The 253,557-nt window shown below is 43.4% G+C and overlaps 2 protein-coding genes and 1 long non-coding RNA gene across 3 annotated transcripts; 1 reads left to right on the top strand and 2 right to left on the bottom strand.

Annotated features, from left to right (window-relative positions):
* Nucleotides 1-12,800: 12,800 nt before the first annotated feature.
* CELSR1 (cadherin EGF LAG seven-pass G-type receptor 1) lies at nt 12,801-196,215 on the bottom strand. The gene is made up of 35 exons (XM_067315932.1): nt 192,917-196,215; nt 117,627-118,265; nt 96,284-96,506; nt 91,588-91,703; nt 88,865-88,953; nt 65,743-65,900; nt 64,464-64,627; nt 62,842-62,967; nt 58,754-58,920; nt 58,141-58,326; nt 57,695-57,808; nt 57,107-57,281; nt 56,254-56,395; nt 54,286-54,406; nt 52,799-52,982; nt 51,886-51,987; nt 49,963-50,057; nt 48,969-49,178; nt 46,720-46,903; nt 44,100-44,243; nt 42,456-42,657; nt 41,953-42,120; nt 39,348-39,474; nt 38,513-38,713; nt 33,020-33,194; nt 28,278-28,390; nt 27,159-27,238; nt 25,579-25,705; nt 22,663-22,788; nt 21,331-21,467; nt 20,667-20,770; nt 19,684-19,845; nt 17,998-18,240; nt 17,141-17,405; nt 12,801-15,075 (listed from the first exon to the last, which is right to left on the bottom strand). Exons 1-35 carry the CDS (start codon nt 196,107-196,109, stop codon nt 15,051-15,053), a joined length of 8,787 nt encoding a protein of 2,928 aa, XP_067172033.1. The 5' UTR covers nt 196,110-196,215; the 3' UTR covers nt 12,801-15,050.
* Nucleotides 196,216-226,506: 30,291 nt separating this feature from the next.
* Nucleotides 226,507-244,763, bottom strand: LOC106487754 (histone H2B 5-like). The gene is made up of 2 exons (XM_013946552.2): nt 244,738-244,763; nt 226,507-231,450 (listed from the first exon to the last, which is right to left on the bottom strand). Exon 2 carries the CDS (start codon nt 231,419-231,421, stop codon nt 231,041-231,043), a length of 381 nt encoding a protein of 126 aa, XP_013802006.1. The 5' UTR covers nt 231,422-231,450; nt 244,738-244,763; the 3' UTR covers nt 226,507-231,040.
* A 2,152-nt stretch (nt 244,764-246,915) lies between these two features.
* LOC136991168 (uncharacterized) lies at nt 246,916-250,785 on the top strand. Its single transcript, XR_010883217.1, has 2 exons — nt 246,916-247,040; nt 249,984-250,785. It is a non-coding gene; the product is annotated as an uncharacterized lncRNA (long non-coding RNA).
* Nucleotides 250,786-253,557: the final 2,772 nt, after the last annotated feature.

Raw genomic sequence — 253,557 nt, 5'->3', positions numbered from 1 at the left:
CAAGCTCTTCCTCATGAATCTCATTCTTAAAAGACCAAATTCTCCCAATGCATTATTATTGGGAAGGCTTAGCTGCTAAATTTTTAGTACAGTTCTGGGTCTACATCAGGTCTAGGTGACTCAGGAGGCCAGCTTGCCTAAGGCACAGTAGATGCAGAAGTCGTGAGTGCTGTACCGTTGTAATCATGGCTTCAGGAGTTCTCCCGGCAGAGATCCCAAGCTTGCTCAGAGATGCTAAGCCAGTGTCTCATACCAGGAAAGTTTAGCCAGTGCATCTTGTAGTTAGCTGGCACAATGAGTGTTTGCTATAGCTTCAGTAGGAGAGATGCTTTTTAACTAATTCTCTGCTTCCCTATTTTTCTTTAAATATTCTTAAAATGGGATACAGCAGCAATGCAGGTTGGCTAATGTAGAAAATTCATAAGTTAATGTGTTGCTCATGTGCAGAAAATTCTCTAGCAATTCAGTTTTGAGGCCCAGGGACTTGACGTTTATTATCAGAGATGCACCATGGCTGAAGCTCATGCTTCTACTGAAGAAATGCATCTGACAAGCAGGTGAGTAATTTTTTTTTGTTAGTAGAGACCCACTGTCTGAGAAGAATGGGGAGTTCTTCTCAGCTTCAATGCAGTGGGCATCTTCCATGATAATGGGCTGAAAGCTTTGACGTGGTAAAGCAATCACTGATATTGCACCCAATGAATCATACAATAGTGCTGAGAGCTAGGAATTAGTAGACATTTATGAAATTAATATCCTGAATAGCTTCTTCCACAGGGTGTTTTACAATAGATTGCATGTTTGTAGCAATATGAGCGTGCATGTTTAAAATGCAGCATTTCCAAATAGCTTGCGCTTTTGCTGTTTAGGAATGGGTGGTGTGTTTTTCTTTCCATCCCACACATTTCTCCCAGGTGAGTAGCTAGTAACTCTGAACGATGGCATTAGGCTCCTTGCTCCTCTTGCACATGTGTCTCTGGCACAGGGAATTTTATTCTGTTCTGTACAAGGACACAACTTGTGAGCGGAGTCTCCAGCAGATTACCCTAGAGAGGCATGTTTCTAAGTTACAGAAGAGGACATAAAACCTGCTCTTTCCCATTAGGGTATTGTATAAAAGGTGAGCAACACCATCACCGTTTCTGACCGTCTCTAAAGAGACCAGTGGTTTCAGCAATATTTTGTACAGAGTCCAGTTGGGCTGGTGTGCCAGGCATTCGCGGGCGACCTCTGAAAGCAGCAGTGGTCGGATGAGAGTGCTGCCTCCATCCTGCTCAGACCTACACCTCTTCCAGCTCTGCAGCCCAGCCAAGGCGACCGTGAAATGGTTGTGAAAATGTAGAGAGGCACAGCGGTAATATCTTGGAAACCTTAAGTAAAAGGGTGAGTTGACAGTGGAGTTTAGTGCCTCGGGGTTAGGCAGCCAAGCTGCTTCTGAATGGGGCGTCTGTGGGGTTGGCAGTGTCTGTCAGTAACTCTATCGCTCACAGGAAACCTTTGTCAAGGCTGGAATTTGGCCAAGATTTGGCTTGAATTTGATAAGAGCAGGCTGATTGGCATGTGAATTTTCTTTCTTTCTTTTCTTTTTTTCTTTCTTTTTTTTTTTTTTTTTTTTGCTACAGAAGTCCAAAAAGCAGATTACCATCTAAATGCTTTTTAAAATTGATTGACTTTTCACTATTCATCATTTTTTTACTTCCACTTTGGGCAACAAATAGCAAGCAGGTGATTTCCCTTCCAGTTGTCATTAAGTTTTTTAGGTCTTGAAATATTTGGCTTCAAAGACTGAAATGAATAACTAGTTAAAAAAAACTTCTCCCCTCCAGAGTAGAGGACATGATAACAAGTTTTGGGTTACCTAACTGAAAAATCTTGATAACAAGTTTTGGGTTACCTAACTGAAAAATCAAGGCTTATTTCAGCTAAAAGCTCAAACCAAACTGAAATCTCTCTAGTACCTTGTGAATATGTTTAAAATCTGTGTTACTGACTGTGCCTGAAAGACTGTGCTCCAAATGCAGTCTTATTTCTAAAGTGTTTGTGTAAAAACTGTCTAATTGCTCTCCTGGTTTTGATCCTCTTTGGCTTAACCAAGGAACAGGCTGGTGGCATTCTCGGCTGGGGCTGGTCCTGCAGGGCTGGAGGACAGAGATGTTCCTTCATGCAGCGTGAGCAGGATTAGCTTCTCATTCTTTTTTCACCTGAATAGCTTCTTTCGAAAGGTGAGGCATCGTGCAGCTGTTGTGAAGGGCTTAATTCATACTGCAGACACTCTGTATTTGTGGTCGGGCAGTAAAAGCATTGGCTCTTAGTGTTCGACTCAGCTCATGGGACTGAAAGAAGCTTTCATCCTCCTACTTAAAAATTTTGCGTTCACGTGCTTTCCCTCTGTAGCTGGAAACCAGAGAGAAAAAGCTGAAATGCTATTTTTGTGAAGGCTCCCCCCCTGCCCTTTTTAAAAGAGATTTGTCTCATCAGTATGTTTATAAGCAAAAAATAACAATTGTGAATCTGAATGCAACATTTAGGTTTATACCTATATACTGAGATTCAGCCCTTGTGGTCAAGGCTGACCCTCCTGGAAAGCGGGAGGTAATGCTGTGCGCTCACGCATGCTGGCTCAGCCCAGCAAAGAGTGGAAAGGGACCTGCGAGAAGAGTCACAGAGCAGCCTCTGCCACCTGGATTTCAGGGTCACGCAATTTTAGATTTAAGGATACAGCTTCCTCTTCAACTTTTATTTCCAAAACAGTATTTTCAAATCCCTTTCCCTTTATCTAAAAAAAAAAAAATCCCTTTCAGCTTGGAGACTGTGGCACGAGCAGGTCTGGCAAGGGACTCTGCTGTGGCTTTTTCACACGGGCAGTTTTCAGACTCTGCAGTAATGGGCAGCAGAAGGAAGGACCTGCTCTGTCACCAGACAAACAGTCTCTGAGCTATGCAGCCCTGTAAAAGCAGGACGCAGCAAGCAAGCAGCACCGGCTGTGACTGTCCCTGCTTCACAGTGATGCCGTCTCCGTGCTGGATCTCCTTTAAAGGCTGGAGCGAACCATAGTGCGAGAGCACAGGGAAAGGCGACTGGAGGTGCCCTGGCTGCTCTGCAGGAGCATGTGTCCTTCTCAGCAGTCCCATTTACGGTGCTGCCCAAAAAGAAAGGCTGGGCTTGCACTGCAGCTATAAGCTGGTCTCAGGGTGAACTGCCGTGAAAAAGTGAAGCTTTTCAGTTTCCTGCCTGCTAGTCCTGATCCTAATGAGCATTTTCTTGGCTCCTCCAGAGGGCCGGTGAGCTGGGACCCAGGGAAAAGCTTCGGAAGGCACGAGGGAGTTCAGGGGAGCAGCAGAAGTGAAAAGCTGTTATGGAGTGAGGCGATGGTCTGCGAGCTGGGGAGGTTTGGAGCCGACTCATAGATCTGTCAGTAACTATGAGCACAGAAAGTCAGGTTGAAACTGCAGATTTCTCTGCATGTCTGTAGATGCTGTTTTCTTGAAATAAATCTAGAGCATTCGATTTCTCAAAGCAAAGCAAAACAAAACAACCCAGGGTGCTTCCAAGACCAAAAAACAGCTATGCAAATGAAAAGGGTTTGGTTTTCATTGGAAAAATGTACTTTGCAGGGAGAAAAGTGAATGGGGGGATAGTTACTGGCTTTCTGGCTGCGAAAATATGGGTATTATGAGCATAGTAGTAACAGGCAAGGTTAGGAGATGATGGTGTGGCTACAGGTGAAGAGGATGCACCACTGGCTGGAAAAACCCTTGCCCTCATACCCATTTCATGATTGTTTTTAAGTCAGATTAAGATTTTAAATGTGTATATGTTTTATTTTTATATGCCTGATGCTTCTTCTGTACTTACATGCTTTAATGAATTAAACGCAATGCGATCGTGCATAAATAGCCTAACTACACAGAAGCGATACACTTTAATGGCAAGCCAAAGGAGGGAATAAGATGGCCTGTCATTTCAAGCTTCAGCACCAGATGGCACTGGGATATCACATTTAGCCATTGAAACTGCACAAGACTCGCCGTTCAGAAGTGCTGGGTTTAGGGGTTAACGTGCCTGTGACTGTGAAGCTCTTCCTTTTTGCTGATGTTGCTGCTCCAGTACATCGCAAGAAATGTGACTCTGAGTTTGCTTAAGGTCGTGATAACACTGATGTTATGATTTCCCTGTAAAGATGAGCTGGCAGTACGAGTCAGAACAAAACTGCCCCAAGAGCAGGGCAAACAGGCATTGGTACAAGAAATTTGGTTCCTGCCTGTTCTGCCCCCCCCCCCCCCCCCCCCCCGTCATGCTGCTCTGGGCATTAGCTTTCACAGGCATCTCAAACTTCATCTAATGCTTGAATAGCTAATTGTAAATAGGAGATTTTGAAAACAAGTCCCAGTTTCTTCGCCCTTATTTGAGTGTGTGAGTGGTCTGATGAACACTAATGTTGGGTTTGGCTTATCGAATCTCTAGGATTTTTTTTTCTTCTCAAACATCTTGAGTTTTACGAAATATGAGTTAGAGAAACTTGAAAATGGGAAATGTTAATGGACTGTTCATTCTAGGTAATTTTACAGCATATAGAGTAACTTCTTTAATACCAAAGAGCTTCAAACTTGCTTTGAAAATTTAAGATCTAGCCTAGAAACCGAAATATCTGGAGAGATTCCCATGGATCTCTCCGTGGATGGTAGGACTTAATTGCAACGCACCAAGAAGGTGTCAGCAGGAGAGATGGAGGAGTTAGAACCAGCAATGTATTTTTTTTTCCTCATTTGAAAGACTTCAGGGAAATTAGAATCTAAAATAATGAGCAGTAACACAGATCTCTCTTTGAGAAGCTGTAAATCTCAAAGGATGAGTCCACAGTCCCGTTGCAGCTCCTGACTATTGGCAAACCAGATTCAACCAGTTTGGCATGGTTTCATTAACCTGGATGATAACTTGCATAAAATTAGAAATGTGAAAGAAGAATAAAAATGACTAGAGTACAGCAACGTACCATAAATGGATATGAGGCATCTGATGGATTTAATTTCAGTGCTGGTTAAAGGCAGTTTTTATTGTAATCAAGGTACTTAATGTAGGAGTATTTCTACTGTTCACACATTTTTATGTATTACTCCTACTCCAGGAGTGTATGAAGGACTCTACAAGTTGTGTCATGTCAGCCTGCTCCGTGGAAGAGAAAAACCTGTTATCAAATTTACTATATGAAGTAAAACTGTGAAATAAATTTATTTCAAGTTTGAAAGGTTTCAGGCATGGCTTTTAGATTGAAGTCATTTATGTGCTATTGTTATTACAGATAGCTGTAGAAACAAAGCAGAATAGCCTGCCCTGATTTTAAATGTTAGGCAAGGTGTTTTTATGGTTTAAGATTTTCACCATGACCTAGTTTTACACCTCACTTTTAAAGTGAAGAAGGGCATAAAAGAAAAAAAAAAAAACCTCTATGAACTGATTAATAAGCAGGTGTTGAACTACATTTATGTAACCTGGCCATTTCATGGAGCCGAGACCATCTTTATTTGGTGATTCTTGTTCACACTGAAGTGTAGCAACAGTGCTCAAATTGCAGAGGAACCAAGAGAAATAGCTCCTTACCTGAGAGGGTCTGAGACTGATGACTTTTAAGGTGGTTCCATGAAAATTAGCTAGTTATTGAATCAGAGTGTACATGTGAATCACAGAGTAGGAGGAATGTATGAATACTTTCTAAATACAAAAGATTGGTCCCATGAATCAGAGCAAGCACCTCCGTTTGCAGACTGCCTGCCACAGTTATCTAGCCCCTGAATTACTCTGAGTTTCAACAGTAACCAACTCCCAAGGTTCACACTGCCTGCTGCATTCAGCATCTGTCATTAAAATATAGCCACACAGAGGCAAGATTTGCCTCTAGTTAGAGAGACGGGAAAGATCTAACACAAGTGGACCTTATAGCAAATCCTAAAGGATGAATTGTATGTATCTGTGTCCTACATACTGGCAAATTAAGCACTTTTGTTCTCTGCTGATGGCATCAGAACAACCCCCCCTCCTCTGCCTGCCTTCGCCAAGGAAGGGAAATGGCAGGAATAGAAAACTCTTCTTACTCATTTTAATTTGCATGACTGGCGTTGCCAAAGTGTGCTGTATTGAGGCAAAAAGCACGAAGTGCAGACTGCTACCCAGCAAGCGTAGGGAGCCACGTGTCAGTCATGTCACTTGACTGAGGTAGGAAAAAATACGAGCTGCGCTGGCTTTGCGTAGGGCACATGGAGACGAGCCCAGCCAGGAAGGTGTCTCCTCTCGGGCGCCCCGATAGAGGAGAGCCGCGCGTCAGGACGGCTTTGGCAACACGGCAGTTACGTTCCTCCTTCCTTTGGCAATTTCATTTCAGTGACAGATTTTCATTAGAGAAACCTGCAGAGTTTTTTTCCTGAGCCTTTGCAGCCGGAAATGTGTTAACTCGTGCAACTGGCAATGAAGGAGTTAACCATTCCAGGGTTTCTTATTTGTTTTATCCAATCAGTTGAAATGTGTAATAAAATTTATCGATTTTTCTCAAAGCCAACTTGCATTTTACAGGGGTGATTTACTGCTTCACCTGGAAACTTATTCCCTTCACTTGCTCTCAAACACATCTGTTGCTATTTTGTGCTGGATTCAGTCGGATGTTCTTAACCTGAAGGGCCCGTGTGGAACGGATCCAGGGGAAAGGGATATTTATTTCCCTTTAAACCAGCTATTCTTTACCCACTCAAAATATGTTGTCCTTTTGAGAGCTGCTTTTATAACTAATGAAATTACTGCTGTAGGTTCGTTCTTTTTTTTTTTAATCTGATGAGCCTGCACAAGAAATGCAGCTGTTTTGATTGAAGAGCACTCTTGTCACCTTGTACCTTCAGGGTGCTTGCTCTGTTGGAATTATTTTATTATGGGTGGCTTAGCATGTGCCATAAACATTTTTTCCCTTTCTGAGTAATCGTGTCATCACAGAACACGTCTATTTGACTCTGCTGCAAACCTCCTGGCTGGATTCGCACGTTGCTCGTTAGCTTTGGAAGACTTGCTGCCGTTGAGCGATTTGGCCGCAGCACCGAGCAGCTCGGCAGCGGGAGCCGTGGGTGTCCAGGCTCGCTTGGGACCGCGGCGACCACGGGAACTGTCTGGACAAGTCGCTGTCCAGCCGCAACGCTGCTTCACCTCGCTGCTTCTCCAGCTGGTTACGGATAACTGGTGCATCGTGCAAATGTGACTGGTCTAATCGCTCCTGCCTTTATTTTTTCCGTGGCCATAGGTGTGGGTAGGGTGGCCCTCGCCCCGCTGCACGGGTGGCTTCCCGCCGCTGCCGGACCCGCCCCGGAGGGGCTCGCAGGAGGGCGCCGAGGCAGCCCCATCCCCGCCGCGGCCCGCGTGGGCGGCACCGCGAAGTGGGCGGCAGGTTTGCCCACGCGGGGATTTCGGCTTCGCCCTTCTCGACTGGCTGAAGTTTGTTCAAGCTGAGGGAGATGGTGTGCGGCTGCTCGCCCCCTCACGTCCTCTCGATTTCACCGAGCGCTCGCCGACATCTCCGCAAAATCCTGCTTGTGGGGTACTGCGGGTCTGAGGGTTTTGTCTGTAAAAGTATTTGTAAAAATATCTTTCTCTGAGCTTTTTTTGGTACAGTAATCAGTTGGACAGCTGCGCTTGGACACCCTCCGTTAAACATAGTGTTTGTTTTGAAGGCGTATAGCTGTGGCTGTTGCTTCTCTTTGAGCATTATGCGATGCTTCATGAAGGGGTCCGTCTATAGCATTTAGCCTTTTCGTGTTATCTTACCCCATCCAAGGCTGGGCTATCACAGCCACCCGCAGCCCTGGCTGAACTGGGGGGCTGCACAGGAAGGGGCGATTGGTGCTTTGCTGTGTGTACTTACTTCTGCTTTGATGCTTTTTTAAGAAAAGGAAAACGTGGGAGCAGGTGAATTTGGGGAGCTCACCACAAACGAGAGGTTTTTGTGCCGCTTGGTGTGCGGGTGTGGGCGAACCGGGTCCCCTCTGCGCTTCCCGCGGGACAGAGCCCAGGGCCGCTGCTGGAGTCGCTAATTGTTCATAACAGTTTCACTGTGTTAAAAGAAATCCCATCGGCAGGGCCCCACTGCTGAAACTGCCCTGTTTATACTTGCACGGAACTTCACATGCTCATTATTTCTTCCAGTGCATTAATATCCAGTAAAAATACTAAAAAACCCTACAGTCTTGCTTGCAAAATGTGACAGTGGTTAAAAGCTAACAAGATCCCTAAAGACAGCCTTCCAAAGAGTAACTGTCAAATGACCGAAAACAAGAGGTTTTCCTAGTTGTTAGCCGGAGATGTTGATATTTTTGCAAGCTGTTATATTTGCAGGGGAAAAAACATAAGAAACTAACCCTGGAAGGAGCCCGGCTGGAGAGGTTGCAAGGGATTTAGTGAAAGCCAGTGGCAGCACTGGGAAGGAGCGCGCTTTGGGGGCACTGCTGTTCCACGAGTGAGTTTGATTTAATCCCCAGCTGTGCAGAGGTCAGGCCAGGCTGCCGAAGCCGCGCGGGGTCCCCACGCTAGCCCCGGGCAGCCGCGGAGGTGTCACCCCCGCCGGGGCGGCGGGGACCTGCCTGCCACCACGCGGCGGCCGGCGAGGCACGGCACCTGCTCACTTGAAGCACAATCCTGTTTTTTCCCTCTCCCCCGCGGCCTTTTTTTTTCTGCCCAAGCAGCCTCTCAGGACTTGATTTAGCAGGACTCTTTTTTTGGCAGGATTTTTGCACAGGTTTTTACCAGCCCTGTCTGCTGCATGATTGATAACGCTGCAGCAGGGAGAAGTGCTCGCGGGTTTTACCGTCACTGCTCGCTGCTGAGCGCACGCCGCCGCTGGTTCGACTCCCTTCGGCCTGGCCTGTGTCTCGTGATCGCTGATTTAGAGGCAGGATGTTAAGCAGTGAAAAAGAGGAAAAAGCCGCAAAAAAGAGGCTGCCTTCACAAAGCACTGGTTGAGAGAGTTAATTCTGGTCTCAGTTCAAATAAAGATGAAACTCTCAGAATACGTGATATTTTTATTTGAAGGAGCAGGGATCCTATTCCTGGTCGTCCCTGAGAGCTAGTGGAGGACAGAGCAGGCTCTTGGTCCAGCCAGAGGGATTGCAGAGCTGGGCAGACAACAGCCCAGCACAGAGCCCCAGAAAGAGTCTTGAGGGTACCTCAAAATAATCCCATTTTAAGTATTTAGAAGGTAATAAAGAGTTAACATGATCTCTTTGCAATCCATCAGACTAATATAATTCTCTTTGATAAGGTGCCTGGCAGGGCGGTTAAAGGAGCAGCAACAGATGGGACGTGTATTCACTACGTCTTTTGACACTGTCCAAGGCTACGTTCTCATAAACAAAATACGGCCAGTGCAGTGTGACATTAATTGGTATGAGGTAGGTGCAAAACTCATTGATAAAGCTCTCTTGGCAACAAGGAAGGTTTTACAAGATCTCTCGTGGGGTTATTTTTATTTGACATTTTCACTCAGTGTTTGAATGATGAAATAGAAGGTAGCTGGTAAAAGCTGCAGGTGCGACCAAAGGACTCCAGGCATCCCAAAGGACAGGGCTAAAAGTCAAAAGGAGTTTGAGAAGCTGGAGAGCAAATCCGAAAGTAACAGGCAGAAAGGGACAAGGAAACAGGTGCAGATTGCTACTTTTAGGGAGGAAAAGTGAACTGCATAGAGGCAAAGTGGAGCGCAGCGGCAAGGAGGATGCTCTGCTGAAGAGGCTGTGGGGACTGAGTGGCTGCAGACGGGATCTGACTGAAAAGCAATGTTTTAACCGGGCTGCTGGGGAGATTCTTTTTCTTTTTTTTTTCTTTTTTTTTCTTTTTCTTTCTTTCTTTTTTTTTTTTCTGCTGGTAGGCCCATATCTTGCATTTTGCAGGGAGCTCTGGTCTCTTTTTGACCCCTCACCGTCTCCAAAAAACAGATGCGTTCGTTAGACATGGGGGTGGAGAAGGGCAGGAAGGAATATTAGAAGTACAAAATAGTTTCTGTGCAAGGACCAGTCACAGAGATTTGAACTTTGCAGGTGGAAAGAGAAAACTGAAGAGGCCTAGGGTGAGGCCTGTCTTCCTCTTTGGCCTAAATGGCTCAGGAAAAGTGACTGTAAAATGATGGTTCATTGTGTCCCGCAATGCAGCCAGCAAGGGCACCCAGCCAATGGCAGTGGCAGGTGCCAGCTAAGAAATTAAACTAAAGTAAGAACCTTTTCTTGCTGTTCGTAACCAAATCAGGCAACTCAATGCATACCAGAAGATTGCATGGGTTCGAAAAGCGATAGGACAAATTAATGAAGGAAAAAAAATCCATCTCCAATTAGAGATAAACACAACACGTCCTGCTAGGGAGGTCCTGTGCTGCGGCTCGCTGGAGGCTGGGGGTGCACTGGGGGAGGCTCATAGTATAACGTGTCTGTGCTAATCCTCTTTTCTTAAACATCTGCTGTTGGCCATTATTGGAGACAGGGTCATGGGCTGGTCCATCCCGTAACAACCCTGCCTTTGTGGGAATCTGTGTCTTATTTATGCTTTTCCACAGTAAAGTGGACTTTGTATAAATGAGAAGTACTGAACTTGTACAATAAACAGAAAAGAACATTTCCCTTTGGGCTAAATGTTTGCGTTTGTTTAGTGGTGAGTTTTGGCAGTATTTTTGCAAATTGAAGATCCCTTCTTCGATTTTTTTCCCTAAATCATTTTAATAACCAGGCTCTCTCTCTCTCCTTGATCTCCCACCCTGCCATAATTTTCTGATGTTTAGAAGAATTTATGGAAGAGCTGGCCAGATATTGAGAAATACTTTAATTCCACAATGTTGGCAGACACTTGCAGGTCATTGCTGTGCCTCGTAAGACATGTGAAGGAGAAAGACTTGCACAACATCCTAATAAACACAGAATGAGCAAGACTATGGCTTAGTGTTAGTTGGCTTAAGGGTCAGAAAAGACCCTTCTCTTTGCAGGCCTCCATGGTGATTTGCTCCCTTGCACTGACTATGCTCAGAGTCAGCCATACTATGGTATATTTGAAAGTAGATGCTGTCCTTCATGGAAAAAGGCTGCAAAGTTTGGCTTAAATGGATGTCAACTCCAAAGCGTTTCATCAGGGCAAATCCTCCATTAACAAGGAATATGCTTTTTCACTCGAGTGGTTTCTTCACATTGCGGCTAAAAATCATTCTTTGGTGACCAAGCCTTCATCTCTTTTCTCTTATGTGGCCGCTTGGGTCAAAGTCCTGCTGCAGCTGATGGCCCCAGTGATCAGCCAAGCAAAGACAGGAAGAGCTAGAGTTTTGTAACAGTATTTGAATGCCATATGATGCAGAGTCTGGTGGGTTCTCCAACACTGGAAGACACTTAAGTGTCTTGGAGGTCCCAGGAATGTGCTCTCAGTGCTAAGGGGCCATAGCCCTTTCTGCCACTGCTCCGTTATTTATTCCCCACACTGCCATGAGTTAAGGAGTTGGGCTCCTTGTGACTATTGATTTGCCTGTTCCTCTACCACCAGACTGCAGTGTGGCGGAAACACGGATGGTGGGGAAAAGCTAGTGCTGGTGCTGCCAACAGTCCTGCCTCTGTGGCATCCTGCCCACGGGCAGGCATATGCCTTCCTATACCCTCTGCTTCTGCGTGGTTTGTAGAGCATAAGTTTGAATGAATGTCTAAGACACCACAACTGGTACACTTTTCAAAATAGCTCAGATCACTGCTATTAAATTTCAAATTTCCAAGTTTTTTTACCTTGAAAGATTTTAATGCAACTAAAATCCCCCTTTCTTCCCTCTCCCTGTCCAAGTTTCTCCTAGTTCATGTTAGCATTGGTTAAAAAAACCCCAAACCCCAAAACCAAAGAAAAACAAGCCCCAAACTCACCCCCTCCTTCCCAACTGGCTTGGCCTCATAGTAAAATTAAAACATCTGCAAAACAGGAATATGAGGACTTTTCCAGAATTGAGGGTATTTGGCTACTGTCTGAACCAGAGCATTTTTCAGTGCTGCAGGAAGCATGGTCACAGGCCCTGCTCCTCCCAGCCCAAGGTGAGCTCAGGTGGGGAAGCTGGAGGGCTGTGATGGCCTGTGAGGAGCTGGGTAGACACAGGCTGGTCTCAGGCGCACAACCTGTGCTTCAGCTTCCGCTTCAGCTCCTTTCCAAGCTCATTTTCAGAACCCAGGGCTTTTTCTAGCATTCTGATTCAGTCCAGTTTCGTGGAGGTGGGGGGGATTTGTTCCATAGACAATTTCCCGCGGGTGAGAAATGCTGTGGGTTTGGACCGAAATGCAATGCAGAATTTTCACAGTGATCAGCAACCAGTCTGTGTCTTCATCCACGTTGCTGTAGTTGGCCAAAGGGCATCACCCAAACTCTTGCTAGCTTCGTCGTGGTGGCCAACCTGGCTGCAGGGCGACAAGCCAGAGCGGTTTCACCACCGCTGAGCCAAAGGGGCCGGCAGGGCCGGCGAGATCCCAGGGCGGGACGTGCACTGGGCTTTCCCACGCCAGCAAAATGCCCTCCATGATTTCCTAAGAGCTCAGCAGCCCCCCAGCCGGCGGTCATGTGCCCGGTGTGCAACGGGCGGGTGGTTGGAGGGAAGTGTGCGTGTGCGTGTGTGTGTGTGTGTGTGTGCGCGTGCATGAGTGTCTTACCCACTTCCTTTTTCTGTGATCTGGCATATCGCTCCTACTGGCAGCGTCCTGAACCCTGGGAAAGGTGCTTGACCCTCCACAACCTCAGCGCCAGCACTCCGCTGGAAATAAACTGCCAGAGCAGGGATACAAATTCAAAATCTTAATTTATTGTAAATTCTCCTTTCATCTGTGCTGCAATTCCAGTGTTCTGCACATTAATAAATATACATTTGTTAAAAAAACAAACAAAAAACCCCCCTCCAGTGTCTAATCTGCCATAAAGCTTTTAAAAAGTCATAAAAATAGGTTTTATTTTTTGTCATTAATACAACTGACCCTCATTTACTGCGACAATTCTGATCAAAATAAAAACTACCTACATCTCACTGGGACAAAATATACATACACAGATGTAAAAACAACTACCATGGGTTTTACACAATGTCTGAGCACACAGCCAAGTGTCAGACACTTAAACATTCAAAACTTTTTTTAATCAGAAAATTTCACACACTATGTTGCAAAATTTTTAAAGGAACACTATCCTTCTTCCTCCCTCCCCTTCCAGTGGCCTCCTAAGTACATTTAAAAATGCATAGGAATATAACAAAGCCAAGGTTACTGTACACTTTATTTCATTTTTTTGCTAAATTCTTGCATTTTATTTAGCCTGATTTTCTGTTAGTTCCCTTTCACATACACATTCATACAAAGAAAAGGTAATATTTTTCCAAAACAGCTGCTATGAGGAATGCCTAGCCCAGAAAACCCTTAACGTCACCAACACGGGCACCAATAGTGCCCTGAGGACTCACTTTGAGCAGTATATTCCCACCAAAGGGAACCACTAGCAGAAGCTCTGCCCCACACATTCACCGTGAAGGCAAATGTTTTTCACATCTGTTCTTCCTTTTCTTGTAAACACTGCAGAAAAGTGAAGTTGGTGGAAACAACAGGTTTAATTTTCCTATGCTTGTGAAGCCAGCGTATTTGGTGGGAACCATGACATTGCGACCCTTCTGTGTGCTTCTGAAACACCAGGAGGGGCAGGGCTTTGCCAAAGAGCTGGGAAATGAAACCCCAGCATCTCAAAGACACACATTTCTGCTTTGATTACTGATATGCTCACTCCAGTAGGAAAAAAATTAAAAGCAAAGCAGTGAAAAAGTAAAACTTAGCCTCACACAGAACTTGTCCGAAGGGGGAGAGGGGAGGAGGACATCTTCTTGGGACACACCATGGGCTGGTTTGCTGCTTAGCCAGACCGACAAAGTCCGAGAAACCTACTATACAACTACACCACTTGTTTTGTTGGTTTTGGTAAGGGAAACACTGATTTGGCTTCTTCTGTACAAGGATTGCGTTGAAATCTTAGACTAAGATATGACTTATTTTTAGTTCTGAAGTTCAGTTTCTGAACATTTCAGTGCACTTGAGAGAAAAGGCCAAAACATCATGAAATGAAGAAACAAAACATTTTTTGTTGGTTTTAGAAGAGGTTATGAAAAAAACATACTGTGTCCTTAAAGTGTTTCAAAATCTGGCAACATAACTTTAAAATTATATTCATGGATTTAGATGTAATCTTTACTGTATTACTTTGAGAACTGCATTGCATCTTAAGGTGGGTTCCATGCAAACTTCAGTTACTTTATCAAACGCCAAATTCAAGTAAAATTGTGCAATGTTCATATAAAAAATATCAAAAGCTCTTTTAATCATTTTCCTGTTATCAAATTAAGATCAGTATAAATGTAAAATATACAAAGGAACTTTTTCTTTAGCATCACCATACAAAATATATAAAAGTATCTACACTTTTTATATATATATAAAGGACTTTTTTTTAAGACGACATGTCCATAAAGGGGTGGATAGAGATGCTGGCATAGCAACTAAAGGACACTTGTCGGGATATTTCTCCCTGGAGTCCAGCAAGCTGAATGGTTCACACTGTAATGGGACAAGACTTCACAAGAGACATCTCCTGGTGCTTGTCTTAAGGCTGATGAATTGACTTAACGTAGTTCCACTGTGATAATGTGTTTTTCCACGCTTCTCCTTAGTAGATAAGCAACCCCTGCAGCATAGTTCTTGTCCGCACCGCAAACAGCTATTTGTCCCTCACAGTGCAGCCCTGCTACCATTTCCGCATGTTTTGGCACAGGTTCGCATCCTGCTGAGTGCATTACGGAGTAGCCTTATCGCACACGCATCCAGGCACGGTGTCTCCGTTGCGAGCAGTCAGGAGTCTGCCATAACATGAAACCATGCAGGAATCAATCCCACCCTCGTCCTCCTCACTACGCAGCAAGTCCTACGAAATCCGAGGTACCCAGCAAGTGACACCATGGCAAGTAGTCCAGAACTCAATAGCGATCACAGTTTCCTGATGGTTCAAATTGAAGTTTCATTACTGCCTCTGTTCATGGGAAGAAGTAATCATGCAGGCTTAGGGTTAAACAGACACAGGCAAACAACTCCACCCCAAACTACCTAATACTTTTTAGTAAGGTCTCATGCTCTGTGAAGTTAGCATGCCTTGCTAATCAAATGCTTGCAAGGGAGATGCTGCCCCTTTGGGCAAGATCAGCTGGGAGAAGTACTCACAGGTAGCACAAAAGAGATGCACTATTTAGAAGAAAGTCTATGCGTGTTTGTAACTGGCTAGCACTTAGGTGAAGACATGAAGCTCACACACAAGTCGTACAAGCTGTTAGAAACCTGGTATTTCTGACAGATTCATGCATTCTGCTGTTGAACAGCAAAGTTTTGCTAAACATGAAAGGTGCAGAGAATTAAGCAGTTGTTTAGTACAGCAAGGTGCTAGTTCTTTTCTAGTAATGAATATATTACCTGGTAGCAACAAGCAGTTATTGCTTGTTAAAGACATCTGTGTTTTCTTGCTAACCAGGAAATATTTTAACAACCAATTTCCAGCAACCCAAAAATGAATTTTATAGGGAGGTGGGAATGGTCTGTGCACCCAAGGACAAAAGGGGTGCCTAAAGCATAGTGAGACAATGTCAGAGTTAAGAGTCAGGTGAGAAATTTTCTATTGGGCTGGAGAAAGAATTATTTGTGTTAATAAAAGGAAGGCTATGTACATAAAATATTTAGGCAGATTTTACATAAAGACTTTTGAGGCTCTTGTCCTCATTTTAAATGTAAGAATCACGAAGAGTAATGAGGTTTCTCAGAATATCCTTTGCCTGAAAGCTTCCTCAGCATTTTGTTAATGTTTCATTTAGTTTATAATGGTAAATGTGCACACCACTCACCATGCAGGAGGTGGGAATTGTACACCTGGTAATTTTAGGGTCAGGAGCTTGACATGGCACTTTTCTCAGTGGCTTTTGCATCTCCTGCCCCAGCAATGCTCTTTCTCTGCCCAACTGGATGCCCACCCCATGCTGCCCCAGCCGGCTCTTTTGCCCCACAGTACACCGGGCTGCTTTGGAGGAGCCTGTATGTTCTTCTGGCTAAGGAAATCAGAGACTGGACGAGTATCAAGATGTACTGCTATGTGTTTGCCCTGATCTTATCCTCCTTCTTGGGCAACTGCCATCTACCATGCTGTAACTACTTGTACCCCATTAGCAATGGGTTCCTAACAGCCCTAAATATGCTCCCTGCTGCAAAAAGTGAGAAAGAGACTGAGGGAAAAACAAATGTTCCCAGGGTCCAAAGGGGTGAAGGTCAATGGGTTGGGAGCTAAGAGCAGGGACCAGAGGGGACCTGGAGCAGGGCTCCCTGAGGGCACACATGGCCCCCGAGTGCTGGTGGGCACTACCACGAGGTCCTGGGTGCCTGGCAGCAGGAGAGGGCAGAAAAAGCTCGATGTGTGTTGCCAAGGAGGGCTGGGGAAGGTGATGGTGAAGTCCTTGACTTGGTGGGGCCTTGGGTAAGGGAGGCAGGGGTGCAAATGGGAGGGGAAAAATGCAGCTAGGACCTCAGCAGGGAGGGCTGGAGAGGGTGATCAGCTTCGCTGTGGGAGCTGCTCCTCAGTCTCCCCACCTCAGCTTGAGCCCAGGTCACCGTTACCGGTGCCACCAGGCCAAGCACTGCAGGTACCACGCAAAGGGGACAGGGCAGAGCCCCAGTTGCGTCATTGCTGACGGGGGCTCTTGGCCACACACATGGATGGTGATGCTGGCAATTTGTGTCAAACACAGAAGAGCACATGCTGCTCTTGTCCATGGCATGCCAATAACACTCAGTTTGCCAATTCAGAGCATGCCAGGCTGACCAGTGACAGGTGTGTATTAAGGCACCTTGCCTGTGATACTTGATTTTGGCCTTCTAATCTGTGCAATACTGTGGCTGGGGACACTGCATAGAAGAGCAAATCAGCACAGTCACTGGTGAAGGGCTCTAATCTAGTCACCAGCTGAAATCCTTGCACATGTGGGAGTCTGGGGATGGAAAGCAGAGGGAGAAGCCAGAACTACGGGAGGTCTGTCAGGGTATCCCTATGTGGTACTTACTCCGAGTCTGAGGTCTCAGCGTGTCCTGTTCCCACGTGGACGTTCATGGCCATGCCATTGAGCTGATCTCGAGACTGCTCCCTCCGAGGATTTTTTACTGTCACCCCTGAGTCTGAGGGAGAGCGGACCCCATCATTTGTCCCCAGGGAAGTAGTCCTGGAGGATATCGTCGTCTGATTGTAATCCGATAGCTTTTCCCGCAGTCGATTCTTCATATTCTTATCCATCAGTGGGGGAGGGTATGTGACTTTATTTTTTAAGATACCTGTTACAGAAAAGGGAGGAATAATGAGAATTTTGAAATATAACAGTATTTTCATTTATCAGACTGTACACATCCAAAAAGTGACATTTTTGTTTCTTAATCACTTTTAGTTAGTCACCTTAATTTAAACTAAATGGATTAGATCTTGCCAGCCCCAGTACCTACTAGCTTCCCATGGGCTTATGTGGTTATACAGGCTGGAGTCCATCTGGAGAATGTTCTTCCCTGACAGAGCTACTATATGCTCATTTAAAACCCCCAGTCTCCCAGTTTGGCAGTGAGTTAGTCGAGAAGCAATTAGGCTCAGGGGAACACAGCAAAGCCCCCCTATTCTGCTTTTGGCCACACATCCCTTAGTTGGACTCACTGAGACGATGCCCACTCCGCCAGGGGAGCCCAGTGCAGAGCTGGGTCTCAAATGTGCTATATGATCCATCTCCAGCAGAGCCTGAGAGCTGAAGCACCCCTGTACATGTGCAGGCTGTGGTGCTATGGAAAGACTCCCAGAGCAACTACCATGCAACTTGCAGCCGGCCTCCCTCTGTTCTCAATTCATGTATTTCTCCCGAGTGCAATGGCCTGGCCGTGTTACCTTTCCTCTGCTCTGGCTGCTGGTTATTCTGGTGGGACAGAGGCCTGTTCTCCTTCTGCTGCCCTTCATTCTCTTTGTCCTGAGGCACTTCGTTGCTGTGGTTCACTTGGTTTTCCCTGTGAAGCTCTACATTGACCTTGGTCTCAACTTTGAGTTTCTGTTTCCCGCTGGGGTCCTCTTCATCGCTGGCTGTTATGCACTCTGTGGGCCAATAGGGTTTCACATGATTGGGAAGGGTATCAACTGCAATGCAAAAAAACACTAGCTAGAAAACTACTGTTTGATAGGTTTCCTCAGCCACTGCCCAGCTAGTCTGATCCTCTGCAGCTGGGGAAGAGGTGTGTGTCAAACCAGAGCAACGCTTTAGATGATCCTTGCTGTAGGAATTTGAGTGGATGAAACTGAGTGTGAGCACAGGGACCGCAAATGGGCTGCACTGCTCTAGGGGTGTGATGATGGCCACAAAATACAGCTGCAGGGTGGCAGGGTGAATGGCGCCTGCTTGAAGCAGGTTCACTGGTACCATTACTGAGCGGTGTGAGCCGAAACTGCTCTCACAGGTGTCCAGGGCTGGTGATCCCACAGGCTCCCTGGGGACAGTGCTTCTGAGGGGTGACGGCATGTGAGGAAAAGGAGGTACCTCATGCTGTGTTTGTGCAGAGCACCAGCACACAGCCTGGATGCTGCCGTGCCGGCACAAGACTACCAGAAACCACTGAGACCAGGAACGGTGTTCCCATGTCAGACGTACTGACCTGAACCAAAGGGTCCCAAGGTGGCAGAAATACTGAAATAGTAATGCCTATCACAGCAAGCTGGGGTTTGAAGGCTTGCTGGCAGAACCATCACTTTTCATTTGCCCAGAGCCCCCCAGCAGTTGCACTAAAGAATGGACCTGTCAAAACCATTTAAAGCTCAGGCTGATTGCACACAAGTCAGAGGAAATTGGGGTGAGAATAATGCTAGGCTGGCTGAAGCTTGAACTGCCTCTCACACCAAAATTACAGAAGGTCAAAGAGGAGGTGGCCAGCAGGAGCCCTCAAGAGCCAAACACACTGACTGGATTAGTCTCTCAGGGCGGGAGGATAGATTCATGTCTCCAGTTTTTAGACGTGTATTCTGCTAAGCTGACCTACCTCCAGGATAAGATGAACTGTGCTTAGAAGAGCCTGTACCCTGCTGCACAGTGTTGATACTGGTTGTCTGTGATATTGAACCCTATAGGTCCATGACCTCCCCTGACCCCACTAAACCTCCATGCCTGTATTGCATATGAGGAGAGGCAGGTGTTTCTTCCTCCTGCCCTCAAACTATCCTGTCCCTTCCTTCTCTTCCTCTCCCCTCTTGTGCGATTGTGCTGGCTGAGCAGTGCCATTTCTGAGTGCTGCAGGGACCCCTCAGCAAAGCACACTGACTGCTGCCTGCCTCAGCATGGTAAGTCACTGTTGCAGGTTTGCTTATGCATCCTTCATTCTTGCACTCATTCACCCTGGGGAAAAACCCTTGGGAGGCAGAAAGACCCTCTAAGGTGGAGAGAACAAGGATCTCTTTGCAGTAGCTAGGTACAGCAGTAGGCATGCAAAGCTGTCATCATTGTATGCTACTCTGGTAAATTTGTTCCATCACCTCTAAAGTCATTTTATAGAAGGGAATAAACCCAGTGCTCTCCCCTTGCACCAGGAGTACCTTTGGGAGTGCTGTGGAGTGGGCCATGTTCATTATTTTTGGAAGTGTTCCACTTTTTCTCCGGCTCGATCCCGTCTTCCTCACTGTCTGATGAATGGGAGGAGGCATAAGAGCTGCTGTGTTCATCAAGCGACAGTTCGCTGTCGGAGTCTGAATCATGCTCTGCAAATGCAGGAAGGGGAAATACTAAGATCGGAGTGTGGAAAGGAGTCAGACCAATCTATTTGATGAGGGCACATGGAAAAGGAAAAGGCAGGCCTCTGGTTCAGGACATGCCAGGTGTGAGCACTTACACCCATGAGTGTACATAAGACTAACCCACAAGGACTGTGGCATCCACCTAAGTGATTTTGGGAAGGGCAGGGGCTCTGCTTAGCTAATAGGACCTTTAATCCACCTGGGGGTCCAGAACAGAATAGGGACTTTTTTTTTCACTACTCAATATGTAACTCCACGGGATCTCAATCAACACAACACACATGCAAACCAAGGTACCTAGAGACAACAAAAATCTGTAAATGCACTCTTAAAAACTCCTACAAGGCAACAAAATTTAACATCAAGACCCCAAATGAAAGGAAATCGGCCAAGAGACACTTCTCATTTTGTTGTACAAAATGCATAGCAGTAAAAGAATATATTGCCTCAAGGTCTCAAACATTAAAAGATCTCCAATGAAAAATCAAGAGAAATAGCATAATTTGTGAGAAAGAACACGGACGCCAGAAACTGTCAACAGCTGTGACAGCTGCAAATTAAAATTGAACCATCACAAGAAGCAGATACTTGATATTTTCACTCCAGGATTCCCTAGTAAGGCAACCACTGTGTATCTCGTTATGCCAAAAGCATTATTTAAATTGAGAATGAGGCACAGCAAGACAGACTAGCTATTTCTACTACTACAGAAGCCTTTGAAAAAAAAGTGCTGAGAAGGAAAAGGTACGCAAGTGGGTCAGAGCATTTTTTTAAAAAAATCTTACCATTGGATTTTGATGGATTCCTATGAAAAATGGAGGAATCTGCTTCAGTCTGACCAGCCCTTGCTTGACTTGAGGATCCACTGAGCTTATGAGCAGCCTCATCCCTTAGGGAATAAAAGCAAGGACTTTTTTGCTTAATGTAGTGTTCTTAACAAGGCAGACATACAGATGGGATTCATCTGGTCAAATGCATACAGCTACAGTGTGAGCTAGCCAACCTGTGCTTCCTTTATTGTCAGTGTAGTCACTTTTACAGCAAGACATAGCTTATCCTCATGTAGCTGTCTACCTTCGATCGCATGAATCACACTCCGAAACAGCCTAAAGTTAATGAGCTAAATTCCACCCCTTGAGGCACAGCTGAATGTAACATTATAATAGGCAAGCAGCATGGCCCAAATAGTTAGGATAATAATTACATTAACCACTGCACTGTTTGGACAGTGCAGTGTTGCAGGGATGCAAAGCTGTCATAGTTGCATGCACCAAAGATGCATGCAAAAGAAAATGCACCATAGAAAATGACAGTCACATGAAACAGAACTGTTAAGACATAAAACAAGTAGCATTTGAACCAAAACATTTGTTTTGATTTTTCTTTTCACAAGAGCAATGAAAAGGGAAAGGCAAGCACCTGAAAGCCATGCACCTGCCACCTGATTACCTGAGAATATAAGCAAGGTAGCTATTGTGGCTCTTGGCTGACCTGACGGTGCTTTCTAGGGAGACAGTGGATTCCCCAATAGTTGTGCGATACATATTTGGCTCCTCTATGTATGTGTTGTTACAGTTCAGAGATCGCTGAGGAAGAAAAAGAGCGATAATGAATGATAAGAGGCATTGTTTTAAGCAACTTGACGTGCAGTTGCACTTCTGATCTGCCCAGACAAAGCCCTCTCCATTTGGCAGAGTAGTTTGATTTGGACAGAGGGCAGATATCCCATCGGATAAAACCTGCCTCCCAGGACTGCAGGGAAAAGTATGATGAACAGAAGTATGATCTTTGGTAGGTATAAGAATAGGAAGCTTGCTACATAATAACCTAAAACAAACCTTTACATAAGCCCTAGATGGGGGATGTCTGAGCCCCTATATATATAAGAATGATATTTAGGGATGTTTTTGTTTATGAGCTTACGTACTTGAGTGATTATATATATACATATACACATACACACATACTTTTCTCTATTAAAAAATAGATTTAGGCCATGTCTGTTTTGGTAATGGGCAAGGGCCTAGTCTCTGCCCTGAGAGTGAAAGGCAATGGATGGCAAAGCTCAAGTCCATATGGCTGAACTCTCTTTCCTCCCAAAACAGGGTGGCTTTATCCATGCTGCTTATTTGTGAACAGTTCTCGGCTCTGGCCGTTCCTTCCCTTCCCCCAGCCATGCCTATACACGGACTGGGAAACTGCTAGGTGGCACAGCTAAAACCATGTCAGGGAGTACACTAACAGTTAAACACTATGCATGACTGCGGGCCAGGACTCAAGTCTATGATTTGGTCCTCTTTAGTTTCCTAGTGTAAATGTAGTCACATAGATTGCAATATAACTGGAGGGGTAACCGGCTATTTCTGTTTACAAGTTTCAAACTGTCCATTATATAAGTCAACATGACTATAAACTAATCAGAAAATTGCAGGTAACTAAGTAGTTTAGAACACCACACATACCTACACTTTTGTGTAGCTTTCTTTGAAATTTGCAAGAATAAAAAATGAGCTCCTACTAAAAGTCCACATTACTCATGAATGTATTAAAAGTCTTGAATGAACCAAGTGGTTTTTGATTCTGAGGGAAAAATGATTTCTTCTTCTCAAAAGTTTCAATTAAAACAGTAATCAAAACTTTTGAGAGACACCACCGGTAATCTTTGTACAAGACACTGTAATCAATCAGAAAATTCATTTAATCATGGACAAGCCACCTATAAGTGTATTTTAGATAACTCTTCTTCTAATGCAAGATTTTTTTTCTTTTTTTTTTTCTTACCGTTAATAATGTAGCTCTTGTTGCAGTAGAATCATCTGGAAGAGGTTTCTTTCCAGTTAAAGTATTCTTCAAGTGCTTCCTGACTTCTTTGTTAAACACGCAGTGGAAGATGAAAATGAACAGCCCCTGGATCATTTTAGAGAGAGGAAGAATAAATCAAAATGATTCACTACTACCAAACTGGAAATGCAAACAGATCTTAGAGAACAGCCTTTCTGAAACAACCTCTGAATTCCAGTCCATAGTCCATGATTTCAATAGCGATTGTGACCACAATAGCAATAACTATATTCTGTCTTTGACTGAATTGGCATTGATTCATCTCCCAGCACTTCTTCGTAATTTATTTCCAAGTTTTAAATGCACATAAAGGGCCTTGGAAAATACATACAATGCTATATTCTTCCAGGATTTAGATAGCAAAGTTCAGAGTAGATGTCGGCCTCACTAGCAGTTGGGGAAGGAACATTCTTCTCAAAATATGCAAAGGGAACTTCAGTGCCCCACTCAAAGATATTTCAGGGAGTTTCAGGTTTGTAATTGTATTAAGATTTTAGAGTTTATACACTCATGGTTAAACAAAATCATGAGGAACACATCAAAAATATCATAGCCTTTAGTGAAAACCTCTAGAAATGGGGAACTTCTGTGGTAGGTATTCTTAATATTATTGCTGAGTGAAGTCTGGAAAACCTTATGAGACATGATCAGTGGGGAGACTTTCACAGAATCACAGAATGGTTGAGGTTGGAAGGCACCTCGGGAGATCATCTAGTCCAACCCCCCTGCTCAAGCAGGGTCACCTAGAGCACGTTGCACAGGATCGCATCCAGACGGGTTTTGAATATCTCCAAGGAAGGAGACTCCACAATCTCTCTGCGTAACCTCTTCCAGGGCTCTGTCACCCTCACAGTAAAGAAGTTTTTCCTCAGGTTCAGATGGAATTTCCTGTGTTTCAGTTTGTGCCCGTTGCCTCTCATCCTCTCACTGGGCACCACTGAAAAGGGTGGCTCCATCCTCTTGACACCCTCCCTTCAGATACTTGTACAAGTTGCTAAGATCCCCCCTCAGTTTTCTCTTCTCCAGGCTAAACAGGCCCAGCTCTCCCAGCCTTTCCTCATAAGAGAGATGTTTCAGTCCTTTAATCATCTTAGTAGCCCTTCGCTGGACTTGCTCCAGTAGCTCCATGCCTCTCTTGTATTGGGGAGCCCAGAACTGGACACTGTACTCCAGATGTGGCCTCACCAGGGTTGAATAGAGGGTGAGAATCACCTCCCTCGACCTGCTGGCAATGCTCTTCCTAATGCAGCCCAGGATACCACTGGCCTTCTTGGCCACAAGGGCACATTGCTGCCTCACGGTCAACTTGTTGTCCACTAGGACTCCAAGGTCCTCTGCAGAGCTGCTTTCCAACAGGCCCCAGCCTGTACTGGTGCAAAGGGCAGAGATATCCCAGCTTTTGCCCCATATGTTCCTTGATCCAGCAATATCTCCTGGTGGGAACACTGAAATTCATCCAGCTGGGCAGTTACTGGCCTGCCAGGAACAAACATTCACAGTTTTCTTGGGGCTGTGTGTGTGTGGGATGCACGTGTATGCATTCAGATGTATTTGCTCTGAGGGAATTCATGCAGCTGCAAACTGTTATCAATTTTGGTTGCAGATATAGCATATAGAAGCCAATCACTCATGAAGTTGCAGCTGTACCAACATCACAAGATGCATGCATTTCATGATTTCAGCCAAAGCAATTGACTTAGAGTAACTTTAAACTTCAAGCTTACTTTCTAAACATTCAATCAAATGCAATTTTAGCTGACATTAGCTCTCTGGGATTAGTCATTAATAAAATTCACATAAATGTCTCTTTAAACATACAAGTTCAAAGAAGGCAATGACATGAAACACCACATACCACTGTGTCTCTCTGGGTAAGTTTGGAGAATTCCAGCTGCTGACTTTCCTCCCTCTCATCACATTTATGATTAATTTAACTTTATTCTAGGCTTGTGGAAGCCTGGATTTACAGTCTGAGTGGATGCATTTATTTCACAGCAGACCAGCTGCAGTGGCAAAATAACCTTGCTCCAGGTTGGCCTATCTGATGTGCTTTCAAGGCACGCTGGGGAACCATCTCTGGAGGAGAGCAAGGAGACTTCTTTTTCTCTTTTGCTGCAATTTGTGGTTGCTCTACTGTGACTGACAGGACTGTCCTCCTGGTAGCTGTTGTTTTAATATTACAGGCACCTGCCATGATGGTTACTGCCATTCTTGGTCACATTTAAGTAGTGACCAACACCAAGCTTCATGACTTCCTTGCCACATCTCCTACAAGTAACTATATTCTGCATCATTAATTAGCAAGCATGCACACTAGGACAGTCAATCCAGTAAGACTTCCTAGAGCAAACAAATCTATTTGAGAAACATGTTTGACTCATTTCCTTAAACAGTAAATTAATTTGTGAAAGCCCTGAACTCTCCACTCTGGGTGAAATGAAACGCAGTCTCTTATTTTGTGGTAGCAACAGAGCAACTGTTAACACTGAGCATGCAGAAGACAGCAACAAAGACTCTGCTTCGGAAAGGTAGAGGTATAATTGCCTACTGTTATTTATCTGTCACAGGTCACAGTGTTCAAGCATCTATCTTAGAAAGATTAAAACAGAGAGATCCATTTACTCAAGGTTATTATGAAAACTCTTTTGTTTTGGTGAAAAGAACCCTCTCTTTGAGAAAAGTGAGTGAAAATTGCACTTAACATCTCTGTTCTTCTTAAGTTAGTCCTGTTCTGGCAGGCAGGAGGTTTGGGCTCAGTACTGCATTTGCCAAGGGCGGCCTTTAACAAGAAGCAGGCAGCTCGGCCGTCTGTGCTACAGATCTGCAGCAGCAGGGGGGAAATGCTGTCTAACTTACCTGTAGGCAGCTGAAAATAGCAAAGAGATAGTGAAACGTCATGACATCACTGTTCACCGCCATCAGCCCCAGCAGCCACGTGGCGCTGATGAGCAGCAACAGGATGAAGGCCGTTCGCAGCACAGACCTGTCAAGCAAATACATACAGTCATTTGCATCATGACAGAAGAATAAATAAAATAGCATGGCTTCCCAACACTGGAGGTGCCAAGTAATGTTTCAGGTTCCCTTTCCTCCTCAAGTGCACATGAACTGCACAGCACGCAGACGTGGCTGGGAGAGTGCCTAGCGATTAGACACCTGCAAAGGCCCTTAGGGAAAATAAAGGCAGTGTTTGCCTAATGCCTAGTGAGTGCCTAATGCCTAGACACTTGGCAAGGCTCTTTGGGAAAATTAATACACTGTTCACTAGCCCCCAGTTCCCATTACACTACTCAATGCCTTAGAACATTCAGGTTAAAAAAAAGGTGATTTCTTTTCAAGCCTGTTTCTAAGATTTTTTTCAGACAAATGAGGCTGGTAGCCAAGCTCTACTGTTCAGCCTTATTGACTGTGAGGAAGAGATGTGGGGAGTAAACAGTCAAGTCTGTCTTGCTGCTGTTTGTCAAGTTCATTTTCACATTCTTTCACAACACTGCAGCCCAGGGTCTTGGATGGAGAGCACTCAGGGGAATGCCTGTTTGCTTAAAAACGTTATTTCCACAGACACTTTAAAAAGATGGTCACAGAAGCAGTTCTACTGGTAAAAGGTTATTTCTACAAAATGTAGATTTTGAGTAAAATCACTGCCATTAAGTAGCAATTATAGTCCATTTGTTTAGGGAGGTTTAAAAACGAAACTTAAAAAAGTGACCCGACAGCCAGTGTTGAATAAATAGCTAGAGGAAATCTTTTAAAATCTCATATAGCTACTTATTAAAAAAAAAAAGGCCTGTCTCGCCACTAGCTAATCACATTTTAGTTCACAGGTAAATTAAGCTTTGGGCAAAATACAAGCTAATGGGGACAGGCTGCCATAATAGCTAGGAAATGTGGCAAGTTGCAGCTTGTGGGGCTTTCTGCTCATCCCATGTGGAGCAGAACAGGGGACGGACGCTGGTCTTCAGAAGAGCAAACACAGAAAGTCATTGTCAAAACAAATCCCGTAATTTCTGCATTCATGAGGGGACAACCTTCTGAGCCAAGGGCTACCACGAGGAGAGCCTTTTCCAGAATTACATCTACCTTGAAATTGCCATGGCCTGAGGTGAACCTATTTTGTAGTAGGGTATACAATAAAAGATCTAGAAGGACTGCAATGACACCACACAGAACAACCAGTCCTTTAAATCTTTCTTCTCTTCTCCTGTCTCATCCGCAGTACCAAGCACCATGCTGGACATTTATCAGAGCTTCCAAGAGGACCCCAGGAACAGATGATGGTAAAATGCCTCCCATTTCCTCTACCAATGTGGACCGGCTCCCTCTCCAAATACCTTATTTGTTCCCCACCCTAACGGTTGCCTTAAGGCAATCTGTCCCTTTATTATTCGTGCCCAGAACTTCTTCTACAGGTTTTTGAATCCTGGCTCCAAACTTACATGACTCCATTTTTCTCAAACGAATGTTGCCTTCGTCTGCATGATGCTTTCATTGCTAGTATAAAGATGACAGTGTTTATCTGAAAGAGAAATTGAAATAACAGCATGGATTTTTTTTCTGCAAATTTGTTAGAGCTCAGTTTTCATTGACAATGGAATTTTTATCCTAAAAAGGGTTGTAGTGCCAAGAATATTTTTCCTTCAATTTACATGTCTCTTCAAGTTCTAAAATTCACCTCGTTTCAAGCCAACATTAGTCAAGAACGTCCTGGGACTCCATCCCGCTGAAACCCAGTAAGACTGCCCTATGACAAGAGGCTTGAGTGAAACATAAGAACTCGGGAATGGTTGTCCTCGACCAGAGCAGATTCCACTTAGCCCAGCATCTTGTTTCGGCTGGGGCCAAAGAGGAATATAATATAAGAACAGAGAAAGCATATAGCCATAATTCCTCAGGATGCTCCTCCAGCCTCCACTGATTTCCAGAGCTAGGATACACTGGGTGTGTTTGTACTTAGTCATCTATGGTGAATACTTATGCTGTGAGCTGGTCCAGCCACTTTTTGAAACCACACAGAGTTTTACCACTGCCAATGTCCTGCTTCAGGAAATTTCAGAACTGAACTCCATGCTGAATGACGAGGTAGTTCCTGTTTGTTTTGAACCTGCCACTTCCTTCCACTACTTGCGTTGGAAAGGACACTGAACAGTTAGGTCATCAATGGGGGCTGTTCTGTGTCTCTGGTAACTCTTGTGACACCTCTCTACACCTTCTCCAGCTCTGCTTCATGCTTTTGGAGATGAGGGGACCAGAACTGCACTCGACATTCAAGGTATGGTCACTCAATAGATATATATCTTCTGGTCTTCTGTTACCGAAAGAAGTTTTAAGTGAGAAGTTAAACACCAGCCAATTCTTTACAATTCCTGAAATTAGAATTATTTAACATTCCTTCAGAACTTCTGGATGAATAAAGTCTGGCCCTAGTGACTTGTCATGGCTCATTTTGTGGACGTAAAGAATACAGTTGCTTCAGATTGCACCTGCTGATTAACAAAACAAAAAAAGAAAGGTAGTAAGGCAGAGGCAGACCAGGATGCCAACTCCACCATACTTACAACTACAACAATTACGATGGGCCCAGCAAAACTCCAGATAAGAGTGTCATGAACAGACAACCAGCAGAAATCAGGGTTCCCATAGCCTTGTGGGTCCAGACCAACAGCAAGTCCTGAGTCACAAAATGGAGAAAAAGGACATCACAAAGGTGCTGGCGAGACCTTCTATATAATTAGGTACAGTAATAATGTTTTGAAATCACTGTTTGACAAACAAAAATGATAATGGTAAAATGTCATCAATAGGACAGTCTAGAAAATAAAAATCAAGGCAAATATTGAAATAAAATTTTGGTAAATCAAAACCTTTACTTTGGTCATTCCATATTAAATGACACTATGAATTTTGCCTACAACATTTATCTACAGAAAACTATAATAAATCTATGTCCCAAGTTATTTGTGCTTCAACACAATTCTATAGTCAGATTCATAGGGAGTGATCAAGCCTTTAGGGTGAGTGACATGCTGAGGAATTTCAATAAGCTTATGCAGCAGAATGACATGAATCATAGCTGAAGAGATGTCTGCATTACAAAAAAGGTGCATTCTTAACTGCTGTGAGCTTACTGTCATTAAAACAACAACAGAGACAAAGGAACCTGGGAACTAATGTAAGTTAACTGCTTGAGTTCAAGTACAGCTGAAAGCCTGAAATTCAGTTCAAGACGCTAACCCAGGGAAGTCTCTACCTCACCTTGCTTTCACTACTATTTTAAATGAAGCGTGCTAATGTCCCCAAGGCAACTGAGTTAAGAACATACCTTTTATTGTTTTAGTTTTTGAAGCTTGGACATTTCCATGGGAGTCTCTGAACCTCTACCTGGAATGCTGATTTTGTGACCTAAACCTTGTCCATATGGAAATGGACTGGGATTGCTGCCTTGGATCCGCAAAATACTGCAGAGTTCTTCCTTTTTGAAGATGCAGAATGGGAACCTATGAGGCCTATGGCCAATGACATACGGTAAATGGCTGCAGCACGTTGTTTAGGTGTCAGGAGGCACCTACAGCAGTGAGTGCATGTCCTGACTCAAGCAGGCATCCAAGGTTCACGGCAGTGCCGTTCTCCTCCATGAGAATTCATGTGTATTAATAAACACTTTTTTGAATTGAAGCCTGCATGATTTGATGAAAAGACACTGAAAAAAGGAGAGGTAACTACATTTCACTCCGTTTGTATAAAGTTTGGCCCCCAGCCAATATTCACATCTGGTACAGGCCTACACCCTGTGAAAACTAAACTGGCTCTTTGGCAAAGTAGTGGATATTGGATCTGTTTTCTCCAAAGTGTGGAATGAGATAGGATTGCTCTCTCTCTCTGGCTCCTATTGGCCTTTTCATCACCGCCTTTAGCGGTTACCATCCAGAAAGAATTAGCCATAAATGATTAAGGGACCATAAAGTATTTTATACAGATGTAATTCTATAGACACAGTCTGTTTCCCAGGACTTGATTTCCCTATTAGTGGGACTTAAACTACAATTTGACCAAACATCTGGCTCTAAGCTTAATTGGCAGACAGCAACATTTTTTCACCCTCAAAATCCTACCCTAAAATTCTCCATTAAACAAATGGAGCAAATTGCAGTCTTCAGGTATGTGGCTCAAATTTTACTGCAGACAAGAATATGCAAAATGGCACTTTACCCAAAGGCAGAATTGAGCCAGTGCAATTTAATATAAAGAATCATTTTGGCACATCAGTTAACTGCTGCACCCTCATCATCCCGGGCAGCGCGAGTTGAGTGCTGCCACGTAACACATGCTCAGAGCACTGATGTTTCCAGGAATGGGTGGATTTGACGGCTGAGCCGAGTGGCCTGTGGGAACCAGCATCCACCCGAGGAGTGTGCCAAGCACATTTCACCCCTCCGAGCTCCCGCAGGCTCTGAAGCTGTGCGTAACTCGGGGCTGCTCCCCGGCCTCGCCATTCCTCTGACTCATCACCTTGCTTATTGTTCGCAGAAAATCTGCAGATTCAGAAAATGCTATTGTCTGGGGGCTACTGATTTTAGAAGAAAGAGTGGGCTAAGTAAGAACCTGTTTTAACAGGAGCACTGCTGTCTCCATGGCAAAGCAATCCCTGCGTACACATAGCAACCAGGTAGCATGTTTTCACAAAGATGCTCCGAACAGGAGGGGTCCTGCCGGGTGCCAAATCCAGCCTGTTGCTCCTGAGGCAAGGAAGTCATAAAATCCCCTTCCTAGATGGATCAGACTCCATCTTAAAATGAGCCAGCTTAAAATAAATTTAAAAATTTCCACTATTTCTCCCCATGGGGAATATCCCAAACCCTCACTCTTTGGATGATTATGTATAAGCCTTCTCCCAACTTCCAGCCTACATTTCATCATGGCAACTTGCTTTTTTATTGTGTGATTAAATGTGCTTCTTCCTTGTTGGAGTGTTGCCTATGTAAACATTTTGTTAAGGCTTTTTTCCTCCCTAAAACTCAAGGTTTCCTTTAGTAAGTAGTCTGGTCCCATCCCCCTTAGGATCACTATGCCCCAGGCTGAAATGAACGTGGTTTTGAGCATGGAAAATAACAAAAAAAGAAATACAATTGGGCACATCTACTGCTGCTGTAGCTTCACTTCTTCAGGATAGCTATAACAGAAATGAACTGGGCTGGATATTTATCCTTTAAATTAGAAAAAATGTCCTTTGGATGTCCAAGACTAAAATCCCTTCCCATACCTAGACTTTTCTACTATTTGGAAACATAAACAATGCATCTGTCATAAAGAAGTTTAAAAGAAGCTGTATTTAAGATGCATGTTATGAGGTTAGAACCTTCCTACTCTTTTGATATTAAAGTTTAAAATTTATAGAAGAAGCTTACTTAAAATACATATGGTAACAAAGTTATCCAGAGGCAAGAAATCCCATACTCTGCTATTTTACTTATGATGAAATAATCTTCTCTTCAGCTGATTTCTAAAATTGGAAGGGCAAACTAATGGCTTATTTCACTTTATCCTTCATTCAGCAAAATCTTCTGACTTCCTCAATAATAGGGATCTGATTTTTTTTTTTATTTAAGTGAATTGTAAATTCAGTAGATTCATAGCTTAAATGACAGCAGACAACCCGGAACCATAATTCTTCATATATGCATAGTTGTAATAGTGTAAAATAGTTCCATATTACAGAGAACAATATCTATATAGAAAAATGGAAAAATGATGTAGCTTATAAAATTTAGATTGCATAACACTGCTCTTGAGAAAGTCTCAATTCATTTAAAATTCAAGAGAGAAATACTTTAAACATGAAACAGAATATCTTTCTGACAAAGTTCTTCTGAAGGGTTATGTGCTCTGAAATAAAAATCGTTTGTTGTTTACTGCTATTTAATGATTATTCTTCATTTCTAACAGAAATTATGATATCAATTCTTTGATGGTATTTCAATGTTCTTGAATGTATTGCAGTAGTCTTGTGTGTATTGATATAAGTTACACAGGTTTGAAATATTCTAGAAGTTCAAAGATAATTTCTATTTAAAATATCAGGAATATGTCCAGAGTGGTAGAGCCTTCTAGGCTGTACCTGCCCCTGTATCCTGTATAAATTGATAAAAGCAGAAATTATTTATGCACAAGGTGAAATGGAAAAAGTTAACAGTTCTCCACAAAGGATACCTGTACTATCCTTATGCTACGCTTGTGCATTATACTTTTTAACTCACATGGAAAAAAAACAACATATATTTGTAAAAGTATGACTTGCTCTGTAATATTTTTCCAAGTGTACATGAGTGATAGCTATTTGATCTGAGAGACAGCTAAAATTCTGTCATTACTGACAGGATTTTGTTATCTGCAAAAATAAAAGTAATAATTGTGTACAAGTTAACTGTCTGACTGCTATTTGATTTCCCATATGGCAAGATATATCCTGAAATAGTTGAACCGAAAAACCCCACTCCAACTGTTCTGTGAAGCACACTTCCCAAGTTGCTGTCTGCCTGAATTAATGCAGCACCATGTGCTTAAGGTAGCACTTGAAATGTCTGGCTGCAAAAACAGGCACGGTGAAGGCGGAGATAGGTGTGCTCCTGTGCATCATACTGGAAGAGTTTAAAAGATTACTGCCTCCAGCTTTTCATTATTTTTCCTAGACTGGAAGTTATTGCCTTTGTATCTGTAATGAAGTAAAAGGCTGCTCAAATATTCCAAGTTTGTTTTCAAGCCAAGAAAAGCAGAACTGCTGAAATCCCCTTCAGGGACCAGTTACTGCTGGTAGAGGGTGGGCAATGGGGATGTCCAGAGAAGGGCAGGAATGCCCAGTGGGTAACGTCGCTTCTGAAGCCGCTGCACCTAGCTCCCCACGAGACGGCGCGTCTATGCCCTGCAGCTACCAACACAGGGGAGGAAAATTTCTGAAGGCTGCAAGCAAAGTCATTACCATAAAAATGTTATTCCCAAGCAATGTCAACAAGTCCTGTTTTAATCTGCGTTCAATTATGTTTATGTTATTGTAAAACCCTCAGTATCACTTTAACTGGGACAATGGATATTTGGTGCACAGATCTGCCAAATTCAGGCTGACTTCTGGTATTCATCATTTGGTGTTGCCCTCATTCAGGAAAGCATTTCAGTGCCAGCAGCACCTGAACACATGCACAGCTGTCTTGGACAGGGTAACTTTCCTGAATCTGGCTAGTGAAGACGGCAGGGAAAGCAAACAAAGCTGTCCGGGGGTTGGTGAAGGGTCTCTGTTGACTTTTGGTACCTGTTATAATGGCGGGAATGCCCCAGCCAACGACGTAGTAGAACCGCATGTGCCCAAAGTTGATGTTCCTCACTTCGGTCAGCATTCGGTAGATGTGGAGCTGCTCCACAAACATCCACGCAAAGGTGCTCATGTAGAAATAATGCAGGAGGATGGCAATCACCGTACATACGAACTGTGGAAGGGAAAGGGCACTGAAATTAGAGTTGCCGGGCTGAATCATGCAACTTGGTGAGTCACCGGCTCCCCAGTGCAGCTGAAGGAAAGTTGTAATATAAAGGTTTGGCAGAAAGAATACATTGCCATTAATTTACATTTTTGACAGCTTTCAGAGTTTCAGAAAAGCTGTTCACATTGTGAAAACTAATTTTTTTATCATTTGGCCTGTGCCGAGCCCAGTTGGGTTTTACACTATCAGTTCAACGTGCTTTTAGTCACTGCCCTGCAAGTTCTGTGGTTAATTCCTCCGAGCATGTTTGCTGAAGAGGCAACAAATTCAGTTATTCTGACCCCCGCCTCCTCCTCCTGCACGTAGGACTGGCGGGATGGGCAGAGCTCAGAGCTGCAGCTGTTTTTCCCGGTGTGGAGAAGCGGAGCAGAAAGCTGTGATGCTCCTGTGATGGCTGCAGACCCTCTACTCCATCTCATGTGTGGGCCTCAGCTGCGCCCTGGCAAACCTGTGAACCCAGCAATGGCAAATTCAACTGCCCTGTGATGACTGCCTGAGGCAAACTGATCTCACTGTGCAGCCAACAGACCACTCCTGAGACTGCCACCTTCATCCCTGCACTGACTCGGTGTCTCCCATTACCAAAGTAAGGGTTGTCCTGTGGGGTTTTCTGCTACTTCACTCTCTCCACCGAGACAGCTGTCTGCTCAAGGAAGACCCTATTTGGTACACTTTTGTTTTATACAGACACTGTTTTGTGCTCAATATTAATAAACAGAAAGTACAAGGAAACTTCCCTTATGTTTGGCAGAGGAGCAGGTGAGGTGTGAGATGGATCTTCAGCCTTCAGTTTAGGACCAGACCCTGAGAAAGTCCTCCTTCCCGCCTTGACAAACTTCACTTTGGGGACAGAAATCTGCGCAGCTTCAGTCCAGGAAGAGTGAACTTGCTGCACATGAGCAACACATGATCTGTAGACTCAAAGAAATCCAACTTTCCCTTGAGGTATTTTCTTGTCAGTTAAATGAAAGATATGTTTCACAAACAGGGAAAATTTCATGTGAAATTATGATCTAGCGTAAGACCAGTGAACCATTTTGTGCCTATGTGACTGTATCATAAAGATCTTTGATGTTCAGGCTAGAATTCAGATGCAGTAACAATTTGGGTCAAAGCAGCTGAGAGTTCAGCTCCTGGAGGGTAGGCAAGGCTTACACAATGAGACAGTAACTCATCAGCGAGTGTTGACAAAAATGCTATGAAAAGGAGACAGTGAAGCTGCATTAATAGGAATAGAAACAGGCTATGGCTAAGACTGTTTGGCCATGCTACAATTTTGTTCAAAAATGGAAAAAAAAATAACAAGAAAGGTTTTCTTTATTTAGAAAGTGATAATGAGGGAAAGGTCCGTTCCATCTGCAGCTCCTTTTCTGGGATTCTTTAAGAAGATTTGAGGAGCAAAAGCAGGGATGCTTCCATGGGGAAAGGTTGTGAGTGCCTCCTCTGTCCTTGTGTCTCTGATCTTCACTGATTAACCCTGTAGACCCTTGGATAGCTATATCTCAACGAGTTACTGAGGACATCTGGCCATTATCACTGGACTAGAATGATACAGTCTGAAGCAGATTGCTGCCCGCTCCCCAGATAAATCCAAAAAGTGGAACCAACATTTCCCGATACCAAAATCGGAATATTTGACTAGGAGGTGGGTGAGTGGGTTCTAGGCCCTACCCAGCCTGTGTGGGGAGGATTAACTTCCCTTCCTCTCCAATGCAGAAAAATGCCCCAGCTGGCAGACTGTAGGATATGCTGGGTCCAGAAATATTTGACCTTCCTCTTGAGACTGAACTACTTTGTAATCAGGCACAGACAAGGCATGAGGAGACAAGGAAAGCAGGCATGGCTGGTCTGATGCTGGCCTGGTAGTTCACACCTTCAGCTAGGAACAAGAAGTGCTGCACCTTCAGGTCCCAGGCCTGGTTTTGGTTTTTATCCAATAGCAGCAGCATGAGAATAGGTGGACCATCAGCTCTGCCAGCCTGAGACCAGTGAAAACGAAAGATCCGCTGAAACCAAAGAGACTGTGTCATTAGCGTGACTCAGAGAAACACCTACAGTGAGTAAAAAATAGTAGCTCAAGGCATCCCTGTGACAAAATGGATTTCTTGAACCCTGTGATCTTCACAGAGCTGCATTTCTGTAGTATTTGCTAACCAACTTTTGCTCCCAACTTAACTGTCTGATGGGTGAAAAAAGGAATGACCACCAGCATCCAACAGCTGCATTAAGACCTAAAAACTAACCTTCTCCCCTCAGAAGCAAAGCAAAGGATTCTGCCCAGAATCTGCTGATAAGTTAAAATTAAGATGGCTTTGTGTAAGCATTCAGTTTCTGTTTCAAAATGTTTTACACTGTGTTTTTGATCCTTTGTTCCTGTGTAGCACTGTCCAAGCTTTCAGATTTTGGCATGACTTTTTAGTGTTTTTCCATGCTATAATGCTCAGAGCCATAAGCCATATTTCCTTGTTTAACTTTACACAGTGAAAGAACCATATAAAGACCATCAGCTTTCTGGATTCACTTACTGCATCAGCTTTATTACAACACCAAACTTTATTGAAAATGTAGCTCACCAAATAAAAGACCTTTCCTTCCTCTAGGTATGCAGGGCTCTTTTTGTTCCTACCAGCACATGTATATGTGTAGATTGCTGCCCTGAATATTACCTTTTTCAGGTAAGGAAAAAAAAGAAAATAAATCACCTTCTATCAATAGTACATGGAAAGATTAAAACCTCACCCAGAAATGTGACTGTTAATTTACAGAAACCCATAAAAGCCAGGCTCGGTGCCAAGCAGCGCAGCATTATTTGTGCTCCAACATTCTTTTCCTCTTTATGTTCATCAGTGCATGACTCGTTAGACAACTCTCATTCCACACAGACAGATGAATAATTGTCTCAAGTAGACATAGCTTACAGACCTCCTAACTTCTCAGACTGACTGGTTGGGCTGTAAGGAGCAGCCTTCTGTTGTATGAAATATATTCTGCAACTTAAAGGGTTTCTTAAGTGGGTTAAAAGTTTGGGATGTTTCATGGAGTCCTAGTAACTGAACTGTATAGGACATTATCACACCATGAACCCAGTAGCGTGAAAATGGGAAGGAGCAAAAGAGAAGTCTCAGAAAGTACAACCACTGGTGTTTGTGGTACTGCTGAAGTGAACTGTTTTACTAGTTTTATATCCATTTGCTTGATACTTCATGATATTATAAAAGGAATTTGGAAATGAAGAATCTTCATTTACTGTGGTGTTTTTAGCAAGATCTTGCAGGGATCTGGGCTTGGCCCCTCAGTTTTCATGTCAGAGATCTGAAAAAGTATAAACACCCTGCTAGTGAAATGCAGTGAAAAATGAGTGGCACGCTCAAGAAGGCATGGGAAAGGTCAAGTTACACAGAGTGCTGGGGATCAATTGGTAAGGTGAGTCCATCTGAGCAACAATTATTTTAATATGCAAACTCATATATTATGAAACAAAGACCATAGGTCACACAGGATGCGAGACCACATCCCATAGAGCAGGTCACTGCAAAAGACAGTCACAGCAGATAAGAGACAGGAGGTCCTGGTGCAGGAGAATATCAGAATACGGGACAGGAAGTGGTACTATCTGCTGGAATGCTTTATCCAGTTTAGCATTCAAAAATTTCCAAAATTTGGGGGAAAAAATGTCCAGGAAAAAAAAAAGTCAATAGAGTGATTTGAATCTTAGAAAGTGAAAATATTAAGAAGCTCTACTTTGTTTTGTTTTCCAAAAGAAATATTTTTGAATAGAGGCTTCTTGGGAAGACAGATTTGATAATAGATGTCTCTCAAATTTATTAGGAAAAGGTTTTAACAGGATCTAGTGATTGGAAATTGAAGTTAGACAAAATCTGACTGGAAACACAGAATGTTTAACTGGGATGAGACACTGTGACACCTTATTAATAGAGCTAAGGGACTCTGCCATCATATCAAATCTCTAAGTTAAGGTCAGATACTTTCTAAAATGTATGTTATAGCTCAGACTGGTATTAGAATCCAGGGTGAAACTTCTAGGCTTGTGTTATAGAATAGCAGGTTAGGATAGATGGTTAGGCATAATGGTGTCGTTACCGTAATGGTGTCTTTATCCTTTAAATGTAGGCATTTTCTCCCATTTCTGTCCCTTGGACAGTGCCGAATCAGTGTGGTTCATTCTTTGGTGTTTTCATCTCAAGATTATGCTTCTCACAAGATTTAAATTGAAACATGTACAATAAAGGATTTTTAAAAGATATGTCTTCTTTAGAGTCTTCAGACACTTACACTAACATTGAATGTTCTTAATTACTGTAAGGACATATTTGTATGATATTACATACTTTTTATTGCATGCCACTCCCCATCTGTCTGCTGACTGGTAAAGGAGACTCTGAAGCTTTGCAGTGATGGAAGAAGGGTTTGCTTGTTTTTCTTCTACCTGTCTTCATGGCAACCAGGTTTTTTGAAATGGGTGCTAGTAAGAATTAACCTCAATATTATGTATAATGCTACACAGTTAAGATAGCAGTGATGTCCTGGGCACAGAACATAGATACATCATGTGTGCTGTGTTTCATGTTCAGTTTCATTCATAGCTTGTGTTTCCTGACATGCACAATGCTGAAGGTGCCTGCACTAAGCTTTGACAACAGATATGATGGGCTGAAGCCAAAAATCACTGCAGCTGGAAAGCACAAAGCAAAGCAACAGGTTTCTTCCTGATTCTTGAATGTAGCAAGCTACCCTATGCCTGACAAGTGGCTTCTCCAGAATGGCCTTGGTATGTGTGCCACATGCATATTAGCACCTGCACAGCAACACAGTTGACAACCTACCAGTCAACGCCAGGAGCCGTTTGGGCTTGTAAGGTACCTGCTGCAGGAGAAACTGGAGCGCCCCTACTGAACAGACAAAGCAAGACAGAAAACATACTGATGGAAAGAAAGGAAGAAATCAATATTCCGGGATCAGTTCCTGAGAGAAGCCCTCAACATGGCTGCTGTGATTTGGTCTCTGAAAACAATGTATAGTTGGATAGTACCCTCTTCTGGCATTGCTATTCATCATATAAACCACAAAAGAACAATAAAAGTTTGATGCTTTTCAAATGATTGTTTAGGCCAAATAGGGGTAAAAAGGAGAGAAAGTGAAACAGATGGATGCAAGTAAAAATTGCAGTGTGAACTCAATTTAAAGCTTGGCAACAACTTTAACAAGCACACAGAAAGTGGTATACCATAAGCACCAAGTCTTACCGGGTTTTCAGTCTGGTTGATTCCAATAAGAAAGACAAGCTCAGAGAAGAAAAGGGCAGCCACCAGGTTTTTGTGGATACTGTGCAAGTTGGAACGCAGTGTACGGATGAGAACCAGCAATATGAAGGTGATCAGCAAAGACACCAGCGAAATGGATACAGTTGTGTAAGTGACAATCTTCAGAGGAAGCACCTCCCCGTTCTGCAGAACGACAGATTGACAGGGCTTCTGAGTTTTTCTTTCCTTTCCCTCCAATCAAAGCTACTACTTGCAAAGTCAGTGTTTTCATTACTGCTGAGCCAACATACAGACTTTCTTTAGGACCAATGGGAGTGGGGACAATGGGAATGCCATCTCCTGAGTCACTCAACCTTTTGAGCATGTAGAGGAATACCCAAAGGGACAGACAGTTAAGCAAGAATCCCAAATAACTGGAGGCCAGTCTGCCCTGTTGATGCTATTCTGAGAGGCTGAAAGACCTCTGGGGTTTGTGTGTTTGCTCCTGCCTTTTGTGATCCTTAATATCGTAATATTAAGTGATGTCATTTTTATCAGGTGTCAATGGTATCATAACTGTAATCCTGGTCTCATTCCCTTCTCTGCATGGCCCTGTGCAGTGTAGCTGGGGAGGTTATGCATTGCTGGCTACACCGTCCACTGACCAGGTAAAAGATTCCTTTTGGATAGAGAAGGCTGATGCAATGGTGGGCGCCATCAGATAAAGGGCAACACGCTCCTGACACACTGCAAGAAGGGACTGATCCACTGACGATGCTCTGAATCAAGTTCAGCCCCCTCGAAAATCACATTGACGCACCAGCTGCGGATCACCCACCTCTCGTTTCGAAATGTCCATTAGGACGGCAAAGCTGGTCAGATGGTTGCACTGGCAAGCGATATGGCTCTGGTTTCTGGAAAACAGCTCACATCCTTTGGAGGACCAGGCACCTGTTCCACCAATCCTGTGGGAAAAAAGGGTCACTTCCGAATGCCGCTCTGTGATCACTCCCTTGCCTCCCACTGCTATTACCCTCTGAGGCAGCTCTGGCTCTGAAACCAGAAAGGTCACTTAGTACTGAGACAGAGAGAAATATTTATAGCTGTCACCTGCTTTAAAGAATATCATCAACTTAAAAAAGTCTTGAGTTAGAAGTAGTGTCTGATATGACACCTGACTTTGACTGCCAAATTTTGTGGTTTTATAAAAACCTGCTTTGATTAAAAAAAAAAATCTTGCATTTTTGTCCTTGACTATACAAGCAAGAAGGCAAAGCGATTACCCAGTGCAGACTGTGGAACTGGCCATAGCAAAGTGCTGTCAGCTATGTGGGGTAAAAACACCAGAAGCGCAGACAGATAAATATTTTTCAGTCATCCCTATCTCCCTCGATGTAGACACTGCTTTTAACACTCTTATGAGAAATATGTTTCAGCAGAAATACGATCTCTGTCATAGAGTTCTGCTAAAAAGTAGACAAGAAAATGTTAAAAATAGTATTTTATATCAGGAGATCTCCTGTATTAACATTGTGGAGGAACTGCTCCTTTAAAAATTCTTCCCAGTTCAACCTTGTTTAACTCCACCAACTTTAGAAATGATTTTGTATCAACAGTAATTATTCTATTCTGAAGTGAATGAGTAATAAAAATCCTCTTGTAGTTACTGAGAGAGATTTTAATTAGACATTACAGGTGATCTTTTTCATTCAGCAATAAAATATTTATTAAACTGCTTTAATATCACTTTCTCTCGTAACATTCTCACTTTTTAAAAACTCTTTTGTTACATGCTTTTTAACTGCCGTTATAGGAAAACAGACAGCAATGCCAATGCAGTTGCTAGCAAATACTGATGAATCACTTTAGAGCTAATGGGTTATTCAAGCCCATACTATGCTTAAAAATTTATGATAAAAGCACCTGCCATTCCCTCATATTTGGCAGAGTCATCTGTACCTAGAAGCAAATAGGATGTTAAGAAATTACTTATCTAACCTTTGTGTTATCATCTCTGACTACTTTATAAGCAGGCAAATGGAATAGTTTATTATTGCTAATAGACTGCTGATAGATTTTTGTTGCCTCATTGATACTTTCAATGATGCAAACTCAGTAAGCCTTTTTGACCAGGAGGCAAACATTTGCTTTTCTACTTCCAGCATAGGATAGTCCCTTTTAATGGATTTTTCCATAGGTTTACTAGAGGCTTTGGGTCATTAGGGAAAGCAGTAATAGCTATTCCTCTTTTACCCTGGGCTGACGATATCATCCTCTCAGTATACATCTGGTTTTATGGTCAAAATTTGCATATGTAATAGTTACAATATTGTGAAATTATAACTTGCTGAGCATGTAGTTACCTCTCAATAAATTTTCTTTTGCTTTATCCGCACTCTTGAAATATATGCAATGGGATTGTTGTGTTTTCATAATGCCATAAACCCAACAAAACACTTATGGGGATACACAGTTCTTAAAAGCTCTTTTACAGTTCTTTAACTTTTCCAAATACAAAAGACCTAAATGAGCTATTTTCAGAATATTTCATCAACTCCCTCACACCTCCCTCCTTGAGAGCCAAGCACTCTCTGCCTATGTTTGCTGTCCTGTATTGGGACCGCTTCCTAATAACAGTGTGGCAACAGGGAGATGCCAAAGGTCCCAAAGAAGGTGTTTTCCTCCCCTCCATTTTTTCACTAAAACAGATGAAAACAAATACATAGCAGCAGACGGAAGGAAAGATAAGTTGCTTCTTGCAAGCACAACTCTCTTTGGGTTGACTTTTGATTCCAAAATGATCTTTGAGATATAAAATCTCCAGCCTTACCATTTTATCTGCAAAATCTCAATCTTCCTTTTTAACCAACATGAAGACTAGCTTTTGTAATTTTTTGCACTGGCCCTGGCTGAGGCATCTAGGTTAGCTGCCTGCCTGCCTTATATTCTTTCTATAGTCACTGGAGTGTGACAGGAGAAAATGCAGCCCATATAAGATTGAATCATGCTTTGGAGATGCCCTCCTAAAAAGAGAGCAAGGGGCAATGAGATTCCTGACTTAGGGACCTCAGGTGAGTGATAAACCCAGGCATTTGAGCTGGACTGTGCCTGTATATGTTTTGGGCAAAGAGCATGAGCAAAAACAAGGAGAATGTGAGATTTATTATTACTGGGTGAGAATAAACCATGTGAGAAGACAAGATGGCACTGCATGAATTTGCTAGAAAGCACACGGCTAATCCTTCATTTGAGGAGTTATGATGATTTTATTTCCCTTGCTGATGGGAAGTGATTACATGGCTTCATTCAACCAGGAATTCATTGCCTGTTGACTGAACTAAAGCAGAAGAGATCATGTTCTCCTCCTGAATTATCTTCCTAGCCTAGACTTCTCTGCTAGAGACAGATCCCACCCACAGCCCTAAAGAAACCAGGAAACATACGCGATGGAGTGATTCCAGAATACGCAGACGGGCTTCGTTCGCTCCTCCGTTTCCAGCATGGCGTACTCCACGATGATGGGCTTTTCCACCAGGTTGGGTGGAAGCTCCCCATCACTGTGAACAGCTGTGCTCACTACAGGTGTGTTAATAACTGGACGATTTGGCAATCTGCAGAAGGAGAAAAATTGCAAAATGTTCTAAACATTAAAATGCAAAACACCTATTTGGTAAGTACTGCAAATAAAAGATTTCCAGTTGCTTCCATTGAGAAAGTGAAGTGGATGCACTGTCAGACTTCCACGCAGCTAGATTTCTAAAAGCAATTGGCGCTACTGAAGTGGTCATTCTCCCACAATGTGCTGGAGGAGCACGAGAGACAGTACTGCAGTGACAAGTGAATCACGCATGACATTTGATCAATATGAATGCAGCGCTGCCTCTGCCATGCACGCAGAGCAAATAGAAGGGCTTCTGCATGATTTACAAACAGGTCTAAAGTTTACCTCAAGCTCCTTCGGTCAGGATCATAGTTTTCAGGTAAAAGCTGGCCCAGCGATCGGTATATAATGACCATGGCAACAGTATATTGGGTTGAGTCATCTGGGTGTCGCTTACTTCTCTTTGTAAATGCAGTCTCAGGGCTTAGCCCATCACCCTTCACCTTAGAGGATAATCTCTGGTTTGAAGGCTTCATCGTAGGTACTGCTATGAAATTAACAGAAATATTAAATTCTTTCCATATGGCTTCAGAGACACCATTTAACCTGGCATTTTTACTTAGCAAAGATACAGAAATGTTTCTGTTGTTATAACTCTAGGTTTGCAGGACTGGGCACACTCTTAATGTAATATTTTATACTTGTAGTAAAATTTTAACACATTCTATAGTTATACAACTGATAATCTAATAACCATTGAAATATTTTTAGTCTAGCTAGAAAATAAGCCACTTCTACACTAGAAGATCCAAAAATATATAAATAATCTGTGCAGGTTTTAAGGGGAGTATTAAAACAATATGCACTTTATTACTTTGCATGTATCTTCATATATGGCAAAGCTAGTAAAAATCATAAACATGACAATTGGTAACATGGGATTTTTCTATGCTAATTCTGTCATATAATGAGCTTTCAATTTTGGTGGTGTCTCTTAAAATACACATTCCCTTTTTCCTTACAGAAAAGATATAGGTCATATAAACAGATATACTATTTCTGAGAAAAAAGTCATAAAGATGTATTAGCTTATTTATTATTGTGTGTTATTTCCACAAGCGTTACTGTTTCCCTACATGGAGGATATTCATCCATGACACCTGTATAATTATTCCATTTTAGTTACTCTCTCTCTCTGCCTAATGTGGCTTGTGGTTTCATCTCAACCATCTCTGGATACTTCAGAGACTGCAAAGTCGATAATTTTCTATGTATTCTCAAACATGTCACCTATCTCCCTGCGTGACTCAGACTTTTTATTTGCTTTTTCTCTCTGATAACATGGCTCAGTTCCCAAATTTGAATTCTCCACCTCGCACATCATGTTCTTGTTGCTTGCCTTACACACTTTACAGCTTTACGTCTGCTCACATTCCTGATGTGCCTTCAGAAAGAAGCCTTGCTGCACCTGATTCCCTCTATTTTCTACATACTGCATTGACTTCCTAAAGGCTAAAGGCATATATTCCCAGTATCTTCTGGGGTGGATAAAAAACTATGTATGCCACATAGTAGGTAACTCTACACCGGCATTATTAGCAGTGAGGCCAAGAAGAATCCCAGTTATAAAGTTATGCCTTATCTTCCATTGGGAATCCATGTAAAGCACGTGAGAGCTTTGGGAGGTGGGAAAGGCCGAGGCCTTCCCTGGTGGGAACCGAGGCAGAGCATTTCTCTCGCATTGGCGTGGCAGTCTGGGGGGCTGTGAGCGAGACCTGATAGACAGGTACAGCAAGTTACACAGCCCCTCGCGCGCCCGTCAGTGCCCGGCAGGCAAAATGCCTTAGAAGTATGCACAGCTGCTCCATCCACACATAATGTTCGCTTGTGTATACTCTCACCCTAGTACCACTCCGTTTCACACGGATCAATCACAGCTCTTCTCAGACAGTCAAAACTGCCCTCCTAACATCAGCAGACGGGTTTTACCTTTCCTGTCTGAAGGTCTGAATAAGGTATCAGGGAAGATAACAGATGATTCCAGATCTTTTGGATAATCTTCTTTAATCTCATGAAATTGTGGTATTTTAGCTCCCGTAAAATTAGATTTGTCAAAGATGTCAACAGCAATAACTAGAAAAAAAAGAGTTCCCCATAAAATTAACTTCAATTCCTTCAAATATGATATGATAGCAAAATGAAACATAACTGAAAGGTTAAAATATCTGCACAATACAGAGAAGCAATTTGAACCAAAAATTACAAAGTCTAATCTGATTTCTCTCAATATCTTAAATGAAAACTAAAAGCTTATGTTCTAGCATTATGCTACATTTATAAAATTACAAATATATATAGATTGCATAGGCAATAGAAAGGAATTCACAAGACAGTATTTCCTACTAGGAAAACAGTACTGCAAACATCAGAAACATAAAGATGGCATGTTCCAGTTCCAGACTTGCCTCTTGTATGGAAAGCGAGATCTGCTGTTTCAGAAATATACTTTTTCTACATCTGTTAAATTGCAAAATCACCTAAGCAAAGAAAATAACCTGGATTTTACCTGGGAATACTTCTTAGTCCTACTCCAGTTCTCCTTCCTCTACACTAACAGTTACTTTCTGGCTCACCTCATCAGCTCTGCCTGTTGTGTAACTGCCAAAATATTTAAAAGCAGCTGAGTTGGCCTTAACTTTGCCATTTAAGAAAAGTCACTGAGTGACAATTTGTATGCTATAATAAAGTGAGAAGCTCAAAGTCCTGAGGGTAACCCTACACTGAAAGCTGTGATCCACAGCAAGTTTCTATATGAAGAAATATCCAAGTTAAGACCTGCAAATTCCCATTCCTTCCCTTGTCTCTAAATAACTCCCAGATGAGCCATTAGGAAACTCCATTAACACCATGTTCACCTGGAAAAACTGTTCAAAAGCAAACAGAACCCATTCAGTGCAGAATTGCCTCATCCATCCCAAGCTAGTTCCTTTTTACTCAGGAAAAGCTGGCTGAAAAATCAGGATTTACAACCTGCAAGAAATACGGGGTTTTGTTTTCATCTTAGTTCAGTTCAGTTATATTTTTCTCAATGTGAAGATGAAAACATTTTGATTATGATAGCCCTAAATCAAAAAGAAACATTTTGTTTTGGTTTACTAAACAGAATTGAAGTATTTCAGTTTGGTTCATTTCAACAATAATAATTCCCCTCTGGCATTTCATGACTTTATAAACTTTGTAGTTTGAATGTCTCATGTGTTTGCTTTCGTCTAGAAGCTAAGATACACTAATTTCCCATGCTGAACTCTGTCCATGTGACTGTGGACATGAAGCACTCTCAGGATAAGGTTTGTAGGTAAAGGTAATTTCACTTATTATACCAACTAGTGTAGCTGGGAACACTATTTAGATACCTTTGAAAGAGAAAAACAGAATTTGAGAATCATAGAAATGCTGCTTGGGAGAGACCTCTGCAGGTCACCCAGTCCCACCTCCTGCTTGAAGCAGGACAATCGCTAACTCCGGATCAGGTCAAATAACTGGTAGCTGGTGAGAAAATGAAATAGGGAGAAAAAGGGGAAAGAGGCAGACCAGGCGTTTACAGCCTGCTGGATGTGGAGAGGTTAGTGGCTAGTTGTCACAGAGAAGGAAATTATAATATTGCATAAAACTGAACTGAATGGGTGGGTTTGAGTCTCCAGTAGAATTAATAATTTTAGACACTGGGTTTGTCTTCTGGAAAGCATTTTGTAGGTTCACAGCCCACATGGCTCCACACCAGCGGGCCCCGGGTGCTGCGCTTCACTTCCACGTGCACCACGGGGACATGTGACGAGGCGCACTGCACTCCTGCCAGTGCAGAACTGCTATTTGCTTGTCACAGGAGGCATTTGCTGTGATAAGTAGGGAAAGCATGTTGGCAGGTTTGACACTTCCTTCTCCGTTCAGATGCCTTTGGGGTATTTTGGACCCCAAGGATATTGCTTCCGATGATGAGTTTTGCAAGGCTGAGAGGGTGACTGAAGGGTAGGATGGATGATTCTGCAAAAATACCTCTCAGAATACAAATTTCTCAGAATAGAAACTTCTACAGGAGCTGACTTTCTGGATAGGTTCCAGGGTAGGATAGCGTGTGAAAATCAAAGGTATATGATCAATAGTGGTTTTCTTTTTGTACTGCAGCAAATCTTCAGGTGGTGGAGGGGTTGTTCTTTCAAAAAAGTGTTCTAGTATTTCCAAGTATATTAGGTGGTCTCAAAAGGTATCACTGTTACTTACAAATGTTGTCCTTACTATTGTCTGTAGACCACTGTGGCTAACAAAATGCCACATGGAGCAGTGTGCCCATTCCCGTTAGGGACAACAATCCAAGCTGTCGCCGAACCTCGGCCCACAGGGAGAACAAATGAGGCACTGGAGCTCCATGGCCACTGAGAGATACAGATCAAAGCTCAACTGACTTGAAATAAATGTGTTGATTAGATTGGAAAATAAAAATATTTTGTTTCTCAGTGGATATTATTAAAAACAATAGTTAGCACCTATCTAGCACATTTTTAAAGCTCTTCTAATGTCATACAAAATGGCAGTTTTCAACACAGATACTCACTCATGTTAGTGGCAACGATGACAAAAGGTCTCATGTAGGTTTTCTTCATGTTCTGGGCCACATTGTTGAAATATTCCTCATAATGCCTTAGCAGGTGAGCTGTGCCACCCTCCGTTCGCTGAATTTGTTCCCAGTGCTCCTTGTTGCTGGGATCCAATAGAGCACTACCCACTTTGATAATATTCTGAGAAAAAAATACAGGCCTCAATTATGAGGCAAACAAAGCCTAGGCAGTCAAGTGAGGCATTGGATTTCAAGTGAGGAACATTGCAAATGATTGGCATTACTGCCTCAGGTGAGTATATAATGAAATATTTTAATCCAGGCATGTTCTACTGCAGCCTTACGAAAATATGTACACCAGTTACTCACCCTGAGGTTGTTTTACATTAAGGAAATCCCTTCAAACCTTTTATAAGCAAAGTAAGCCAAAATTGGAGGCTATAAAGGAAAAAAGTAGACAGTTCTCTTAAGACAGGAAACCTATCATGAAAATGCAGAAGGAAAACCTAACCATATTTTCTTTGTCTCAGAGAGATGAGAGACAGGAAAAGCAGAGTGCTTGCTTTGTACACTAAAGAACACACCTAGGTAAATCAAAACAATATGATATGTTAAAACCAAAAAAAACCCATCAATAGAATATTACTTTCTGTCCTATTTTGATTTTTGTTTTATTTTGTTGATTCTTGGCTAATTCTGGAAACTTACATGCTGAAGAATGAAAAGAGCAAATACTAACTTGCATATACAAACTTGGAGACCCATAAGAAATTATGTTGTTCTCCCCTCATTTTTATGTTGCTCACAAATGCTGTTAAAAAAGAGGATCTAGACAAGGACCTAAGCCCCTTCTGCTCTTTGCTACAAGATCAAACAGGGCACTCAAAGGAACCCTTAGCCAGAATGGAAAAACAAGACCCTGAATAAGAGCAGTAAATGGCTTAAATGAGAATGATGAAGATGCTGAGAAGTTTTTAATCTTGGTGTACACACGCACTATATTGTTACGCCGAAATTAAATTCCTCACTGAGGTCAAATCTGAATAAATTATGGTAGGTCTTTAACAGTAACTGGGCCTTTCATGAATGCTCAGACTAGCAGAAACCCCCTGGCCTACATTTCCATGTATTTGTATGTGCCTGAATCACTTAGAATATCATCAGTACCATGTGGAATCGCTTTTGGAGCACCAGCTCTCTAATAGGTGTGATTCGAAATTTCAAAGTGGGATTGCAAAAAATCTTTGAGCCAATAATTGGCTAAATACAATTTTGTTTGCTTTAAAACTGAAGATAGAGGGGGATCTTATCAATGTATACAAATATGTTAAGGGAGGGTGTCAAGAGGATGGAGCCAGACTCTTTTCAGTGGTGCCCAGTGACAGGACAAGGGGCAACAGGCACAAACTGAAACACAGACACTTCCATCTGAATATGAGGCAAAACTTCTTCACTGTGAGGGTGACAGAGCACTGGAACAGGTTGCCCAGAGAGGTTGTGGAGTCTCCTTCCTTGGAGATATTCAAAACCCGCCTGGACGCGATCCTGTGCAACGTGCTCTAGGTGACCCTGCTTGAGCAGGGGGGTTGGACTAGATGATCTCCAGAGGTCCCTTCCAACCTCAGCCATTCTGTGATTCTGTGATAGACAGGGTTTCTGATTTCATGCATGTTTTCTGTAAGGAAATACTAAAGCTGGAAATTATAGGCCAGGTACGATACAGATACAAGAACTTACTAATTTTTCACATTTCCTACAAAAGATTTGTAAAGAGATTGCAGGAAATCCAATGTGAAATCAAACAGAATAAACCATTCTCAGAGTTAGTTCACTCCACATTTAAATGAAAGTGATCAAATTAGGCAGGTTTTCCAACAAAATGGAATAGGGTAGATAAAGCTATTTCATCCAGGAATAGAACATCAATTTTATTTTTTAATTTGGGAAATTTACTTTTGGATGTTAGTATGATGATATTTATTATAAACATGCTTTCCATGATATATGTATTCTACACATACACGTGTGCATACACACGTGTGCATGTGGACCCACAAGCGCAAACATAACCAACTTCCCATTTTAAATTGAGAAGCCTGACTCATTTGTGAAAAACATCAAGCAATCATGTCAAATTTACTCCATCTTGTTTGAAGACAAATTCAATTATCAATTCCCATACAAGCATCTAAGCAGTACTGTAAAACTCAACACAAGCTCAAGCCAGTACACAGTTTCTCTCTTACTTCATTGAATTCCACGTCCCTGGTGGCAGCCAGGTCAAACCCTTGCTGCCGGCTCTCATACTGCAGGACCCTGATCATCATCTGGTAAGCCGTCCTCACGTCATTCCCGTACAAGCTCCTTGTGTACTTGGTGGCATTCTGCAGCACTTTCACAATCCGTATAGTTTTGTCTCCATCCAGTTTGGTCTCATTGCGGTATAGCTTTTCATTCTGAAATGGAGACAAGAACGAAGAAAAAAACCAGGGGTCTTAAACACAAAAATAATGTAATTTTTTTCATTGTAGTTACAAAGGCATTCTTCATCATCTAGGGAATTTTGGCACAAAGGAGTCATTTGATACAAATGTAGTTTCTCTTGAGAAATGGTGGATAGGACAATGCAATGCAAAACATGACTGAGAGCCAGAAAAGCATGGGGTTGCGATGGGAAATGTAGGATTCAAAGACTCGGTCAAGAGATGGAGTGTGGAGACATCAAACTGCAGAATGAACTCATGATCATTTATAAACTGAAGTGAAAAGCTGTATGAGATATTATGCAGGTAAATATTAACATTATGTCCTTCAGTAGTGTTGAAACAAATTAAGCAATAGATGAACAATTAGCAACAGGGTAACACAAGAAAAGCAAGAAATTCTTTCTTAAATTCAAGAGAAAATTACAGCAAATCATCAGGAAAGAGCACTGTGCTAGATTATCATCTATATAAATCAACACTGTCTATATGAAGTCAATGAAAACATGACAAATCATACCAAAAGCAGATTTGGATTAAAGTGTCAATAGTCACTGGATGCTACATTGCATACTTCAAAATTTGGTCACTGGATAAGGAGTTATAAATACATTCTTACCAGACTTCACTAGATCTGAGAAATTATACGTCTGGGGATTTTGCTGTGTTCCAAATGTGTCCATTATATGCAAATACTAGAGGGTCCTGACAGGCTAATCAGACTCTGGGGTACTAAATACAAGAAAATACAGCTTACCATGGTTTTCAGATCCACAAAAGTGGTGGTGGTACAGTTAAAAAGCTCGGGAGGCAGCCAGCCCTTCTCATTGTTACAGTGTCGAACTGCATTCCCTGGAGGAAACAAAGCATTAACAAAAAACAATCTTCTGAATTGTTCTGAATAAATTTTCATAGAATTCTACTTTCAAACTCCTTGGAGAACTGCACATATCTCACTTTCCAAACTGGTATTCCTGTCTGAGGAAACTTAAGAGTTTACTGATATTCCTGAGCCATTTTCTCCAAGCTCTAGAGAAAGGGAGGCAAGCTTCAGACCTGCCTGACCACTTTTAGCCTTGCTGCCCTCACATCTGCTAATGAATTCAGCAATTTATTTTTACCAAATATGAGAAAGATTGTGCACTTCCTAAATGTTTATGAAAACATACTCTGCTCAGATTTGGGTGCAATAAAGGAAGTTTATGTAGGAAGATCTCCAAGATACACGCTATCTTCATGTCAAAACCTTTAAGCACTTTAAACACATCTTAGCACACAGCACCTGGTGAACGCTTCAGTCAACACACAGAATTTCCTTTTGCTAATTGTGAAGGGATTGTAAGCAGCTTATTATTCAATTGAATCTATTATTTTGTACTATTTGTCAAATCATTTTTATAAATGATTCTTGGCTGTGGATCCTTCATAGTGAATTACAAATAACAAATTCTAAGTTTGCACTAAGTTTAACTTTGATTGGACACATTGCAGGTGTCTAAGTAATTTAATTATTAATGTCTAAATAATAGAATTATAATTAATAGAATAATATCTAATTATATTATTTCTCTTCCCTGACAGGCGAATACAATTAAGCCTCAGGTTCCTAACTTGAATATTCATTATTATAAAGCTTACTTTGAATGTTCTGTAAAATTCACTTGAAGTGTGCAATTTCTATAAGTATCTTTGCCTGATAGACTGTTTGCTAGAAAAGACACTGGGGTCAATCACAAAAACAGTGCACGTTTAGCGAGAAAAGTTATATTAATTCAGCTTCATACTGTTTAACAAGGTAAATGCTCATTTATTAAAAAAAAAAACCAAACAATTCAATCCCCTAAAATCTTTAGAACTAGAGCTTGTTTGACTATGAACCTTCTGCACACCTACAGTCAGTGACATACCCCCGGTAATATTTGCAAAAGTTACATAATCAGTTATAATTCATTGAACCTGAACAGTGCTAACAGCAGATAAGAGTTACCAGGCCTAGAACTGAGACAGAGGTTTCATTTCCCACAGCACAGTCTTCACAAAAGATTGTAAACACTGTTTGCAAATCTGCTTTGGTATTCTGTGAGATAAACATTATCAGACATTCATAAAAAACTAGATTGTCATTCCCTTGCAGTACAAAACGACTCACATGCTTGATAAAATATGTTTTTCAGCAATCTGAATGATGGTGTAAAGAAAAAATATTTGGTGGAAAAATATGAGTTCTGTTGTAACTCTTAGCTTTATTAGCTAGTAATGCCAGTAAAGCAATCATCACATAAATGGTTTTCTTCATTTTATCTTTGCCCAGAGGAGTTATAGTGCCAAAGATCATGCAGAAGCCATTAGAAACTAAAAGTTACATGTATAAGAATTGCTTGATAAATAGAAAACAGAAAAATTGACTGTGAAAATACAGATTCAGACTTTCTGTTCTTTATATGTATTTATGTATGTGCTGCACTTTTGCATTTACTTTTTGCTACTATTCCAAATGTGCTTTAACAGTTCTTGAGTTTCACTAAGTGAACTTTTCATCCTGCGACTCGCATAAGCTATGCTGTAATCTCTACACTTAATGAATCAACGCCTTACCCTATGTACACATTTTTTTTGCTCTTTTTTTTTCTCCTCACAGGCATGTAGATAGAATTGTTAATGTTTTACCCAGGGAACTTACCCACTGATCCCTTAGGACATGGCACGGCAGCTGGCTGGCCAAACTTGGTCTGTGGCCACCAAATACCAGCCTCGAAAGCTTTGGGACACCCATTATAAATTACTGAAAGCAGAAAAAGAAATGATGCAATTTTTTTGACAAGATAAAATCACAGAGCAACAATGAGGAGATATTTACATCCGCCAAAAGGACCTTCCAAGTCAAGTCAGGACATCTGCTCCCTGCAATGCCTTCCAAACTGCAGCCCATCAGCTGCTCCTTTTCAACCATGACATCAGACGGGTACAGGCAAAGGAAAGCTTGGGATGATTAGGGGACTCTGGATTTTATATCTGCTTATCTCTGTCTGCTCCTTTATTGGGTTGCTCCTTTGTGTCACCCACACGCAGTTGTGAGATGACTGCTACCAAAGCTTTGTGCTGATCAGAGAAGGGTGGTGGGAGGAAAGGCAGAACTGGTTTGCGGTGACTGGTGGCGGGACCGGCAGAGGGCACTCGGCGTGTGGCATGGCCTCCACGGGCAGAAGGCGCAAGGGCTGTTACCGATCCCTTCAGTTGTGGCACAGTAATGCAATACTGCACCGGCAGATGAACTCACGTTTCTAGCAAAATCAGGATCAGCATGTTTTGCTCTCCCCCGTCCAACTCCTTAGGTAACTGTATTTCTATTTGATGAAATTACGTGAAATATTATTATTTTTCTCAATCCTTGTGAGTCACGTTGGCACAGATTTAGGGGGGTGGTGGGTTAAGGCTACTGCAGCTCCCGTTAGAGCCACCCTGCCTGGCTCACGTGTATCCCATGACACATTTGCAAACCCATCGCCTCGCGCTCCCCTGTCTCTGCATTGGCAATGGCTCCAGTCTGATAACTACACTCCAACGGATCAGCAGTAGTGCTGGACGGGAAGTACCTTCACAGCCCTTGGTGGTAACCTCAGCAAAAGGGTTGTCACAGCGGTTGCACTGCCGCCCTATCACTCCAGGTTTGCAAGGACACTGTCCTGTCTCCATGTCGCAGGTGCGCGTGTGGGAGCCGGAGGGGAAGCAGTCACACGGATAGCAGGTGTCACTGCTCTGGGGCTTGTAGTAATTTGCCTAGAAAAACAGAAAGGATAGGCACAAGGTATTTTGCTTTTATTCCAGGTTTCCTGTGTTTCTGAAGTCCCACTTCAGCAGCATGTGCATCAGAAAAGACTTTCCAGTTACCCAGACAGTACGCTGCTGGCTACTTCAGCAGAGCACAGGGTAATAATTACACTACTATTAAGAAAACTATTATTACTATTAAGAAAAATAATAGTTATGAGAAGTGTGTTCTGCTACTGTGACTTGCAACAGCCCAGGCGATCAGGCAATGCAGAGGCAGGAATTGCACTGCTGCCCTGTGCCGTGGGCACCAGGATTCAGACCGCCGTTTGCAGGTTGGCCGAGAGCCTGGCCCATGTTATTCATCGTGTGCTCACTGCCGGTGCCCAACAAATGCATTCTTGGAGCATTTGTGGTTTTCTCTGCCTTGCAATGCTACTCTTCTAGGGCATGAACAAACTAATAAGAAAACTTCCTGCACTGTCCATTTATGCTTTATGTACAGGGTGGAGAGAAAACAGTAATCACGTATTGAAATCACATCTTTAAATGCTTTTGATCCGAGGCCTTACGTGGTTACACAAGACAATGGTGTTGGCAGTCCATTGACTCAATGCAATGTAGCTGTTGCTGTGTGTCCTGCTGTCATTTAGGAAAGACATACTGGGCCAGATTCACTGCCACCAGTTTAAACAGGCACAATTGCTCTATCATTCAAATCTATTGCAAAACCTATCGTAAAAACTCCATTGTAAAAGCTGGGGGAGGAAGCCATCTCCCATCCTGGGTCTACCTTCTGGCCCTACGTGTCTGCTGCTAACTCCTCTTAAACTCGACAGAGCTGTCTCTGAGGAAAGCGTTTTACCTCTCAAATTCAGCTCAATCATCTCCTAAGCAGCAAGGCCTTTTGCTGGCCCACTGCACAGAAGAGAGTTTCACCCAGTGGGACTGAGCCATTTCATGGCTATTACTCACTTGTGATATAACAAAATAATCACCAGCATTCCTCTGCTCGCAGGGCTGACCTCCCCCAATAAATTGGGCTGTATTCAGAGAGATCAGAATCCAGGCTTTCTCCGTTTCTCAGTTTTCTCAATTTTGCTTTCCAAATGCAAATAAGATAAGAGCTGCACAGTATGATTTTGTGAAGGGTAGGGCCAGCAAAATGTTTTAGGTAAAGATTAACTATATCATGAACATACATGATGCAAAGCTGTGTGTACTTTGTTTCAGATATTCAGTTGTACTTATTACTGATACAGTTGTTTTTTAACCTAGAGAAATTTTGACTTGACAGGTTTCTTTTGCTTACCTTGCAATGGCATTCTCCATTAGTCTTATTGCAATCGGGATCAAACCCCTTACTAGTCTCACAATTACAGGGACCACAAATGGGATTTCCCCACCAGCCTCTGGGACAAGGCAAGTCAATCCTATAAAAGAAAATCACATTGAAATCCCATTTTAAGCTTACCCTTAAAAGGTGGGAAAAAAAGGGCTTAGGGCCAAATCTGAGTTCCAGAGTGACGGCTGGGCACTGCCAGGGCAGGCTGCGGAGCTCGTGCGGGAGTGTGCTAGCAGTTAAACAGCATGGACGACTGCAGGAAGGGGCTGAGCCTGTGCCTTGGATCTGTTTACCTACTGTCATAGACGTAACCGAGGGGTACAGTTCCACAGCACTTTAAACCTAAAAGACAGCTGCTGCAGTGCTGCCACCCCCCTCCCTGTGGGCCCATACGGTCCTGTCCTACCCCTGCTGCTGGTATCGGCGCTTGTCCAGCCTCAGGGCGCACTAGCTTGGGGTGCCAAACTGGCTGCAAGCTGACACAATGAAGAAAAGTCACTATTTTTAGCCAATCTGGCTTTCTCAACCAGCTCACCACAGGGCCAGAAAAGCATTGTCACAAGGGAGGGGGAAGAAATGTGTGGCTGAGGACATGGAGGAAAAAACTGTGGCAGCTTGTATGCAGAGTAGTTGAAAATACCACACACCTCTGTAGGCTGCATAAAATACTTCAAAGGAGCATACGCTGGTACTGCCGCTGAAAGCAGCAGTCTTACCTGCCTCCTACCCTCGGCCGCTGTTCCTGCCCCATGGAGCAGCAGCACAACTATTCATAGGCTGCGCGTTAACCCAAAAGCCGACCTTGCTGGAAGATAACCCTTGTTTTTGCTGGGTTCTTTCTCTTCTGGGCAAGTTTCTGAGCTGGTTCCGCTCACAGCTGCCGCAGCCCTTGTGCTGGCAATGACAGCTCTGGGGAGAGGCCAGGCCGCACAGGTCTCCCTAGCTGGAAGCGTTCACCAGGCGATAGCCTGAAGGTTGGCACTCCCAAGCCCGTGATTTGCAATAATGCACCAAGGAATCTCCTCTCTGCTTATGGAAAGAAAAGCTGCTTGCTGCCATCTCAAAGGCCATGATGAATTCTGCTTATGGTAATTGCATGGTTTGTATTTCTATCCTTTATAATACAGAAAAGACAACGCTGCACTTGACATGATGTCAGCAGATAAGGACAAGGGACAACCTCTCCACATTGCTAAACCAGAGGAATGAAAGATGAATCCGGCAACATCACGGTCAATATTTGCAGGCCAATATAACAAAAGGTGGAGAAAGTGGCTTGCAGTTTTCAAAGGGAAGGAAACATCACATTCCTAAATGGACAGACAAATGTGCTTTATTTGCACATCATAAGTGGCCCGTATTACAGTAAGTCAAAATGCTCTCTCAGGAATAAGAGGAGGTTGGTTGCTGAATGCTGAGACTAGGAAGCTTGTGATGAGGGAATCGGCAGGCTTCCACCACACAACAGGACTTAGACCTCCTAGGCTGCCCAGAAGGGGTGTTTTTTTGCCAGCCCAGGAAGTGGACCCAACCTGCAAAGCCATTTTTTCTGGGCAGGCCACCTAAATGGGTGCATTGCTCTGTGTGTGTGCTGGGGGAACTGAAAGAGAGGGGCAAAGCAAGCTCAGGCCAGGTCTGCCAAAACGCACAGGTCAGATGCAATGCTGTGTAAACAGAGCCTTACTGGCTGAGTCCCTGAACTGCTGATGAAGGGAAGTGGCCTGTGAGTATACGGAAATTCACCAGTCATGGTCTACGGGAAGAAAGCTCAGGAGCGCCCAAGGGCAGGAGGCCTGCAAATATCAACTACTATGAACCTCAAATAATGCCAGGGAAGATAACTAAAGCAGGAAAAGAAAGAGGGGGAACTGCTGCCTTTGGAGAAGAGGTACCTGGAAGGATCAAGAAACCAAAGAATAAAAACCATTCCCTTACTTGCTCTCGCAGTACTGTCCGTAATAGCTTTGTCCACACTCACAGGTGTACCCATGGGATGAGCTAGGTTTGTGCACGCACGTGGAGACATGCTCACATGGGTTCAGGTTACACACATCAACACAGTCTCTCCCAAAGTACCCTGGGGAGACAAGGTCATAAAATTACAGAAACCACTGTAATTTATGATTTGCATTTCTCCAAAAGACCATCTATTTTAAGCTTATGCACTAATAACACATCTTCAATAATCAGTAGATTCCCCCTGAGATACTGTCAAAAAGAAGGTACTCTTTTTCCTCTCAGCCAAAAAGATAGTGAGCTGTTCTTTTTGACAGTCTGTTAACATGCTTGGGGCACCCTTGGGTCATCAGTTCCCAGTTTTATATTCGAGGCATGTGTTACAGAGAGTTTTGTATTCTCTCCCTGTGTGTATGGGAGGTGACTATGCTGGGTGCTGACAGCGTGGGCTGGGTACATGCACTGAAACAGAGAAAACATTCAAAGCATCTCTATTAGGATGCAGGGTGTGAGACAGAAATTGAACAGCAGGAAAGACTGGGAAAGAAAGGAAAAAGAAAAAAGAAAAAAAGGAAAAAAGGGGGAGGTGTATAAAAAAAGTCCTTTGAAACAGAGACTGTTTTTCTGTTTGAATGTTAAGTTGCCTAGAACAACTGATCTTTAGTCTACGATTGCAGTTTCTAGGGTGCTACAGTAAGACAGAGAAAGAAAACACCAACTGGAAGAGGAAGAAGAAGGATCAGAAGAGCAGCAGCCACATGCTTTGCAAAGTAATGCCAAGGAGATGTGACTGCAGCTCCTGGATCAATGCGTGTGGCGGTCGCTGTGTTACCTGGGTCGCAGACACAGGAGTAGCTGTCCCAGTCGTCACTGCAGTAGCTGTGCTGAGGACACGGGTTGGAGTCACAAGGGTTATCCACTTCACAGCCCTCCTTTACATTGATCTTGATAGCCTGTTTCATGTTGAGTGTAGCCACATTTGTAGATGTCTCTCCCATTCTTACACCCTGGTTACAAAAGACAAGGTTTTTTTTTTAATTTAGAGTATTACTGTTTCTTTTAGGATATGGTATTATATATCTCACTAACTCCATTAATCTGTGAGGTCACACTCAAAGATATGAGCCAAAAAACTCCATTAATCTGTGAGGTCACACTCAAAGATATGAGTCAAAACCAGATTTTTTTCAAATGCTGGTCTTTGATCAAAGCACAGAAGCAGAAGAAAAAGGCTGTTCCCCTACAAGATTAGATTCGTACTTGGGAAAGTGCATGAACTTTACTATTTTGATTCTTAGATATTTTGATGGAGGAAACAAAAATGTTTGAGGATGGATGAAAAGGGAAAAAAACCCACATGACTTCATATGGGTATTTTCTTATAAGTTCAAAGTTAGCTACTACAGTTCTCACTTCATACCTGCATACAGCCATAAAATCCCTGCTGAACTGAGACTTGGTCTCCAGAGACACCTCCCACAATGATGCTTTTCATTTTCAGTCCAGGCAGTTGATTTCCAATCTGCACAGTGCTCTGTTGAAGAGAAGGACAGTAGGTAAGGGACGTGATCATCCTCTGCAACACAGACAGCAACTTTCTGCAGTGATGGAGTCAAGCAGTAGCTGACAGCAGACTAAAGAAAAATGATCAAAGCAGTCAGGAGCTAGACATCTGAATGTCACCTTTTACAGACTTGTTCTGAAGGTATTTTTTTATTAGGCTTAATAAAATAATGGGACTTCATTAGGCACAAGTTATGATAGAACATGGCTCACAGCATAAGTATTTTTCCACAATTCTTTAATATACTTTCTCCTGAAAATATTTCTGTAGTGCTTAATGGCAAAATTATGATGCTGCCTCACCTGGTACATCCCGTAGTCCAAGGACATGACAGCCAGGTACTTGATGTCTTTACCATCCTTAGCACTCTTTAGCTCTATTAATAAATGATGCCATTCCCCGTCACTGACTCGCGATTGGGTCATCTTCAAACTAGCAACTTGGTTCAGGCCACTGTACACTTCAAACTGCACGTAGTTGTTCAGTATCTGTTGAAAAAAATATCATGTCTATTTTTTGCTGCATATTTGTTTAGGGGGCAAGATAACAGCGCTTCCTAAACAAATCCCAAAGGAAAAAATAAAAAATGAAACAATAGAAATAACTTCTATAACTTTGGACATTCTGTTTCTAACTTATCCCACCAAGGATAAAAAAAGGCAATAAAAAGACACATTTTTCTCATTTATAGCAATGCACACTCATACCTTTGTTTAAAAAAATCAGCTCACATCAAAACATCTGAATTTTAGAATGATCAAAAGTCAAATTCTGAAGAAATCATTTGTATATACTGATGCACGTTCTGCTGGGTGGACTAATCAGATATGTAGTTTGATATGTGGATCACACTGGTATGGGAGAGGGGGAGGGGAGAGAATTTCTTTTCTAAGCAAAAAAGGCCACATTTTTTACCTGAATGTTGATCTTGGATGCAGTTCCAGCATTAGCTTGCATTAACATGCCATTGACTTTCCGGGTCCTAAACATAAGCCCAATGTACCATGGCACAGAGATGGTTATATCGAGGTCACTCCAAATGATAATGCTTTCCCCACTGAACCGCTGAGGAGAAGGCATTACTGTAAATCAAAAGACAAGAGAGAAACACTTTATATCCTTTGAGGCAAAGGTTAAGAGGAGGAACAACACTGCATTGGAGGCATGATGCAAGGTAACTACTCCCTCTTCCACTGAGCTGTTTTTCATTTACTACAGGGTAAGATCTGGCCCAGGGGAGTTACTGGGAAGCAGCTGAAAATACTATAAATTCACAACCTCCCTTGGTTTGTAGTAGCTTGTCTCTGGGCCCACCTACACTCCAAGGCAACACTTCCACAGTGCTACTGTATTACCCAAATGAGAGATATTCCTAGAAAGCTAAATTCAGTATCTCTACTGATATAATTTTGATGATGAGTGAGTGGACAAAGCAGGAAGCATGAGGGTAATACTTGCTACAGACATTTTCAACATATCTTTGATTACCTGGTTCTAATTAACAGATTAAACAGAAGAAATGGATCTGAGCCTACAGGAAATATTAATTCATTTCCAATACTCCAGGGCCAGGTCATTCAGCTGTGTGAGCTACACAGTCTTTTCATAGGGAGAAAGCTCTTGTGGAATTACCCAAATCCTCTCCCTTAAACGTCTAGAGCTGAGTGCTGCAGCAGTGCCCTCATCTCTCATCTTGCCCAAAAACAGCTCCTACAGGAAGACGCTGATGACAGCCTTCAATGAAAAGCACTTTACTCATGCAAAGCATGGATACATCTGCCCTGCAGGCCGTTAAAGCAGCTATCCCAGGTAGCACAAGCAGATGGGCTATGGCACCATGGATTAGTTTATCCCACTGAGAGGAAGCATAAATCAGACCTTGGGAGCTCTGTGCTACTCGCAGCACCCAGCTGGCTCACACGCCTCCACCCCATCCTGGGGTGTATTCCCCGTCCTGGGAATAACCGCCACAGATCTGCACCCAGCGATACACCTTGTCATGCCCTAAGTCCGGCTGGATGGTGATAGGCTTGACAGCCTCCTTCCCCTTCCACCCCACAGTAAAATATCTGGTAGCTCTTCTGGATGTTTTGTAGAAGAGATCATGCAAATGTAAATGTATTATTTTAAAATGACAAGCTCTTAGAAAAAAGTAGAGTGACAACATTATTGCAGAACATGAAGTCAGGTTGATGTGAAATGGCATTTTTTGGAGAAAAAAAAGAAAACAAAACTGTGTTATGTCTGCTTTGCTGGTCTCTAAAAGGGAAAAGGGGGGTTGTGAAGGAGCACAGAGGGCAGGAGGACAGTGTTGTCCACAAGCCCTTTATCTCCCTATTTGCGAGAAGCAATTTAAAACGGTTTTGCCTCCCTACACAGATGCCTCTAGCTCAAAGCGTGAGTCCAGCGCTTGAGCTCCAGCTCTCTGGGCCGGCAGGCACAGCTCCTCACCCGCACTGCGCCCCGTGGACGTAAAAGTCGGGCACGACTGCTTCTTCCTTCTGCTCTGGGCATGCAGAAAGCAGCCCTCTCCTCCCTCTTCTGCCCTGTCAAAAATGCCTCAGCTCCCAGCTGCTCTGCCAGTGGTTGCTAGATGGTTGCTAGACCGTTGCTGAGTGTTTCCAGTGTGCAGAGCTGAGAGGCTCCCGCCTGCTGGGGCTGGGAACGCGGGGTGCAGGGATGTCCACCCGCCTCCCGGAGGCCTGGCTGGGCACAGCTCCCCTCCCCTCCCCAAAGATGGGAACGATTTTTGCAGAAGGTACTCTGTAAATGCACAGCATAAAATAAGCACTTTTTCTGAAGAGCTGGCAATCAAAAAAAGTGGCCGCCTTAACCCGCCACAGCCATTGCTCTCCGAGAGACTGAAGCAGGTCCAGCACTGCTAAAGCAGAAACGCATCAGCCAATCACTCCTACACAAGAATGCAAATATTTTAGCTACAACTTTTTTAAAAATAGCTGCCTAATGATAGCTAATACTATTAGGTTCATTAGACATATCTCAGCACTCAGATAAACAGTCTGAATGTCAGGAGTACTGTGTGTCGATGATCCCTCCTGACTTTAACTTCAGGCTCCTGAAATCTTTGGTCACATTTCAGAAAAATTCCTTATTTTGGGGGGGCTTGTGATTTTTTTATTGGGGACATTTTGCACCACAAATATAATCAAAGAAACAAGTGGACTGCTGGCCACAAATCCTGAAAAAAAATTAATAAATTGAAACTTTAGCAAGAATAAATATTTACATAATAACAAAGAAAATGCTCAAGTCTCACTGCACTTAGGGTATGGGAGAACTCTGAAGCTGGGGGACAGTAATGCTGCGATTGCTGTGAACTGTATTGCTCTAACCAAAACTGAGTATCAAATGGTGCCTAAAAGACACTCCTGAAGTGATTTTTTAAATCCCCAAATTGATGCTTTGGCATTTAGTTTGGGATAAGAAAAAGATGAATAGAAAAGACGTTTGACTGAATTTTGAAATTCCTATTCTAAACTAAGAGAAAGACATAGGAAATAATATTTGTACATGACAACACTACTCCCCATTTACTCCAGTACAGTTCACATCAGAGTCAGGCCCTGGCATCCTCTCAGGAGACATCAGCATGGGCTTTGTACCAGCGAGGACAACAGAGAGGTGCTACACAACTCATGAAGAAAACACAAGAACTTCATCAACAAAGATATTTGACATGAGGCACGTGGAAGAATAAGATTTTCATACGAACTTGGAGAGCTCAAAATACTTGAGGAACTGCCACAGAAAGTAGGTACCTCGCTAGTGGCAGTAATGGTAGCTCTGGGCTTTGTGATAGGTGGGACACAGGAGGCCTCCACCATCCTTTCTCTCTCAACCTCCTACCGCAGACCATTATTTCCTAAACCAGAAACCTAACTGCATGCTCTGCCTGTATCCCTCTTTTCCTAAGCTGTTTCTAAAAAGGCAAGGTGAGAACAATTGCCGCCACCTACATCTTGCCCAGGCAGAGGTATACCATGCTGAAGTGGTTTGCATACCAGCCGTGGTGTGCGCACCATGGTTTGGAAACCTCAAGATTAGGACTGCCTTTCCAGGGTCCGCATCCTGCTGAGGGTAATCAAGAATGTCTGATGTGGGGTAGAAATATCAAAAGAACAAAATTATTGCTCATACTGCAAACTATTCCGGGCTAAGCATCATGGGGGGATAATGGAAATGAAGACATGCCACATTTGCATCTGAGCAAGTGAGGCCAGAATTTGGCCTTCCGAGTCTTGGAAAGCTACACAAGTTTAAGCAGGATGTCCTTCTGGGAAGCTTCCAGCACAATGTGACTACAAATGAGCAACCCACAACCAGATGTGGTGAAGCCACCTTACAGTGGGCACCAGGAGCTGCAGCAGCTCTGAACCCATGGATCCCCCAATGCAGACTCTTCCTCGCTTCCTCGGAAAGGAACTAACTATGAGTCTTTCATTCCCTATAAAACACACCTGCTGCTTTTTCCTCATCCTTCAATAATGAGGTTTTACACATATATGCACATTGTATTCAATCAAAGAAAAACCCAATAAAATTGAAAGTGCTCTTACTCAGCAGAGACTGCCTTCTCACCAGGAAAGTGGTGATTAAAAATGCACATTCACCCCTGGTTTGAGTCAAAGCCCAATAAAGTCAGCGGGATTCTTTCCACTGTTTTAAAGGGGCTTAGGACCAGGCATTTTTACTATAAACAAATTACTAAATACTGCCAAGCTCTGTGGAACTACTTTGCTAACGCAAGTAAATCAGTAAAAGCTGTTACTATTAATCACAGTAAGTCAGATATCATATTTACTATATAGGTGATCTCACAATTACTTCAAATATACATATTATTTCAAATATATATGGACTTTTAGTCTTAGTTGTAATCTTCTATTATCTATCCCCTAAGCATCAGAGTTTGGCATATATGTTAATGGTTATTAATGAAATGTGCACATGTGACTACGCATGAAGAGGTTTGTGCATCCTACCTTGCTCACAGTTTTTCCCTCCGTACCGTATGGGACACTCACAGATGTAAGTATTCCACTTATTCACACATGTGCCTCCATTCTGGCACCAGTTAGTTTCACAGTAGTTCCTCTGCGCTGCACAGCCTGGAAGTCAGGAAAATAGTTACGTGAAACCACTCGATACTTGTGTAGGTGGGCACAGCAGCTGCATCACACCATGGCATCCTAGACTATTGCATGGCTTTAACAAAAAAAAGGCTCTGAATGACTGTATCTGAGTTTCTGTCAAAGACAAGACACTTAATCATTATAGCTTTTCTTTTTTTAATACCCTTGAAGTAGGTGAAGCAAAAAGTGGATGGTAGAAGTTTCCATGAGCTCAACAAATGTCAAATTCATACAGAAAAATCTATCAAAGGCTATTAAATACAGTCACTAGGCTGTAAATCTTTGGGGACTAAGAGAAAATTTTGAGGAAATACCATTGCATGCTCGTCCTGTTTTCATACTCTTCCCTTGGCGCCCACAGCTGGCCACGGCAGGAGATAGCCATATGGACCAGTGTTGTGACTCAGAACCACTGTTCTCAAGTTAATCTCACATAACCAAGACACTACCCAGGGAAAGCCAATATGTACTGTCACACGAGTGTAACACTAGTATAAGCTGCGGTGTTAAAACATATAGAACACCCTTCCAAATGAGGGATAAAAATCTATCCTGAAAAAATGCTTCTTTTGTCATGCTTTTCCTGCTATCTATTTTCATAAAGTAAAACCTTGTGTTTAACTAATATTAGAGACAAAACTGTTAATAAAAAAGCCTCAAGACAAAAGAGAACTTGAAGTTAGCGTTGCAACTCCCTTCTTAATCCATGATCAATGGAATACATCTAAAAGAGCTGCAATTTAGGTATTACAGAAGGAAGGGACTTGCCATTCCTCCATTAAGTGCCAGTTTTATGATGATGAGAGCATTTTGTGCATCAGAGCTCATCACAGGCAGGGATCCAGGCACAGAAACCAGACTAGAAACTCCTACAGGCTGCTTCATGAAGCAAGTTTCAGATTCAAAAGACTGAAGAATTTGATTTAAAGGATAAACATAATTGATGAAAAGTCATTAAAATCATTTCCTTTTTCATAAACTAATCCCATCAGTTCTCAGAGCAAAGCGACATTTAACAGGTAATTTTTTAAAAAAAGAGGAAAAGCTCATTCTGGGGTAAATTCTCTGTGCAAATTCCTGGGTGAAATTTGCAGGAATGCAGAAGGTCTAAACAAGCCCTGAAGTGCCACTTTATGCTGTAAGGGTGCACCGTGCCGTGGGCCGTTGTGTGCGTCCTTGGCACAGGCGCTGATTACACCTTGCTCAAATGCGTGGGCAGCCGGCCCGGGTGCAGTCGTGCTGTGACGGGGCAGGAGCATGGTGTCTGGCAGCACCCTCTCCCCTGCTGCGTGGCCTGGAGCAAGCACATGGCACAAAGGGGACCAACGGGAGTTACTGGGGCCCTTGCAGATTCCTTGGTCCCCTGGTGTTTCTCATCGTGCCTTCTCCTTTGAAATCTTAAATCGTTATACACACTAATATATGGCAGAGTGCTTTTTCTTGTTGACTTTTGAAGACATAGCAACTCCTACCTGGCAGAGTGCCGTTGTTGGCTATGAAACTGGCCATGTCAATTGGCTTGCTGTCAACAGAAAGGTTCCTCATACAGCCTATAAACTGTCTGTTGTGCACAGGGAAATCTTCAGGCAAGTTTGGGACACCACCAAGGAGCAGAGGGCCAGTCAGGTCCAAAGATCTAAAGAAACAAAGAAACGGTCACAATTTTGGGGTTATAGTTTTGTTTTGTTTTTTTTACCTTGCTCTTTCCCAAAAGTACATTTGAGATGTTTAATTTACTGATATTGCCACACACCTCCTTACTACTAGATCTGCTTTTTCAGGGCTTGTAATCAAAGAACTTTCCAGTAAAACAACCAATCTCAGTGACATTACAAAAAAATCATAACCTGTAACTTAGGAGCTGTCATACACATATGGGAATCCAACGATCCATCTCTGACAGTGGTCACTATCAGAGGAAGAAAATGAAAATTATGAGACAATGTGCAGCTGTGGGACACTTCTGATTCCAGTTCCCAGGGGTTAGTTTATACTCTGCAGTATAAACTCTTCAACCAGAAGGGTTGAGATGCCATAGATTTTGATTTTGATACAGTGACCTCATTATTTTAAAATGTCCAACCCTTTTTTAATCTTCTGAAGAGCTTAGTCTTAATAACATTTGGTCAGTTTGAATTAGCCCTAATTTTTATGATGTTCCCCTTGCAATTTTAGAACACTATGTGCATCTCAATGGCCTTTCTGTCATCAGTCATTATTTTATATCTTTACCATGTTGCTTGCAATCCATCTTCTCTGTAAACTAAGTAGTACTAAACTTTCAGCCTTTCCTCACAGGAAACTCTTTTTCCCTAGGTAGTGATTTTCACTGACCTTTTATGTACCTCCTTTATTTCTATGTCCTTTTAAGATAGGAGTATTAACTCAAAAGACAGCAGTAACAAGCTGTTCAGCCATCCCCGTAAAAGTCTATTTGTCCTTCTCTCTACATTTTCATACTAAGTAGATACTTTTTTGGAGCCAGCTACACTGATCTTCAGGTCTTTTTCTTGCATTTTACAAGTAATTTAGGCACATGTCTGTATAGGAGAAGATCAGTGCATTCCTCCCACTGTGCTAACTCTTGCAGTTGCCTCCACCAAATTTTGTCTACTAAATTAAAACTTGTCACTTTTTCTTGGTAAATTGTATCTCTTTTTCTAGCCTAATCTGCCTAGTGGTTAATCACATATTGTTGATTCTCCCCTGAAATAAGAGAATGAGTGGAAAATGCATACAGGAAATCCTTACTTTTTTGAGCCAGTCTGAGTCCCTTGGGCAGCACATGTGTAGTTGCCAATAAGACTCCCGAAGCGCACAGCCACCGCCGTGTCACAGTCATCCACGGTTACAACGGCCACCTTCTCCCCCGAAGGCCCGTGGGGAATTCCTAATCGTCCAATGTTGGGCTTCAAGAAATAAATGACACATCATATAATGCTATACACATACACTATTTGAATGCTGCTACAGACAGCTAAACAACATAGTTCTTCTTACCCCTGGAAGGGGACTAAAATAGGATGTGCAAACACGAAAGCATTAAGTTAAGTTGACCTAAGACAGGCTGGCAAGAAGAAACCAAATGGGTGACTCTAAAGGGTGTTCACACCCAATTCAGTACACAGCACGGCCAGAAGTGACTGATGGTTCCTTTCCACTGCTGAACCACTGCCGAACCACTTTGGCCTGAATCACTTCAAACACGTGTTTTCCTAGTTCTGCACAGTGAACTCTAATGAATTGTGTTCATCTTGCAAATCTTCATCTCAAGTGAGTGAACTTACTTGAATTTTAGCATTGCTTTTGTCCAAAGACAGGAAAACGTAAAACGATGTAATACCACAACTGAGGCTAGAGGCTTAAACCCAAGTTTTCCCTGAACAGGGTACTCTGTCCGAGCCCCCAGTGAGGACTGCAGGCTCCAGAAAAGGCTGCAACACAAGGTCCCCTGATGACTGGGAGGGAGCTGAGGCCAAGCCTGCGCACGCCCTTTGCGAGTGCCTCCTGGGTACGGGATGGGAGCATGGAAATGCGCTGCCTACAGCTCAGCCAGCTGAGACCCCAGCGTTTCCAGTCACGGGGTGAGAGAGATCAACGGCCTGGGGAGCCGGCAATCAGGAATAAAGGTTGGAGTCGAGCTCACTCGCTTGCTTGGCAGCCGTGATCCAGCACTGCGGACCAATAGGGTGGGTGGTGCATGGAGGGAAGCGTCTGTAGAGCCAGCAAGAAACGCTCAGGCTAGCCCTGATCTCTGATCCACTCAGAGGGTAGGAAACTCCTCCCCACTGACCCACAAACTGCCCTGGTGAATGTGGGCCACGAAACTGGAATTATCACACTGAACTCCATACTTCTGCCCTTACTGAAATTCTCCTAATTGCTCGTCTGTGAGGAGTCATTATCTCCACTTTTAAAAACTAAAGAAAACTGGGGAAATTAAGCGATTCCAACAGTGACGAAAGCCCACAGAACTACCAGGGTTTGGACCCTAAACACCAAATCCTCGCGCCTTCACCCCAAACACGTCCTTCATTGCTGCACGGCTCCATTAACTCCCTTAAGAGAGTTTCGTGCAATTTACCCACGCGTGACTGGCCGCTGACCGCACCTGCTGCACCAAAGCTGCAGATTGCAACGGAACATTGTTTTTCATGCTCAGTGTTTGCAGAGAGCTACAGAGTCCTAATCCACTACCCACATGGGATCTCCGTGAACTTTATTTGTAAAGGAGAAGTGATGAGCTAAACCCCTCTCGCTTTGCTGCCGTTCCACTGAGGGCACGGGGATGCCTCCCAGGAGCGACGGGACTGGGCTCTGACCCAGACACGCAGCATAATTTGGAAGCCAAGAGATGCTTTTATGATTCATCGATCAACAATAGTTGTAGCCATACGAAGACGGAAGACGACTGGGCATCACACCGAAGTTTGCTGTACGCTCACTTTGAAATGAGGATTGCTCAACTGCAAACTGAAATTCGTATTTGTACAGCAAACAAGGAAGCAGTGTGGGATAAAAGCCTATTCTCACTGCTTCAGTTGTACACACAGAAATATGCAAAAATGCTTAAAGTCAGTTTCATCATCTGCACAGAGATACAGATTTATTTATATAGGTAATTATCCCAATGTATAAAAAACAATTTTAAAAGATGTTTCCTGGTGTCAGTTCCAGTTGGAAAGTACTTTCCATTTCCTCTACCAAAAACTAATGTGATCACATACTTTGGCAGTTACGCAATATAAGGTTTTGACCTCTGCTAAGTGATATTAATGAAGATTTTATTTTTCCTATACTCCCTCGACTTTATAACTGCCTAGCTTGGAAAAGGCAGGAAACATACATAATTGCAATGCTGAAAATGGTGTCATATGCAATGCTGAAAATGTTAGTAAGCAGCTTTTCAAAGTCCATAGAAAATTAACCAGCCAAGAGGCAGACCTTCCCTTCCAAAACTAAAATGTTTATATTCTGGGTGCTACTTCTATTCATTTGGAGGAATGATTTGATTAATGTTTATGTTCCCTCGCTTCACTGAAATAATCTATTTACTGCATGGGAAGGGTGACAAAGGACGGGTATTTATCCTCTTAGCAGGGGGTATCTGCCCTGTGTTAGTCAAGACTGCAACCTGATGAGACTCATCAGTTTGCAGCTGCTCCTTCACAGTCAAATAACTGCAGCAGCAAAAGCTTCTGCCCCCTCCACCCCCTTCTATTTAACACAGAAATTGCAAAGTTTTTCTCTAGATGTTGACTGGCCATTGCAACCCAGACCTCTGGCACCTCTTTAGCTCAGGTGACCAGTTAGGATCATAAGCGGATAAAGAAGAAATGGGATATTCATGTGAATGAAAATATACCTATACTCAGTTCAAACTATACTCAGTACAAATGTGGTGATTTTCTGATAGTATCAGCAGGCCCATTTTATGTAACAGGCTTTTTCCCAAAATGGAAGGATATGTTGCTGGGAAAGGACAGGGAGATTCTCTGAGTTCATGTGACAAGGACCTTTTTTTTCTCTTATATGTGGCAAGTACTACACCACTCATCTTCTCAGCACCTAGCTTAGGGAATATTTTATAACTGAAGTAATCTGAACAAAAATAAAAGACTGGAATGGAGGGAGCTTAAGTTAGGAGTTCCTTCAGAACTGAATCATGAAACTGATTTATTTAATATTTTAATTAATATTAAATACCATTTGCTGGTAAAACGGAGAGTATTTAGAGTATCATGCATCAAAAAAAAAAAAAAAAGAATCACTTAGATATGTGTGTCCCAGAAAAAGAATTAATCATATGTCATGAAACTTGGGGTCCAGTGACAAAAACTTCTGTTGCAGGTCATCAGCTATACATGACGAAAAAGAAGAAAGAATTAACTGGATTAATTGGCTACAAGAAAATTATGGACCATGGTGTGACTGAAGTGTAAGAAAGGCAATACAACAATACAACAGTGGGTTTTTGGGAAGATGGGTATGAGCGAATTTTTATGAATTAAATAGGATATTGGCATTTGAAGTATTGTGGATGATTTTGATTTCACTTATTAAAGATGAATTCAAATTACAAGAGATGCACAGAACTGCAGCCAGGGCAATACCTGGCTTACCTAAGCTTACAAGCTTACCTTATCAAACACACAAAAAGGACTTGGTATGTTTAGCTTATCAAAGTAAAGGCTGAGGAAGAGTTTGCAAATAAGAGTTTATTATTGCAGTGGACACCTTAGTACCAGAACAAATGAGTATAAAATGCTTGTGAGTAATGTAGGCTAGAAATCACCAGGTGATGCCCACCCACCAGAGGGGTCATCTTTGACAAAGCAGCAGAGGCAAAAACTGTACAAAAGAACTTCATCAGTTTGTGATAGGGATTATAGGAGCTGGTGTTAGCAGAGGACTGGCCTTGATGACCCTGTCCTATGTTCCTAAGAAAATAAAATAACAGTAAGTGGTACTTGGAAAACACACATGAAAGTAAATTGCCAACGCTAAATGAAAACAGAAACCTTTACACTTCAGGCATGATCTTGGCTTCTGCGGAATACCACTGGAGCAGGACTGATCCCTAACAGAAGGAACAGCTAATACACAGCAGCATTAATTCACACCATTATTTTCTGGAAATATGTTCAAGGAGTTAGAGCCAGACTTTCAGCTGGGTACTTAGCAGTGCTTTCTGCCTGTCAGACTCATCTCCCGACACACCATGCTACCTGAAAGCCAAGTTTCATTAGCTGTGACAGTTCTGCATTCACAAGTAAAAGTTCAATGTGGTGTATAGGAATTTACCAGCAGGACCCCCATTAATGGCAGTGCAAGTCATGTAACTGAGCTCCTGCTCATGGAGCTGAAAATTTACCTTGCACTGCCTAACCCTAAAGACTGCCTTTTTACTTAGTGCCTGTCCAGAAAAAGGTTGGGATTCAAACTTCAAAGACCACATGCTGTAAAAGTGAGTAATAAGAAGAGTTACAAACAGTACAAGAAAGAGAGCTTGGTCTCCCTTAAACAAACTAGGAATAAAATGGATTCATTCTGGACTCAAAAAAAAATTGGGTCTTGCAGAGTATTGCCACCATCATATAATACTTTCTTCAAACATTTTCTTTATCCTATATCCAAGTAGGTTGTACTGACATTTATGTTTGCTTGCTATAGTTGACTACAGATTCGCTTGGAGAAGAGAAAGAATGTGACTCATGAACTGTATGTGAAATGTATATGAAACTATGTGAAAGCAGAAGCCAGGCATTTCTTGTTCCCTTTGCAAATTGACACATCCTGTTTTGTGGGGCATAGCACTCCTCTTTCGCCTACCTTTCTCCCCATCTCTAAAATGAGATGAACCATATTTATGTTCCTCAAATAATGGCAATTAGTACATGCAATTGTACAGAATGCCACAAAACTTGACTTTGTCTCTCCAAGCTTTCATGAAGGAGATTAGTGGTTCTGTTTTACGGTGGACAATCTCAAATTTTGTGTCTAACCCATGGCATTCCCCATTGCACAGACAGAGGCACAGGCAGATTAAAGGTGATTACAGGAATGACAGTCTCCCAGGATGTCTTTTGAAAACTGCATCTTTCTTCCAGACCAGAGCAAAGTTAACAGTGAGATGTCCCACACTCATCTAGTGTCCTCGGTTGTGACCTGGAAAAACTATCTTTTCAAACTGCAAAGGTGAATTTACCTTCTTCTGGCTGCTGACATGGTCACAGGCCACCTATCATGATTTTCTCTGGTTGCAGTTGACAGTGGAGTGAAAGAACGGCACCTCAAAGGTGCTTCCCTACAAATGCCAAATCTGATTCTAGTGAAATCCAAGTATGGAGCAATGAATTGTTTTGATTCCTCCCCACAATTTCAACAGAAACGAACACGTGTATATTCTCACAGGTGCCTATAAAATGCTAAGAAGTTCATCTGCTAACATCCATTTTATAAATGGAGACCAGACAGAGGAGAGAAGGTCATCAAAACACATCTGTTTATAGTTTGCAATCTACTGTGCAAATCTACTGTTTGCAGACCTACTGTTCCCATTCCACTTAAAACATTAGACACAGATATTCTGAGGCATCTCAGCTTCATTTGGATCCTCTGTTTTCTTACAGCAAACATTTAAACTGCTGGTGCCCACACAGTTAGCTATTAAAGATACAGATGGTCTAATGATGCATCATGAATGGAAAAGACATACAGATTGGCAGATAATGAAAGCTCTCTCTTATATACTTAATGGTCATATTTTTGCTTTATAAAAAATACTTTTTTCAAAAGTCATGATGCAAACCTGATGGACAGGCAAAGTACATTAAGCAAATAATCCAATGTTTGGTAGGCTTAATTTGAATTAAACCAGGCTAGATACTGTACATTAAGGACAGTATTACAAAGTGCAAATGTTTGTTTAGTCAATCAGCCACAGTGATGAGATCTGGATCTCTGGATGTCGCCCTTTTTACTTAATCCACAAGTTCATGTGGCTTTTCCAAAGGTCCCACAAACATCTCCTCTGCCAGGAACACCTTTTACCAAATTCTAAGTTCAATTTTCTTATAAAAATGGCCATTTGATTTTTCCCAAAGATCAAAAGAGAGTGTGTTTTATTTCATGAATATTAAAATATAAAATATGCTCTACTCCCCAACCAGAAGTGCTGCTATGACTATTCCAGGCTGTTTTAGGCACCTCTTTGTGTCTTTTGAAGCAGCTGACAATATGGGAGATGACGTAGCAGCGAACTGTAAATATGGCTAATAGTTTGAGAACATAAAATGGGAACCTTTGAAAATGAGACACAACAGATCCAGTTATGTTTGGCATGAGGAGACCTGTTTTATTCAGGGGACAGATAATGTTGCATACTATAAACATAGTCTTTGCTTAGCTCACCACACACATAAAAAAAATCTATTTTAGAAAGTTGGTCTTTCATCAAAATGCTTTGTGTGTCCCGGATTAATATGCACAGCTTGGCTTGTTTGTCTTCATAATAAGTGCAAATCTGTAAAAAGAAAAGCCATCCTGAAGCCAGCGCCAGCCTTTTTCAACGTTTCCAACAGTTTGCTTACCGGACAATAAGTTACCCTTCTGTTTTTGTTAATCAGTAGCTAATGATTTATTGACTGTTTCGCGTGGTTAAAGGTTAAAAAGAATCTGTTTCCCAGTTATTTTTAAAACAAAACAGCATTCTCCTGCACTCATTGGCTCAGCCCCCACCTCCCCAAAGTCGGGGGCAGCCAGTGCAAAATGCAGCATGTTCGAATCCTCCAGGCCTCGCTGCTTCCTAATGCTTGCAGCTCCGGCACAAGGCAGGGAAAACGGAGCGAGGGGTGGTGTGTCCCGCCGGGGTGTGGGGTGTCGCGGGGTGTCGCGGGGCACCTCCTGCGCGCCCGGGCTCCCTCCGCTCGTTAGGCAGCCCGCCAGCCTCCCGCGCCTCCTTCGTTAACCTGCTGCCTCGGCGCAACTATCTAACATGCAGAAAGGGAAGAAAGCCTCTGATTCCCAGGCAACACTTCACTGCTTCAGTGGTCAAAAAAGCTCATTAACTCCCAGCCGGGGCTGCCCGCTCGTTGGACCCAGCAGCCAGAGTCCAAGCCCGGCAAGGGAAATAAATAAATAAGCAGGAAACAACAAGGGTGGCTGGGAGAAAGCGCGGCGTTTGCAATTCAGGGGGAAGAAATTAGTAAATGCCAGAGAAGCTTAATGCCATGATATGAATTTGTAGACAGTTTTGATCAACCGGGAAACTGGAAATTGGGTCAGATTAAGACAAACCATTACGGTTAATTTCTGCTTTGTAAAATTTCCCCCTACAGATTTCCAGAGCACCTTTAAAATAATACAGTGTGAAGAACGGAGAATCCTTCACACGCTCCCACCGGATACCTCCTGATTAGTCAGCAGGGGAAGGCAGGACAAATATTTCACATAAAATCCTCAGTCCTTTGATGTAGGTACCCCCTTTATTCCCTGAATATGCTAATGACATTTCTTTATACAAACTTGGCTGGAGCTGCAGAGAAACATGAGAGCCTGTAACATTGAAAAGGAAAACAAAAAGCTTCCCATCACTGAGTCAAAAATGCAAATCCAGAGAAGCCATCAGACCAGTTCCTTTTCCTAGACAAACCCACTGAAACGCTGATAGTCTCGGGTTCATCAGCCAGAAGCCAGGTTGGGCCAGGACATTGAGCAAGTTCTACTAGACTGATTTGCTATCTCCTTCACAGCTGCATCCAGAGGCTGAACTTTGATATTCAAAGCAGGAGGCTTTCGACAGTTAGGTGACAGGGCGGCGCAGATGGCACTGCCCTCGGAGGTGCTGCACTCCTGTCACCAGGCCACGACGTCGCGAGAGATGCGATGCCTCGTGGCCAGCCTGCGGAAAGCCACGAGCGCACACGAACAGCACCCAAAGTGCACCTTCCTTCCACGCTGACCAACCAGGTATCTTCACAACTATCATGCAGCTCTTGCAAAGGCCATATGCTTGGATTTGACTAATACTGGCAAAGCCAGCCGCAGTATTGACAGGAAGAACAGGATTTTCTTGCCTGCAATGGCAATTTTATTCTCAAATTTGTACTACCAGGTGCCTCTCTGCTCTTTGCTGATGAGTCAGCGACACAGTCAGAAGCAGCCGTTTTTGCTGCGAGACCATGCCCACTCCTCTCGGACAACATCCAGCTTTCCGGGTCCGAGACACCAAGCACCACACTTGCTTTGCTCCTGCAAATTACCTTGTCTGCCTTCTCCAGCTCCTTCCCTCCCCGCTGTACCGCCTCCATGGCAGGGCCTCCTGCTGCCTGCCCCTCTCCTGCTCTCCAACCCTGCTCTTACGCCCTTGTCCTGCCTCCCTTCCCTCCTCCTCCTCCTCCTCCTTTGTGCACTCTCTTCTCATAGTTCAGCAATACCTTCTCCGTTCACCTTTTGTCCCTAGGTACCTGCCAAAAATACCACTCCCAAATACTTTCAGCCTTCTATAAATAGCGTATGTTTTACAGCTTAATTTTGCATCCAAGGCTTGAACATTATTGCTGTCAGAGTCCAAGTAATACCCAGAAATGTGTACAATGTGACACACTTCTTCACACCAAGCGGCTCGCTCCCTTTGGACTAGTCCCATTTTCTTCTCTGGTGGCACCTTGGCAAGTGAACTGCTGCCCAGTGTGACTGAAGGGGAGACAACGGGGCCTTTAAAAGCCAGGGAAACCTCCCTTCCTCTGCTCCGTGGGCTGCTCCTCTGGCTGTGGCTGGGTCTTTGCTTGGGTCCCCCCTGTCACACAAATATTCCTGCATGATCAGGTGCAGCTGCGGTAGCTGCAAAGTGCTGCTTCCCCTCACTCTACGGACAGATGCAAAATACCTGAAAAGCTCTCTGTGAATCAGTGAGTTACTGTAGATTTACTGTGTGATTAAACTGAGATAACAGCGCACTTCAAAGTACTTGCACCAAATTCCTGAGGAGCCATTTCAATGACTCTGCTAGAAACAGTGTGCCACACTCAATCAGTGTTTCACCCCGTCTAAAATAGAATAGAGGGGGGAAATACTCTTTTGCAACCAAGAAAAGGACAAGGGTATTTTTTGGAAAAAGAACATACCTGCTTTGAAACAAAAGAACACAAAAAATAGTGATAGTCAGATGTGAGAAATGGTTGTCATTATAGGTGTAGCTCTGTAACAACAGGGACCCAAATCTGTAGCTACGCAGACATGTCTTGTGTTTATAAGAACAAATGTTCACCTGCCATTAATGTGGGGAAAAGACCAGCATCAGGAATCACAGCAAGAAAGTAATGCAATGCCATAGCCTCAGTGAAACCAGAACTGAGCATGTGTCACTAACTGCCAGTGCCACCTCATGGCACTTGTTACCTATCGCCCCATGTTCTCCATCGACTCAAACAACGCTGCCTTTGCAGGCCACTGCATCACCCTACATGGGGCACAACCTTGAAGCACACTCTTCAAGGCTGTACTATGATAAAATGACCATTCACACTCTGCCAATTCTATTGTAGCTCCCTCGAATCTTTTTTGCCTTCAAAGACAGAGGAGCTGAAAAACACCATTTTGGGAACTGTCATGATGCTCCACTAAACCTCAGGGGAATTTTGCAGTGTGGAGGTGTTAAACAGCTGGAGTTAACCCAGGCTCAGGGGGTATCACCTTGTGCCAGTTCCCCTGAGAGCTGGGGCAGGGGCCATCTGCAGACCAGAAAACCCAAAGCTGCAAGCTGCTACAGCCCACAAGCCTTGAAGTGCCAATAGTGTAAGAGAGAAGCATAGGCACACAAGTTAAGTATTTAAATTCTGGCCCATTTGCTGAAGTGACAACAGTGAGTGCTGAGCACCTTTTACAAGGATGAGGTTTCCAGCCCTCTCTGAGGAGAAGAGTAGGAGTTTGGCTTGGTTTCAACTTCAAACCGTGGTCCATAACATCATTTGCTAAGTGAAAACCTGGGGATTATTTCTGAAAGGTTGTTGTTCTCATTTGCATATGAAATGAACACCATAACATCAATTATTTTCAGGTGTTGTTTGCAAATTCTGCAGCAGTAATACCGCAAAAAGCACACAGAGGAGAGAAAGATATTAAACCATTCTGCACTTGCTTGGCCAACTTCTTCCCTAGCAGTGTAACAAATTTCCTAAAGCTGTTAAAGATAGCTGAGCAATTCAGGGCTTTGGAGCAGGATACACTTTGCATTTCAATGACCTCTAAATGACTTTCACTGCTTTACACTTTCATTTCCTGAGACACAGATTTAGAGGCGAGTTATTTGTTATTCTGTGTCAAGCCAATGGAATGTCACTCTACAGCCAGATCCTGATTTCCTTTCTCAGATATCAATCACTTTTCACTTACCCCTTACCAGAAAAAAAAAAACAACCAGCCAACCTACTAATTGAAATCTGCATGAATAAATATTGGTGAAATTGCAGGAAACTGTTTTAAAGACCAGGTTTGTACGTGCCTGTTCTGCAAGGAAAGACCAGCTGCCTCCATTGCACCCATTAAATCCTGCAGGGCTCTATAACCATGTCAGAGCAGGACCAGAACAAAAAGGCAAATACTAGCCAGCCTGCCCTTTGAAGATTTTCAGATGTTAGGAGCGTAGGGATGGTTGTCACAGGTCAGACCAAAGGCCCACCAAGGCAGCAACAGAGGCATGTGTAGTGTGAAAGGACAAGGCAGACATACAGCAGTACGTCTCCTGCCCTCCTCACTCCCGGCCTTCCCTCCTGTTATGGTGCGGGTTGGAGTTCTGTATGAGTTTTTACAAGATCCTTCTTGCTGCCCATTATGGCTGAAAGGGACTGATACTATCACTTAATCAGCCTTTCGCCTTATATAATCACAAGACATCAACCCGGGTGAGTGCTGTCTCAAGAACATGGCCTCCTGCTGAGCCAAAACTCTCCTTTAGGAAAGGAAATATAGACTTGGTTTAAAGACTTCAAAGAATGGTGAAACTACCATAACCTTGGGCAAATTATCCTGCTGATTATATACCTTTACTGTTAATAACGTTGCATACTATTTCTAAACAGAATCTGTCAAGCTTCAGTTTCCATATATCAAATCCATGATCTTATCCAGACTAGGAATTTCATTGATGATCTTCAGGATTTGAGTGGAAGAGCATGAAGTGGGCCTCACTAAGGACTGGAATCTCTGAATCTTGGGCTGGAACACCAGGAAATGACTCATAAACCAAACTATTTTTGCACAGATTGCCTTTTATGATGGCAATTTAAAAATTTAGTTTTGAGCATGTAGGAAATGACATGTTTTGCATTCAGACACAAGGAACATTTTATGTGTTTGACTAGAACAACATTTTGAACTTTAAATGTAAAATCCTGGCATGCATTCAGCAATGGAAAATCTAATTTCTTTTCCTTCCTTTAGATGCTTGTAATTTTAATTGCTACATTTTTTAAAAGGGCCATGCCCACTACCACCACAAAATACACAGTACAGATAAACAATACCAAATGCACAGATATAACTTCCTCTAATTCAAAGGTCATACACATATACTGTAGGTGTGCCTCAAGCACTAGTTACCATCATGCTTTGTAAGTACATGAGTCTGTCCACCAAAAAACACAATACTCTGCTGATACAGTAACTTTGTTCTTTTAAGAAAGTTATCAAGAGCTATCATAACCTTATCTGGTGAACAATATTGTTAACTGAGTAAAAACTTGACCTCTTCAGTTGGAGGGTAAATTAAATATGCATGCCCCTCAGGACAGGTATAAATATTTTGGTCACGATTAGCAAAGAAAGTGACTTTTTAACTGCATCACTTGAATTGCTTTTCTTCTTCGTGTTACTGAAGAGCTCCCTGCAACTTTCCCTGTGAAAAGGAGGCCCCACAGACGGGTTCTTTTCAGAACTAAAATTAAAGATTTGACTGCAGTCACACTCTATGTTTTTGGTGTCTTGTAAATTTTTCCATGTTCAAGCTATGGCAAAATTTTCGATCCCATGAAAATTCTGTAGAAGAAAAGGTATCCAGTACAAACTGATGATCTTGCAAAGAATATGGTCAGTGCTCAGCTGGAAGTTAGTATTGCCCACTGCCTGCCTGCTTGCTGTGTCACCACTGACCGAAACAACCATTCAATTGTTAAATACTAAATATTTGCAATGGTGTGAATGATAAGGGAGTGATAAAATTAGAAATACAGCCAAATCATAAGTAAGAATATCTGATTTGTTCTGGTGCTGTAGGAAGCACTACATTTTAACATGTTTTCTGCCTTGCACACCTGAGAGAGCTTTTAAAAGCTGTATTGGCATTTCTTAAGAGATATTATGAATTTAAGTTTGGAAATGTGGATTCACAAAAGCAGGGATTTTTTTATATTTTTTATTGGAAAAATAAGCCACAGAGAAGTCTATTGTTCTTAAATGAATGATATTTTCAGTGCTGCTTCCCCCCCCCCCCCAATACATGGCTTAACATTGCAATTAATGTCCTGCATGTTTAAAGGACCAATTCTTCACCACACAATGCCAAGAAATGCTGGAGCAGGTCTGTGTTGATTACAGACGCTGTAAACACAGCAAGTCTGAATGTGATCTCATTCTCAGCCAATAAAATTCAAACCGTAGTGGAGCCCGCATCTGATCAACAGCAGCATTATCACAATCTTCAACAACTGCATTGTTTGTTTAGAAAATCCCTCTCAATCCTTTAATAAATTAGTTTGGAAGCCACCAGGGGATTAATTTCAGGAATTCTCCCTCAGACTGCAATTATGTCTGTTCAGATGTCACGAGCGATAGACATTTATGTAAGCCATATCAAATCTTTATTACATTTTCGATGACTTGACTTCTATTAGGTTTTGTCTTTTCCCACAGAGTTCTAAAAATTAACATTCGAAAGAGTTACTCAGAAACGAAATCCCTCCCCAGTACGGGAGGTGTTCCCAGGTACAGACTGCATTATCTACTACCTGAAACTGTAGTTGTCAATCACTTTTTCCGACTGTTCAGACTGAGAAGTAAGTGATACTGGACAGCATACTGGATACTTTCAGGGCAAAATCTTTCACCTTGGGTCCAATGACTAAAAGTTATGCCTAGCTGGTGGCAGCTATGTGGCTTTTGTCCAAGGAGCCAGTAATCTCTATTCAGCTGCAGGCAAGTGCCTGCATCATAAATCACCAGCACCGCTGGCAGCCTTGTTGGCAAGCTCAGCAAGGAAACCAGGGGCTGAGCAGATCCAGGGAGCAAACAAGTCTTTCACACCGAAACGGGAACCTCGCGCTCGAAGGACGAGGGTAGCACTGGGGTGGCATGGGGAAGCCCATAACGAACCTCTGTGCAATGCTCCTGTTTGCCTGTCAGTCCTGGGGGAACAGAGCACTTCAGACCCAGCCCTACTAGTAAGAATTAATCTCTCTTTACAGGAGAGCAAGCAGTAACCAACCTCATCAATGTCTTTTCATGCAGTTGTCACAATCTGAGTTTCACTCAAATGCTATTTGATATCTGCCTTTGTTTTTCTTCCAAAGGCAGCAGGGGAACAGCAAGGGGTGAGACTGATTATGAGTCCTAAATAAAGAATAATTATATTTCCATAACAGGTGAATTTGCTATCATCAGAGAGGGTCTGTGTTTTCAGGAGGAAATGATATAATCTATCAGCCAGCTCCACAGGCACCCAGCACCGGGGCATGTGTGCTGTAGTCAACAGGGCTTGCACTTGTCTCTGCAGCAGGCTGCCAGAGATTGCTATATTTTATTCCACCGTATGCAAAACAAAGTGCTACATTAATCTCTCTGATGCAGATTAGCATGGCTTTCAGTGTCTGCAATTGCCTATGCTGCTTGCCCTATTACAATGTGTTCAAATTAAGGGGAAGATCCTATCTGCCTGTGCTGGGGAATGCAAGTGGCGCTGAGCTTTCAGGTGCCCAAGAGTGCACCTGCACAGAGGCCAGTAGTACTTGAATTTTAGAGCACGGCTGTGACACACCCCCAGTGACTGGTGGCTGGATGAAACTGGGATCTAGCCAAATCTAGTGCCTGGGAACAGAGGCGGACCTGAGTTTTTAAGAGGGAACCTTTGCATATGCTTCCTCGAGTCCTTTGACAGTACCCTGTTTCTGGCTGTTGCTATGTAGTTGCACAACATATGGTCCAAGAGCCAAAATAGAGGCTTTACAAAGACAAAAGCAGTGATGAACATTAGAGATTTGCTATAAAGATAATCCTAAAGATAATCCTGCTAATGAGATGCAGTCAAAACATTTGTAACAGTATAAGAAAATGCAGGGGTTGTTCAAGACAGAAACCAAGAGCTTATGCTTGCCACACCGTCAACGCAGGTAACACATGAAGACACTCCACATCAGCAAGGCATGCTCCAGCAAGGCTCACCACATCTCTAAGGTAAACCCATGCCATCCCTTTGCTGCAGTGTGCAGCTGCCCCCTACACTTCTGCTGCTAGGCCTTGCTGGTTACTGTGTCCTCACCACTCCCAGCACCTTCTCAGCTGCAGTCCAAGGTTTTTGCTTCTCCCCTCACGTTTCCCTTGGGAGTTCATCAGACTTTCTGGTCAAGTCCGTATATTTATACATCCTCTTCCTTTTGCTAGACCAGAAACCTGCCATAGGACAGGACATCTGGGATGCATCTGTGTAGGAGAGCCTTTTAAGCAGCTGGCTTGATTTTTCTGCTCCATTTAGAAAACAGGAAAAGACACTCCCATTATATCTCCAAGGCAGCCAGGTAAAGGCTGACTATTTTATCTCAAGGCTGTTGCTCCCGTCCGTTATGGAAAATCTTTACCCTGAAGATGCTAAACACCAGGGGTCTTGTAAAGTGCTTCTTATTTATTACATAGACATGATAAAAATTGCACATGGAGGTGAAGAGCGTGCAGGGAGTGAAGGTAGGTAGACTGCAACAGATCTGCAGATGCTTTTAATTTTCTTTTAACGGTAATGACATTGAAAGATGTTATCTCCCAATAGGTAAACCCTTAATTTATGCCTCTTTAGACATCTCTGAATAATGGGCAAATAAATGACTGCTGTGGAATGGCCAAATCTAGCAAGCAGGGAGAGAAGCTGGGGCTGCCATAAAACACAAAAGGCCTTCAGGGAATTGTGCTGATGAGAAGCTCCTTGAATCCTTCTACAAGACCACAGTAAAATGCATGTCAAAATAAAAAACCTGGGGCAAATGGTAGAGCATCTCAAGATGTACTTTTCTTCCTGCAGCAGTTATGGCCTCTGATACGTTCTAGACTACACCAAAATAAGTTGTTCCTCTGCTTTTTTCTTTTCTTAGGATGCTATTATCTACAGGATTCTGGATTGCTTCCTTGAACAGTGAAGTGCTAGAGGCAATGGCAGGGAGAGCGGACTGCTTTGTAGGCAACCAGAACCGTTGGTGCCCAGTCGGGTCCTCCATTCCCAACCGCCTGCAAGTTTGTTTGGTCTGTTTGGCACTGTCTTTTACAACGAATCTCCATTGAAGGCTTTGATTTTTCCACCCTGCTTGAGCCCATTTTGAATTCTCCTTGGGGACTGATGCAAGCTAAGGCTGACCAAGACAGTGGTGATGGACATGGCTGTCAAGGTATGCAGAAACAGAGGGCAGTGGTGAGCCACACAAGCCAATAGTTTCCTCAAGACAGTAGACACCATGGTTGTTGTAGCCTGTTCTCTGTGCTCGGGCAAAGGAGAAAGCAGGATTTCACCAGGAAATGGTGGTGTTGGGGGAAACAGTGATGGCACAGACCTGCTCCTTGGTGTTGAGGATAAGGGGAAATGGTGGCTTACCCACATGCAGCTGCTGGCCCCAGCCCCACAGAGCTCCCTTACAACACTGCTTCTCCTGACCGATATGTAATTTCCTGACTAGCAAGAGGAACTAAGCAAATTAAGCTCTTAGCTAGCTTGGGGATGCTTTTTTCTTCCTGCCTTTTCCTTCCTGACCCTGTCCCTTCTTTCACTTCATCCCTGGACTCTCAAGCAAGTACTGCAGGGATCTGAGCCACTTCATCCCAAGACTATTGGGGCTGGCAGCAGTCCCAACACATCATCCTCAACATCTTCCACTCTCAATTGCCCCCAGTTTTGCTCTGGAGCCTTGAGGCCATGAGGCACAGACCAGTTCTGTACAGCACCTCTGGAGAGAGGTCAGTCAAACTGTGTGAGCAAATGGGGCTCGCTGAGCTTTCCCCAGATACTGAGTTGGGTTTCTTTGCCCAGAGGTATGCCACCTTCCAGCCAGTTCACAGTTGGGCACTATGAACAATATGGATAGTTTGTGGAGGCAGACTCAAAATCATCACCATATCGCAGCTATATATCCAGAGTTAAATAACCATCTGGGATCAGCTTCAGCTGAGGAACTTGCATGCTAGGGCAAATGCTCCCCTCCCTGCCCACTCACAATCTGGCTGATCAAGAACAACAGGAGAGCTGCAACACGTACCTGAGGTATGGAAAATCAATTATAGCATGGGTCTTGGCACTGAAATGGGGGTATTTTGGCACACGGAAAGAGCTGTTAGTGTGTAGGTGAGGGATAGACACAAGCTCTCCAGGAAGGAAAGGTTCTGGCAAATGCTAGCACTCAAGTGGGCTGAGAGTTAAATCTCTACAGCACTAGTTCAGACTTCAGTGATAGTCAAGCTCCAGCTTGCCCCAGATGAAGGCCAGTTAGCTCAAGAGAAACCATCACTTACCACAGGCAGGAGATTTTTGAAAGCATAGGTGAGTCTGATTTAGAGCAAGTCATGTATTGCATTTTGAATTCGCAATGCACTGAAGATCAGCCCTAAGCAGCAATCATTTCTTTTAAGTTTAATTGAAGAATTTGCCTGTTTAGTTTGGAGTCTGTCTTCAAGCTAAACACAGATCTGAGCTCTGCCTAATGGGAACAGGGACTGAAAGCAGTAGGTCCCCTGCTAATTGTAACTGCTGTGAAAGGATGCAGGAGCTGTACAGAAAATGTCTTTCACATGGGCTACCCCCAAGAGAGTCAAGCAACTGAAATAAGAACAAAATACATTTTTAGCAGCCTAAAGAAATGACATGAAAGAGTAAAAGAATAGCAACTTACTATCTACTGTCAAATATCACAAGAACCCTTAGCCCAGTTCTGGAAAAAGTGTAATGTTTGTCTTACATATCTCCTTGTTAGGAGCCTTGAGGCTCGAGTGACCAATACAGCCCAGATGATTTCTGAAGCACCCGTTGTTTTTGCACCTCTTGACCTGTGGGAAGAGGATCTCATGCACACACAGTGCTTAATCTTACAATCGTTACTTTTGTGAGTCATTCTGTGAGTCATTTAAGGATTTGTTCATCCCAACCTCCAGTGAATTACTGTAATATAGATCAGACATTCATATCATGTTTCTCTCTGCTCTTTACAGGTTTTCAGTCCTTCTAGGTAAAATTACCCTCCCTTAAGCAGATACAGAAAAAGGTTCTGTCTGTAGAACAGTAACATCCTCAAGCAACTTTGATGTCATATATGTATAAGTAACATATGAGGTACACAGTATATAAATATACATGTACATGCCCTCTATAATTAAAGGAACATGTCCATACGTAAAAGACTTTTATCTTATGCCAAATGATGAATTCTACCCTGCGGTAATGAGTCAGGTAAAACATTAACATAAACTTGATGATATATCTTAAATTCTGAACAAAGTTGCATCTCTACCAGAAGTTTGGGAGAGTGAAGTTTTCACTTAAGAAAAACCATGACCCATTACCAGGCTCTCTAAAATGTCCCACACCAAACACTGCCTGCAAACATATATGATCCTGTATATGCAATGAATGCCAGATATTTTATGTGATATTATTGGTACTGACCATTGTGACCATCAAACAGCCTGGTGGTTTTGGTCTCATTCCAAACAGATAAATATTAGCATGACTAAATCTGTTCACTGTCACCAAGGCTGGCAGGCTCAGCAGAGCCGAAGGACTGAATGAGGACCAAACCCCTGCCACAGGCTGACCATGCTCTCATCATGGGGAAAGGAAGCACAGTAGCAGGGCGAAGAGGGCAGCTTACATCGCTGCTACCTCTCACTCCAGCTCCTCTGTGAATCAGCAGCAGGCTGCTACTTCTACTTTACATCAATGTTGTATTTGCCAGGCTGAAATTCTCCTCCTTCTCTCAGCTTTCCTTCCAAAAAACCCCACCCCAAAATGTGTCTTATAAATATATATACCTCTTCAGAAAGCAGGTCATGTAGGTCACCTTTAATTTAATACCTCTCATTGATTTTAATGGTTGCGGGATCAGGATCCCAGAAGACAACATTTTTTAGCTAACAGAAGCAGTGAACAGCTTTCCTCCCTGCCTTCCCCCAGCTACCAGCAAACATCTGTAACTGCAAGAAACTCTGCTAACAGGTAAACCGATACCTTGCTACTGTGTAGCTGACAAGGCTTTTAATATATAACTGAAACTAGAGAATGGCCATAAAACATTCCTAGTTCACTTTTGCTCTCTTATAGCTGCTAGTTCTTTCCCCTTGGTGTTCTCCCTTCAAAAAACTCAATACAGAGCCAACACTGCCTTGCTAAGACATCTATTTGCTTCCCTTAGGCACCTCTCCTGAAACCAAGTGTGCCAACTGTTACCAGGGGAGGAAGCATCCATTTTCATCGGTACACGTTCAACGAAACAACATTGCTTCCTTTCCTCTTCTGATAGAGCCTGCTTCGTTATGGCAGTGTTTCACAGTGCCTGTACATGACAGCACTTGTAAGAAAGCACCAAGTACTTTATCCAGTAGAGAACTGCTTTGCTGCTCCTCTGCAAACGTCATGGTGAGCGGCTGGTGTTGGAAGAGGAATTGCAGTGTGCATGGCTTAGGGGACAGAGGAGCCGACAAATATCACAGTGATATTTGAGCACAGCTCATCTCTCGTACCTGCACAGGGTTAGGTGAAGGGATGCCAACTCCGTCTGCAGCGTCCCCCTGCCGCTGGAGGGGAACACACTTGATAGACACTGGCACCCCGTCCCAAATCACAAGCCGATATGACGGATCACGGGGAAGCCTGGGTGGCGCCAGGTAAGACTGTTGTAGATCACAGAGCCGGCTCAGCACATGGAGGCAACCATGCTGTTCAGAGCTGCGCCCGCACGAGCGCGACAAGGAAAGCTGGCTGGGAACTGACCTCCTGCTAATGATTTTAAATGCTTCTTCCTAAGGACAGCTAATCTGATGAGGAGTTAATTATAAAACAACATTCCTTGACAACAGCTAAAGATACTTGTAATATCACCCAGTGCATCACTTCTGAGCTGAATACAGAAAATAATCCTCAGGAGTCACTTCTACACTTACTTCATATTTATTATTATTATTCCCAAATTGACTTTGCAGGAACCTTACTTCAAGGCACCAAGCTCCAAGGTTACCAGCATCTCTAGCATATCTCTGAACAGTTAGGTGTTAAGGAATTAACTGCTGTAGATGTTTCCTAAGAGTCCCTACACATCCATGTCAGACACTCCTGGAATGCAAATGTCAGTGATGCTTAGCAAAATGCCATCTACAGAGCTGCAGATGCCAAAAACTGCTCAAACTCTGCCATATCTAACTATTATCAATTCTGATTTCAAGCGCAGCTTTCAAAAATGTGAAAACTCATCTACAAAAATTCACTTTAGACTGAAGTCATCTTGATTATGTATGAAAGTCTGTCAGTCATTATCCGCAAAAACTAACGATGAAAAATTAATCTTGACTGTGATGAAATCTAATATTACTTATTTGAATTACAGCAGTATCCAAAAACTCCAAAGAGGACTAACTCCCCCTTTTTTTTGCTAGACACTGTACAAATACAGAAAGAGAGAAAGAACCTGGACAGCTCCCAGTTTAGTTTTAAAAATAATACTTTAAAAATGTTTAACAAAAAAGGGAACTGGGAAAGAAAGATGAGGCTAACAGGGTACCCGACCGTTAATGCTTGCTGAAAGCACAACAGGTAACTTTGGAATTGCTATTTATTTGGAAGTGCACTGCACCATGCCTCACATTTTCCAAGGAGGAAAGGGTCCAGCTCGAAGGAGCCTGCAGCCTCCCGTGGTGCAAAAAAGACGGGGCACAGGTAGTAGGATGCCCAGGCAGGCAGCATTGAGCTGTCAGAGCATGAGGAATGTGGCTTTGTGGAAGTAAGAAAAGTCCAAAATGGTTGCTGTGTGCAAAAAGGCATGGAAGTGACACATGAAGAGACTGACAAAGGTGGTAATATTTATTAAATAAAGAAAACCTGCTAATGAAGCAAAAGGCAGATGGAAGAAGACGAAACTCTACGCAAGTGAGCGATAAGGAAGAGCAGATATATACACCTCTCCAAGGGCTTTTTAATGGCAAGACATAGATAAATGAATAAAACAGAATCTTCATGTTTCCATCAGTTACACGTGTCCCATAGGCAAAACCGGGAAGAAAAGAAGTTTGAAAAGGGACAAAACCTAGAATTCTCCAGGCAAATACCTGAACTGAAGCAAACAGGTGGCCACAGCAGCAGAGCAGCCAGAAAAGAGGCATTTTGGCAAAAAATGAGAGCAAGGGAGTGGCCGAGGGGGAAGGGGGAATGCTGTGAAGAGGGCTGAATCCGGGGATCGGATGTGTGAGCCTGAGGAGGGAAGAAGGAGATAGGAAGTGGTGGGAGGGGGACATGCTGAGAAGGAGGGTCGGGGCAGCCACGTGTGCAGCGGCGATGCCGAGGGCTCGGGGAGGCTGTGTGCCTGTCACGGTGGAGGCAGGAGGCAGAAGCAGTGAAGAGATGAGGACCTGGAGATGTGTGGTAGGATTTTGGAAACAGTAGCAGGATGAAGTACATGCAAAGTCATACGAGTGCACGGCATGGTGTTACCCCTGTCCTGCCCCTGCCAACCTGAAATCTGTGTATAATCTAAGCAAAGTCATGAGTTTTGGGTACTCTGTTATTCGAACATGTCTTAGTTGCATCAAGTTTAGACATAACATCCCATTTAGCTTGGCACAACTCTTGGCACAACCCAAATCCCTAAATTATCTCTGTCTTTGCAACCTCTTCACAGGGTTTTTTCTTCCAATTTAGTTAAAACACAAAGTAGCTGAGGAACTGCTTTGCAACAGATGTCAGCAGAAGCGAAGGCCTAAGCCTGCTCCCGGGCATGGAGAGCAGTGCCCGGCAGGCAGACACGGCAGGGCTCCCTTTGGATACCCCTGCCCAGCAGCACCACCTGCAGCTTTCCCTGCCCTGGGAGCTGGTGCAACATATGCACTTCTCAGACACGCTGCAAAACCCTGAGAGTTTTCTAAGTATGTACGTACTAGTACTTACTACTTATGTTATTTACTGAATATTTCCACATGCTTCTAACTTGAGAGCGGTGCGTGAGCTCCCTTCTGCCAGCCCAAACCCAACCTTTCTGGAATAAATACTGAGATTGAAACGTGATGACCTCAGTCTCTAACACGGACGGAAAAGGGCAAAGTGCTGCTTTCTACATAGTGACCATATTGTTCATTGCTACGCTGTTCCACGCAAGTGCAAAGGCATTCAATCAGCGGCGTTTTCTGGCATAAAACTGGCATGAGGGGCAGACAGCCTCTCTGCTCTCCCTTTCCTCTGCGAGTTTCCTGCTGCCCGTGGGGACTGGCTCCTTCCCCTCCAGAGAAGAAACTCATGGCAGGGCTGATGCTTTAATGGTAGGAAAACATCATTCAGCACACTGCTAACACAATTCACCTATCAATCTATTTAAACAGCAGCAAACCCTGAAAATGAGCCAGAGGTTTATTTTTAACTCGTGTGTCAGAGCTCTTTGCCTTTTAAAGAGTGTCCTGGAGCTGCTTCGGGCCCTTATCTGCTTGGCAGCGCTTCAGCGGGCTGCGCCAGCGGCCGGCCCAGCCGCGGCCGGTCCCCGTCGCCGCCGCGGGCCTCCTCACCCACCGAGCAGTGCTGCTCAGCCTGAGCGACGTCGAGCGTCTCTCGGCATCTCAGCAAGGGCCGCTTATTCTAATAAAGCAATTCACCAAAAGAATAGGTAGAATATGGAAAAAATACCATTTTACAGTATGTAAGAAAGTCCCTTATTGTGTCCACAGATGCACGCAGAGATACACCAAGTTTTACTTCTCTCTGTGCTTCACATAATAGAGAGCTAAAAGTATATTCAGTGGAAGTATAAAAATAAGAAAGGTTTTTTATTTCCTCAATATAATATCCTTAGGTGAGGAGACCCTGTCTAGGAGTCTGATGAAACTGTTAATCCGCTCATTCAAACCACCACACAAACTGTGATGAAAAGATGCAGCACTGGGAAAAAAAGAACTTGCTGATCATATTAATCCTTCGTCTTCCATTCAGCTTCCTACATTAGTATCCTCTTTCCTTTTTACAGCCAACAATACCCCTCTCTTTCCTTATTTAATCCTTCATAATGCTATCATGTCAGACTTAAAAGCAACGCTTCTCAGTAACCAGACGAATTCTTTAATTTCTGTTATAAATAGAAGAGCTCTGAAATCTATCTGTAAACAGTGACACTGTACACCGACACTGTACACCCTAAAAGCCTGCATTTTGTTTCTGCACAGAAACGGCTGCTTTCCACAAAGCCCTCGCCTAGTCAAATGGGACTGACTCCTGACAGCCCACCAGGAGCGCAGCTGGGTGACTGGGGATCCCACAGTGAGGGCAACTGAGCATATGGATTTTTGCATTTCTCTTTTATATCTTTTTACACAGCAGACAGTTATTAATAGGACAGCCTGTGACTACCGGGAAGTGCCAAAAATCTTACAATCTGATTTTCCAAACCAGAAAAGCTTTCACTATCTATATGGTTTGATCATTTTACACAAGACAAGACAGTTAAACAGAAGAATTTTGTTTCAGTAAATTCCCTATTAGTGGTTTGCAGTTACTACACTGAAAACTACCATATTGCACAGTTCTTCAGAAAGATCCAAATCAGCAAATTGGCAGCCTTAGATACACTGACACTTGAGACAAGCTTGAAGAACTAAAAACTGAAAGCGTTTCGAGCATCTGGCCACTTCTATGGTGGGATTTTCAGAAATACCACTGTTTCTGAAAAGGACATACTAGGTCTGGTTTTGCATTCTTGAGACAAAACTCAAAAGCCTTCAAGAGGATTTTTTGACTCAGCAAGACAGGTACCACTTGTGCAGACCTGCAGCTGTGTGCCTGGTTAAATAAAAAAAATTCGGGTCACCTGCACACACCAGGTCACAGCTAGATGACCCATCGTCTCTATTACTTTACAAATAATACAAGTACCACCAACACGATTAATCTTACCTTATTGTAGTACTGCACCTGGACGGAGTGCCACTGCCCGTCACTGACCCCTCCTGGAACGAACGGTGCCACCGTAGTGGTCGTCTCCCCTGGAAGGGCAGCGAGAGTGCACGGAGGGAAAAATCAGTCAGCGTTACAAAGCATGCCCTGCTTTGCCCGAAACCGAAACGCAGAGAGACCCCCATTGGACGCGGGATGCCGCTGTACCCCTTCACCCCAGAGGAATTTGGAATTTCGTCCTGTGAGACAGTGAGTATCCTCAATTTCACTGAATTGCTTTGGAGCACAGATATAAAAACAGCTTCTGGCACGTTCCAGTGAATTATGTTATTTTCTACTATGCTTCCGCAGAGTGCAATAGCAGACGCGTTTGGTAGGTACAGCTATTGCCGAAGTGGTCAGCTGAGGAAAACGCATGCAAGAACTTTGCTGCTTCTCTGTCAAAAGCAGCACTTTAAGTTTTTTTTTGTTCTGAAGAGTATTATGTGGGGATATTTGGTTAGGGAAAGGAAGCCTACTTCTAGTCAAAGGGGAGCAACTGAAACGGGACAGCACTCCTGGTTAGACAGCTACAAGTACGGAGCACATGGACGGTAACATTTTTCTCAGCAAATTTTTACCTGTGATTAACGAAATTATTGGCAGCCTTTCAGTACCTCAATTTTAAAGAGGGTTCTTTATACTGCAATTTTAAAGTAGAAGCTTTTAAATTAACCTGAGTCAGCACAACCAGCTTAGCAGCTAGGCATATCTGTTCTGATGTAACAACAAAATAAATATTTGGTCAACAGTACATAAAGGCCTGGCACAGAGAATAGATTGCTAGGTTTTGTCTTTTTTTCCTTTCTCTCTCTCTCTTTTTTTTTTTAATTCTGGGCAAAAGTTCCTGTTACTGAGGAAGAAGAGGAGAAATGGTTGGAAAATTCTACATAATAAACCACAGGAAAAATAACTCCCTCCCATAAGCTAACAAAGTTCACATTATTGTTGAACTTAAAATGTACTTTCTCCTCTTTATTTGCAACCAGTACTTTACCCTGTGTCCTTTACTCTCCTTTAACTTCCATCCTATATACTTCTGTTATTTAAATAATACAGATTTTATTTTAGCACGTGGTTGACATCTTGCTTTGAAATGGGCCTCACTTGCTGATAGAAAAAATGTGGTAAAAATTAATTTTTTTATTCAGCTAGGTAGCTTCTGCAGAAATAAGATCATTGGTCTCTAATCATTTTGCTTTGCTTGCTGCAAAAAAAATGTTGTGACAGGTAAAACAATCAGATCAAATGTCCAAAACTTGTACTGTTCGTTACATGCTACTTAAAACCATAAAACACAAACCATTCTTCTTCCAAATAAAATACAGTTTGTAACATACAGGACCAGACCTGCTCTCAGGTGCAGTAGTGCAATCTAAATTTAGTTTCATGTATTTTAAAGGAGTTTCTCCACATTTAAATGCACAAGTGGAATTTATTCTCATTCATCCTCAGGGTACCTTCCTAGCAATTTGATTCAAGTTTAGACAGGTGGAGGACAGATACAGAATAAAGCAAATCTCTCCAACTGTAGCATGTTATTTCATTGCACTGATCCATTCAAAAGCCTGCCTTAAAATCCGATTTGGACATCTTATAAGTAAATAAAGAAGAAGTGAAATTGGAATATCTTTAAGGGCACAGATATGCACTTCAGCACATGGGGTAAATCCGTGGGGTCACTTAGGATTCACAGCGGGGTCTCATGGCCACGACTGTCGCTGGTGGTGAGTGTGCAACCCTGACGTGGGCTAGGCCTCTGCGTCTACTGTTCTACGGTTCGCAATGTCTCACTTTCAATAAAAATCATTTGGAGTTGCTCACAGCCTGTAGGTCCACCTTGAAATTGGAAGGCAAGAAATAACAGTGTTATTTTCCTGAGTTAGGTGCCCATTGGAGAGGTCTCACCTAACCTAGATGAAAGCCTGGCCATCGATGCCTGCTGCAGAAGGTCTTGGGCATGCTGCAAAGCTACGTGCTGACAACTTCACGTGCCTCAACTATTGCGGAAATTAGTGCGTATCAGAAGGTGCTGGCTTTGTCCTCATACAGAATGAAAGCAAGCACTGAAGCCCCCACACCTTGTTCCCTAGCCCACCTTCACAAAGAACGGTCAGTTTGGTTCTTCTAAATTCTTTGTGGTTCACCGCTTCTTCCAGCTGGAGGTGCTTTAATATACCTCCACAGACCCCAGTGGTGGCATTGTTTACCAAAAATGAATAGAGTGGCAGGCAGTTTTTGTTTGCTTGCTACTTCTTCTTTCGGCTCATGTATGATTTTTGGATAACATTTATGGACCTAGTTTTCCTGATGGCGTAGTGTAAAAAAGAATAAACACACAAAATGAATCACAGCATGATTAAAGGAAGTCCCTTTTAAGCAAACATTAGCTAGGAGGCCAGCTTTCAGACTAGTGCCAATATTTTAGAGTAGTCGTAAACTCTGGGTTTTATAACTGATATGTTGACAGGCTCCTACCTACAATAGTGACTGTTATCACTACAAACTGTTACAGTCTGGAGTGTTTTGCAACTCTCTGCACCAGTTGTTAACTGTACAATGTCAATCAGTTACTCAATCAACAAGGCAGCAAAGAACTATATAAAATCATTAAGTACATTTCCGAATGCGCTGAGCAGATCTCGTCACCGAAAGTGAAACGCTAGACTCAGGCAACACCTCACCTGCAGAGAACGTTAGCTGTATCTGCTCTTCAATGATCTCCAATGCGATAAAGTCATGCTTCTCATTAAAACGCCCGTTGTAGAGAAGGAGAGCATTCCTCTCTCGGGTTGCAAACCTAGGACACGGAGACGAGGAATCATTTCACGTTTAAGGGCTTACAGAGTACAGATTGACAGTTGAGTCACCTTGAAGAAAGATAGCATTAGAATTACCAGAAAAGTAAGCCCTACATCTTTCTTTAGGCATAAAATCATAAAATAAAGTAAGTAGCAGGATAAAAATATTATCTCACAATCTACGGAGACAGGCAAGATAGAAACTACAGAAACTACTCTGCATATTCGCAGAGCTCTGCTGCGGATACTGATCCTAAAGAAAGATGAAATTATACACATACACACTTCAGAGTGAGTACCTGAGACTATTCAAACAGTAGCAGCTACTACACTGTGCAAACAGTCCAAAAGCTAGCAAGTATTTCACATCAAAGGGGCAGTACTTGCTGCCTGCTTACTGTCTAAATGCTATATGCTACAAAGAGAGTCATAAACAGATTAGAAAGAACTGCTGGGGAGGGAAGGGGAAAAGAAAGATAAGAGTTACTTTAATAATGTTGTGCAGATAATCAGGGTTCATCAATCAACAGTTAAGGCAGCTGGAGGAAGGAAAATAAACACTTTAATGATTCCACTGTATCAGCTCCAGTGGGTATTTTTTATTTTTCTTGCGCTTCTAATATGGGAGGCATCACACCTTTCCTGCAGAAAAATAGACAACCTCGCTTCTAGAAAAGTCTGCTTTTTGTCTGCACAGAACTTCTTTTGAAAATTTCTGCATGTTTTCTGTCTTTTAGAATTTTTAATTGAACCCTAATATCTTTGGGGATTTACATGCACTTCTCCTCTGCTTAGGAATGCAAAACTTTAATACACTTTACATAAACATTTTTTCAAAGATTAATATTATATAAAGAGAGAAGAAGAGCAAAACCATGGGAATCTCTTATGTTTCCAAACGGTAGTGTAGCTTGATTTTATATCTTGAACTTCAGGAACTAGCCTGATTTAAGTTAACCCACTTCTACAAATGACTCAAATGCTGAACACAGCTAAGGTAAAACTCCCTGCCATGAGTGAAGAAATGATTCTTGTGTGTCTCAAGTCACATCTACTAGCAAGACCCTATGCAGTATAACAAAAACATCGAGGTCTGGTATTTGAAATAAAAAATTCAAAGCCAAAGAATATTTTTTAACAAAAGTTGGTTATCAGACACATTTTGCTGTGAATCACACATAGTAGAGACCCTTCAGAACCAGGGGCCTGAATTTGAGCTATACAGAAATGAGAACTTCTGTTCCACAGAAATGTTATCATTTTTGAAGGAGGAGAATGAATTGTTCTGGTTCGAAACACAAAAGTCAAAATTTTGAAATTTCCCATAAAATAAAAATTCCAAAAGATATCCATTACAGTCAATTAAATGTTATATTACCATTTTGATTACTTTAAATTAGATCTTGAAACATATCTTTATTTCTAAATATATTTAAACATAATATAAAATTATATTTAAAGAAGTAAAAATCAAATTAAATTAAGACACTACAGTTGAAATATTTCAATATTATAAAAATATTAATTTACTTTTCAATTTTCACTGTCATACATTTCATCTAGGGCAATAAAGTTCCTATAAAACATTTTGGAAAACTGCATTTTTCTGTGGGCTACTACATCATCAAAACTTTTTTGATCAAATCTGTCCAGAATATATATGACAGAAAGAAATGAGAAATATATGCTTCTTTAGTGGAGAGAAACACTTAGTTTGAGCGGCAGCAACAGGAACATTAGTTCTGCTTGAAAATATTTTTCTGATACAGTTACAATCCTCTACCATGATTTTAATTAAAAGAAGGCAAAGTATTTTTTCTATTTTTTACACCTGTTTACTCTGTGTGTGTTCATTTTCATTCTTTGCCACTGGCTAACTGCATCTTTTGTATCATATTATTAGTCCAGTATCATTGCTTTTGGACTTGCCTGGTTATCACTGGTGGGGGGAAAAAAGTTCTGTTTTTTAATAGAAGGGGCCTTTTTAAACTTAGGACATAGAAAATAAAGGGCATGCTTTCTTCGAGGCTGGAAATTTTGAATAAATAATTAGAAAACATCACCACTGACAGTGTCTTTTGGAGTGAAGATTGAAGAGCAACTGCTGGGAGGAAGCCAGGAAAGCAGAAAAATGTATAAAGTCGGGAGCAGAAATCAGTAATCTAAATAATAAGAGTATGGTGTAGCATACAGCAAAAGTGTTGGGCAGCAATACATGGTATATAAAATCTATACGCCCCAAACCATTTTGGTACTGGAAATGTTCAATAGTTTGCAAAACTCATAATGAATATATGGACTACTTTTTAAATCCCATTTTAGTTATGAGAATGGACTATACAAACATCCTGTGCTTTGTCATGCAAGGGGAATTTAAGGCTAATGGGATCTAGACACCCTGGGATTTTAGGAATGTTCCTGAATTACGAAATATGTAATGGCAAATCCTTTGTCCAGTCAAACGGTTAGTTCTTGCTCACCCTCACATAACATTTTCTACTTGTGTTGAAGGATAATAAAAGCCAAAGAAATAATAAGTATAAAAAAAAATTTTCAGGTACAAAAAGCTAAATGTGTCATTATCCCAGACATTTTGGGATGAGTCCCATGATGACCTAGACCTTTTATAATCACACTGAAGGAATGCAATAAATAGGCCATCTAGGTTATAAAGATTGTGAACAAATCATGGTATAAGCACCATGTTATGGTATTTTGCTGTTTCTCAGGAATGCCTACAAGGAGAATTTGAGTCACTTTAACTTGAAGCACCCTACACATCAAAGATCTCTTCCTGAAAGCCTGAAAAATGATACCACGTGGCTGCTGGGACAATCCAAGGGCAGTACAGGTAATTTATGCTGGCAGCCAGCCTAGAACACTCCTTTGTTTGCACTTACTGTAGATCTGACAAGTCCAACAGAGCCTTTTGCTTCTAAGCTTTTCCGTGTATTTAGATCTGATGCTCTAAAACAGTCTTTGCAGGCACAACTGTTCCCTCCCTCGTCTCACTTGCAAACCCTATCTGCATTTTCTGATTTAACAAAAATTTCAAGATGCCATAAAATTTTGACCTCAGGATTAAGGCAGATGAAGAATAAAATGGAAAGAAGCTGCCTGGCCTCAGAGAGATGTAAAACACCAAGCAACTGCTGAGGGCTAGCTAGGTAGGAAGTGTGGTTGGTTTCGTCAGTCCTTCTTTCTCCAGAAAGCCACACAAATGCGTCCATTGTTGCTACTGTTCTCTTACCTGTCCACAAATCCCGAAGTTTGCCCTTTGGAGTCAGGGCTAACACATTTTGTGCTATTTACTCAAAGTCAACTGTGAGGGAGAACCAAAGGTCAATCTTGACCAGCTAAACCAAGGAAAAGCTGCTGATCTGGCCGGCAGCAGGATGAGACCAGGACCAGGAGCCGGGTGGGAAGGCTGGGAGGAGTGGAGGTGAGGAGCAGGGCAGTGGGGCTGTATCCAACCCCACATCTGGACATGAAGCACGGCCAGGAGCCCAGCTGGGAGCACCCGCTGAGCACGGGCTGTCAAGGCCGTACATGGTCAGATCCTCTCAGCAGCTGGGATGCAGAAGAAGGGAAGGGTGTGCTCAAATAAGCAGCAAGAACTGGCATGGTCTGAAGCTACTCTGAAAGTCAGGGGGCCACAGATACAACTGGAAAAAAGCCTTATGTACTTGAGAGGTGGGCAAACCTGTCCCGGTAAGCCCGTCCAACCATTCCTCAAGCCTGTCCGGCCGACTGCTGCTGAGACTTGGCCAGTGGTTGCGGCCAGACACCACTTTGCTGCCTGGGAAGGTGCAGATGGGAAACCACTGCCCAGCACAAAAAGCTTGGCCATAAAGCTAATGCAGCTCCCACTAAATTTTACGCACGGCCCCCTCTCTCCCCTCCTTTCCCTGTGTTGCACAACCCCGGTTACAGGCACGCTGGAGCGGAGAAGGGTCATAGGGACATCGGCAGCCCGGCCTTGCCAGCTCCCCTCCCTCGAGTCAGCGTAGTGGCAAAAATGGGCAGCGTTCCCTTGCCAGGCCTGGGATCGAACCCTGGGTGGGACACGCTGCTCCAGTGACATCCCCTGAGTGGCTGCAGCAGCTACGAGCGCCCTCCTTTAACAAATGGCCGTTTTCTAGATGCTCCTGGCACTTGTGCTCCCTCCTAGCCCGTGAAGGTTGAAATGAGCCTCCTCTTCTAACCGCCTAGAGGATTTCACAACATCTCACCAAAATACTAATCTCCATAGCAGAGGAGATGAATAAACTGCTTGTTAAAAAAGTGACTTTTTTAGTAAAAGAAGTTTTTAATAAAAGTTTCTAGGAAAAGAAACACAGTCAGCACTTCAACAGCCTCAGCAGCCAGGCAGAAGTTAAACGCTTTCAAGTAACATGATCCTTCGCCACTCTCACAAGAGTCAGTGTCAGAAATCTCCCAAGAGCTACCTCTACACAGTAATTTGGTGGGTTACGATATTTAATAAATACACTCTGAACCCAAATGGAGAAGCAATTGGACACAGACCTAAGCTCGAATCCTTCCATGCCGGGATAAACAAGGAAAAGGAGGGACTTACATGAGGGACACTGTGAAGTGGAAGCGCTGCCGTAGCCCCTTGAAGGTGATGAACGACTGCGGGGGGAAGCTCCTGGTGGTCATTTCACAGTAGGGTCTTTCATATTCTCCAGGAGGACACTCGCATTTGAATCCTCCTATCAGCAGGTTAACGCAGGTTCCTCCGTTTTTGCACACCCCGGGAGCGCAGCGGCCAGAGCGAGCGTTCACTTCGCAGTACTCTCCTAGAAGGGGAGAAGCAAACACCAGGGAATGAAATATTTCACCCTGAGCAGCAGGTTGCCAGAGACGGTGTGGGCTAGATAACCGTTTCTGCTCAAAGTTAAGCTGTTTTCAAACTTCTGCCCCCGATTTCTTCTGTAATCAAGGGACAGATCTGTAACTGGAATAAGGATGCTGCATTGTCTTTCAAGTCTCAATTCTGAATGTGGCTCAGAACATTATTTGCTGAGTGATCCTCTTTCAAATATTTGACGATGTTGGCTCAAGTTTTCAGATTTCTTGGCTGCTCTCAGAACTGGTGATAAATATAAAGCTGGATAGATCTGTATGGGAGGAGGTAACACCACCATTTAAAAACTTGTACACTCCCTGTCAACCAAAATATGTGTAAATTGTTCCAGTATTTCACTACGGGTTGGAAATTGGGTAAACAGATAAGTGTTTGCACTTCACCTTAAGTGGAATTTGGCTTTATTGCCCGTGTCACACAGGCAGGGCATGGCTGAGCTTCGAATGCAACAGTCTGAAAGCTTTTAAAGAATGAATGAGCAGGATACAGATGACATATATATTGCTTAATCTTTTCCTCTGCATCCTGCAGGCGACAGTCATTTAGCGAATCTTTCAGAGATGTGCATAGTACCTTCATTCAGTAGTTAAGGATTTTGTGTATCACTTACTGAAGTTGTTTTTCTCTATGTGATTCACCTTTATTCTATTCAGAAGTCTGTATTAAGCTGCATTAAACATAGGTTCTGAAAAATGAGATGTAGATTTGCCATAATACTTCCTGTGTTTGCCCAAAATTTGACAGTGGATCATAATTTTAAAAAATAATTTGTGATTTTGTGGTTTGTGCAGAGGATATTCACTTAAAAAAAAATCTGCTGTGGCCGGGACAAAAGCAGTTGCTGAATTAATCATTATACAGAAAGCTAGCCCTCTGTGTGAGCTAATTAGTTAACATTTATGTTTTGGAATGTGCCTTTCTAAGGGAACTGTAATTGTGATGCTTTACTGGGTGTTCAGATCCTGCATATTAAACTGCTCACAGAAACTGAAGGTGGCTTATATGGCTGAATTTTACCCTGTAACAACGTTTGACAATCAAATGTAGAGCAAAACTGCTCAACACAACCAGGTGAAGGAACACATTTCCAACCATCTAGTATTTTCATGATTACTTGCCACAAGATTATAGTTACATTAATTCAAACACAGTTAAAATTGTGCAAATGCATTCCTAGAGGAAAGTAAAAGCAGCAGGAACTATGGGCGGTGATTCACAAACGAAGGCAAATGAAAACGGAAAGCTCTGCTCCGCCAGCCACCCCTGCAGCCCAGCTCCCACAGGTTCCCACGCCAAAGACGCGATGGCTGAGCAGTGTGGGAAGCCAACTGCTGATTCTTGGGCTTTGCAAAACTACTGGACCAAGCCAGCAAGCCAAAAATGCTAAAGTAATAAACTATATAGCTGAAAGTCTGACTTCAAGCCCATGCTTAGAGCTTTTTTGATTCAGGACTGATGTTCTTAGATTCTCATTTTAACATACTAAGATGAAATGCTGTGAAAACCACTTGATAAGTACTTTCCTGTTTCCCTTTATTGACTGTGAGTATCAGGTTAGGCAAGATTATGTAAATACACCATCCTTAATATTTTGGAGAGGAATTCAGGTAGATTAAAATGCTTTATGATGTGTTTCTTCTGCAAGAAATTTTATAAATTACCAAGATAAAAAATTTCTCAATCTATTGATTATGCCAAGGAAGAGCACACACGCACATCAAATGCATTAGAGAATCAATGGTCCACTGCATAACCAGAGTCAATCCCCCTCAACCCAATAATTGCACAGATCTTGTGTACCAGAACTCTCCAAAAATTGAAAAAGCACAGTTCCTACATAAAAGACTAAACACAGGTTTGTCCCCTTTAAAAAAGTAGTGCAATATTCTGTGAAATAAATCTCCAACTCAGAGTGGAATGTAATCTTCAAGGCTTTCTGAAAACAGAATGATATATTTGGCAAAAGCAAATAAAGCACAGACCTGAATACACAGGGAAAAAAGACAAGACCCAAGCTAAAAGGAGAGATTCTTGTCATGCTAACATGCTGTAGAAATGCCATGGCAATACAGAGGCATAATATAAAAGCCTAAGTTTGAAGTCATTGAGGTTTTGTATTAATTCTATGATATAGCAAGAATTTATAGACTATTTGTTTACAGGCATAAAACTATTTAAGAGAAAATTTATTGGAAGTATATTGAAAAGTACTGAAAGTATATTGAAAGTATACTGAATTAAGTTTATTACCTCTTTTCATTACAGCAGCTTAAAAAAGTAGTTTTAAAAAACTGTAATTCAATCCTATATATGATCTTTTGTCCTATATTCATTCAACTGTAGCATAACTGATGTCCCAGTTACTAAAATTATTCTGAATTCTCATTGCGCATGTAAATGAGAACTGAATTTGAAGCATATCCTTTGATGTTGAATTTTCATATTTTATGTATATTGACCAAAATACATTAAAATATCTTTTTTGAAATCTCTGCAAGAACTCCAAGGCACAAAGGTCTATGAAGAAACTTGATAAATCCTTATTTACCATTTTTCCAAAAGGAAAAACTGTACCTGGAATTATTTAGAAACACCACATTGTTGGCTTTATTAAGTAGCCAGCTGAGCAAATATTCCTGGTACTGCTCTGGTCAGGAGCACCTCCTCCATTCTGGCAATGCACTAAGCCTTTGTGCAGCTCTTCAGTTTGTCATTTCCACGGGTGGCCACCTCACCCTGGATGCACCATCATCTCACAGCACTGCCCTACATGAGCTGGGAGTCACAGCCCGAAAAGCACTATCAAAAGCTGAATTTAAGCCCACATGTACTAGCACTGGAAGGAAGAGCTGGCTGCGGGCTGACAGACCGAAGCCCAAGTCGGAAGCCCCTAAGGGAACAGCTACTTTAGGAAGTGGAAAGGAAGGGCATTGCCAACAGCCACAACACCAGCAGTCAGGATGAAAAATGAAGAGATTGTGTGTCCGCTTGCAGCTGAAGGTCAGGGGGCTGAGACGGCCGAGGAATCTGCACTGGTGCAGGGGACGTCCCCCAGTCCAGCGGGAAAAAATAGTACAACCCCGAGGGTGTTCTGGACTCAGGGCCGAAACGGGCTTGGAGATAAGAGCCGCGTGAGATAGCTGCGGCACACGGCCGGGACGGTGCCCGAGCTCACCCCTCCAGCACAGCCCCTCTGCCACCCGTCACACTTCTCTCTTCCCATCGCAGCATTTTCTTTGCAAGAATAATTTCATCTTTCACACTGGCCAGTATTTTAGCAATCACTTAAAACACTTCCTTTATATCGCAATTCAGTGAAATCCAAGCAGGAAATGTAAAGCTTATTCCCTCCAGCTGCTAAATCTAAAGCATGCGCTGTCAGATAACACTGCGCTGTGTCTGCCTGTTATCTGCTGGGCAGATTCTTGGGCTTTGAAAAGCTACTGGGCCAAACCGGTGAATGGTTTACTGTTACAGGATGGTAGCTAATCTTAAATTCTCACAATTAATATTGATGACTCTTACAGCTATGAAAGCCTGTAGCGTTTATACAGCCCTTTACGTAGTGTTTCCTGTTTCTAAAGCCCTTGAGATCACAATGTGATACTTGCTTTTGACCCTCCTTCCTACTTGAATTTAATATACCCCTTCTACAATTTTAAGATTAACTTTACAAAGATGTTAATCATAAAATTTCTAATATTAATTTTAAGAAAGGCATGATATCAGGCATAACATTACAAGAATAGGCAAAGAAAAAATTGGCTAGAAAATGGTTTAATTTGGTTTTCCTCTGATGCATTCCAAATGAAGTAGTGAAAGAGTTTAAACAAAGAATAAATGATGATAAAATTAAAAAGAATTAGAAAAGAAAGAAGTTATTTTAAAAACAAAAGAATAATCTCCTAATTGTAAATATGTTGTGAGCTGAACATCATTTGAGTATCAAACAGCGTATTCGCTTGCATCAATGAGCCAGTCAGAAATACTGCCATGGGTTTGTCGGTGAGTTGCTTGACCTTACAATGATAGACAACGTATAATGTCAGAAAGCCCTCTAAAAACAACATGGCATTGAAATAAATACAGAATTACTCTACACTTCAGTTTACTGTAATATGTTTTTACAATATTTCCATTCAAGGATTAGTCCCCAAAAACTTGTACTATTCTCTTATTATTTTCAATTGAAATACCACATTAAATATACATTAACATGAAGCAGCAGATCTGCAATGATGTTCTTGTTTCTTTTTTTCCAGTTTCCCTGAACACATATTAATTTTTCACTCAGTATCTGTAACTGTTTAATTTGAATTGATTCTTCTCTCCTTTCCTCCCTCCTGTCATTTGCTCTAGATATATATTAATCCTGTTCTCCATGTTTGTGGCTGCTTCACAAGAATGGAAACTTCTGGGAAACTGATTTAAGCAACCAGCCTAAAACAAGGTACTTCAAAGTGGAAAGCAGAAACAATAAGAAATAGGGCAACTAAATTCTTGAAGAATCCCCATTGCTCTAATAAAGAACCAACTATCATTAAAAATTTGTTTGATATGTTACACATTATGGGAAAATCAATCCTCCTCCTCCTCTGGTAACTAGAACGCTAATAACCTGGAATGATGATTTGTACTGAAGTGATCAACGCAGCAAGTAATAATAAGGTGGTTAAAATCATCAAACGAAGAAAGGAAAAAAAATCCTCACCCCAAACCTGCCACATATCTGGTTTTAAAATCTCCTGCACTAAGGTAAAGGCCACCCACCCCATGATATATGTATCGGTTGGCAGAGACCCAAAGCGATAGGCACTCTCGGAGGAGAGATAACCCCGCAGCAGAACTGCTCAAGCCAGATCTGAGGCTTTCTGTGCCTAACGCGCTAAAAAAAGACGTGGATTCCATTAAGGCTCTGCAGGCCTCCGAGTTAAACATTGATAGCCCGCGCGAACAGCGCGCCGGTGTCCAGTTACCCACACCGGCCACGGTACGCGCCACCGCTCTCGCTGCTCTCATCTTGTCGATACCTGCTCAGCACCGACTGCGAGTTTTAGCAGGGAAGCATAAAACCGCATCCCACAAAATGAACGGAGAACGCGAGAGGCAACAGGAGTTCGTCCTCTTTGTCCCACTCCATGGGGCTCTAATTTATAATTTCATTGCACATACAAATTAATTGCAGAGATAGCCTGGAAATCTCTCTTGGGGCAAGAGATAAACAGGGTGGGATTCAGCGCACTCCATTTAGGGGCAGTTTTGACATAGTTTAAGCTGATGGCAGTGGGATTTACCATAGTCCCACCCTTTCCCCAAACTCATTGCACATTTTTCCCCCTCCTGTGCACCAGCATTCATCCGCGGCAGCAGTGACTGATTTGTGGAGCTAATAGAGCAACCTGCCATTCGCTCCTTTATTGTGGGGTTAGTATTCTTCTGCTGAGGTCCTTCCAGGAGCAGCTGAATAGCCCAGCAGCACGGGGGGAGGAGGCAGGAACATGCGCCCAGGAAGGAGGGTGAAGCAATGGTCTTAGAAGGGTTGAACTGTCACGGAAACACAGCTTTAAGTAGGCTGTTGCGACTGCATTTTAGCTGGCTCACAGGCGGGCGTAGTGCCTGACTTCCATGAACTGGATCACCGCCTGCAGCGGACGCCCACCTCTCTCCATTGACTGCTCAGGAACTTACTGAAGGAAAAGGGATTTGTCATATGCCTGAAGTGCCCAGGTGCAAGCTGAGTAATGAAAATAAATATTGGATCTCGCCCATGAAGGGAAATTCGTGACTTTCATGACTCTGTGGTGCATGAGTCTAACCCCTGGAATCGAATGGGAAAATTTAGCCTTATTTCCCAGCACATTCCATTTACAAATGAAACATAATAATAATTAAAAAAAACAACAAAAAACCCCTCTCCGTATTTTATGAGAGACGTTAGAGAGCTGTTGCCCAGAAAAAGTAACCAGTCATTTTTAATGACAAAATTAGATCAAATAGAATTTAGAAGTCATCAGCGTACTGGTGACTGTGAGACAATTAAGGGAAGCCTGTAGTCATAAATCATTTTATACAGACAACTTAGAAGGTGTTGTTTGAAGGAGAGAGGTAAAATCTTGGTCCTTAGAAATCAATAGTCAAACTTCTATTGACATTTCCGAGAGGCCATAGCAGACATAGTCTTTAGACTTAATACTGACATTGATATTCTTCATTTTGGGAGGGATTTGAACCTTCATTATCCTGCTACCTCACATTCAAATTAGAAAATGTATTTTGATCTTTCCTTTTACTTATTAATTCACTTATTAATGTTTTAGTGCTGGGATCTAAGAAAATTAAAATCAGCCGCAACCTTCTTACATTCAGCTTAATGTTCAGTTTGGGGTCTCTCCTTCCTCTTGATTTCTGCTCTCTTTGTTGTTTCCTGCTCTATAAAAGCGGATTTTGAGAATTTTGAGTAATACATAGAGACATACAGACACACAAACACACACCACGCACACTGCCCACCCTGCTGTCCCCCACTATTTAAGACTAAATCCTACTAACTCATAATGACAGCTGTCTTTTGTAATTGAAGTAGCTAACTGTTCCAGATTTAACAAGATATTGTTAAATACCTTGTTATTCAGTAACCTGATTTAAAACACTAAGCAAAGTAACAACAAAAACAATTCCAAACAATCTTCCCACACTGTGAGTGGAGATACATACACACACACACACACACACACACACACACACACACACACATATTTTTTTAACATGTCAAGTAGCTCTCTGAGGTGATAGATAGCAAATGATCCTATATAAAGATACTCAGAAAATCACTTTTTTTACCTCTAGATCTGATTTAACTTTTCCTGTGGGCATAAGCATTAAACGCTGAGGCAGTGTGAAGAGACAGTGCAGAACTGCTAATGTTCTTACAGCTATATATCATCACTCTCCTTTACCATCACCCTGCTGCCTGTCTCTGGGCCATTTTCCCTGAAGTCCCTCTGGGCATTCCTGATAACTCACAAATCAGATTTCCAAAAATCATGGGACTGGATGAAGGTCACGAGATCTTTAATCACGAGATGCTCCAAAATAATGAACATGGGAAGCTTTTTATTTTCTGTTATTAGTTTCTCAAGCTGTGGGTGGCATCTGCTGGCCCCAAGGCATGTGAGAGCTTTTGATGGGCAAATTCCAGTCCGAAATGCCTAACTCAAACTAGCTGCTCAGAAGAAGCTCCCATTCTCAATTCCTCCCCAGTGGGAAGATGCTGGTGACTTCTTCCCTGATCTTCCTCCCAGTGGGGTCCTCAGTGACGGCATCTGCTCCCCAGCTGCTCTGGGGTCCATGGCCACCAGCATCTCCAGGGAGGAGGACTGCGATGGAAACCTGGCCAAATGGACAAGAGTAGGGCAGGACTCAGTCCCACCTGTTAATACTTCCCCTGCTACCAACAGAGTTAAATCAGCACAGTGCCACATTTCACAGAAGCACAATGATAAAAAGCTGAGGTCTCTGCTCTGCTGAGCTGCTTTGGCCATGGCTGTGGATGTGCCGTACTGCCCATGCGGCCGCTGGCACCCTCGGCTCCTCACCAGCCCCAAATCAGGCCAGCTCCAAAGCACAGTGCCAACCTGAGCAAAGATATGCTGCTTTCCTCCATTCCTTGCCTCCTCCCCTTCCCTGATCTCACAAAACAAAACAGGACACCCTGCAGGGATGGATGATTTGGGATTCGGGTATTTTTTTTCTTTTTCACATTTAAATGAGAAGGAATAATAGAAAAAAGAAACAATACGGAAGAGGATTAGTGATATTTGGGGCACATCTGTTGGAGAAATGAATTAGTCTGTGGATTCCAGAAATTATGAGCATGTTCTCAAGATGATATATACTCAGTCTGAATGGTCACTGGATCTTACGCTCCCATGCAACTTCTACCAATGTTGACTACGCACAGGAACTATGCACAGACAGAAGCCACGACCAAGTCTTTAATGTCTATGCTCTCTTTCTCATGTATTTGCTGAGGATTAAAAACTCTCAGTCAAAAAGCTTACATTTTGTTTACACTAGATAGCTCTCCATTTATGTTCCAGGAACAAGACCAGGAGCAGTACAAACCTCAGAAGTATTATCAACACTTTAAAACTTACCACAACTTATGGCAATGTGTTTTTTTTCTTTTAGTACCAGCATACCCTTGATAAGCAAGGAACCAGAAGTCACAGTAAAATATTCTTCATTTACAAAAACGTTCAATTTTGAAGTCCGCTTTGTGGCTTTGGAAAGAGAAGGCGCTAACTCAGGATTTTGCAGCTCATGGATTAGTGTCAATTCACTGTCAACACCATGTGCCACACCACCTTCAGCAGGCGCCTGCGTGAAGCCACCAGCACGGGGTCAGGAAAAGGGGCTCGAGCACACTGGGCAGGGACGCACTGGGCCACGGCGGGGGTCTCCCCGCCACCACTCCTCTGCCAACCTGGCACCACCTCACCCAAAGGCTTCAGAGGAAATGCTGAGAAAAAGCACTTTTTGGATGGTTTAGATGCGGTGGAGGAGAATGAGAAAGAAAACATATATGCCTTTAGCCTGCCACAGCTACCTAACAACAGTTTTTGCTCTATGGGATCCTATGGCTAATTTCTTATATTTTACTCTTTTGATGATTACAACTATCTCCAAGCTATGCAAGTTACCAAACCGCTGGTTGAAGTGTACAGTACCCTGATAAGCTGTCATCTCCCTCTTCATCTGACCTGTTAAGTTAAAGCTTTAGAGACCTTTTCAGGGTATGTCTTTCACACAGGACCATGTCAAGCACAAATCTACACAAGAGAGAAAAGAAGCACACAGACGTTTTCAGTTATTGGTGAGTTCTGCGGTAGGGAATATATGTAAGACATAAATATACACATACATTGTGTATATACAAATGTAAGACAATCTGTCACTGATTTGGGGTAAGATATGGTCACGAAGCACTGTCTTTCAAAAGCTTAAGCTTTATCTCTGTATGTATTTACTAGGGGGAAAATATTACTATAGATGCAAAGATAAAACCAAATTAGATTATGTCATTGTGCCTGCAATTTGCACTATATCTTACTTATAACAAACCTCTTGGTACAGATCTTTCTAAAAATCCCACCTTATTGCCATTCTCTGTTAAAAACTGATGAGAAACCTAGAGGTGTAAGAACAAAACACACTTGTGCATAACGTGTTAAATTTCTTTACAGAGGAATATCTCCCACTCTATTTTTAAGAGAAAGAGTCTTCCTCTGCCTTAACCATATGTATGCCTGACATTATTTTTTTCGTTCTGTTCTCCATGCCCCTTGATCCTTTTCCCGGAGTGTCATTACGCAGAGGGAACTGAAGGCTGGAGCAGCCACAGTGACTTTCGGGACATGTCTCCTTAGGGGCAGATTTTGCAGTCTGGTCTTTATTCGCATCCATGTGCACTTACATGCACTTCAGCATGGGAACCGGTTGCCTTACCTAGCCCTCACGTGTTTCCAAGGACAGCAGTAAAGGAAAAGGTCACTTGTGAACACGGCATGCCTGTATTCAGATGCCAAAAAAGAGCTATTTCATAATGCAAAGTTGCAATTTTTACTGGGCACTGAATAGCACCACCAGGCACTGTAATTCCACAAGGATGTGGTTTCACAGGCAATTTCAGTCCCTTCAGATATTAAACCGAAGGAAGAAAGCAAGCAAGGCAAGGTGGCTATGTTGGGGAGGAGGGAGGGTGCAATAACGTCTTTTATCAACAGGAACTCGGGGCTGAAAAGCCAGACAGACTTTCAGGCACAAACAGACATCCTGCTTGCTTTTAGCCTGTTTTTTTTTTTCCCTAAACTGCTTTCCATAGAAGAGGACACCAAAGGGCTGCAGCTCCCAATTCCCAAATTTTTAGGGAAAGGGAAGGTTCTAGCACTTATTTTTGAACAATTTAACTTAACATTAAGCAGTTAGAAAAGGACACTTACTTGCAAATAAGACAACTAACTGGCAGCAGAAAGACAGGAAGATAAGAAAGGTTTCAGGGATATGGGAAAAAGCAGATCGGGTTCTCCCCTTCCCTGGCAAACATTACGGGTACTGTTTTCTTTAGGAGAGTCCAGCCCTTTTTCCACTAAGCTCCCATTTCATTTTCTCCATGTAACTGTTACAGGCTTGATGTTCAGATTCGGAGTAAGAGTCAAAAGAGGGAAGAAACGGCCTGTCCTGATCCCCACCAGCCCTCTGAGATTAACTGCATGAGCCTTACTCCGCACACGGACATTAAAGGAAAATTGGTGAGAGCCTGCATTTTGTGTTTTCCAGGATTTGAAGTTTTCACAGGGAAATCACTCTCGCATCTTCTGTGTAACCCAATACAGAGGAAAAGATGATAGCACTGGGAAACAGGCAGACCTCAGTCAAAATCATGCCCCTTAATGTTTGACAGAAGCTTTCTCGGAAAGAGGAAGAATGGCCAGTTAGTGTGAATACTAGAAAAGAAGCCATAGAATATTTTAAAATGTAACTGAGAACAAAAAGCAACTAAATCAGGGAACTCTCCTTTTTCTTAATGAATCTTGGAAAAGATATTGTAAGGTCACACAGCTTGCACAGAAAACCTTGAAATAAATGTACTTTTTAATCTACAGGATAGGTAGAAATTCAAAAGTTATATTTTATATATATATATATATATATATATATATTTTTTAAACAGACTGATCAAAAATGAATTCAGTCAAGTTCCACAGCTAGTGGAATTCACTCTTGCTAAGACACTTAACTAGATTAAAATTCAGTTATTTTGCAAAATATTGTTGCATTTTAAAGTAAACTTATATGATTGCCAAGTCTTGTTAGAGTTAATATACTTTATGGTATCATCTAGATTGTGTTTAATTATTAATATAAGGCACTCAAAATAATGATGTTTCTTACAATGCACACATCAGTGTGCTGACCTCTTGAGTGTGGGTGGCCCTATCTAGCTAAACAATGTTTTTTTAATTATTGTATTGGAAAATACAATATATTAGCTCTACTATGCTTAGCTAAAGAGAATGTAAAAGACAGTGCAAAGCAAAATACATTCATCTTGATTTATAAAAATAAACTTAAAAACTCTGGATGATAAGTACTCTTAATGTTTTGATGCAGCTGAGCGGTGGCACAGTACAGTAGGAGCCTCGGAGACCAAAGCCCAGCCCCAATGAGTAGCAGGGGATTTGGATGCAGGCAGTGAACCGTGATGCTCTAAACAAAAGAGCATTTGCGACAGCAGTGAAATTGCCGTTCCCACAATGCTCCGCATAACTGTACCGCAGAGCTCTAATTATCTTGATGTTCAAGGCCAAGTGCCTCAGTCTGTTGCTCAACTGTCGAAATTTTCAATCATCGCAACACAAAGAAGAGACACACAAAAAACTACTTTAAACATTTTCTTCCCTAACAGGACATCACCCTAATACCCTCATCTCTGAATCCAACAGTCCATCCTGCTGTCTCCGTGATCACAAATACACACAGAAGCAGCATGTGTTCTTCACAGTTTTGTGCTATTTTCATTTGTAAGTGGTTTCCCAGTTTTGTGTTAGGAGATAAGAGAAAAGGAGTCCTGTGTACCGTGTTCTTTGGAAGTTAAATTTCTTTTTGTTTTGGAACATCTGAAGTATTTATTTCCAGCCTACTTGGAATTTCTTTTTTTAACCATAACCTATGATCTGCTATGAGAATTGTGAGTAGGTTTCCAGAACATGAGGTATATTGAAGAAAATAATACTTCATCATGATTTTATCTTCCCCACAAATAACTTAAAGGCAGGTTGCTGGGTTTTTCTCCTCCTTTCTCTTCTCCTTTTTCCCTATCTATCTGATTTGTTTTCAGTGAGAAACAACCAATCAAGACACCTCACCACTGGCAAAAGAAACACGCAAAGGGTAGTCTAATATACGGGTTATTTTGACACTTAGTAACTGTATGTTTTGACGTTTTAAAATGCATTTGTGTGGTTTACTTGCATTTTAAAATTTTATCCAAGTAACTGTTCCGACATTAAAAACAACTATGAGAAAAAAAAACAAGTCATATGTTACACAAGGCTCAACTTAGCTAAATCAGTAAAAGCACAATGGTAAACTATGAACACAGGGTAGTTTGCAGTAGTTTAATAAACTGCTATTTAAAATATTTTAATTAAAATAACCCTCATTTTGTGTGTGTAGTTTCTCTCAGGAGCATTGCTCTTCAGTGAATATATATGTTCAAAATTATGACAGTGTGTGAGAAATTACGTATCTCAGTAAGGAGGGGTTCTACATTTTCCTATAAAATTATAATATCAAATAGCTCCACTTTGTATAATTACTCTCCACCTTCCACTTTTTTTTGGTTAGTAATAACAACAGAGATAAGCAAATACATCATTACTAAGAATGTCAAAAAGCCTGGGAGAGTTAAGACTCCCCTTTAGATGTGGTAAAAGAAATCCCATCAGTATGAAACCAGAAGTACACGTTGAGAGCAAGTAAGAGCCTCAGAACTGCAGAAAATTGATAAAGCAAAATCATTCAAAAAGAAATAGATGTCCAATAGCTAAGGACAATAAAAGAAACTTGTCATATATGCTAAAACAAAAAGAATCGTAACTTTGTATCAATACATTATTAACGGGAATGCCCATAGGAGTTCCAAGAAATCAGAGGTGTTCAATACATATCCCTCTTCTATTGAGAAGAGCTAATGATATAATCATGTTCATAGGACATTTTCTTGCCAACAGTATCAAAGGAGAGGTCAGGTACCGCTGCTAAGCAGGTACCAACGCTCGACACTTGTTAATCAGCAGCTCCAAGTAGTTCCCATGCAGGAAAGCTGGATGAGTCAGCTCAGAGCATCTCTGCATTAATTCTGGTTTCCAAACCTCTCTTCTGGGCTCAGAAAGGAGGTTCCAGAGGACTGGAGGGAAACCAACATTATTCCAGTTGTTCCAAGAGTAAACGGGAGAACTTGAATAATCCCACACTGTCATCGGCAGACTGCAGGCTATCAGAATGCCTGACAAGAGTAGATTAATCAAATATAATGCATCTGCATGCCTTTTGCTTCCGCAAAGCACCTTGACTTGATAACGTATGGCATTTGGTTAAGAACCTACCCTCTCCCCAAATTATAACATAAGTAGGGCATACATCAAGGGAATTAAAAACTAATTGGTCTAAAAATGTAACTACAAGCACAGAATCATCCTCAAGTAGGTGATTTTCCAAGTTCTTTGGGCACTGATTTTCAGCTTTATGTTACTTAACATTATCAGCAATGGGAAAGAAAGCATAAAATCATCAGTGACAAACTCTGTAGGTGTCAAATAGTGGAGGAGGGTAAATAAAGAGAAGAACAGGCCAACTACACAGCTGCCTGAAGAAAAAGCAAAACAACACAATGGAAAAACCAGAACAGGTCGGATTTCCTAGACGCAGAACTACTTGGAAGAGCTGAATTCAGAAGTGTTTGTACCATCCAGGTAGCTTCCAAGGTGAGGGTTAAGTGATTATATTGGTGTCTGATCTGTTGCTTTCTTTCACAAACTATCCTTAATACATCCGCTACTAAAATATCTTGTAAGAGCTGAAGTCTTGTCAAGCCATTCTAAAACTAATTAAAAAGAACAAACAACACATTAGGTCTGTAGCTTGGTTTTAAAATGACAGGCATGGACTTTGATCTGTGCAAGTATTTCCACAGGCAGGAAGGATAAGCCATGGGGCTCCAGAAGAGGAGTCTCAACCTCAGGCATTTTAACAACTCGGCTGAATCCAAGATGCAAGCCGAAGAGCAGCGTATTGGGGCAGGGGGCAAGGGAGGCTTAGTGCATGGCTGGGAACGCTTTCAAACTTTGAACAGTAGCTAGTTAATATACATCCAGATGAGGGTAATATGATAAAACTCTTTGCCTAGGTTTAGGGAAAGGTATAGCAGATTGATGTTAAAGCTGCAGGCAATTTACACCGCAAATATTGAGAACAAAACTGTCAACAAATATACCACAGTAATCTAGTCGGAAAAGACCTCTTGCATCCTGACAAGTGAGCTTAGGCTGAAGATTAGCTGAAGGAAATATCCTTCAGATAAAAATCCATCTGTGGAAGCTGCACACCTCTTCAGCAGCACCTGTGAATCTGATATAAACTCCAGATTTCCAATGTTAAGCTCTTGTGATTAAGGAACATTGACAGAAATAGAGTCAACAGAAATACAACGTGATTTAAAAGTTGAATAGATTTCAGCTTTTGACTGTATTTTTTAAAAGTGTAACTTCACTCTGTTTTTATTGGGCTATTATTCCAGTTACCTTATTGGGCAAGCAGCTAGGTAGTCATGATACCTGGGCTGGCTCCTCAGGCCAAACGGAGAAGCGCTTTGCTCTAGCTCAGCCACAAGGCCATCACGTGCTCACCTCACCCTTGCATGCACAAGCACTTAGTGCTACTGTAAACACCAGCAAGGACCCATTTTAACACACAGGGCACAACAAATCTCTGAGTTTAACACAGTGGATGCGTGGGCCCACAGGCTTCTGCTGAGAGGCTGCGTTAGGAAAAAAATATTTTTCACAGCGAGATCCTCCAGGTTTCCGGCCATCTGTAGCCCAGAAATAGCACCGAGCAGCTGCAGCTGCTCCTGACTTTGCCGCCGACCGCTGTTATGTGACCTGAAAGAGTTCAGGACCTTGTGCCTCAGCTTCCCCAGCCTTTTGGGGAGGGTGGCAGCACCCCTTTTGCTCAAAGGGGTGCCTCAGAGGCTTCATTTATTAATAGCAACTTTTGCAGAGTCTGCAGCAATCCTTAGATGAAAAGTGCTTCGTACATGAGCCACTTGTAATGATCAGCAGTCATCGCTCTCTGACAGTACACATACCCAAAAAAGAGAACTTTGCCTGGTGATACCTCTTTTTCCGAATGTCCAGACTAATACTTTTTTTCATGATTTCATGACAAAAAATGGATATAACATTAAAAGGAGAGAAAGCGAATTAAATATCACAACTGACTGCTGCATTCTTGAAATGCAGCATGTACTATATAAGAGCCAATGGAAGACTTATTATCCATGGCTAATTGCAAAGAAAAGGTTTTAAGGGTTCCTTATATGTTTAGATATTAAGTCAACTCACAAGACAACATCTGGGGTTTATTGGTCATATGGGGAAACTTCAAAGCACTGAGAAGATTTATGAGTATCTATGTCTAAAAGTACATAGCTGAGCGATGAAGATTGTATAAGAAGAAAAAGAGGCTTCTCCAGCATTTGCCCCAGTCATGCTCTGAAAAATGTTTGGAGCAGGTAAGCTCTGCTTCTGGCCAGCCCACTGCACTGCGTGCAGGGTCCTCGCCAGCTGACCAAGCGCGTGAGCCCGTCTGCTTTCAAAGGGCCACAGGTTGGAAAGAGAAGAGAGATACCAACCACCTGAGCTCCCTCTGCACATCATTGCTGTCAACTGCAGGGAGAGAGCTTGCAAAGTCTAGACCAACTGAGCTGTCTGTTTATTTCAGTAAGGGAGAAGAGGATTTCCCTCACAAAAATTTCATGCTGATGACATGCAGAAAGTGAGACAAGGTGATGGAAAAGACTGTGTTGGGACAACTGTGAAAACAAGAACTGAGAACAAGATAAAAAGTAGTAATCCCAAGGAAGGACCCTAGAAGGATATATTCATTTATGCCTCCATCAGATGTGAAAAAGCTACCTCAGCTATGGAGAGGGACAGGTTCACAGAAATAAAGGAAAAACTGTGTTTCAGTTATAAACACCTAGTTTCAACCACAAACATCAGAACAGCATGGCACAGAACTGCTGAAAAAGAAGAAAAATTTCTAATGTTGCACAGACTTTCCTATTTCACACGAGTGGAGGCATTCAAAATAAGATTTCTTCTGGTATTGCCATACAGAAATGGCAAGTAAAGACAACCAAGTCTTCCTCCAAGGTTTCCAGAAACAATGCAAGTGGTTAAAAAGTCAATAGTCAGCACTCTTCCTCAACTTTTTCTGCAATCAGAGTCAGCAGAATAACTTTATAAAAAACTGTTAAGACTTGCTACAAGTGGGAAAAGATACAGCCTTCAAATTCTGAAAAGGGCACAAATCACCTGTTGCAAACCACCCAGCACCCTAATAACTGTAGTTATATTTAAACTCCTGAAAATGAATACGCTATTTTTTACAGCATTAGGTCCTGCCACTATTTTCATACATTTATAATATATATGCACCTGGAATCCACTATCACAACTTTGAAGATGGGAACTAAAAGACACTGTTAAGGCAGCAACAGTACAAAGTTTTGCCTTAACATTTGAATGAGATAGCCCAGAGAGATGATCCACAAAGTTGTCCAATTGTCTACAATTATGGGAGAGTTTTGGGAACAATGGAATTTCTTATTTGGTGGTTTGTGTCAAAGACAAACTTGGTCAAAACTCTTTGAAAGTGTTGACAAAGCCCCACAACCCAGAGATGGTAAACCTTGTTCAGCCTGGCCATTATAAAATCACGGCCTTTCATAAACTGAACAAGGAGGTAACGATGCAGTAAGAAGTCTAAAGGAATCATATTAAGATACACTGTACAAGATTTTGCTGTTACAAACCAATGATCCCAATGGCTTAGCGGAGCTGCAAACGTGTAACTGAGACTGGAATTTCAGACACTCCAGTCTAAGATAAAATACTCATTATGGCTACCCTGGCTGCCAGATTTCTTTACTTGAAAGCTGAAATTCTTCCAAATAAATCTCTCTGGCCTGAAAAATGAGAATCTAGTATCGCACCAAGTAGTGAAATTACTGCCTAAAGAATGGATGCAAGTAAAGATACTGGCGAATCAAATCTTCACATTTACTATTACTGCTAGTACATTGTTGGAAAGAAGCAAACACTGAGAACTTACTAAACAATATGAATAGCGACTGCTGGCATGGTTCTACAAAACCAGCTATAATTGCCTTCTCACAGCACAAAGTGGGAATTCATGGCGATAAAGTTAGATGTCATGATTTCTCATGTCAATATGGTATCACAAAAACAAATTAGGAGGAAAAAAGTATAACATGTAAAAGATCTCTAATTGCTGTATTTGATTACTAGAAGATTTATAACCACTTAAAATTTCTCCTCCCACCTGAAATGAAATCCAAGGAGAGATGCAGAGGATACAGGAACTTCTGTGACAATCTCTTCCCTCGAAATCGCTCCTTGCTATGGGTTAGGTAGCAAAGGAGGCAGAGAGAATGACCTGTGCTAAAGAGAACAGTGGGAACATTAAATCTCTTTATTGTTTTAGGGTATTTTTCCCCCTTGGAGTGCTTTTGTTCTGTATAAAATAAAATTTTACTTTATGGAAATGCTGAACTGCCGTGAGAGCTGCTGCGAGGATCCCAGTCATGGCAGCAGACACCAGTTCACACAGGAATCGTGGCCAGCAGGAATCATGGGAATCTGTATCCAGAAAGGTGGCAACTTACAGCCTCAGTGATATGTCCTGGAGGAGGCACCAAGATGGGGCTGGAAGTACAGCTCATTCAGGAACTGTGGCAGCAACTATGTCTCCAAAAACTGTGTGGATCTAATGATGCTTCTGCCCTTCAGGGATTCGTCCCTGTGGGGTACAGACATTTTTTCATCTGTCCACACCTTCACCTATAGCTCACTTCAGCTGCTTCTGCTGCACTCAAAGATATATGAAATATAGCTGAAAAAATAAAACGTGCTTTCCACAGTGTTCATTGTATTTGTTTGCTTAACATCCTTCAACTTTCCAGTCATGCTCATAGCTCCCTGCAATCGATGGCACTATTGTATTTGTGTACTGTTCTTCACTTACGTGCACAAATTTGGATAAAACAAAAGAATCTAATGTGGTCCTTATTCTGAAAAAAGGAATTAAAAATATGTCCTTGTTCACTCACCTCCTTACATCACAGGAAGTGAAGCTAATTTCAAGTATCCAAGAACTAGTGAGTATTCAAATTTCAAAAATATCTTGTAAAAGCTCAGTTTACCTTTGTGCTAGTAACAGAAGACTCCTGAAGAAAGAGAAACTTTCATCGTGTATAAATGGCTAACAATTACATCAAAACAAATGGAGAGCTTCAAAGCAGGGTGGAAAAATGGGGGGAAATTCCATCCGATTAAGATAGGACATAATTATCTTCTACAGGAAATAAATGCTATATTTTTAACAGGTGACCAGTCAGATAGATTTGGTACAGGATTATGATTGTGTGGTGATTTATCATCGACTTTCAGCATATCTTACAAAGAGATGACAGCTATTAGTATTTTCTTACAATTATTTTTCTACGTAGGCTCTTAATTGGGAACCTGGAATTTCAGAGCTTCCAGAGCAGGCTGCATTTCATTGACTATTACCATCCATATTTCATCTTTTACAGTTAATTCAAAGATTCATAAGTATCTCATACTGATATGTTACCACACTGAGTTAATACCACTGTAACATTTCTGTAATGCTGGAATCTCTCAAATTTCAGCTATAGCATTCCTCTATTCATACCATCAGGCAAACACTGTTCTGCTCATTCTCATTTGCTATCATTACATTATATAATTCAACATGCACTGCTGTTATTAAAAAAAACAAACCTACACTATTTAAATATTAAATAGATATAAAATCTGTATCATGTATACAATAAATATTTTTATATAACAGGAAAATACAACATTATGATTAACAGATATAAACTGAACTTGTAAATGGATATGAAATTATCTTAAAATGGACAAAAATCATGGGTAAAATAACGTAGTTCTTAAAGGAGGTTGGAACAAGATTCAATAATGGATCAAGTACTTCGTAAAATATTTCTAGTAATAGATTATTTGTTGATAACATTTTCCACCTCGTTCGGTAAAGGGGATGAAAAACAACTGCCACCTAATGACCACCACATGTGGGTAAGTGTGTCAGGCTTAATGGAAAAAACATTGTTATGCGATTTTGAGCCTGAAGGCACTAATGTAACATCAACTAACCATGGAGTAGATACTAAATTTCAACTGCATGCATTCACTAATAAAACAGGAGTATTTGATAATATTCGTATCAATTTACAGGTTAAAGGACTTCAGAGCCCTTTTGAATAGGGCTGGTGGGGTTTCTCCTGGTTGTCCAGACTCACGGAGCCACGGGAGGAAACACGCCAGTCCCGGCCCTGTGAAGCCACCCCGGCTGAAGGAGCCCTGGCGCGCTGCTGCGTGGCACACTGATGGACCAAATCTTTCTTTGTGTAGGAATAACATCTCTTCTAAATGTGTACCATGTTGGCTCTGCTCCTCAAAATGTGTACCATGTCTGCTCTGAGTACAGTGTTAATTATTAAATATGTTCATGACTTATTTACATGAATAAGACTACCTTCTTTATTTTTTTTTTAGCATACTCAGCTTTTTTTCCAGAGATTTCTAGCATGAAACCCTCAAAACCTGATAGATAGGAATGCATACTATTCCAAAACCTAAGTCATGGATGAGGTAAGTTTATTTAGAGGCACATTTTCATTTAATGAGACTTGCTACTCATAACCATTCCTATTTATGCTATTTATTACATGAACATGTTAAATGAAATGAACTGGTCATAAAATCTATTTTGTGATGCCTAATGCTGCATACAGTTTGCATCAATTACTCACAAGGGAAAATGGACTTTACAGTGTATTCCATTGCATAAGTCACTCGGGAGAAGTCTGTCAGGAAAATTGGCAAAGACTGAAAATCCCAGCCATCTCACAGCCAGATTCAGAATTTCACTGGCTAGGCAAAAAGGTTTGTCTCCCATGCCTTATGAGGGTGCTGCTGTCCTGAGGCCCCCTCTGATCTGGGGGACCCCCTCCTCTTGCTCCTCTTGCGGGGAAAAGCCCTCGTTTACTTGCTGCTGCTGTGTCCCCGCTCACTGACAGTTGTCTCCTCTCACCACCGCATTTTTAACTACAGCCCTGAGCCAAAAGCCATGGAAAGTGAAGGAAAACCCTTCCACTTAGAGGGTTTGATCCATCCCAGTAGGCATGCACATCGTGTAGCTTTTTTTTTATATGAAGACCTGAATAATTTATCTTCTCAATTTTTTATAACTTCAGTGGCTAAACCAGACATTCCTGCAATGTTAGCATAAATTACAGCTGGGCAGCACTTAGGTGCAGAATGCTTAAACACATGCACAATTTCAAACATAAATAATCCCTCTGACTTTACTGAAGTACCAGAAAACATTCAGTTAATATTCTTCCACAGCTTTTCAAGAGTATTTGAGAAGCGGCACTTTGATCTTTACTAGCTGTCAAGTAAACTATGAGGCCAAGTAACTTCACCACCAGGCTGCTAGAGACAGGTCTAGAACAGGCCTGCAAGATCCTATGTCTTTCTGGAGTTTATCTGGATATTTGCAAGCTGAAGCTGACATGAAGTATTTCCCATAAATGTATATTATTGCAAGTGCTTGCAAACGTGAACCATCCTTATGTTCTGCGCTTGCACAGAAGGACTGGTCAGCTGTTACTGAGGCCACACAACACCTCTATTAACTGGTAACAACTGCTGCAACTGAGGTGCAGCACCCTCAACAGACACACTGCTTGCAGTCCACTGTCTGTCTGTGGTATGGCTGAGGGGCCAGAAAGCAGTTAAAATGTAAAATCATGAATCAAGGCATGTGTTCAGGGGATGTTTGCACAAACATTTGTTTGAGCAAAAGTTCATGCAACTAGAATCATTTCAGCAGCTATAGGGCCCCCCGTAAAGGCCTGGTGCAACACATGGTTCTTATAATCGTGTGTGCAAAGAGATACAGGACTTATCCTAAGTGACGTGTGACACATAAAAGCCTTCTCTCCACCAGAAGTTAGTCTCAGGAGTTTCTCTCCCTTTGAGTAAGAATGTCAGCAATTTCAGCTTGGTACAGAGCTGGTTCATTTGACGATCTACCATATAAATCACGGGTAATAGATAAGATAAACACATACCAGTGTAGTCCTCGTAGCACTCACAAGTGTAGCCCCCTTCTCGGCTCCGACACAGCCCGTTGTTACCACATGGGTTGGAATAGCAGAGGTCAATCTCCGTTTCGCAGTAGTCACCGGTGAACCCTGGGGGACACCGGCACCTCAGCCCATTGATGGGGTGGATGGGGCGGAACAAGACGGTGTTCGAACTGATAAATGGAGCAGAGCTGTCGAACTTCAGCACGGACACGCACTTCATGTAGTTCTCACAGGGCTCCCGCAAGCAGATGTTGTCGTCGAAGGGCAGCACCCTCTGCGTGGAGATCATGGTCAGCAGGGTCCTGTTGAGGTAGATCTGCTCCTGGAGGTCCTCGGAGGGGAAGAACTTGTTTCGAATGCCACCTGGGAGCAATGCCGAGAATGTCACGTTGAGGATATTGGAGCTGACGTCTGTGTCATTTTGGATGTTGAAAACAAAAATGCCATCCTTGGCAGTGGACAGCACTGTCGCCACCCCTTCCACAAACAGAGAAAGGAGGGGAGAAAGAAACTTCTCCTGGGACATATTTTCCAGTCGCACCGTGATGCTGTTGGTGAGCATGTCGTCTGTGATGATGGTGACACGCAGGGTGCAGACCGCTGTGACGCTGTGGACACCATCTGAAGGGAAGAGAGAGAGAGAACAGTGACTCAAGAGAACAGGCTTCAGCCCACGGACAAGGAGGCTCGGCACTCTGCTGTAAATAAGACAGACCTGCACTGGGATGTGAGAAGGAAAAGCATCTACCTTCTGCAGTGTAAATCAATGCCTTATTTTGCATGTCAGGAGAACAAAACAGAAAAGGATTGCAACTCAAAGGACAAGAGGCAGCTAGGAGAGCCCTGCGTACCTGGAGAACATCCCAGGCAAGCACCTGGAAATGGCGAGCGAGTAAAGGGACCCTTTGATGGCCGTGATATGGCTCACGGGAAAGGGAGCTCTCTTGATAGGAACTACATGTATCTTAATACAAGTCACTGCTAGTTGACAACTGGTGCTGGGAAGCTGTCACTTTTCACAGCACACCACCAAAATTATCTTCTCCAGGAGTGGTCTCAGGCTTAAGGAGGCAAAAATATGCAGAGACAGAGAATTGTTACCAGAGCTTTAGATAAAAGCCAGCTAAGGAGACAATTCTTCACATTTGAACTTCTTCATTCTTCACCTTTGAACTTCTTTAAAAATCTCTATGAAATTAGAGAAAGTGACCCAAATCGAATAAGCCCGTAATGTCCACAGGCATTTAAAAACAGTTGCATTTATCCTTCCTTTAAAGCATTTCTGATATTGTCATGGATGTTTTGCAATAAAAAACATAAATATACATACAGTACTAATACCTGATACTGGGCTGAGAGATGCCACTGTAAAATCTTGGTACACTGCTAGGATTACAGTGAACGTACAAACTATAAACATTATGAAACATAATTATTAAACACAGGCAGTGCTGTAATTAATACAAATTCTATGTGAGCATGGAATGGGAAATTGCATCATCATTGGAATCAAAACACTTAGTTCAATTCTGTCTCCTTGCTACCACTAAGGACTTCATTTTTTGCTGATCCACCATATTTCATTAAAAAAATACAGATCACATTACACAAAGTATGGTTAGTATTATAGCAGCATCTAGAAATCCCAACAGAGATCAAAACTGCGTTCTGATAGGGAGTATACAGCTAATAAGAAAAGCTCCTTCTCAAAAACCTTACAGTGTAAACAAATGACCATAAGTGGGGGTTCAGACAGAGAAATGAACTGATTTAAATGGCAAACATCTGGCCCATAGAGGTGTTAGAATCTAGTTCTCCCAGGTCTCAGCTCAGTGCTGTATTATTGGCCCAAAGTGCCCCTGAAATAATATAACTTCACATATGACTTGCTATTGCATTTATTTTTACTAACTTCACATGTGATCTGCTATTATATTTATTTTAAAATATGTGTGGAAAAGTATTTTGTGTCACCTTAACATAAAATCACAGCAGTAACTGCATTTGAATCAATCTAAAACCAACATGAGATCAAAATTCTAATAGCACAGATTTCTAAAGGTCATTTTCCATAGGGATTATTATCTAAGTTGTGAGTAAGTTTATGAACCGTTTTGAGCTGTTATGAAAGATCTTTCAAGAACAGAAAAATCATAGCAGCTCCTTTTCTATTCACTATCATTGGTGCACCTAAAGTGCTATTTATTTTAAAAATAAATGCATTGCTGGAAGACTTTTCTTCCAGTAGTACAGTAGCAATAGAATAATTCAGAACAGCATAATAAACCAAATGGCTTTTGACTCCTCATCAGGGTGTCTGTAAAAGCTCAGCTGTTGACTGTTTTCCTTTCACACTGAAGGAGCGTTACAGCAAATAGGAAAATCTTTCCTCCTGTGTGCTGCTTTACTACAGCCTTGCTAAAAGCAAACAGCAATAAGAAGTCATTGTTTGGGGTGATCTTTTTGATGTACCCATCAGACCAGCTCACTCTCCAGCTTTCACTTTCTCTCAAGTTTGCGCAAATCCTCTTCTTCAAACCCATTCTAGAAATATGTAGTTTCAGCCTCCCTGAAGACGTAAAGACTCTGAAAGCAAGCTTTAAAAATTATCAGAAGTGAAGCCCTCATTATAAGCCTGGATTTCTGGACAATGGATAATACAGGATTCATCTTATTTTCTTAAATGACAGGCTCAGACTAGTTTACCCACTGCTCTCAACTGCGTGGCTCCTTCCACTGAAAGAACAGAGGCAGAAAAAACTACTCATATTTTTTTTCAGAAAGCAATTGACGTTTGTTTGGCTGTTCCATAGGGAGCCTGAACTATTTTGCTATTTGCTGCACAATACGCTACACAACTTCTCTCATACCAGCGAGGAACGAGAATGCTGGACAATGGGCCCTTTTCTTAAGAAAACACTATGATCCATAGTCCCTGGTATGTATAGCAAGGGGACAAAATACTATCCACTGTCTGACAACACACTAGAGTCTACAAACTGTCATAATCAATATCAACTGTCACAGTATACAAGAGCTTCCCAGCATTCACAACAGCTATTCTGACACAGTTAATAAATCACTGGAAAAAGCCCAGCGTCAGATACCACATAGACTTGTTGTTCTGAAGACAGCACAAAAGAAAATCAGGCACGGGCATATAGCTGTGGATTCTCCAAAATTAAGTCATGTTTTAAGAGCAAATTCGTCTTGGTTCAGCCCTGTTGCAAAGCATTAAAATAAAAAGAGAGTAAAAAGGAGCTGAGAGTGTCTTCCGTAGACAACAAGTGATTGGCACAACTATCCAGTTTGCTGGACAACTCTCTATTTTGTATCACCAGTGAGTTTGAAAGCAGAATCACTGGGTTTGTTCATTTTATTAATTCAGAAATCCACAAAAGGCTAAAAAAAACTATGGTTTGATGTGACCAGATTAGTATCAATTCTACTTTCAACAGACAAAATTTGCTTTGAGAACCTCAAACAAGTACAATAAAGAATGGGGAAATTTTGTCATTGCCTTTAGTGTGAATTGAATCAAGCTCTAAATACACAATAACATATGTGTTTTGAGATTCACAGCTGAAATGCTCCATGAAAGTTTCAGGTGTTTACTGCCAGAAATGTAAGAAAAATAATATTAGGAAGTAGCATTTTATGGAGCAGTAACACTTTAGATCCTTTCACTGTCTGACATGCCTGCCATATGCAGCTATTCAATATAAATGCACAACCAATCTGTTATTCTGCTAAAAGGACGCTAACATAAACTGTTTTTTCAAAGGTCTTAAGATACAGCTACAAAAAAAGTCTATATCATGTTTTTGCAGATGCAAGATGGATTCAGTCAGGGCTGTGAAACAAGCTTCAAATAATGTTATGCAGGAGAAACTCCGGATACACTCCACTCTTTGGAGTAGACTTATGCATACACAAATGCATGCATGGATAGATGGCCTAGCTGTCACCAGGGCCATCACCTGGTTGACTTCCACAAACAGGCTGGATGCAAGGGTCTTCCTGAGAGAGCTCTAAAAATGCAAGCCATGTTGGCAGATGGGATGTGCAGGCATCCTACTAAGAGTGGCCTGAGCGGGCAGCATGGATGGACCTTAGCAACCTAAGCCACAGGCATCCTCATGCCCTGAGAAAATGGAAATGCAGAATGAGTCAAGGAGTATGATAGCATTTGACCCATCTTTTTGTGGGGCTGACTCCTAAAATCCTTGTGACAATCCTTGTGTCTTTCATCACTCTGTCCTACAGTTGCTCTTCTGCAAAGTGAGGATAATGGCACCTACAGGTAAATTGTGAGGCAGAGGCATGCAGACGCTGAAATGCAAGATACTGGTGTAATGAAGACAATGTAAATATCCTAAACAGCTCATAAAATATTGTTTCAAAAGATGCTGAAGTCAGGTTTATCAAAAACAAGGTGGAAAGATAGAAAAAAAAAATCTCCGGTGTCTCATACTTCTGTGAATGGACAAATATCAGTATTCTGGACAGCTGGGTGATGATACAAGAAAAGAGGTGTTTGTGACAAATGCAATCCATGCCCACCAAATTTTTATCCTGGCAATATTATTCTTTGTATGATTTCTACAAAATAAACATCCAGAAGGTAGAAATCTAAGCAGCGGGTTGTAATTTGTGCCATTGTCACTGATGAACAGGCTCCCTAAAGACAGGATGACTAATCTTAATCCTCCATCAAACTAATGAAAACATTTAATAGCAGCCACACACTCTGATGCATTACAAAGAAAAGAGAAGGCAGTAAGGTTGACAAAAGCTCAAACTTCTCTAAAACATGCTAACAGCTGAAAATTTATTAAATAGTCATTGTTTCATGATTACTTTTACTTTACGACAAATCCAATCAAATCTGAGAGTTTAATCTCAGCTTTCTATCTTCTGGCAGTCCGTAAACCAAAGAATTTTATTATCTAGAAATGTAAACACAGCAATGTTTAACTGAAATGTGTATTTGGCAAAGGCAGTACCTGGCCAGAAAGAATCTTTTTGTTTGTTTTTTAAGCTGGCGGAAATAAAATAATTAACACTTTCTGGCTTAATATATACAAAGGTATTAGAGCTAATTATCAAAGCTACATATTTCATATAAATGCTGCATCATCAGAAGTTTCTTTCACAAATACCCTAGCCTACATTTATTTTATTTCTGCTTTATAATGCAGCTGGAAATAACAGACATCAGAGTTTACAATACAGCTACGCAAACTCCTTGGCTGGCATTAAACAAAGTAAGGACACTCTACAGGTTCAAATAACCTCCTGGTTTTCTTAGCTCATAAGAAGCAGGCATATCCGTGGGTAGCAGACATCATCTGGTAACATGCCTTCAGATGATCAAACCTCCACCCCCCCCGCACGCAACCGTGTCTTTCCCTATGGGAGTTAAGATACACGAGGAACCAGGCTACACTGAGCAGAGCAGCAATTCCTTCCCTACAGATCTGGACCAGAGAAGAAACAGATGGGTTGAAGTGGCTGCCAAAGGGCAAAGAAATAGTGGCAAAAGACCTCAAGTTTTTCAACTCTCTGCTTAGCACTATCTATTAGCCCAGTATTAAGCCTTTTTTAATGATGAGGATGCTTATGAGATTTTTAATGATGATGATGAGGATACTTCTAGTATCCACCTCTTTGGAAGCAGTAGCACGTAAGTAGCAGCAGCTCCTGCAGTGAGGACAGCAGGCAACACCTGGCTGGCTCAGCAGAGCTGGAACCCAAAACATGCTTCCTGCTGAGCAGACATCAGTAAAAATCGGCAGACATCCATAAAAGTGATGTAGGTAGTCCTGCACTAAACTTTGGTTTGCCTCACAAAGACCGAACATCTTGCAGTGAAGTCCCTTCCTCGCATGTGCGTTTCAATCACCATTGAAACAGATTTTAAATGCATAAAACATCAGCGTATTAATGTCATCCCTTCCAAACTGCTGCTGTAGGCACTACAAAGCTGTTCTGTGATCAGAAATGAGAAGTCTATGGACATCCATAAGTCAAACTCTTTAAAATACTGTCCACCTTATAGAAAAGTTTGAGAGGCTATAGCAAAGAGAAAATAGCCTAAAAAAAAGTAAACAGCACAGAAGATGGAGGGTGGGAACCTAAGTAATATGCTTTAGCAAAACAGCAGAAAACATATGTTAGCAGAAAGGAAATAGGCGTAACTGAATTTACAGAGAGACCCCACCTCAGGGTCTAGGCACATATATTCAGTGAGGCTGCCTGCAAACGGGGAGCTGCTTCCCAGGCTGCAAGCAGCCGCACTGGAGAAGTGTTTCAGGACAGAAAGTGTGTATGCAACTTCAGTCTGGGAGCTTCTTCGGGGCACCTTCATAGAGCATCTGTGGGCTAGGGTTTGCACTAGTTCTCAGAAAGGCCTGAATGAAGGGCCAGTTGCCAACATCCACCACGCAGCCCAAAGGTACGCTGCTGCCCATAAAGAGTCCTGTTTTGTGATGGGAACAGGTGAAAGTACAAATTTCTCTTTTGCTAGAGAAAAGTGACACTGAATGGTGCAAGAGAAAATGGGACAAAGAAATGCCTTTAAGAAATACACTTGACCATCTCCTTTGGAAAAATGTAAACATATTTTGTATAACATCCTACCATTTCTCAGAGCGGCACTAATGGATGCTGTCAAAGTCTCCCAGCTCTGGGATCAAAAACACTGCTGAAGGGCAACTCTGTCTTTTTGGAAAGTTGGAGGAAATGACAAGGGACTGGTTCCCTTCAGCCACATGAAGCTAATGTTGTTGCTTTGTCCCCTTCTCATTTCAAACTACCAGTTTTGCACATTTAGAAGGAGCACTGACTGCCAACCCAATTTGTGGGCTTTGGAAAGGATATACGATAATAATTATCTATTATTCACACAGTGCCAAATGTTTACATTAGAAACACTGCTCTGAAGAACGTACAAGCCAAGGTCTGCTCCAAGGGCCGTTAAGTCAGCAGGAAGATTATTCCCACTGACTTCAGTGGGCTCCGCACATGGCCTGAGCTGGGCCTGCAGCTCGATCCCCTGAGGGACTCCCCACCAGCAGACCCTTGCGCTCACGCAGAGCTCCCCTCCCTGCCTGGCAGCTCCGAGCGAGTGCCACAGCCCATCCAGCAAAAGGCTGAGCATTTCGGATCAGAGCAGTGAGAGCAGAAAGCAAAAGAGGAGGGATGAGCAGGGCAAATGTGAAGACAACTGGAGCCTGCAGGTGCTTGGGAGGCAACGTGCACCGCACAGCATTACTTGCTAAAGATGATCTGAAGTTGTAAGGGTTTTCTAAAATCAGGGGTTTGCTAAAATCAAGTGTCTGAATCCATATTCAGACATTTCTAAATTTCCAGGAAGAACGAGCAACTGTAGCCCCTCTTCTGCAGAGGCTCATTTTTGAAAACACTGACCAATACTGCCTGGCTTCCTTTGCAGAAAAGGGGGTTGAGGATGGACACAGAAAGGAAGAAGAGCAAGATGTGTTACACGGCATGGGGGGATATTAGTTCATGGCAACATAAAGCAGAAGACAAGGCACCGCCGGGACCCCGAACAGCAGTGCATTCGGGCAAGTGAACTGTGCCGTGCTGCACAGGGAAGCGCATTGGCCACAGACGCTCCACGGCAAAAATGAGCAAAGGAAGGCTGTCAGGAAAGGAAGCTGGAACTCAAGTCAGGAAGCAGCAGATTATCAAGGAACATGTTACACAGTTTATCACAGGTACCTGGCAAGGACTGGCAACCCCAATAGGCAATTACAGTCCTGGGCAGATTTGTAAAGCCCACTCCAAGCTCCTTTAACGGAGGCTATAAGTGGGTTTGTCTGGTTCAAGAGGACTGGAGGATCTAGACCACTCTGTTACGCCGCAAACCACAACATTTTTTCACGTATATTGCTATTACAACATACGTTGGTGTTTCACCAAAGCAGTGGAAGCATAAGCTTTATGAAAGCAGGTTATTTCTTCGGATGTGCCACAACAAAAAGTTCAACAGCAACAATTGTATATATTTTCCAGACAAAGTTGTGTGCATTTTAATCCACGTGGGAGTCAATTTAACGAAACTGCAAGATTTCCCCAGAAAACCCAGGTTCATTCAGAGATTTCATTAAAATATGAAAGAGCCTGCACTCAGCAAAAGCTTTCCCAGACAACCATGGACAGTATTCACAGCTGCTTTTTAATACCAGTAATGATTACGGTAGATACGTTCAAATATGGGTCAAAATATTTAACGTTCCAACAATTTGTAAAGAAAAGAACATGGATAAAATCCCAGGTCTACTGATGTCTAACAGAGCCACTTGATCGTCATGTCATAATAGAAGCAGTTAAGTATTCCGGTAAGTGGGATAATCACTTGCTCCTGGAGTTTGAATAGCAGGCCGAGGCACTGTTTTGTCGTTTTAATGAAGACCCCTAACCCACAAGAATCTGAGCTGATGGGATGTGACAGGCTGATATCTCCAAAAAGGAAAATAAACTCTGTATGGGAGCTTTCTGGATTGTGGTAACAATAATGCATTACTAAACCAAACAGTTACTAAACTTGCAGCCACGTTACCGTAAGGCCTTTCACAGCCCATCATTATTTTAGAAAAAAAGTGCTTTTTTGTTCTTTTGCTGCTTGTTTCTCCTTTGCTTTCTGAAACACACTGCGTGACATTCCCACCATTCGAAACACGTAAAAGGGATGGAGTGGCGCAGAGAGAGGGTCCTAAAAATGCATGTTCTGACTTGGGGAAAAAGATTCAATCATATAGAAGCTGATGACAGCTCTTTGGAAACCTTAATGTTGTTTACATGCCAAGCATGGGACGAGAAGTTTGTCTCAGAGGTAAAGTTGCAGCAGACAATACACATTTTGGGCAGAGTCCAAGGGCTCAAACACATCCCCAGGGATATTCACGTTGCAGTGGAGGCCACCTCAGGGTGCTGGGCAGGCAGAGCCAGGATGCCCCGTGCAGAGGTCTGAACCCTGGGATTTCTATGTAGTGCTCACTGAGGCATGAGTGTGGAGAGTGTCTGAGGGAGAATGTGTCTTTGGGGAAGAGAAAATATCTGGGATGAACTGGTCCAAGGCTGGAAGGTTGCTTGATGAGGACAGGCTATGGTACACATCAGGACAGTTAGTGCATATCTATGACTACACGCTGGGTCAATTCTCCCTAAGCCAGGTTTAACCAAACTGCCTCCAGCAGCAGTCCTGGTGCAACTGAAGAAGCTCAGAGCATCACAGGGGTCTGTAGAGGTGCACCCAGGACCTGCGGTTTTTATTTCGATTGGTGCCTATTCCAGCTTGTGCCTGTGACTGCCCTGCTACAGCAGCCACCTTAGCCAGATCCACACTTGCAAATGATGTAGGGGTAGATACAAGCAAAGGAGAAGACAAGTCTGTTCAGAGACAGAAAGCAGCTCACTTCTTTTATATAAGCTGTGGCAGAGCTTCCAGACAGAGCCACTTCTAATGCGCACAGGCTGCAGACACTCTTAAAAACATTTAAAGTCAAGCTTTCATGTACTTATTTTTGCAGATGAGTCATCTCTTTGCCCTGACGGAGATGGGTATCTGTGAAGCCTGGAAGGCGGGCAGTGAGACCCGAGGCCTGTCACTCACAGGAATTCTTGCTCCGAGGTTCTCTCGGCAGCAGCAATAGCAGGACGAGCTAAATCGGAAAGCTTAAAAAAGAAAACTGTGGGAGGAGAAACTGTGCATAATGCAACTGTGAATTCTTGAAGTGTGTAAGAGAAAAAAACAAACTAATTTTGGTATCCCAATCCTTAATGTAGCCTCTGCTGTTCAGGATCATTTACTTTGTACTCAGTATTGAAAAAAAAAATTCAATTTGCAGCTAGTACAATCACACAGGGGATTAAGAACAAATTGGTGCCAACTGGATTGCTCAATATTGTACAAGATTGAGATTAGCTTTTATGAAACCAGCACCTGCAAGCTGAGAATTTTGAAATGCTAATTGGGTTGGTAACACTAGTCTGGGGGAATATTTCCGGAGGGTGGGAAGTGAGACAAGCTGGATCTGCTGACAAGAATCAGCGCTGTTGAGTTCTGACTGCAACAAGGCTGAAAATATGCCTAACTTCCCGAACACACTCCTGCAGCCTCTCCTGCTTGCTCTTCAGATACTCAGCACATATGGGGTAAAAGTACTGCAGAGAAAGAGATCCAGGTAGGGAAAGCTAGTGAGGATGCCACAGCAAGAAAGCAGCAAATATCTGTACTGAGGAGAGAGCGAGACATCAGAAGTAGAAAGGATGAGGGATATTTAAAGAGGGAAGTACAAAACACCAGGAACACAGTGTGAGCATGCTAATCACCAGCTCCGTCCAGACAATTTTACTGGCAAGGAGATTCTCCTGCTAGCGAAAATGCAAAATGATTTACCTTCACGGGCTCTGAACATCTATCTCATGGAGCCTAAGTTGGCTTTTCTTGTCAGCAAGGACTGGCAAGGCTCCTCTACCTGGACGTGCTTAGCAAAAGGGCTGTGCCTGCCAGCTCCAGCTTCCCACTTACTGCAGGCTTCTTGCAGGTTATCCCAGGCAGCTTCTCCTCTGCCTGGTTGGTGGCTGGACAGGCTCTTCCAGGGGATGCAGGGAGACAAGTGCGGCCCCTAGCCCCACAGCAGCCCACCCTACTGCTGCCCTGCAATCTGCTATGGGCAAGCTTTTCAACTGCAGCTGAAGAAACTTTTCCATTTCATGCTAATGACCATGGAGACTTCACATATTATGGCACTAATCAGACCTGTTTAGATTAAAAATCCCACTTCAGATCACTACACCAGATAGACTCAAGGACTGACTTGCTGGGGGCTCAGACACCTCCCAGAAAGCTTGATCTTGTTTCATACATAATCAAAACTATTGCCTAATGGCTGTGATAATTTTTAAGCCTCTCTGAACTTTAAAAGGAGTGGCTTTTAATATAATTTACATTTTCATTTTAATCTTATGCATAGCTAAATGTCCATAGCTAAAAGACAAAGTTGTGTTTCCCAGCAGGCTCACATTTCCATATTTTATACCTCAGTGTACAGGTGGCCAGGCTGGCTGGCACCCACTGCAAGGACCTTCCCCAGCTTCCTAGCCCCCCTTGCATGTCATGTAGCTGGGGGCACCACAAGGGAAGACAGAAATGCTGGGTAGTGTCACGGCAAAGGAGACAGCGGTGCCAGAGGCGTCCAAGCGCTGGAAGCGCTCTCTGTCCTGCTCGCAGCCCAGCCTTGCTCCCGCTCCGAGAGCTCACATGTTACATGCACCTGGCCAGGCGGTTGCACACCAGGGCCAGCGGTTGCCCCCTGGCCAGTGAGACTGTGGCCCAGGCACGCCTGCTGCATCAGCTATGATCCTGCAGGCGTTTCTGAGCTCCATCCCCAGCTGAGGTGGCAGGTCCTGCCCTGCACCTGGAGCACGCAGAGACGTCCGCCTGCGTGGCTGACGCGCGCAGGGGAGGGAGCTGCTGCGGTGGGGAGCAGGGGTGGAGGGAGCGCCGGGTGGCAGGGCAGGGCCAGGGGCTGGCCAGGGTGCTGGGGGTCCGGACCTGGAGGTTGGGCGCCTCTTGGACATTAAGAAGAACAGAACAGACTTGGGAAGTGGAGAGGGATAGGGAGGCAAAGAGAGATGGGAAGATAAAAGCATGGGGTCAGGGTCCTGTCCAGGAGGCAGAGAGGCAAGGCAGGAGGGCTGGAGAAGGCACAGCTCCTGTCCACAGTTTGGCATGCAGAAGTCGTCCGTCTACTATGCTCCCTATGCTCCTCTGCTCTAACCAGTCCTTCAGAGGACTTGAAACAGGTTTCTTAAAGAACCAAGAAAGCACCAGAGCAACTGTAAGCTGCAGTCATGGGATGCTCAAGTGTTCATCTACATTTGGGCATGGTCTTCAAGTAAATTATGTATTTTGTACAGAGTAAGATAACACCAGCATGTTTACCCCAAGACACGTTTTTACATCACTAGCCCCACTTCAAAAGAGAAAGCTCACATTCAGAGCGCCTGGATGTGTTGCCTGGGAGCAATCGAACGGCATCCCCACAAAACACTTTATTCTCTTCTCAGCTGAAGATCCCCTATAAACATTTTTACTCTTATGGTCTGATTAAAATAAGAACTTTCCGAGACAAGCCAGAGCTCAGCTCAAAACTCTCTCTTTTCAGTTTCAAAGCAGGAATGGCTTAAAATTATTTTGGAGATGGAAAGAAGGATGGGAAGAGCTTTTTTTTTTTTTTTTTGCCAGGGAGTTTCAAAAGCAGTAGCAGCAATAAGTAAATAGCTTCTCTGCCTCACAGTGTTTGCACACAAACTGCATATTAGTAACCTCAAAGGGATCCTTTCAAAACGACATTGGCAAAACAAAGCCCATCACATTTATTTTTCTAAATGCCTCTGCCACGTCCCATTTGCCTTGAGATACGCTCTAGTCTTCATTCCCGCGGGCTCTGTTCCAATTCACAATGAGATCACAGGGACGCTTCTCACTGGACTGAATTTGGATTTGCTATCTTGACTCAAAAACAGAGGAGGGAATAATGAAAAAAGACAATGGTCCCTTTTTGATGTCATTTCTGTTTACAACTAAGCTTTCAAAAACATTTATGTACCAGTTGAAAGAGTCATTGACATACTGGGCCATACATAAACTTGCCAAATCTCCCTGAGACAGAAAAATACAGAAAAAAAGATCAGCTTTCTGTCTCCTTATACGTAGGTGTTTGGTTTTTTTTAGTTTTCTGCAATTCCAGTCATCGTAAGACAATTTACAAATTGTTTGGGGGGAAAAACAGAGGGCTAGCCATCAAGGGAAGGACAAGGGGAGATTTTTTTTTTCCAGCAATATCAGTTATGTGTCAACTTCCACATACCTCTGACACAGGAAACGTGGGTTCAGTTACTCCTTTTGCCTCATCGGATTTGAACACACTTCTCCCAAAGGGGGTCCCCAAAGAAGCAGAGTAATCCTCTCTTCCCTTCCCCAGTGCTGCTTCAGTTCATATCAAATTCCAAAATATGATGGCAGCAAAGGCTGGAACACAGATGTCCTACCTGTAACATGCATGCCCTAAGGGAAAGGTGTCAGAGCCTTTATCACTCTCTTACCCTAGCTCAACTAATGTGTAAGAGCTTTTAATAAGTAGATCCAAATGAAGAGGAGTGATGGGGACCCTTCCACCTAGTAGATGAGTGGGTCAGTAGTGTATTCAAGGTTCATCCCCTAGGCTCAAAAAGAAATAAAACCACCTCCCGCAATCAGAAGAACTTAGACTTTCAATTACCTTAACTCCATTAGAAAACCCCAGAATGAAAACATTTTCTTCAACAAAAAAATACATTATCCCCATTTTTGGTTTCAAAGGGAATATGTCTTCTTTCTTTCTTCTAACTAGATTTTCAGTTGACCAGATGTGCTGATCTTTTTTCTTAATTGGGGCCTGTAAACTTGTCTGCAATAAGAAATATTTGCTTGCATCATGTGATCAAAAAAAAGAACAAAAAGTTAAAACAGATAGTCAAAAACACCTTTACCAAATTTCTGCAGTTTTGGGAAAGACCCATCAGGCACAGACAGTATTTAAAGAAAAGAATTGTACACATTTTTTCCTGATGCTCTGCTTATAGGCAACCCACATTTTTTTTAAGCATGACAGAAAAAAAAACAAAGAAAAACTTTGACTGGATAACAACCTACATGTCACTGACCAGTGTCAATGAGATCATCATGTTTTTGGCTGTCTGGTCAACTGAGAAGATTATTCTTGGATCCTTGCCATTAAAACTAGTATGCTGAACACTAATCAAAAGGGACAAAGCACTAGTTTCCTGTTTCTATAGACTTGAACCTAGAGTGGGTATTTTTCTCCTGTGACTTGCCCTCCAAAACTTTCACAAAGAGAAAAGCAGCCCTGTAGACAAAGTCGGAAGAATGCAAGAGCTTTATCTAATTTCTGTGCACAGTCTTAGAGTGCTGATGCAAAGAAATGTTGTGTCAAGTTATGACAGATTCAAATGTGTAACATCAGTCATTCTGAGCCATTGGGGCAATGCAGAAACTACGCTGATCTTCAGAAATGATACCGTAATCTCAAATGCCCATCTAATTATTTCTATTCAATTGAGTTTTATAAATGGATTCATAACTACATGATTCATTTTTTTGAAATCTAGATAAAATTTCCTGCCAGACATTTTATAAGGCACAGATCTGGAGTTAAAAATATATTTTGCATTCTAGAATTAATATGAGACTATCCAACAATTTCTAAAAGTAAAATATTGTTGTTAAAAGAATTTACTACGCTGGATAACAAAGAAAGACGCTGGGGCTCTCAGTAAATACCTGACCTTAGCAGTACATGAACAGAGCACCATAGGAGCGTATCAGGCTAGAGGCTGCGTGGCGTTCGTGGGCTTTCGGCTAAAGAGCAGAATGGCTTTGTCTTTCTCTTCTAGGCGATGTTTCTTTCCTTCCTACCCTGCCAAGGCTGCAGATGATCCAGACGGCTGGTATGCTGCGAGCCGAGGACATCCAGCGGGCAAGGAGAGGAGGCTGGTTGCTCACGGGGTTGCGGGGTTCGCTACGGGCAAGTGCAAACGCAGGACAGGCGTGAGCCCGCCGTGCCGCTCCTATCTGCCTCATGCATGGCACAGAGCTGCACCGGCACGGTGACAGCTTATTCACCATTTCCAGACAACCTATGGAAACCAGACTGCTGGACATCCTGACATTCAGCAACACAGCCCTCTTTTTTGACCCAGGAAAAATTTCAGCGTGGAAGAAGAGGCCACGTCCAGACACACAGCAGCCTTAGCGGTGCCACGGAAGAAGCACTTATTGCTTCCCATGGAATAAATCACTGGGGGAAGCTGTAATGTACATTGAGTTTCCTCAAAGCTCTTCTTCTCTCCTACAGAATCTAATGTTCATACATCTTTCCTTAGTTATAATTGTGCTAAGTTGCTATTAATAACACCTACTCAGGCATTTTTCTTTACTCTTCTAGTTGTACTTTATGGAAAAATACAAAATTCAGAGCATAGGCAAAACACCATCAAAAAAAAAAAAAAAGTCACCAAAATAATGTTGAACCTTAAAATGTAAATCATTCAAGAAAACATGAATATTCTCATTTTAGGAGTCCTTAGCCATACGGTCCCACTGATATTAACAGAGTCCTAGCACTAACGGGACCGTTTCTTTTGAAGTCTCCAGACCGAGCTCTCAGCCGGTGCTTTGGGACCGCTCCAAGAGAGCAGGGCTGCCGCAGAAAGGCCAGAGGCAGAGCGGCACGGCTGAGGCAGGCGTTACTACGGGTCCAGCCGCCTTCTTCTAAACACACCAAACCTCTGTGTCAGCCGTCTGTATGCACGCAGTACAAATGCAGTATGGCACACATATTACCCCTGAGTGGGCATATATAGTAAATTAAAAAAAAAAAAAGCCAAACGTCCTTTTTAAAATTTTGCACTATACCTCGTGAAAAGCAGCTTTCTAGAAATATTAAGTGGAGGCTGTCTCCGAAAAGAGCCCGCCCGAGCTCCCGCTGACGGCTCCGCGGAGCACCGGAGGGCAGGGCCGGAGCGGCGGGCGCCGGGGGTCGCCTCGGCCAGGCTCCCCCCCGCCCCTCGCACCCCGCTCTCGCCTCCGGCAGCCATGAAGAAGGCGGCAGCCCTGGGGAGACCCCACGGGAGACCCCTCCACCTCCCGGCCCACCGTAAACCCCTAGCGCCGGGAGGGAGGCACCTCGGGGGGTAAATCTTACCCGCGGCGGATGCGCTGCGGATGCAGGACCTCACCGCGTTCGCTGATCTAACGCGGTGTTATTTTCCTCGAACGTCTCACAGGTGAATTCTCAGGAAAAGGAAGTGCAGATCCAGTATTTGCGCAGAAAAAGGAAGTATTTCTCCGAGGAGGTGACAGCTGGTGGTGGAGGGAGAGGCCAGGCCGGGCAGCTGCAGCCCCGATCAGAGGAGGCTCGTGGGGCTGCCGAGGCGCGTGGGCACCGCAGCGGCACAGCGCTGGGCAGCGTTAGTGCGAAGGGCACCCAAATCCCCATAAACGCGTGCCGGGAAGGGAGAGGGTTTTGGCACGCCGCCGGGTCCGAGGCGGCACAGGCTGGTGGCCCGGTGGCCGGTGAGATGGGCAGCAGTGACACGGGGCCGTCGCCCAAGCTGGCGCCGCAGATCGTCACGCGGACGCCGCCCCTGCGTGTCGCACACCAAGGCAGAGCAAGACGCACACAAAGTTATCACGGCAGCTGGCTGCAGCGTCAGCAGGCCGGGAAAAACATTGCCACCAGACATGTGGCAATGCTGCGTCACTGAAACCAACATAAATCAAGAGAAACATATCCAAATTCAGTGAGACCGTCAATGAGACTTAGATAACTTCTTTTCAATGTGAGAGGAAGACAGATTCACCTCCCCCCATACATATATCGACATAGATACATATACATACATACTTACGTGTGTGTATATATATATACACACACACCCCAAAATAATGTATGGGCAAGGATGTCACCTGGAGTTCAGGATGTTTAAAGTCTCTTTTCTTGGCCTCCAGCTCAGGCTTTCTCCTTTACAGCTGACTCCTGCGACTGCTAATCAGAGGCTGAAGATCTGCTTCCTGCAATATCCCTGCGAGAGTAGGGACCTGCCTGAGAGAAGCCAGCTTTTTCTCTTTCCTTTTTTTTCCTTTTTTTTTCCCCTGCCCTCCCAGCCAAACCAAACTGCTACACTTGTAATTACAGTAAGGTAGGAGGAGGACCAGGACACACAGTGCAGGCCACTCCACTCCACACCAGTGAGGTGTGCTGAGCAGTGGAGTGGAAGCAAATTTTTCTGTGTTAAAATTATTCACATGAATGAAGCCTGCAGGCTTGGGATGTATTTAGCCAAATGCTAGCTTTGACAACCTCTACCTTACTTTAATTTCACTACAGTAAAACTTTAAAAATGTAAAAGGGCTTCCCCAATTGCAAAATCCATCTTCTGCTTCAGTTTCATTAAAAAAAAAAAAATTCTGATTAAGGACTGATCTTTACATAATTAAATTCCTTTAATTTCACTGCAGTAAAACTTCAAAACATTTCCAAGCTCAAAATAAAATATTCTAGTCCATAAAAAATTACCAATTTGTCTTTGCCTCTTTTTCAGAGACATGGTTGGGGAAGGGGACATTCACAGTTTCCTCTTATGGAAATGAAACTCCATGTGCTCTCTCCAGGACTGCTGCTCGCTTTGTGTTTAATGGCCAAATCCTTTTGCATTTGCCTTTAAAACTGATTCTCGCGAACAGGAAACTTTGCTGTGACACCAGGCTCTCATGCTGGGCAAGTACTCTTTAAAAACCTCAAGCTCTGTAAAATGACCTCCCTAAACTCTGTTTCGCAGTTGGCTGAAATAATCTCCTGCACTGTTATTTCTACAACCGTAACTTTGGGCTTCTGAAAATGCTGTAACAGCTGGTTAAAGTTAATTCAGTAACCAAGAAGAGGAAACACTTTAATATTGCCTTTCTAACACACAGAACAGTTTTTGCCTCATCTCCACACTCATAACTAGCACTTTTTTTTTGTCCAAGTCCATGACTCATATTCAGACATTACCAAAGGCAAATAGGATACTGCAATTAGTTAGCGTACAATATCATTTAACATCTGCTGCATTTTTGACTGAGTTGTCTGGGAAGTGCAGGGTGCTTTGGAAACAGTGGAAATACAGGGGCTTATCAAGACTCAGAGTTCATCTTGTACTTGTTTCATAAATGTTTTAACTTTCCAATTAAGTAATGATGCTTCTACAGTCAATCCAGCAGTACTGATCTTACTTAGTGTGTGCTGCAGTGATTTGAAATCACTTTATAAGTAGTGATATTTGAATAATTATACCATCCTAGAAAATACAAAAAAGCAATCCCAAGTTACCAGCAGAAATTCCATAATAAGAAATAATGTGACAACAATGAGGTTGCACAAGCATGAAACATGGAACTGTTAAGACTTACCACTATAAAATAAACATGTTGCTTTCTTCTCCCTTTTCTTAATACAGAGTAATGCACTGAACAACACCCTAAAGCAATCTTTATCCAAAGACAGAAGTATTGAAGGGACAGGTTAATTGAATCTTCACCTCAAAAAATAACTGATCTGCTTTGTAACATCTTTGATTTACTAGAGTTATTCTAGATTTACACACATGTAACAGAAGTGAGAAGCTGGCCAAATCACCTTAGAAAGACTGAACTGCTTGAGATATTAAGATCTGAGAACCCCCCTCTTAATACGCCATTGCTCTAATTTCTCAAAGCATTTGCACCAGTAATCAGAGGTGATCACTGAGCTCCATCCTGCACCTTTAATTAAAGTCTGTTTCTGAAAGCCGTGTCTAGTTGCTAATCCCTCTCTACTCAGCTGCTACATTTTCAAAGCAGGGCAAGGAGACAGATGCATGTTTGGGAAGATGAATCAGGGCCCTGTTTGGCATCCCAAACAGTGACAAAACATCTACTAATACTGAAGCCAACTAATTCAAATGCAAATTGTCAACATTCAGCAAAGAAGTGGGGCAGAGAAGCACAAGCAGGGAAAAACCATGAATACAGATGTGAAAATTAATCACTCAGGGATAACTACACATTATTTGTGTTCAATACTACTGATGTGGGCTTAGGTCCTGTCCAGTCCTTGTCTGGAGCAGATGCTTATGTTGGAGCAGATGCAAAGAAACCTGCACAGCTTGCAAAGAAGGCAGGCTGAACTGTAGGAAGGGACTGTAGGCAGGGGACTGTAGGAAGTCCTCCCCACAAGAGCTCAAAAGAGATGGGAAAGAAAGGAGAACTGGCACACCAACATAAGCAAGTTTAGTCCCCAGATCAGTTGTGCAGTGGTTTGTACTATCCTCATAAGCCAGGGAACTGTGTCAGAGAGCTCATGTTTCACTGCGGGCAAGGTGCATCAAGATTTCTGCTCCACCATGTTGCACTCTGCTGCCTTTACTCTTGGCGTGTTTCCTCTTTCCCTCTGCTCTGACAACAACACTGAGCTCGGTCTCCCGATATCAGATTTGCCCTTTGTTTCATGTTCTCTCACATATCTGCCCCTTTGTCCACCTCTCCAAAGTATCCATGAAGTCCTCCTTCCTATTCTCACTCTACACTTCTTTCTTTTGAGGTACCTATGGGAAACTGCCTTCCTGTAAAGCAAGGTGAAAGTAAGCAGAAGTGGCTTTAGGTCTATTCCACCAATGTTCTTTACATAAGCTAATGTAAACAAGTAAGTGTCCCAGCTCTCCAGTAAATGTACATGTCTGACTGTTAGCCTTGCCCTTCCACTACCCTTCACCCTCACAAACATCTACCATGTCTTTTCTCAGCCCCAAGAGATTAATTTCTATTCTGTGTTTGTCCATCCTGCTTCAGGTCTCTCCAGGCTGCTGTCATACAGTAGTAACATAAGAGCAACAGATGAGCAACAGAGCTGCAGAAGAGGATTTATGGTCCCAGTGTGCATGCTTGTGGAGAAATTATTGCATGGACTTAAGTATTGTTCAGACCTGTAATACCAGGTCTGTAACAAAGAAAACATGATGTTATATTACCTTCTGGGAGCTCGGACGTGTAAGGCAATAAATGCATGGAAGGAAAATAATCTCAGCAATACTGGGGAATTTTCTCAGTTATTGTTCACAAGTGAAAATCAATGAGACAAGCAGAAGGGAAGTCAACACTATGTAGGATCACGTTAGAAATCTAAGACTATGAATGAAAAGGGGAAGCCCTCTCTGAAATTGCTCTGGTACCAACTAAAGGTCAGCTGAGACAAGGCACAGCGGCCAAAGGATGTAGGAATGGTGCAGAAAAGGACTGGCATTGGCAGAGCTCACGGGTGCTTTCTGTGATGAAAGGTTAGTACTAAGATTAGATGGTCTTAAGCAAAGAGGGTGCTAACCTCCCTGTGTTCACAGTTGACAATTCAGAAGAGCTTTCAGATAAGTGGAAAAAACAAGAGAGGCAGCTTTCACTTGGCTCAGAGGTCTCATCACTGGCCCCAGCATTAAGTATTAAAATAAAAGATAAATTAATTATTCTTCTTATTTCCTAAATATATTTCACACTTCTCAATTGTATGCTGCAATACACATTAAAAGAAGCTAAACTGCACATTGCATGCTGCTAGCTGTTGTTTGCCTCTTTTGCTGACAGCCCTGCAGTATGTAAACATGTCTTCCCTAACCACACATACCTCTCAGATCTATGTAATTTGGTTTTTCAACAAACCTGGGGAAATGGCTGAATGTGTGACTGTGCAAATCCACTCTTTTTTGGCACTTTTTATGGTTTAAAAAAACTTTCAACATTAAAAATAGTAATTAAAACAGTAAAATATAAGCACTCGGTAACAACTATATTGATGTATGCACACACAATGTTGAGGGTATGGGAAACAAGCAAGCTATGGCAAAAATGTTAATAAATTATGCGATTTGTGACCTAGGCAACATCACCAAAACAGAGAACAATGATTCTGGGACCTGCAATGGAGAGAGATAATAGAAAAAGAGGTGAAGGGGTGATGCAATGTTAGAAGTATAGACATCGTTAACAAAAAGAATATGATAACACAGAAGAGCAAGGAAGTGAAACATTATGAGAGAGAATAAATGAGATGAAAATCAAAGCAGTTATAAGGGACAACTTAAGCCAGATATCAGGAAGATATCATAATACAATATAAATGTGTTTACCTTTCCAAACTATGCACAGAGATAGGGAATTTTAACACACTAGCTAACACATAGTAACAAAAATATCTTTATTTTCCTGTAGCAAAGTTACAGAACAGTTTTATGATATAGAAATAGCAGATTCTAATGACAAGAGAAGAAATTTTAGAATCATTTAGAAATGAAAAAACGAATTAGCTGATGATGCAATAACACGTTAGGTTAGTACTAGTACTCATGAGCTAGTAATGAATACTTCATTCAGCATATTTAAGAATGACTTGCAAAATAGAACAGAAAAATCCTTCTTTCTAGTGATACTACTATCTGCATGATTCAAACATGACATAAGCTAATTTAACCTAAGAGAAGCTTCACTGATTGCACATTTCTTATATATATAGACTATTTACTGGTCTCAACGACACATTACAAGAGCTGAAGATTGTAAAAGTGTTTGTATTTGAACTTAAAGAAGCAACTTCCAATCCATCCCGACCTGAGAGACGGCCACAATATGTTGAGTTTGCAAGTGCTGTATTTGAAAATGTAATTGCGAGTGCCACACCCACTAACTTTTAACTGTCACCTCCTCTAGTTTAATTTCTCTCTCTTGTTGCCAGTTTGCAGAGCAGCATGTGGGCTTGGCTCTAGGCACTTAATGAAGTCATTCGGAGAATGCACATTCAAAATTTCAAATCAGGAATACATGCCACGGGCAGGTTTCTCAGCCAATCGAGCCGCCCCAGAAGGCGAGTGTTATTCTTCCTTTGTCAGCTCCCCGAGCGGCGTGCGGCCCCCCCACAAAGTACAGGTTTGTTCAGCTCAATTAAACAGCCTGTCCTGCGCACACGTTGTGAAAGCAGCAAGCTCTCCCGTCCCACCGACAATGGAGATCTCCGCTCTCGTGTTTATTGTTGTTCTGACTGGTTTCAGAAATACATGTGCCTGTGTTTAGCAACATTCAAAACCAACTTCAGGCACCAAATTATGTTTTAGGGATTTCAGAAGCAGGAAAAAGTTGTTTTCACTTTTTGATATCTTTATTGCAAAAAGATACTAAGTTCTTCATGTGAGTGAATCCAGAAATACCTGAATTTCTAGTTAATCTACTTGTATGTTGACAAAACTGAAAAAATAGATGATTTTTAAAAGAATAACAAACATTTACTATATAAATTTACTATATTTCTGAATCCTCTCTTTAAAGTCACTTCTTGAGTCACCTGATTCACTTTCAAATTCTAAGCTGCATTTTACCTGGAAAGAGTCTTTTTAAATTATGTCCAGTTGACAGTGCAAAAGCACGACCATTTACCTTAAAACAAAACCGAACCAGCCAAGAAAGTGCCATTAGGTTTCATTAAAACAAGGCTACAAATCACACCTAATGAAATCTGCCATTTGCGTGCAAACCTCTGTCAGCGTTGTCTCCTCAACAGGCATTGGCGCCCAAGTGGCATCGGCACCCGAGTGGCACCGGCAATCCTTGGTGTGACCTTGCGCTTTAAAGCACGCGGCCACCTTGCTGCTGCACTCACGCTGCAGCGTTGTAGCTTTGAACGCATACTGGCAGCCTTGACAAGGAGAAACCTTCCGTCACTCCAGCTCCTGCTTTACAAGCTCGGTAGCCTTTTCTTCTTGACACTTCCCTGAAGAAAAAAAAAGACAAATGCAGGCCTACTAGCTAGGAATCATTTAAGTGCACTCATCCTTCCTGAAGAGCTAACAGTGAAGAGCTGAAAGGTAAGGAGAAGGAGAGTCCCTTTGATAAGAGGCCAAGAACTGACACTAACAAGAAAGATAATCAGAGCCTTCAAACCTGTCCTGCGCACTGAGCACTGCTATCTCCAGCTTCCATCTGACAAGACAATAATCCGATTAATATGAAACTTCAACACCAAGCCGAGTGCCATGGCAAAAGACTAAGATTGAATGAGTTTAACTTTGCCTCTGTCTAGCTTTTCTTGGTGCCCTGAACACTGGCTCATGAAGCAGAAGGGGGGATTTTGCACTGAGCCTTTTTCTCATGGATAGACAGAGTTTTGATCTCAGCTCTGTTGCCCTTTTCTACTACAAATCCTCTATAGAAGTTCTGGAAGAAAAAAGCAGCCTCTCAGACATGACCGTAGGACTTCTTATTAACCATCCCAAAAGCAAAAACGCTCCCTGCTGTTTCCCGGCTGTCCGTAGGGAGGAACAGGGAGCTGGGCACTTCCCCCAGAAGTGCCCTCCCAGGGTATGCAGGACAGGGCTGCCCTCTGAAACCCTGACTGGCACAAAGTTAGTGGCGCGCACAGTATAATGATGATGCCAAGGGCAGGACGCAACGCTTCTTGCTACTGAGCCCCCAGATCTCCGTCCGTTGGGGCACCCTAAGTCCTTGCTAGAGGGCAGCCGCTATGGCCCGCAGAGCACTTCGACCACTGTCTGTCCAGCGGCTGTCTTGGACACCTAAGTGTTATTTTCAGCAACAGAAACATTTACCCAGGCAGAAACCGCAATTTTGTCACCATTTCTGTGTCAGTGTCAAGGTCCACCTGGCCCAGCCACAAAAAAGTGGCAGGTGTTGGGAAGCTAAAGCAGCTGTGCTGATCCCCAGCCCCGGTGACGGCCAGCCCGGGCCCACTGTGGCGGTGCACTGGGCTCTGCAGGAGCAGCGGGTCCTCTCACCTAACAAAAAAGCACACGAGAAAGCCCTACCGATCTCTTAACAGGAGGGAGGAAGGGAGACCGTTTCCGGAGCACAGACTCAGTCAGCAAATGTGTTAACAACAAAAGAATGAGACTCAGCTCCCAAAGCTGATGTCAACTGTTCCTGACTTCTCCTGCCTTAGGTGAGCTGATTCATGCATTTTATAGCTGTAAAGTATGAAAGATACTATTGTTCCTAGAAGATCTCCATGGGGTGCAGCTTCCATCTTGTTTTGCTGTTTTCTTGACTCTTTATCAAGGGGTCCGAGCCAGAGCTTTTTATCCCAATACTTCTATCTTTAGAGCCACGTAAATCCAAATTGTTTCTTGGCTAACTCTTTCTTCCCTCTCGCGAAGCCAGCTAGCCATAAATCTGAATGCACAAGATCACAGGAGAAAAACTGAATCCAGACAAGGCTTCAGCGCAGCCCCAGGTCTTTCAACTGTTTTCCTGATCTGGTTTTCTCTGCCTCCCCCGCCTTTTTTTTTCTCACCAGTCTGGTGTGGATAATGAAGGGAGAATATGCATTTTGCCTCTGGCAAGAGTTTTTTTAGTTCAGATCAGCTGCCTCTGACTAGAGTAGATGACATCTGGTCCAAGAATGGGATACAACCACAGCAGGCCGAAATAAAAAAAACCTTACCACTAATTCACAGGCCACTTCAAGAACACTGCTGGCTACGCTGACCGCTTGTTGCCTGCAACAACTGCATCACTTTCATGTACTGTTTTTTTCCCGTAAAGAGCAAGACTGTACATGCACCTACAGCAGTTTGAGAAATTGATTCAGGGCCAAGGTGCATAAATGCCCATGGTGCTGGAGACAAGTGTCAGAGACCTCCACACTGCCCTGGCAAAGGTGACGGGGGCCAACAGGACACCCGAGCCCTCCGGAGGCAGCACAGCAGCGTACCCTATGGCACCGTGCCTGGCCTGAGACACCCACTGCTAGGCAACTCAGTCGAGCCCATGACGACCGCTGAAGGCGCTGGAGAAGGACACTGCAGCCTCCTGAGAAAACAGAGCATTGAAATGAAACCGAGCTCCGTTTAAAAAAAAAAAAAAAAGCCAGCAATTAGCATCCCGCAGCTCTCAGTACAAGAAAATCAACTGCTGCGCCACTTGAAATGAAGCACATGTACATACATGAAAACACTAAAACAGGGCTTCAAAAGATGTGTTCAGGAGGAAAGGAGGAGCTTGGGAGGCATTGTGCGCTGCCCAGAAAAGAAGCCTACAGCAGTTTTTGCCTCAGTGTCTTTGCCAAATGCCTTTCATAAATAATGTTGGAGAGAAAAAGCCTCCATAAATGTCAACAATTGCAGTTTATTATACAATCCATGACCTATTTGTAAACTGACTCAATTTCTTAATTATATTCATCTTTAGATGGTAAGAACCATATAAAAATTTGGTATCTTTTGTGGAGATTTAAGTAAGCAAATTACCTGCTTCCTGATCCTTGCTAATATCTCAGTGTCTTTTGACATAAGTTCATTCAAGGAAGAGTATGGAAAAATAATATGTTTGTGAGAAAGAATTTGTATAATCTGTTACTCCTATATTGGTTCAAATCAGAGCAAACAGCCGGGCTCAGGTAAAGCCCATACACACAAAATGTGCCTTTCTACAGCACTAAAGAGGGAGAAAATTGAGACAAGTTAACTTGTGTAGACTAGCATTTGGAAGGTTTTTGTTATATTTTTAAAACATGCTGTGAGAAGCACATTGATCTGTCTACACTAGATGAATACACATTAGCTCAGGGGTCGGCAGCCATTCAAGGCTGGCATGCCAGATGATATTTTTCTTCCACAGAATAAATTTGCCAAGAGAAAATAAGCAAGTTCTTGGAGATGCTTCTTCTAAAAGGGGTAGGATGCAATGGACCCAGTATTTAGGTCTGGGCAAGACAGTGGCACCCCACTTCCAATAAATTTTATTGATCATTTTGCTACGTCTATTCTTCCTCATTTTGTTTAGCGGATTTCAACTATTATTTTACAGGACACAGAGTATTAACACAGTTAAACTGCAAAGGTTGGTCACTGAAGGACATCTTAAAAGCAAAGTCAAGTAACTAAAATTTTAAAAATCTTTATGAGTTGACCTTTTGGCACTAAATTCAAGCTTAGCTTACAAGTTAAAGAAGAATAAACTGAATAAAGTAATACCTTAATAGAATACAGCAATTAGGCAATTTAAACACACCAAACATATTTCAGCTGAAGACAGGAATAACAGTGTAACATCTCTTCCTGTTTAACTGTCATTTCATTTGCCACCGCAGTTTATTTGGCTGATGACCATAATTCTGCCATTTATACTAGCACATAATAAAGAATTAAAAAAAAAAGAAAATGAAACAGCTTGCAGACTTTTTGTCTAATTTGCAGTATGCAGTTAATTACTACCAGGATGCTCAGTCCATTCCTAAACTGCGCATCGTTCCTTGCCTCTAACACTCCAAGTTTTGGTTCTTTAACTCCTTTACACTCAAGCACTAAACTTTTTTTAAAATGTTCCATCTTCAGATGGGCCCCCCCACACAGAAGGCAGCGGGAGGAAGAAGCGGGGAGCTGGGAACCGCTGCTTACCGCAGCAGCTGGGCTCGCATGGCTCCCGCGCCTTCCCCACTGGCACGTCACTCACGCTCTGTCCACATACAGCTTTTGGCATGCTGCAGGTTGCTGAACAAGGTCTCAGTTAACATCTTTTAAATCCCACCCTAGATAAGACTTACAGAAGCAATGCCCACGCTTTTTGGGCCACCTGACTTCTTGAGCACCAATATGCAACCTCAATAGCAAACTTTAAATTGAAAACACTATAAATTTTCCAACGTGCGCTGAAGGGTCTCTCTGTGCTATTTTGCAGATCACCATTTCAGAAACACCAGCCTGACAGACTTCAAACAACCTTATGTCCTGTAAATGAAGCCTCTATTGCACATCTTTTTCATTGCAAGGAAGGAGAAGAAAACTAAGCAGTTCGTCTGCTCTGCATGAATAGAGAGAGAAAAAAGTTTTTTTCTGGGATTTTTTGGTTGGTTGGGGGAGACCTGCAAATGAGCTTGGTGTAGAGCTCAGATATCCTGTTTTTTAAGATCTTGATATCTCCCAATTCATACAAACCCTCATTTTTTGAAAGTAAGATGCAGACAGGAAAGCTCACCATATTTTAAAAAATAAAAGCAAACAACTGGAAAAATTACAATGTCTTGTATCCTACTAAATAATTTCAAAAATGTAGGAGAGGACCGTTTTCATATCATCTCACGTACCTTCCCAATTCAATTTGCAGCTGAATTTATACTTTCAGGTTTCCTCAAGTAGATTATATCAGAAGTATACCCTCAATTAAAAATGGCTATTAAAAACCTAGGATGGAAGTTTTACAAGATTTTTTAATACAATGGAAATCCTATTTCCTGCATAAAATCCCTAAACTTTCAATATTTTAAAGAGCCTTGTTGGGGCCTGTTTTGTGGTGCATTTCTAGTTGCTGGAGAAGCAGGAGCTAAGACATATAAGATTGGCAATGAAATAACAGAAGAATGGGTGTCTCCAAGGGCACTACTGAAGTAAAGCAAGCATAAATCTGCAAGAAGTAAGTCCGCCACTGCAAATCTGCACTGAGGACCTCTTAGAAGAGCCAAAAGGCATTTGTTTCTCCTCAAATTTCTATCTCAGAAGTTGACTGGTCCTGGGAGGATGAGGATGGGCTGACTGTTCCCCCCCCCGTGCTTCACACAGCTCCCTCTGTGCACCTCAGCTCTGCAGAGCTCGCAGACTCACACCAGATCTGCTTGCAAATACCTAAGGAAAAACAACCAGGATCCTCATTTCCAATAGGAACAGGATATTTTTACCCAGTTTTGTTCTCTTTTTCTCTATTCTATACAGGGCAAAGGGCCTTTCCAGTAAAGCCTTTATTTGGGAAGGGTGGAGACATTTGATTATACAGTCCTTAGCTAGACTGTTTCAAAAACACAGATTTTTTGTGTTGTGCAGACAGAGAGAAAAGATTAGCTTATCACAACTTAATCTGAGCTGTTAACAAGTAACCTACCTTGATTAAGCCTATTGTGAAGGAAAGGATAACAAATATTACTATCCAAACAACCACCTGGTTAGTATTTGAGCTGTTTTGTACTACCCAAGTTTGAGCTCATGCATTTCAGAGGCCTAGCAAAAGTGCATAAAGGACGGGGTGATTTTATATCCATTACAGCCACAGAGTATTTGCCTCTCCTTTGAAAGGAGAAAGCTCCATGAGATAGCCTTTTCTAATGCAATGCCCCCTTTTGAAAAAGCTACTTCTTTTTCAGAAGGTTGGTCTGAAACTGTGAAATTACATCAGATGCAAAATGCTTGCATCACAGCAATTAAATAAAAATGCAAAAGAATTACATCAAATACATAAAGCAGACTGTCCCTGAAGCAGATTCTTGGCAAACATCTGACCCAACGAGGATCTGCCCCGCACCTCCTTGAGCAGCAGCCTCCCCAGGTGGGGCAGTGCTAGGACGTGGTGCTGGCTGCTGAGCTTAAGCTGGCACCTGGAACGATCACAGCAAGGGCAACTACGAACATATAAAATTTGCCTCCCGCTGCCTAAGGAATAACAACAAACACAGCCAGTAAATTAAAACACGAATGAAACCTGCTTGCTGATCAAGGGAGGCAACTTCACAGCCACATTTGAAGGCCCCCCCCCATGGCATGTCCCACCTGCATGAGCAAAATTTCTTCCAGTCTTGTCCCTAGCAAAGAGCAGCAGCTCTGAGCAGGGTAAGAAGCTCTTGCAAATCCCTTTGGGGGTGCAGCAGGGGACACGCACAGCAGGACACCCGCTGGAGAACCCCTGCCCAGGCATGGCCCGCACCTCCCGTGCAGCAGTGCCGGGGAGTGCCTGTGACCTCTGGCGTCCCGCGCACATGTACAAAATCCTGTCTAGAGAACAAGCAGTCTGGGCAGACCCAAGGGGAGGCAGGCCCCATGGGCAGCTCCTGGCAGACAGCACTCCTGTGTCATCCGTAGGAGCCCCACGGGGCAAGCGATGCTGCTTCGGAGTATGGCCACCAGCAGTACCTCCTCAAGTCCTTACAGCTGCATCAGGGCAGATCGGAACCTCCCCCACAAATTCCCCTTTTGATGAAATCCATTCAAATAGCCCATAAACCTTCTCCAGTCACAACAGAAACAGATTTTTATGTAGGTATGTGCATAACAATAAAATATTATTGAAACTAAGTTAGACAAATTCAGTGATATCATTTGGGCCTCTCTACATAATACCCGCAGCAGGACCATCTGCTGCCCTGAAGTCAAATCAGCAGGAAACTGCCCCTCCAGGCCCAGGTATAAAAGTCACTTCAGTACTGTGCAATGTGTAAGATTTGTCACCACAAACCATTAAAGACTGTAAATTTACTTAATCAGGAGCTGAGAGACCTTTCTAAATATTCAGGGAAAGGACAGTCAAGTCTGGTAAGAGAAAAGTTGCACAGTTTGTGACAAGAAAAAAGAAACCAATCCCTTTTTATTTGTGCATTGGAATTCTGCTGGGAAGCCAAAACATCATTGTCCTAACACCCAAAGATGCCAACACAAAGCAATTCCATTGCCATGGATGGGGTTTACGCTGCTGTTACTGAAAACAGAACTTGGCATCACCAATTTCAATAGTAAAGCTAACTTGGCCCTGTGAGTTTCAGCCAAATGCTGAAACAGTAAAATATATGCCTTGGGAATATAAGAATGATCTGGAAAACCTAGCAAAACCCATCTCAAAAGTTTTTTTTTCCACACACTTTAAATGCTATTTGCATTTCTGCTAGTCTACCTGGTCTAGCATCTTGTGGCAGACTGCACACCTCTGATCCTCAGCCCTTCACAGACTGCAGACTGCTCTAATTCAGATTATCTTGTCTATGCAGCACTCATTCCTCTTGGCAGTTCTCATTTTCTTTGAAATATATGTAGAATAGTATGCAAGAAAAGAAGGGGAAAAACCTAGGTATAAAGTGTCATTAATATTTTCATTAACCTGTTTTATCTAATCTTGTCTTTTTCCTGGTTTTACAAATTCTAGTCCAACCACACATGGAAAATGCGTGAAAGATCTTCTGCTCTGTAACAGCCGCTACAGAGCCAGCACTTGGACATCAGTTTGAGCTCAATATGCTCTTCAGCACCACGTTATTCCTACAGGTCTGGTTTTTGGAAAAAAAATAGTCAGCGACAACTGAAACTTTCTGCAACCATAAAAGTCTGCTTTATTAGTCAGCATACAATACTGGTCAGAGCATCATATGGGGCAACAGGCTCACAGGACTGACCCGAGACTGTGCATCAAATGCTTGTGTGCTCTAAAGACAGAAGAGGCAGTGATGCTTCTTTCATCAATACTATGTACTTTGTGTCTCTATATATTACCAGAAGACCCTGCTGATATACATAAGCTGTGCAAGTGCCCCAAAACAGATTCAGCTCCTGGCAGTTGTTCAGGAGTCTGCAGTTTAAGAATTTTTCTTGTCTGCATCAGGCCAAGCCTTTTCCACATGAAAGCTGTGTTTCATATTGACTGCGGACAAGAGGCTAGTCTACTTACAAAAGCTCTTTCAAGTCTGAAAAATACTGTCAGTGTCAAACTATCTTTAATTGTCTGTAATATTTGCCATAATAAGTGGCAACACAGTGCAACAGTATAGCAATGTTCATACAACTATCCTCTGTAAAGCTAGAGGCAAACGAACTGATGTCACGTGGGCCCACATCTAAAATAAGAGAAAACACTTTGGTTCTTCACCACAAACATTTTAGACACAGTACCTCAATTTTCTTCAAATGAACCATTCATAACAAAAAAAAATAACAAAAAATAAACCATGATCAGTTGAATGAGAGCAAAACTGCACATTAAAAGCCAACACTAACTCCAGTTGATACCCATTTATTTCTACAAGTAAATTCAGAGCCAGCAGCCCTACAGCATTTAATTCCAGTTTACAATTTTTCAGAATTACAAAAATACATAATATGGAAAGTAAACTATATATATCTAAGGTCACCCGTGACTGAATTTAGTATGTTGATGTAGACTGTCTAAGGAGTATTTAATGAGACCTATATATGATCCCAAATACGCACACTTACTTCAGTCTCAGAAAAAAAATGCCGAAGCAAATGAACAAGAGATTTAACTAACCCAGCATCTGCTGACATCTGTAGCCTCTACACTACCGGGGCTCCCCAAATCTCAGCTGCAGGAACTTCTCCCAGGGGAAAAAAGGATAGTCCTGTCTTTTTATTTTTGCTTCCTTTTTGAGACTTGATAATGGAGATTTCAGTTGCTGCCAAATACAGAAGCCATTTCTGTCATCTGGGTTTGTCTCCACTGGTAAGGAGATGAACACAGCCAAGCAGACTTCATTGAGGCCACTGAATAACAATTGTTTTATTAAAATATACATTGTGCATAGTCTGTTTCATTTTTAATTATCTAAGTACAAACTATAAAATAGCGGAAAGATCAATTATTTTCAGTTATTTTGATGCTCCAGAAACCCCTGAAAAAAAGGCATGTTAGCAAATGGAAAAAAAAAAGTTTGGCTACTATGATTTGGCATAAAGAGAGAAGTGCAATGATGTGAATGGATTTGAATTTGCATCCATTTGCATAATAACTTAGGTGCATCCAGTTATTTCTTCACTAAGTTTTACTATACTATACTTCAAATCTATAATGAAACCGTAATGGAAAAAGTGATTGTCAAGATCAAGATCAGAAGAGGGAAGGAATTCAGACTGGCATGATATCAATAATTAATCCAGCTCCCAATGAAAACAATGGGAGTTTTGGCACTGGCTATAATGGGAGCAGATCTGAGCCTAAGTATCTGTATTTTTAGGACTCTACAGAACTTTTCTTTAGCATCCAACTTTAACAGTGATATCATTCCACACATTTATTTTTTCCCTTTGAATTGACACTTTTAAAAGAAAATATCAGAGTGTTTTATTGTGGATTTGAATTCTGGTAAGAACCTAAGACATCAAGATTGCAAGCCAAATATTGTTCCCACGTTCACAGACGCTAACATGAAGTAGTAGCATTTATTTTGAGGGGGTTTATACTACTGTGATTGAAAACAGATACACATATATAAGTATACGGCAAACAGACAAATATCTTTACCTTTCTTAGATTAGTAAAACTCTAAGTTCTAAAACCTAACATAAATTTCTGGTTCATGATTCCCCCCTCCCCCCCATTCTTTCATGTTAGGGAGTTTTCACTTTCAGGTTTGAAGGTGCACAATTTCCAGCTGCAGATGCTGAATTTGCTAGTTTTTCATTTACAGGAATGCTTTTTTTTTTTTTTTTTTAAACACAAAAGAAGTATTTTTGCTCACCATTTTTCACCAAGTCCAAATGCTACAAAGTAATCATGCAACAATATCTGGCAATTTCTCACAAATAGAAAACATTCAAAGCTCCCTCTACAGAGCTGGAAGTTGAACCTCTGTATATCCCAATATTTGATTATATATTACACACACACATATGCATGCACACACATTATATATTACACACACATATGCATGGACACACATACGCTTTCAAGACAGATAGATAGATATTCGTAAGTATATTCTCCAAACTGTGAGTTTAACGCCTGTGTCCTTAACACACTAGGAAGCATAAGAACTTCTAACCCATTACGTCTTCTTCCCATCCCACTCTCCTCTTTCAAGTATTACATCTCTTATTAAAACCGTTAGCACTGTAAGCAGAAATCTCTGCGCTTTCACAGAGATGGACATTTTGCCAGGTTCGGTACAATTTCGCCCAGAGCAGAGCTGGGAGGGAACTGGGGCGTTAGAAAAGGAAAGTCGTTTGGATTAAGTAAGCATATCCAACGCAAGCAGTTTCCTACAGCTGATATCCTTTTCCTTTCCCTCCCACTTCCCTCAATTCTCACTCTTCCCTCCTTCCATCTTAGCGGGACTGTTTTTCTTCATGACCAGCTCCCGGCTCTTCCTGTGCTTCCTGATCGACACCAGTTCGGGAGAAGTCAGAACGGGGCTGTCTCTTCTCTAAAGGAAAAATCTCTTTATTGCTTCCGGACTATAAACGGGAAGGCGCTGGGACCATCCCGTTGCTCGCGCGCTGTGCCTCGCGGCTCAGTACATGACAGCTTTGTCTCCTCAGAGCCGGATTGCTGGTTCTCTCCCGACTCACTAAGCAACAAAGGTTTTTACTACGTTATTCAATACTGCTTTTGTGAACCAGAACAAAATACACTGCTTGATTTCTTTTACAGAGGCTTTATCATGACCCAGAGCTGGAACCACTTTGTGCATGTGTTTGCACAAAGTAGTCCATCACGAGCTTCAAAAGACTCTCACCCAGGAAACTAGGTATGTAAAATCAGACAAGGCTTCGCAGTAATGTTATCTTTAAAGTTGAAGCAGAAGCTGTGCTAGTTACTGCTATGGTTCAGGCCTGAAGGACACAAAATACAACTTGCACCCTCTTAAGCAGTTCTTCTTCTGACATGAGAGTCAAACAAAGGGGAAGTTGCGCAATTTTAAATCACTGCTGTATGTAAATGTCCACTGGCTGCTTAGAAGCAAGAGTAAAAACCTCAGCACTGGTAACAGCATTCCAGGGACAACAAAGTGAAGAGTCATAAATAATAGTGAGGTTCACCATTTATAATAATTTCTGTATTTTTTCATGCTCATCTTTCTTTCTGTTTATACAAAGAAGCAACATCAGTAACTATTTTTAGTGAATGTGTTTCAGTGCTTGCCTTAAATTAGTCTAATTATCAAATATCTCCTTAGGAAAAAATTTTCACACAGTTACAGTGCATATCTAAGGACTGAAAACACGTGCTTACGGCCTTCATATAGCCAAAGCCCCGTTTTTCTGCCTGGACAAAATTGCTGGGAAGAAAAAGGAGACTTGTCCAGGAAAACCTAGAAGTTTGAAGGTTTTATTTATAATGTATTCCTACTGCATTCATAGGCAAATTAAAACAGTCTGGTGCCTATCTCATTTTTAATGCTTTCTGAAATAGACTGAAGTTCTAAAAGCATTTGACATATTAGGTTTGCAACTATTGTATTTAAATTAGCTAATTTCTACCACACAGTCGATACAGTGGAAGAAGAAAAAGGACCTAAAATGCAAGGTCTTTGCTATGAATAACTCAGGAACATAAGACTAGATGTCCAGTAACTAATTTTGGATCTAATAAAATAGGAATCTCAGTAAAATAAATTGTTTTCTTTCTCACAGTATCACAGAAAGGGAGTTTTTCATTCATCCAGACAGCACATCAATGAACTTAAATCATAGGTTGGAGAAGGCTATTGTTATGAACACAAAGATAAAGACCTCCCGGACTGAACAAAGTAGCCAACATTTTGAGATATTAAGCCTTCACAGTTCTTAATATGGTTTCTGAATGCAAACAGCAAATTTTTACACTTTTTTTCCATTACTGCATTGTAAAAATTAACATGCAAGTATACAATGCTTTTGATTTTAAACAAGAACGCACCTCTAATATGCAACACTCTCACTATTCCTATTCAGGGCTTAAACAACCCTATGTAAAACAACTCTCTGGGCTTAAACAGACAGTAGCTGTTTAAGGTCTTGTGTTCCTTTTCTGGTGGAACAATGATAAATCATTCTACGTTAGATCACGCCTTTCTGCCCGATCACTTTCTAAAGCTAAGAATGCGTGGAATTGCTTTCCCCCCAAACATCTAACAATGCCAAGAATGCGCTCCTGCCTAAAGGTTTGTAAAAGCAGTACAAAAAGAAAAAGAACGAGAGCTAACATTTTGAATTAAAGACAATGAGCAGTGACCAAAAGGGACAGTTACTTCACCCTCACACCACAGCTCTGAGAATGACACATGGTTTCAACGCTGTTATTTTTATAGTTTCTAAAAAAGAGTCCGTTCTTTCCCGAACAGACAGGGAGCTAGATGATTTTAAACCTAGAAAAGAAGATCACACTAACGGCCTCGGACAAGGATGCTGATTTTACTCTGTCCGTTCTGGGTCATGGTCCCCAGGTGAGGCCTGGACCTGGTCTGCACCTAAGCAGCAGGTGACACAGCAGACTCTAGCATCTCCTGCACCCACGTTGGCCTCCAGCTCTTCTGTTCAGACCAAACCAACCTCCTGACTCCTGGCCCGGAACAACATGCCACATTATCAGGACGATCCCTGATTTTAGGGACCGCACGTCAGAAGCCATGAGCAGCGTAGAGGAAAGCTGTCTGCTTGGGAAGGGTCTGCAGTTGCCCAGCTGCGATGGACAAGGGGCAGGAAGCACTGTATGCAGGACTCCAGCACTGCACAGCCACTCCAAGCTATGCCCACATCACCGGCAACTGCCTGCCAGCTGTTTCTGCACATAATGCCAAGAATAGCCCATAAAGTTCAACTTATCCATACTTCCTTTATCCAGAAGGTACCTCTATAATGTCCAATATTCATCTCAGACATCACTGATCTGAAGCATCAGGATATTACTGATAATGTGACATTGCAGCAAGTATCACTATTTCCTCCACTAGTCGGAAATTTGATGTTTACTGGAAGGAAGAACTGAAGATGATGACTCAGCTCTCCTCCTCAAAGATTTGCTCAGGAAAGTGGAGGATCTAGGGCTAACCTGGGAATCTTCCTTCAAAAAGTCAGATCTCTTCTTTAGGAATTTGAGGGTGGACAAGATGGTTTGTTCTTTCAGGATCTCATTTTCAAACGCTGTATAATGCAAGTCATTTGTGCTCACTTTACTTTTTAAATATCTATCTATCTATCTCAACACACAATACAGCAAGTTTATAAATCTCCAGATGAAATATAAAATAAATGTGTTAATCCACTCTTTCCTTTCTAGCAATCTTCACACATCTGAGGAATCTCACTGAAGTGAACGACCTAAATTATGAAGCACTGAGGCTCGCTCCGGATGGAGTCAGCTGAAGTTCGCCTTTGTAAGAATTATTTCTCAGAGGAATGCTAAGCAAAGACCTCCGGTCTTGGTCTAATAAGACAAATCACATGATGAAGTAAGGCTTGTATGATCAAGCTCATATTCTTAGTGGCAGAAAATGAGCTCTTTTATTGCAGGATTCATCAAAGTAGTATGGCTGCCATCTGGATTAGAAGTCAAGTATTGTTTTCCCTCAAACCAGATCTCGCTGAAATCTCAGGGGCAATGCGTGCTTATTTTACATGTAGACATGCAGTAGGCCTGAGGGCCATCTGCCACAGCAACATGCTCAGCCAAAATTTTCATAGCTTTCACTCATCATGTTTAGGTGAAAACACTTACTCATCAAAACAGCAAAATATAATTCATGAAAGAGATCTCTATTAATAATTGAAAGTGGCACATTACACATAATTAAAATCTTTATATAACTCACCGTATTATGTTGCTCCAATAGCTCTATTTTAATAGACCTAGGTTTTAAAGGAGAATTTACAGATTAATTCTCTCTCTTTGTCTAGTAGACAGAGGGATTTCTGCTATAAAGTGGGACATATTTGTCTCTTTTTATTATTCTCTGCTTGTCAACATTTCAGCACTACCTGACATGGATTCCTCATTCAATACTTTGGACAGTGCAACAGTAATAAAATAAGGAAGCTATTTCACTTGCGTAGGAACAAGAATCATGAGCTATCCCTGTGGCACAGGGAATAAATTTTCTACATGACAGTCACACTATACAGAAGTTATAACCAGTTTTGTGTCTTTTGTATTACAGCAACCTTACATATAAATTTGGTAGTACTTACACTTACAGACCTTAAAAAACTTGGGGGGTTGCATCTTTTAGTTCTCCATATGGTGGTAAGCTCAGTTGTTAAACAAACTGCAGAAAATCTTGTGTCCTTCTGAGTACAGGGGAGGAACTGTTGGAAAATACTGGAAGATTACCAGTGATTTAGCCGGCATCCCCACCGCCATAGCTGGCCAGTCCAAATGACGTGTCCACCAAATGACCACCCCACCTGGGTTCCAGCCCAGACCCCAGTCCAAACTGAAACCACCACCCAAGTTCAGGTGAGAAATTCTTGTCTGGAGAAAGGAAAAGATAACACGAGAAATGCTGAACTAAAATCACTGCTTAACTCAGCACAAGAATCCAATTGCATTTGCAAATCAGGCAGTAAGTCGTCTGAATAGATGTTATATGGTTAATTGTGAGTACCTCTTTTCCCTGCATTTCATTGCAGGGCAAGCTAAGACCCTGATAAAAATCCTATCCAAAACGACATAGCATCTATAGGTAATTACGAACTACAGTATTACAGATAACTATTTGCCAAGATAAAGTCATGGAAGTTAAACAAAATTAATGGGCTAGTATTCTATAAATAAACAGACACCAGATTATGCACTTCTCCAGTCACACAAAAGTTTCAGACAGTGAACAAAATGACGTACTGTGTAACCCTTGGGATTTGTGATCTGGGAAGCAAAGGGGAGTCTAATGCTGGACAGCTAATGGGTATCCCTCTTCTTCACGTACTCAGATCTTTCCATGTGATTTCCAGGCATCCTTTCATGACCACAGTACAATGCTGGCTGCAGTACAGTCACATGGAAAAGAGAAAACAGCCGTGAGAGGCAACTCAGCTCCTCCACAAACCAGAAAGGACTCAGCAAGGAAGCAGGGAAAGGAGGCAGTTCCTGACACCACATCTCCTGAAACCAAGTCTTTAGCTATTAGAAAAGAAATTGCTGAATGTTGTTGGCTAATGTTGCTGCATTAAATCTTTCCAGTGCTCCAAATGAGTTACATTAACAAAAGCAGACTACATGTAATTTGCTTTCTTAAGGAGAGAGCACTCTTCCCTCCCAGGCAAAAACCTCCACGGTTGTCTTGTCAGTCCCAGGTTTGCTTTCTGTAGCTCTCTCAGCCTGAGGTCAATGTAACTGCCATAGCAAGGCTATACCCAGTGCACCCACCAGCCACCCTGTTAAGAACCAGTCTAGGTCTGCGTGAACATATATCAAGACTTTCTACTCCACTGGCTTCCAAATTCAAAGTCAGCATCTGGGACAATTCACCTCCAGAGTCAGAAGAGAATTTTGCTTGACAGCTTTACAGCAATAAACCACAAACAGAGAGATCTGCAGGGCAGCAAAACATTGTGCAAATAAAAACACTAAGCCACTCATCATACAATCAGAAAAATGAAGAAAACCACATGGGCAATGAGTGGATTAATCTTTAAGTCAGACTGACGAGAATAAATTCTACAGCATGTAATTCCTTCTTTTGAGTTACCTGCAAACAAGATACACTGAGACAAGTTTTGTCTTCAGAGACACTTGCCACTCCCTCTGAAGGAAAAGCTGATGAAAGGCGATTACTGTGTTGCACGTAAATGGACCTGAGAAGAGAATTTTGCTAATAAAATATGTACTGATTAATGCCCTTAAAAGTAAGGTGTATATAAGGTGTGCTTACAAACTCAGTTGCTCCCCCTCATAGGAGTGCCCCTCATATTCTTCACTCTTCTGTTATAAACCTCTTCAGATCCCAACATGCCAAAACATGTCACACACAACAGGCATTACTTACGGTAAAGGATTAGGTTAATTGATTTATCAGTGTTAATTCAGAGCTGGCATTAGCTCCTCTTATTCATACTCATAGGCCTTTATTTGCTGAAGTAGTTCCACTGAAGTCCACAGGCTTAGCATGAGAACGCAGCCAACACAGGAGCTGGTAACTGCTCCACCGGAGTTCAGCAAACGGATCTTTATCTTGCTCTCAACTAAATTAAAGGAAAAATTCCTGTCACTGTGAACGGCGCAGGCTCTAGCCTGTATGGCACGTCTTCCAGAGTTGCATCTGACTCATCCCATTGCTTTTTTACAAGTAGTTCCCTATTCTCAATGAATAGTCTTGGCTTTTTGATAGAAAACAGCTTTGTGCAAGTTTTGCTAAACTTTAGATAGTAGACTTTGGAAAGGTCAATATTTCAGTTACACTAATGACAATCTTCCACCAGGTAATTAAATCACACATTTACGCCTGGTGTGCAATAACATATTCCTGGTAACTGCCATATGACTACTCCTGGAATAAAATGTTGTTCAAAGCAAATATGGCAAAATTAGCTCCTAGGTCTCTATTAAAAGATGGCACAACTGACAGAGTATGGCTTTTTCATAATAACACGCGATTTTAGTATGAAATTACAGCAGGTTAAGAAATCTTGTATTAAAGCTATTAAACATCTGTTCACTAAAGTGGTTTATTTTTTTTCATCGAAGCTCTCAATCTCATATGGGATGGAGTCTTTCTTATGAGGGATCACAACAGCCGTAATACCCAAGAACAACAGGCAGACATAATGATGCCAAATCCTCTTGGTTTTGAGAATTTAAGTCAGATCCTTAACATTAGTTTAATACTGTTTTTCTCTCTTTCTCTCTTTTAAATTTAGTCTAAGATGCTCAAAGGATGTGCAAGCCCCATTAAGTGTAACAGCAGTAATTTAAATTGTCAGAGGAGCTTTAAGACTAGGGTTAACTCAACTCTCACTGTATGCACATAAGATGTGCTACAGCATAGCATAGTAACGCTCCAGCAATGATTAAAGCATTCTCAAAAAGTAAAGTACTCATTCCCTGCCACACCATCCCCAGAAAAAAAACACACATAAAGCAAAGATGCAAAGTTCCTGAGAGACCCTGAAGCACCCAGGGACTCCAGCACTTCTAGGGATCAGTCCTCATAGAGTTAGTTCAACTTTTGTATTGGTCGCTGTCAAACCAGTGTAACACAACGGTGGATGCGAAGGAGCAGATGGCCAAGGAAATGGACAGTCAAAGTTGAAAAGCTTCGTAGCATCCCTGCTGCTGTTCTCCTCAAGTATTGCTAGTTATCACCCACCACGTCATGCTCTAACCTGATAAAGTCCCTTGACCTTGTTAAACAGGGCTTGTAGTTATACCCACTTAAAAAAGTAATTCTACTGATTTCAGTGAAGAGAGCTGTCAGCTGTACTGATATAAATGTAGTGTGATGGCTAAGTGTAGGGCTAGCAATGTCTCACCAGTATAAATCCAGACTTAATGAATACAGAACATGCCTCTAAAGACGCTCCTGATGGTATCAATGAAGGAGAAAGAAGAAAGGCCTAAGGCGCTTCCATGCTAATATAAAAATATTAGCTCTCCCTGCTTACAGTCCAGGAGCCTTCATTTACAAAAGAATTTGAATCTTCATATTTTTTCCAAACCCAAGCATGCAAAAATCAGGAGCTAAATCTCAGAAAGAATGAGGAGCTTTGCTCAAACAATAATAAATATTACTACATGCATTATAAAATTAAGCCAGTAAATTACACTGGGGAACTTTTGAAGCTTCTCTGGAAAACCACATTTCTTAAAAAGAGATTCTTGTGAAATAGCTGAGCTCCAGGTGCCAGGGCATTAAGAAAAGCAGTAAGTGTGATTACTTGCAAAAGTTTCCTGCCCAAGAAAACCGATTCTGTTGTCTTCTGTATTCTCCCTGGGTTAAGGAACCTATTTTGCTATCCTGACTACATCGCCAGGAGCTCAAGGAACAAAGAGCAGCTCAGAGGGAGTAAGAGTCCCACAACCGGGTATGCCGGGAGTACCCATAGCCCTGGATGGACAGTAATTTGTTCCAATTCCAATCTTTTAGATACCAGAGCTTTTATTTTACCAAGAAGGAATAGGAAAACGTTAACTATGAGTTTACTGCTATCAGAATGATTAAATATGACATGTCCACACTTACAACGATGCAAACTTTTTAACTTCTAGCAAATAGGACACATTAAAAAAAGAGAAAAAAAGTTGCTGAAAGGCCAATAATTCAAGTACTTCTGCTGGATTTCACAGACCCAGCAAATTCATAAGGTGAGCTCAGCAAGTCAAAAGTCCTTGTGCATGAGTCAGGAATTTGATTCACAAACTGATTTTTTAAGAGTATTAGTGCATTCATTATATCCACAAAGCCCTACCAAATCAGACTCTGTTCACTCTAGTTTGGGCTAAATATAAGAACGAGGCAGCACGTTTGTTTCTCTTGATAACACCATCGTTTATATGAGCTACTTCAGTATTTTTATGACGCTTTAAACTTTTTATAGTAGTAATATACTTAGATATTGATACATCTACATAGAAACACAGAGAGATGATTTACACAAAAAAATACGCAGAAATGCAAGTCTTATAGTATTTACAACTGGCCAAGCAGGCTACCTCTATGTCACGAAGAACAGCACGATCTAAACCTACAGGGAAAAAACAAACATACAAGCAACCTCTACAGAGATCTGGAACTACAGTCCTTTGCCCTCTGTATTTAGGTACAGATTTAGGCAGCGAATCAGTACTTAGATGACATCCACACCCACTGGGAAAGAGAAAAGTCACACTACGGTTTATAGGTAATTCAGTTAGCTCATCATCATTTAGTGCATTATCACAATATTAGCAGAAGCATAGGAAGAGATTTTGGAGAATATCTGAACAGTCTTTTTCAATAAGGCAGTCATTTTAAATGACACTTGAAGGGCAGGCACCAAGAGCAAACCCTTCTTCTGATGTTCTCAACAACCCATGACATAGGTATAAATTAAGAGCAAAATCAAAATTCTTTTGAAGAACTCACTGACTCCCTCTAGTCATCACAAAAAAATGCTGAATAAACAAATAAAATTGCCAAGACCTCAAATACCTTTCCACCAGTAAACTGCAATGCCAAACAGAAGCTAGAAACTTCTGGTGAAAACTGAAGCCAGCAAGTTAATTTGGCCTTTTTTAAGCAAAAGGATATTCTGGAGATGAAAAGCTTGAGATGGAAAAGGCTGAGCGCTCCCTACACCAGAGGCCTTTGTGGGAGGGCCCAGTGCCTAGAGCCTTCCACAACTGCATAAAGAATTATCTGCTTTTTATGAGTACTTACATAATAACTCTGTGCTATTATTACCCCAAATTGTAACTTTTTAAGCATTGGATAGATGCGCTGTGTTGGTCAAGGCAAAAGTTAGAGATGGCCCCAGCCACAAGGTGTTTATATGCATTTGAGCTCCTTAATGAAGCAGCCAGACAATGTAGAAAAGATTAACAGATGTTCCTGATGGCCTAACAAGAATGGTTAATCCTACAGAGAGACAAATAAATGAGACTTGGTAACCTAATGGAATCAGTGTACAAGCAAGCTTAGCATTTTAGGTATACAAATAACTGCGATGGAACGACTTTTGTCACAATAACAATTCTAATAATAATAGATCACAACAAGAAAAAAATGTTACAAATTGCCCAGACAGGCAAAATCAATATGAAAAAAGGACAAACAACAAAGACTGTTTGGACTGCTTACCAAAACAACCTGCCCCCTTCAAAATTAATCAAAAATGGCAAAAACAGTTTGCTGTAATAAACTCTAGCATCCTGCGGGAAAAGGAAGACAGACGGCTGATCTGATCTCACAAAACTTTTCCTGCGTGGGAGTTGCAGCGAAATTACTGAAGTTGCTCAGGTAAGAGGACAGCTCACACAGGTAAGAATTTGCAGTGTCAGTTCCCAGAGAGATGTTTACCAGGCACTGACAGAACTTTTATATTTGGAAATTATTATAATAAGCCTTCTCTGTCTATATACCCTACAGCGAATTGACACTTGCAACCAAACTCTGCGTGCTCCAGTATTTCAGACTCAAACAGTGGAGGCCATCACCACCAGCTGCATTGAATCAAGCTGAGTATCCCTACAAATTTACCCTCATTAGCTCTGTTCTAAATAGTCTAATTGCAACAGAGTCCATTTGCTGACACAGCTTCCAGAAGCAATTTATTCTGAGAGTCAGCACCAGAGAGTCCACTTTCGGCTACAATGTGTGATGGAAGGACTAGTTATAAGCAGTTGGCATTGACATGGGAATGAAAATAGTTCTATCCAAAAGTGGAATTAAACTAGTACTTACCTCTGACAGTTGCAGGACCAGTCAAACAGAATTCAGCAAGTTTATAAATAGCTTTAAGATATTCTTCTACATAGATACAAACTTTTGATAAGAGATTTTCTCTAACGCAAAGCTACTAACATAAGAGTGGTATTGTATAATATGCACCATTTTAATTTCTGTGATACAAAACCTGGATATATTGGGTTGTCTTTCAACTAAGCTAGTGAATAATTGCACTAAGTTAGAATTCTATATAGAGTAGTTAACATTTGCAAGTAAACTTCTATCAAACTCCTAGTACAACCTGATGTGACATTATAGGAACTAGGAAATACATGCAGCCAGTGCTATAATATTATGTCACAATAAAAGAGTTGCTTTTTCAGTATATTCAAGAGGAAAGAGGGGGATTTTTCTCTTAAAACTGACATAAATATTCAAAAATTAAAGGAAAGGAGCAAAATATTTCCTGTGAAGTCAAACACCTAACAAAAATTTCATCACTTTAAATGCTGCAATTTTGCAGGCTCTAATGTATCATGCCCCAGACCATTCTAATCTCTTCAATACATTTAATGCCCAGAGTAACATAGATTGTGTTCAGCAGGCTATGATCACATTAGCGGTCAAATCCTGTTCACCTCTCCTTTGTGAATAGACCCATTGACTCAGGCAGGACAGCTTGCGTGACTAAGGCAAGTAGGATTTGGTCTTAGTGAAGCGACAGACTTCACTGTAATTTGAGCAAATGTAAAGCAATGCATTTTATAGCTAAAATACAGAAGACAAACTACATGATGCTGGGTAACCAAGACATACGGCCAACGGATAGGAGACAGACTGTTCAGAAAAAGAAAAGGCTAATGGGATTCTTGGCTGCAGGAAAAAGAGTCCATTATGCCAGGGTATGGGCCCTAGCGAAACTGTACCTGGTCTGCTGTCCCCCTTTTGGGGCGGTTATCCCACGGCGATGCACAGCACCAGCCGGCTGGCTGACTCCCTTTACCCACACTTTGGCTCGGACATCTTTCGTCACAGCACCCGTGTCACCCCTCAAGCCCACATCCAGTTTGGGAGCTTCCCACTGAAGCAAAGAGGGAACTGAGAAAAAGTTGGATAAAGGTTTAATTGCATTCCCTCGATTTAGTCCCTGGCATGTCTAAAATCAGCTTGCTGTTACCATCTTCCTAGGGGCCAGGAGCAGCCCGGCGCTCCCCGACTCGCGGCAGCAGCTCCGCTGTTGGCAGGGAGTCGCTATCTTCCTTTAGGGCTGAGGAGCTGCTCGGAGACATCTCGCAGATTTTAAACTCATCGGGCAAGCAACAATTTCTTAGGAGTTTTCATTAACTGCATGGGTACCTGCGTGTTTTCTGGGTATGCTTTGAAAGAATAAACAATGATGGCCTGCTGCTGACTTGCACATTAAGGGTTTCTTCAGAAAAAAAATCGTAAAAATGGTGGGATGAAGTTCTCAACTGAGAAATTACTTCCAAAAACTCCTAGCGGATGGTAACAGCAGAGTTTCTCTAAATCCCTGGCAACCCTGGCAGATTAAATACACGCACCAGTGTGGTGGTGAAATAATGAGAGATCTCATCTTGGGAGACATACCTGGAAAACGCTCTTGGGGACACCAGGGACCAACCGGGTACCCATCCCCTTCCAACCTCCTTAAACCAGAGTCAGGAACTAAGCATTTTCAGTTATTCAGGGAAATAACTATGTGACATGGAAGAGATACATATGGGGTAATGCTTTAAAGCAACGTACAAGCAAACTCCTGTGGAAGAAAAGTCAGTGAAGCAACCTAACAGGGAATATAAGACAAACTGCAGCAGTAAATAAAGCAGTATTATCATGTCTCCAGTACTCAGATAGTGATTTCTGTTATCCAACTGCATATCTTTTTGCAGGGAAGGGAAGGGAAGGGAAGGGAAGGAAAAGGAATAAAATAAAGTAAAATAAAATAAAATAAAATAAACCCTGACTGAGAACATCCTTCCATAAACAGGCAAGCACAATCTTTTAGGCTAAAACACTTCTAGTGTGAAAGCATGAAGAAACTTGTATTTTCTCCTTAGTTTTGCTACTGTGACTACATAGACTTGAACTCCTTTTTTGTAAGTTCGCTCCATAGCTCAGGGTATTCAATATGTTAATTACACTGGGGCCTCGATAAATGATATCCTTGAACAGGTACGGTCTAGATATTACCGATGAAAGAGTCACAAAAATTTTCTCATTGAGAAGACAGAGGCACAGTGATGATTTTGCATGACCTTACACTGATGCAAATGACCAGGGACAAAACCACTACCGGCGTTCCCAAACCTTGCATTAGAGCGGAAGGAAACAAGCTTAGCAAGGCTAGAAATGCAAGCCAAAAAATCTGTATTCCTGAAACTGAAAAGAAAGAACTTCGAAGATTTCTGCTACTGCGAAGCAGAGATTGGCTTTCCAGCAGAACAAGCCCCCGTTTCAGCCGGCTTGTATCAGATAACCTTTTACACCCCAACTACCAGAGTTTCGTCTTCTCTGCGAGCTGTGAAAATTCCTGCAGAGCGGCTGGAGCGGTCAAAGATCACATTTACAAGGGTGGCGCGGCGCTGCCAGTAACCACAGCAACGCGGGAGCCCCCGCAACGCCGCCGCTTATCAGTAACTGCGGGACAAAGCTCCGCGCCGAGCGCCCCTCCGAGCTGCCCAGGGCCGGCCGGCCGGCCGGAGGAGGGCACAAGGCTGCAGGGCGAAACAAAACCCGGGCAGGCAGGCTCGCAGCGCGGCCGCCTCAGACTGCAGCTGCAGAGACACCTGTAGCTGCTGGGAGCAATAGTGACGAGAATATCAAAGCTGATTTCTCCGAACGCTTTTATTACTGTTTCTAAAGGATTTGCTCGTGAGCGTTTGTGGCAATTGCTAGCGTGGATAATAAACTGGAAATGGAATGTAAGTTGCAAAATTCTGAATTGGATCCAGACTTCATTTCCCCCTAACTTTGGGGGTTTGAAGAAGAAAGGGCAGACAATAAATTTGTTTGTAATATTATATTTTAACTGCAATTAACCTGCAGCAACTGCTTTGCAAAGTGCATCTCCAAGCGCGACCATACTGTGCTGCTTAAAAAGCTATTGCCACATGTATCTAAATCAGCCCAGGAACATTTCTGAAGCATTTAAAACCAGCTGCTTATCTGAAAGGAAGAACTTTCCTGTGAAAACACTAATCCAGTGAACGCTGCAATATTCAAACAATCACAGCGAATGGAAACAGGGTGAGCTGCAATGTGTACCGAAATACCCAAACCTGCCCCACGCTCTGGAAGGTGTTTCCCACGAGGGCATTCAGGGCCAGGTACATCCTCATCCCCGCGCTAACGGCAGCACGGACGTGTAACAGAGACACAGCCGAGCAGGAGGGACAGATCCAGAGGGCCAGACAGCAGGCGCTGAGAACCGGACATCCTCATTATAGGCATTTCGGGGGTTTCAATCCAGTTTACCCTGGTCCTGAGGCCTGAACACTCGGAAGTGCTTAGAGCGCATCCTCCGGATTCATTCTGCCTGGAAGGAAGCCAGCTTGTGTGCTCCAAGACTGGTCCATGCGGCATATCAGAGCGCAGCGAGTGGGAACGACCAGGAGATGTGCTTCCAAAGTGCACTCGTGAGCCGAACGGATGTAGATGCACCCACCGTGAGGCAGATTTAACCTATACTGCGCCTCCGCCCAGTTCCCAGGGCACCCGGATGCAATATAAAAAACAGTCCTTGTTACTCACTCAGATGGATTTTCCCATGCCTGCAAATGCTGACATCACTATTTCAGGACTGCTGAACTTTCGTGTAGGGGATAAAAGTAAAATAAATGGCTCACAGGTCCTGCTCCTTTCAAGCCAATTGCCGAAGTCCCTTTGACTTCAGAGAGAACAATAAGAACAATAATAGGTTCTTATTAGGCCCCTTCCCAGCAGGGCTTTGGGTACTTCCAGGAATAACAAGATCTTCCCAAAGGCCCATTTCTTTGTCTCTTCCTTTAATCCCCCAAAGGATTGGAATTTGGGGTTAATTTTGCGGCAGGAGTAGGCACAGAAATCCAGTACAACTCACATCAACACCTCACATGCTGCCGTCATCTCCAAATGTCTCAGGATTAGACCTTTCTTCTTGGGCAGTCAGGTTAAAAAAGCAGGTTTCTAACAGATGGCTCTGGGCTAGCCACGAGTTTAGTTTTGAACTAATTAATATTCCTTGCGTGTGCGTGTGTTATGAAAGCATTCAAGATAAGTGTATGCAATGAGCCACATCCACAGGCGTCCAAACACTGAGGGCTATATTCACCAGGAGACTTCTATAACCTCTATACCATCCCTTACTCATGTTTTACTCCTAGCTTAATACTCTTCCTATCTTTCCCAAAATTATCCTGCAAACGGATATATTTTACTTCCCTTTATCCTAGCCCCTATCCTGAAAATATGCGCTCCCTAAGCTCATTTTGGTAAAAAGAAATATAACACAGAAATAACAGGGACTTAAATGAATAATTATATCTTTATATGCAAATACACTGATTAAATGATATATTTCTGTATTTAATATAAAATGATTTGTTCCTATTCTCAGCTCTCCCTCCTTTTTATCTGCACACAACTCTATCCAGAAACAAATACAAGTCGTATATGTCAATCAGCATGCTTGGGAGATAACAGTGAAGTCCAGACTTTTATTAGGTCTTGTCAGTTCAAAAGACCAAACACCTACAAGCATCGATTTCCCAAGCTGTGCTTTTCAAGCCTGCTCAGAGCTAGTCTTTCAGGGCTAAGTTTGAGCGTCTTGCTGGAATCTTTTCCTATTAATCTAGGGAACCAAACTGTCATCCTGATTTAGATCTAAAAAAACCTGAGCCTTGCAATACCAAGAAATTGGAACTTAATTCCCATTGAGACATTTCTTGTTGAAAGTAATTAAAATAAGCATTGATACACAAACAGCACTCCAGAGTACTATTGTTTTACAAGTGACAGAAATCTGCATTTAGACAATGAAATAGGCTCTTCAATTTAAAGGGTCCCTTACTTAAAAAAGGGACTACAAAGGTGCATCTTGCAGCCTACTTTTCCTGAGGAATGTCTATGAGGAGGTTTCAATCACTATGACAACCTCTTTTTAATGCCAATGCTTTTCTAGCCCAGACAACTCTTTCTTGAGAAAGGGCATGTTTCAAGGCTCTGCCAAAACTGTGGTTAAAAGCATTACTGACAAGAATATAATCTATGAGGTTACCGTTTTGGCAAACATCAGCTTTCTAAAAGAAATGGGAATTTTGCATTATTGCTGGCCAAAAGACTGCTGTTGTAAAGAGAAAAACAATAGAGTGAATAAGGAAAAAAAATCTGCCACAAGCATCATTTGTTTAAAAAACAGGCATCCTAGGCTCTAACAGTTTTGGCATTTGGGGAGTTTGGAACACTACAAAGATGCTTTGCATAGGGACAGATAGGGAGAACAGGGGGCACCCTCTCCAAATCTGTACTTTATTTCAAGCTGCAATAAAGGCCACCTACTCTTCGTCAGAATCTTTATCTGCTAAGGGAACATGTATGTCTCCATCAGAGAAAACAAAATCAATAAGAGCTAGAACTTTTCTCATGGCTTATTTTTAGAGAACATTTCTTGTACTATATTGCCATCTAGAATAAGCATGTAACAGGGACTCTGTGCTATTCCATGAGAACTACCTCATGGAGAATATGATAAAAGAGACTCTTCAATATTCACAGCACAATTCCAAGCCAGCGTCAGTTTAGAGGCACTTTAGCACAGCCCAGTATGGGCTGTGCATTCCCATGAGACGGCTGTAGCTATGTGGCCGCACAGGTTTCCCATTCAGTAAAGGATTTGCACCCACTCAGGTTCCAACGAGCAAATATGCTCATTTTCTACTCTGATTTCTGATCTGTTACTACTTTCACAGACAAATAACAGTGGAAGGTTACATGGCACAGCTAAAACTGCATGCAGTAAATCAGTGGCAGATTCAGGAGTACAAAATGGGAATTTCTGAATCTCATCCTGTACAAACCTAGCTACCCAGAGTTCAAAAAGCTGCTGCAGGGACTGATGATCAGTACTGGAAGAAACGGGCAGGGAATGTTTTTGCAATCTTACCCAGCACAAAAGCCCGAGCAGCTGTTGCCATCAAATCTGAGGTATGGGAAAGGCTATACGCATATTCAAACAACTGCTTGAATCCAAGGCCGATGGGAACAACAAAATGTTCCAGGAACTGTTTGCTTTTACTGCAGTGATGTTCTTTACACGCGTAGCTATGCATAAAATAAGAGGATTTCAATACTGTACAATAACAATGGTGTTTTATACAATATACAGTAGTTAAAAAATAAAAAAGGGGGGTAGTGTTATGTAAGTGCCTGAGTAGACTATACTGCCGCATTAAAAGCCTGGATAGCCTTTGCCTTTCTAAGACTACAATACTGTATTGAGTCTTCTTCTCTAGAAGCAGCACGTAGGTTATCAGAAAAAAAGTGTTATTATAAAAAGAACAAAACAGGGGCTGGAGAAAAGCTTTTGGTTCTGGGAGATTCCTCATAAAACTGAATAACTGTGTCTGTGACTCTCACTAGCATCTGTTGCTTCAGAAAGCCATTGAAAGGGTCAGACTAATACGAGATCTTCTCTCATGTTACTTCCACTGTTCAGGAGTGTGGATCGCTCAGTATTTTAACCTCAAAAGTAGTTGCAGTGATACCCTAGGACATACCTACGCACAAGTAAGCATGGACAATGTAATTAATGTAAGGATATTTATACACCTCTCAGAGCACATAACACATCAAATAACTAGTAATAGTTTTGTCTCTATTATGCTATCAGCAGCAAAAAAGAAACTAAGTTCCTAAATATTCAGCCAAGGGATCTGAGGAATTTTTCTACAAATCATTTATGAATGCCTGTGTATATGGTTAATGAAAATGAGCTTTGTCAGAAAAAAACCCCAGATCTATAAATGGAAAAGCAGTCAGATCCCACTTGAAGACAGGACACCCAATTAAGGCTGTGTGCCCCCAACCCTCCAGCCCAAGCAAAAAGGCCCTTTAGTAAAGACCTCAAAGAGTGGGCAGGAGTGGCAGTGGTGCTCTGGGCTGAATTGTGAGAGTGCTGAATTCCTTCCCCAAAATGCAGCCTCTTGCCTCGAGGGCAGCAGAGCTATGCAAGCATGCATTTATCCCTGGGCTATGTATAGCTTCTGTACATAGATGATATTGTGTGCCAACTAAGAGAAAAGCTGGTCCTTGTCCATTCCTCCAGGATGGATGCTGGTCAGGCTGGACAGTAGTGGATAAAAGGAGGATCCTGAAGTACCTAAATAGTGACAAACTTGAGATTCCATCAAAGTCAACTGAAGCTCATGTGCAGACAGAGTCTAACACAGCCCCACTGATTTGCTGACAACGATGAAAAAAATTCAGCCCAGAAGACGATACTTTCTAAGCTAAAGTGAAAGATATGTGGGGCAGTTGCTGCCAATTTATGGCTTTTGTACATGTGAGCAGCTTGGAAAACTGAGGCTAGCGGACCCAAAACCCCACAATTCTCACTGCTCTACCCTGTAACCAGCCTCTTGCAGGCACCACTTACATATTTCCCATTGCAAGTAGAGGTGCAGTACGGCAGGTTTCAACATCCCCCGATTTCCTGGAGGGTGGTCTTGGCCTCTCCAGGAGCTGACAAAGTGAGGAACAGCTGCTGGTGTTCTGCTGATATCACCACTTCTGTCTCCAGGGTTTTGGCAACATCAACAAATTCCTCCTGAAATGATCTAAAATCCAGTGTAGATATGGGCATCAAGGACATCATTTCAACAGTGGATGATGGTGAACATGCTTTAAGTGGCAAGAGGAGAAACCAGGGTTGTCCAGACCCCCAACTTCACTTCACTTTGATAAGAGAAGTTTGGCTACATTCATTGAAGGGGAGAAAAACCTCATTCCTCAGTGCAGCAGATGCCATTTCAGGATGTCCCGCTCTATCCAAACTACAGCAGTGCAACACATGAGATCAGCCATACCAAGGTGGTGTGTTCAGTGGATGCTGCCGGGTTCTGCACTGACCTTGTAGGCGGGTTTCTAACTGTGACGGCAGGTTTCTCGGTGCCCATCACCAATCTAAGCAGAAGAGGAACGTGCAATGGAGAGCACGTTTCTCAGCAGCAGTGAGGCGGGAACTGGTGGCCACAGAGTCCTGTTCTGTTTCTCCAGACCTCAATCATATGAGGGGCCTGGTAGATGTCTCCACCAAAGCTTTACATTGTTTGTCCTTAAGAAAAGGTGCGGATCTTCATCTGGACTCTGCAGAGTCCAGAATATTGTTCCATTTCAATGATATGTCAACCTGGCAGTGCTCAGTCAACATTAGAGGTGTCTAGTTAACGCTGCTGACTCAGAAGCCAGCTGTATGGAGGAGTCAGCCAGCAGTATTTGATTAAAGATAAGTTTTGTGAAATCAAACTTCTGTCAGGCTCCCTCTTAACGAGAAGAGGGAATCAAGGGAGCTTCGTGGTTACTTTGCCCTGTGTCTCACCCAGCAAAGGAAAGAGAGGTGTAAAGCACACACATGGCCCTGACGAAAAATGACTGAAGAAAAGCTCAGTTTCCCATGCACATGGCACTTGCCAAGCAGAGTCCCTCACAAGGTGCACTTGAAGGACTGTAATGTCACCGGCACCCTTTCCTGCACAGCACATCCTTCCCGAGTTCACCTGTGTCCCCTTCCTTCACAGAGCCTTCCCTCCGCTCTTTCCTTTTTCAGAATTTCCTTACGTATGAGCTTCCTATGTCCTGAACGGTTTACTATAATGAGGAGACCATTTAAGCCATAAAGAGCTCACAAGTATTTATAGGTCACACAAATAATTTTACTAACAGCTAACATATTCCTACAGATCATCTGAACGTGTGCATGCCGTGCAAGCTTTGTCTCAAAGTCAGCAGAAGATTTACCATTTTTTTCAGGAGAAGCAGGTGCAATTTCAACAGAAAGCGTTTGTTTGGAAATAGTGTCTTTGGGGGAGCAGCACACGAGAGATCATGCTTTTGGAGAGACAACGATGATCAGTTTTAATATCCAAGATACCGACCTACAGGAAGGTAGCTATGCTATAACTCTGGAGCACACAACTAGTATAGCTCAGTTTAAATAAAATAGACCCTCTTTGTGAGTCCCGTTTGAGGTGGGCAATGCCTAACAAAAGACCACTGACAGTCCTTTGGCATGATCTCAAGCAATTTGAACTTTCCACAGCTTTTGCAGTAACGTAGTTCACTTAAAGCTGACAGCCAGGAACTTTCCAGTAATCCTCATGTTAACTTTTATGCTGGGTTAATAATTCCCTTTTCAATCATCTGTGACTAAGACACCACCAGTAAGATTTTTCAAAGACTCACCTATTAAAAGTAGAAGTAGAATCAAAACCACACTGAGAAAAACTTTGAAAAATTAAATAAAACAAATACTCTATCAAAATCCCATAAAAGGCAATGCAGAATTGCTGGGGGGTTTTTATTACAATGATTTATAACCCAAAATGGGACCACAACCAAGACACTATGCTCTACAAACATAAACACAACAGAAAGAGCAAGTATTTTATATCTGATGTCCTTCGAACAATGTTGTTGAGGATTTTTTGGTTTTCAGTTTTTGTCTTTTTTTAAACCAGTAAACGGATATAAACTCAAACCTAACATCTAAGAACAATATACCTCCAATGTTGTTAACGTTGAGACAAGCTCTGAGGTGCCCCTTTGGGTGAAGCGGTTGTTCTCTGAAGAGCTGGTGACAGCCCCTGCACAGAGTCTCTCCCCAAGCGCAGTCAGGCTCCTGAAGCTCCAAACACCTTATTCTTTCTAGATAATATTCTTACTGTTTTGTTTTGTTTGTTTTTTAAGTATGCGGAAATCCTCTTTCCTGAATTCAGCATGTTCTGATTTTGGTGCGAAGAACTTTGGTAAAAAATCTGGACTGGATACACTAACCTTGGTCTTTCTGCTATGCAAGGTTCAATAAGAAGTCTCAAAAATAGGCTGGCTATACCTGTCACACTCTCAAAAGCAGAATCTCAATCAGGAAAACAGCATTAATTCTTAAAATAAAGTACAGGGATTTTCCTTAGTGATTCAAAGGTGACTTCATATAGCAATTAAAGTTTCAGGCTCAGATGTGCTTACAATTAATGTGGTTATAATAGCAAAAGTTTCCAGATACATAAACAAATAAATAAACTGACAAAAAGGGCTGAAATGTATAGCTTGAGTCAAACTCTTCTCCTAAGGATGAAGTAACCCGTGACCCTCCTTGCATGTAGCCCAGTGGCCAGAGCAGTGGGCCAGAGCAGGAGGTGTGTGCTGTGCACCCTGTGATAAGGTGATGAGAGACCTCAAAGTCAAGGGCATTTCCTACCTTCCCTTTCTCTTGGTCTTTTTTTTTTAAATTATTTTTAACCAAGAATTACCAGGAGATGGGCCCAAATGGAATCAAAAGGGACATGGGGACAAAAGCAGGAGAAACAAACACCACAATTTTGACAAGAAACCCAACCAAAGTCTCGGCTACCTTATACCACCTATAACAAGAGGAGGAGGAGCCGGCAGCCACACAGAGTAAAGCCTGCTGGGCACAGTTCTCCTGTGCACTGGTTTGTTTTGGCAATCCACAAGCTAAAAGGCTGCCAACAGATACAAACAAAAAATGTAAAAATACATTCACTTCACCTGGTTCTTTAGTCTTCTCTGAGATACATGACTAAGCTCTGCTCTAACATGAGAGGGGAGGGGATAGTTAACATTTGTGTATTGAAATGGGTATTAACTGTATCCAAAACACCCCAGCAAGAGGGATGAGCAAAAAATAACAACATACAAGCCAGGGCACCCTGTCACCTCTCAGACAGAAGCCAGCAGCCACCAGCAGCAGACATCCAGGGATGGGTGCTTCTTTGGTGGAAGCTTTGAAGCGTTTGCAAGGGATTTTTAAAGAATGATGTAAACACTGTAAAAATTTTACATTAAGAATGAAGCTCAAAGCATTTGAGAACAATGCAAACAGTTAACACCTCTGTAATTTGCTCCTTTCCTGGAAATGGTTTAGGCGTAAATACACTAATTCACAGCAGGATGCTTTCATTTGCACCCTCCTGGGCAAGTCAGGCACCTCTGGAGAAGGCGTCTTTACGGTATGTCACAAAACGGAGAGCACCCATTGCGGAATGGACAGATGGACAGAGTGATAAGGACATGTAAAATCATGGCAACAAGAAGGGGAACGGAGAACAGTTAATCCCTGTTTCTCACAATACCAAAGCTAAGGATCACCCAGTGAAATTATCAGGCGACACGTTTTAACAGAAGCAAAGGCAACACTTCCTAGCAGTGCATGCATCTAAACTGTGGAAATTGTGACGGGGGGAATACACAGGTCTCAGAAAAGGATAAAACAAATTCAGAGACGACAGGGCCATAGATAGCTATTCAACACCACAGTCCAGGTGACACCTGCAGCTCCGTAAAGCCTTAAACATCGAACTGCCAGGAACTGGGACAGCGCAACACGGGAAGAACCAGTCTATACTTGTCCTGCTTCTCATATTCTTTCCCTAATATTTGCCAGAAGGCAGGACTAGAGTAGGGATATTAGGTTAGACATCCTTTTGGCCTCATCCAATTCAGCAGGGCTCACAGGCAATACTTAAGACAAGGCCAGGGCATGGGCTCAGGTACGGCGCCAGATTGCCCGTATGTCAGCATCGGACCCAGAGCTGTTTTGGCCAGGGCCAGCAGCACCCTTGTAGGTGGCTCTTGTGCCAGGGATGGTCCTTGGAGGTGCTGCAGCTGGACCATGTGCACTGGGATGGGGATAGCAGCTGGGCCACATGTGGACGACACTGGGCCACAGGTGGGGGACAGGGATGGCATGGCTGGGCCACGCGTGGAGGAGGGGGCAGAGGAGAGGGAGCAGGCTGGCCAGGGCCAGGCAGTGCCACTTAGCCTCCAGGGCAGGCCACCACCCCTCCCTCCTTAATGAGCTTCTGTAAACATTAGCAAGGCAGGTCCTTTATAACTTTAAACCACTTAAACATGCAAAACTGGTTAAAATCATCCAAACTATTTTCTGCTATCTGTATTGCAATTGGGCTCATTGATCTCACACATCTGTGAAACGGCCACTTAGGCTAATTGGAGGGTATACCTTAATTACCTATGCATGGTGCTGACTCAGAAAGGCAGCCCAGCTAAACCCTTGTCCCTGGGCTGCTTTGTATCCCTAAAATTAGCTGTACCAGGAGATCCTCTTTCACTGTTTACCTGCCTCTCCTTCAGACTTATTTCTCCTGAAAGAGAAGGAAATGAGTTTATTTTTTGACTAACAAATGCATCCAAAAAGGGTGTGTTGTAATGCACAGATTTACAAAGCAGAATACACCCAAAAGCGTCTTCGGGAGAACCAGCTTTTCCAAGAAGCTGATTCTGTGTACCTTATATTCAAGAAATCATTTCATACGGATGGCCAGACCATTCCTGCCTAGGAGAAACCCTTGGGCAGTAGCCGGTGAGAGGAAGCCCCCGGGGCGCGTGCCCCACCAAATGCAGCCCTGGAGCTCTCTGGATCCCAGCCCAGCTGTGTGAGACCGAGGTTTTCCTTGCAGAAGCTCCCTGCCTCCCAGCTGGCTCTTGCCTCCCAACTGGCTCTCAAGACAGCTTTTCTGAAAATCAAATGAGGTTTCCCTAAGAAGGCTTCTCAGCTGGGTCTGCCTTCCAGTTTATGCCTTAAGGAGGGTTTCCCATGCAGAAGAAAGAGCGTCTCTGACTAGATTTCTTTTAACTGCTAAATGCCACAGGGTCTTGGGAAGGATAACGCCAGTGACCATCTGGCTATCTCTACTTCCCCCAGGCTCCCCTTAGTTCATTAAAATGAAGACCTACAACTTCATGCAACAAGAGAGGTGGAGATCTCTGTGTGCAATGAGTATCTTTAACACAGGGATGCCAGAGAGAAAAGGGAGGAAGATTTAAAATCAAAATGCAGTTCAAGAGACATGAAAGCAGCTTTCTTCTTTGTGCTACACAAACTTGTCTTACAGTAAAAATTACCACACTTTCTAAACAAAACTGGTTAATTATTATGGACCGCTTAACTGAGTGCTACCATTGTGCAAAGTCTTCTGTATATGTTTTTTAAAAAAAAAGAGTGGTTTAAGCTTTTTTGTCATCTTTGAGGATGGATAAAGCACAGTAAGAATTAATTCTAGGTGCAAGGACATTAGTTTCAGTGGTCGCCTCACAGTAACATGAATTCCCCAGCCTGCAACCCCTTGGGAATGAGATATTAAGACAAACAGTCACCTTTTTCTCTCTGACTGTAGTAGTCTCCACAAGCCTTCTCCCACAGCTCTGAGAGCAGCAAACCAAAGGAAGATACTGATTTCATGACAGTGACAGACCATTTCCCAACTCTGAGCGTTTTTACACACATAAGCCAATTAGTATGAGCCTGATTCTGATGACTCACCCTGCTTAGTTTGCTTCATCTCCTCTGCTGCTCACCAAATACAAGCTAGTACAGGCCAAATCCTACCCAGTTGATACTGTCTCGTGAAAGCAATTATAGCAAGTCGGTTCTCAGATAGCCTGCCTGCTCACACAGTATTTGGGTGCAGCTTACAGACACAACGTGGGAACACATTTGGACACATTCTGCGCCCTATGTTCAGCTTTGTCACCCTCTCTCTTTTCTAAAAACACTGAATTGCAGTCCCTGGGTTCTGAGGAAACAAAGTAGGGGTCGGGGGAGAGAAAAAAGGGAACAAGTGTGGGCAAGGCTCAAGTGAGCCGCAGATAAGATGGCGCCTAAAATACTAGTAACCTCCCTGGAGCCGCCTCTCTTTTTTTCTAGCAACACACCTACCGGTGGAGCTGCACCAGTCTTTGCAGAGATAGAAACTTTTTTTTGAAGTGTAGCCAGAGTTATGAGTACAATCCTCTGAAGCCAGAAAGGCTTCCTAAAGTGTGAGAGAGGCCAGAGCCCAGGCTTTTACATTCTCCCTCTTTGTTCAGATGAGGAATTTGCAATCCAAATCCCAGCCACACCAGGGTAGGCAATGAGCCCAACCACTGTGAGTAAGAAGCATCTGAAAAAGTTCATGAGGCTGCTTGCCAAGGAGCTGCCGTGAGATAAGGTGAATAGAGCTTGAAAAACTGTATGTATATAAAAACAGTAAGACAGCAAATAAGAAACCTGTCCTGCAGTGCGAAGGAATGTGATAGCTACCTACTGCTCCCCAATAATTGCATAGAGTCCTTGAAATATTAACAGGGTTATCAGCATTCACTTATCAGTTACAGTAGTGCCTAGATAATTCAAAAGGACTTCGCCAGAGCACATAAACACATCCTCTTTCTCAATACTTTTACCATACAGAAATCCTTATTACCATAAGATTTCTTACATTTTTAAACCAAGATTTGCTAAAACTTTTTTAAAGAAATCTAGAAAGGCAGCAAACTACAGGGAATGAAGGACTAAAAATATTCAGTCGTTTATTTTTGCATTCATTTATTACAGTATTTCCTTCTACTCTGTGTGTTTCCAAGATACGGGCTTTTAAACATGTTCACCATTTAAAGATCTTATACAGTTTTCCTGGTGGCAATATAGATGCATCTCGCAGCACAGAATTTGTGGTAGTTTCAAGCTGTAGGGGTGGCAGAATTTCATATTTATATAGGCAAGGAGTTTTGTACCCACAAAAGAGAGTCGTGAGCGCTGACACACTTACCTACACGGGTTAGGTGCTCACTGTTGTGCAAACAGCACGGGAACAAATTCTCCGCTGAGTCTGAGACAATGTGGTTGCACAAGTCTAAGGGAGGGGCAGCGTAACCTTTGGAGATTCGTATGTTGAAAGGACTTTCTAGAGACTTTCTGCCTTCCAGAGGGGACAAAACACAAGTATGGGCAAACACACATAATCTCCTCTAATATCAAGTAGCACAGGCAAGGCAAGGCAAGGGCACCCACCATGGCAAGGGCAGAGCCTAAACCAACCTAATTACTGCCTCCTCCCTTATGTATTTCTGGTACCTGTCCAACCATGTGCTGAATTGTTTCAGCACAAAGTAATAAAAATCCAACTCAAAAAAACAACAAAAATGAATAATTTTCTTCAGAGTTTGGTTGCGAATGCACAGCTGACCTAAGCCAATCTAACTGCTAGCTGCCATGGTCCCATCTCCTCCTTTGCACTGGTACTCATCTGATACTATACTGAGCTGTTTCTTTGCCCCGTCAGAATCTTTGTATTTGGCTGGTTTGTCTTTTTTACTGGTAGTTTGGCTTTTAATCAATTTTCATCCTCCCTTGCACTGAAGCAGCCAGAAGCTAGATCGGCTTATATTTGCAGTGACTCACAGCCTATGACATTTCTGTGCATCTTCCAGCCCTAATAATTTATCTGCCTTGTGGATTCTTTATCTTCTTTTGACACCATGTTTAAGAGAAAATAGCAATGCTGTTATCAACATAGAACAACTTACACAAGTTTAGGTAGTTCAAAGGGCTAATGCATTTGCAGTTTGTTAATATGTGTATTTAATTTCTGCAGGAAAAAGAGAATGGGAAAGAATTTTCCCATCAACAGGTTCAATCTTCTATTCAAGGGAGCTTCTCAAGGAAGTACATTGCATATACATAATACTACTCATAAACTATCAAGCATTCATTAATTCATCAAGCTGCATCTCAAACCCAGCTGTGCTTCTTTGGATCCCTTTACAGAGAGGCTTTTCCAGAACTTTGCTTCTCTGATGGTTTCAAACTGCCTTCTAACATCCCACCTCTACATTTATTCAGAGTCAGTTCACTTAGATATTTTCTTTTTCTTTTAACTGACCTGCGGTTACCTTTGTTTTCCTCAAATACTTCAGGGAGGTCAGTGATATTCATAGTCCTTGCTTTTTGTTTTGCCAAATTAAAGATGCAGTCTTATACCATACATGATAGCTCCAGTGAAGTAAATTCTCTGTTCCCAGCTTTTCCCCTGAACACCTTTTCCAGGATAAATTAACTTTTCTTGAATGAGAGCTATCAGAATACTACAGACAAGAGGTATTAGCAGTGTCTTGTACAACAACATATAATACTTGACTTTCTTTAATAAAACCATTCCACTTAACACACCCCTAAAGTGGAAGAGCCATATTTCAATGCATTTTTCAGACATTATATTGCTTCTTTCTTTCTGTACCAATTTAAACACATACATGATGGTTGGACAAGAATAATAAGTTACTGTAATTTCAGAAAACAATAATTTTTCCATCCTGGTATTTGATTACTTCCCTTTTCCTCCTTTTCAATCATACCACGGAAGGAAAGATCATACTTTTATCAGCTCCATCAATATGTCTGACTGTGCCCAGAAGCACAGCTAAGAGGATCATCGGTCCATCACTTACTTTAAACTTGTTCTCTCATTTCCTCTTGGGATGAGCAGACTCATGCTGCAGATCACCAGCCCCTACCCTGGTACACAGTTTTACAACATATTTCTGCCACACCACAGGCATTTCACATACATTTCTAACCCTGAGGGACTACTAAAAGTCCTTTTCACAGGTCATTTTTAGGGAGTTACATCTGCCCAGTGGAAATCTCAGAAAAATTCCTTTCCAAATTCTCCGAAGTCTCTTTAAAACAAAAGAGCGAATGTGTCCACAACACAAACCTTCACTGAAGGAGTCACAACTCTGTTTGGGACATTGTCTCTTTATTACCACTAATACTATAAGGGAGCAGGACTTCAAAGGAGGATTATACATCTGGTGGAGACGAACCATAAAGAAGAAACCTTATAAATACTACCTAAGAGGTGGGACAGTCTCCTAAGAGAGCACAGCATAGTCCTGACACATCACATCATAGTCCTGACACTATATACTAACAATATATTACTTCCTAAGGGAAGGGACAGCATTACCTCTAAACAAGTAGTAGCACACAACCCAACAGAAGGAAATGTGAGAAATGTGCTGAAATGCCATCACAAGTAGGCTAATACGTTCCATGAGATTTTCATGACTCATAAATTATCAAAGAGAAAATTAAATGCTACAAAATGTCTATGAACAAAAATGGAAAAGAAATTAATTTAGAAGTCTAACAAGGAACAGAAGCAATGGCAGTTTGTTAGTGTGGTATTATTAACCACTGTGCTTTCCAAAAGCGATTAAATTATGCTGAAGCTCGAATGGATCAGCATCTCATTTGTGAGCATAGCAATAGCTCGCAGAGGCTAGCTCGCGGCCTCGGCCGCTGCCGCCCCAGGACCTGCGCCTCTACGCAGCGTGCCTGCACCTCTGACCAGTCAGTGAGGTTGACCCGGGGGTTGGGAGGATGCAAAAACCTGCCCCAGAACAGACTTCCAGCAAATTAGCTGCTGACTGCCAGGAATGGGAAGCAGGGAGGGATCGCGCTTGTCACAGAACAAGTCCAAGCCATGCTTTTACTAACTACTATACAGTAAAATGCAAAAATACTGCAAGATAGAAAACTCACTGTAAATGTGAACACAGACATGTGGCACTAAAATTATCAGGCTGAGCAATCTGCTGGTTAAATGGAGGGATTCAGTGACCTTGATGGAGCCTCACCTACTGACTGAGCAAAGCATACAGCTTTTTGGGTATTATGCAGTACTATACAACATGATTAAAGCAGTAAGTATAAAGAATCCAAAAAGCAAAAACTGTGAATTTCACAACTGAAGAAATCTCAGAGAGATTCATTTCTCTAAAATTCTGTTTCATCAGCCTGACAGAATTTCATTAGTCTTTTCTTACCATTATTCATTTATATAAGTTTAAGTACCCTAAAATGCTCACTATACTGACTTTATACAACACTAAAACAATGAAATGTCATCCTATAGGATTTATATGGGATGCACTGAATATGAGTAAAGCAAGTAAAGTTTACCCCATGGGACACTCTTCAGTCTAAGCAGACAACAGTAATCAGGCCTGATGGAAAGCTTTCAACTCAGCCCTGAAAGCTGCCACTTCACTTTCCCTTTAGGCCTTGAAAAGAGCAATGGGATCTTTTGACAGTTCAAGTCAGATTAAGGAGATGAACAGCAAAACCAGGGCGTCACTGACACCACCGTGGAGCAGGTGAAGCCACCTTCCCAAAGGACTTCCCGCAGAAAACAAGGAATCAATGTGAAACTGCTCCTGAGACTTCTAAGGAATTTGGGTAATTTTATCTGATCATCTCAGCACCTCAGCTTCAGAGCAGTCTAGCTGATATACATGCACTGCGCCATGGAGTGAATTAGTCATCTCAGCTTAAGAAATTCCCAACAATTTGGCAAGGGACATATTTTAAAAGCAATTGTACAAAAGTTTGTAAAACCCATTCATACAAAACAAACAGGTTCACTGCATACCATATAAAAAATGTCCTCGCCTCTCAGTTCACACCTGAGTTTATTGCTATTAATCATTCACATCCATCAATGCTGTTAGTAGTAATTAGGAATTTCTTTATTTAAAGCCTCTTAAATCTGAATAAAGTTACAGACACTGCTATTATCTAAACCATAATGGAACAGATGCACAGAGAAGTAACAACACATATTTGTTTGAGCTAGACAGTAATGACAGCTGCAGCTAGCACAAAAGATAATAAAGAACCAGAGTGAGTATCTAGATACAAACTGGGCCAAATTCCCCACTCATGGGCACGAGCGTTGCTCCCACGGACTACAAAGATGCCAGGCACTGACATCCAGCGTGCAGACAACTCCCAGGATGTAGGCTGGCCACAACGGGTGCTCGGCTGAACATGCCATGCAGCAAAGCCTCCACGAGTCACTAATTTACACTGCGCATCTCTGAGGTCTTTGCAGAGCAGGGAGCTTTGGGCAGAGCCCACAGTTAGGGACGACTTTCCACATTTACATGAAGGACCCAGACACATTTCCCAGGGGAACGTGCTGGCCGTGTTCTGGTCTCACAAGGCGTAGGTACGTACCATGCCTCCTCCCCATGCTCCTGTGCTCTTGTGAGGGAAACGTGGTCCAAAAGGAAGCCCCAGCATGCTTCAGGAGGTCCCCTGCTCTGGACTTGCAGGTCTTCGGGATGGAGGAGAGCCTGGGAGCAGGCACATCCCTGAATACAGCCAGCCACTCTGCCCATCCACACTTCTACACCACAGCACTGAGCTGGCTGAGCAGTCAGTCCCAGAATGGCCACCAGTGCCGCCCTGAGCAGCCCCACCCAAGCTGGGCATCCAGATCCCCCTCGCTCCTGGACCGTGGTGCCAAGGATGCAGGAGATAACCCCAGCAGGAGTGATGGAGACCAAGCCACGTGGACATCAGCGGTAACAGGCTGGACACTCCACAACGAGCACTGGCGTAGCTACCTCCACACGCTTCCAACTTTAACATCCACAGGGCAACAACGGGGAGAAGGAATTGCAGTGGTACAAATCCTCGAAGCGTAAGGGATGCCCCTGGTTCAGCCTCCTGTGCAGCACAGTCTTGCTCCCTGCATATTATAGGGGCCCCCTCACAGCCCTGCACATATAGGAACCCTCTCTCAGGGCATCCCTAGAAGAAATGGATCCTGCCCGTCACCATGGAGCAAATGCACCCATGAATCAGAGAGTATGGAAACAGTGTAGTGGTCAAAACAAGGTAAGGGATAAAAGAGAAACCTGCCTTGCTGCCCAGCAGGAAAGAGGAAAGGGACTGAGGAAGGATGTTTGCCGTTGACTACCAAAACGTTGGCAAGCACCATGTTTAGCAGGCAACTGCTGCCTGGTCCGAAGCGTCTGCTCCAGTATCAGAAGCACAATCAGCAGGGCCCAGGGGCAGCCCAGAGCACCACCATCATATCTAGCTATCTCCCAGGGCTTTCGGTCAGTAGATGCCTGGTGGTTATTACAATTATTTACTGCACGTATTACAAAAACAGCCCCCACCAGGTCTCCACAGTGCAAGGCCCTGTACAAACTTGCAGGAGACAGACTCTGCTCACTCAGGAGTGGTGACCATGGCGTGGCAGCAACCTGCGGGCTGGGGTCCCTGCAAGCCACGCACCCTGCCAACACAGGGCCTCTCTTAAACACAGTACAGAGCAAACGCATAGAATAAACACAAAGGTACAGGGGAAAAGAGGATAACAAGAAGGAAAAAGAAAGACCAGCATGTTTTCGCATAATAAGCTTTCAGCCTGGTTAGACATCCACCAAATCCTAAAATGTATCCTGGGTTTACGCTTTGCATAACCAGTGCAAACAACTCCAAGCGTGCTGTCAGCAGCTTAGAGGAGCTACTGCCCAACCCATAAACAGTGATAGTGATCCCTAGGACAGAAGATTATAGATGAAAGGTTCTATGTCTAAACATAAATTCCTCAAATACAAGATTGAGATTTCCAAACTCAGTGTACAGTAATGTTAGGTAACTTAGTAAGTAAAAGTTAAAAGTTAACAGAACCTATCTTATCTATCATTTCAGAAAAACTCAGATTATTTTCCACATCCCATTAACTCTTTTTAATTTTTTTACATGTATGGGATGTTCTAAGTGGCTGCAAATTGCCCATCTGGGGTTTTCTCTGCTTCTCTGTTTATTGTTCAGTTGTTTCTATTTTTATCTGAGTCTTACTTAAGACTCAAACACAGCATAAGCTATTACTTTCTGAAATTTTTTCACTTTCAACTATTATGCAAAACTGTTACTCAAACCTTTATAAAGTTCCTCTAGCTCCCTCCCTGTAGCCCTGGGAAAACTACTGAAATGAACTAGTAGTAAACTCTTCCTAAACCAATTATTTCACCTTTAAATAGTAAGCCAAAAAATATGTACTTCAAACATCCATTTGAACCTTAGGACGAATCCTTTTCCAACCAACAGGCTGCAAAACCAACTGGAATGAACCAGCAGGTTTTGTGAACCCTAGAAACTGAAGTGAAGAGCACACATTGCTGAATTACACTGTGTCAATAAGAAAAGGGCAACATCAGAAATACACGCCACGTGAAGTGGGAGAATAGTAAACCGATGGGATAGTTCGGCGAGAGATCTTTACTGCATGTGTCATGACCATGTCAACCAGCTCTAGCGTCAGCGAGCGCATTGCAGGAGAAGCCGCGGGATCCAAGCAACAAGAAGTAACATGTTGATAATTACTAGCGAGTCTATCATCGTGACAAACCGCAGTAAGAGGATTAAACAGTAGGTGAAGATGTGTCGAACTCGAGATATTTAGCGGTGTAATAGGCTGATCCCACGAATCCTTCCATAACTGACCCTTTCGTCCATCTGGGGGCTTCTCCACATGAATGCACGTCAGAGGAGGCTTTTTAAAAAATACATTTACAAATAGTTAAAGCCAGAAGACAAATAAATCAGATCTAATAAATAGGAAAGCAGTCTTTGAAAAGCCCTGGGGTTCTTTGGTGTTTATTTTACCTCTGAGTTCCTGGGTATGAAGATCTGAGACCCTGGCTACAGCCGGAATTGACCTAGTCTTGATGTGAACAGTTTGCGATCCAGCTCTTACTACAGCCTAAACAAAATCCAGCAACATTGGGTCAGAGCCAGGCTACCTAAACTGGTGCTCCAGTGAAACAGAGGTGCCTGGATACAAGAGAGTGAGCCAGAAAGCACACTGCAAGTGTGAGCACGACTCTGGAGCTTACGGCACTTACCTAAGAGATGGGAATCATAAGTCCCAAACTGTTTCTGTATCATATTCAGCTCCTCTTTAATGTGTAGCACAGCAAGAGCTTTGAGATCAAGGACTGGAGCCCAGCCCATCTCTGCCCAAGATAAGTGTCCCCATTGCTATGCTGAGTGAAGTGCCTAAGCGGTAGCAAGGTGGTATTTCAAGTGCTCCCACTTTATGGGACACTTAATTGCCTAAATCAGGATACCACTCCAGGGAACAGACACCTGAAAAGTGAGGCACTGCGGCCTGTAACGCTTAGTTAGATATGCAAGTCCTCTACTGGATCCAAGTCTTCAGAGGTGCCAAACGCCTCTTCCTAGCTAGGTCAAGGTACCGCAAGTAACAAGAGCTTTGCCCGGTAGTGTCCGGAGGCTGGCAACCACACGTTGCTAAAACAAACAATGCATTAGTTAGTGTGTGACAACTTCTACATGATTTAAACTAAATTCAGATAACTACCTAGAGAAAAAATACAGCTATGATGTTAAAGGGTCTCCTTCGGAGTTAGATCCAGTACAATGAACGTTGAAAGCACAGAAATAAAGTAGGGGCTGCTCTGGACTGGCTCCCTGGAAAATCCAAAAGTGCTATGGCATGAATTCAATCAAATAAACTAAATGAACTGCTAACATCAGTTTCAAACAGGGTCAAGGAATCTGATCTGGAGCTAATGAAAGGAAAGAGCAAAGCCAACAGATCCAGCAATTCTTCAGACCCACAAAACCTGCTCCAGAGGCAGAGCAGCTACAGAGAATCATCCTGATTAAGTTTGCTTTGTTATCGCTATTAACTCTCATGAAAACTTCCAAACCCATTAGGTCCCTTGGGATATAACTGTAAAGACAGAATGCTAGATGCTGGCCATCATGTCTGTGAAACTCAAATTTGATAACGCAGTCCCACTCTGCCCCTTTTTGCAGGGTCCAAACGGCTGTGCTTCTCCCTGAAACTAGATATAGACTACAGGCTCCACACTAGGAAAGAGAGCCAGTGTTGACAATGGTTGTTAACAATGGGCTCTCCCTGGTCTCCCTTCTTCGGAAAGTGTTGAAATATTTTGACCAGATGTGTCATTTCCAAAAGTGCTACAGACCTCCTGGAATGTAGCATCTATCATGCTTTCTGCAATGGTGTTGAAAACAGGTTGGCCGCCTATGCCTCTCTTTGTATTTGATAAGCGTAATGTGTCCGTGCTTATTATGTGACCTGTATAGGATTTACTACAGCTTTACCATGTTGTTTATTTGCTTTTTTTGTGCTTGGCAAGCGTAAATGCTGGAATAAATATGAAAGCAGTTACAGATTAGCAGCTGTAACTGCTTGTTGAAACGAAGTGCAAAAGCTTTCCTTTCTCTAATGTTAGCAAATCCTACTTTTCTGTCCAATAGCTTTTTTACACAAGTGCAAAGATCACCTTTATGAAGTAGTTTTGAATTTTATTTCTTTGTCAAATGCCAAATTCCCACAAAAACATACCTTTCCCCTTCATATACTCAAACTCTTGAAAACATTTAAAGTATACCCCAATGTTATTCATGGCAAAACATTTTCCCATTTGCTAGTTATAGTCCCCCCCCCACCCCAAGCCTTTCTAGTCTGCCAAGCTTGTTAATGCAGCTAGTTTTCTGTAACAGAAGTAAGCACAATCATCTCTACAAAGGAAAACTAATCCTTCCTTCCTGGCGTATATTTAGGGCAGGTTCATCCCACTGAACTTTAGCTATCTAACAACACTGCAATTAGCCCAAGTCAGTCATCTCTGGTCCCTCTTTAATCAGTGGAGTGAGATGGGCATCTCCACCCTGCAGCCCTCCCACCCATCACCTGATCGTGGGTGGGACCTACGTGACTAACAGATAACTTATTTCTCCTATGGATAACGTCAGATGATATGAACCTGGCCATAGGAACCAAACTGTATCTTTGGTTACACTCTCCAACATAATCAAGAAGTTCATATGAAATCTAAGACAGTTTGGACACCCGTGCCTTATTAAAAAATGTATTAGGCAAATCTTTACCAAATAAGAAATCTCTGAATGACAGGTCACAAAATTTTCCATGAAGATTCCATCCTGCTTCCTTTGGAAACATCTTTTGTTACATCTATAAATAGTTCAGTGCTTTCAACACTGGAAAGAGAGCTGCACTAGGGGAAAAAAACAAACAAACAGTAAAACTCTGTCACTTGTCACAGAAACATAAAGTGGCAAAAATGAATTTAATCAGAAGTTCTTTCTTTCAAGTGGACTACTACAGTGAACAAGGCTTTGAAGAACTGAGCCCCTTGTCAACTTGTTCTGCACTCTGCTTTATGCAATCTTTTGGCAAAATAGTCCTAAAAAAGGGAACAGACAACAAAAAAGCCAAGTAATCATAAAAGACAGCATTGGCATTTGTTTCTGAAATGTCAAAGTAGATGTCAGAGCAGTTTAAGTACTATTTTGTCTAAAAACAAACAAACAGGATAGAGTGATTATAACATGGAAAACTGCCAAAAAGGGCTATTAGATCTGATTTGAATATCTTCAACCCTTTTAACCCTACTACATCTCCTAGTTAGTTACCATAGAAATTTTTGGAAATACAAGTCAGAATGCCAAAGAAAGCTAAGAGAACGAGTTGCCCAAATCCTGTAAATTAGGCAATACTGAGTTAAGCACATAAATTGTACTGTTATCTCAAGCACTCAAATGTGGCAAGTCTGACCCCACCAACTGGCCCTCAAAATCCTGAGGGCTTATAAAAGAGAGGGAGAGGGGATGGAGAGAGCAGGAGGGAGTGTGTTGTTTCTGCCATTTGATCCTCCCCTCACTCATCTTCTATGCATGAGCGTTACAGCTAGAGTTGCCTATTCTCCTAAATATTGAAAAGGTATTTGTAGCAGTCAGCTTCAGAAGAGGTTTCTGCTTCACTTTTGCTTCTTCTCTGCCCAGAAAATAATTGTGCTCCCAACTCTGAGATCTGTCCTGTTCCCACAGTCTTTGCATCAGTCTCACCTGATCCAGGACTCTGCATACACTCCGACTTGCCCACCCTGAAACCCTGCCGCTCTCCCGGCAGCGGGACTGCAGCCCGCAGCGGCAACGCGGCAGCGCGGCAGCCTCGCTCGGCCTCGGTGAGGTGCCGGCAGCCATCGGAGCCCAGGCTCCCACGTGGGCTGGCCGCCCACATGGCAACCAAGGGTCCTGGGGAAACCACTCTGCTCGCACCGAAGCTATGCTATGGTATGGTGCTGTCTATACCCCAAATAACTAGGCTAAAGCTAGCTCAGATATGCCTACATATGCAGCAGCTACACATCTGGTTGCACTGCAAACACAGCCACAGGTGTTGCATGCTACCACATGCCCCCGCAGCTGCGAGCCCAGAGCATCCTCCCAGCCGAAACGCCGGAGAGCGCCCATCGGCCGCGGGGCCATCTGGCAGACCCACGGCACACACCGAGGAAGGGGTGGAGGGCACGGATCAGTCTCGCCAACCCCTCTCTGAGGATGCCTGGAGGCACCCGGGCCGCGCTCAGACTGGCCTCTGAGAAATGCGAGAGCACCCAGGTTCCCATTAAACGGTCTGCGAAGCGTCTGGCCGGAAAAGTCCTACTGAACTGTGGCACACACGCAAGGCACCTCCATGCAACGTCGTGCTTGAAACCCAGCATTATATTCCTCAGTCTTGACTTGTATGATGTGTAATTTTGAATAGAAATGTCTGAGAAAATCCATTTATTTCAAAGACAGGAGTCAACAACAAAAGGGAGGTTTAAGATACTGATTCCATGCACTGAAGAAAAATGGGCCATTCAATGAACAAATGTGAAATTATACACCTTATTGGCAGCCAGTTACTTCCTCAAGTAGTGCTTGACATGTTGGACATAATAAAGTATAAAATCCCACTGCTTCACACGATCTACTTCCCATGTGACTACTTCTAGGATGGGTTTACTATCATCCTAACATGCAAGCCTAGAAAGCTATTCCTTTTTTCTAAACAAAAGGTTCTTTTGTCATTACCTTTGCCTGCAACTCAATGTTTATTCGGTATTTGGCAGTTTTCAGTAGGTTCCACAACCTCATCCTAAAACAATTCTGAACAGCAAAGAATTGCATGACCAGAATAACAAAACAAAAGAAAAAGAGGATTCTTCCTACTTTTCAAGTGTAAGTCAGAAGTAAGAACATTCAACTTCAGTAACTTCTAAAAGAGAAGTAAATCATAAAAAGGGATGCACTAAGCAAACCAATACATGAATACACCCTGAAGCTTGAAAAGGAGTCTAGAAATATAAAACAACTACCAATCCAATTAAACATTGATTATTATAACTATCTCCCCATTTGCAAATAATTTGGCAATAGGGAAAAACAGTTCTTCAGGCAAACCCTTCAGCATATTTCTCTAAATCTAACTTCTATTCCTTGGGACTTTTATCAAAAAAAGCCTAGATCTTTCTCTCTTTAACATCTAAAGTCTCATTTTCTTATTCCTTCTTATCGTTACCCTGAAGTCTCCCTCTCTTCTGAACAGCACTAAGAGATGTTTAGGCAATAAAAAATAAATAAACTATCATTACACTGAGCGAAGTGTACACAAAGTCAGCCATAAAAAAGCTGAAACCCTGTGGCAACCCAATAACTTGCAGAGAAATCTTAACAGGAAGACCGTGACCCGACTCTGCAAATACAAACACGCACTTAATTTGGGGTTTTAAACAGCATTGCTGAGTTCAGGTTTACTTAGGGTTTTGATATACATTATCTTATCAAACAACTGAAGCCGTTAGGGCACAGCTGCAGCCCGGGGCAGGCGCACTCGGCCGCGCTCGCGGTTCTGGCTACTCGGTTCCAACCTACAGAAAATATCTATTTTAGCTACCTACTTCACGGGCAAGCTTTCTGCATTTTTATTTAGGGAAAAGCGGAAGCTGCCACATGCCAGATTATCCCTTTTGCCATTAGACATGGTTGTTTTGTCGACTGCAACAGTTTCCAGAGGAGGAACGGGAACTCTTTTCTCCAGGTACCGGCTGTGAGGGACCTCTAGTATTTATGCTTCCAGGCTTCAGTTTGTAGGATGAGGTTAAGAAGAACCATGTGTATACACTTCAACCACTGAGGTATATATACTAGGGTACAAATATCTTGTTAAAAACTGTGCAACAAAAACACAGGTACACACAGCATGCCCTGCACACACAGAGGGAGAGACAAACATTTTCAGCTACTTTCCATAGTAGCTACAGTTCATAAAATAGTAGCTACATGTACATAAAAAGCTACATTTCAGTAGCATTTTGCAGAACATACCGACTGACAAAGTAACTTTTTACTGAGATAAACCATCTAATTTATTTTCTAAAGTGTGCTGTGGTAAATGTTTCTTTTTATTACTAGGGATCACCACTTTAGTGAAGAAATTGCTTATTTACAGGAGCTTGAGCTGTGGATAACACACTGATTTATTTATTTGCTTGCAGTAGGTATCTTTTATCTCACTGAAAAGTTATTTTGTCAGTCACCCTTCCATTAAATTTTTTGTTCTCATAGCCATAGATGTTTTCCTGCCTTTTGAAATAAAAATACACAACCCCTATGAAATCCAGGAATTGAGTGGAAGGAAACACATATGAAAGCAATGAGTTAGCAAAAGCTTTTTATCAGCTGGAGCAGATTATATATATGAAGAGGGAAACTAGCTCTCCTGCCAGTTATAACCTTTTGCAAAAGGCTACAACGAAAAGTAGACTCCAGGATGGAGGGGCAGATACCTAAAATCTAGTTTATATAGACCCAATAAAGAATTTGGACAGCCACAGGAGATCTGGGAGCTATCCTAACTTGGAAAAGATAATCACTACTATCGAGTCACCATTTCAGGAAAACAAACATAAGCTTTCAAAAACACTGCATGAGGGCTACTAAAATTGATGGTGATCTTTCACTTCAGTGCCACTTAATGCACAAGGCAATGGCCACAGGCTGCAGTCCTGCAGCTCTGTATCGTACCGGCACACCATTTCCTAAGGAGGTCACTCATTACTGTCTCCCTGGTCTTTGCAGTCTGCGAGTTACTGCTTTTTCCTCCCTTTAGCGCTGGATGCGTGCGAAATGCAAGCGCAGACAGGGCTGCACAAGATCTCCAGCAACATCAGAGCTCCAAACTCCAGTTTGAGGCTATTGCTGTGACAGAACACGCACGGCCGCCACAGGAGCGCTCTCTGAGAAATATGCATTTATACAACACCTCTAACCTAAGGAGTGAGAGAGAGGGAGAGAGAGCATCCTTTAATTTCTATAATCTTATAATTGTATAACCTGCAGGGATTGCGTCGCAGCCGTGTTTAACACTCCTGGAATTTATTTCCCTGGTGGCTACGGGGAGGCCGCCGAGAGCAGCTCATGAGTTAATCCTTCCTGGTTGATACCTGAGACCAGCCTGCTGCTCCAGCCAGTACCCGGGTGCACGACGGAAAGGGAAGCCCGTCCTTGCAAAAAAGCGGAGATGTGGGTCACAAACGGCCTGGTTGCTCTTCATATCTGCCCCAAACCAGACAAGACCTCGGCAACGTCCACGACGGAGACACAGCTAACACAGCGCTTGGCAAACGCGGGGGCACGAGGCCGGCGCGGCGCAGGGTGCCTGGCCGATCCTGCAGCCCGCGCTTCCCGGTGGCAGGCACCCCGCCTCGCCGCCTCAGCCATGCACCCTTGGAGATGTCCATCGGCCTACAAAGATTGCTTTTCCCTCCATTTTTTTTTCCCTTTAATCTCAAATTTTCTTCAAATGGCGGCCTCAAATTTATCATAAGAGCTAAAACAAAGTATAGTATCTTCTGTTATATTTGCACACAGAAAAACTGAGTTGGAGACCCACGATCATTAACATAATGACTGCCAAATTACAATAATAATGAAGCTCCTTTAACAATCTTTGCGTCAAAATAACAGAAGTGTATTGCAGCACAAATGAGCTCTATCTTGACTTGTATTTGTTGATAGTCAATAATGTCACTAAATGCCACTAGAGTTTAAAAGTCAAAGAAATGTAAAAGGAAACACTTTAACTTGCACACAGACAAAAATACTGGGGTGTCTACCTCTCACTGAGGATAACGGCTCTTAAATGCTGTGTCCGAAATCTATATTTATTTGGGCCATTTGAAAGCTCCAGCATACAGTCAGGTTGGCTATTTTATCTACATTCACTAATTAGACTCTAATCCCAGAAGAGTTTACACACAGATCTATTGTATTTGAGTGAAATGTCACTCATGATAAGTGGGACTGCTTGTGGCACTAAAACGAAGCAGGTGCACACAGAGTTTGCAATGTGATCCCGAAGCAAACTTGGGCAACAGTTGTGCAAAGGCGAGGCTAGCACCAGCTTTTCTCCACAGCACAACGGGAGACAGAGGCCTAAGGTTTAACACAGGCAAATGTAATGTTACTTGAGCAATATTTAAACTGTTTTTTGACTAGATAAATTCCAAACTAACCTGAATCAATTTGACAATTTCCCTTTCAGTACTGTAAATATAATTGTGGGTAAAAAATAATAGTTTGTAGCAATCCTGTCTATTTAAGTCGTATGTTTATTAGTAACACTAAGAAGTCACAGACTGATTTACTATCGATCACCCATTTTAGATGCCCTGAGTAAAATCCTTACCCCCTGGAAAGCAAGAGCAGGATTTCAGCAGGGGCCAGATTTCATCCCTGTTGTTAAAAAAATGTGAACCTAATGAGGCTACATGAAGGAAAGGGAATATAAGGCCAGGCTCTGCCTTCTTGTAGGAAAGCCTGGAGGGTATGAAGGCAAAGGCGCACGATCCCCGCGGGTGACCCGGGACCCGTGCTATGAGCTTGGGAGGCGGGCGCTGAACTACCAGCTCTCAGAGCAAGCCGTGCCGCTCATGAGCGTTTCTGACGTACTGTCCATGGTCACTTTTGCTCAAAGGAAAAAAAAACAGCGGATGGAAGAGAGCACGTGGTCTAGTTTCACCCCAACGGCCTCTAGTTCATTCAGTCAGGCTGCTCTGCAGCAGGCAAGAGGCGGACATGGAGAGATTCGCTTCAAAAGAGACAGACTTCAAAAGCTCCCTCCCGACCCCAAATTAAATGCTAATATCCACACACCCGCAGAAGCACAACCATCCACATTCCTACCTCCCTGTCCTCCCCCCTCTTTCTGGGCCCGGGATGACCTGTGGTGGGGGTTCGCGGCGCAGCTAAACCAGCATAGCATTGCCAGGCCCAGGGAGAGCCCTGCACGGACGGACCCTGCCCACCGCCGCCCATGGACCCACAGGGCTTTTGAAGACATCCACGTTATTAGGTTGATTTTTAAAAATGAAGTGCATCATTCTCGAGTTTTACTAAATCAGTTATCACAGTTTTCTTGTTTTTCATGATTCTTAACATTTTGTTTACATGCAGCAGGCCAAATCACCACATGCATTCAAATCATTTTCACATCAAATAAAAGAATACTGAGTTTAGCTAAGTATCAAAGTCTCATAGCAATTTAATTGAATAGTATATCTCCTCACTAGCCTCACACACACTTACATGCCTTCAGACCAGACCACATCACTAGGTGAAAATAACATTTTTTAACAGCAGTGTCACTTCCGACTCATATATAGATCAAATTCCCCAAGTTCATAAAGAGCTCAAATTCTTCACTGACCTGAACAGCAGCTGTGACTAGGGCAGGACTTTCTGTCTGGGTTGAGAGGTTAATGGCTACTCGATAGGCACGTTTTTCAGTTAACTGGCAGGTCATTTTAGCAGATGATTTACAAGTATTTTGCAACACTTGGAGATAACCACGTGGAGTATTTAAGTCCGAATTTCTTCTCTGCCTACATCAGATAAACTAGAGAAAGCAGGCAGGTGAGAGTTTCCTGGATATAATCCCAAACTCTGCAAAACTCTGCCCTTTCAGTTTCCAAACAGCAAACTGTTCAAAATCAACATCGAATGGAGTCCAGTGCTTGTCAAAATTATTTCAAAATCCTATCAGTAAAAAACTCTCTTCTTTCAAATATCTCAGAGCAGGCAGCAGACAGACAGTTTTGATCGAAATCACAAAGACTTTCAAAGTTCACATCCTCACCAAATATGAAAATGATGCACTTAACGATCAAGCTCCTATTACTTAACAAAATAGAGGTTTTAATTCCTTCATCCTCCTATCTTAGATTTCATCCATTCAAACTGTAAAAAGAGCTTCAACACCATTACAATGAGACAGGAATACTTTGTATAATCTGTTTTTCTGTCTTGAGCACTCTCTTCATGTACTCTAACAAAACAACTTTTCTAAGCTTCTTGCGCTATGCCGAGTCCTTATCTCTTGCTGCTAGATAAAGCGCTACTGGTTCAGACAGACAATGACCACGCAGTCACCTGTATGTTAATCCAAATGTTTTTTTTTAAGGTCACAAGCCAACTGCCTGTTTTTCTGCAAGTCCTCCCAGGACACGGAAACAGCATTTATGAGCTAACTTACCACATTAGCTGTCCCCTAGCATTTTGCAAGAAATTGGAGGCCCTTGTCAGACGATACACCACAATAATTTCAATCAGTTCAGTTAACATCACTTTCATTTTCCTGAAGCAAAAAGGAGCTCAAGCCTGCAAACACAACAGAGAGGATTGCTCACTACCCTGAGGCCCCACTGCTCTCCAAATGACTACTTACAGTAGCAAGCGCTGCCAGGATTGTGCCATAGTTAGGTATTCTTTTAAATACAATCACCCAAAGAGAAGCATCTCCTGAAGTGTCATTACATATACCTAGTACTTCCAGCTATTTTATGCAAAAAGAATACAAATATTAGCTTTAGTTTGCACAGAGATGGGGAGAGGAATGTATCTGGTTATAACCTCTGAAAGTCAACAGAAGTATGGGATCAGGTCCACAGTAAACTTTATAGAGTGGCACCTGCAAAGGAAATTACTCATTGCATGATTGATACCACAGTTAGAGACATAAAAAGTAATTCCATGATAAACAAACAACTGAGCAGAAAAAGAGTAATCTCCTAAGAGCACACATAAGAGTACATATCGAGCAATATTGAACAGTCTTCATATTAACAGAAGAAACAGCCCTCGCACACACACACAATTTTTCCAAGTAATTTAATCCTGTGATCCCCGCCGCCAGTCCTCTCACCCACCCCCAACAGCAGATTTTTCAGTGCTGATTTTGGTGCTACACTTGGCCAGTATCTGCCTTTAGTTCTAATAGAGCAACCCCAGTGCAATTAGCTATGTTCCAGAGCTATTACACAGCTATAACTCACTGCTTTAAGAGTAGGCATTTCCCACAGAAACACACACCAGCAATGCAAACCAGAGGCCAAATGTTCTGCCTGTCAGACAAGTGCAGCTCCACCAGCTTCACATTTACCAAGTCCACACCAATGGAGATTTCACACTAAAGGTTTATCAGCCAGACCTCCCAGTACACAGACCGGAACAAACAAATGAGCGATATCTTGCTATTAAAAAGCAAACTAATACAAAATCCCAACTTTTTTTCCTTTTTTAACAAAAGAGAAAATAAAAGTGGGGGAAAGCTCTCCAAAGCCGTGATGTCAATAGCAAATTTAAGCATTAAAGATATGTCAACCAGAAGTGTGCATTCTCTACATCTTTGCAATTAGGTCATTTATTAGCTTTATGCATCACATGAGAAATGCTTCAGCCAAAGTACCACCTAAACTGAGGGAATATATTCCCTTTCACACACACTTGTGATCCACATTTACTGAACAGTTTCAACACACCACCGCTTCAATCCACAGCACACGGGCTTGACACATTTTTGTGGTTCCTCTCCAAGAATTCACAGATAAACTGCTGCATCAGGAAACTGAAGGTTGCACACTAAACTGCATGTAGCCTATTTCTGCCCATGCCGGCACATTGGTCCAACAAGCAGATTTACACACTTTATTACCATTTGTATGCTTGCTTACCTGAGACCGACACTTTCATGAGGGCTTCCAGGGGTCTGTTGTTGTCCAGATCCCGACTGAGTTTGAGTTCCCCAGTGGCAGAGTCCAAAAGGAGCAAATTTAATTCATTGCCTTGCACAAAAGTGTAGGCCAGACTGTCAGACACATCGGGATCATGAGCTGGGATCTTGCCAATCACGCCAGAAGGGAAGCTATTAGACTTGTTGGTCACATAGTTGTTGAAGATGATCTGGAAGTCCTGCAATACAGGTGGGTTATCATTCTGATCCAGGAGGCGGATGTGCACTGTTGCTCGGCTGACAAGAGGGGCGGATGTGGCCTGCACCACGATCACATACTCCGTCCGGCTCTCGTAATCCAGGTCCATCAGGGCCGTGAGGTCACCGTTGAGCAAGTCTAGCTGGAAGACCTCAGGGATGTTGCCCTCCACAATCTGGTACATGATCTGTGCATTGGTTCCCTCGTCAGGGTCGGCTGCACTGATCCGTGCCACAATAGAGCCCACAGGGCTGTTCTCCTCCACAAAGATGTCAAATTCATCCTTCTCAAAGACAGGAGGGTTATCGTTGATGTCCAGCACAGTCACCTGGATATCCACAGAGGCTTTCAGGGGTGGGCTGCCCCTGTCTACAGCAAAGGCCCGCAGGCTGTAGACTGCCACGTTCTCACGGTCAAGCTTGCGCAGTGTACGTATCACCCCAGAAGTGGGCTCAATGTAGAAGTCTCCATCTCCATCATCACCGCCTTGGAACGTGTAGAGGAGACGGCCATTGAGGCCTGAGTCACGGTCCGTAGCAGATAACTGCAGGACGCTGGTGGAGAGCGGCACATCCTCAAAAACCGAGCCCTGGTAGCGGTCGCGCAGGAAGCGGGGTGCATTGTCATTGGCATCCAGGATGAGGATCTCGACATAGGTGGTGTCGGACTTTTGGGGAATGCCATTGTCATGGGCTGTAATGGCCAATGTGTAGGAGGCTTGGTCCTCGTAGTCCAGCTCCATCAGGGTGGTGATGGTGCCTGTGTCGGGGTCAATACGGAACTGGGGGATGTTATCATCCAAAATGTAAGTGATCCTCGCGTTCTCCCCCGTGTCTTCATCAGTGGCACTGATGGTGACAATAGAGGTGCCAATGGGCTTGTCCTCACTGACACTCACAGTGTAGTGGGAGCTCTGGAAGACTGGGCGGTGCGTGTTGGCATCTGTGACATTGATGAAGACCTGGACGGTGTCAAAGCGAGTGCCATCCGAGGCAGTGACTGTGAGCACATACTGCCTTTCCTGCTTGTAATCCAGGGGCAAGGCCAGGGTGATCAGTCCCCCTCCACTCTGACTGGTGATGGCAAAACGGTTCCTGGTGTTGCCACTGGTGATCTGATAGGTCACGACACTGTTGACATCCCTGTCCACTGCTGTCAGTGTCAGGACACTGCTGCCCACAGCCGCGTCCTCATTCAGTCTGAGGTGATACACCTTCTCAGTGAAGGCAGGGTTGTTGTCGTTCACATCCAGGACTGTGATGGACACACTGGCTGAGGAGGTCATGACCGGCACACCATGGTCCCTGGCCTCCACCCCAAAGTGGTAGTTCTCTACAGTCTCTCGGTCCAGCTCTGCGGACACTGTGATCCACCCCGTGCTGTTGTTGATCTGAAAAGGGAACCCAGAGTCACTCGCTACGGGAGCGCTTCCAGTGGGTGGTGTCATCTCTATGAGTTTGTACTCCAGGCGAGCGTTTTCCCCAGAATCAGCATCCACAGCCTGGACGTGCAGCACTGAGTAGCCCAAAGGAACATTCTCCAGCACTGTGGCCTGGAAGGGAGTGCTGACAAAGATGGGGGCGTTGTCATTTACATCCACGACCTGCACTGACACCATGCCACTGGAGTTGATTAAGGGAGGCCTGCCCCCATCCTGGGCTTTGATCCGCAGCGTGTACTCCCGAATAGTCTCATAATCCAGAGGGTTGATCAGGTCAATGGCGCCAGAGAAAGAGTGGATGTAGAACTGACCTTTCAGGTTGCCACTCACAATGCTGTAGTGCACCTGGGCATTGCTGCCCCGGTCCCGATCAGTGGCCTGCACCTGCAGTATCTGACTGTTCACTGGGGCATCCTCTGGCACCTGGACCAGGTAGCGCTTCTCGCTGAACTGAGGATAGTTGTCGTTCTCATCCTCCACAGTGATGTGCACCATAGCTGTAGCACTGCGAGGTCCTGGGTCCTTGCCCTGGTCATTAGCTTCCACCACCAGGTGGTACTCAGAAATCTCCTCACGGTCCACAAGGGCTCGGGTCCTCACAACCCCAGAGCGTGGATCAATCTCAAAGACGCCGTCGCCAGCTCCCGGCTCCAGCAGGCGGTAAAGCATATTGGCGTTGGCTGGGGCATCACCATCGGTAGCACGGATAGTCAGCACCTCGTAACCCACCTCCAGGTTCTCCCGGATGCTCTCCCGGTACTCGGGCTGTTCAAACACCGGCTCGTGGTCATTGGTGTCGCTCACAGTCACCGTCAGATAGGTGGTGGCCGAGCGGCGGCGCGGGGAGCTGTGGTCGGAGGCGGTCACTTTGAGCACGTGAGTGTCCTTCGTCTCCCGGTCCAGGCTGCGGGTGGTGACCACGCTGCCCGTCTGGGGGTCGATGGAGAAGTAGTCGTTGGAGCGCTCGTCGAAGAGCGCCTCCATGGAGTACGCCAGCCGGCCGGCTTCCCCCTCGTCGGGGTTCTGCGCCCGCAGCGCGATCACCGCCGTGCCCGCCGGCTCGTTCTCGGGGATGGAGACCTGGTAGCTGGGCAGCTGGAACTGCGGGGGGCTGCTGGGGCTCCGGGGCCGCCGGGCTCCGCGCCGCCCGCCGCTGCCGCCCCCGGCCCCCGCCGGCCCGGGCGCGCGGAGCTCCGCGGCCGCCCGCCGCCGGGCGCGCCGCGGGCAGGGCCGGGCGCCCCCCGCCGCCGGCAGCGTCCCGCCGTCGCCCCGCGGCGGGCGGAGCGGGGCGGCCGCCGCCCTCAGGCGCCCCGCGGGCGGCAGCGGCGGCGGCGGCGGCGCGGCGGCGGCGCCGCAGCGCCCGGCGGCGCCCGGGGGCAGGTGGAGGAGCGGGGCGGCGCGGGGCGGCCGCGGCTCCCCGCCGCCCGCCCGCCCCAGCGCGCAGAGCAGCGCGGCCCAGGACACGCAGGCGGCGGCCGCCGACAGCCGCGGCATCTCCAGGGCTCACGAGGCAGCGATCGCGGGCAGAGGGCTCCCGCACAACCCATCCACCCCGCCGGGCTGCTCACCCGCCCTCGTCCATGGACAGCCGCGCCGGGGCCCTCGCTGCCCTGCCCGGCCCGGCCCGGCCCGGCCCGGGCCCCGCCGCCGCCGCCGCCGCTTCGCTCTCCGGGCGTCGCTGCCGCCGCCGGCTCACAGCCCCGCTGCGGGCATCGTCCGCGGGCACCGCGCTGGAGAGCTCCAACTTTTCCACCTTAAACTTTGAAGTGAGTTCAAAATGGCTCCTCTCCTCCTCCTCCTCCTCCTCCTCCTCCTCCTCCCACTGCTGCTCCCGAGAGGGTGATTAGCATAAACCTGCCGCTCGTCTCTTTCTCCCCCCCCCAAAAATAAAGAAAAAGAAAAGAAAAAATTAAATAAATAAATGAGAAAGTCACCCTCCGCCGCACGGCACGGCCCCCTCGGCGCGCAGCGCCCCCTCGGCGGCGGCCGGCCCTCGGGCGGCGCGGTCCCGCGTGGCTCGCCCCCGCGGACGGCGGCGACACGGCGCGGCCGCCCCGTCGCTGCGGCCCCGCTCGGCGGCGGCGCTCGGCGGCTGCCGGTGCGGGGCGCTGCCCGGGGCGGGCTCTCGGCCGGCCCCGCCCGGCCCCGCCCGGGCGGCGGCGGGGCCCGGCCGCCCCCGGCGCGCACCGGCCCGCGGGCGGCGGCGCGGCTCGGCTCGGCGCGGCGCGGCTCGGCTCGGCTCGGCTCGGGCGGCCGCGGGAGCTCTGCGGGCGCGGGCGCGGGGCAGGTGCCGCGCGGGAGCGCCGCGGGCTCCGCAGCGGGAGCACGGCCACAGGGCGCCTCCGGGAGCTTTCATCCGCTTCCCCAAGCAGTGGGCACCTGATTTTAGCTGCCTTCTCGGGTTTGTCGTCCGAAACAAAACTAAAGGGAATTTAAAATAATTTTTCCATTATTCCCTGGAAAAAGAAAAAAAAAGTAAAATTCCTTTTCAGAATGAGGTGGTTACAATTTTCCCCCCAGAATTGGGGTTCCCCCACCGACCAAAGTTAGGCTGTGCAAGTTTTCTGCCTTACTTACACATTGCACTGTGTCCCAGCGTTTACTTTTTGCTGACATGCTCACGCTCTGCTCAGCTCTGTGCAAAACACCAGGTAAAGTCTGGAGCCTCGACTAAAAGATTTCTTTGGGGCACTTGCAAACAATTATATACAATACAAAATGCAAACTTAGGTAGTTTTGTGGGACGAAGCAAAGCCAAATCCCTCACTTAACTATTTCACCGGTGGTTATGGTGTCAATTCCGTGAGCTGATGATAAACGCTTTATATCACTGCACGTTTTTCTACTTCTGTGCTGCAGTGATGCTCATCCCTGCGGCTGCAGTGTCCTCTGGTGGGTGAGGCGAGAAGTGGGGACGCCGCTCAGGGAGCCGCGCGGCCTGCAGCATGCGCAGCGATCCAACTGCGCTTGCAAAATGAGCAAGGCACCGATTGCCTGCGCTTCGTGTGCATCATACACTGCAAAGCATGACTGCTAATCTATAACGATCTTTTCTACAAATATTGGGAAGACCAGCAGGTAATGAGCAATAAGCCACAAACCACGATTTCATAATATGCCGTGCCGTATGTAAACTGGAAGGCAACTTTTAGTGTCTCCAGCACATGCAAGAAGATGGTGAAAAAGCACATTCTTAAAACTGCTCTCGTTTCTGGAACTGCATTATTTCAAGGAAAAAAAAAAGGATTATTGCTGGTATGTCTGATGGGGGGGGGGAGGAAGCTTTTTAAATTGAAGTTTTGGAAGCTGTTTAGCTGATTCAACCTTACCTGATTAGATTGTTTTTTGTGGAATATGGAAGCTTAGTTACATTTTCAGATCCTCTGATGAAATTGAATAGTTCATCAAAAGGAAGAGGAAGAGAATAGATTCCAAAAAAAAAAAAAATTAAACATAACCTCTCCATTATCGAGTTTGAGTGAATGTTATGATCTGTTTTATACTCACAAAAATCAGGCAACTTACCCTCATTGTGGTTGTTGTAAATCATAATAATATTAACTTGGGGTCTGTACAAAAAAAAATAGTTTCTGTCCATATTTTTCTCACTTATCTCTACGTTTTCTGTCCATGCTTTTAATCCATGTCCATGTTTTTAAAAAGAAGCTTGTTACAAAATAATCCTTCTATACCGCTTTTTTAAATGGAGATCCCAGTACTTGTTTCAGAAGTTTTAAATAGATTAACCAGGTCGACAAGCAGTTTAAACTTTTTTTCTTTCCATTTTATTGCTTCAAGAGGAAGGGGAAGATCTTGTAAAAGCATTTGTATGAAACGGGTTATGTGCATGGTTGCACAGAACCCTGCGTTCTGCTCCTGTTTGTATGACTTGTCTGCCGTTTTATCAGAGCTGCTTGCTGAGCCGTTAATTTGGTCTGGTTTATCTGGCGTGTTTTACTGTATTCTCATTAATTACACAGTCCCTATTGTTCCCAAGTCCTGTCACACGTTACACCGCCTGCCATATTATTTTACCATAAAAATATATTTCAAAGGCGTGAATGTAAATATCTTGCTTGTATTCAAATACAGGGATGACTCACTGCCCAAGTGAAAAGAGTAAATTATTTAGAAAACACATTGGCTGCTCAAGTCACTTTTCAGATACAGCCCCTGGTAATATATCTTGCACCTATTTCAATATCACTCCTATTAAATGGGTGTCTCTGTAGAAATTGAGGTCCTGGGTTGGTCGGAAATAGGATCTGGATTGATTAGTTTTTGCTGCTTCTCCTGTGGGTCTTTTTTCCAGAAGAGACAAAAAAAAAAAAAAAAAAAAAAATTGACAAAACCAAATAGTTGGTGAAAGAAATTCAGGTTGAGGATGAAAGCCAGAATTACATTTGTCTTATGTTTTAACTGGCAAGTTTTCAATGAAGGATGATCTTTCAGAGAAAATTAGATACTTCCTTTGACTTTCTGCTATATACTGCCCTTATTTATACAAGAAATCACATTGATGTCAAGAAGATGGGTGATTTCCATAAAAATACACAAATGGATGAGGTTTTGCCCAATCCTTTGTTTTCTTGGTACCAATCAATGACATATTCATTTCACAGTTCAAAAAATCCTGTTTCTACTTGTCTGAGAGTGAAGTATTTCAAGTTTCTTTCCAAGGGTATTTAAAATAAAAGCAAGAAGGTAAAAAAAATAATAATCCAGGATAGTATTACTACCCAGGTCCATTCAGAGCTCAGCTATACAGAAAAAATTAATTTTCAAGAGATTTTCTTAAATCACTAAGTTTACAAGGGCAGGAAGAGACCCTCTGAACAGTGCAAAGGATTATACAGAACTCATTTCCTCTGTTTAAACTCTACTGTAACATCTCTAGCCCAGGGAAAAAGAAATAGTTAGATTTGCCTGTGTCTAGATCTGATAATATTTTTAAGTCTGGGAATGAAGTGGTTCAGCATAACGTCCATCTTTGCGAAAGAAGGTTTGGAAGGAACCTGGGCTTCTCTCCTTTCAGTCGTCACACCTTTAACAAAAAGCTTAAAAACTGATGTTCAGTAAAACGGTATTGAGAATGCTTCACTTCTTCTCAGAATAAAAATGACAAAAATCCTTTTGTCATGGGCTTTTTCAATTATATCATAAAAAGCTAATGAGAAAGTTTCCCTCCCTCCACAAGAAACAGTGGCTTTATCTTCTAAACTCTTGTTCAGTTTTTTTTTGCAGATGACAAGAAAAATTATGCTCAAATTTAGACATCCATGCAACACAAATTTCATACATATACATATCACATACGTATCACATACACACATACATATCATATATGCAATATCATACAGGATGTGTATATATAGTGTTCAATATGAATTGATATTTGTAATATATTCATAAATGCATTTATTGACTTCATAAATGTACCAGTGATCTATTCCTGCTAAATTAATACTTTAAAAAAACAATCTCAGAAACCACAACAGCCAACAATAAAGCAGCCTTTAACCACATTTTATTTCTCAACCTTCCAATTTTCCAACACCTGGAAAGAAAACAGGAGTTTTATGCCATACATTAGAATTGAACAAAACTGGGTTCTAGAGGGGAACATTATTTATTATCCATGATTTCAAATAAACTAACAACACATTAGAGCTGAGAAAATCTGAATAACAGATAACTTGCTGGTGTTTCAGGCTTCCTGCACTGGGTCCTGTCGCTTCAAAGCCACAGGGCCGTGTCTCCCTGTTGCGTGGCACTGCCGCCTCTGCTGAGATCAGTCTCCCATGATCTCAAAGTTTAATAAAAAAAAGGGAGAGACAAACTAAGAGGATTTCCCAGATGTGCTAGATGAGGCATGGGCTGCACGGCTGATGCTCTACAGCTCATGTCTAGGCAGGTGAACAAAACGCTGGGGAAGGCGTTGGGACGGACCATGGTGGGATGTGAGACCTGCAGCACCTCCTGCCACCCACGGCAGCCCGTGCCAGCCTGGGGGAGCAAAGCCATCATGCCACGCAGCCTGGCCAGCCTCCGCGATTTCGACATTCCTTGTGCCCCATACTCCAGCCTCACGGCGGGCATCTCGCCCTGCCCAAGGGACCTGGCATGGGACCTGGCATGGCGCCGTGTGCCAGCTCACTCAGGGGTCTCAGTGGGCTCCCAGGCAAAGCGGCTAATCCAGGATCGCTCTAGCAAGTTTGAATCAGATGAAAACAGAATTTTAAGCAATCATCCTAATCACTAGATAGGAGCATGATGAAAAGTTACTATGTGAACAGATACCTGGACTTCTAATTCGCATATGAATCTGTCTCATTTGCAATCCAAGAAAGCTTGAATGAGCAAAAGTCACTATATTTTTTCACATCTTTCATCGGAGTTTATTTTAAGAATGGAAGAATTAGCTTGAGCTCCATAAGATGCAATCTGAATCTTCATCTATTACAGGAACCACACAGGTTTGGAAAGGTTTCAGAAAGTACTTTTATTGCTAAAATTAATTATTCGTAAAGCCATGAACAGATTCCAAACTGCTGGACTCCTTGCCAGGATCATGTTCAAGGCTCCTTGGCTGTATGTAGCTGCTATTAGGTAGTAAAAGAAGAAACAATTTAGAGCTCTTAAACAGTAAGTTTGTTTTAACCAGTCATGGTGTTGCTTCTTTTAAAATCCTCTGTGGAGATAGGAGCTATTTGGTGTTGTAAATTGTTTATTTCCTTAGACTTAATACCATCCACTTATGATTTACCCTAAGGAGCTCAGCTCCACCCTTCTCAAACACTGCCTGTGAATTTCCTCACTCTAAATATGGCTGGTATTTTTTCTCCTCACTTATGTTAGCTAAAAATTCAACACGTTAAAACATGCAATAGACAAATAAACCAATAGAAGAGCAATTGTCACGCACAGAAATTGCACAGTGGCTAAGAGCAAATAAAATCTGAATACGGCTCAACTTTTATTTATGGGAGAAGTGAAGCACTGCAGATGCTCATGCAGTCCTACAAAAACTCTGTAATGAAATTTTATGTCAAAATGGAGATTAATGTTCCAATTCAAATAAGCAGTGTAGAAAGCTCAGATCTATAGATCTGTGAGATTTTCTTTTCTTGTCAGCTCTCTCATATATTTAACTGAGGAAGTAACTGAAAAAAATCCCTTGGAAATTACCCTTCATTGTTTCAAAGCACCAACGGCAAGTTTTGTAGGATTCACTTGTTCTCTCTCTCTCACAGACTCTCACCTGAAATCCTCCATTATACAGACAAAAGTTGCACAAACAGAAAAAAGTCAACTTTTTTGGCTTTGTCCAAGAAATTCAGGTGAGTTTTCTGAAAAGAAAGGTCTCTTCTGCCAGCCTACCAAAACGAAGGTGCAGCGTGGCAGTTCTGCTTGCTTTGCTGGCCTCTGTCATTTAATCAGGGAATTAAGGGGCTAATTAATAAGAAAAGAGTGGAAAAGATAGCCTAGCTTGGCTAAGAGGCAGTTTAGAGGCTGGACTGGAGCTTGGTCCAACACCACTCTGCAAGTATCGGCAGGCGCAGGCACCAAGAGTAGTTACTGACGGCAGTATGAGCAGAAGCGTTAGCAGCAGTGGGATGAAATGTAAGGGGGAGGCTAGGACTGAACGTTAGGGTCCGAGTAGTGATACGGAGATGCTCCTGCCTGTGAAGCAGCCTCCCAGAGGGGACAGCGGGAGCGATGTGCACGGCTGCACGTCGTAGTCATGGTGTAGGCACGCTCTGCATTTCTATGGGAGGATGCATTTTGTTTTCTGTTGCTCTCCTTTTCTCCCCTAATAATTTCTAATGCTCTGTTTATCCTTTTGGCACCTAGTTAGTATTGAAATATTGTCTTCTAGGGATTATAATGATTCCAAAATCTTTTTGCCTGAGTGAACTAATCTTTTCTGCACGTTTTACAGCTGTATATAGAAGTAGGATTAGGGTTCTCCCCCGATTCCCCCCTTGACATTACTTTGTGCTTATCAGCCCAGAGTACCAACTGACACTATATTGCCCACACCATCAGCAGCATGAGATTCTTCTTCAAGCCTCCCAAAACAGTGTTAGATTCAACTATCCTGACTATTTTGGTAACATCTGCACACTTTGCCACCTTTCTGTTCAGGGAGCAGCTGCTTCATACCCGAGCCCATGGAGCCCTCATTAGGTGAGCTCCCCGTGCCCGGGCCAGGCTCCTCCAGCACAGCAGCCTTTGCACAACGGTGAGGAAGAAGAAAGTCTGAAGTGAACAGGAGCAGGGCTGAAGGCAGCACTGTGCAAAAATTTCAGGCTGCAGCTCTGAAGGCAGAAAGTCAGGATGCCCTGCTGCTGAGAGCAGGAAAATTGATCATAATTTTGCAGTTGCAGTGTGATATCTAAAGAATAACAGTTTGCTCTTGGACTTCTTGATCAGTGCAGCGGTCACTCAGCAGGACTGCGTTTTAAAGAAAAACCAGCTAGGGAGTTTTTGACAACTGTTTATAAAAGAGTACCTAAATAACATGGATATGCAAGACAGAGTGAAAGCAAGAACACCATCAAATTTGTCTGAACTTTTGTGTTGTTTTTTTTTTTCCAGAAGTTCAATTACATTCAAAGACTTGAATGCATATTTCAGTCTCTTATGGGAGGAAGCACAATACAGTAATGAAACACTTTCAGGCAGGGGATTAGTTGAACTGTTGGAAAAATAATAATAAAATAAACTGAAATGTTTAGCACAGGAATATGACATCAGCGTAGGAGGTTGATAACAACGCTCCTTGAGACTTTGTGACTATCTCAGCAAAAAGTCTGGGAATGTGTGACATGGAGGTGTTCAGCACCTCTCTTAATCACTGCATTTTCTGCACATGATGCATTATATCACTATATCACTATATCACTATTGCTATTTCCTCCTCTTTCTTAGTGTTATTTCCTACCAAGAGTTTTACGGGAAGATTCTGCCTTGGTTTCCTGTCCAGGTCTGGAAGCACACTTTGCATCACGATTACTTTTCATTCTTTTCCAAGAAGCCTAAAAAGAGTCATTTTTTTCTCGTAAATGCATTTGGTCACATATTACTGAGCATTCATCATCATCACTGAGGCTTGTCACCTCCAAATGTGAAAAAATAGAACGTGCTTGAAAAGCCAGTGCACAAAATTCTTTTGAAAACCATCAATAAAACATCAAATAAACAGTGACGGACCTCACTTCAGGCATTTTTCTGGGATGTGTATGCATAAGCTGTGGTCACCCCGGGGCTGTCAGTGCTGGGTGGGACTTTGTGTGGCCCGGTGGTGGTCGGCGTGTGTTGGAGGTGCCCCTGGTGCCCACTGGAGCTGCCCAGGCACACCGGACAGCTGCAGCTGCCTCTCACACCATGCGGGCTCAGGGTTCAGGCTGCAGTGCTGGTGTTTGACCACTGCATGCGCTGAGGCTGAGCTTTGCCCCGTGCCTCTGCCAGACCCACCAGGCACGCTGGGTTGGCAACTCCTGGGGACCAGCCCCAGGCAACTGTTTGGACATGTGTGTGTCAGGAAAGGTAAAAGAGTTTCTCTCTGGGTGCGAGCCACGCTGTGCCAGTTGGCTCCCATGTCAAAGAGCAGCCCCTGCCCTGACTTATTTACTAGTATAGATGAAGCAGTTAGAAGTTATTTTTCACTTCCAATGGATGAAATATATTTCATTTTCAAAGCCCAGTGTTTTAACTGTCCACTTTTCTGCTCCCTATCAGCTATATACCACCAAGGCTCTTTCTGCAGAGGGTCACTTGTCCTGCCTTTCCAGCCGCTTCACCTGTCTCAGGCTCAGCACGTATTTGCAAGAGCCGTCTCTCATTGCTGGATTTCTTGAGGGATCACTCAATATTGTTTCATAAAAGAGAGGAAGAACCTTTGCACCGTTAATGAATTTAGCTGTCATCGCTTGTCAGCTCTGTGCTCTGAGGTCTCAGTTAGGTAGTATAATTATCATTATATTTATATATAGGTAATTATAATCTGGGAAGCTTTCCAAATTCTTCTTTTAAGTAAAATTGGTCAGCCCTATTTGCAGAGCCTAGAGCCCCTCTGCAGATAGCACTGGCAGCTCTGCAGTGACTGCAGGAAGATGTGCAGCATGGAAATGAGGAGATAAGGGTCCTTGCTCAGGTGTGGCCATGGGTCATTTCTTATACTCCCTGGTATTCCCAGAAACATCCTGATCTTGAGACTTTCTAGCCTGGAAGCTATAATGAGGAAAGAGGACAAGAATAATCATAGGTTACACAGGCTGGGGAGTGGGAAGGTCATTACAGTCAGGCTTGTGCTCCGTCCCCATCACTGCTGACAAGCTATTTTTTCCATGCCCTGACAGACCGTGGATGAGGGTCTGGTCCCACAGGCCTCAAGAAGAAGAGAATCACCCAAGACATTTTCTCACAGAGCGGTTTTGTTTTCAAGTCCCACTGTCGCTCTTGTCAGAGCAGCAGTTCCCCAATAAACAACACAGTTAATGCACTGCCCAGCAGGGTGCTGCAGAGCCAAAAAAGCACCATATCCATCCTGCCTGCTATTCCAGATCTGACCCACCAAGATAAACGCTTGGCTTGGATGGTTGGTTTGTCTTCAAGGACACAAAATACATTTTCAGGAGCAAAAAAATCTGTAAAAATTCCTACTGGGGTCTGCAACATCACCTCTAGCTGCTGTTTCTACAATTATCTGCACCTTCTGTCATTGTCACTTCAGGAAAACACAAAGCGCCCTTTGCTTCTGCGTGCTGTGGGTGAAGTATCAGGACTCCCACCATCATCTCTGCTACTCATCCAGGGAGCATCACTGTGACTTTAGGAAGCACTAATCTCCATTTCCACCCACTGTGCAAAAGATGAAATATTTTCTAAACTATGAGGAGGCTGAGAGACTCAGAACTAAAAATATTCCTGCAGCTGCCACTGTCACTGATGAAGCAGATATTGTCAAAACTGGCCTAGCCCGAAACTTTTAATAAGAAAACCATGCTGTCAGCCCAGGCAGGGGTTTCATACAGGGAAGAGAAGGGTCCTGGGTTATTCATGGGGAGCAGTGCTGGGATGCTGGATCTTTCAGGGGTGGAAATTGTTGGACAGTATTGGGTTGCTTCCTGGGAAAGGGGATGAAGGGAAGTCTCCAATCTCTTTGCTTGGAAGACGGAATTCTCCTATCCTCCTTTTGCTTTACTACCCAAATGCACGTTGCATGTTTCCTGCTGAAGCATGGTGTAGCTGGTGCTACACTACACCTATGCCCTATCCTAAAACAACCAAAATTGCTCTCTGTGCTGATCCACAGACCCCTCTGTTGTACTGCCATATGGCTCTCTTCAAAAGATCTTGCTTTTCTCATAAACTGTATCTTTTGAGAACACTTGTTCACCCCCAAGACAGCTTTTTCTGAAGTACAGGAGGGGTCAGCCTTGCTAATACATTAGGTGGGAACTTGGTGGCCATTAGAGTACATTAAATGTAACCTCTGTTCCCACGAGCTCTGCAGCATTTTTCTCCTAATGCTGTGCCACAGAGGGACCTGGTGTCTGTCACATTTTCTGCTTGTTACTTTGTGGAGTGTTTCCTTGCCCCACGTTTATTGCTCCTTCTGTTAGGAACACCGTGGTTTTGATGAGGTTACGCAAATCTTTTCAGGCAAATTGCAGCACAGACTGTGTCTGATGTGACGAGCTCAGAGGAAAATCTCTGCTTCTCTGTCTGCCCCATTACACTGATCTGGCTAATGGAGCCAAATTCAGCCTGATCCAGCAAATCTTCTTAATTCATGGGAATAACTGAAAGCAGAATTTGGCCTACTGGGCACAGGGTTTGGGTCAGGGCCAGGACTCAAAGCACATAGAAAAGACAAGACAGTGAACAAGGGACAAGGGGCAGGACAAAAACAGGGCAAGAAAGATAGTGCAAGGTGAATTATTGATGTGGAGAAGAGAAGGAAGGCAAATACCACAAGGGATCCCTGGTTAGCATTCCCTCTCCTCTGGCCTTGTCTGAAACAAATCTCTCTTAGGACTTATTGAGACATAACGTTGCAGTACAAACTGGCTGCAAACTGGAAAATGGCAATAATTTTATGGCTTGGCAGGCTTCCTACCTGGTACAGAGCTTCTGGGGATGGCACTCAGCGTTTTGCGGGCAGTTTGTGCCAAGCCAGTCCTGTCTCCTGTCATACAGATCCAGTGAAATCTGGAAGTGCAAAAAAGCTGTCCAGTAACTTTACTGTCCCTGCTTTTCTTCATCACTGATCTGCCCATCCTGGGTACAAATATAGAGGTTTCCTGTGGATATCAGAGGGGATGGCAAGGTGATCCAAGAGATGTGGCTCCTAATGAAGCATTTTTCTGTGATTTTTCCATTTCTTTTGAGTCCAGATCCTTGCGCCTGGCACATCTTTGGGGCAGGGTCTCGCAGCCACACACCACTGCAGCTTTGATCTGGAGCAGCTGGCACATCTACTCATGCTTGGGTGCTGTGCAGGCCTCTCCCATAGTCCTCACTGCACTATTTATTTAGATTGCCGAATTATCTGTTGACAGTTTTGTGAAGTGAGATACACAGGGCTGCAATAATCATGACTGACGTGTTCTTTGCTGGAGGGTGTGATCCCACTTTTCCTACTTTGGCTGGATATACGATGTATTACTGTTATTATCGCTGTCATTGCAAGAGTTTATCTGGCACCCATCAGTCTATCTTCTTGCTATTGATGCCATCAGAGGTTAGCCGTATAATTAGGGCTACGAGGGCACCCCATCTGGTCATGTGCCCTTGGGCCAAGGTGCTCAGCATCCCTCAGGCTGAGTGAGCTGAACTCCAGCGTACAGCCTGGACCCCGCTCAGGGTTTCACCACTGCTGGAACGCTGAACGCAGTCTGACCATGAATCCAGGAGGACCCGTCCTTCCGAAAGGTCAGGACCTGTGTACGACGTAGCCTTCTCCTCGCCTTGCAGCAACAGAGCAGGCAACTTGCACCACACAAGGTTTGATAAAGGAAAGTCATGGCAAAATGAAAACAAATGTAAAGTACTACTGATTTTAGAAATGTTTCCTATTAATTACTCACACATAAACAAGCACGCAAACCAAATTAAATGAACATTATTGCCATTGCAAAGTCAAGCAGTCAAGAGTTAAGGAATGTCAGAATTAAGGTGTGCATGCTATCTGGCCTCCTTAAGTACAGATATTATGATACAAAAGTTTTCACTCCCAGAGCAACTGCAATTTGTTCAAAAAATAAAAGCCAGTATAACCAAGGATTACAAGCACAACAAAAGGCTGTTTCAAACCTTATGTTCTGAAATGGAGTGAAGATGCAACCTTAATCCTGGCATTTCACTACTTCCCAGTGTTCACTGCCCAGATTACGCTTTTGCTGAAGGGCATGGGAACATGTTGCGATTCGTCAGTCAGTGACTCGTGCACTGTGGACTCAATGGAAATGATTTTAGCTTCCTGTCACATCTAGTTGAGGCTTTTCTGTCTTTCTTTTCTCCCTTCCTATCTGGACCCTTTAGACTAACAGCTCCTGTTGAAGTTATAAATATAATATAGTGGGTTATGTGTTCCCACAAATGCTTAGTAGACTTTGGGGTCTTCCTCAAATGTGGAAGGTGCTGGATTTGAGTAATACATAAAAATTAAGAATGAGCAAACCAATGGGCCACCTGCCTCTGACACTTGGCAGTGACAGGTCCTGCAGGAAGAGCTTAAGAACAGGACACGCAGGCAGTGGTGCTTCCCCAAAGTGCTCTCAGACTGCAAAGATGTGTGGTTCAAAGTCTTCCTGACCAGAAGGGACATCTTGATTTTTAGTAGTGCTGAATGGACTTGTCTCCCACAGATTTGTCTGGCTGCTTTCTGAGCCCTGTAAAAGTTGGCAGACTCCTGCAAGGGGCTCTGCAGCAGCAGCCCAGGGTGGGAAGAAGCTGCTCCTTTTGTTTGCCAGTACCTGCCGCCAGCTCCATTGGTTAGATGCCACTAGCTCTTCCTTCGGATAGGAAGGCAAAACGCTCTCTGCTAGTTTTCTTCAGGCCAGTGAGGACTTCATAGGCATCTCTCATATCCTCCCTCAATAATTTGCTTTCCAGCAAATTATTATTTTCTTTTTTAATAGTTGTGTTCTTTCCATACCTGTTTTGGTTGGATATGTGCAGCTCTAGCACATATTGCTGTAGGACTCCAGCTGTGACTCCTCTTCTCTGAGAATACTGCCTGGGTATTTGTATTTTTGGTTCCTGTTTTTTTGCCAGTTGCCAGCTCATATGAGGGCAGTCCCTCTTAATCCATGGCAGCTTCTTTATGAACTGTTGTTGAAGGACTTACCCAAAGTCTTTAGAAAATCAGGCTGACTGTATCTGCTGGGTTTTTCTTGTCCATATGCTTGTTGATGCTTTCAAAGTGCTCTCATAGATACGTGAGTCACAACTGCCCTGTACAGAATCTGCAGATGACTCTAACTGTGATGCATATATCATATTTATTCTCACATCCACAACATCTGTTCTTTCCCATAGCTTCTTTATGAGAATGTGGAATGGGAAAAAAACAGAGTCCTGAAACAGTAGTAACTCAGAATGTTCCTAAGTTTTTGTACATTTTCTTATCCAAAAAGACTGTCCAAAAAAAAAAAAAAAGGACTCATGCAGTCCACCTTCCAACCACTAGGTAGAGGCAAAAGCCATTACAAAATAAATACACAGACAACAATATAATAGTATTTCCAAAAATACCAATCTAATTGACATCCAATGAATGTTTCTGGCCAATCTATCTTCATGGTTCTTAAAATAGGTCTGGCCAAGTTCAAATATAAAAATTATTTTTGAATCTCATTAGCTCCGTAGTCAATTAGTTAATTAGAAAGCAGTTGCAGATAATCCGTACGAAGCACACTCTAATTATCTCTTCCTGCCCAAGACATAAAAGATTAATCACGGCAGAGTTGTTCTACCTTTTAAGACAATGATCAAAACAGTGCAGCAAGTGTTAGATATCTCGAAGAGCATTCAGTGCAGCATTTTAGAAGGAATATTTCCCTTTTAATAGAAAAACTTAATCATTTGCCTATTAAGAATTTTCTAAATCATAGACTTTTGAAATGTGGCCTTTTGAAAAAAAGAGTCATAAAAATGTCCAAATCTTAGCACTAAAGCTCAAAGGTATTAAAAACTAAAAATATGCAAAAGTACTTACAATCTGTTCATAGGCTTTTCATGAGTTTTCAGGGGCTTTTAAGGAGGAGAAAATTAAAAAAAACCCATTTTTTACTGGGAACAAAATATATTTGTATAGTTTATTCTCCCTACAGCAACAGCATCAGTCCTGATTCTTTAGACTTAGACCTATGCTCGATTTTATGTACCAGCTGCACCTATTATTATTTGCAATGCTGTAGCTCCATGGAGCTCTTGATGTGGATCAGGACCCTATTATACTGAGGACTCTACATGTATAAACTTGAATGAGACTGTTCATAATACATGAATCAAACCTACCTGTCAGTCTTGGAAAGAGCAGGACTGCAGATGTTCAGCTAATAACTCTCCCCAACAATTACAGCATGCAGAACTGCTCATTCCCCAGTAAAACATACCTTTGGGTGTACATTTGACTAAAAGTGTTTGAAAGCCTTGAAAGTCTCTATTAAAACTGCAGTTAAAATACATTGATATTTCAATTGAGGTAATTGATGGACACTTTAAGGGTTTTTTTATATATATATCATAGGATTTTGACCTTAAAAGTACTGCTTGAATAAGAGTGAAGTGTTTTGCTCACTGCTTTCCTAAAATCTGTTGAAGGAGCAGAATTTGCTGTATACAAAGTAAAGTCTCCAACAAGGAATTTTATATGAATGTAAGTGATTACAAATGAGCACAATCTTATCACAAACTAGCAGTATCAGTATAATATTACAAATCATGGGTAGTCTTGATGGCCACGGACAGGAGTTTGGGGCAGTGGAAAGCACTGGTAGGTAGTGGCCCAGTGACACTGGTGAGGTGAATTCCCTTGTCTCCATTGCAACACCTCGGGGGCTCAGGAGCGGAGGAAACTGCTCAGCCAGCTGCTGACGACGCGGGAGATTTGGGATTTCTCCCAGCCAGCAGCTTTTTGCTTCACCCTGCAGACTGGTAGGAGGGGAGCCCACGATGCTGGGCTGTGATGTGGGTGCCCCCGCAGAGGCTTAGGGAGCTGCTTGTCCCCCATGGGAGCAAGGAGGTGGCCTGCTGTTCACTTAAACATGCCGAAAACTTGCCTGGTGAAAGGGCTGAAGGACATAGGGCTCTGCTAGAGAGATTTCCTCCTGCCTGAAGGATTTGCTGGGTGAACCTGGGAAGCAAAGGATTTTCACTGGGTGAAAATTCAAAAGACATCAGCCAAAATCAGGATGGGTTTGGGCAATAGGTGCTAGGAAACCAACATTCAAAGCCTAGCAGCTCTTTGGGTCACTCCTTCCCTTTCCCAGAATGATTCCAGAGGGAATAGTCAGCATTTGCCAAGCTTTTGCCCAAAAATGTCATTCTGAGCAGCAGGGGCAGCCCCACAGAGCAGAATGGGTAAATGCCAAGCCCGGTCCCACATTTGGGAGGTGCTATAGGAAGCCTGAGGGACATGGGCATGGTTCTCTCCAGCCATATGGACATCCTCCAGAAAGACTATGCCTAAGCCTGGGAGAAAGGCAGAAATAACCATCATTGTTATTTCTGGCTCATAATGGTTCGATACGGGCCTGTTTTGACTTGTTTCTCTGCCCTCTCTTCATAGAGGGAGAAGAGATGAATGGAGCCTTTGTCACAGGCAGTAAAACAAAACGATTTTCGGTCAGGAAACTTCTCTGTAAATAGGTGGCATTTGCTGCCCGATCCGTGCAGCTGGCCAGGGCAAACCTCTCGCCCGTTGACAGCCACATGGCGTGGGGCTGACTCTCCGGGAACGCACCTCGGAGCCAGCTTTGCCACGCGCCAGCGCGGTCCGAACTCCTGCCCTTCTGCTTTTTCCGCCGAGAGGGAGATCGCTGCACTGGCGTTCCCAGGGAAGGGCCCTGCTTTCAGAGAGCGGCGAGCAGGGACCGTCACCCGCTGTCACCGGGCCCCTCTCCCCCAGGACACTGCGGCTGGGCGCTTCGGCGCAGAGGCTTCCCACCGCCTGCTCGCACTGGGTCCAGAGCCTCTTGGACAAGAGGAGGGTTTCACACACACTCAGGTTTTTTTACATCCTTTAACTGTTAAATTAAAGTCGCAAATGCTGCAGATAGATAGATTGGGATTTTCCTTGCCAGCTGCACAGAGTAGGCAGGGCTGGTTTCGCCAGCCCGCCGGGCGCTGAGATGCGGCTGCCTCCGGCGAGGGGGAGCAGCTCCGGGCGCCTCGGCTTGGCCGCACCACCTGCTTGTGCCCGCCACGGCGCTGCAGGAGTTGCCGGGTGACACTGGGCGACACCGAGCTCCGCACAGCCCCACAGCAGCTCGGCACCTGCGTGGAAAAGCAGCCGCTGCGTTTCTTTCAAGCTTTTCTCCTGCTGTGACAGATCCCTGCAGACCTCCTCTGATGAACAGCTGCCGTGCGCTCCTGACCTGCAGGTTCATTTCTTTTCGAAGAAAACCATAGAAACACTGCTGACTTCTAAGTAAAAGAGGAAGCGTGTAAAGAAAGAGCAGGTTAATTTTGCAGTATTCCCACCCCTGAGCAGAAAGGGGGTCACTGAAACATCAGCAATTCGGCCACAGACAGAGAAAAGTTAACTGGGGTTATTATTAAGGTATTGTCACCTCTCTGTAATCTAGTGGGGGGGGGGGGTTGGTTCAGTCTGAAGCCCCATGACTGGGCCTTTAATTGCATTTTATTCCATTTGCTGGTGATCATCCTGAAACCCGACCTTGTCTTGCAGGTCAGTTCAGGATTAAGCGTGTCTGCAAAGTCAGCCATTCCAGTCGTCTTAGTGTTACGTTTTTACAATTTAATTTAATATGCTGTCCCGATTTTTTCGTCATGTGACAGCTACACGAGGAGAGAGGGAACTTCTTTTTCATCCAATCGCTTAAGAGGGAGAAAACAGAAAATAACTCGGTGAGACAGCAGTGAGTCAGCAAATGTCACAAGGCGGCTGGGAAGAACACGGGGACTGGATTTCAGCCGGTGTGTAAGGTAAGGCCAGCAGCGCCTTGGCCTTTCCAGCTCAGTCCGAAGAATGTGCTTTTTCAATTTTAGTTTTTGTTGAATATTTAATTACACAAAAATAATAGCCTGCATCTAATAATATCCCCACGATGAGGATACTGTTTCAGACACACAGTGGTGCAGACTAAGAGTTAGGTACTAAAGATCAATACCTAGGGCCCCAGCTCCTGGAGTGATGTGATTATATCAGTTTATGAGCTTTCATCAATAAAAGCTTCATTACATTTCGAAGGAACTCCCTTCCTCCTTCAAATGGAAGAACGACCATTGGCACTTGCTTCTCCTGACATGAGAGGGAAGCTCTGTTTTTCCATCTCCTGATGGTAACTTGACCAACTTGCTGATAGGCAGAGATGAGATACATGATTTATCACTTATAGCTGAAATTTGGCAAGTCTGAAAAGTCGATTGTGTAGCAGGATGATCCAGCACTTTCAGGGTTCAGTCAAAGCAGAGAGAGGCGTAATCTGTCTTCCCAGATGAAGGTGAGTGATGAACACATGACAAGGAGGAGGAGGAGGAGGAGGAAGAGAAGGGCTGCTGTGGAGCAGGAGATCATTTTGGGGAAGCCTGGGAGGTGGGGAAGAGTGCTCCAGATCTTCGTGGCGTAATGTGGCGAGGAGCAAGGTGAGCAGTGGGGCCAGCCAGAGGGTTCCTGGGACACCTAAGGAGTTTCAGCAATGAGGCTTATGAGCATGGGGGTCTGGGAGAAGGGCTGTAAAAGGAGAACAGCACGGAGATACTGGAGACGGCTGCCATCTCCTCCTTGCGGAGACCCCTTCTGCCAGGCTGAGCTTTCTCCAGGCAGCAGCCATGTGGGACACACCACAGTGGCTTGCTTCAGAAACGAGGCTGACATCCACCTGCCCACTGCTCTTCACCCTTTTGTTGCATGTAGCTCCATTGAACCTCACCTTGCAGATGCCCAAACCTGACTGGTGTCGATCTGTACTAAGCCTGGATAGATGGACAGGGCTATCAAGCATGGCTTTCCATTTGTTTAACAGAGTATTTCAGAACTGATGGCAGCCTCCAGCCTTTCCTTCCTATCTGACTTCTGAAGAACAGCAGTAACTCGTCCGAGCTCTACAGCATCTAGAAATGTTTCAGTGACCAGAAATAATGCATTGCTTCACTGCTTCACCTGAGTCACAGAGCATTAACTAGGGGTGAACCTTCTAAAGACAAGCAAATAGGAAGGTCAGCAATGCCTTAGGTGTACCCACGTTCCTTACTGGTACTCATAAATAAAGTACACGTTCTCACATTACAAGGCTGTGATACCCAGTCCAAAAATCAGTGCAGATTTTATTCGTGTGTCTACTTTCATTTGTTCCAAGAGCAGGTGGTGTCAAAGCTGTCAGAGCGATGGAGGAGGAAAGCTGGAGGAATCTGCGCTGTCCCTCTTGCTACACATAATTAAAGAGAACAAATATTTGTCATTAGCTTGTGACTCTTTTGAACTTCATAAGAAGATTCATACTATTCAAAGAACAATGTAATAAAGGGCTACTAATCCCTAAAGCTCCTACTATACTTGCATCATGTTAGTTTTAGGGAGAGCTGCAGCATGTCATATTCTGTACATGCACATTATGAAATAAGTTGCAAAATATGAAATAGGACTTGCAATAAAAATCAAAGAAGAAACCTCTGTCTCAGGGGTCTAAAGACAGGAGAAGGAATACAGCTTGCCACAGGAGGAAAACTCCATGCTCTCCTAAGCTAAGGAAAGCCAAACCCAGAGTCATGTTCTGCACTCTGTCACACTGGTGCAATGAGAGTAAACCCTGTAACATCAGCAGAAGTGCTTCAGATTTAAAATAATGGTCCCTACTCTTCCAGCTGCCTCTGTGCAAGTGCACAGATTTGTCTGCCTCAAGGCATTTTCAATACATACATAAAAGAGAGAATCTGAACTCTAGCCTTTAAAATAATTAAGATGAGTGAAACTAACACCCACCTTGCAATTGCACAAATTTTGCAGAATATGCCCATGGAACTACACCATGATTAGTATTGTGTTTTCAGCCACTGTTGTTAGGTAGAAGAAATACTGGAGGAAGAGTGGGAATGTCTGAATACAATTGCTCAACAGATGATGATTTTTAACTGCTCTTTGTGAGTTTCAGGGTGCTGTGCTTTCCTTATCCCTTTTCTTAGGGGCAGGAGAGTGAGAGGAAGCATGATTTTCTGGTTTTATTTCTAACCAGAAGATACAAGGGTGTGTTTAGGCCAGTCCATGAGCACTGACGTTGAGAACGCACTCAGTGCCAGAGCAGCTCTTGGCTGAATCCCCCTGACTTTGTGCCACTCCTGCCATTGCTCAGTGCAAGAGAAACACAGCCTGGTGACTGAGGGATTTTCTTTTGGTTTCAGCTCTATGCCATAGGCTGCTAAAGCTAATGCTCCTGAAGTCCAAGGCTGCTCTCAGGCTTCCGTCTGTCCTCACCATCTCTGAACAGCCAAGAGATGACCTCTTCCAGAACGGGTTTGGAAACAGCACAAAACCTCTGTTCTGGCCGAGACTGCTGGCAGGGCAGAGATGTAACCAGTGTCAGGTATCTGTGAAAACTTCCTGGAAAACTTTCACACTTTATTTCATTTTTTCCCCCACAAGTAGATTTGTCTTGCTCTCTGTGAGATTTAATAAAAGTGCTGTGTTTTCCCTTTAAGTGAAAAGACTTCATGCAGGGAAGGCAGGGCAGCCTCTCCAGTTGTGAAGGTGACGAAGAGCAGAACTACGGTGTAATCTTCTCAAAGGGCATGCTGCTACCTGAGAGGGCACAGGCCGCATCTCTTGGCATGCTGCTTTCAGATAACTGACTGCTGAGAGATGATGCAGGCAGAACTTATGCCTTAAAATACATAAAGATTGGCCTTGCAACAGTGATAAAGGGTAGCACAGAATGGTTGTAGCCTTACAGTGGCTTTTGACCAAGATTTATGGGCAAATACATCCTTCCTGTCTCCTTGCAATCCTCCTCCCCCTTTTGTTTGTATTCCTGGTTGCTGTCTGCACACATGGAAACACTACCCTCTCCTGGGGCTGTCCCTCATGGTCGGTGCAGGTGCAGGTGTGATGTCATACTCTTGATATCAGAAGTACATGATCCCTACATGGGGTGACTGTAAGCAGCCTAGACCCGGTGGCATTGTGCAGAAGGAACTTGGAGTGGCTGGGGCTTACATTCAGCCTCTGCCAGGCTCGTATCCACAAGGGCCCTGCTGTGTTGGAGGCAAGGGAAAAAGAGTGTGCATGAGGAAGGTAGTCCTCTTGGCCAGTCAGGGCATTTCTGGCAGTGCTTGCTGCTGCTCCTCTCCAGAACAGCCTGGAAGCTGGTTCCCCTGCCATGCCCATGTGTATAGGCACAGGCTGGGGTAATTCCTTTATTAGGAGTTACAAACTCCAGCTGTTGCACTGACATAACCATTGCATACAGTTTTTTGAGTGCAAAAGGTTACAAGAACTGAATGAGAAATTTTGGCTGAGGTGTGTCCCAGGCTCTCCTGAGTGTGTGGTCTGTGGAGAGTATGAGTCTTGTGCTGTCCTGTGGTTATGACTGCTCAGCTTAGGCTGTACCTCTGGAAAGCCCTGGTGATCTATGGCTTAGGGTACAGCCCTCACCTACCCAAATACATTTCCAAAAGGAGAGGATCACACAAGCTGCAGCAAGGCTGTTATAAAGTAGGTGGGTAAAGGTTTAGTCTAGGGCTTTGGAAAGATCTGCCTTTTCCCTTCCCTAGGAAACACAACGGGAACAGCAAAGCAGGATGAGAAAGAGCGAGCGTGATCCTGTTCACACAGGAGGTGCATGTGGGAAAGAGGGGTTGCATGCAAGGAACTGAATTACTGCAGTTGAAGAAGAGCTTGACAAACTGACTCGCTCCCTGTTTCCAGCAGTCAGGACTTGAACACCTGCCATCTGGTGCTGCAAGCAGGGTCATCTGCAGGCCTTCAGCAGACAGATCCAGTCTGGGTTTGGTTCGGTATCTCTAAGCACAGAAGCCTGCTGGGGTGAGGACGGTAAGGATGACTGGTGGTGGAATGGTCAGGTGCCTGAAACCCCCAGGGGATGCAAAGCTTCCCGGCACTGCCACGCATGCCGGTTGCTGGTGTGTGATCCTCCTCCGCTGCCTCCTCCCCCTTCGCTGGGAAGTGGCTATTACACAAAGGGCTCCCAGGAAAGACCCAAGACTCTGCTTGAGCTACTGCTGGAACAAACCGCTTTTTCCTTCCCTTAAAAGCACTTTATTATGGTGTTTAGCAAAAGGGGGAGTGGGGCAAGAAAATAAACTGATAATACGCACAAGTTACAGCTCTGTGACATCAAATTCCTATATTGAAGCAGTCTTGAAAGGAAAGCCTCTACTGGGGAAGAGTGAAACAGACTGCAGATGGACCTGAAATGAGTGAAGCTCCCTTGTTTAACTTTAGATATTGATCTCCAATGTATTTTTTTAGACTCTCTCTATCGTAAAATGAGACAAAAGGGCACTTTCAGGGTGCAGTTCACTTCATCCAAGTGTAGGCCAGCTGGATCACACCCTTGAAATTCCTCTTCACTCCAGTGACTATAGATGTTGGCATCTGTACTAGTCACCCAGGCACTTGTAAAGCAAAGTGAAATGAATCTACCAGTGCTGGGTAGCTGCTAGTGTGTGTGGACTGCAATTCCCTTGTCAAATGCACCATAAGCGCTCAGACTTCTCCATCGCAGTGGCAAGATGAGTCACCCTTTGAGGCCTTTTCACCCATGCTTTGTGGTTAGGGGCTTTAAGACAGAGAAAAATCTCTTTTCTTTATAGTTAAATGAGCTTCTGAAGGTGAAGGCTCAGACAGAGTGGGAAGTGGTACCTTGTCCTTGCCTGCTAGGGAAGAGCTGACTGAAGCCATCCGTGGTGATGAGCAGAAGAAAGAGGAGATGGCTTGAGGAAATGTCGTGGAAAGGAGTTTGAGCCTGAGAGAGACCCGACAAGGCTAGCAGCTGGCTGGAGCAGCTGGCAAGCAGTGAGGCTGTAAGCAGATATTTGTACTGTGCTTTTATGTTTACCAAGCAGGCTGTAACAAGGGGTGCCATGCACATGTCTAGAAACCACTGGAAACTTCCAGAAAGCAGAATAGTCATTGGGATCCTTTTGGGTCAATTGGGTCACTGGGATCCTTTTTGAGAACTTCCTGAACATGCAGGGAGTGTCAGTGCTAAATCAGAGAGGAACATCTCTCAAGTCTAACACAGATGTGACTGGGGTTAGCTCCACACTTCCTCTGGCTTTAGTGGTAAACTCAAGCAATTAACCCTCTGCCTGCTGGGTTCTGCTTACAGTCTGCTGCTTTTATAGAAAAAGAAATAGAGAAGCAAAGGTCATGGACAACAATAGGCTTAGTTTTGTCTGGAAAACAGCCATTTTTCTGATGTCTAGCAGATCAAGTTCTCAGGCATAAATCTTCACTATCTAAAGTCACCTACGAATGGCTGCACAAGGTGGTATTGCAGCAGCATTTCACTATGAGCCTGGTGCAGGCATACGCTAAACCACACTAATGTGGCGCCCTCGGGACCTGCTGAAGACTGAGCAGATTGCAAAGTGTCCATAAAATGCAGGGCAGATTAGTGGAATCTGGGAGAGGCATTCTCCTTCTGCTTTCCTGGTGTCTGAGTGTCCCTTTCAGTATTCTCCTCCCCATGTCCTTGCCATTCTGCCAGTCTGTCTTCACATGTGTGCGAGCGAGGTCTCTGGAACAGAAACTGTTTTCTGTGCTGTAGAGACCTTCTCACATTTGAATTATTTTAGCACTGCTGAAATACAAATAAAATAATTGAGATGGATGATTTATTCTTTTCAGTTTTATTTCAGTGCTGACACAAATTGGCTGAGTTTCAATGAACTGATTTATACTGAATACTGCTCTACTATATCCACAGCTTATCATTATCTACAAGAATGAAAATCACTGTCAGCAGCAGGTTTAAGTCTGCTCCTATAGGAGGGGCTGGAAGTAGCTGTGCGTGTGTTGTCTTTCAGGGTTAGGGCTTTGGACTGTATGTTTGGTGTGCCCAAGGCACAAAGAGTTTCCTGTGGCTGTCTTAGTGATTCAGCTTGTCAGTATGGCATGTTCACTGTCTTCAGCTTGGGGTTCAAAAACAAGATGATTTCATAAGCATTTCTGTAAGGACAAGGTACTACCAAATGAGGTTTTGTGACTCAGCACCCATGTGGAAGTGTTTTAGCTGCTTGACTTGAAGGAGAGAACTGACTCCAAGAAGATGAAAATTGACTTTTTCCACCTTACTAAAATTAAGTTCAATTACTAGTGAAATCCAGCTCAAATATAACCTGGGAATCTAAGTGAGATTTTATACAGAAGCTTACTGACACAGCTACCAGGCCTGTAGCAAGACACATAGAGTACACAGCACAGTATGGTTTGGATAATACACATCCACATCAGTGTCTGCAAAAGCTAGGAAGATACGAGTAAAGGAGAATAGCAGTCCTTCATGGTGAAACACAATTTGACATGTGCTGCGACAAGAAATCCCACAAGTGATCAGAGATGTCAGCTCAACCACATGTCTTCCGATAAATCATTTATAATACCCAGACAAACCTTATACCTGGCTGACTGTAGGGAACTGAAAATACTGCCTGATAGTGCAGCTACCTCATCTGGGTCAGTCTTCATCTGACAAGTGCAGGAATGCTATGTTAGCAAGATACAGAGGGAAGACTGTTCTCAGGGCTAGAATAATCCCAAGGCATTCATTGCCAAACTGCAGGGGCAGGCAAAGCTCTTAGCTCAGAGAACAATCATCTCAGAGCAATAAATAGTGTTTTATAAAGGTCAATAATAATAATAGTGATCATAGATGTTGCTAATATCAGTGTTTGGATCTTTGGGTCCAGCTAAGAAGAAGGCTTCTGTTTTCAGAAGCTGTCTGTTTTTTCACCCATTTTGGTGTAGTAATATCAGGTCCAGTGCCATGCGATTCTGGAGAGCCGTCTTAGTCGTAGCTTGCATTTGTGTGTTGATCAAGGACAAGCTGTCTCGCATGGCGTTGGCTAAAACTTCTACTTGGTAGGCTAACTTACTTATCCATAACCATGTTCATACTGTAGTGGACCCAAATCCCCAAAGTCCTTGTACTTTTGTGCCGATTATTTTCTTGGTTTACACATGCAATTATCATTATAGTTATTACGCATATACACATTAAACCTGAGCATATTTTCCTGACGCAGCCTATGTATAACATGAGGTTCATGTTGGCAATATTTTACGATCAATAGTGCAAGTGAGGCTTTGATCACAATTTTGGCCTACAGACAATCATAAGCATTAAGAATACAATTACCCAGCAACAACAACAAAAAAAAATTAGCTAAGAGAGCCCTTGATTCCAGGTGCAATTCTCCAGCATGTGGACTACCTGTGGAGGTGTAAAAGAAAGATGCTCGGTTGTCACCCAACCAGCAAACTTATGTTAGAAGGTGGGTACTACACATCTAGTGCTAATCCAATGGGTTTTCCCAGAACTGTCTTTTGCTCCCCATGCATAAAGGTTTTTGGGGGTTGTTAGTACCATTACCCATTTGGGTTCCTCACTGGCCAGACAGGAGAACTGTAGGGGCAGTGCATGTACCACCCTGTTGATTCCTGCCTGTGCGGCTGCAGAAAGCATCAAGGAGCCACTGTGGAGCTAGCGCTTGCCGGGCAGGGTGGCTCACTGCCCTCTCCGGGGATGTGAGTTTTTTTTTTTTTTTTTTTAATGGGAAAGTCAATCAGGTTCCGTTGCAGGGCTGAAGGCTCAGATTTGTCAGGTAATGAGTCGTGCCTCGCTGGCTGAAACTTCCCGCTCACATTGATCCTTTGGCTCAGGGATTGTACCAGAGCCCGAAGGTTGGCCATGGGGGTGCCATGCAGTAGCTGTCGCGGCACCCCCATTGCCAGGGCTCTACGTCACAGGTCGTACGCTCCTTGCAAAATTTCGGTTTGGGTTTGGGCTTCAAATTGGTAGCCTGTACCTGGCGGACCCACCAGGGAGATTCAGTTGGTTCTCTGGGCCTAGTCCCAATCCAGCCCATACGGCATCCGTAACTTATTATTTCTTGAACAAATTCATTCCAGGTGGTTATGTGAGCCTGATCTTGCGGGGGCTGCACGGTGGCTGCGCTAGTATTCATGGCACGAGCAGTTTGTATGCGATCCTGAGCATTGGCCACATAAGTTTTCAGGCTATCAGGGAGACCGCGGATAAGGGGGGTTAACCTTGCCGCATCAATTGGAGCTAGCATGGGAGATCTCCTTAACGCCTCCCTCTCAAACATTGCTTGTATACAGGCTGCCTTCTGCACAGACGCAGCAAGGTCTGAGAAGCCTGTAGTCTTAATAACGAGGGGGTCTCCTTGCTCCTGCAGGTCTATGCCACCGGCCCAATAGGCGGCTCGGGCGGTTAATGAATAGTTCTGGTCGCCCAGAGGGATGGTTAGAAATACTCCGGGGCCCCAGTAGCCCTCTGCCTCTCCTTCACTCAGCAAGATACGATCTCACCCAGTGAGGGAGACTCGCCATATATATTCGGTCTCAGATTCTTCTGGCCATCTAGAGGACTTTTCTTGCAATTTGGCCAATTCTGCTGGAGACCAAGGGATTGATCGTACAGTAGTACGAACATTATCATCTCCCTCATCCGCAATCTCAGTTTTAACCAGTGGTCATACTGGTGCAAGTTCTGGGGGGGGGGAGTATAACAATTGGAGCTTTCCAGCGAATCGTCATTATCATACCAGATATCTCCATCCCAGGTCTCAGGGTCAGCGCAGCGTACTAGTTTACGGATTTGCTGAGCCGAGACTGTGGGTGGCACATTCACATGGATAGACCACTTAAGGCACAAACTCTGTTCTGCCTCTACCTAGGGCAGGACCCTTGTCAGTGCTGGCAGGCACAGGCTGTTTCAGAGGATACTGCAAGCGTCACTGCAGCTGGTAGGGTAGGATAGTACTTCTTCCTGCTGTTCTCTCATAGCTCGTGAAACTTTCTATAAAGCAGGAAAGCTCTTGTTCCTGGCAAATGTGTATTTATTGTTTTGTTATTAAAATTCTTCTTGCCCTCTATGAACTTCTAATCACTTAAAAAAAATTGCTGAGCTCTTGGTTGCTGTGATACCCTTTGGCATGGAGGACCTTGTGTTCAGTCTTCATGGTGTACAGCTGCTTGCATTGAATTTGCCTCGGCCACTGTTCAATGCCATTCGTTATCCTGCACTATAAATGCAAATGTGAGGGAACATGCTGGCTCTTACAGCCAGAAACAGATAGTGCATGTGGTGTCCCGTGATTCCTAAGAGATCTATCTTTTCCATTTAAAAATTCTTTAATGCCCAAAACAGCATTATAGACATATGTGTGAGGAATTGACAGAATTGGGGGGGTGGGAGAACTTTTGTCCCTTATATTTAAAACTTAAGAAGAGGCGTGATGAGAAGAGGGGCGAGATGCCTGCTGCTGAGCTGTAAAGGCTTCTTTGTGCTGAATCATCCAGGCTAAAAAACAGCTCTGGCTCTCCCCTGCTAAGTGGCCAGGGGCTGCTGATGGCCCCCAGGGTTACAGCTTTTGTTATTCTCGAGTCAGCTGTGGCATGAGCTGTCTGGATCCTCTCCACATATAATGCCAGCTGTAAAGGGCTTGGGGATCTGGATCTGAATTTTCTTCCTTTTTCCTCCCACTTTTGAGTTTCTCACCTAAAGATACAGTCAGTTCACTCTGGACTGGGGCCAGAGTGCAAGTCAGTATGTGAGCAGCATGGGCTTAACATAAGTCCAGGCTGACGCAGCTGCAGACGTGAGCAGTGGGCCTTGCAGCCTGCAGCACTGCAGGGTGTTTGGGTGAGGAGCGGGGGATGTTGCAAATCCAAAGTCAGCACATCAGTGTGACTTTTTATTACCTGAAATGCAGGGGAAGCAGCTGTAGAATAAATGTTCATCCCAACAAAGTAACCTCTCAACAAAAGGAACTCCATCTACCTCTCGAATCACTAAATTAGCTCCTGCTGTAGCAGGCTTCCTGCTTCATTAGAACGGAGCCGGGCACAACAAACCTCAGCAAGTTTTCTGCAAGGGGCAGGCTTTATTGAGATGGAACAGTTCGATAGTCTCTTTCCGTAAGACCAGGCTTTCTGCGAGCCCTTGAATACTACAGGGCTCCAGAAAACAGAAGGCCTAAAAAAATGAAGCCTCATATTTCCCTCATTTTAGTGAAACTGAATGTGATGCACTTATGTTCCTTTCTTTTGTTGGTCTTCCCAGGCAGTCTCAGGTGAACAGAGGAGACTGAGCACTTACATTGACTGTACTCACTGCTCTCCTGTCTGTAGCTATGTTCTTTGGACATAGGCTGAGATTCACCAGAACATGTCCTAGAGCATGGCGCAGGCGAGATCAGAAGGGTTTCTTGCTTTATTTAAAAAGTTATGCTTGGACACTTTTTGCAATGCTGGCAAATATGAACACATTCTGTATAAACAATGCACTCCCACATCTCCATAGGAGGAGATTTAATTCACAGTGACTTGGAGAGATGCACACAGAACGAGCATACTCTTCCTGCTCCAAGGCTAGATTTAAAGTGAATAATTGATCGGAAGCTGCATAAGTAGCTATGAACAGCCAGATGGGCATGGTTCAAAACGCTGAGGCTGGCGATGACTGGGGGTCAGTCTGGGCAGCAGCAACCCCAAAGAGTAGGCAATGATGCTGCAACATTGTGCAACAGGGTAGCAAACTCAAGGCAACACCTTAAAGGAGGGGCAGGCCATTTTATTTTAAAACAGATCTGATTTGACTCACTCACACTCATATTCTCGCACCCACATACTCATAAGCACCAAGATGCGGTATCCACGCCATCTGTCCAGCACACAGACACAGGGACGTGTATGTCCATCTTTGCAATGATTTGCAGGATAAGAGATGGTGCCTATCAAGTTATTGTCATGTCTCCTGGATTCTCCTTCGATCAGTGATCCTGTGCTGGTTTTGGATCTACCTTTTGTACCCTGCAGGAGCTGGCAGTGGCTACTCTCTCCATGCTGTTCCACCTCTGTGAGTCATCAGGATTTACTCCCCATCTCTTTTCTCCTGACCCGAGCGTCCTGAGAAGCTGCAAATGGTGTGGGCTGGGATCTTGATGGCCTGCTCATCTAGGGCCCATCGACACCTGCCACTCTTATATCTTTATTTTATATTCTCCTGCCTTTTGCTCTTTCTGGTGCTTCACATCCAGAGATTGCCATTCCTCCTCCAATCTTACCAATTTAAAATTTCTGTTCCAGCTCTCTTAACAGATAGAGATAAATCTGTAAGAGAATTTTTTTTGAATGAATTTTGTGAGAACTTCTGTAAGAGATTTTTTGGGGGATTAGGCTTACGGTCATTAAAAGGCAGGAAAAAACCCAGCTGCTTCAAGGGAGAAAATGTTTTTGAGAACAGCTTTCTTTTATATGAGAAAGCAAAAGCCCCATTTCTCCCTCTTTCTTACACCATCTGTGTTTGTTAACTCTAACTGTTTTAGAAACAAAACATCTCTTTTCATGTAAGCCAAGCTAACACAATCCACATAACCATTTATATATGCACAGGAGCTAAATAGAAAAAAAAAAGAAAGATAGAAAGTTTTCTTTTAAGCTTTCTTCTAAGGTTCGGAAGCCTAATAAAACTCTCCATAGTTCATGAGTAGTACAAGGCAGATAGTACATAAATATATGTAGACATCTTGGATCAGACCTTTGGCCTATCCAGCCCAGTATCTTCTTTCCAGCTGTGGCCATGTGAGAAAGCCTGTAAGAATAGCAGGAATTCCTCCTTATACTCTCCTGGTCTCTAGTCATTCTTGACATGGTTTATACAAGCTGAGTAATTCTCAACAGATTTCTTGCCTGTTCATTTGTCCTTAAATCAATTTCTAACATCTCCAACATCCATTGACAAAGAGCTCCATAGGTGAACTGCCTGTTGCATGAAGTGCTGCTTCTTTACTAGTTTCTTTTGATGGTCCTAAGTTTTTATATCTGATTCTGCCAATAGACTCGGCCATGTGGTAGCTGAGTGCCAGCTGATGGTCTTTGAAGTGATATTAGCCAGGAGGCACTAGCAAGAAAATGGCAGGAAAAGGGCTGGTTTGCCCTGAAAAGCAGCACTTTTGTAAACAGCTGTCAGCTAAATTGTAGTGGACTCTCCTGTGGGAATGCAGATGGTGAAAGATGGTGTGTGAGATGGGAACCCAGGGCAGCTTGGGCCATATCAAAGGCAGGGTGCTCTGAGAGCACGCTCAGACCCTGGCTCCGTGTGGCCGTGCACAGGTCTGGGTTCAGTCTGGCAGCCCCCTTGCACACCAAGTATGGCCATGCTCCTGACGCTGAGTAACTACTGCTTCCCTTCTCCCAGGATCCTGAGGAAGAATGAGCGCTGCTCTACCTCGTGTATCCTGGTCTGGGTCTTCCCAAGGCCCAGGTGTCAGCTCTGTTATGGAAGTGCTTTGTGGTTGCTGCTCTGCACAGGGGTATCAAGTGGAAATCAACATTGCACAGGGGTATCAAGTGGAAATCAACATTAACAACAGCATTTCTTTGGAAAGAAATACTCCACTTCCACGTCAGTTAGTTACAAGTACTGCTTTTCCCATGTTTGTTACCTATATACCTCTCACAGTCCAAGCAAAGATGTTTCTAGTGGCAATGATTGCTAATTCAGATAAACAGAAATGCTGAATGTGTATAAAACACGTTTCCAAACCACAGTGCTTCAGTTTGTGCAAGTTAAAAGTGTTGGCACTTTGGGGTTAAATGATAGCTGCCAGGTAGACTGCACCACAAACAGGAATTTGGGTAAGGACAAGTTGCCAGCTACATACATAGTTACGCAGCAGTATGGGCATCCTCCCTGCAGTCCTCTACTTGCAGTGAGGAGAGACACATTTAGTCTAAATTCTGTCATGGACAGAGATGCCATTGCATTTTCGGTGCCTAACACTGAAACTAGCAGCACTTACATCCACTTTATCATAACGCTTTTGTTTCTCCCATACAGCAGGCAAAGCGGATTATACATATGCATAACTGACTGTGTGCAATATCTCATTCTGGTGCCAGGAGTGTGTGTGGGAGGTAAAGCCACTTCGTTGCCCTTCTCCTCCTCCTCACCCCCAGATGAAGGGTGAGTCAGAAGCCGAGAGAGAGCAGGCTCCAGCCAGCCATGCTCAGGCTCGACCGTGGGGAAGTTCAGTGGAAGAGCTTGAAAAGGCACCCGTTGGTCTTGTGATGATCCCTGAGGTCAGTGACACCCCTCGCGATGACTCACAGCGGCAGGCTGAGGCTGTGGGCAGAGCTGCCCCCACTTCAAACACAGAGATGGGAGGAAAAATGCAAAAGGATGTGATGGGCATTGTTGCCCCAGGGCAGCAGCAGGTGGGTACCAAGGGGAAGAAATCCTCTCAGCTCACCACTGTGGGACTGCTCTGGTCTGGGACTAACTCTCTGTGAGGACCAGCAAGGCCACCATCTCTGCTGGAAGGGTGGTTGCTGTGACCCTGAGTACTGGAGGAAGCAATTTGGAGAAAGAGAAATGTAGGGCTTTGAGGGTTCATTGATGTGAAAGAAACAAAGACATCTGGAGAGTTCAGTATCACCTGACTTTGAACAGGTCTGCATTTACATTTTATTTATACATTTAACAGAAAACATGTAATTTAGCTGTAAGATATGTCATAAAACAACAGTAATACAACATAGATCATACATTATGTAACACTTATTGTCAGAAAAACTCTGTGTACATAAGCCTGAAAAATACCATGCATGGATAGTAAGTGTGAGAGATTGCTCCCCAGCTGCTGTTCCCAGGGAACTCCTGAAATTCTGGCAGCAAGTGATTTTTATGGGTTCTTTCAAGTTCTTCTGTTTCCTGTAAACAATTTGCTCTCAGTTTAAACCATCAGGAATGCTATGACGCTGACAAATGCTCAAGGCTGTGCATAGTCCATGCCAAGCTTGACATCAGTGCCGTGGTGGGGCTGCTGGGACTTGGGGCTACCTCTGTGCTGCTGCCTGTGGCAAGGGCAGAAGGGCACGTAGTGACACAGGTTACTCTGGGCAGGGATCTGTCTCGGCTGTCAAGTACCACTTCCTCAGACTCACAGTGCTGTCCAGGACAGGCACAATGTTGTACTCATCCTGTACTTGCTGCTACTCTTTTTTCCTAGTGCTTGACTACAGACCTACCTGTCCTGAGCATGAGCAAACCTCCAGACCATGCCCATGCAGCAACCCTTATGGGGTAATATAAGGCTTGTATTATTCTTTTGCAGTCCCCTTTCCCAACTTTCAATCTGCATTTGGCTTTTTACTGGCAAAGCACAGGAATATCTCAGAGATGCTCCTGGGATGGCAGGAGGACTCAGGAAGGGGGGAGGAGGGCTTTGTATGTTATCTTCATTTTTAAAGTATTTTATCAACTCCAAGAACTGGAAATACATCTTGTTAAAAGCAGGTTCTGCAGAAAATCCCATTGCAAGGGACTTGTGGAACATGCCACAATTCAGTTTACTATGTGGACAAAGAATACTTTGATCCTTGAACTTTTAGACCATTTTCTAGTGTCTCTACTTTTAAGCCTCAGTCCAAAGCCTATCACAGTCAAAATAATTCCAATTAAAGTGATGTGACCATGAGCCAGTGCAAGCAGTCAACTGCGGGGAAGGGTAGGCTGTCTCACATGATGTTCGGCTGCTGAGCAAGAAGCCTCTAATCACTTCACCTCGGTGGCTGAATAGGAGCAGAGTCCCACCGACAATCTGCTCTCTTTCCCTTGTGCAACACTTTACATCCAGTGTGATCTGAAAAAATCAGATGTGTCTGATTTCCAGTGTCAGGATTATTATAGAAACTGTTCATGGAACACTGCAAGGGAAACATTCATAGTGGTATATTTAAAAGTAATGTCTTTTCTGCTAACGGGACTATTGCAAGAGACACAGATTTCCTTTTTTCATTTGTCTTTTCACACAAGGGCCATAATTTCACAAATGCTGTTAACTATTTTCTGAGGCAGTCCTAGTTTATGCCAGTCGCTGGGGCCAGTGACTGTCACTAATGTCCGTATGATGGTGACAGACCAGATCAGGGACCAGAACTAGCTTAAAATGAAGCTTGCAAGGAGAAAATACGGTTGATTTTAAGGTTCAGTTTAATGGATCGATTCCCCAGTCCTGTTCTCCATGTTGTCAGGGGCAAGTCAAAGAATGATACAAGGGGAGAGTGAAGAGCAAAATATGTGTCAAACTACAGCCTAAACTATAAAGGGATGGAGATGCTCACTCTCAGTGACTTTTCTTTAAACAATATAAATATCCTCTATAAGCCCTCAAGTATTTTTATACTCTCCTTAAATTGTCATGTCTCCTCTCTCCAAAACAATCTCTGAAAATGGAGGTGAAAACAGTGCCACCTCACAGAGAAGAAAATGAGCCCGACGCTGTGACTGTGTGTAACGGGCCAACACTTCTTGTCTGAGAGCCCAGCCTTGCTCCCCTGCTACGTTAGCTGGCCAGGAGGCTCTGCAGGGAGAATGTTTAATTTTATTTTCTGGACTTCTTACTGCAGGCAGTTGTACCGCCTGTAGAGACTGGAGTGGAGCTCTGGGCTGTTGGAAAGCAATGAGGATTTTGAAGCTGTGCTGAGTAAACCTGGGGGAGGCCCAGCATCAGCCTGGCTTGCACATATCATTGAATTGGAACAGTTCTATTCAGCTCTCTATTCCTATACGACAGTGAAATCCTGGATGGGATGAATTCTGACTTGCGGCTCATACGGATTGGAGGAAAAAGTTTCAGTGCTGCCAACCAGCCCTTCACTTTATATTCATTCCCCTTCTGCGTCATCTGCTTTTTGGTGGAAGGAAGGCCAATGACAGTGGCTTTAGGTCCACTTCAGGTATATTTTCATGTCTGGTACCTGGCTTTGGCTATTCAATTGGAAAACAAAAGGAAGTGCTAAGCTGGCACTTCCAAAGGGTTGTGGCCAAATGGCCCAGGTGAGTGATGGATTGCTGCTACCAAACATGGATACCAGCACTGGGAATTCGTTGTTCTGGTGCTGACAGCAGGAGACCCAGCTTTTGCTCCAAAACTCTGTGTCCTGGGGACAGAAATTTGAATCTCTTTCCAAAAGATATCACCAGAGAGTCCTGTTGGGGTCACTGGATTAAATGCGGCTGAAAGCCTAGCAGTGTACGATCACTGAGCAAAGTATGGGAAAGAAGGCCTATTTTCTGGTGTGGGAACCCCAAGCTGCAGTAGGGGAGTGGAAGAACATCTCTGAGTAATTGCCATTTGTCCTGAGCCCTTGCAGGTGGGTATGATGGAGTGGGATGGTACAGGGATATACTAGATGACCTATGTGTACAGAGGTGTGGATCTGTACTTCCTCCCCAGCACACCACCACCTAGGAGCCCATGCTGCTCTGGGTTTTTGGAGATGCTTTTGGTTGTGCAGGTCTGTGCAGTCCCTGCTTCAGGACCAACTGCAAAGTTACTACAACACTAAAGAAAACAAGAAACAATTGAATCTTCTGGAACAGCAGAATTCTGCAGTTCCAAAAGTAACATTAATTAGTCAAGGGTCCTCATCACTCTCAGAGTGTAAAAAACCAGGATACAGATAAATGTAGAGGAAAGTGAGAGATGTAGTGCAACGTTGTTATTTTGGGGTATGAGCTTACATTTTCATTAAAAAGAAAGTCTGGGAGTTTGGGGTGAAACTGAACTAATGGATTTTCTGTTTTTGCCGCCCTTTCATTTACAGAATAAACTGCAGCAATCAGTTGTTATTTTAAACACATGAACATTTTTGATCTGAAGTACTACAGCCTACCAGAGATTTTGGCTTTTTTTTTTTAATGTTGGCTAGTGTTGTGTTTTGAGTAGGAAGCTTCAGCTTCACAGTTCTGCCCATGGTCTCATTGTGCTACCCAGCACTTCTGCCAAGTTAAACTTTTAATGGAGAGGTTCCTCCACTAATCTCTATGGCTTTTATCAAGATTTTGTTATTGTTCATCCTAGTATGAACTTTGAAAAAGCATGGGGAATATCTGAAGTCATTTAAAATTATTTGAAGTATCACTGGGATGCAGGTAAGCGTTGCTCCCTCCACACCCTTTGTTTTGTTTTGTTTTGTTTTGTTTTGTTTCCTGGCAGATGGGTAGCACAAGGGACCTGGGATGAGGTGAGCTGCCTGTTGCCAGCCTGGTCTGCCCGTGCTTACAGAGATGACGGTGGGAGGCAGCACAGGCAGCAGCACAGCAGAGAAGGTCTCCAGGCAGCGGCAGAAACAGTAGTGTCTTGCACACCGAAGTAGGTCTTCGAAGCAGGCAAAGCAGCAGCCAGGGATGGGAAGCAACCCAACATCCCCCCTTTTCTGTCCGTATGTCTTGGCACAGGCAGCTCAAACGTCCGGGCCGGCCTCGGGCGAACAGGGCCCGGGTGCCCCCATCTGCAGCCAGCTCAGTCGCTCCCTGGTTTGGAGGGACACAGGGGAAGAGCTAGCGCTGAAATTTCCCCAGGCACCGGCCTGCCTGTCGGACTTTCTCTTTAAAAGAGGCCTCACACACTACTGTCAAGCACAGCCCTCCTTTCAGCCGCCCTGGGTTTCACTCCAGCTTGCGCCCTGTGCGTTAGCGGAGGCATCAGGGCCTGTCTGCTGCAGGCACCGGGGGACAGGGCAGGTCCGGCCCGCGAGAGAGCGACGACAAACACCGGCTCCTGGGCCCGTCTCTGGGGACTGGAAGGAAGCAGCCAAACAGGAAGACTTCAGAGACCACGTCTCTACGCGGCTGTCGCCCGTCTCCCCTGCCAGTGCCAAACATGCATGTTTTCGGAGCACGGAGAAGAATACACTCTCCTTTGAATGAGATGTGAAAGCAGAGGCCTTCTCTGTCAGCATTGCCTAAGGCGTGATGTACAAAACCCGTAGCATGTCCTGAACAGGAAAATAAGCCGACATCCAGATCACCATCTCCTCTTTCAATAGACAGCTTCTAATGCCCGTCCCAAGAGTGCAAACTGCCGTCAGTAGTAGCAGTGACATTTATCTGTGTAGCAGCTGCCCTTCTGGTGCCCATCTCCGCCTATGAGTCCCGACGGAGACCAGCGGCCAGCTACTTGGAGCTGGTGTACTTGGTCACAGCCTTGGTGCCCTCAGACACTGCGTGCTTGGCCAGCTCTCCGGGGAGCAGCAGGCGTACCGCTGTCTGGATCTCTCGCGAGGTGATGGTGGAGCGCTTGTTGTAGTGTGCCAGGCGGGATGCTTCGCCGGCAATGCGCTCGAAGATGTCATTGACGAAGGAGTTCATGATGCCCATGGCCTTAGAGGAGATGCCGGTGTCCGGGTGCACTTGCTTCAGCACCTTGTACACGTAGATGGAGTAGCTCTCCTTCCTGCTCTTGTGGCGCTTCTTATCCCCCTTCTTCTGGGTCTTTGTCACGGCTTTCTTGGAGCCCTTCTTGGGGGCAGAAGTGGACTTTGCTGGCTCCGGCATCTTGAAAGCTCTTTCTCTAGTGCTTGGAGCTGCTGGGAAAGAACACCAAAAGATCAGATTCTTCTTTATTCTTCTACAGTATAATTTTACTGAAAGATGGGAGACTGATTCAGGGGAGGAAGGAAGAACTAAATGCAGAGACAAGAGATGCAATGACATCTCTGACGTCTGAGATAAATGCCCCATGACCCACAGCAAGCATTTTTGAATTGCTGGTGGGAACTACTCTGGTTTGTATATGTTTTTGTGTTGTTTTCTGTTTAAATTCCCATCAAACTGGCCTTGTAAACATTGCTGAACCCAGGTCTACTTGGCATCTACTTGGTAAATATGGGCTGGGGATGAACATGTTTCTGAGAACATTGCAGGAATTGGTCCTTGCCAGAGAAAACAATGATTACAACATGGATTAAACCAAATCATCCTGGAATGGTCTGGAGACAGTTATAAGAGATCACTGAAGCCACCTTTATATTAGATTGTTTAAAATTATTTTATACAGTTATTACAAACTCCAGTAAACCCTGTTTTTTGCAGGTGGGCAGAAGTTTATTATTTTGTGCGTGTTTGCATTTCTGTGGCTATTGTTTTACGCCATATATTACAGTGGAACATAAAAATAATTAAACTTTAAGCTGGCTAGCTGAATTACTGGAAACTCCCTATACTCAAGTTAGCTAGCAAAAATACCAAAGAGCAGAAAAGCTGAAAGGAGGTGGCAAGAAGCACCTGGCACAGAACCAGGAAAGTAGATAGGAAGAAAAAAATGAGGGGCTTCTAGGCTTCAAGTTGATTGAGAGAAGCTACAGGGACTGAAATGGTCTCTGGCATTTGGTGCCTTCTGCTTTCAGGAAAGCAGGTCTCTTTTCACCAGTTTACATCAAAAATGCCTGATTCTGTCCCTGATTTTTTCCTTCATTAGGCCATAACTTTCGACCTTTCGCTGACTGCTGTAATCCAGAAGAACAGTAATAAAAAGACAGTATGTTAATGGGTCATAAAACTGGATGCCTGCTCTACACTATGGATTTACATGTGTTTTACTACATGGGTCCAGGGAATAACTATGCTGTAACCAGGGCTTTTGATATGAATGATTTGGTGTTTCGCAGGACACTTTGAGTGTGTCACAGAAAGGCAAATCTCCAGCCTTTTGCCCCCAATCAGCTTCCAGTCTCATCCCAGGGCACCTCCTTCGAAGAGGGCCTATGAATTACACTCTGTTGGCTAGGAGAGACAAGAAGAGAAAAAAAGAGCTTGATGGTACACATGAAAATGGACAGAAAGTAAACAGGAGAGAGAAATCTGGGACGTAATGTATGGGCTGTACACACAGACCCAAACGGGCACCTGTGCCAACCTGCTGCACCAGTTGCTGTGTGCTCAGCTCTGCTCTCTCTTTTGCGGAGAAACAAGATGGTGCCCTTAATTCTGGCCTGTTTTCTCTCATTATTGCCCACATTTGCAATCAGTCAGACAGGCAGTATTTGGAAAGAAAATGTAATCAATCACAAACAAACTCTGTTGCAACGAAGTGCATAAAAAGGTCCCCTTGCTCCCTGAAGGAGCAGATGCCTTACAGGCTGGGACTGGATTTATGTGCCCATGTCTCCATTGACACCAGCCTCCTGGGTCCAAACTGTATGAGAAAGCTCTGTGGCTACAAATCCTCCGTATGTGAGATGCTGCCCCCAGCCAGGGCGAGCTGCTGATTGTGCCAGGCCAGATGCTGACTGCTTTACCTTACAAGGCATCTTGTGGCTGGGTGGTCTGTTGGGCGCTGGGAAGAAGTGCAACACTGAGCATTTGAAGTTGGGGTATGCCGGGCAATAGCAGGCGCTGCTCTGCTCTCGGGCCAGGGTGCGGAGGTGGGACACTGGGCTGGGCTTTGCCAAGGTCCCTCAAACACAGAAGTGCACGTCCTACCCTGGGGCTCTGCCACCAGGCAGCCGCTGGGGATGGATCAGTGCAACGACCCCAGGATACAGCAGCAGGCCTAGAGCCCCTCCGTGTCGTGCGTAAAAACTGTCCTGTCTGCTCTCCACTCTTGTGAAAATCCTCCAACACTCCCGCTTGTCTAAAAGCTAAAATCTGGCACTATGATGTCCTTAATATTCAGGTTTTGCTCAAGCAAAGCACTTTCTTCTTTAATGTTAATGGTAGTTTTGCCTTCGTGAGACCTAAGAGATATGTTCAGGTTTCCTTTGCTTCTTGCAGAAAATGAGTATTTTGTCATTCTAAAATGGGATATTTTGCGCCTAGGATGAAAAGAACAGGATACAGGAAAATTTCATGTAACAGGGCACAAGAACACAACAAACTTCCCCACTGCACCAGAATCTCAAAATGCTCATGACAAAAGCATGCAAATACTAAAAAAAAATAAAACTGGGTAAATACATATAAACCATCCTCAAGTCCGTGGAACAGTCAGCATCCTAACCTAATGCATGGAGGATAGGAAAGAAAACAGACTGAAAGCTGTTGATGCTTTCTTTTAATTGGTTTTGCTTTATGAACATTAGTATTTTTTGCTAGTTTCAGGAAGTCTGTATTATTATCTGTATCTGTTTTATCTGTATGGGGTTATACAAACTGGTGACCATAAATGAACATATTTTACTGATTCTCTTTCAAACTAAAAGAAAAGCAATTTGATAGAAAGAGAAAGGAGATGGGCACACTGGGAGTTTAGCTCTCCTTCAGGTGAACTCACAGCGTGGCAAAGACCCATGGCTAAGTCTGAACCAGATGGAAAAATATGGACAAAGACCATGCCCAGCCTGCCACAGCAGATTTTTAGAGAAAAATGGATTCTGAGGCTTGGCACAGCAAAACATTCTTTTGGAAAATATGAATAAACAATGTTAAATCATAGAAACGTGCCCAAGGAAGGAGCCTCAAGAACTCCATACTCTGCTTTTTGAGGACCAGGTACCCCTAAACATGCCCTGATAGATTAATTTCTTCCCTCTTCTTTAAAATGTCCAAAGATATGATTTTCACAAGCTCCTAAAATCTGGAACTGGACTGAACTATTTCTTCACCTCTGCCATTCACCTCATGCCATTTTTTCTGGCATTCTTCACAGTGGAGGGATTTGGCATGTTAAATTCTGAACTGACCTGAAAACGCTGAATGCACTTTGAAATGCTGAGACCTGCCTACTTAAACAGTTCGTTTTCTTCCTTTGGTAGGCCTCTATCTGGGAAACAACATGGGGAAAAAAATCCCCTACTGGTTTTGTTTGCAAACTTGAAGATATTCTTTTCTATGGAAAGGCATTTTTCCAAGACAAGAAATAACTGTGCATTTCTTTTCCTCTTGAGCTAGTTTCTTGACAGAAAAATACTGCAACTGCAAAATGTAAATGACTGTCTCTTATGCTTTTTAAGAAGTATATGCTTTTAAAATATGCATCAATTGTTAATTCCACTTGTACTGCAGCTTTTCAAATGAAAACAGCACATAAAAGGCACCAGAGTGCTTTCATTTGTCTCCAGAAAAGGTTACCCTACAGGACAACTCTGCCCATTTAACTAGCTAAAACCCTTGGATAGTGCAGCTAGGACCTCACTCTTTTTCCATGTATGGCTGTGATGAGGGAAACAGTGATACTGAAGTCCAGAGATTACTATGAAAGCTTTAGTGCCATTGCTTCCCTCCTTCTTTCCCTCCACCTATTTCTTTGCAGCATACTGTTTAACGGCTAAAGACTGCCTTCTTTGGGAACAGGCTGTCTTCCCCCCCGCTTTGTTTGGACAGTGCCTAGTACAAAGGGCCCTGATTGAGGTTGCTAGGTGCTAAATAAATAATGTCAATAATGGCCTACAGGAGCACCACCAGTTCTGTTAACAGTGTAAGGCACTCTACAGACAGGCACTGCTCTGGTATAAAGACAAAATTAGCAGGATTATTCCCAAACTGTACATCAGGAGAGTTTACTGAAAGGAAAACTAGGTTACCTTTAAAAAAAATGTTTTTTTGATGAAAACAGTTGCATTTCTTTCTTTTTACTTTTTTTTCAAAAAATGAAAACATTCAAGAGTTTACCAGTTACTAGTTTTTGTGTTAGGAAGTATTGCCATGATGCCTGACTTTTACTGTGAGGGTGGTTGAACCATGGACATGGCTGCCCAGAGAGGCTGTGGAGGCTCCATCCTTGGAAACATTCAAAACCTGACTGGACACGGCCCTGAGCAACCTGCTCCAGCTGACCCTGCTTGAGCAGGGGGTCGGACCAGGCGATCTCCAGAGGTCCCTGCCAACCCCAACTCTTCTGTGATTCTGTGACTCCTGGAAGCTGAAGCTGGATCCCTTAGACCTTGAACATGCTTTATGTGGTGTTTTCCCAGATGGACCTTCTCCATGGCATACTGCAGCCAGGGACTCCCCCAAAGATCCCTACTGAGAGAGACCGTGCTGCACCATGAAAGATGTGGGTCAGCCAAACAGCCAGATCCCTGGGAGGCAGGGACAGCCCATGCAAGAAGAAGTGTTTTGAAGCATCAAGGTGACATTTGGAAAGTTTCAGGGTTTTGAGGAAAATGTTTGGCCATGTTTTTGCTTTACAGCTACTTTTGATGCTGTGAGTCAATCAATTATCTGTGCTAGCATTTTTTTTCTTCCTCAGAAGCATCCTCAGAAAAACAAAAACAAAAGCAACCACAGTATTTTTCTAGGCAGTTCTAAGCACTAAACAGCAATCTGTCTGCTGCTATCTTCCCATCTAAGAGAACCAGAGCAGTAAGGAGTGACAGATGTATCTTGCTTTGTGTTGACTCCCCTTTCTTCAGCATCGTTAAAAGGAAAATGAACTGAAAATATATTTATAGATATAAATCACTGCAGACTCTTGGATCTGAAATGGGAGAGTAGTCCTGCTGAGAAATCCCATGTGAAGCCTGCTTCTACCTCTGCTTTCCCTAGGCCTAATATATTGACAGATAGATAGACAGAGAAGCTTCTTCAGCAGTTTTTTCCATTAGTGGCCTCGCTGCTAAGTCTGTAAGACCAGTGCCAAGTTAGCGCCAATGGTGTGTATGCAGGGCAATGGGAGGACTATCATCTGTCCTTTCGGACTGCTTCTCAAGCAGGGGAATGACATTCAGCTTTTTTCTTTTTTTTTTTTTTTGCTATTAAAAGCTGCCCTTGCAGTGCTGAGCTCTGTGGTATTCCCTCTAAATCCCCATGACCATTGGGCTACTCTCTTGTAATTTACTAATCAACCATAAAGGTTACATTTCTATAACCAGCACTTTGTTTTTACGATGTTTTGATGAAAAAATAAACATCTGTAGGAAAAACTCAAGCTCTCACCTTCCAGACAACATTCCAATTCTTCTGATATTTGCTAAACTTCTGACAATCTATTTTAATCCTCATTAGATTAAATGAGCACCAATTGGACCTCATTATTTGTTCTGCTCTTTAAATATGAATGTTTTATTAGTTCTGTCCAATTATTGTCCCTTTCCTTAATTTCTCTTGCTGTATAAAATAATGAAAATCTGGATTTAATCCTGCATGTCAAGAAACTTACAGTGAAATTTGCTGCTACTATTTGTTTTACTATTTCTCAAACACAAAGAAGGGCAACAAATGACAGAATGTTTCCATGGAGAAGAAAGGGCTTTCTAATGGGTTCTTTCATCTGCTCAAAATCGTTCCTAAAAGCACAGACAGAAGATCTGTTAAATACAGTTTACAAATAGCCAGATGCCAGCAACTCATGCTTGTTGGAAGAGCATGTTTCTGCAAACTGCAGATCCTCTCCCTTTTATAATGTGTGGCAATCTACCTTAAAGTTATTAAACAAGAAATCTTTCAGCCAACATGTACCATTAAATAGTGCTAAATGAGAAAACAAGCAGATATTTTATGGTTGTTTCGAAACAAGCTTAGCCTAGGTAGTAAAACGACCAAAATGTGATGATTCACAGTGAGACATTGGTGATGCTTCCTCATGTGAAAAACCTGTCAGTTGTATTTTGGACTGGAAGGAATTTTTCTCTGTGTCTGCTGTCTAGCATGTGATGATGAGGCAATATTTGTTTTCTTCTGAAGTAATAAGGAGCATCTACTAGACTAAGGTAAACTAATCTGAAATGTCTTTTTTCTTCCAATTACGGAGGGGTACATGGATCGATTTCAAAATTCCAGGTTTCTTCCCAGGTAATTGAACATGAATGATAACCCCTCCAGCCACAATCCCATATACTCTGCTGTATTTTACATGATCGATCTTGTAAAGTTATCATTGAAATTCTAACTTTGGATACCTACATGCAGTTCTTGTGGTGAAGAGATTTATGCCTATGGATACCACATAGAATATGTGGACCACAAGAATATTTAGAACTGAACGTGCCTCCTCTCTCTTAAATTATAAAGAAATGCTACAAACTCAGTCCCTGCTGCATGTACATTACATTCAATTTGATCTATGGTTTCAGGAGTACAGACAGAGCACTGCACTAAAGAGCTAAAGCTGCAAATACTTCTCAGGATTGTGGGGCTATCAATCAGAGATGCTTATGCACAAAGCAAGAAGGAGGACTGTAGATTAGAGCTGTCTGCAGGGAATATACACTGAATTTTTAAAGAAAATAAAATCTTATTCATGACCCAAGGCGAAGCAGCAGAGAGACACAGTGCTGCAAGAAGAATGACTACCAGGAGACCAAATACTGCTGTCCTTATTCTGATTAGTCAATGAGGGGGTTTAACCTGGGTCTGCAACCACAAGTATGATGTTCAGAGATCGATACCCTTTAAATGTTTTAAAGAGTACATCCAGTACTGTAATCTGCTAAAATTACACTCCAGTCGGCTTTCCCACAAAGAGTGCGAGGGTTTAAGAGAAATGTATATTATCGTAACTATACTCTGAAAACCTTCAGTACTAAATCAGTCCTTATGCATGCAACAGAAATGAATTTATATTCATGAGAACACAGATAGGCTAAATCTGTAACTCAGCCTCAACACAGAACACATCCAGGCTCTTCCTGATGTTTTACCAGTAAGTCACAACCTTAACACAACACAAACTTCAGTGCAAGCTTCCTCTTCAAGTTTCACAGTTATCAGGATTTGCTGCTTCACAAATCCTTTCCTTAAACAACAGGCTTCTTTCCCTTTATATCCCGCTTGGAGTTATCTAGAGCCACTGGTCAATCTGTCAGCAGTAACTCTGTACTTTAGTGCAGGCTTTCACTCCTGCCCTTGGAGTAATTCAGCAAAGCTGCTCTAAAAACACAGCAAGGTCAGAGCCTGCCAACCACTTACAGACTTACAGGGAGATGATCTCAAACAGCACTAGAGCAATCCTGCTTTGCAGGAAAAGCAGCATGGCATGGCATCAACTCAGCTACGTGGCATCAATTTGTCATTTACAAAAGTACAGATGATTCGAAATGGGTGTGACAACAAAAATCAGAGGCGACTGGTTTCTGGAATATTAACTACATGGTATGTATTAGAAAGATGTATTACTCATTCCATGACATCTTATGCAACTGAAAGTAAAAAGTGCAGATTCAAAAAAAAAAAAAGCTCTGTGCCTTGCCAAATGTGAATATCGCTTCATCTTTGACCTCATCTTTTCAGTTTCTCTGGGAAACCAGAAGACCATATATTCACTGAGTCTGCTCTATCTAAACACCTCCTTTTACAGTGGAGCCATGGTTTCTAAATTAAGTAATAATAATAAGCTTGAAGAACTGCTATGACATTTAAACAAGCTATTCTTCTGGATTTTATGGAGTAATGGAGAATTACCCAAATCTTAGAGACTATTTTCATTGCTGCTGAAAGGATATCCATTAAGAAGGTGCTATTTCAGCCATGGTGAAAAATATGAAGAGTTACAGACCAATACTTGCAGGCCAGAAGGGGAGAGTGGGTGTGAGAGAGATGATAAGAAACCCCAGGAGATGAGAGTTGCTTCTGAGTTAAGAGGAGTTATGTGACAACCAACACAGACATGAGGTGCACCTCGTCCTCCTACAAGCTCCCATCCCCAGGTTTCGGTGGATTTCTGTGACCTTCTACATTGCTATAGGTCATTTGTGTAGCAAAAAGGGGCCTAGAGCAATGGTCATACCCCAAAATGTGTCTGGGAATAGTATGTAATGGATATAAAAACATGCTGAAGTGGAGACTACGCTGCCAAATTAGACTGAAGATCATACCAAGGTCATTAAGGCTCTTCAGAGTTGCTGTAATGGGCGCATCACAACACAAGTATTGCCAAAAGTTGAAAAGTAAGACTTTTCAACAACCTTCATGTCATATATACAGGTCTAATACAGGCATGCTCAACAGAACGGGGCAGTGAGTATCACAAACTCACCCCCTATGTGCAGGACTGAAGAAAGAAGAGCAGTGACATGTGCAGTTCTAATCCATCATGACAGACATTCCCCCTAAATGAGAGTCTCTACGTTCGATTAGAGTCTTCCAGTAACATTACCCATGTCTTCCCCCCGTTTCAGAAAGTACTAAAAATGATTAAAAAAACATCGGAAAGCATGCAATTAATGAAAAAGTCAGGAATACATGAAAGCTGCTTTATCATTGATGTATGGGTGCCTGGGAAGGTCAAATGTAAATGTTGGTTTCATGGGTTGATTCTGTAAACCAGACAGGTATATTCAAAAGTATTGCATGCCATGCCACAAACTAAAAGGAATGGAATGGCACAGTGTCCAATTTCATTGATATAGGATACTGAAAATATTGTAACATGCATATTAATAATAAATTTGGCATATTTATAGTAATTTTACTGCAAGCATCTCGAAGTAATGAAGATATCTGACTATTATTGCAGCCTATGGGGAAACAAAGATTAATGTCCTTCCCCAGATCTCACACCATCCAATAACAGAATCAGGAATACAATCCAGGACTGCTGACCCCTTCCTCCACTGCAACCACTAGATCACATTACCATAGCCAGAGAGTCATCTGAGCGTTAGAGGTCAGCTCAGAAGCACAGAAGTACAGAAAGGGAAAGAATATTGTAGGGAAGGAGATGAGGAAAGCATGGCTTGCGCAGCCGACAAAACAGCTAAAAGGGGAGTTAGCTACACTCTGCAAATAGCTCAGGGGTGAACACTAAGGAGACAAGAGTTGTTTAAGGTAAAAGTAAATTCTGGCACAAGAACTGACAATAATTTAAAATGCTTAAAATGTTTATGGTAAACTTACACTGCAAATGAGAAGTAGAAACCTCACTTACATCCTTTACTTCATAGCGGGGGTGGAGGTGCAGGAGGGAGGTGGAGGGGAAAGATGAAGAAATCCATATCTTCCATAGCATAAAGATGACATCTGATAATTTTTTGAAAAGACTTCTATGATATAATTCCTGAAGTAGCAGGTAACTGGTCTACATGCACCAGACAATCCCTTTTTGTTGTATATTGCTATGCTACTAAAGAACCACTGCCAAAATGCACAAAGCTCCTTCACTTTGCATTTCTCTTTTCTTTATTCTTTTTTTTAAATTGTTCATTCCTTCTTCTTCTCATACCCATTGTAAGTGCCAGAAGGTTCAAAGCCCCAGGAGGTTTGCTGCCCCTTGGTCCCATTGAACATGTGATACTTGTACAGAGACAAATAAATGACTGATTGGCTGTTCAGGGTTGAAAAGCTTGTAGTTCCCACAAACTCTGAAAAAAATGGGTTTCAGTCCAGTTTAGCCCATGTCCAAATTCCAAACCATACAAACTGTCTGTGAATGCTGTTTTAATTTAGCTCTAATTACCATTTGTATTGTGATAGCACAGCAGTTAGTGTCATTATCAAGAGCAGCTAGTGTGCTAGTTGCTATACCGATATGGGCTAAAAAAGGCAATCTCCCTTCAAAAGAAATCAAGGGGTAATTAGGGATACATCAATATTTACATCAGGCAAGGGTGCAAAGAGCTCTCTGCTGAAGATACAGTTGCAACCACTAGACTAGAAGTGAAGAAAATAGGGGCTGGTGGACAAAGCGATAGCCCCAAGACACTAGCAGTCCTTGCTAGGAAGCAGCAATTAGACAACTAAATATAAGGCTCAGTTTTCAAAACACAAAGGGTTTTCAGAGGCAGCAGGTTTAAAATGTCAGTTGAGTGCCATATTATTGGTACCACATTGTTATTTTGACCATCCGTGGCTCCAGCCTCCTACATTCACTTTCCTCCTGAGGCTGCAACACCTTTAGCTTCCCCACTGTTATTGTTCCCCCATCTGCTCCTTCCTCATATGTTTCTCTCTTTTTCCTCTCTGCTAGTGCCTCCAATTCAAAGGATCCATTTTCAGATCTTTACCAGTGACTCCTAACTCTTTCTTCTTGAGTTTTTCTGTCCCAATTATCAACCAAGCACAGGGGATAACCAGTGATCAGAGTTGGACTGAGGACCCACAATGCATGAAAAGAGAGACTATGGGAATTAAGTCAGGCATGGGAGAGAAAGAGAGGTGTGACAGGAAGGGGAAGACAGCTGCAGCATTTGTTTCTGAATCTTCAATGCATTTTAAGGCTTATATACATAAAGAACAGAAACAACCAACATTTGGATATGTTCAGCTGACTCATTCCAGATTGGGTGCTCCCGTGGTCCCAATGCTGTGGAGCTCACTGCCCCATGTCTTGCAGCGCCCCTCTTGATGCTCCATCATTTTTCAAGTTCCCAAAAGGCTTCTTCCTCTCTGCCAACACTGTAGCAACTTTCTTACCCTTCCTTCATCCATATTTGTACTGTAAACTGTTAATTTCAGTTCTTTTGCTTTTCCTCTTTCCTTCCCATTCCTTGAGTCTGCCTGACCTTGTAACAGAGAAATAAGGAGACTCTTATCAAATGCATTCGTTGTTTCTCCTTCACGCTAAGGATTTTGCCTTAAGCATTGAATTCCAGAGTGGTCTCAGCTGTTCCTTCCTCTCTGCCCTCCATATACCTCATTTCAGCAATCTCCTTTGCAAAAATATCACCCTCTTTGCTTTCCAAGCTTTCTCTCACTTTCTAGGGTAATTTGCATCCTTCATTTTGTGACTCTAAATAACTTCCCGAAGATGCATTTTCAGTTCTTCCTACTCTTTCTTCCATTGCCTCCTGCACAGACCATATTTATTATGTTGCCATCTTTGTATTTTGCTCTCATTCCTGTCTTCACAGCCTTTTTCCTGCAGTATTTTTTGCTTGACAAATGTCAGCCTACTACATAAAATCTCCTTCCTCACAAGACACAGGGTTTATAAGGAGAGGTTTTATGTGCCCAAAGCTTGTCTGTTTTATTCCAGTTCTATCTGTTGGTCTAATATAAATATTACCTCTCCTGACAAAACTCTTCCCTCTTAAATCCTTGACCATCATGGCTACAGCCCCTCAGTTCCTTTCTCAGTGCACACATCTTGCACTGATTTCCTTGGGGAAGGTCCTCTCCCTTCAACTGATACATCTTATCTGTCCAAGTGGTACATCTCATGTCAGTGATGAGTCCTCTACAAAGAAAACTCTCTCTTCCCTGATCTTGGACTAAGCCCAAGTAAACTGCCAGTTTTTAAACAAAAAACACGTAAAATTTTTATGCAATGGACCACCTGTGTATTTTCATTGAATTCAGGAAAAAAAAAACCCTTATTCTACAAGGATTTTTAAGGATGGCTTGAAAGATAAATAATCACCCTGACAGATCATATCTTCAGGAGGGTCTGTGAAATAATATGACAAGAGTGGTGATTAACTCTCACCACAAAGGAAAATGTTAGGTTGATGTAGGTGGCATATAAAATCCCCCACTCTCTTTATGAGTCAGGTAAGATGCCAGAAAGTGGAGGTGGAGTCTGTGGGATGGAACTGTTTTCATTCCAGCCAGCTAGTAGTATGATTTTTACAAGAAAAAAAATAGTTTAATTATTAAAAATTTTTTTTTACATTAAGTCTTATTTAAACAGCAAAATCTAGCATTTGCCCTTGATCCACAAGGATACTGTTTGCAGCCAGTGATAGTCAAGGAGAAATGTTATTAAACAACTCCACTCTGCCACCCCCAAGGTTAAAATAGCATTTTGGGGTAATACATCCATTCTTCTGTCTCCCACCCAATGCATATGATTCTACAGTCACATCTCTCTCTCTGTCTCCAGAAAAAGGGGAAGCTGACTAGCCAAGATCCCAGTCTTGTCCCACACAGAGTCCTTTTCAGAGGCAGAGCTTAGCTGTCTGAGAAGGAGAAAAGCATTTCTTTCACTATAGATGCACAAAAGTGGCTTAACAAATGTATAAAACAAGACCATTGAAAAAAAGAAAAGCATTTTTTCTTCTCTTTCTTTGGATCAATCCAGGATCCAAAGGACAATTTTAAAAAATAGTGGTGTCCCTTATCTAAAATTATAGACTTTCCATTGCCAAAAATCAGAAATTTAGAAATGTGAAGAAAATGCCATTATCTCCACAAATTCATGGATTCAGGGGGCTTGCAATCCTTCCCTGGTACTTTCAATGGGAGCATAATAACCACAGTGTAATCTGAACAAGCTGCTTTCTTGAGTCTACTTCTGAATTTAGGAACATTTTCCATATATTTAATTCTTCAGTCTACGAGCTATGTGTATTTGAGGAAAGGCAGAGAGCAGCATATTTCAGGTGCTGAGAAAGAGATGCAATAGGATCAGACTATCAGCATGAGTCACTTCATTTTTACAGCTGGAGAATGGAAGATCTGGAATAGAATATATAGGTATTTGTACGCACACATGCATATATATGTAAAGGCAAGCCAGGAGAAAGGACGGAGCAGGACAAAGAGCAAAAGAGTAAAGGAACAGTGTGGGGGGAAAAAAGCCAAGAAGAAGGTGGAGTAAGGCAGCGGACTGAAGAGAAATTTCAAAAAGGAGAGAGCAAGACAGGATATAAAAACAAGGACAGAAGAGGAAAAAAAGGAAAAAAGAGAGGACATATGAAGGGGGACAAAAATGAGAGAAAAGGCATGAGTGGATAAAAAGCAGAGAGAAAGGGGAAGGTAAAGCAAACCAGCACAACGTTTCACAAGGAAGAAATACTGAATCATAAATAAGACACAGAAAAGAGAGACATGGAGGGCCATAAGAAGAAAGACCGACCTTGTAGAGCAAGGAAGACGTGAAAAAGCTGTTGGAGAAAAAGCCACCTGCCAGAACAGCACTTTGAGAGTGACAGGTAAGAGGTGCTGCTGCCGCAATGAGGGACAGAGCCAGGCTGTGGGAAGCAAAAGGCTACAGCCAAGGAGAATAATTGCCTGAAGGTGGGAATAAAGGGTAAGACCATGGAGAAGATAAATGATACCATTCTACTGGCTTCAAAACGTTTTCATGTTGCCTCCTTTTGTCTGAAATAAAAATCAAGATGGTCACTGAAATCGTCACTTAGATCTTGTATTTGAGACTTTAAGACACTAATTTCTTTCAATGCAATTCTTCTTCCTCCTTCTTCTTTCCCAATGCTAATTACCATACACTACAGTTACACCTCCCTGTCAGGGAGAAAAACCCCAGATACCATTAAGCTAACGCAGACCTTGCTCTCTGGCTCTCTGTGCACATAGAGGCTATTACAGAAATATTTCAGTAGACAAATCCAGATTTCTTGCAACTCCAAAATTACCATGATTGTGTTTGGTATCATTAGTAGGATGAGGAAAGAAATAGGAAGCAATCAGGGGTGCATGCTTAAGGAAAAGGCTTTTCTTCTGTTTTTATAATTATCAAATCTTACCAGTATGGAAGGAAAAAAATGCTGCTGGATAAATAAACTGTCATTCCTTTGCACGTCAAACAGTAGGAACAAAGGAGTGTGGGATGTGCATCCATATTATCAAATTCTTACTGTGATTAGCATGTGTTCAATGTAATAAAAAAAATAATCAGGAAATAACATGCTATAACAAAAATAATATGGAGGCTATACAGTAAAACCCCAGGAAGATTAAACAATGTTCCCAGGGAAGCACCAGTCTAAGAAACAAGAGCTTTATTAGTAGTAACAGAAGCAACATATGGAGATGAATGAAAGCGTATTTGTAAATGTGATATGCAATTGCACACTCTTGCCTGGCTTTCATTTTTCACAATCTGACTCAGCCTCCACATGGATCCACTCCCCCATCTTTTGATTCATAAATTCTTGATCTCATAAAAACAAGAAGTTGGAGTCAAAGACATCATACGAGCAAAGGGCACGAGATGACGCGGAACACGGGGCTGCTGGAGGGCACAGAACAGGCCGCCAGCCATCACCCTGGGGACAGGGACGCCCGGCGCATAAAAGCGCAGAAGTCGGGACGGCTCCCCGCGGGGCCGGGCCGGGCCGGGCCGGGCCGGGCGGCGCCGCGCCAGGGCTCGGGCTCGGGCTCGGGCTCCTCTCCGTCCGCGGCGGGCACACCATGAGGTACACGAACCTATTACAAAATTGCATAATATTGCTTACGCTGCACGACAGCTGCCCGTTACGCATTCCTTGCGCCTCCAAAGCCGAAAGACGGGACATGCGAGGAATGAAAAAGAGAAGGGTTTCCTATAGCACGCACTCTACGTTTCTTAAGCTGCTGGAAAAGATCGCGGTTAACAATAAGCAGCGCGAAAGACAAGCGATGCATGAGCAATGGTGTCTGTCAGCATATGCTTACTAAACAACCGGCCGTACGCGCAGCCCGGGCGCAGCGCTGCGTGCCTGCCGCAGGGCCCGCTCCGCCGGGCGCGGGGCGCCGAGCCCCCGCGCTGGGGCGCGGCCAGGGCCGCGGGGCGCCGAGCCCCCGCGCTGGTGCAGGGCCGCGGGGCGCCGAGCCCCCGCGCTGGTGCAGGGCCGCGGGGCGCCGCCCGGGCCCGCTGGGCTCCAGCGGGAGGAAAGCGCCGCGCGCAGCCGCGCCCCGCGCAGCTCCGCGCACCCCCCACCGCGCTACGGGCGGCGCGACGAGGAGCGCAGCGGGGCCCGCGCAGACCGCGCGCGAGCAGCCTGCGCGGCGCCGAGGATCTTGCCTGCGAGGCGTCCGGCTCCTCACGGGCGAGCTCCCGGCGCCGGTGCCGCGCGGGGCAGGTGCGCGGGGGGCGCCGGTCGGGGGGGCTCCGCGGCCGGCAGCGCAGCACCGCTCCGCGCACAGCCTGCAAACGCCGCGCCGCGCCGGACGGCCCGCGACACCCGCAGGGCCGCGCCGCGCCGGGCCGCTCGCTCTGCGGCGCCGCGATCCCGCCGCCCCCCCGCCGCGCCGCGCCGCGCCGCGCCGCGCCGCCCGGGCGGCCGCCCGCCCCTCGGCCGGGCCCGCCCCCGCCGCTGCGGGCTCCCCGCCGCGGGGCCGCGGGCGGCCGGGCGCGGAGCGGCGCGGCGCGGGGCGGGGCCGGGGCCGGGGCCGGGCGGCGCGGCGCGGCGAGGGCGCTGCGGCGGCGGCGGCTGCGCAGGGCGCTCGGCGCTTGGCACGGCGCGGCAGCGGCCCGAGCAGGCGGCGGCGGCGGACGGGCACCTGCTGCCGCCCTCGCCGGGAGCCCCGCGGCTTTGTCGGGGCTGAGCGGGGCGCGCCCGGCCCCGGCTCTCGGCGCGGCGGCGGCCTGGGCACGGCGGGGAGCGTGGATGAGAGTTTGCTCCGATTTCCGCGCAGGGTGAGTGCCGCCGCCGCCGCCCGCCTCCGCCCGGCCCGGCCCGGCGCGGTTCGCCCCGCGGAGGGGGGGGGAAGCGCCTCGCCGCCGCCGCCCCGGGCAGCCCGCGGGGGTGCCCCGCCGCCCCCTCTCCGCGGGCCTTGTCGCCTTTTGTCTGCTGTGCGCGGCTCCGCGGGAGGAGCGGGAGGAGGGAGGGAGCCGCCGCTCCCCGCCGGGGGACTCGCGCCCGGGGGCCGCCTCCTTTCGGCGGGGCGGGCGGGGGAGGCCCCGGGAGGCCCCGGGGCTGTGCGGGGACGGGAGGGGGGGCGGCCGCGGGGAGCCCGGCGCGGCCGCCGGGGCCGGGCGGGGAGCGGAGCCGCGGTGCTGCGGCCTCGGGCCGCCCCGGCCGCGCCGCCCCGCCGCGCCGCGCCACGCCAAGGGAGCGGGACGCCGGGAGGGCGGCGCAGGCAGCGCGGGTGCGGTGCGGCGGCGCCTGCCGAGGCCCTGTGGGTGTCGCGTCTTCGCGTGCAAGCGCCAGCCCGTCTCGGCGGGGGCGCCGGCCGCGGTTTCAGGGAGTGCTTTGGGCTGGCGGTGCGGTGCCCCTGCCGGGCCGGCTCCTCTTCTCCGTGTTTCCATGCAGCTGGCCTTTTCCGCTGTGGTGTTTCCTACCGCTGCTTGCAGGGATCTCCCTTCCTGAGGGGAGGACAGGCGTGAGCCGCTGCTCTCCTCGCCTCCTCCTCCCTCCCTAACCACGCTGCTTGTTCAAGCGTCAGCTTATTTGAAAGTAGGACCTGGTAATGCTTCTTCTCCTGTGAAGTACCGTATCTTGCTCTTGTATCTTTAGGTGAGCCTAGTTAAATTAGGGGCTGCCACATGTCAATTTTAAATAGTAATCAGCAACGTACTGTGGGAAGTGGTTTGATGATTCCTGAAAGTGTGCAATATCTGGATGCATCCTGATGTGGAGCAATGAGACTCAGGAATGTTGGAAGAGTAAAAGTGGAGAAATACCAGTTTCTAGAGCGCTTTCTCTCCAAGAGGCTGAGGAGAGGGTGGTGGAGTTGTGTTGCTAGATAAATGGCTGCTTCACACTCCAGGCTGTCAACCAAGACCCTTTGGAAAAGGTCTGTCTGATAGGTGTGCATATATGTTGTGGCTTCCTGCGTGTCTCTGGTAGGCATCACTGGGTTCAAATGCAGTAGGTAAAAGTAACAGCTTTTTTGCCATGCTTTCATGTCATGTTTCATTACTACAATTGCAGAGTTTTAGATTGAATAGATACGATATTGTTAAGCTTGTGTGAATGTGGAATAAGTGATGGATTAGTTCTTGCATTTCACATTTCCAGTCATGATTTCGATGTGGGCGGAGAAGGGAAATGTTTGATAAAGTAGAGATCCTGGCTAGTTATGCTTTGTGTTATCTGACAGTATTCTGCCTTAGTTTTTAATGTGTTGTAAGTAGTTGCTTTATTCCTCAGAATTAGAGGTGTGTGCGGTCTTAAACCTTTTGTGCGTCATATCTACAGTTGATCTGGTCATTCAAAGCCGGAGAGCTTTTTAAATCCTGTTCTGTATTCTTCTAATGCTGACATTGCCTTTTTACATTTCACTAGCTTTACAATTAGTAGTTTAAAATTTTTGGTGATACAGTTATGGTATCGAATTGTGCAAAAATCCCTGACAGTCCAATTTATATTTCCCCATTTTTCTTATGGGGAGTTCAAATATGTTGGCTCATCCCTATATGTTAATAAAAGTGACTTTGGGCTGAGATGCCAGGCTGAACTGAAGAGCAGCCATTCCCTGTTTCCGGCTCCACAAGTAACCTCTGGCAGATAGTTGTGCTCCAAGGCAGGTAGGACTAATCTGACCTAAACTGTGAGACTGTTTTGTTGTTTTTTGTTTTTTTTTTTTTAACTGCAGAACTGCTGAGAACTCTCTGCTGCATGTACTGGAATAGGGAGTGTTCGTTGGAAGGCACGGGAGAGGCTGCTGGTGTTTGAAAGTAGCTTTACTGCTCCTTGGTGCAGTACAGACTCTGTTCTGGGGGAAGGTAGAATGTAGGCTTTAACCTATATCCTTGCCCACGTCAGCTAGCCTGGGTGGAAAGCATCGCTGTGGTCTGATGACATAAGTGTGTGTGTGTGGGGAGGAATTAAGGGCAGCAGCTGGGAAAAGCCAGTTCTCGCTCTTCAGTGGAACCCAGTTTGGGAGAGAGCTGCCGTGGAGAAATGGGAAACCCCCCTTCACGTTGCGGAGGAAGAAGCGGGGGGGGGGTTGATGCTTAGCCCTACAGCCTGCCTGGCTAAAAATGAATCCCCTGTGATTTAGGGCAGGCAGCCAGCGGGTTTGTTCTTTGGCCCTGCCCCCTTTACCTCCTCCCAGTGTGTAATTATCAAAGCTTGTAGGAAAGGACTGAAGTTCGTTATAAGAATGAATGGCTGTGGCAATATCAGATGCCAAGGAGATTCAGTATTATTTGTGAATAGCGGACTTGGAAAAAAAAAAAAGAATTCTAAAATTTTATTTTGGTAAGAAAACTTCTGCAGAGTTTGAAAAGTGATTAGTGCTGTTGTGAAAGTTCAGGTATACTTCTGGAATATGAAGCATTGTCTGTGGATAATACCATATATGTGTGTGTGTGTATATATATATTATATATATATATGTTGTATCTTCAGTATCATTTTGATATTTAAGTATTCACTTTTTAATGCTGTGGCTTCAAAACTAAGGAGAAACATTAACTGTTTGACCTCTGAAGTGATGACAACGTGTTGAAAAATAAAGACGTCCTTTCTCATTACTTTGCTGGAAAGTTTGACTCTAAGTCACCATCCTCTGCATTGTTTAAGATATGAGACTGTTTTGTGTAACACATGGTTCCAGTAATGGTTTTATGACAAATTTTTTTTTTATTCAAAAAAGTCATAGATCACATTTCCTGCTGTTGTGTTTCTTACAGATTCAGAATATAGATGCTATTTAGGTATGCTTGAATCAAGGGCTACACATCTGGAGTACTGTGTCCAGTTCTGGGCTTCTTATTACAAGAAAGACATGGACCTACTGTAGCGAGTCAGCAAAGGGCCACAGAGATGTTAAGGGACTGAAGCATCTCTCCTATGAGGAGAGGCTGAAAGAGCTGGGACTGTTCAGCCTGGAGAAGAGAAGTCTTGGGGGGAGCTTAGTGTGTGTAAATACCTGAAGGGAGGTTGTAAAGAAGTTGGAGCCAGACCTTTCTCAGTGGTGCCCAGTGACAGGACAAGAGGCAATGGGCGCAAATTAAAGCACAGGAAATTCCATCTGAACATCAGAAGACATTTCTTCACTGTGAGGGTGGTTGAACACTGAAACGGGTTGTCCAGAGAGGTTGTGGAGTCTCCATCCTTGGAGATATTCAGAATTCGACTGGACGTGGCCCTCAGCAACCTGCTCTAGCAGACCCTCCTTGAGCAGATGATCTCCAAAGGTCCCTGCCCAGCTCAGCTGTTCTGTGATTCTGTGCAACATGTACCTTGCTGAATTGTTTTTGTTAAAGCTGTGTAACTATTCAGTGGCTCATCCAGGTCTCTTCCTCCCTCTCCTTGCTTCATTATTTATTAAGCTTAGTAGTGATACTGACTGTGAAAAGTTCCCAAAGCTATGGTTGTAACCTGAACACTCCAGTACTACATGCAGAAAATCTGCCAGCCTAAAACTTAGGCTCTGTTGTCCAAACTTGACTATGCCAGGCCCAAATAAAAGTACACACTTTTCTAGCCTTATTCTGTGACACTGTTTCGTTTTCTTTCCCACGTAGGTTTTTCTCAGTTAAATAATATATGCATGGCAGGATACGTGCTGCAGAAGTGAAGATGATTTTCTCTGATCTGTTACTTTCATTACACAGTCTGAACTAAGTCTAGAATTTGATTGGAGGAAAAGCTTTTGACAGTATTGCTTCATCAGGGTCTTTCAAAAGAGATTCTCTGTGTGCCCACCGCCCTGGCATTACAGGTTGATGAGTTAATCTGTGAAATAAACTGTGCACAAAAATACAGCTGTTAAAGGTAGCTTTTGGATCATCACATTGGGTGCTGCTGCCAGGAATTAAGAGTTTTGGTTTTTCTAATCTCTGAACAAATGCAAGTTTTCGCTTTTAATCTGACAGTCATTGTCATTGATTTAAGAAGGAAAAAAAAAAGTTAGGCCTTAACCTAGGTGGTCAAAATTTATTAAAACAGTTGTACTTCAGCATAGTGAACCCACCTCAAAATTTAATGAGTTGCTGCTGCTGCTTATTTTGACATAGCAAAATGAAGGAAGAAGTGTTTGAAGCCAATTCAGACTACATAAATATTAACAATCTCTTTGGTCTTCACAGAAAGTAAATAGAGTTTTTTCTTCACGTTAATACTGCACTTTCTTTTGTGCAGTAAACCTTCCTGCCTTGATTAAACCAACAGAGTAATTATCAGATGCAAACCAAAAATATCATCTTTGAGGTCAGGAGCTTTCTTGTTTCTTTTCTGCTCTGCTCCTTAACACTAATCCTTTCTACCCTTGCACATCCTGACAGTAGTAGATCTCATTCTCTGACTACTGAGACCAGCTCTTCAGAGGTACTTAAATGATTTGCTTCTTGGAATAAGGGGGGTAAATATATGGCGGGTAAAAATACCTAGCCTCACTTGGATTTGAAAAAATCCTTTATATTTGCATCATTGGTCACAATATGGTCTTTAACACTTGCCTATGTTATTGTGGAAAAAACAGCTGGATGTGTTGGATAACAATATTTTCTAAGCATGCTTTCAGAATACTTAAAATTATCTTTTTTGCTTTTAGTTTAAATGCTGTCTCTGCATCTTATTGGAAACTGAAATTCAGTTTAGATGCAACTTCTTACAAATCCTGAGTTAACACAGGCAGTTGTTTTTTTTTGCTAATATTTGTTAACACAAAACCTATTCTAGATATATTTATTAACAAGAATATATAAAGCTTAGTGTAGAACTTTTTGTAGGTGTCTAATAAGTGACTGAAGCAAAATAGTCCTTTTATGTCCTATTATGCTGTAAAAAACCCCAAACAAACCAAAGTTACTTCTAAAGTAAATTTTGAGTTTTTATATTTTGTTTTCTGCATGCAGGTCCTAGTGGTCACTTCTGGTGCTGTAAGTCACTTGTGATGCAGCTTTGTTGAGTGCTCTTGCTCTTCTACAGGAGCTGATATTTCCAGTTCAAAATACCCCAAACACCTCAGCCCTGTTTTCTGGATCCAATCAGTGAAGATTTTGACTAATCTTTTAACCTGTGGTTAAGGGATCTATGACTAATTTTGCTGGATAAACATGCCTAATAAGTGTAATCATTAGATGCAGAGTCACATGGTTACATGCATTTCCTCGTGTGTGTGTGTGTGTATATGTGTCTGTGTGTATATATATATATATATATGTATGTATGTATGTATATGTATATATAGCCTTCTGTCTAAACCACAGTCAACTCGCTGCAGTTTTGAGTGAACGCTTGCTATGTCTGCGTGGGCACATCTCGGCTGTGCACTACTTTGGCAACTCTCCAGCAACCATCCCACGCTGCTTTGTACTCCATCAGGGCTGACCTGTCTGGCTAGTAGATGCTTATTAGGTTATTGAATTTCTCTTGTGACACGCCTAAAGGTGAACATCTGTCTCCTAAAGTAAGGCAAACGCAGTGAAGTTCCAGTGTTTCCTTATTCTGCCACATCTCTTTTGTATGTTTATATGGATAATTCAGAAGTCAATGTTAAATATCAATCTGGTAAACAGGGATTATGTTCCTAAGTCAGCACTTCAGGTGCAAAATAAACCTCTCTGAACAGTGTTAAATTTCCACTGGCATTCTTGTAACAGGAGGGAGAAGGGAAAACAAAAAGGACTGAAGTATGAAATATCACTTTATTCTTGGGATTCTCATCCAGCTCTGTGGGAGGGGACACTCTCAGTCATCAACCATGGATTATCCTGTCCTGTATATCTAGGTGTATGTAGTTGGTTAAGATGGCTTTCTTAAGGGCTGTAAAGAAAATGGCAAAATTACTTTGAAAAAGCAGTTAGCAGTTGCTTGCCTTCTGCATGTCCAAATACAATGGTTATAGATGCATTTTAAATTTCCAAAATACTCCCCCGAAAATAACTGCATAATGTGAGAGGTCTATACTTATCTTAATTAAAGAGAACAAAGCCATGCACTCCATGGTGGCCTGATGTATACAATTAGTGACTGAGTGCAATTAGTTTCCAGCCGCTAAAACTGTCTTATTAGAGCTCTCGATAGGACTGTCTAGGTTTGTATTAGAATCTAGCATTACTAATGCTTGGCATTTTTACCATGTTGTAAAAGCCAGTTGTTCCTTCACTATTCATTTCAGGTGTAAGGTTACTTATATAGAGAACACTTTAAATTCAGTGATTTGGAAAGTAACTGGTTCTTGGAGGCTGAAAATTAGCACTTGAATTCACAATGAAGGATACACAAGTATCTTTATACACTCAAAGAAGTTTATTTCAT

The sequence above is a fragment of the Apteryx mantelli genome, chromosome 1 (assembly GCF_036417845.1).
Source record: "Apteryx mantelli isolate bAptMan1 chromosome 1, bAptMan1.hap1, whole genome shotgun sequence".
Taxonomy (NCBI): Eukaryota; Metazoa; Chordata; class Aves; order Apterygiformes; family Apterygidae; genus Apteryx; species Apteryx mantelli.
This window is presented reverse-complemented; position numbering and strand designations above follow the sequence as displayed.

Excerpts from the sequence above, each read along its gene's own strand:
- CELSR1 (XM_067315932.1), bottom strand. The coding sequence starts at position 196,109 with ATGCCGCGGCTGTCGGCGGCCGCCGCCTGCGTGTCCTGGGCCGCGCTG. Across the intron at positions 57,809-58,140 it reads TGGACTACGGGATGTACCAG|AGCACTGTGCAGATTGGAAA; the intron begins GTGAGGCAGCAT and ends TCTCTTCAACAG. Across the intron at positions 42,121-42,455 it reads CCTGACCGAAGGAGCTTGAG|ATTGCCAAATCGTCCAGTTA; the intron begins GTAAACTTTAGA and ends CTCCTTCTGCAG.
- LOC106487754 (XM_013946552.2), bottom strand. The coding sequence starts at position 231,421 with ATGCCGGAGCCAGCAAAGTCCACTTCTGCCCCCAAGAAGGGCTCCAAG.